At 44.4% G+C, this 288358-nt stretch overlaps 4 protein-coding genes and 3 long non-coding RNA genes across 10 annotated transcripts; 5 read left to right on the top strand and 2 right to left on the bottom strand.

Annotated features, from left to right (window-relative positions):
- Nucleotides 1-82887: 82887 nt before the first annotated feature.
- TMEFF2 (transmembrane protein with EGF like and two follistatin like domains 2) lies at nt 82888-187363 on the top strand. The gene is made up of 11 exons (XM_015867682.2): nt 82888-83470; nt 83832-83941; nt 88832-88961; nt 91339-91365; nt 144851-144947; nt 162711-162859; nt 163715-163774; nt 181244-181367; nt 182264-182422; nt 185615-185701; nt 186130-187363. Exons 1-11 carry the CDS (start codon nt 83293-83295, stop codon nt 186224-186226), a joined length of 1218 nt encoding a protein of 405 aa, XP_015723168.1. The 5' UTR covers nt 82888-83292; the 3' UTR covers nt 186227-187363.
- Nucleotides 187364-193665: 6302 nt separating this feature from the next.
- LOC107316317 (uncharacterized) lies at nt 193666-198352 on the top strand. 3 transcript variants are annotated; one of them, XR_014948423.1, is made up of 6 exons: nt 193666-194652; nt 195118-195261; nt 195424-195998; nt 196096-196189; nt 196548-196848; nt 197556-198352. It is a non-coding gene; the product is annotated as an uncharacterized LOC107316317 (long non-coding RNA). The 3 variants fall into 3 exon arrangements; XR_001556285.3 differs by having other exon boundaries at nt 196548-198352; XR_014948422.1 differs by lacking the exon at nt 196096-196189 and having other exon boundaries at nt 196548-198352.
- Nucleotides 198353-199759: 1407 nt separating this feature from the next.
- Nucleotides 199760-208860, top strand: CAVIN2 (caveolae associated protein 2). Its single transcript, XM_015867681.3, has 2 exons — nt 199760-200164; nt 206278-208860. Exons 1-2 carry the CDS (start codon nt 199772-199774, stop codon nt 207064-207066), a joined length of 1182 nt encoding a protein of 393 aa, XP_015723167.1. The 5' UTR covers nt 199760-199771; the 3' UTR covers nt 207067-208860.
- A 33163-nt stretch (nt 208861-242023) lies between these two features.
- Nucleotides 242024-250537, bottom strand: NABP1 (nucleic acid binding protein 1). The gene is made up of 6 exons (XM_015867680.3): nt 250217-250537; nt 249934-250072; nt 246950-247021; nt 245877-245949; nt 245584-245650; nt 242024-244276 (listed from the first exon to the last, which is right to left on the bottom strand). Exons 1-6 carry the CDS (start codon nt 250305-250307, stop codon nt 244089-244091), a joined length of 630 nt encoding a protein of 209 aa, XP_015723166.1. The 5' UTR covers nt 250308-250537; the 3' UTR covers nt 242024-244088.
- Nucleotides 250538-250724: 187 nt separating this feature from the next.
- Nucleotides 250725-253110, top strand: LOC107316347 (uncharacterized). Of its 2 annotated transcripts, none has more exons than XR_014948420.1 (2): nt 250725-250900; nt 252498-253110. It is a non-coding gene; the product is annotated as an uncharacterized LOC107316347 (long non-coding RNA). The 2 variants fall into 2 exon arrangements; XR_014948421.1 differs by having other exon boundaries at nt 251641-253110.
- A 118-nt stretch (nt 253111-253228) lies between these two features.
- LOC146760144 (uncharacterized) lies at nt 253229-278316 on the bottom strand. The gene is made up of 4 exons (XR_014948424.1): nt 278106-278316; nt 256502-256633; nt 253585-253705; nt 253229-253326 (listed from the first exon to the last, which is right to left on the bottom strand). It is a non-coding gene; the product is annotated as an uncharacterized LOC146760144 (long non-coding RNA).
- A 67-nt stretch (nt 278317-278383) lies between these two features.
- Nucleotides 278384-280339, top strand: LOC107316345 (testis-specific serine/threonine-protein kinase 6-like). The gene is made up of 2 exons (XM_015867677.3): nt 278384-278541; nt 278671-280339. The coding sequence occupies exon 2, from the start codon at nt 279434-279436 to the stop codon at nt 280265-280267; it is 834 nt and encodes a 277-aa protein (XP_015723163.2). The 5' UTR covers nt 278384-278541; nt 278671-279433; the 3' UTR covers nt 280268-280339.
- Nucleotides 280340-288358: the final 8019 nt, after the last annotated feature.

The following is a 288358-nucleotide window of genomic DNA, read 5'->3' as shown; positions in this document are numbered from 1 at the left end:
AGAATCTGAAGAGTATCTTTAGAATATCTAAAATTTGTCTAAGCATCAATGATATGATGATGCATTTTTTAGCTAATAGATTATCTGATAAAGCTTGAAAACACTTTGGCCCCTCAGCCTGAGATCCCACCTTAAAACATCATTCAGACTCAAATAGTGAGAACCCGATAAAACGTAGAAGCTGATGTCTGATTTCAGTAGGCAAATGAAGACTCATTCCAAGTTCAAGGAAGTCTTTTTTTGGTGTGTTTTGAAGCCATGCCTCTGATTTCAGTGGGAATTCATTTCACCTGCTGCTTCCAAATGCTTGTTCTTAAATGCACAATGCAGCAATGTGCCTGTGCTTATGTCTGATCTTTAAGATCAGTGTAACAGGGAACCACGCTCAGAATGCCTTGTGGAAATCCGCATCAGTGACAATGCTTCAGGGAGAAAGAGAGGACTGAGTTATTGAAACCTTAGACAAAACAGAAAGAATGCAAATCTACCATGTGCATCTCAACAGGCTGTTATTTTATAGTTCTTCCTATTTTATAGTGCTTCCATTTAATGACTGTATTAAGTCACTTTGCATCCATCTTTCCCGTACTGGACTACTAGATTAGTTGGAATTTACTTAGGTAGAAGCCACCTGAAGCAAAACTGCCACAGTGCTAGCTTTGCCTAGGTTGCAAGTGATTGAGGAGCAACAAAAGGAGGATTTCTTTTAGCACTGATGTTGTTTTTCATCCTGCTGGCTATGCCAGCTTCTACAGCTAATTAAGCACAGGAAAAGACAATATTCACCAGATGCTGGCAGAGCCAGTCAGCAGATGGGATGCTTTCTCTCTAGCCTGTGTGTGTGTAAGGGGAATTTTTCTTAGAAAAAATGGTCAAAATCTGTACTGCTGGAAATAGGTTTTAGCACAAGTATTCTCCTAGATGTGCATATGTCTTTCTCTTCAGAGTACAGTTCTTAAAATAAAGAGGAAGGATTGTGGTTAAGTTACCATAATGCACTCTCTCTGTACATTTATTCTGCTGCCTTGTTTTCTGCAGTTTGATCATCTTCTTTGTCCTTCATCAATTGAGCCACTCACTTGCTTTTGGCAACCTCATGGAAGGAATGTGTCTTTCTGTTAGAGCAATGTCCATAAAAGAAATGAAATTGCCTTTGTTTTTTCCAAGGTTTTTCTTTATAGATGTCAGTTCTTCCCCTTTTCTCTCATTCTCCCTTGCAGCACATAGAAGGTTTGATTTTGCACCTACCCAGCACAGGAGGTAGAACTGAACTCAGTCATGTTTTTCAAAACCTGGTCACATGGTTTGGAGGAACTTTTTCTCAGTACAAGTTCTCAGGTACTGGAACAGGCTGCTCAGTGAGACGGTGGAGTCATCTCCACATTTCAAGTAATACATATAGGTGGCACTGAAGGATATGGGTTAGCAAGCATGATGGCAATGGGGTGACAGTTGGACTAGGTGATCTTAGTGGTCTTTTCCAACCTTAATAATTCTATGGTCATAAAAGCATACATGTTTCTTGAGATTGACTAAATTCTGCCTGTTGGTAGTTACTGTTTACTGTAGGTTAACAGAAAGATTATTTAATGGGGTATTCATAACTTGAACTTCATTATGGATCTGTAACAGTGATATTTTATTTAAGAAAGAATTAGAAATTTTCTCCCCATTAGTGTTTGATAAAGAAATCTGATTAAGCTCTGGTTACCAGGTTAGATTATAGGTGACATTAGGTATTGATTGGTATGCAATTTAAGCTGTGATTATTATGGTGTGAAACTTCTCAGATTAAAGAAGTATTGTATTGTACAATCTAGAGACAGGTGGAGAACAGATCAGAACATCCGCTGCTATTCCTTAGAGCCGTGGAAGGGGACCTCAGGCTATTAATCAGGAAACCTTTGGCAACGAGTGTTGATAGAAGCTGGGAACTTGTGTATCAACTTGAAGCATTTGAAGTTCGAATACAGATGTTTATTTCATATTTTATTGCTGTGTTTAATCCTTTTACTAAACACTCCTTGAGCGTTGTCAGGTAAATTACTGAAGGTTTTTGAGATCCAAGACTTGTAGGTGCAGTTCCAGAAGCTTGCCTTTGGCTCTGATTTTTATATAGAAAGTTGAATTCAGCAGTGGCACAATCTGAGGAATATGAAAGCGCTGCTGCATGTTCAGATAGCACAAAAAAAGCCATCTTCTGTCTTGATGTGTTGTTAGGTGTAATGTGCATAGGCTAGCGAAGAATGGTTTAGTGATTTATTTGTTTTTCAAATCAAAGCTGAAAAACGGATTAAGCTATGTGAGAGCAAATTGTTGCTGGAGGAGAATAGAGATAGTTGTCTCACTAATTAGAGCAGGGGACTGAGATTCAGGAAGACTCTGCTGTACAGTCCTCTTTCTCTGACTTAAATGAGTCTTGTGGAGGTGGATGTGCGGCCCTTCAAAATCACCTGGGAAGGTTAAACTCTACTTTGGATTTTATTCTGTCTTCATTGATCCCATAATGTTTGATGTTACTCATAGTGTACTGCAGATCTTAACGCTTACCTGCATCAAAACTGAACGTAGATCTTTCCAGTTCTGTGTTAGTGAGCACACACAAAGGTCTTTGAGAATGACACTATTAGTTTAATAGTTGACAGAGATCCTAAAAAATACATAGGAGTGCAACATTCGGTCGTCTCTCTTTCGTTTCATTGCCATTCTTCAAATGAGGTACTTTGGTACAAAAATTTGGGAGGGTTTTTTTATTCCATCTGTATTTTTCAGGAATGCTTTCATTACTTTTTAGTACTGTAGGTACCATGGGTGTTTGAGACATCAAGTATACTACTGTATTTGTGTCTTGGATATGCTATGATCTTATGGAAGGTGTCTACTTAATGGATTTTGCTACTTCAGTTATCCTGGATGTGAAGGAGATAAGAAGCTTGAGATGCCACGAGCATGCAAGTTTGGTGTGTTGGGCACTCAAGTTTGATATGTTCAGACTAACCTGCTGCTAATTAAAGAAATTAGTGAGTAGTAGAGCATGAGTAATTTTCCACTTGAACTTAAAAAGCAATCTGCAGTGCATGGCTGTGACATCAAATGATTAGGATTCATCTGTGGTAGCAGACGGCTCACTTCATAAATACCTGCTATGCCTCTTGCTTTTTAAGCAGCCCTTCCATGGATCCACTTTGCAGCAGCCCTTATCAAACATCGTGCCATCTACTGCTACTGGCTTCTTGTTGAGGGCTGGATTGTTTTTGTTATGTTGTTGTGTTTATGATGCCACCTTCAGACAGGCAGATCATTAAGTTCAAACTCTGGATACAGGATAAAAGGCTGTACATACATAGGCTTTCACTGATTTGTCTCCTGGGTCTCCTGCTAGTGGCTGGGCAAAGCACTGCCATCCACAAGCTGCAGGGCTAGTATAGCTCATACTCTTCTGTAATGCTGCCACCGCAGTCAGACATCATCGGACAGTTATTCTTGAATATTTGCCTTGACATAAGATCAGTACAATAAACTATCACAAGGTTAAAGACATCCAAGGTGTAATGGACTTGTCAAATCTCATAGGGAATTTGTATAATACTGTACCTAACCTAGCTGGTGAAGTTGCAACAGACGTGCCAGCTGCACAGCAGAGAGGTTAGTGGGCCAGAGTCTGCTCTGTAATAAATATTAAATTCTTACTGTATTTTTACTTCTTCTAACTTGAGTGTTCCTGACCAGCCACTGAAGTCTAACTTTAAATGCTGTTAGGTGTATTAGTTTAGACACCCAATCCTGTCTCCATTAACATTGTGAGTTTCAGAAATGCTGCCCATTCTGAATTGGGAGGAAATGCCACAACCTCCCAGTTTTAATGGAATAGGATCCTCACAGTGTTTCATTACAGTAACAGCATGGAGCCATCATCTTGAGATCCTCAGGCTGCAGCAGGCCTGGGGAAGCTGAGGACTAATGTGCCTGAGCACCCTGCCGCTGCTGCCTGTGCTGCAATTGCAGCTGTGTCTCTAGATGAAGCCTTGTCAAACTAGAAATTCAGCAGCACCACTCTAATAGAGAATGCAGTTACTCTGAGGTAGCATGCAAGTCAAACCGGAGGTTTCTGGAAGTCCTTGAAACTGCCTCACTAAACAAAGGGATGTGCAGGTCATTTGCAGGAGTGGGAGGGTTTCAGAGGTACCTGCTTTTTAATTAGAATTAAAAAGAGATTAGATAGTGAGCTGCAAAAGCAAATGTCCAATGCAGATAGGTATTGCAGTGGAGCTGATACAGAGCAGCTGCAGGCATTTTTGGTGGCTAACTTTCAAAAACCTGGAACTAAACATCAAGCGCAATAGCAGGAAACATGTTGATAACCCAGAGCTGTTGGGAAAATGTCACCTTGTCTATCTATGTGACAAAAGGGCTGAAGGGTGTTTGAGGACAGATGTGTGGGATTCCACACCCCGTATTGTCACAGGTTCCTCTGTAGATCTTCATTTTAAAGCCTTTGAGCTTGTAACTTTTGTTTGAGGAAGAAGGGTGCTCTTTCTGTTAGTGTGCTTTTTGTATTTAATGAATCTATTAACATGTCCTGGTGTCGGACAGTTGACATTTGGAGATGCTTAAAAGACTTAAAGTCTCCAAAGCTGGAGAGGATCGTGCTGTGGAAATAAAATCTCAGTTTTTCTGTTTCGCTGTGTAAAGCAGCCCAAGTGAATGGGAACAGATCTTAACTAATGCATTAAAACTACCAGTGCTAGCAGCTGAAGTAAATAAGCTCTCCCAGGGATGAGTTGAGCTCTATATTCTTTGACTGGGCTGGGTGAGAGAAGCCTTGGTTCTCAGGGCTGTCGGTCAAGGACCTTTGTCCGTTGTCTTGTTTGGGGGGACTGGAGAAGGATGTAAAGAGAAAAACAGCTGAGCTTTTATAACTGCAACAGGAGCTGCCAAGGCAAACTGAGAAGCTGACTTTTCCAAAAGGTAGGGCATTGGTCCCTAGTTAGAAAGCTTTTGACAGTCTCTGCAAACAGCAATGCTTTTCTCTACCTGAAGTTTCTCGGGATGCCAGCCATGCTTAGAGCTGTTTTTCATAAAGCTTGTAGAGAAGAAAAACAAATAAACCGAATAAAGTACAGGTCTATATGTAACTATTTTTTGTTTGAGATGTAATGTGATTCAAATGCCAAAAAAAGTTTGGCCTAGTAAAAACTCCTGTTTTTGAGTGTCAGTGCTGCCCAGACTCATGACAGAATGGAAGGGGAAGGGGTAGCAATAACAAATGTGGCAGCTGTGCGGTGGAGGTGATGAAAAGCTGGAGATAGTTAGCTGAAACCAAGAAATGGCACCACGTGCGGTGCTTTCAAAACCAGCCTCCAGGTTTTCCTCTGAGTGATTAGGGCTCATTCCATTGTCCCATGCAGCCAAGAGGAATTAGACATTTGTAGTCTGGGTTGCCTTGGATGTGAACAGGAGTTGTTGCATGTGCATATTGTTAAGTCTTGTGATTATGTTGTAAATGCAACTGCATATCAGATAGATCCTGCACATCTTCAGAACACAAAAGTATGGCCCGGAGGGTTCTGCCCTCTTACTCATTTACAGATATAGAATTTTCTCTGATTATGTTGAAGTCTTTAAGCCCTCCGGCAGCCTTCAAGTCATCACTTTTTCTGCCCGTCTTACTGTGAATGTGTTTCTGTTAACTTCTTCCTGGCACACGCCTTCTCTCAGGCTGTGTTTTAATTCTTAATCATATGTCTTGTACCTTAATTATAGTTGGGAAATCATGCCTGCAGATTGACGGACAGAAGGAACTTTCCACACACTAGTGCTCATCTCTTCCTCCCGTAGACTTGACATTGTGTTGCTTCTTGTCCATAATAGTCTAAACTTTCTCTTCTAACTCAATCAAACCACAGGTAACAAAAATAGCCATTGTTAGAGAGAAGGAGCATCATTACACAGACAATATAACATACAGCCATTGAATACTGCGAGCTTTGTGTTGAAAGTTTGTTGAGAAAAGGTGTCACTGATATCTTGACGTTTTGGTTGAGCTCATTGGGTGCTGAATCTCTATCTCCCTTTCCTTCTGGCCCTTGTGCTTGGCTTCTTTTTTTGTAACTTCTTACATGCTTATGTTTCTAAAGCAATCTGCTTGTCAGTCCTTTTAAATCGATACCATTAAAGCTCTATTTGAAGGTAAACTCTTTCAAGAGGCTGGCCTGCCCTACCCTGCAATTATATCATGTGCTAAGTGAGTGCAACTTTCAGAGGTACTGAAGGCTTTGGGTTTGTTTTCTTTTCCATTTCACCAGATGACATCTAATGATAATGGCCTTAACATGATGGGAAATTAATTGAGAGAGCATTTCTACACTGCCGTAATGTTATCATCCATCCTGTTGCTGCTCTTAGCAGGAATCCATAACCCCATGGGTGTTACAAGAGAACCTCCGTTAGCAGGACGTGTGGTGGAGAGGTTGCGTGGTTAGCTTCTTCTATCAGCTGGGTGTCAGATCACTGTCAGAAGGAAATTACTGGCATATTCATTTTTGTAGCTACTGGCCTTGTGCTGCGGCATACAAGATGATTTGTAGTGGGCCACTGGGGAGAGCTGAGTGCTCATGGCCACCCAGAGCTACTCTTGCAAAGGTACTTAGCAGGATCATTGCGTGTTAACACAGATGCGTGCGGCAGCACTTTCGATCTAATGTCCATTATAAAGCTGTGCGAGGGAATTAAGCCGCCTGACTCACCGTGTTGTAGCAGGGTAGTGAAATAATTGTGTTCTGCTGGATTTATTAGGTTGTGTTTGCTGAATCTTTCTATGCTGACCACTACAAAGGAAGTTTTCTTAAATCCCTAGCAACAAACTAATATTTTCAAGCCTGTAACACCGACAGCTTAAAATAATATAGTTTTCTTCAAAGCCTGTTGTTTCTTTCACACTCTTGAATTAGTTTAATACACGCTAAGCTGATTTATAAAACATTCCGTAATGTCTAAAAATGGTTTTGTAAATGACTGTTGTGGGCTGCATAACTTTTCTACCTGCCTTGACTTTCACAGTCATTCTGCTAATTTTCTGAATTAAGTGCCCTTTTCCCTGCTCTCCTTCTCCACAGTAGCATAGTAAATTGGGATAAAATGAAACTTAGCTCTTTTTTTTTCTGTACATCACTCGTAGCAAAATGGAAACAGCTCTGAAACGTAGTTGTGGTTGTGGAACACTCTTCAGCACTTATATTTATGCTTAAATGTTACATTTAAAATAACCTGCTTAGAGGAAAGATGAAAATTTATGAAAATTGTTTCACTTGAAACTTTCTGCTTTTCAGTTGTTATCCCAGACTCTGAATTGTCTTTCCTTTTTCCTCAGTATTTCTACCGCTTTCTGCTTTGTTGTTAGTTGAGAAAAAGAAAAGAGGTAGGAGAACTGCAGACAATTAACAGGTGTTTTAACTACCTAAAATACATCATCTTATTCTTTTTAATTACTTGTTTTTCCCTGTAAAAACATTTGTGATCCTCCAATTTCTGTAAGTTACATAGGGTATACAAGGAAAGCAGTGTCATTCTTGACTAACGCCCCTAAAAAGCAAACCTGCCTTTTGAAGATATTGGAAATGAATGCTTGCAGGAGCTGGGGAGCATTTGTCTGTTGAGATGTGCCCACTTACCTGCAGTTTCATTTACAAGAAAGCAGTAAAACCTTTGTGTGGGGTTGGTTAGAGAGCTCCTTGTCTATCATTAACTACCACAGAAGTTCCAGTTTCTCAGCATTTTATAAACTGCTGCTTTCCAGCTGTGCAGAAGAACATTAGAGCTGTTGTTGTGCACAGGCCTGCACACAGTTTAACACCTTCGCAGGTTTAGGTGATAAAATGTTTGTGGAACTGGCAGGGGGGACTGACACCTTTCAGGACACAAACCTTGGAGAGGTATCAGCGCAGTGGTGAATTATTCATTACCTAGATAACACCATTCCTCTAAGATATCTTCAGAAGGAAAGCAAACTTACATATTGTTTGAAGCATAAAAATGCCTAAATTTCCAGCTTCTTAATTTGTGTTATAGGGTGTTTAATTTGTTTCTCCCAAAGTTCTGTATTGCTCTGTCAGCTGTTTGTTGCAAGATTTCCCTTAGGAGAAAACTGCACTTCATATCCACGCTCACTTCTCAGTGTGAATAAGACTTGCCACAGCCCAGTTGGCAGGTAGGGAATATTAGCAAATAACTTAGGAATTTAATTGGCTTTAGCTTCTGGTGTTGTGTCACCAAACACAGCTTCATTCTTAGAAAGCCTGGCCTAAAAACTAGAATGTATTTCAAATCCCAGCAGTCTTATGGCACTACATGGAGGGAGGCTTTGGTAGTATTCTGATATTGCTTTTAAAATAAAACTTGTTGGTTTTTGAATACTCAGCGGGTTGGGTGATTTTTGTTGCTTTTGTCTGATGGCAATAAAATGCTGGCAGTTTTGATGAGGACATCTGGCTTACAAGTGATATCTCTTCAGTTTTATGCCGAACTCTATCTGAACCGCAAGGGATAGTTACTATGGCTCTTAAAATAAAAAGGGAAATGCCCTTTCAGTCCCTCTCTCACAGTAGGAGCTATTATTGCCTTTATTGTAGCTGCATTAAACATGTGTTTGAATATGATCCTTTAAAGCTTGTAGCTGTTGGGGTAAGAACACAAAGAGCATGCCCTGTCATGATGAGCTGCTCTTGTACAGCAGTACAGAAAAGAAGCAGCAACGGTAATTTCTCACCTCATTAGGTGCATATTCATCTTAATGGGGCATCAGAGTTAAAAACTATAATGCCTTCCTCTCATTTAATACTCCGGAGAACATTCACAGTTACCACTTGAAAGCAAAAAGGATTTCAGCATCGGAGCTGCAAATGTAGGTGTATTCGTTCCCTCCAGACACATGGAGATGAGAGAGAACTGCCCTTTATGCTCAGCCCTTCCCGAACGGCTGTGCTAGGTGCTGGTCACTACAGATTGAGTCGATCAAAACGCTGACATATGTGAGAGTTTCTGGTGAAACCTGTGGTTTGATCAACCTAAACACTAGAAATACTGTCTTTGTGTAAAGTCACTGTGCCAACTAAAGCTCTGGGATCTGAAGTGGCATAATTTCCCATGTTTCAGTAATAAGGGTGCCCAATTCATGTTATTTACTGAAACAACAATATTGCCAGGAAATGCTTCTAAACGTATTTCAGAGCCACTGCCCAGCACATGATTCTAGGGCATATTTGTAAATGTAAAACAGAGCTGTGTATGCAGCTAAATTTACTCATGGCTGTAAAAGTGTTTTGCAACATGCTCGTTTGAGATGCTGGCGCTCTAGCTGCAGCAATGCTGCAGAAGAGACCATAATCTATGTTATATGGTCAGTTATGTAGGATGCAGCAGATTGAAATGTTGCAGCTTGAAGACACTGTCTCCCAAAGCAGCAGTTCTCAGTAGATTTTGTTAGACTCTGCTACCCATAAAACGATGGGTAGATAAAAGTAACTGCTGGTGGTATTTGTGTTTATTTAGGATCACAATTTTTTGGTTCTTTCCTTGTTACATCTTTACTTGATATGCATGGGGAATCTCTGTATGGGACTATTTCCTTGATGTGTTTTGTTTAAAAGGCAGCTTTTACATATATAATTCTTATAAGCCATTTGTGTAGTGATATAAATTTAGTGAAATAAAAATACAGAGTGTTATTACATAACTTGGAATATTTTTGTTGTAATGTTAGTTGAGAGATAGAGGATATCATAAAATGAAGAGACTTAAAGGAATTTTTTAAGTAGACTGTCCTTAAAACAAGGAAGCCTAGAGGCATGTGATAATCCTAAAGATGGAGCAAGGGCAATAAGAAGGCATGAAGTTCTTTGGAAAGTGTATGCATGATATGGGGGAAGAGGAGTATGTCTTTGTGAGAGGTTTCAAGGCAGCCTCCTGCTTCTGTAAGCAGAGCTTTGACATCAGTGGATGAGGCTCCATTTTGCAGTCTGATAACTTGTCTCCATAATGGTTGGTTACGGTGATTTTAAAATAGAAGTATTTGAAGAAAGAAAGTCCTTGGCTCTAAATTACTCATGGAGGGAGGATTGCTGAGCTCAGGTAGTGAGATTCCATTGCTGTGAACTGTAGCCAATTATACCATGCTTGTCCTGTTTTTTCATCTGGTAGCTCATTTTTATGGCCTAGTGTGAAATTTCTGTGTGTTACCTGTGCACTAAATATTTTATTAGGAAAAGTTCAAAATAACCTATTGATGTGTTGCATCAGTATGTTAAAGAAATCCAATGATCCAGCAGCTACATACTGCCTAAAGTCATCATGCATGCTTAGTTATCGTAGGAAATTCTGTGGCATTTCAGGGCTCCATGTTGGCGTCTTGAAGAAGACTGGTCTGTGTAGGAGCAGTTAGCATTTGGTCGGCGCTGATCAGCAGGCTCAGGATAGTTTCATTTTCGTGGAGATCTTTTTCAAATAAATTATGCTGTATTTCTTTCATTCCTTGGAGAGTTACCCCAATGGAAGGAGAGTTTCCCCAAAAAGGGGAAATTCAGATGCCTCTGTTGTGAAAGAGGTGAGACTAGACTTTACAAATAGGTTCCTTTGGCCTCGAAGTGTTAAGAAATGTAATAAGTGGCAATACAGGTGGTTCTGCTAAACGCTATTCTGATTTTAACACTAGCAGGGAATTAACCTGTGTACTAGAGGTTGAAGGCGAATGTTAAGCTCCAATTCAAGGACCTTGTCTGCTTCATGTAGATCTGCTGCCTAGGAGAGCTTGGTTGCTTGCTCTGGGTGTGTGCAGGTACGTGACAGGGACCGGACCAGCAGTATAGCAGAAAATAAGGACTTCTCATCTTTCTTATAGTAACTTTGGATGTTCCATAAATCTATAAGCAAGCAGTCATTTTCTCTGCATGACTTTGCAGAAGGCTCTGTGTGTCCTCTGAGTAGTCCTTTCTTTTCTCCTTTGTGATTTGCTGTTGTGAACATTTGGCTATAATGAAGCACAAACTGTATTGTTAGGTAAATCCTAGCCCAAATAAAAGTCCTAAAGATCAACGTGGTATTAAGAAGCAGGCATTCTTTAACACAGAACAGGATGCAGGAGGTAATGGGATCCTTCCACCTAATCTTGCACCCCAACAGCACAGAGGCACATTTGGGTACACTGTGCCATATGTGCTTGCAGAAAGGTCTGCAGTCATCATGAGACCTCAGCCCCACCTCTCTCATTCGCATGTTAGTTAACGACGGGGCTAATCTCCCCTCTAGCAGACTAGATGTCCTAATATTCAAGACAAGATTAGCCACCCAACAATAGCTGTGTTTAATTATCGCCACACACAGCTACTTTCATGATCTCGATTTAGCAATGTTTGACTCTGGTCTTGGGATACAGGAGCACGTGTTGCTCTTGGTATCATCTTGAGCATGTTTGGGAAAGGTTTACATTACAGTAACAGGCCACATGTAAACATTCAGCTAACAACAAACCCTGTTAGTCTTACCAGCTAGAAAGTGAGAAGTGAAGATCTTAATGGCAGATGGCACTGAACACCAGTGTCCCAGCCCTGTGTACCATACATGAGCTCGCAGTGATGCTTCTTGCTGATTGTCTGACCAGGAAAGGACTGTTAGAAATGTTACTCTGTGGAATCTGCAGGTCAGCCTGTTCCATTCCCATTGAACCCCAGGAGAGCAGATTTTGGTTGAGCTGGTAGGTAGGATGGGGATAGATAAACCAGAAGGTTTCAAGTGCTCACTTTCAGGGTAGAAACTTTTGTTCTAATACTGCTGGTTGTGTTCACATTGCTGCCAGAAGAAAAGTATTCCCTTCCATCTCAGAGACATGTTTATTATTTTCACTCATTAGTACGTTTGTGTGTTTTATTCATCTTTGTCAGGTATAGCGAGAACAGTGTGATGACATTGCAATGGAAAAAAGAAAGTACCATAATAGTGCAAATGAAAACAAACTGACTTGGAATGGAGAAAAGGAAAAGCAGAAAAACATTGGCTGCTGTTTCCAGTGCAGAAAGTCATCACCCACCCCTCAGTGTCCTCACAGCCACTGTTTGGTTTCCATAAATGTTCTGCAAGAGTCAGTGAATGTCACGGGGTGCCATTTTTTCTGCGTGGAGGAATTTGGTCACACACCTTTGCTTCAAACACGCTTCCAGGTTAGGCTGCCCCGCTTCTGCTATCTGTTACATGACATCAATGTGTAATGGAATATTGGTGGGAAGGTTCAATCTCCACAGCCATACCACTGACATCCACCTCTGATACTGGGCCAACAGAATAAAGCAGGAGGCAGTGCTTTCAACGCAGCTCCTGAGTAAGAGCAAATTTGTAGATATGGAGCCATGCAAGCAAGAAAGAAGGTACTTCTAAGACCATTTATTATTTCCCTCTATAGAAATCAAAATATATAGGGAAATGTAACTCACAGTGTACTTTTATTTGCTGGTTGTGGAGCTTGAATGTGACATTTGCTTCCATTTGATTTTCTGACTAAGCTGTTTTGAAGCCCTTGCTCCAAGGACTCTTCTCAAAAACAATCCAAATCCATTCTGTGATCTCTGATTTCTGAGCTAATACCTATTTCTGAAAATGAACATAGGCACTGCGAGATGTTCAAATCAGTCAAAACTTTCCTTAAGATACGTATGTGATTGCTATAAAAGCTTATGGCTTCCATAAGTATTTACAGCTTTTTTTTTCTACTTCAGCATTGCTGCATTACAGGTCATGATTACAGATTGTGAGGGTCTTCAGTTTGCTTCTGTGGCACAGGATGAAAGATACAAGTGCTTTGTGAGCCTGAATTTAGTCTGAGTCAACACTAATTATGTGTTGTCTGAATCGATACAGTCTGGAGCGAGTGTTATGAGAGAGGGAAGGACAGACTGTTTAATGAAACAGAAGCCAGTCCTCTGGCTTTGCAAATTGGTGTAAGATGCCATGATGGAGGGCAAATATTTAGGCTTAGCACTGAATGCCTGCCAGTTGGTGCCTGCTGAACGTGGTGTGCTTAGCATCTCTTTGGAGATGTGCTGGTGATTTTCTGGTTTCCTTATCTTTTTTTTAAGCGTACAGATGGGAGAGGAGCCTGGGGTTGTGAAAGGATGACTAAGTGTTCATGCCCCCACCTGGTCTGCCCAAGGAGATGGCCTCCATGCCTTCCTCCTCTCCTTGCACTTGTCTTGTTCAAGCATTTCTCAATGCAGACATTAGAGAACCTACTTTGTCACTGATTAAAGCTGTATCCTAGCTGAGGCAGTATGATGGTCAGCTGGAGAGTAACTGCAGCCCCTAGTGTCTGCAGTGGTAGGGGAAGAGTTGACAAAGAAGTGGAGGAAATAGATCTGAGAAAAAGGAGCTTTGCTTTCTATGTCCAGACAGAAATCTGCTTCCTGTTTTTACTTGTCTGTCTGGCTTTGCTGCCACCCTCCTTATCAGCTCATGCTTTTGGGCTGGTGTAGCCTCTGCTCCCAGTGGGTTTCCTTCCTTCCTTCCATCTCCGCTTGCTGGATTTCCTGTGCTTGCATGTGGGCGATGAGGGATGCTTTCCATGGAGTAAACTACAAATTGCAGAATATGTCCCAGTTGGCTCCTTATGCACTTCTGTAACTGAACTTTTCTTCTGTAATTATCACTCTTACATAATAACAGTGAGATCTGTAATTCAATTTGACATACCAATGGAAACTTCTTTTTTTATGAACACTCTTCAGCTAGGCTTTGTTAAGGCATTGTTCTTCCTTTAGCTTTGATTCCATCATACTTCTTTTGTCTAATTAAAATCCAGTTTATTTTCCCCCAGTTGTTAAAAACAAGATAACTTTTCCCATTCTCTTGACTAAATTGGATTTTAAAAACAGAACACTCTTCCTTTTTTTTGTCTAAAAGGATTTATTACAGTACTCGTTGTAATCATACTAATTAAGAATTGTGTGCCACTATTTTAACAAAGCTCCCCATAGAAACACTGAAAATCTTATGGTTCTTATCATTATGAATGGAACTAACTGTGAGCTGCAGTCCTTACTCAGACTTGGCAAATTGTCTGAGCTGCCTTCTTTTTTTCTCTTGCACCTCAATCCATTTATCGGGCAACCCTTCCTAAAAGTAGATCGTATCCATTTCTATTAAGATTTAGCCAAGATTTAAACCAAAGCCTGTTGCCTAATGCAATAAGCAAAAGTAGAACCTTCTGACTCCACGCTGGGGGTAGCAGTGAGCACCTCAGAGCTCCTTTGAAGAGCCCACCATGATGCTATTGGCAGCGTGACTGTGCATCCCGAAGGGTGTGATCTTGCCCTGTGCATCTCCCAGGATGGACAGACATGTATGTGGGAATCTTAGTGCATAATCTTAATGAGCTTTTCACCATCAGTGCTAATATTAAAAATGTAAACGTGCCATTCTTTTTGATTATTCCTGTTTTTTTGAGTGTATAACGACTGGTCCTATAAAATTCACATCATATGAATCCACAGACGGTCATGATTTATACATTTGCAGAACTCATGCAGCTTTTCAGCAAGGGATTCCCACAATCTCTCTCATCTCTCTGGTGTTGGCCTGACCTCCGCTCATGCCAAACAAACTTGCTGGCAAGCATACTCTGGTTCAAATTGGTTTGAATTGTAATAAGATACCAGGGGAGGAAAGAAAGAAAAGGAAATAAATTTAAGAAGAAAAAGACCAGAGTGGAAAACACCACTCTTCAACCAGTACTATTCTATAGCAGTTCCAGTAAGTTCAGCCTTCAGCGCCCACAGTGTAAGGCAGTTTGCTCCTCTAGGTAGGCAGCAGAATTTGCTCCCTATTTTGTTCCTATCTTATATTTAGAAAACAAGATTTATGATCTCCTCTTAAAAATGCCGGTGAAAGCCTGTCCAGATTTTCAGAGATGTCTGTTTCAATTAACGAATCTAGGAAATAGAGATAGGAGAGGGTATTTTTTAATCAACAGACTCATCAGAAATGAAACAAGTAGTTTAAAATGTGAAAAGGCAAGGATCTCTAAGCATCACAGATAAATCCCTTTGTCCTCCCTTCACCTGTGTATTGCAGTTTTCTCTGAATCCCATTGTTCAGAATTTACCAATGTGATATGACTGACTACATAACACTGTACGTGGTTAAACAAACGTATGTGTTTTACTGAGAATTCCGGTTGAATTGTTTAATGGTAGATACCACCTCTGCTGTTACGTCAGAGACTACACACGCTGTAAGGCTGTATGCTTTTTTGGGGGGCCAACATATGATTGCTATATATATGAGTGAAACGTAGGACTCAGGGTGTCAGGTTGATGTGTAGTTATCATGTGAGGCCGTCTGATATCCTCAGAGCAGGAGGTGAGATGGAGGCACAAGCTCTGTGCTTCAGAATGCAAGAACCTAAAGTTTGCAATTGTTTTGATCACTTAACCCATAATCACATTGAATTTCCATAATGATTTGTAACACCAGTAACATCCATAGTGAATGTTACCCTGTATTCGGGGTCTGAACTCCAAAGCTGACAAAAAACTACTTCCAGATACTTCAACTAAGCAGAAACATAATTGAAAATGGTGAGTTTCTTCCTCAAAAGACTACATATGATACATTTTGTCACATAGGAAATTAAATACCTTACAGGAAATATAAAAGATTATTAACTGGCATTTCGAAGGCAGTATTTCTGAACTGGTAGTTGGAGTTACTTTTGTAGGCTATATGAAATTAACTTTGATTCACTGTCAGATGGGTAACTTTGGGTTTGTTGTTTCAAATTTGCTGTTCGCTACCAGGAGCAGTGGTCATGAACTTGGCACAGAATCCTCCTCTCATTTACCAAGCAAGGACCGATGCTCTTTGGTCCAGCATCCTCCCAGTGACCATATGGTCAGTACATAATGAGATAGTGAAACTTTTATCAAATCTTATTTCTGAAGGATTGGAGGTTTGTCATAGGATTTTAGTGTGCGAAATTAGTAATTACTATCTTTATAAATAATCCTTAGGAATTTCCATATGGTTTTTAGAAACTGTGCACTGGAGGTTAGTGAAAAGTCCATTTTATTGAAGATAAGTGTGCGCTATAATTACAGCACCCTAACACTACGTTCAGGGAAACATATCAGGTAATCACATAAGTGGAGCTTGGTGCCAGGATGAAATGAGAGGTGCGGCATTAGTCTGTTATGCTCACCACTTGAGACTAAACAGGGAAGCTGCTAGGGTCTTCCTCCTCTTGAGGATCTGATGCTGTGTCTTTGCAAGTTACGCCTTTGTAATGCTCAAGGTTCCTATTCCTGGTAAGAAACATGCTTGGGTGTGAGCATCCCAGACACAGCAAGCTGCAGTTTCACAGCTCTAATTGCCCACAGAAGAGGCTTGTACAACTTCTCCTTGCTTTGGCTCTCTCTGTCTCAAGGTAACCCTAAGCTGAGAGGAGCTTCTTGTTCATGTGATTTGTGTAGTTTCAGAGGATGAAATGCGTCACTAAGTGATGTTTCAAAGTCATGCTTTTTCCTACATCGGCCTGATTTTGGCTAACAGCAAGAAGCTATTTAATTGGGTTTGAAGGTTCTGTTATCTCATTAAGCAATAATATAATGTTAAATCATTCTCTTTTAGAATTTTAATTTTTCAGGGTTCTGGCATTGCATATCAATTTATACGGTAACTCCAGAACTCTTAAATTATCGTAAGGTGGTGAGTCATAAGAGGAAAGGCTGCTTCACCTTCTCATGCTCCTCATTACGAGCCAACCCTGCAAGCACTGTGTGCCTTGAAACGAAGTAGTCAGGTATTGTTAGAAAATAGAATAATGGTTAATAGTTGTGGTAGTCTCATTCAGGTTAAGTGCTTCTTCAGCTCTTTTGAAGATACAGAAGTGTGCAAACAGAGCTGTTGTTATCCACAGTATTCTAATTCAGATGCAAAATGAACATTTGAGGCTGGAGAGCTTAATCCAGTGGTGGGTTGGGGACACAGAGCAAGAGGTGACAGAAAGCCCAAGTTTACAGTAAGACATGCAATAGAAATGAATGGATTTCACTTGGTTTTGTAAATTGAATTCAGTCTTGGTTAATGGGTATGATAGGAGCGAGAGCGGATGGACACCTCGTCACTCTTCTTTGAGCTTCTTAGAACCAAGAGGCCATCCTCTTCGTTGTTCCACTCAGTCTCTTTCCCCACTTGTGAGAGCACCTGAGGCATGTTTCTGGCAGCTCTGTGCTTCTCAGCTTTGCATCGTGGTTTGCCTGATGTGCTGGGAGAAGGAAATTGTTGTGGGCTGCCTTGGCATCAGCAGGTCCAGCTGCAAGCAGCAATGTTCCCTTAATAAAGGAGATAAAAGTGCAAAATTGAGCAAGTCCAACTTCTGTAATAAAGTGGTTGGATAGGAGAAAGGTGACCACAATTCATTTGATTCTGGGAACGCATTCAGCAGAAAACTGTTAATAAAAAAATGGAGATGTCTCAGGAGAATTAAAGAAAAAGAGATGGAAGACTAGAAAGAGGGGAAAAAAAAGAAAAAACAGTAAAGCTTAAAATAGCAAATCCATCTATCACCTAGAGAGTGGCAGGTTTGGGTCTGATTCAAGAAGGCACTTAAACATTTACTTAAGTGCTGCTCTGAATAAGAATGCTTTCCCGAGTAGAAGAGGAAAGGAGCTGGCAGCAGTCTGAGTATCTAGCATAGCATCCCTGATGTAGGAAAGAATTACTTGGGAAAATGTAAATATTAAAAAGCTACATTTCATCTATTCAAAATAGTATTTTTGCTGTTTCAAGTAAAGCGCTTCTTTGAACGCTTAAGTGTAACAGAATAGGATGGTAGTGAGCATTTGCTTGGGAGTGATTCCAGCGTGGCAGGGAAATGTGTTGGTTGACCCCAGAGATGGTTTTTTTTTCTGTTGCTCTGTGCATTAAAAAATAAAAACAAGAGATTGTGAAAGTAAACTGGAATTTACAGAGATGTGAGCCCACATCTATTTCAGCATTAACTTTCCAATAATGATCTTTGAAGTCTGCTGAGGAAAACCCTCCCTCTTCCTTTCCCTTTTCTTATTACCCTTAATATGTTATTATCCAATTTTAGCTCCCCTGCCAAGGGAATCTTTCCCACTCTGATCTCTTCTGTAAAAGGATTGAAGAAGCACAAGCAGGCTGACAAAGTCTGAAGGAGCAAACTACACCAGGCTCATGCATAATGTAGCCATCACATCTTCTGTTCTTTTAATATTACTGAGTTCATATGATATTCACTGCTTGCACTCAAAAGAGATAGAGACATATCCATTCTTTACTTATGGATATTATTTCTACACTAATGAGTTCTTTTTCTGTCAACAGATAAAAATTCAGGAGACAAGGGATCGCTCCCCTCAAGTTCTTTTGATTATAAAACATTTTACATAATTAGCAATAAATTATAAGTACTTAATTTTCTTAGAGGATAAATATTAACACAGATCTCGTTTGCTATATTCTAATGCCCTTCAATCCTTCTGAACAATTCCAAATGCAAATGGAAGCTAAGAAGCATTCTGGACTTATAAAAACAAATAAAACAACAAAGACAACCGAAGATAAATTTAATTACAAAGACAATTTGCTTCAATGGCATAAAAAATTAATCTTATGTAACTTAAAGATGTATGCCTGCTGCACTGAGTCCCAAGGCAATACTGTATTATGAAGTAGACTTACTGCAACCATGAGGGAACAGCGGATGCAGACTTCCTAGAGCACTTGCTGCTGTGAGTAACCTGGAACATTTGATGGGACATCACCGCAAGCATTTCCTTTGCATAGATGCATTGTAAACAATTAATAGCAGAGAGTCTGCATGGAGGTCTTTTCCAACCTTAGTGACTGTGTGGTTCTATTTAGGGACGTGGTTAGAAGGCATGGTGCTGAAGGGTTGATGGTTGGACAGATGATGGATGTGCTTGGATGGATGGTGCCTAGTGGGTGGCATCACACTGTAATTTCTTTTTAACCAGCATCATTTGCAAGGAAACCTGTTTGGGTAGCAACGTGCAGCCAGGTCATCAGCTTCTGATCTGGGAAGTGAGAGGACCGAACATGCTGAGAAGCAGTTTGTTTTCTGCAGGAAGGTCCTCTGGAAGTTCTTAAATGCCCATTCTCCAGTGGATGGGATGTGCAGGTATTAAAGCAGCAAGCGAAGGTTGTAAAATGCAGACTCCTTTGTGTAGTCATCCGTGGTTTGGTCAGGGGGAAGAGGAACCTGCAAAAGGAAGCTCACAGATTAAATTTATGAAAGGTGTTCCTTAATGTATAACTCCTGACCAAGAACTCCATTATGTGGAAAGTGGTGCTTTTGAAAATCACTTCTAGCTTTTCCAAAAATACCTAGTTTAATGCCTTCAAATAGACAGAGAACATCTGAGGAATGGGACAAAATCCTCCCACGTGGCACAATATGCTCTGGGCTCAGCAGAAGCTCTTGTGAGCCAGGAAAGTCTTCCAAGGACCTGTGCGTGGGGGGAGGATGTGCACTGAGGGGATCCTTGCTGCTGCTTTGTGCATCCCACTGCTCAGACATGGAGCAGCCAGGCTGTGTGCTGTCAGACAGCTCTGCTGGTGAGAGTGCTGGGTAGCTGCCAGGTCCCCTAAAAATGCTCCAAGAGATCAGTCAGAGACACTTCAGCTTTGAGAGCTTTTGCGAATACATTGGCCGGTGTGTTGCAGATGGCCTTTTAAGTTGGGGTGGCTTAGCTGAACTTTCATATTGCTTTTTACCCCATTTCCCTCAGCTTTATGATCTGTCTTCTTAGGAACAACCGATGCCAATTTGAGATCCTCCATAGCATATGAATGATCATGCTTGAGGAAAGGCTGCTGCTCAGCCTTGCTCCATGTCTTCAACCTTCCTTACACACCCACAGCACTATCAGCTGGTGAGGACAACCGTGTTGCAGTGGCAGCTTACTATGGGAAGTGGTACAAGCAAAGAGCACAATTACTCATTCTGCTCTTGCCTGCTGGGCCCCCTTTGAGCACACAAGAGGCTGGGAGTTGGAAGTGGCTCTTCTCTGCCCAGTGCTCTGTCAGCTACATGACTGCGACAGGCTGCTTGTTGTGAATCCAGATAGCTTTGCATCCAGCATCTGGTTTACGCTGCCCATGTATTTCTGAGCACGAAGAGGCTACTTTCTGCTTCCTGATCTGCCTGCAGAAACAGCTTCCCATTATGTTAGTAATGCTGCCTGAATAAATATTTCTAACCCAGGTGATATGGTATCCCTCTTAGCTATCCTGGAGCATCCAGCAGGGCGCTTTCCCTCTCTCATCTAACTGAATGTTGCTTTCTTTTCCTCTCATTCCCAAGCACATCCCAGGAGGTGGGATGTGCCATCTGTGGTCTCACTGTATGCACCTGAATTAGGTATTAAAAATTTCCCACTGCATTTAACGAGAAGGCGGTTTTAGTGCATGGCAGGTAAAATAGGGGCCTCGGAGGTAGGTGCACCTCAGTGATCATCTGCTGCTGCAAGCAATGATGAGTTGGCAGAGCATGTTGTTGAGGAGGACTGGATGAGGGAGCAGTGCTGCAAGAATGGAAGCTGGTGTGCAGCAGCAAAGAGCAGCTTTGGCTTGCCTGGAGAAGTACCCTGCAAACAGCTTAAGTTAGTGGGCAGGAATAAGAGCCTGTTAAACTGAGGCGTGCATGCCCTTGCTTGGGGTGAAGTACTCCTAGGTTAATGTGGTTTGGAGGCTGCCTTACTCTCAGGCGAGAAGTATATATGCAGTGCTGTAACTGGCTTTGATAGGCACTCATTAATTTATGCTCTTAGTTGGCTCTTCATGAATTTCTGATGTATCAAGTCTGTTGGGAGCTTTGTTGGCTTTTGGGGTAGGTTTGTTTTTTTTTTTTGGCTTTTATTGAAGTTATACCAGAAAACAACAATGACTGTGATTTCTCTGTGGAAAAAAAAAACCAAAACAAATGCCCTCTACCCATCCCAAAACAGATCAACAGCCCCAAAGGAGGAGATTTTCTCCATACATTCTCTGGATAAAAAGTTAGCAGCAGTAGCAGGGATGTTCATACTCAGTGATGCTGTCATAGGAAATGCTGATAGCACCAAACAGCAAGGCGGGGTCAGTTACTGGAATGTGATGTGATGAAAACACATTATGTAGTTTAAAGGTCCGGCTTTGACAATCTTTATTATTACTTTATGGGTTTCTATATAAAATGCTGAACTTACCGTATATCGTGCTGGTAATATTTATGAAATTGTGTTAGAAAATGCAATAAAAGTTTATAGGAATGTCATTAATGTATGTGTAAAGCAACAGCACATCTAGCATCCCACCGGTAGAACAGTAATCGAGTGCACCAGACGAGTCAAGAGCCCTCGGGGTGCCAATGCTAATCTGGGCACAGCTGTGCACTCCACCTGGGAAAATAGGGCGCTGTGAGTAAGAAAATGATGGGTTTTGTCAGAAGGCGTTGCAGAGCACCCCGTCCTTGCAGCGTGCCCCGCAGAGGAGGTGTCTGCAGAACAGCCCCGGGCACTGCGCAGAGCGATGCACAGAGCCCAGGCTGGGGAGGGAGGGGGGAAAGCGGGTGTCGGTAATTATTAACTGCTAATAGCGAGAGAAACCATTATGGTGCACAATGGGCTTTCCTTTCACACCGCTAATTGTGTGATGAACTTACTTTGGCAGTAAATTGTCACATCTGCTGCGGAGAGAGATTGCACTTAGGGAAATAAAATAAATACAGTTGCTGTTCCTTTATCCTTGGATGATTGAGTCTCTAAAAAAAATAAATAAAATAATAATAAAATAAAAAAGGGAGGGGAAAAAAACTTGGCAGATGGAACGTATTATTTGTTAGACAAGGCTTCAGGGGGAGGTAATCGCTTTTTTTTTACAGATAGCTAATATTGTAGGAAAAACAGGCAAGCTTTCCCAGACCCGCCTCAGTTTGTTCTTTCTGCTCTGATTGCACTTCACGGAGCAACTCCAGGGGTCCCAGGCAAGCGACGAGTTGCAGTGGCAGGGCTAATTTGAGCTTCTTTCCTCTTGCTCCTGCCCAGTGCTGCAATGAGCAGCTGTCTGCAGCTGGAGAGAACTTGGCTGATAGATCCAAGCGTGGTGTCAGTAAGAGGCTGAGCTGCTGGGCCTCTGTCTTCCTCCTGCCAGCACGTGGGGAGTACTCGTGGCCATCCAGATCGTGACATCTCTGAGCAGTCTTCTGTATAATGTGCCAAAGTCAGTTTCAGGTGTACTTCAGTGAACTAGGTGGGGGGAGGGAAGAAGGAAACGTTGCCGAGAGTGATTTAATCTTTATTTCCTCGGGCAACGGTAATCTGTACCCAGGATTTGGGTTTTTGTATCGCAAGGTGCATATGGAAAGAAGATAATGCTACAATAGCAGTTATCACATCTTTAGGGATTCAGTTATATGTTAGAGACATACCATATCTATCTTGCAGTAAAGAGACAAGATGTATGTTATTTTTTCCATCTTCGAGATAAAAAGAGGAAAGGAGGATTCTGATCTATAAAGCTGTGTTTGCTGATGACTTCCAGTCTGCAATCCATGAACATTTTTGTTTATAGAAACAGAAATTTTTGCTGAGATGTAGGCAGTGCCGTTACCAAAACCTTGTTCCTACCAGTACTGAATGGTCTTTTGAAAACTCCCCCTGTGTTTTCAGATGTTCTTAATGGTAAGTGGGTGGATGTCTCAGTTTTCAAACGATGAGGCATTAGAGGGCTTTGTCTTTTCTGATGCTGGATACAATGCTCTACACATTATGTGCAGGCTGACTGTCAAAGAATGGCAGGCCACCTCTGGAGTGCCTTCACAATGATCCCAGGTTGCTGGAGAGAAGTGACAAATCTTTTATTTAAATGTCCTCTTGCAAGAATCCTACTTCCTAATGCGTGCCTGTGTCATATCAGTCCCTCTGTTCAATACCAATTGCCTTTTCTCACATGTCAGGTCAGTATCACTGCGTCTGTGCTGCCCACAGCCACATTTACACAATCCTTTTGTCAGTTTGATTGAGACAAATGCAGGAAGTGACAGATGGGTTAATGGTCCTACCACGGTGTCATCACATCGCTGCAGGAAACGGCATCAACATGCAATCAGAGCGCGATGTGTGCTATTACAGTTCATTTGTCTTTAGAACAATTTTGGAGAATCAATGGGTGTCCTGTGGTTCAAGATCAGCCGTAAAAATACACATGCTGCTCCTCTGGGTTGTTCAAGTGTTATTCCATTTCTTGGCTCCCGCAATGGAGTTCCAAGCCTTAACTCTAACTCTGGAGCTGGCCAAAAGTCAGAGCTTCAGTTTTGCAGCATATTTTTGTGACTTTCTGTGTTCCTGCTGTCCTTGGATTCAGCGAGCATTCCGCAAGTCGAGGATGTTCCTACAAATGGTCCTTTTCTCATGGGACATTGTGTAAAGAAATCTTCACTGCTTGCATTGCAGACCAAAGTACAGAGCAGGATGCGCCCGTGTGTTTCTCTGGCTTCAAGATTTTGGGCAGCCTGCACAGCACCATGCTCTCTCTCTGTCCCATTCTTGGTCCCCTCATTGCAGTCTTCAGCACTACCCTCTCATTCAGAATCTCTGCTACTGCTCTCTGCTGCTTGTGGTAGTTCCCCTTATCACCTGCTCCTCTGCCTCACTTCACATCCCTGCAGCAATCTTTGAGAGCAGTTGTGCTGCCTGTCTGTATGGGAGCTGTTGAGTGATGGCCTGAACCGCTGATTGAGCATCTGGGGAAAGGACAGGGTCAGGCCTGGGAGCACAGGTGAAAGCAATTCAGCTGTGCAACTAGAAGGGGTGGAGCCAGGCTGCACCTCTCTTAGACCCCATTTAAGGGCTGACTGAGTGTGAGGAAGGTTCTTTTTCTGGTGTTCCCTCTTTGGGGGGGTGGGGGGATTAGGGGGTCTTCTGATATTGGTAAGTAATCTTTTTCCCTTCCTTTATAGTACTTTTCTGTTGTGCCCATCCTTCCAACATCACATTTCCATTGTAATGCCTTATTGATCTGTCCAGCTGCTACACTGTCATAGGAACTCTCTTCTTCCTCTGATGGTTGATGAACTCAGTGCACGCCAGCTTCATTAGCTCATTTCATTGTCCACCTCTTTTTATGCCAATTCCCCTTCCTTAAAGAGTTCTGCAATATAACATTTTGGTGTTACATCATTTCTGCAAATAGTGAGGTGTTTCTGTGAAAACACATTATAAAATTAATTGTATTGCATTGTATGGGAGTCATAACATCACATTCACTGGAGGAAGCAATTACTTGCTCGATAATGCCATAACATTCAGCTTTTCTGCTTATGGGGCTCAATAATGCCTGCTACGTTCATCTCTGCAGAATGTAAGGGCAGAAGGGTCTGTTCCTTTAATAAAATACTTGTATTCTAGTTTAGAATATCCTATTTCACTATACATGAAAACCATATAAACCTGCAGAAAAGCGGTCTCATCGTGACCATAAGAAAAGTGGGCTTTCTTCATTTAATTTATTTTGAGGAAATGTATTTCTTGCTTCTTTTCAGAACTGTTATTTCTAGATGTGGGTAATCAAATGAATTAGACTTCTTGTTTGGATTGCAGGCACATTGTAGTACTTGAACAACACATGTTGCAGAAGTTATTTCTGTTTAGGTATAGTTATAATGTGTCATTCTTTGAGAGTTGTTGGGTTTTTCTAACATTTTTTTTCAGGTCTAATATGAGGTGTATCAAAAATCTGAGCCCACTTGTATTTAATGTACCCAAATGTAACCATTTTTTCCTCAAAATGGCAACAAAATGACGTGATTTAAATGGTTCCCATTAGGAGTGCTGTGTCCAGATATGTTTGGCTTGATGGCTATGTTAACAAAAAAAGTAGCAAAACAAATGATTAGGTGTTCAATAAGGGACTACATTTGCCCCTTGTGCAATGACTTGAAACACTTCATTGTCACCCACCTTGTCTAAAATGAAGTCAAGTTCTAGTACAGTCTTTAAACAGTTTTGCTTTGGAGCTCTGTTATTGTTTTCTGGATATCTTGTTTAAGTGCCATAAAGCTCCTCTGTGCTTCTCTAACAGATTCTCAATTATTTGTCACTTCCTAGTATTTTGACATTGCATCCAGTTGATCCCAGTTTAGTTCTTCTCCCTTGCTCATTTGCTGCATCAAAAAAAGCTGGTTGAGGGTGATCCTGTCTCTTTATAATTCTGTGAGAGAACTGCTTAATTCTGGCCACTTTGCTAATAACCTTGATTTTTCCTTATTTATTTTGGTCACCGTGCAGTCCCACCGGAGAGAAGGATGTATGGGAGGCCATATCAAAGGCCTTAAGTCCAAGTAGACAACATTAATGGTCCTTTCAATTTCCTTTGTTGCAGTTACATAGAAGGCCTCTAGTTTACCCAGGCGGAATCTGCCCTTGGTAAAGCTGTGCTGATTATCCACTATTACCTCCTTCCTTTCTTCATGCCTTGGCGTAGCTTCCAGGAGCATCTTCTCCATGATCTTCCATGGCACTCAAATGAGGCTGAGAGGTCAACAGTTCCCTGGGTCATCCTTTCTACTCTTCTCAAAAATGAGAGCAATGTTGCCTTTTTCCCAGTCACGAGGGATTTCACCTGACTATGGTGACTTTTCAAATATCACTGAGTGGCTTGGTGTTTAAATCAGCCAGTTCTCTTAGAACTCTGGGATGCACCTCATTGGGATCCATAGACTTACAGATCTTTGGGTTCCTCAGGTGGTTGCAAGCCTGCACTTACAGCAGGAGGGACAACCAGCCCTTATCTTCTGACCCATCCACTTGAAGGATGTGTGAAGAGCAATTGCCAATGAAGACTGAGGCAAAAATGTCTGGTACCCCTGCTGCCTTCTTGTCTATTGTTACCAGCTTGCTTCATAGCAGGGGGCCCAGCATGCTCCGACCTTTGTGTAATGTAGCTGTAGTGATGGGCCAGGCCAGCCAATAAATGGGAGCAAATGGAAATGGGTTTGTGGTCTTCTGTCAGAATTGCCCTTTAGCAATGTGTTAAATAGGTCTGCAGAACAAACTATGTGCGTGTTCTCTCAGCCTAAGTACCAGAAGAGCACAAATATGAGGCAAGAAAGCATTTTAAGTCTGTGCATTGTTTTTTTGGTTTCTATTTAACAGTAAAATGTTGTTTAATCTCTGGTAAGAACCACAAGTTCCCAATCAAGGAAGTTCTTAGAGATTTTAATGTGACACACACATGTACGTAACATCTTCTGTATTGAACTGAGTAGTTCTTTGTATTTTTCCTTCCTCCCTTCACTTAAACCAGTTTGGTAATCCAAAACTTCTCACTAAAGTAATGACAATCCACACTGAGTTTTAGTCTGTCAGATGAGCTGCGATTGACTGAGTCTAAATATATAAATAAATATTTATGTTAAGTAAATGACAGTTCGTAAGTAGATGGGGATATGTCCCAAGATAAACATTACTGAACCCTATAGTACATGCAATTGGAAAAGCAAAATAGTGACAAGTTTTTCTAAGGTCTTAAGGTTTGAGCAAAGTGTACCTTGTTGAGCACCATGCTCAGGTGGCTGTCTTTGCCTTTGTCTTGTCTCATCTGGAGTAGAATCCTACTATAGACTTGAACCCTGTCAATCTGAGGGAAGAATGATGTAAGGTTAAAATGAGCAAACATTTTGCTGTGGGTGTTTCAGTAGGTGTGCGTAAAAGTAACCACTGGAGAAAGCAAATGCATCCCGTTGCTGGAAGACTCACAGCAAAGTGTTTTCAGATAGCTCTGCTCCAAACCAAAGATGGGAAATGGTTTGGTACTGAAACTTTGCTGACTGTGACCTCCTGCTAAGAGTACTGGAAACATATAGGGATCTAAAAATAACAGATAGATAGAAATTTGGCAGGATGAGCTCTGAGGTCTAAACAGTGTAATGGCATGTCATTTGTTACTGCATGGGTACTTGTCACCACAATCTGTGTGGAGGAGATGAGCAGTGCAAACCCTTTCTTACATGTTGTGTTGCTGGGTGCTGCGGGGATTGAGACCAGCTGGGCATCTTTGCTCCTTCCTGATGTTACAGTGCCTTCTGTGTAGTGTGCCCCTTGGTTACCATGTGCACCTGTGCTTGGCAGTTACATTGTCAAAGCCATTAAAGCTCTTTTCCCTTTGTCCCCCCCAGGATATGATCTGCTACTCGTGCTGTAGGAGGTCAGCTGGTGCTGAGGGGGATTGCTTCATTTGCCATCCATCCATGCCTCTCAGGTTTTTGAAGATTAATTATTTATCAAAGATGCTTCTGCAAGAAGTTTGGGCACTACATGTCATCTTAAATTATTCCTGACATTTTTTTTTCCAACACAGAACATGTTGAGTTTATCGAAAGGAGTAAAGATGCTTTATCTTCATGATATCCAAGAACATACTGGAGACAAATGCTTCTCTGCTTACTTGTGTCCAGCCATCATGAAAGGCAACGTTCTCTGAGATCCACACCCCATATTCCTGCTTGGATGTTTGGCTCCCCACGTGTAGAAGATTCCTACCTCCATCAGTGGGAACTGAAACATGCCAGACAAATGATTCTAGATGCTGAAGGCTTTTTTGTCATGTCATGTGCATTATAATAAACCCAGCAAGAAGATATCCAGTATAATTGCCATCTTGGTAATGAAAAGGAAGGTGTTTGAGAGGACATGAGAAGGAAATTACGCCTACTCTTGTGCTCAGGTGCTTGTGAGGGTGGAGGAACCTGCTGGAAGGCTCCACGTGCATCCAGCCTGGACATGGAGCCCACGTATTTCATACCATCCTAAGTTGTTTCTATTAATTAAGTGATCAAAAGGAGACTTCCAAAAGGAGATGCACCAGCTGTGTTCCACCTCTCTGCAGGGGAGTCAAACAGCCTGCATTTACAAAGCCAAAACAAGCAAAAAGACCAAAACACAAGAATTTTTAAATTCAGGTTTTCGTTAGTTATGATTTTGTGTGGACATTTGCACAGGAAATATATTGTTTGCAGATATGTTTCTTTTGGGATGTTAATGTGTGTAAAATCTCCAACAAATGCAAATCTGAAGAAGCCCTGTCATTTGCAAGCTTCAGCAAACATCGTTTAATATCCTTGTGAGAAACTGACACCACACAGCATGCTCTGCAGTCAGCACTGAGATATTATTTGGTCACCAAGCAACTCAAAGCTGGACCTGGAGCCATCAGCTACTACTTTGGTATTGCCTTGGAATTAGACAGTTTATAATGGGAAGGGATTTCAGCCACTAAAAAGGTGAATGTTATTCTTAAATGTCCGTGTCCACGTTTGTCCTCCAAAGCACCTAAGAACGATGCAAAGCTAGTGGTGGAGCCAGGATGGACATTTGTTACGTGAGCAAGAACTGCTGGGATTTATGCCCTGGGAGCATATGGGTGAGAAGTTTTGCTGGTCAGCTCGTGAGCACTTATTTGCACTAGCAAGTGGTTGGTGAAAGCTGTTACAACTCGACAGCTCTTGGATACAGGACTTCATCTATTGGAATAAACTTCTCCTAAAGCTTGAACCTACACGTGGGGAGATGGAGAGTGCTTGTTTTCAACTTGTGAGAGTATTTTCCCCCCTTCAGCAGCTCTCAGCTGGCAGCTTGAGCCTATCTGCTCTACAGGAGAAGGACACTGAACGAGTGCAGACGGGAGCTCATTCCCCTCCAGCAGCAAACAGGTAAGAAGTTTTGTGCTTTATAAATTGGGACTGGCAAAACAACTGATGTTAATGTTTCTAGTGCAATGAGTAGTGCGTCCTCTCTTGTGTTAGCTAAGATGCTACTGCATCTCCTGTTGCTCTTTGGAAATGCTACGTGGTGATGCTATGGGGAAAAGAGCAAGTGAGTGTCTTTATGCTGCCTGTTTGACATTATTTTTTGGTGAAAGATACAGTGCTTCTGATGTACAGAATGAGCTGTGAAGGAAATGGAATTGCATTGAGACATGTCAGAATGGTGTGCTTGAGTTTGTTCTCAAAGGTCCTCTGAGCCACAGGCTTCTGAACTTATAATGTGATATCAAGTAGCAGGCTGGTGTTTATTATGGTGTGCATCTCCAAATCTCTGCTGGTTTGAGTGTTGGCCAGCACGTTTTCTTGAGTGTCTTGTGAGGATGTTGTGTTCTCTGCAGAGAAACCTTGAGTGGAATAGGGAATAGTTTGCATAGGCTGCAGGTCTCGGTCAACTTGCTTTACAGTTTGGGAAGGAGGTTGTAATAAGTACTGAAGCTGCCACATTTCGAAGCATCCTGTTTCTTGTAGTTCAGAGCATGAGCACCAACTGCTTACAGGTGTGGGGTTATTCATCCAGGCCCCAGGAGACTGCCAGCCCCTACCAGTGACCAGGAACTGTGCTGATGGGCCATGGTGTAGCTCAGGAGAACCAAGGCTGGATGCTTGCAGAGTAGTTGCCTCTTGTGATCCCCACATTTAGCAAAGCAGTTTGTGCTGCTCGCAGGGCATGTATTGAGTTCTCCTCAAAACATAAGCATAATGCTTCTTTAGGTGTCAGATCTGAGGTACCCTGCTCATTTTATTTTTTCTTTGGCAGAACTTACCTTTTCTTTTTTTCCAACTATGAGTCACAGCAAAGGTTAGGATTTTTCTCATTTGTAGAGGTTTACTCTATGCTGCTCCTCACTTAATGATTCCAGGAGACCTTTTTCTTTGATTTCTCCCTCCTTTTATGTTTCTCTTCTTGTGACTAACAGAGTCTTTTAATCTGTGGCTTCCCTTCCATACAGGTTGTGCCTGTGTCACAACACGTGCATGTGTTTCTCTCTGAACCTACTTCAGTATGTTCCTTTGTCACCTCTCTGACTTCCTTCTGTACTGCCTCCTGCTTTAGGGCACTGTCACTAATTCTTGGATGAGTAGAAGAGAAAATTGGGAAGCTGTCAATACAGGAATATCTGAGTGTGGTTTCCAAACCTCTCCATCTGTGTGGCCAAAAAGCTTTTTGTTCTATACAGGTACTTGTTTGTTTGCTGGCAATTACCGATAGAATAAACAGCGAGGTACTTGGTTTTTACTACAGTTTGCTGCTATGTGAGGTGGGAGGAAGAGCACACTTTATTATCTGTTTCAATGGCAAATATCAGACTTGGTTTTTTTGCTGTTGATTTTGTGCTGTTTCTGCACATCTGTGTTCTGTCGTTTTATGATCTTGCAGTGTTTCATGTGCTGCTTCTTTCCATATTTTATTTCCTTGTGTGGAGTGTCTGAATTTAAGTTCCATTGGAACTGAAGCCTGTTATCCATACTAATGCAGGCCTGCAGCAGACCCAGCCTGCCAAGCCATCATTACTGTACAGAATGTATTTTTCAGCAGCAAAGTACTTGCTTTTAGTTTAAAAAAATAATAATAATAATAAAAACCTAATTTTCTTAATTAACTTTTTATTGAGGGTTTAATGCATGTTCATTACAGAAATTGCAGCTCTCGTTTGAAAATTGACCATAAAGAAAAGAAACAAACCATCTTTGTGGGGTTCTATATTTATTGTGCCTTAGTGATTTTTTGGATCAAATATACTGTGTTTCATAGTAAAATGCTGTCTTATTTTTCCTACCTGGCAGCCTTGTGTGTTCAGCCAGGCTCTGGGCTTTTGCCTTCTCACCCCCAAGGAGCAGCAGGGCAAACTGCAGCTCCTGCTCCCACCTGCCTGGGCAGTGGGCTGTGCAGGTGTGATGGAGCCCAGCCTACAGGCTGCTTCTCACAGTGCCACAGGGTTCAGGACAAGGCATTTCCCTGCTACTGGAAGGCTGTGGCACAGAGGGTTGCCTGATTCTTGAATAAGGGGAGGCTCAGCATTGCTTGCAGGGCCATTCTGCCTATGGCTTTGTGTGGTGCATGTGTAGCTGGGTGTGGTGGGCACCAGTGTTCCTGCAGGGGGAAGGAATCCGTTACTTAGAGGCTGCGATGGGCTCCAGTGCAAGATGTACATCCCTGCTTGAGGCAAGCAAGCCTGAGTACATGCACTTACAAGAGAGACAGAAGCACTGATTGTTTTGCTGAGGGCTTCTGTGGGTGCTCTGTTTGAGGTGGCTGTAAAATCCCAACGTGTGGCAATGACGATGTGGGTATTTTTCCTGCCATGCTTTTTTTGCTTTATTTCCTTAAGATGTTGTCATACTGTTGCTCCCCATGAGCTCGCGGGTTTATTAAATGCTATTATAGTCCATCTTGTCACAGTGTCAGCAAATTGCTCCTTTTGATAGAAAGGTTTAGAGTTGGATTTTCATTTTTAATTGCCTGTTTTGTTCTTAGGAGCTGTAAAACTCTGAGAAGAAAAAGCAACATAAAAAAAACGAGGAGTAGTCAATAACAAACAGGCGCAGAAGGAAACGGTGTCATTGTGGCATTTGTATTCCAAGGATGTGATTAAATGGAACAGGAAAAGAATTACAACATTATACAACATGACTATGTGGCTAATTTGGAAATTGCTGTATGTATTTAGCCTCATGTTGCACGTTCCTCTTTCATTATCCTGTTGAAACCTGTGAGAAGGGTCTTTACCCCTGTGTCCTCATCCTCCAAGTCCTGTCCCTGGAGGTTCATTTGTAAGGGGAAGTGCTCTGTTGTGGCTTAATGCTGGTAATGAGACGAGCTGTTCTTTGGCTCAGGCCAGTGGTGCTGCCCAGGGAATGCATGAGCTCCCAGACAGTGGTCTTGTGCTTGGCCTTTCTTGTTGTGAAGGTATTGTTTTTGTGGGTTAATTATCTGCAGGTAGCAAGAAACAAAGGTCAGGGATCTGTGCAGATATCCTGAATAAAAGTGCACGTTACAAGTAATTGCTGAGAGAAGTCTGCACTTAAGGAAAGCACGGGCTTGGAACTCATGCAGACAATAATCACACTTCTGCCTTGTGTTGCAGAAGAGAAGTTGCAAGGAATAAGTAAGCATTGAGAAGCACTGTCTCCCTGACGGCAGAGGAGCACACTTGAGTTTGAGACCTGCTGGTCACCATGGGGTGCATGGGAGTAGCAGGGTGAGATGTTTGATGAAAGCGGCAGATCTGACGTCTCCATGTTTACCATGGGGGCTTTGTTCCATGTTGGTGCCCTATTCCAGAAAGTACACCACGTATTGTTTTGTTTTGCCTTTTGTGTTGCTGTGCATCACCCTGCATGTCAGAACATGCGGGCTGGAGTGTTTGTAACAGAAATTACAGTGGGTTTGGGGGTTTGTTGTTTTCTTTTGCTCTGTTTTAAGATAGCATCACTCTGAGAAGCGACATTGCAAGACAGTCAGAAACAGCTCAGTCTTTTTGTGGAAGCTAAGGCTCAAAGCAGTATGTTAATTAATGGAGCAGCAAATCAATGCGTGTATCTCTGTTGTTTCATCTAAGGTCCAAATGAAGGAACTCAATATTTTATATTTACATTCTCAATTTTTACTGTACCCCAACCAAGGATAAAGGATTTAAGATCTTCGTTTCTCTTTCAGTTTTCTGAAGGAAAAATTAGGAGCTGCTGCTTTCAGTGCTTACAACAGATTGACGCATTAGGATGTATTTATTTTTCTTCAGAAAGCCTTTTATTGGTGCAGCCAGAAGGAGTAATTCATTTTAGAAGCATCTTTGCAAGTAGAGCCTGTTGAAAAGGCTGACTGCTAAGGCTGTTTGGCTCGCGGAACGAATCTTCCTTTTGAAAGGTGTTTAAAGATTTAAGTTGAGCCCTAGATATCAATTTCCAAAAGCTTTTGGACTTCACACAATGAGCTTAACTAGCCCCTGGAATAACATGACAGGTAGTACAATGTCCAGCGCATCTATTGAAAAAGCCTCTAATATCTCTAAGTGCTCCATTTATCTCTGGATTTAACTTTAAAATGGATAGAATTTTTAAATGAGGAGAAAGTTCTTCTAAAATATAATCATAAGCTGCTCTAAAACACCATTCAGAACCGTCTGGGACAGATTTAGTTTCTTACATACCTATTTGTGGTAAGATAGGCTACTTGAGGGGATGATTTATTGTTTCTGTCTGAAGGAGCTGCAGTTTCTCTCGCAGAATTGTTAGAAACTGAGTCTGAAGGGATTAGCAGACTTTGAGTTTCAGCTTTTTAGTGTGTCATTTGGTTAATTTACAGCACCTCTTTTAGGGGCTGTGGAAATGGGCTGCTTTCTAATATGGCGCCATGGATAGTTTTACAGAGAATTTTAATTGCTTTACCGTTAGCATTTTTAACTCTTCTGACTCCCTTCCTGTTCTTTCCTTTCCAGAAGGTAGGTCTGCAGCTGTGCAGCTCTCATCTATCCCCTTTTTCACTACATCTGTTCTCTGCTGCAAGACACGCACACTTTTCAGATGTGGGTGGAAATAGACCTGCTTGTCTGAGAGTAACAGCCAATGTATTCCTTCCTCAGACATCTCCAGTACCATCATGATTAGGTGAACATAGAAGACTCACCAAGGCATGGCCTTGTCCATACACTGAATTTTCCTAGACTTTTGCACTGTTTAAATTTGCATTAAGAAACCTCAATTATCTTCCTTATTTTTGTGATTTCCCAAAATACCCCTCAGAAAGCTCAGTTCTTTTTACGAGAAGGGCTGGGTTTAAAAGGAAGGCTGACCAGCACCCATAGGGGCCGCAGGGTCTGAGCCTTGGTGTCTGTTAACAGCTGGAGCTCAGGAGAGGTGTCTGAACCTTTGTATTTCAATAAAGCCATGGTGTTGCTCACCACCAAAACTACTCAACACCAATGTACAAAGCTGTCTTTTTTTGCTCAGCAGAGCTTAGCCAGGTAGGTGTAGCATGCAGAAAATGACCCAATTTCAACTTTGTTTAGCTGCTGCTTGTGCTCCTTCTGGCAGTATATCTGACCCCATTGCATAGCTTCTGGGCATGTGGTCTTAGTAATTCTTCAAGGGCAGCATGGTGATTTGGCTGCTTTGTGTGGCTTGTTCCCCCCTCCCCCCGGATTATTTGACCTGTGTTCCTTCTGGTTCCTGGTTCTTAGTGTAAAATGACGACCTGCCAGCACAGATTCCTTTTAGCTTTGATCACTGGCTTTCATTCAGCTTTTGGCATAGGTGTGCTGAGTGGGTTCCTTACTCTCAACTACAAGTTGTGAATGTTGCATTTACATATGATCCCTGAAAGAAAAGGGAAACTTTGAGGAATGAATTGTTTAGATAAGTTTTTCAAGCTGTTAGTTTAAAACACTTCATTTTCTTCTTCTTATTGTGTGATCTACTTCAGTAGGCAGAACCTGGATCTGTCACCATTCCTTCTTAAGCACACGTGTACAATTGCACCTATCCATGATGCCTCTGAATGCAAGTTTTCCAATAGTTATTTCACAACTTCCATTGTGACTTTAGTTTTCAACTGTGTACCGATCACCAAGGGGAGAATTCAGAGTGGCTGCTTCTTGCAGTCTCCTCCTGTTCCTCCCCGCCCTTCAGGCTGGTGATCATGGCTAATGAGGTTGCATTTGGAGATGTGAATTCATATTTTACATGCTTATAACATGTTTCTCAGGCCCTCCCCACCTGAGAGGAGGATTTTGAGGGGATTAAAAAGATGTCATTCTGAATCCCAGTTGGAAATGTTGCGGATCTGTTTACAGGATGATGCTGGCACTAAACACCTGCATCTTTCCTCACCACTGAAGGTTGCTGGTGATGTTTTCTTTCCATAGATTCCAGTTAGAATGTAATTTGTCATCATATGTTTTATTTTGAGTCCCATGAGAAGACTGGAAATGTGTTGTTTATCTGCAGTGTAAGTGTTGTTTGTAAGGCTCTATCTGTGGGTGCTACCATGTGGTGCTCCCTTTGTGCAAGGGAGGAGAAAGCAATTTCTTGGTCAGTTGATGGATTGGTTCTAAATTGTCTTTGTCCTTAATGCTGGAGTCGCTAATAATGATTTATAATGTTTGATCATTTTTCTCCTTTGTTAAGAACAGATTTTTTTTTCAAACTGCTGCCTTAGAATCTTTTTCCACAAAGCCTGATTTTCAGCATGTTTATTGCCTTGTTTTGTTCTATAGATAGATGCAGCGCTGTGATGTGAGGGATAACCTTGATTGCTCCAGTGTCACTAGTGGCAGTGAATGTGTTTGTATAATCTGGGGAAACCTCAATGTAATTATTAGCTATCAGGAAATATTACCCTGATGCTCAATGACTCCTTATATAACAAAGTTACAAAGGATAATAAGGGCTGTTTACTATTGGGATTTTTAATGTGCTATAGTAAGAAACAAGCATGCCCTTTATAAGCACTTAAATGTGTGACTAAATCCATTCTTTAAAATAAAAATGGCTAAATAACTCCCTATTTATAAAGATGCTGTGAGATGCTTTGTTATTAGATGTCTGTATTTTAATGCTAGGAAAAAACACCGAGGTTTTGAAGACTTCCATGCTAGTTTGACATACATACCTGTTAATCCCAAATCAATTTCAGTTGGATTAGAGTAATTTGACAGTTTTAGTTGTTGATGAGGGGGGTGGGATCGTTTTGCTTCAGTTACTCTGCCTGGCTATTCTAATTAATCTCCGCTTAATTTAAAGAAATTACTTACTGTATCTGATAATGAGTTAATTTGTAATTCAATTAGCAGCCCTATTTGCAAACATTTAATGCGAAGGAAAAAGAAACACCTGCTGAACAGGCTTACTCTGGGTTATACCTGGAAGTCGTAAGAGAAGGTTTCTTCCTCAGGAATGCCAGGATGAGCAACGCCAGGTCATACAATGGTCTGCCAAGGTGGAATGGTAAAACTTGACTCAAACACGATGCAATTTTTGTCCTTATAATATGCAATATATTGTGGAGGCTTGCCTTATTCATGTTGTAATCATGCAGCTTTCTGTTGCTTTGAGAGTGAGAGATGCATATACATCTGGCTGAGCTCACTGCATTCATGCAGCGTCCTTGTGGATGGGTGGTTGGACTCCTATTCAGACAAGATTATGTTGGAGAAAGGGAGCAAAACCAGATTTACCTTTTTTGTTGGTAGTTTGCAGGCATGTTAATGCTTTGGAATTGCATGCAATTCTGGGACTTCTCTAGTTGTCGTGGCACTGAGCTTGCCAGAATTCAAGAGGAGTCTGAACAATGCCCTCAGACAAATGGTCTCATTTTGGGGTGGTCTGCTGTGGAGCCAGGAGTTGGGTTCAGTGATCCTAATGAGTCCTTTTTAACATAGGATGTTCTGTATTTCTGATGTTCCCGAGTATGGAGCTTTGATAGTTAGCAATACCCTTAAGGTCCTTTCAAAGGAAGGTTTTATTTTGTAAAGCTTATGAGAACACTGCCAAGAAATAATTCCATATTAGAAGTAAATAAATAAATCCTCATATCGCTCACTTTTTCTATAACTTATTTTACACCTAGTTGCTCTAATTAATTGAAAATAAGAACTATGCTCCTTAGCTATGTTATTAAGTTACAATGGAGGGAGGAATGAATATCATTTACTCCAGATGCTTGCACAGAGAACAAGCGTTTTGGTTAACAGATCATGTTTTATTTTTTGGGTAGGCATGATGGTATGATCTGAACTGAGAATAGTGACATAACTAGGGTAGAAAAAGCAGGTCTGTATGAAAGCAGCACAACAGGAAGGGTGACATGGGGTGTCACAGCATTTAGTTCACTGGGAAGTGAAAGGACAGAGGAGGGAAGAGAGATGGAGTGTCTGTATTTCCTACTAGACTGTGACTCAGGATGGGAATTAAGCCAAGCAACCAGATTAAACGTTTCTAATCACTTTTTTCTTCTAAGGTTCTTTTTTTCCCTCATGACTAGCACCATTTAAAAAAGACCTAGCAGGCCAACTCTCATCTTAATTATTCTCTTTCAGGTTTGTATGCTCTCACAATGCCAAGTATTCAAGGCGATCCAAATTTCTCTGCCTTTGGCAGAGGGAATTAGATGCTCGCCACTAACTCTTTTAGCCTATGTGCTGTATGTTCACAACTCCTTTGAATGGGGGGTAATGATATAAAATGAGAATATAGTTTCTGAAATGTTTCAGATATTTAGGTTCAATTATATGCTACAATAGGGGCTAGCAGGAGGAAGGTAGAGCAGAGCTTGACAGTCAGTTGGAGACTAATGATATCTGTAGCACTAGATATGAAATTTGATGCTCATTCAGTAATGGGTACATCACTGTAGATGAGTAATAAACATGTGCACTGCTGGTACCTGTATCCAGAATTGCACCACTTACCTCTTGGAACATTATTTTTGAATGAACATCAATGTGAAATGACAGCCAGCTGGTTATACATTTTTTTCTTTGGTTTTGGAGCACTCTGGGGTGTTTTTCATGTAGCTTATTTTTCTGTTGTAATATGTGGTTCCCAGGAATTGAAGTTACATTTTAGCTCCTGTTATTTCCTTATCTTATAGGACTGGAAGTCCCCTACTCTGAGATACACTTAGGGAGCTTTCTTTGAGGCTTTTGGGAACAGAAAGCATCAAAAAGCAAGAATTTCATGTCCAAAATTGAAACTGCCCACCCTGTTCATACAGTGTGAGTAATTAACCGTTATTGTTTGGTCACAGAGGGATTTTTGTCTTTTTATTTTATTGACTTGCTGTTATTTCCATTTTCTATCTAAAATATGGGTTCTTGGACTTGGATAAAATACTCAGAACTGTATTTCCCTTGATATGTAACTCAGGGTGACACTGGCCCTGCTAACTTAATGTTAGCTAAGAGCTCCTCTTAAGTGGCTGAACTTCCATCCTTAAATGCTTTCTGGCTTCCCAAGGTTCTCATTTCATGGCCATAGCCATTCTTTTCTTTCCATATGGCCATATTAAACACATTGTCTTGTCTTGTTGCCAGTTCACCGTGTCACTGGACTGTAACCAATTTACATCTTACTGCCAAAAGTAGGACTTGGACAACTTTTTTCTAGTTATATTGTGTGATGTCATTGTGTTACATCGAATCTAATCCCTTTAGGACTCAGGTAATGTCTGGTTTGCTGTTGTCAGCTTTGTCTGGTAGTAACTCCAAGTCTTGAAATTTACAAACTAGCTATTTTAGGCTTCTGTACAGTTCATTAATATGTGCATCACAGCTTCTGACAAGAGACTTTTGATTAAGTTGTGAACTGTCGTGGTAACACTAAGGTAAAATGCTACTTTATACCAGCATTTTTGACTTATCAGTCAGATCTTTGTTCTTTTGTGCTTGGGAAGCAGAGGGGGAATTTTCCTGACTTAAATATGCTTGTTATCGAATACTTTGATAATCCAATACAAGTTTGAAGTTAGTGCCTTGTGTTTGTGTCAGACAAATGCTTTCACAGGGTCGTGGGATAGCTCAGGTTCAAAGGGATCTCTTTGCCAACCTTCTGTGAGAGGCGCTGGCTGTGGGGTGAAGTGATGCTGATCAGGGCTTAAGCCAGTCCAGCTCCAAGACTTTCTGCTGTGGTGACTGCATGACCGACCTAGTCCCTGTTCTTCTTTTCCTCTACCTTTTTCTTGGTGGAGAGGTTTCTCAGCTCCCCCCCTCCCCACTGCTCTTTCTCCTCTGCACAGTTCTTAAAGAATATCTGTAGTGTTTCAAGTCAGCGGGGTTTTCAGACAAATGAAGCATTATGTTGTAATGTTCCATATCTCCATGTCAGACATTCGAATGGCGGCAGGTTGTTACTGCTGTTGCTGAGCAGAGCCTAGGTGCTTCAGCACCAGCTACCTCAAAGCCGAGCGAGACATCAGTTTGTGCTTCAGCTGGCAGAAAAGCTGTGCTGTCCCCGGGGAGCTCGATCCACAGCAGACAGAGCTTTACCAGAGCTGAGCTCTTTCCAGCAGAGGAAATGACATTGCTTGTACTGCTTCGTACCTGTCAGAGACTCTCTGCTGAATAGCCTGCTGCGTTGGTGGCTGCGGCTGCCAGCCTGGCATGCCTCAAGCACTGTGATTCTGCTCTAATCCTTCCCGAGTGGATTGAGGCATGGTCTCCATGGATCACTGGCAAGGAAGATGGCAGTCGTACCGCTCCAGCTGAAACACTTTAGGAGCAGGGACTGAGTGCAGGGGTGGAACTGCACTGTGTGCAGCATGCTGCTCCATTGTAAAAAGCCATCCTTTTGCCACCTGTGGTAGACCTAGAGGAGTGATTTCTTAGGTTTATTCAATTTCACTCATCCTCCTGCTGTATCTTCCATTCTTCACAACCTTCCCTTCCTTCTAGTGCTGGGAGAAGCAGAAACTCATGCAGAAAAATACCTTGGGGGTCATTTACTCATTAGTGTCACTAACAGAAAGAGCCAAACTGAAAACAACATGTAGCTGTTTATAATTATGGCCTTGAAGCTGTTTTGCTGACAAACATTCAAGATGCTTTTTATTGCAACTTTAAGTTACCGGCGTCCACCTTTAAAATATAAGCCTCACTCTGAGGAAGAAATAAGGGTTTGTTTTTTTTATGTTAGTTCTACAGTGTGAGACTTTGTCAGAATATATGAAGTCACAGATGGTGGCTGGAATGGGTCTATAGATTTGATAGCTTGAACACTTTAAAAGCCTTAGCCTAATGCCAGAGGCTTATATTCCATAACGTGTGATTGGAACAGTGTTGTGGCACTAGGTTGAGCAAAAGGTCCGGCTAGCTTGTCTTATTTCTAACAGTAGCCACTTGAGGATTCTTAAGGAAAGAGCAGAAAAAATGGGGAGAAGTGATGATGATCCTTTCCGTCCTGTACCTCTAATGTAAGGACTTCCTAGGGTAGAATGTGTTTTCAGCACTCTGGGAGGTGCTGAGATGCAGCACTGATGGCCTATCTTTTATCAGTAGCCATAGATAAATCCTATGTTAAAATAGAACTGGTGTTTGTCATCTCTTCTGCTGTGATGATTTACTTCAAAGATTATCAGATAAATTCTATTTAACCCAGGAAATTTCGGCTGATCATTAAACTGTATAAATACCAAGAATGGGAATGTTCAGCTAAGGTACATGTGTAACTGAGCCAGGTCTTTGCCAGCGTGGTGCATTATTTATATGATATCTCTTTGTTTGAATGTGGCCTTGGTTTGGAGTAGCCATGTGGTTTTTTGGCTTGGTTGTGGAAGACTCATCCAGTTGTTTTTTATTGTTTCCATCCCTATAGGGCAGAGTTAAGGCTGTTTGCATGCCCTCAACTGTAATTATGCAGTTGTGAGCAATTTATCCAGTGTTTACATGCATATAATACATTGTATATTAACTTTGTTGACCCTAATGTGCTTTGGATCAAGTCCAACATAGATGTGTTGCTGAATTTGTAAAATGCTTTGGGATACTTCACATTAAAGGCTGTGTGATAAAGCTGGAGTTAGTAATTACCATAAGCACAAGGAAGTGGCTGTACTTGACTCGAGCCATTGACCCATAACTCTTGCTAAGAAATTGAAAGCTAAATGATAGATACTGCGGAGTTGCTTCCCATCAGAAAAGCTATGCAATTTCATAGTCTGTAATCTAACTACCCTGTTCTGAAGGCAGAAGGTGAGACATTTTGGGTCTGGCTGCAGTTAAACAAAGTGCCAAGTGTTCCTTCCTCCAATTTGCTTTTTGCATGCTGAGCCATAGGCTCATCTGAAGCGTGTCGCAGCCTCCAAGCGTTGGTGTGATCAGCCATGCGGTTTTAAAGACAATTTCATTCTGTATTGTCCTTCTTCCTCAGCTGTGGTGGCCATCCTTTCTTTGTATTGCTTTAGCACAGAGTTACACAGTGCGCATATGAATTATAGCCTTTGTAATCCTTCTAGTGATTTGGTATTGGCATTTAACCTCGTGAAATTACTCAGCTAAGTGTAAGCAAGAGAGCATATTGACATGGTCAGATACCCAGCAGAATGGGAATTTTCAATGCTTCAAATCCCGTGAAATCTGGGCATCATCCATTTGGCTGCCAGCAATGAAACCTGATTAGCAAGAGACAAGCGGGATGTATCTGAGAAGTTAGAGCACAATGTGTTGCACCGTGGCCAAATTAGGAGGAATGTAAGTGGCTTTGCTAAGTGTGTGTTTGCAAGTGAGTGTGAGGGAGGTAAGCTTCTGAGGCAATGGAAGAACAGAGAACTTGTCAGGCTGCTTTGTGTCTACAGCAACTACTCTATATCTTGTAATAGAAGGAGTGGGGAGGTGAAGGGGAAGAGTAATTAATTTTTCTTTAACAGAAGCTTGTTACTCTGTATCTTTGTACCAAAAAGCTCTGAGTCAGATGATCACAATGCTAAGCACCAGTCACCCCATGTCATAATAGCATAGCAAGAGCTTTCTGAGCAGTAGAAGAAATATGGAAACACTTGCAGGATTTTATATCAAAAGCTAAATAGCTTGAAAACAACTGACAGCCTTTCCATCAAAAATGGGTATTGTGAGAGGAACTTGAGGAAGGAGGCATTTCTTCCACAGACCTGCAGCCACCACTGAGCAGAGGTGGCACTCCCAAGGCAGTTCTGCATTCCAATCAGGCACCCCAGCTCTTCAGCAGCAACCTCTGCTGGCCGACCTCTTTCCTGACCCTACCATTCCTATGAACCCTCATTTTTGCCCTCAGATGAATGTGGTGAGCTTCCTCTTCGTTTCTTCGAGCTTAGGGACTTTGCTGTTGTATAGAAAGTAAGAATTTTTGTTTTCTAGATTGTATAGGAAATAGTTGTCATGGTGAGTAGCAAGCACTTAAGTCAAACCAAAGGTATACAAAAGTGTAAAGAGAAAACAGAAATAAATCGTGTTTTCTGGGACCTTAGCTTCTGTGTACAAAAGCCTCTCGACACTTACATAAGGACTTGGGTGGAAATCTGTATACTACAGATATCCTTAATGTGAAGGTGGTTGTCAGAACCATCCGTACCATTTACAGGGCAACTTTGTTTCTGTATGGAAAACATCCTTAACTTCCTAGGACTGAAAAAGATGTAACAAACAAACAACAAAACAGCGAGGAACATGGACTATTTCCCAAAGAGAAAGAAATGTGCTGTGCGGCAGTAATTATAATCTCTTTACGAAGAGGGCATATTTCTGCCAATAAGGCAATTTATTTAGAATAGCAGACATATCAATCTAAAGTAATTACAAATTGCAACAGGAAAATTAAAGTAAGTACCTTGGAGGCACTTGTTGTGGAAAGAGTTTTCAGATAGAAACATGCTGGGTGGAAAAATACAATACGTATTGTTTCTGTCCACCGTCTAGATTAGCTGCTGCATTAATGTGCACTAATGTACATTTATGCACTCCTACTAATCATATCCAGAGCCCTTCTGAAGTAAATAAAGATTCTGTCTGTTCCAGCTAGTCCTGCTGTACAAAGCATTGCACTAATCAAGCAAGTTATCAGCATAATTAGGGAATGGCAATCACTGGGAGCGTCGTGCAGTATGATTCATCTGTTCTATTTTTAAGATCTCAATGCAAATAGGTAATAAATTGTGTTAGTGATAAATTGTTTTTGCTTTATGTTGATATTAGTACGAGACAGGAACCCAAATGGCACACGTCGGCAGGAATGGCTGGCTTCTTTCAACGCTCTCCATGCATCATGTGTCACCAATGCACCTACCTTTATTTCCTTGCCAGAAAGACAAGAAAGGGGCTTCTGTTATTTCTTGAGCTGCCCTGCAGCACTGGGGGAGGGGAGCTGGGCAGGCAGGTGCAAGGGGTTGTGCAGAGCGCTCTGAAACACCCGCTCCACAACCCAGGGCAGGCTGCGCACCAGGAAGCAAGGATTTGCTCATTCTACTTGACAAATTACAGCAGGAAATCTCTGGCAGGAGCTCCAGTTTGAGCATTGGCTTGCCTTCTGGAGCCTCTGACCCTCCAAAAGCGGTGTCAGGTAAAGCAGAGGCTGTCAGTGCCAACCAGACAGCCATGTGTCGGCTTGGCTGGGCTTAAGGGAGTGACAGTGGCTAAACTCATCAATTTAAGAAGTAGCCAGGTCATTCTATGTGGGGAACGTGATCCAGCTATAGCATGGACTGAAACAATTTCTTGTGGCTTCTTTGTTTCAATTTATAACCTCAGAAAGCACTTACTTTCTAACAACTTTTAAGTTATGTCTCTTGGGAGGATGTAGAACCACATGTCCTGGAAGCCAGTAAACTGTATGCAATCTGTACATGCAGGAACAAAGGGGATGTGGGCTGAAACAAGAGGAAAGTTGAAATAGTTATTATTTGAAGCAACAGTTACTTATAAGGCATTTACTCAAACATTCTTAGACCACTGTGTCCATCAGAAAACTGTGCAAAGCTCTGATGGAAAGATGCTGGTGTAGATCTTGCATGCTAATAAGATTAACTTGGGTTAGAGTAAGCCACTGTTGCAGAAGAATATTGTGATAGCTGTGACACTTGGTTATATTCCTTCAATCTGGGTTGCTTAGAGAATGTGCCCCTTTTTAGATGGCTTAAGATTAATGCTTCGTCAGTTAGTTAGTGGCTGAAGGATCCTTTCTAGTGTTAACAAATTAAGCAACAGACTTGCTTAAGTAATAGCCAAAATTTCTGGCACTGCAGTAGAAAAAGCTGTGTTGCTTTGTAAGAGGGGCAGGACTCCTTCCTAAGGGAAAGCCATACGATTATTGCTTGGGTGTTGATTGTTTTAGTAAGTAAACCCAATGTTGTAAACAAGTGAAAAAGCAGTGGTGATTTTGTGGATAGAAACCTGCAGAACTCTGTTATCTGAGGTTATGGGAGAGTAAATCCTTAAACAAGGCTAGGTGAGGGCAGGAGGTCATTACTGATAAGCAGCCCAAAGTGAGGTGGAGGCAAGTAAGCTCTTCTGTGGTTCAAGTGTACCCAAAAGTGCTCAAGCATTGGGTAGAACATGAGGTGTAGGAGACTGGATGCCAGTTAAACTCATGGAGGGTAGGGATGTCTGAAAGGATCAGAACATCCTTCAGAAAGGAACAAAGCTTTCCAGATTGATGATGGGCAGGGCAAGTAGCAAAAAATAACTGTCAGCAGAACAAGACAGTACAGCATGGAGTTTCCAATTCTGATCAGCTTCTGGTAAGGTTGTTCCCATGTAAATGAACAAGTAAATATACAGAAGAATATATTTATGCAAACGCATAGGAAGGTTTTATGATGGATCACATAAATAATGTATGATTATTTTTATAAATGTCGCCAAATGGGCAGGCTTAGCAGCTCAGAATAAAGAGTAGGTGCTAAAGAGCACACCAGTGGATGCATGCAGCAGGAATTTATTCACTGTTAACTCAGGAAGAGAAGCATCTCTCCACATGTGTATTGACCAGCACATCCCTGAGGTCTCTGCTGTCAGCATGTCTATTGATTGCAACCAGGTTGTTTCAGAAAACAGGAGAAGTTATTGGTCAAAATCTGGTTCTTATAAGCAGATAACAGCCACTGGAGCTGATCAGAATTATTCACTGCTAATAAATTAGCCGGCATGTTTGATATCACCCCCCTGCCTTTCGTAGGGCAGACCCCCATTCCTGAAAGTGTGCTGTTCAGATCTATTTTTCAGAGTGTTGGAATAATGTAGGTTGGTTTTCTTTTCAATCTTTCAGCAGTAAATAAATCAATAATTTTGATCCAGAGGGTAACACAGCTAAGCATCCATGAGGTCTTGAGTTACAGCCGGTGGGAATCACCTGCTGAGAAAGGGAAGGGCATGCTGGGGCTGAAGCAAGAGCGAGATGTGAGGAAGCAGGCTAAACTGAGCAGATAAAGCACCAGGACACAGCAAGGAGCTATAGCTGCAGATGTTGAGTAAACCCAGTGATCCAGTGGGTGCTGGCTGCAGCTTCCATCTCTCTTTGTTCACTGGCTGCTGGTCTTTGAATCAGTGTATTGGAGGAAGTTGACAGTTGTTTGTAAGGCTCTTTTCAATATGGAAAGTGTGGGTGGAAATTTGCTAAAATAAAGAACTAATACATGTTAAATTTTTTTTATATATATCATAATGCTGTTGTTATTGGGGAGCTATAGCTGATTATCACTTGGGTTTTTTTGTGTCTACTTTTGATAACATTAATTGAATGAGACGTACAAACTGTTAATATTAATCTGAATTAGAGGTTATTTAAAAACAGAGAAGATTTCTGTTTATTTAGACCCTTTCCACATCAGCAACTTCCAGAAAAGAAATCTTGCTTGGAGTGAGGGAATATAAATGGAAACCATCCCCAAGTATTTACATTGGAATGCTTTCATGGTTGTGTTGTGACATGAATGCAGATCTATGAAATACAAAACTGCTAAAATAATGCCAGAAACAGGTATTTCTTGCAGTGACTGCATAGTTGCATGCGATATGTCAGTAAATTATCAATGCACTGGCACTACTAATGTATGGAGAGGAAGATATTTTTATTCTAAAACATGCTATGATTTGTTCAGAGTCAGGAAACTGTTGGATTAAACAAGGTCAGCATGGGAGCATTGGCTGTACCATCACACAGATGTGTTGCACACCTCCATCTTGTCTGTGTTCCACAAAGCAAGTGAGCCCCCAAAGAGAGTGCCTCGCTAAGTGTGTTGTTGAATGGGAATCCAGTCCAGTGGGTGTCCAAGCATCCCAGTTTGCAGAGTGCATAGGGTGAGTATCCTCACCTCTCTGCAAAGGGCAGTGATCCCATCTGTATGGGATCAGTTCCCACGTGGGTGTTTCTTTCAGCATCAATAACACATCACTTAGAGCGCGGAGGAAGGAGCTCACACGTCAGAGGAAAGATTAACTCCAGTTGATCGTATCTTGAACAGCTTCTGTGTCCTTTTTACCTCCCTCTGCTCTACTGAACAGTAAGCAAAAATAACACGTTTTGATGCCTCCAAGAGAAATCGATGTTTGCATCTCTGGAAATGTTACCCTCCTGCTTACGTAGGATCTGCTAGCAGCTGGGGTGGTCAGCAGTGGCTTCATGATTGCTGCTTCCAGTTGTCAGTGTCAGAAGGCCATAGTCGTGTTTGTTATAGCAAGAACAAACAAAATGAATTATTGTATGTCTTACAAAACAATGCAATCAAACCGAAACAACATAAACAAAGCTGTTAATAACGAAAAGTCTACTTTTTCAAACATCTACTGTTTGGTGTTTTATTATTCAATCCAGTATGCCCATATTAAACTCCAGTGCCAAATGAGATGACAGTGTCTTTTCAGTCCAGAAACACAGCTCAGCTGCAGCCCTCTATTGCTTTCCAGAGAACCTCAGCCCTCCATAAATGTGGTCCTATTGCAGTGAGTGATGCATAGTCCCAGCTGTATGCTTTGATGTGAAAAATGCAGGATATGCTCTACTACCCACCCATATGGGGGGAATAAAATCCTACTCCTTGACATTATTATGGATAACCTCTTCTGCACGCGATCAGCCTCCACATTTCTTGGAGCCTGATCCATCTGGAGAATATTTGGAGGTAGACCATTGCCCACTTATTTTAGCAGGTCAGTGAGGCTGTGAGTTTTACCATTATGCAATGGGTTTGAACTGAGAATTGTTAGTGGTTTACTTCCACTCATGAATTTTCCAACCTTCCTTCACAACTGTAGGTGATGTGAGAACCTCAGCTGACTTATTTTACTCTCTCCTTCAAGAGAAAGCTTATCAAAAGTTCAAGCATCTGTTATCAGTCTGTTACTGCTTGATTGTATTATTTGCATCGATCATCTGAACTGCCACAACCTGTATGTATTTTTAAATAGAGTGTTTGTGCCTGTGGCATTGCTTCTGTTGATGTGGCCATTGGGCAGTTAGAAAAATTTCTCTGTCGCAAAGAATTGCTGTCTTCAATTGTTTCCTGAAAAAGATGGATTTGACCAAAAACAGAACTTTCTATTGCCATCTCTCTGTTAGGAAGGAAGCCAGATGGGAAGGATTTTGCCATTTGGCAGTTTTCTGTAGGTATCATGCAGATGGTCTGAGGTTATTGGCCCATAGTTTGTTCCAGGCGGTGTTCAGAGATGGGATCAGTAACCAGGCAGCTTAGGATGTGTGAAAGCTGAGAATCACCTCCTTGCCAGCAGCTCTCCTTCCTTTTGTATGTCTGTATATGTTGGATTGATTGGGGATCACACCTTCCATGTGATGGTACAAGCTTAGTAATTTTCAATGAGGACGTGGTGTATACTGATGCTTGTTGGTAAAGTACCTGCTTTGTCATGGCTAGTATGTAAAATTTGACTGGTTTCTGGTGACATCCGTGTTTCATTAATGTGTCCTAAGAACATTAGGTTACATCTAGCTATTCTAGGTCTCATTTTAGTTAATGTAATAACTTCTATCGACCTCTCATTTTCACCTCCCTACATTCCCTTTCTCAGGTTATCAAATGAAATGAAAATACCAAGCTGCAGGACTTACGTAGCTTCCTTTTTGTGTCTGGATCTCTCATTTACTGTAGGCTGCTATTTAAATAGGGGCAGTGATAAGAGGCCAGAAGCAGAATTCAATGTTTGTGTTTGCCCTGGGCGGTAGTCCATTTTCCCTTATGGTATATTGCTAACTTAATTAAACAACCAAAACGAAAAAGAGAAGGTACTTTTTGTCCCTCCTGTCTCTGGAGTTGTCTGTGTTATTCTTTGGATCCTCCCAGGGCTCTGTTTCTGCACAGACAGGACTGGATTTGCAAGGCATGCAAAATGACATTGGAGATATCGGTCCCAAACAAAGACAGGTGAATGTATGATAGATACCAAAAGGTCAAATTCTACACTGACATTTACAGAGATGTCTCTGTAGGTCTTGATATTTTTTTCTATTATCCCCATGCTTATATTTTATATTCATGTTGTCTAGATCCTGCAGTTCACTGTACTCACCTCCAGGTCAGACTTCTTTAACCACCTCTTTGCAGTTGATCTTCTGTGTGCGTGCCTAACTATGAGAACTGTTGCAATATACCTGGTTATAGATTTATATAAAGCTATTTAGGGTTACTAAACAGGAGCACCACAGTTGTAACAACAAGTCTACAGAAGGTTAGCTAAAATGCTTGCTTTTCTCAGTAGAGGTGTAGTAGTTAACTGGGGAAACCTTCAATGAAGGTGAAGGCACGGCAACCCGCCAACAATTAGAAGACATAGCTGTAGGGTGGTAACCAGTGTTTATGGTGAGTTCCTTTCTGAGTTCAGGCTGTAGTGGGAAGAGAGCATGAGAAGACAGAGTGCACTGAAACCTGGGCTGGATGGGAGCAATGTGTGATAACTTAATTGCGGTGCATTTCACCTACAGTCAATAGTGACCGAAGTGTGTAGTCAAATGGCAAATAATGGTGTTCTATGGATACCACATAAAACCTTGTCTTACTTTTTCATGGTAAAAAAACGAGATTTGACTTGTTCCTAGATGCTAGTAATTTGTGCCCTCCGTAGTTCAGTGCCCTTCTTTGTGCCCTAAAATAGCATTTGAAAATATTTGGTTCCACTCATTAGTGAGCTGTTTCTCTTCCTTCCTGAATTTGAATCCTTGCCCTGGGTTCTTCAGAGGCTTTTGAAAAAGAGAATTGCAGACTGTAGAATGTGTGTGTTGTTTTAGGCTCTGCAGGGGTAATCACATTATTACAGTACCTAAGAGAGGGGCCTTCAACTTCTTAACTGTACAGCTCTTTGTGGTGGAAGTATTCCTGTCCCCTTATATTCCTTCAAGTTAAATAGAATCTAGCTATGTAGTGAAATCTAACGTTTGAAAGTTGCTGTGATTTGCTAGTGAAATGGCATGTGAAATAACTTCAGCTAGAGGTATTTTAGTGCTTTTTCCTTCTGTTTTAAGCTGGGTCTAACCACAGCCCCAATGCAGCACTAAATTGAATGCATTCATTGATGCTGCAGGAGAAGCCAATGTGACTGGAGTGGGAATAATTTTACAGTGGCTGACACCAAGAAGCACAGATTATTTTGCTCCTTTTTGCTCTTTTGTGGTTCAGTTTTTTCAATGGAAAAAGAAGAACAACACAAAACGGGTCCCCCTGTTCATTTCATTCAGATTTGTTTTTTTTCCCCCTAGCAATCAAAAAGTAACATGATTAAGTGCAAATTAAGTATTAAAACTGAACAACCTAATGAATAAAAAGGTCATTTAACAGAACAGAAGGTGATATTACGAGCATTAAACCACTGAGAAATCAGTTTTATTTCAGGGCAGCAGGTAGGTTCCCTAATCTGAGATCTGCATCTCCTAGTTTACACTCAAAAAGCAGTTATTCATGTGGAAGGGAAGTGGAATATTTAAATACTCAGCATGAAGTAGTAGGTTTCCCTTCTTGTCTGTCCGCTTGAGATGAACATGACTGGGAGAAAAATTAGAGATAAATAAAGGGATATTGAAGTGTCAGTGATGATAAAGTGTGATGTGATTCTGCTGTTGGGCTCTAAGTGGGGTGGTGAAACTGAGGTTGTATGAAGGCGACTCGTCCTTTTTTTCCTCTCCTTTCTTGATGCACAGTGTGGAGAATAACTTCTTCCACCGCTGTTGCCTCCTTGTAGAGATGATTAAATCTTATAGATCTAATATATGGACAATATAGATCCTTGCTGTTCCTGTGCCCTGTACCTTTGTTCCTTGTTTATGATATGGATTGCTGCATGGGACTCTTTAATGCATTGGAGTTTGTGTGTGTGCTTTCTGTTAGATGAGAGATTCAATATTTCTCTGATTTTTAGTTTTCCATGACAAGTTATTGACTGCAGGTTGTTCTTAAATAAGATTTCATGTGACACGATGCTGTTTATTGTAAAAGAAAGAGTAGGAGAGGTATCTTCTTTATATGAAATAACATACTATTATGTAGGGAAGAAGAAGGAAAAAAAAAGTGGGGCTTGTGCGGATATTTCACCAGAACCAACAGACCAACAGTAGGCATTTTACTGCTAGATGTTTGAATCAAATGAAACTTGATAACGTATCAAACGTACAAGTTGTGGGCCAGCGTTGTAGAGGAAAAACTATTTTCAACTTTGAAGAGATTAAAGAATATTACTGCTGGGGATTAGATCTGCAACTGAGAGAGGCTACAGTCGTGATGATGAAAAACAAAACACTGACAGTTTTATAAAGCTCAAGCAGCTGTGCATGACTGCAAAACAGATGTTAAGGCATTGATCTAGCCGCTCAGCCAATATCCACACTTGGAACAAACACCTCCTGAAAAGTGTTTTCAGGAGGAGAACAGGGGTCATCCATTCTGTTTGAGTAAATACAGTTGTCTCATGTCCCTCGTTGCTCATATTGTATGAACCGTATGTGTGAGGGCCAGATTTTTTCCTATACAGAAAAACAAAGCCTTTTACTGGCTTTACTTGCTAAGAAGCCTCTGTCTGTAAAAATTTGACCAACACTGGATATGTTTATTGAGTTAGATACCCACCGGTGGTTGGGCATTTCAATTACAGAGCATCACTCCTGGCCAAAGCTTGCCGTAACAGATGTCTCATTTCCTAATACAGTACTGAATCCTCCCTGACATCCAAATTTTCATCATGGAAATGTTCTTCCGCAGACATAAAGTTAAACTAAATTAATCTGCAGTGCTCTGAGTAAAATCTGAGTCTTTTATTTTTTTCTTTTTTTTCCTTTTTGAGATGTGTAGGGCATGGCAAATTGCAAAGCTCCTGATGGCTTCATTGTGGCTGTTTTTTGTTTTCTAAGTAGAAGGAAAGAATTCTGAGTGAATGTGGAAATGCAAAGCAGGTGAAGCCATGAGAACTGCTGGTGGGCTATGTGATGCAAAGCAGGTGTACTGTGTAGGAGGACAGTGCAGTAGCCTCCAGCTACTCCAGTCTATGTTAGAACATCCTTTATCTCCTTCTCTCTACTACTGACAAGTGTAAAACTGTCTGTTCAGGAGCGGATCAAACAGTGCTACCAACACATTCTTGTCTCCCACTTCTCCTTCTGCATCCATCATACAACCAGCTTGTTTTCAGCTCTAAGGGAGTGTTTAGAAATCAAATTTTCTGCCACCTTGATTTCAATGGCACTTTCTTTTGCTTCAGACTAATTGGTGTGCAAAGTGCAAAGTTTTTATATAAGCTGTTATCTAATGCAGTGAAACCAGCGGGGAGGCCAGCAATATCCCATAGAGAAGGTGCAGCTGCTACCATATATTAATATCACTTGTTATCAAATGTGACTTCTGGTCTTCTAGTTCTCTTCGGTGATGATCCACAGGTGACAATATGAAGAGCAATGAAATCAAATGTGAGCACAGAAGCTTGATGTGTCTTGGTGCTGAAGTACTCTCCCTATGGTCAACAGAAAAACCAGATTGCCAAGTGGTACTTATGTCCACAGGGACATTATCTCATTTAAAATAGCTTTGCATTGCCATGTGATACAGGGATGCATCTAGGAAGTGAGACCTGGGCTATCCTTTCCTGAAACCATTCCAACTTCTTCCTGTGTGTTCTTACTGACCTACCCCATTTTATAAAGGAGAGTATTATTGAGAAGCATCAGCATCTGTTTACTTGGTGATGAAGAGAAACAGCCATTAGTAGGACATTTTCCCTCAAAAAAAGCAGCAATCTGTTGTTTAAAATCCCAGTGAGGGAAGCTTTGCTTTTATGAGACCCTTTTGTCAAAGCTTCAGCTATCATGCCTCTAGGAAGAAAAAAAAAGGTAGGGGGTGGGGAAGTGGACAAGTAACAATGGGGGAACAGCTAGAAATTAGTCTTCACAAAGACGTGGCATTTTAGGTCCATCCAATTACGCATTTGGTTTCATCTCTGTTTTCACTGAAATCAGTGGCAGGGTTCCCACTTCCCGCAAAGGGATGAGAACAAATAATGAACCTGCAGAGTTTTCTGTTTCTGGGGATACATGTTATGGAAATGGAGAGAAATGAAAAGTCATCAAATATGCTGTCAGTGATTGTATAATTGGCTATTTGACCACTGCTGCATGATAGATGCAGACAGAAGTGCTGGACCTTTTGCTTGGTGTAAGTCAAACATTACTGTTCTGAGCCCAGCTTTGTAAAGTTGTGGAATAGGCTTTCCAAGACAAATATGCAAAAAAGAAAAGAAAAGGAGCAGAATAACTGGGATCAGCTGTAACCATGAATTCTATGAATGGTCTGTTGGAGAGAGCATTAAATGGTAACATCAGTCCAAATACGAGGTCTGCATTGTCCCCGTTCCAAGCCTGCAGATGGGTAATTCACTATGTAAGAGGTTTTCATGGCCAACATTTCAAGCAGTTTTATTTGCCTTTGACTGGTTTTCATTGAAAAGAGAAAATCTTAACCTTTGGTACCAGAAAGTTTTTATTTATCTGAGATAGATTGTGGAGAGAGGAACCAGAGCATAGATCTGCCTGAGGGTTATTTTTCCCTTCTTACATGATCAAGAATTCAAAGGAATCTCTTGTCTAACTGTAATGATAGCAGTTGAAGGCAGGAGGAGGATGCTTCTTCCATGCATTGTGTACTGAGGTCTGGAAGCGACTACCACAAGATGACTTGCTAGAAATTTAGTAGGAGTCACAAAAGGGGCCAAAGTTTTAATACATTTTAAAATACATATTTGAAAAAGACAGCTTGGGAAGTAAATTAAGGCTGCTGTAAGCTGGCTCACTGGTAGGCCATATTAAGAGAGCTTCTTGTGCTATCCTTGCTTCTTTTTGTCTTCTCTCCCTTCCATCTGTGCCCTCTGTTCAGCTCACGTACTCAAACTTCAAACATTTGCCATACAAGGAATTAAGAGTTGATTTTGCAGGGTGGCCACTTTCTCATTTTCTTTTACTTTCTGTTAGTTTTTAGCTGACAATGAAGACAGCAGGTCAGACAGGAGCCTCTCAGTGGTGTCCATTGCCTCCATTTATGGCATATGTCTGCTTAGAAGGATTCTCTTCACACACTGGATGGTATTTCCTCCATCTGATGCTTTTTTTTTTTTTTTTTGCTTTTTTTTTTTAAGTCAAGCAAACAAGTCTTTGTGAAGGAACGTGCTTCACCTGATGCTTAAACGGCCTTGATGCCGATGAGTTTTAATGTGCACGTTCAATATTTGCATACCTGTACACAGGCATTCTCATCTTTTTTTTCTTAGATCTTAAGCTGCAGTTGCACTCAGGAATGTTTTCCTTTCTCCCAGAGGAAAGCAAAATTGCTGTGTCTACGAAGTAAATACAAAAACCTCTGCAAACTATTTCACAATAATAAAGTGAAATTGTTCATTTTCTCACCCATGTCCACTTAACATAGTAGATAATGAGGACAAGCAATGTGAGCAGCAATAGAATTTCTGTTTAATCAACACCGAGAGGAGCGAGCTGAACCACACACCATGCACTAAGCATTTTTCTCCCAAAACTACAGATATGTTTCCAACAAAAAGGCTAATGTTTTTTGCCTTCTATTCTGTCCCACAGCATCACTGGTGAAGTTTAGAGGTTGCCTGCCCCTTTCAACTGTAGCCTCGAAATAGGAAAATGCAACATTGCCATGGTAACAGGCTGCTTCCTCCATCCATAAAAATAAAGGGCTAGCTATTTGTTTCCAATGATAACATCTTATGTTTAACTGCCTTGAGCAGTGCTGACAGGGTCAATCCTTGTTACAATATTCCGTTCTTCTTGGTCAAACAAAGAAAAACACTGCCTGCTATAACTGACTGTGATGGACACAATCATAAATCCTTAATGTTAGCTGATCCTTTTCCTTTTTTTTTTTTAACACCATGAACAATCTAATGTGCAAACGACCCTTCTCACTGGTTCCATTCAAGATGCACGGCACCCGTGTTGGCTTCCTGTTTGAAGAAATATGTGATGAATGAATTTCAAGTAAAAAATAGTTTCAGTCCAGAGAGCTTTCCTGTCTCAGATGGAAGCGTCGTGGTGAGACACTGTCTGGTGAGAAATACCAGACACTGCTACCCGAGACACTTCATAGAAGTGGAAGAAAAATACAGTCATTACAGAAATGTACACAGCCCTCTGGCCTTAAGGATCACAGCACAGCCTCCTCTGCTAGGATTGCTGGCAGCCTCCCGACTGACCTCTTTCCCACCGTGGTCCCCAGCTGGCTCTCACACATGCCCTGCTGAAGGACAGCACTACTCTCCTTAACACAGCTGAAAAATGGACCCCAGAGAGGTGAGGGGAGTGCTTTGCACATGTGCTGTCATGTTCTGAGAAGGTTGTGCTGGAAATAACAGACAAATACCTAGTGGGATTGCGGCTTTTCAAGGTGTGGAGCTGAAGGTCCGTGTCTCATGGTGTCTTTGAGTATCTCAGTGCCCTAAAAGGGGGAGTGGGGTGTTAAGGTCTGGGCTCCAGGGGCTTGTCTGATATTGCTCTGGAGACCTGTAGCATTAGGATGGGGTAGAAGTGCAGGCTGTTTGAGCAATGGGCAGAGGAAGAAGTGGAAGGAGCGCTGAGTGTGGAAACATCTTCCTTAGAGTTCTCTTATGGTAAAATCATGTCTAGCTGCCATGTGGTGATGTGCTCCTAGTCAGTAAATGCAGTGTTGTGACTAGTGCAATGAAATATGCACAGCTTTTTTCTTTTTCTCTTTTTTTTCTTGCTGTTTGACTATTCTTATTTTCTATTTGCTTCAGGCTAGGGATGTCAATTATCCAAGTTTCTGTTATTTTGAAATGCTCACTGGTTATTCTCTCTGTCATACAGATGAACTCAGGTGAATCTGGCTTAGAATTTGGTCCTCCCTAGAAGAGATACTGGGATGTAGGCACTCTGGAAAGGTTGTCTGGACTGACAGCGCTTTGGAACTAAAACTTATACCAGTACATATGGAAATCTGTATGGATTTCTTCTTAAATAAATCATGTACAGACATCTAGAACTTGAGATAGTCTCAATAAATTAAAATGATTGCACTTAGTGCTTAATATTCACAACAGGACCCAGCACTGCAGTAAAACGTAAATAATGTATAAGTTCCAAGTGTACCAGGTGTTTCAGTAATGTACTGAATTGCACGTGTTGTCCCTATGTACACATTTCCCTGTGAAAGCAGCGCTATTTCAGCTCCGAGGGGCATGAAACCATGCTGCTCGTTGGCTAATAGCAGGCTTCACCCTGTGACAAGTCAGCCTGCTGAGACATAGAATGTGGTGATAGCTGTTAGTGCAAAAGGACAAAAAAAATATAGGTTTAAGTAGCTTATATGGCGCTTCATGCTCCTGGTGCGTTAGCGTTATCTTGCACAAAGGTTACTTGGGGCCATTTCCTCCATTTCTATACTTTGCTTAATTGGACTCCAAAAGCATTTGATACATAAAAGGGTCATGATGTTTGTGAAAATGGATTTGTATGGAGGTCTGGGAGATTTCAGAGGATTTTCTTCTTCCTTCACCAGTTTATGAGAAAGAGCATCTTGGGAGTGCTTTGTATTTCTTTAGTGAACCTGTGAGTCTGGCCAGCAAAGGAAGGACAGTCAGACATGGCTCCTGGTGCTCAGGAGAGGTTTCTTGTAGGAGAGGTTCCTTGCAGTAGCAGTGCTGTGGGAGCCCTGATTCTTGTCTGTTGGGTGGAATCCAACCTTTTTTTTCTACTCTCGTCAGAAAGAAAGAAGACACACATGACTTGGCTGATGAACAGTGTAAGCTTTGGGTGCTTTGCCCTTGGTCTCCTCACTTTCATCTCTCCTTGACAGCAATAGGACAAGTGACCCTCTCTGATATGACACCAGCACTCAGGGCTGGCAGCTTTTTGTTTACAGACCTATCTTGAACTGCTCGGACAGAGAATGATAAGAAAAACATGGCCCTCCAACTTTCCCAAAGAACAATATAGACATTAAATCGGGCAAAGCTCAATAGATAAATCAGCTTCCAGAATGTAGTCAGCTACAGTTGTAAATTTGGATCAAATCACGCTTTCTTCAGGGCAACCCTGTAGTATTTTGTTCTTTACATCATTTTATTGCAAAGAGGGATGTTTACTGAGACTGCAGAATGGGGAAAGACCTTGGGGATCCCTGTGTGCTCCCAGGGCATGAAGCCTTTTTGTCTGTTCCTCTGCTGGAGGGCTTCAGAGCTGTGCAGATTCTCCTCCTTCCCAGCACTGCTGCATTGAAACAAATGGGAAAAAGAAAAAATGGTAATGAAAGAGCTCTGGGTGAAAATAAATAAATAATAATAAAATAGTAATAATAATAAAATGCTGAAGGCAGGAACAGGTTTCCTGTCCATACAAAGCAAGTAATAATTTATAGACTTTTAACTGGGTTGGGCCTTGGTACACATCAGTAAATGTTGATGCTAGTAGCTTAGAGCTGGCTTATGTTTTAAAGCTGTGCACATTTAATTGTAGGCTACCATTTAGAAGGAAAACTCTTTTCAACAACCACACATGCATTACTGGAAAGGATATTGTGGTGTGAGAGAGATCCCATGGTAGGCATCCAATGGTTTGCTTCTACCTGAACCTAATGGATGATAATGCATCTTTTATGTCATGTATAATGATGAATTTACTATGCTAATAGGTCCATATACCATAATGATAGACCACTGCTCCAGTAAGTTCCTCTTTTATATGAAAAATTGCTTGTGTATCGAGAAGAGGTTGACAGGTAAATTGCTGGATGCTACCATCTTTGATATGGAGATGAACTACATCTTCAACAAAAGCTATTAAATCAAAGCCTGTTAAAGAAAGCAGAGGGATAGACAAGAATTAGGTTAGGAAGACCAGTTATCTTAAAAGTAAGCATGCATGAAGTAGGAACTTCTATAAAGAGCAATCCCATTGCTGTGCTGTATTGCAGGCCCTCAATACAATCTCTAAACACTTTGGCAAAAGATGAGATACATTTTACATAATGTAGGTGCACAAGTAGGCATTCTGTTGGTGAAATGCAGGTGCTATTTCTTTTGTTTCTATCAGTGTATTAGCACCTGAAATACATGTTCAGCTATATACTCAGAATATGTTCAAACAGGCTCCTTCCAGTTTATTCCTCATTTGTGCAAAACAGTCTACCACGAATATAAGATTTCTATCAATTCCTCCCTTCCCAGCCTCTGATTCCTTCCCTCCCACCCTCATCCTTCCTTTTGTCTCAGCATGCAGCTTGGTGTGGCAGGGAAATCTCTTCCAGGAGAAGTTCATACTCTTTGCAACCCAGATACTGACCTTGCATGCTCGTCTCTCAAATAAGTTATTCCCATACTGCAGAAATGGTATGGTTCTGTTGTTTTACAGCATGTTAGGAATGCTTCTTCTACACGCAGATTTAGAGGGAAAATATTTTACTTTAAGGGTCATAAACACTCCCTGAGTTATATAAGCAAAGCAGAAAGCAATGCAACCTTCACAGCTGCTGGAAAAACAGAGAGGCTTTACATTTTGTATAGGTAATTTGTACGGCAAGTAGTGAAGATTGTTAGTGGAATGTAGTGGCTGTATTTTTCACTTGCATTTAATAAAAACCAAAGTGGTGGAAGAATGCGGTGGTGCAGAAGCTGAGTTTGTTTTGATGCCGAAAGGGGAGGAGATTTGTTTTCAATAGAAATAGAAATTGGTGTTTGGTTTCATGGTGTCAAAGGGAGAGCTGAGTGTGACTGTCAAGTTGCTGCTGTCTCTACCCAGCGCACTGCTTGTAAGAGGACATTTCATGGCAGTGGTGTCCAAGATGGATTTAAAGTCAGCCAGTGCGGTCTCTGTGTGTTACCTTTGTCTAACGCTTAATCATAATGCTGTGCATCTGAAGGGCAGAGGTGACAGCTAGCAGAGCATGTCACCCGCAGGTGCTAACACACCTTTGGGTCAAAAGAATATAGCGCGTACAATGCTCATCACTGCAGATGAGCCTATTTGGGCATATGTTCTGAGAGCAAATCTTGTGCTAGTGAAGGTGAAGTGACCCCCAGGTGGGGTACTGTGAAGGAGTGAGCACGGTGACGTGAAGGATTCTACAGCACACGTTGCTGGATATTTGTACATTGTCTTTCAAATCTATGCCTAGCTGTCACAATGCATATCTGATAGGTAAAAATACAGCTCTGCCTGAAAAATCCTTTCCTTTCTTTCCCCTCTAATAAAATTGTGTAAAATTTCTGGAAGAATTTGGGGTAGGTATCAGGTAACTCGAAACACTGATAAGGAAGTCATCTTCTTCAACTGATTTTCTCTATATCCTTAAGCACCAGGTGTGCAGATGCCAGTCATGAGCTGTGGCCACCTGCACTAAACTAAAACAAGCTTCTATCACTACTGGATACATCCCATTGTCTTCTGAGATAAATTGCTTACTGATTGCTCACCTGGCACATTTCTAAGTAACGTTTCTAGCCTACTGCGTTGTTTACGATGAAAGTTGTTGAAAACCATCATGAAAATGAGTAGTTCACTGAACTTATTTAAATCAATGCCTGGGCGCTGGGATTGAAAAAAGAAAAGTCTGAGTTCAGTGGCAGGAATGGCATGGGGAATTGCTTTAAAACGGGGCAGAAGGGCAGCTGGAAGAGGACAAGGAACTGGCAGAGGTGTGTTTACTTTCTGAAGGTGATTCTCCATTGCATAGGTGAAGGACTGCCGTAGCATAGACGTGCTGCTTGCCACAGTCCTTTGCAGGAGGATGATCCTAAATGGGTCATTAGCACTTATTATTTATCTTCAGCTTGGCAACATAAATTAAAGGTAATGACTCTTATAGGAGGTATATTAAGCAGTGAGAAAAGAACAGGGAAAAATATATGTTTACCGTATTTCAGCAGATCATGGTGAGTTCGGGCCAAGTTGAACCGTGCCGGCCGATCCTTGTGGAGGCCATGCTTCAAACCCATTGCCTGAATGGGATGCTACTTGTCCAGGAGCAAAAATAAACACAATCATCGTCTCATTGTTTGCTGCACTGCAGAATGAATGTGTCACAACTGGGTTTTTTTGGTTGTTTGGGGTTTTTTTGTACTGACTGTTATTAGAAGTTGACCCCAGAAAGATGTGCTAGAACCCTGCTCACAAGACAATTTTGTTTGAAAGAAATTGATTGTCTTTAAGCAAAATAACAGCTCAGATTTAAAAGTCAGCTACTATCCTGAACAGAGGCTGTAGAATTCCTTGCTTTGAATGATAAGAGAGAAAATGCACAATTTGTAGCCAGCTTCTGCTCTAGGGACTTAAAACCATCTCTGCAAGCACCATGGTAAGAAATCGGATTAACTTTGGGAAGTGCTGGTCAAGCCCACATTTCATGCAGTGTGCTCCTAGTAGAGCAGGGCAACCTGTAGCCCAGTTGGCTTCACAGACTGAAAGCCTCTGTAATCAGTGTGGCCATGCTATTTGTTGTTTTTTTCATTGCTGTTGATATTACAGTGGTACTGAGGCTGGATTCTGTGCAAAGAGATGCTGGGATCAGACCGAGCCTGCACCAAAGACTGGGAAAGGCTGCTTCCATTGTGGAGCATGATGTGACACTGAGAGTCCTGCATCAACTCCAGGCTACCAAAATCTAAGTCATGTAATGGGGTTATGGTTCCCAGATTTAACCATGGCTTTATGCTTATTATTATTTATGCTCATCCACCCACTCCTATGAAGTATTGTGACAATAGCCAACGCACATGTTATTAAATGCACAGCCAATTTCCAAACAATTTTTTTTTTGGCAAATCCCACAAAAATACTCTTGAGGATAAAAAGCTTAATTAATTACACTGAATGTTTGGGCACCGAATCCAAAATGCCACAATAGAGAGTTTAAGGGAGGAAAAATATTCAAAAAGAAATCTTGTCGTGTTCCTGTTTATGCCAAAAGCCACATAATTGTTCAGCTTTATTTGTGAATATAAAAATGGAAGTTTTATCCCCATGATCATTTTTTGCAAGGAAAATGCAGATAATATTTGTCACCCATGAACAACTAATTCTAATGAGAAGTAAAGACAATAAATTGATGGAGACGTGAGCGTGAGATAGGAGTTTATCAATGAATTGCAGGGAATTCTGCCTGGGACAACACAGAGAAACAATTAATTTCGCATTGCCAGCTAGAAGAAACCAATGATTTGAAGGGGAAAAAAAAAACACAAAAACCCTCTTAAGTCAGGATGTCTTAGCAGTATTTATCTGGCTGTCTTGCTTTCAGGAAAACGCTCTCTGTCCTTGGCATTGACTTGCATTCAGTCCTGATTTTTCTCAGCCTCTCTCAGTTTGCCTGAAGCTAATGGAGCCAAATTTCACCAAGATTCAGAGTCCTGAGCAGAGCTTGTGTGTGCAGTCAGCCTGCTTTTCCTGTAAGCAAAGAAATGCAGCTGGGGTCCAGGGGTGCCATTTTATGCCACCATCTCTTCCATCCAGAAGCTTTACAGGCTGTGTGCGATATAGGCTGGCGCGTGAGAGACTTAATGGCCATTCAGTAGCAGTTCAGGCTGTGTTTTAAAGATCTAAATGTTACAGCAGAATGGAAACCCATGTATCTGCCGCTTTGACTTAGGTGTGAGTAGAATCCAGTTTGTAGTGTTTTCTATTGATTTTCTTTGGAAAGAAGTCAGAGAGGATGCAGGCAGATGATGTGATGCTGCATCTAGAGCAGGCCTGGGTACTCAGCTACCTGTGCAATCCAGCATCCCAAACAGGGATATTTGGTGGATAAAAGAACAGTGAAATGTGCATGAAAAGTAGGATGATGTTCGTGTCCTGTCGCTAACTGGGGAACAGAGGTAGCATAGAACCAACCACCTGTGGAAGCAAACAGGTGAATTTGCAACCACTGGTGTTTATCTCACAGCCATGCTTTGTGCTGTTCATTCGGGCCAGCATCTGGCTTTTCAACTATGTGATTCTGCACTGTGTGCTTGGAGATGTGAGTCTGTTTGAATTGCATTTGAAGGCTGCTCTGCTACGGGATGAGGAATGTCTCCATGGGGGGTTGAATTGGGAATGATATTCAGCCTTTAGTCACTCCTGTTGCAGAACTGCAGTTTGCAATTCCCCCTATGACCACTAAAGAGCCTGAGAGATTTTCAGCTTTGGAGCATGTGCTGACAATTCCCTGAAATGACAAAACTCATGAATTTACAATCAATCTGTTATGTGAGTGTACAGCCACAAGCCACATTTTCTCTCATGAAACTTCAGCAACCACGTAGCACAAATCCCCTTCAAACCTCGGGTCTCCTGGTACTTCTTTAGCATCCTTAAAATAGGTATTTGTCAGCTACTTCCAGCAGGAGCTGCTCTTTCCTTCTGTACTGTAAGGGATGTATAACAAATCATTGTGGGAGCGGGTTCACTGGATCCATGCATAAAAGGATGCAGCTCAGAAGTGTTTAGGAAGAGCTTGGTGCATATATCCCAGAGGCTCCTGTAGCTGCAGCCTGCTCCTCTGTGGCTGGCAGAGCTCTTGATCCAAATGGACACGGACCTGGGCAGCCACCCAGAGAGAAATCAGCAAATGCTGGCAGCTCTTTCTCTCATACCCAGCAAATGCATGCACAGGTCTTGTTTCTTCTGTAATTCTCCTATCTAGGCTTACAGCAAGACTTTGCCTGTATTTACAGGATGCTTGAGTTCTGTTTTCCCCACCCTGCTATAATTCAGGCCCCACCTCAAACAGATGCAAAATGGTTCCTGATTAATTGCTCACAGCCAGTGTGCACCCATCCTGCTGTATAAGTGATTTGTGGGAGTTTACTGGAAGTGGCACACTCACATAAATCTTGGGATGGTCCCCACTCGTGCTGCTTTGTGGGGGCTCCTCCTTGCGAATTTATGTTTCACAGGAAACCAAATGTGCACCCTACAGGAAATTGCTGGAAGAAAATATTAGGAATGAGGAAAGCAGTTTTTCTAGCAACCCTGCAGTTCTCTTTCATAGCTCTTGCTATGTGTTCTCTCTCTATATATATGTATATGTAACAAAACTATTGATGATGCACTTTTTTCCCCTTCTGTATGTGGAGCACAGAGCCTGCAGCTTCTCTGAACTGAAAGTCTGTGATCTCAGACTCGTCTAGTACAAAGTACTGGTTGTCTTCAGCTAGAGCATCATTTAGTGAGCTTGCATTTGTGGGTTCCCATCTTTTCAGTTGGAGGATTCAAGCACCTTCCTCTGTCCTGCAGTGGGAAACGTCAGGAAATGCAACAGTTCTGGGCATTCCTATCCCTTCTCAAGGGCTTTCCTATTGTCCAGGAATAGCTCTTATAGGTGTCTTCTCCTGAGATGCCCACCAAGAACTGTATGTTGGGTTGTGGGATAGACAACATTATGACAAAGCCAAGAAAGCATGGGTCTTCTGCAGCCCCAGCCCTGCCATTGCCACCTCAACCAGCAAGAGGTTTTCAACCTGCTCTGTTGATCCAGAGCCAGTAAATAGGAAGGGATGAGGGCCAGGGAGGACCACAGTCAAGCCGTGTCTCCAAGGATGCAGAGATAGGAACCCATCCCATCTCACAGCATGCCAGAGAGACTGCTCCTGCTATTTCTGCACTGCTTGTTATGTGTTGCTGCAGCAGCCCTGAGGACATCACCTCTAGGTGTGTCTGAGAGGTATGGTGCCCATACACTTCCTTGCAGTGATTCTTTTATCTTAGTAGACTGGATACAAAGCAGAACCAAAGCACTTATTTCCCCAGTATTTCAAAATGGATCTATTACTGGGCATCCAGTAGAAGTTGAAGATAAAGGAGTCGTGTCTTGCTTTGCAGTCAAAGCTTTCTGTCTCTTCTACCACTGAGCAGCAACCTTGCTTCTTTCTGCTACTTCTGGAACGCATCAGAACAGATGGGCTCTGGCATTCTACTGAGTGACAACAGGAGTCGCTCCAGATAGGTTTCCCTGAGTTTCAGGATGGAAACCAAGTGGCATTAGTTAATCTGCATTCTCATTCTCCCTCTTTTCCCTAAAACATATGCAGTGCCAGCTTTATGCCTTGCAGTTGGGTTGTGACTGTGCAGGCAGTTGGGTCCAAACCTTTGTTACCATGAGTGAAAGCAGATTGTGGAATGCTGAAGATACTGTGAAAGCCTGACATGATGGGAAAAGCAATTGTGTCATGCTAATTTATTTGCCCAGTAATTAAGAGTGGGAATTTACACTCCTTGGCTTGTCCCATCTCCCAGCAGAGATGGGAGGAGTTGACAGCAGGTCATGTTTGGAAGTTAAAGATGGAATTTATTAGACTACTGTTAGCTCTGGTATTTCTGTTGACAGTCAGGCATGAGAAGGCTCTTGTCACTCCTCTATTGCAAGAGAGCATTAAGTATAATTAAATGTTGGTGAAGATCCTCGTTATGTACATTTCTGATGTGTCTCAGCAAATCCTGGTTGCTCATGAGCCATAGAACCTGGCTTTCAACACGCTTCCTTGTGCTGTGTTCTGAGCTGGTTACACCAGCTCAGCTCCACCAAAGCAACGCAAATCATAGAATCACAGAATAGCTTGGGTTGGAAGGGTTCTTAAAGTCCACCCAGTTCCAACCCTCTGCCATGAGCAGCAGGTTCACCAGCTCAACCTGGCCATGAGAGCCTCCAGGGATGGGTTGTCTACAGCTTCTCTGGGCAATTGTGCCTTACCATCTTAATAGTAAAGCATTTCTTCCTCACATCCACCAGTGTTCGGGCTTTCAGACAGTCTGCTCTCAAATCTGCCAGTTTCAGTAGCTTTTGACTTGGGTAGTATGTCTACAACAGCACAGTCTTGTAACACCCAGTGACTTCCTTAATGGCAGATTCTTGGTAAATAAGAAAGTTGTTCTGTTTTCCTTACATCCATTGTTGTGCTTTAGTTCTAATGGCAAACTAGAAAGGTATCTGAAATATTCCAGTCTGTCCCATCTCAAAGTATCTCTCCCTAATTAAGCAATATCCAATTCATTCTTTGTGTAGAAATAGAATGAGGCAATTAATCTGTGTCATGGTTTTGAGCACACTCTGGACATTGCTTTTTATTGTGCGGATTGAATAAAGGCATTCCATATATATTGTTTTTAATTCTTCGAGCTTAACCCTCGTGTGCCTCTCAAAGTACAAAAGGTACCTTTGAATGCAGCATGAAATAATGAGACGCTTGTTATATCTGCTATCACACTGGTTTATTTTGGTAGCTTTGATATAATCCCATACAACTTTGTCAGCAATTTTTAGTATTGTTTTATACGTGATTTCATGTGAGCCAGCAGATACATATTTAGCAGTGTATTGCTAAATTCCACCAGGACAGTCAGTATATTGTTAGCAAATAGGATTTGATCAGTGTATTGTTCTCAAACCTAAGGATGTTCTTTAGAATCAAAAGAAGCTGGCAACACGGAATATTTGGCTGCAGTTGCTTGTAACCCCACCAGAATGTGATCACGGTGTAATATTCTGTGCTGTAACATAGACTGTTTTACAATGGTTGAACGAGATATATCACTTCTATAAATCAGGAAATTATGATTAAAAGCAGTGGGAATTCCACGTAATTACCCCTTCCGTGCTTATCTTCAAGATCTTTTTCTCTCCTATTTGCTTCTGCAGGTAGCATCTCAAAATGAGCTTAGGTTGCTGTGGAGCTCTCAGCACTCCATGGCCTTTATAGAATCCAAATATAAAAATATCTTCAGATACTTGTGATGCTTGGATGCTTTCTTCTAGTCAGAGCTCCAAGAATCCTGTGGTGACAAAAGCAGCTGGATTTATTTAAAGATTGTTGTTTCTCTGCTCTTGGTGAATATGAGGAAAACTGCACTGGTGTAGCTCTGGCAAAACCTCAACTCAAGCACTGTGTGCAGCTTTCAGTGCCATTGTATGAAATGGACATCAAACCATTAGAAGGCAACCGAAGGAGAGCTACAAAGATGGGGTAGGGACTGGAGGGCAAGGTGTGTGAGGAACTGAGCTCTGTTTTCTGTTGACAACAACAGGGCCCATGGGAATGTCATGGAACTGTGTCAGATGGGGTTAGGGGAAGGTTCTGCCCCACAGCACGGTGGGCATGGAATGGGCTGCCCAGAGCAGTGAGCACAGCCCTGAGCTGCTGGAGCTCAGGGAGCATCTGGACAATGCTCTCAGACATAGGGTATGATTTTTTGATAGCCCCATGTGGAGCCAGTATTTGGACCCAGTGATCATTGTAGGACACTTCCATCTGGGACTATTCTATGGTTCTGTAATTCTGAAGGCTAAATTAAGTATTCTGTACAGGCTCAGAAGGCCACAGTGGGCCAGGGGACAGCACATGTTCTGTCCCTGCATTGGTACCAACAAAAGTGGCATTCCTTGCAGCAGCATTCTCTTTGCAGAGCGGTGTGCTAGCTCTGTAATAGCAAGGGCTGAGTGGAGGTGATTGCACTAATAGGATCTTTTTCTTTCCCTGGGAAGAAGCAAGCTCTGCTTGCCCAGCTCAGCAGTCTTTCTGCTATTTAAGGGAGAAGCTGAAGTGCAGGGGGTCATGACACCAGTGCTGGAGATGCTCAGAAAGGATTAAAGAAGGCAGTATTCTTATGTTTGTTGCTCCAAAAGTTCTCAGTCAGTGGCCAGTATGGACTCACGCTCAGCAGCATTACCAGTGCTTCCTGCTGTTTCTCTGCAGAAAGCTCTCTGATGATGCTGTAGGTACAGCTCTGAGCCTGTTTCTCATAGGCCTTGTAACTTCCACTTGTAACCTTGCTTGTGCCATTGCTGTGCCCCACAGACAATGGTGCTGAAAGTTAACCAATGGCTTTGCCTCAAAGCAGAGACTGTTTTTAATAACAGATTTGTATAGTCCCTAGGAAGTGGAGCCCCTGAACCTCGGTCACACTAATTCAGAGGTTGACATGATTAGTTTCTTTTAAATTATGAGTAGTCACACGGTAGCTTGATGCAGTAAGTCAGCCCTATGTTTATTAATAGCTCCCATTTTATATTTGCTCCCTTATCTTTTTAATAAAGTGAGAGTATCACCAAATAAATGTGGTACAGTTTCACTGAGATCACCAAAAACTTGGGCGTGATGACTGAATCATGGCCCCAATTAAAATGGCACAGATCAAGCCAGGGGACCCATCCTCGCCCATTGCGAGATGAATGTGGCACACAGCCCGTGGGCTGGCACAGTGGGGGACGTGCTGTGCTGTGACCTGGGGCACAAAAAAAGTTCCCTTCAATCCATGTGTTTACATTCATTACCAAAGCATTTTTCCATAGTAATATAAGGAATGTGATATAAGGAATTCAGTGATGCCCTGTGGCTCCTGGACCACAGTGCTACTCCCCAGCACATGGCCACAGAGTCCCTGCAGGACGGGTGCATGAGGCTGCAGAGCCATGCTGTCTTTGTGTTGGGTTTTCCTGTGCTTCACCACTGCAAGGCAGCCAGGTATTCCACCAGTGAGGCAGATGGGGGTGGACTGGTGCCAGGGAGAAGGGTGCTAACGCTGCCATTTAGGTTAATGGGCATTAGTTCTGCTGCCTGTGGGGTCTAATGGTCTGATCTGCACAGTCACTGCCTTTTCCTTACTGTTGTTGTTCCTGGATCCAAATTGGGATGCTAATAGTTGTACGATCACAGCTCACTCTGATGACTGTTAACCCAGAATGCAGAGCCGCTTCTGCCCGTCTCAGAGTTGCTCCTCCTTCAAGCAAGCAATTACAATTTACCCAGCTCAGCTGGAAGCTGAGCCCATGTCCCTCCTGTGCAGCCTAAACTGCATGTAATTAGCTCTTTAATTTCTATTAGAATGTGCAACAGCAACCTAAGGTTCCTCAAAGGCAGGACAAATCCTGCAGCCTCTCAGTGTCTGTGCAGTGTCAGATTGGGGTCACAGAGGCAATTTATTCAGGTTTGCTGCTCTTTGCAAGGGCTCTCAGCTTCTGGTTTTTCTTCTTTAAAATCCCTGCTGAGGAGAGCTGAGTATCAGTAAGAAGCAGAGGAAGAGCGCATAGAGAGCAGGGTGGCAGCAGGTCAGGGGAGTGTGTGCTGGTCTGCAGCACGAGTTTGTCTGGGGAACAGCTTCCCCTTAAGAAGAAGATCTCTCCTGCTGCCCCTGCTTCCCAATCACAACCAGGAGCAGTGCTTTAGGGTGCAATGCCATAGAGGGCAGAGGGACAGGTGGTCCTTTGCTGCAGGGCAGGGCCCACGGAAGGCAGCAGCAATGCCATCCTTGAGGCTGCACACAACTTCTTGGAAGGGCTTGTGCTCAACATCTTTCATGGGGAGCAGCTGGCTATGCATTATTTAATGTTTGTCCCCCTCCTTAGCAGGGAGGGATTGAGCATCAGTACATGTGTTGACTTGCCGCAATTAAGTGTTTAAAATGTCTTCTCATCCCCTGGTACTATAAATATTTAGATAGCTTGTTATATGATTATACTTTCACATGCCTCTTGTGGTACTAGCTGATGAGGATTTAAAAAAATCTATAATGCCAAGATATTGGGGAAAACGAAAGAGGTCTATGGGGTTTTGCACATTTTTCTGTATGTTTGTTTCTGCATTTCCCATATCACGCTCTGCCATTTAGCATACAGCTAGTGCACTTCTCTGTTCTGTTTCTGCAATAATTGCCCTACTAATAGCCATGTTTCATTATTTAGGCTGCACTAACCCCAGGTGTGCTACCTGTATTCCAAAGGGGAGCAGGAGGGGAGTCTTTGAGTCAGATAAAACTGAAGCAGGAGATAGTCACAGAAACACAAGTAGGGAGGAAACTGTATGGAACTGGGTGATGACAGTGAAGGATATGAATAACCTCATCGTGGAGGTGCTTCCTGCGTTGTCTACCTTAAATACTTTTATTTCCCATTCTTCCAAGAGAATTCTATTTCCAATAAATATGCTGCCCATCTGTATTATGCCAAATCATGTAGATTTGGTTGGACCGGATGATCTTCTAGGTCTTTTCCAACCTTGATAATTCTGTGATTCTATGATTTATTAAGCAGGCCTTCAGCTAATATGAGCAAAGGCACCTCTTCTCCTTTAGCAGGAAAAATTCCTTGTAGAAATGCAGTTTAGAAAAGACTGACTGATTTTCCTGCCACAGACTATTGCAGGGCCAAGACCCAAGTCACCCCATGTATCTCACAGTAGGTCACGAAAGGTAAATAGCATCCATATTTTTCTCTACAAATATCGTTCACTGGTAAGCACTGACACTGCTTGTTTCTCGTGTCTCTAAAGGATCTGTCCCAGCAGCACGTTGTGCTATTTCCTGATGCTGGCCTTTGTTCTGCCCCATTCTTCAGGGTAAACGCAGAGTAATTTTGCTGAGGTCAAGGGAGTCACACTGATCCCAAGTCAGTCCGAATAAGAGATGAATGAAACCACACAGCACAAAGTTTATGCATTGCTTGAGTTGGGTATAGATTTTTCTGATCTCTCTGCAGACTGGCAAGTTTAGTTTCCAGCCTTCCTCTGTTGGGAGAAAAATAGAAGAGGGATACCATGTTTAGCCCAGTCTAACTAGAAGTGCAATGAAGTGTGGGGAGACTTTCCTGTTGGTACCAGCGACTTTGGGGTCGGGCCCGTACAGTTTTGAACAAAATTCACATGATATTGATGAATCAAACTCGCAAAAGCAGGAAAGTGGTACCGCCTCCCATAACACACGGCGGCTGCATGCAGAGCTTTGGAGGGCAGCAATATCTACACAGCCACTTCCTGCAAATAAAGCCAGGAGCTGTGCCCAGTGAGCACCCTCAGACCAAGGGAAGGTATCTACCTAACAGCTGTTTTCCAGCTGACTCAGAGAAAACAGCTGCTACCAAAGCAACCCGCCTCGCACTCAGCAGAACTGCAGCCAAGTTTTGGGGTGTTTTTTTTTCTGTCAAGTGCCTTCTAGGTATAAAGCCAGAACTTAGCAGCACAGCATCTGTAATTTGCAATCATAAGTTTACATGTGATGAAATGAAGCTAGCCAAAAAAAGAAAGCAAAAAATAAGACAAGTGAAAAAGTCAAACTGTTTGCAGAGTAGATGCATAGAAACAAGCTTATGCTCCAAGATTGGGGAGAAACAGAATGCCACTTCTTGCTTTCGAGTGACCGTGTATACAACAGCTGCTGTGTCTGCATTACTTTGTGAAAGATGTGGCTACCTTTCAGAAAGCAACTTGCACCAGATGTCCTCAAGGAATGAGCAATTCAGATGTGTAATTGGAACCAAACTTTGTGAGCAGATGAATGATAGCTCAGTGGTCCATCTCGAGTTGGCAGATGCATCTTGTTTTGCTACCCTGAACTTTTTTTTTTGTTGATTTGGGCTTCATTAGTTTGGCAGGGTAACAGACTGTGCTACCCAGGTATAACACAGGGCACATTCTGCTCTTCTAAGATCCACTTAGCTATCTGCAAGCTGTGTAGTCTGTTGATCTGCTTAGATACAAATAATCGTGGGTAGCTATTTCATTAAGTATGCCTTTTAAGCAGAAGCCGAGTGCTCTGGCAACATGGGAGTGCCTTTGTTGCTTTTCATTATCCCCTACACAACAGTAAGATGATCTGTGCGTGGAGGTACAAGCATCTGTGGGGAGCCACTTAGTTCCTGTCTTTGCTCCGGACTGCCTACTGCATATGAAATGGCTAATTCTTTCATTTCACTGAGATGAAATAAATGGAAGTTACCTTACCTAAGCGTCTGACATTTCAGATTATTATTATTATTATTTTTTCAGAAAGAGAGATGGTTTGGGAATAGCAAAAGGTGAAGACAAAATGAAAGAGATTATCCTGAGTGGAGCCAAACTTCACCAATTAATAAAAGTTGAGCTTTAAAAATATTAATAAATTGGGAGGGGGAAAAAGAGCTATACACCGTACGTTTGAGGATATATGTAGATTGCTCTGAAGGTAATGCCTCCTATTTTTTTCTGTAGAAATTAGAGTAGATACAAAGAGCAAAGCAACCCTATTTGATAGTGCAAGCAGCGTTTTTCAACACAGTCACCACCACTAGCCATTTTGTGTGGATGAGCTGATGGAGATGCTCTTCACTTTGTGGTGTGACAGCTGTTTGTGGCCATCTGGAATGAGTCTTGTCTTTTATGTCACTGCTGCCACCGCCGAAACGTGCCACCCACCCCTCACTGTGCTCACATCCACTGTTTGGTCTCCCTAAATGTTCAGCGTCGATGAATGTCTGTGGGTGTCATTTTTTTCTGCATGGAGGAATTCAGTGACACACCTTTGCTTCATCCACATTTCCATGTCTGGTGCCATTCTGTCAGACTGCCCCTCTGCTGCCATCTGTCACAGGGCAACCAAATGGAATGGAATGCTGACAGGATGTTTCAGCCATACCACCAACATCCACCTCTGGCATCGTAGCCAGTAGAATAAAATAGGAGGCATTAGTATCAGAGCGGCCTTCCTATATGTGACCTATGTATGTTCCTGATCGGAGAATCTATTTCACTGTTGCTATTGTAGCCCATCTCTGTAGGCATGGTATATAAAAAGTGAGTACAGCTATAAAGGGATGCCTGGACTTAAGGAGATCTGTGCTTGTCCTCAAGTAATGACTTTTCTCCAGCTGTTGGGGATTAATGGATTAGATGCAATGCCCTACGTCTATGGCTGTTAGTAGGTGATAACCACATATATATTTTTTCCTACATGTGATGCTTTTGTCTGTGGACCAGTTCAAAGTTTTAAATTTGAGATGTTAAATGTATAATGAGCAAGTCTTAAATGAAACGTGGCAGTGCATGTCCCACAGTAATTAACAGGAGACCTCAATCAAACTGTGGGCAAACAGCCATGGTTCTCTGAAGCTGTCTCTAGAAGTGTGTCAGCTGGCCTGGAATGTTAGCAGCTACTTCATCTCTGTCTTTGAGGTGACCTCATTCTGCTCCCATGCTGCTCAGGTACTTTACAGTCTGTAATATGTTTCTTGATGTGGGTCAGTGCTGTCATCCTCATTTTATTGGTGATGATTTGTACAATGATGCTAAGGTCACCCAGAAGTGTGAGTTGGAGAAGTGCTCTCTTCCCAAGTTTTAGGACAGTTCCCTAACCTTTAGCCTACCCATTCAATAGGTGGGGTGTTTAAACACAATGTGAGATGTGTGAAGTTCACTCAAGGAAATCCCTTCCGTGGCTTCCTGGTGCCTTGGGGAATGTCTGAGGGAGTCTTGTAATGTTTCCTGGATTCAGGAGATACCAATCAGATTTTGAGGCCTTTCTGTGTACAAGAGGCTCCATGAAGATCAGTGGTAGATGTGTCTCTAATGGTGTCTGCAAGGATTGAGGTTTCATGTGGTTTTTGCCTATGGTTGGGATCATTTGAGGCCTTCTTCTTGGCACCTTTCGGTATCTATAAAAAAAAAAGAGCTTGGTTCAGAGCCTTTCTGGGGCTCTGTCCTTTCCTATTCTCTACTTCAATGAAATTGAATTAGATTTAACGATGTTTGAGAAACCTTCTGTAGTTTGGTTAAAAGCAGCCAATGAAATACACAACAGAGGGGGTTGGGGGAAGGAGTTTTGTGCTCGTCATCAGTGGGGTTCCATAAGCCCTGTTTCCACTGGAAACAAGGCTGAGGACTGACCTCCTCACTGCACCACGAAGCTACGTGTGGCACCTTTGGTGTTAGCAGTTACAAGTACTGAAAATGAGCGATAGCTGGAAACAGTTAATGTGTTGACAAACAAATCACACATAGGAACTTTGTAGCTGGTGTTTGCTTGAGGTTTATGCAGCTTTTTTCCCCAGAAATTGTCTAGCACAAAAGGGCGCACACATTAAAAAGGGCCTAAGGCTGCAGATGTACACGTGTGCTGCAACGGGGTTAAATAATTTCTTATTACAAGGTAGTTTTCTTGTGATTATTCCTTTGGTAACACATGAGCCAATGGTCCTTGCTCTCAACCAGTGGAAGCACCGGCTTGAGTGACTCTGCTTTTCCAGCAACAGCGAGACGATCTCATTATCATTCTATGAGCCAAGCATCTTCTGCTGGTTTGAACTGCTCAAATTGATGGGACAATGATTGTGATCGTTTTGAGTGCTGCTGTGATTACTTCCTGTGGGTATTACCTGGGAAGACTCTCTTAACATCGAACACCAGTTACTATTTTGTCCACCGTTGCATGATAAATAACACCAAAGAAAAGTCTGTAATCTTGCTAATCTACTCTTTGCCAAGCTGCACATTTTATAAATAGGGCAAGGGGAAGACAAACCACTCCTTCCCATTTCTCAGCAGAGATCAAGTGACAGAGGCTGAAGTGATTTCCTCTGCTTTCCTAAGGTTTCATTACTTTTTCTAAAATACTGCCCAGCCTGTTAAGAGGAATGATAAATTATTAAACCTAAATTACAATTCTCTAAATCAATACACAATATATATTTGGGACGCGGTATTTTTTTTCTCTCTCTCTTTCTTCACTTACTTAGTAATTAACAAAATTCTGTAATGCGCTATGGGTCTCCTAGGTATTAGAAGCAGAGCGCGTGTGTGGTAATTGCAATTGAAAACCCCAAGCTAGCTATTTACTTAATGCTGATGTATCTTCATGCTTTGTCACTACGTACAGCAGAGCTGTAATTTTGCTTTCATTTTGTACGTTTTCCAGAAATCTCACTTCCTTGCTGCTTGATGGCCTTACCAAACAGATAGCTTACAGGATGCAAAAGAGCGTCTGCCTCAGCAGGGGTTATTCTGATAGCTCCTCCTCTGATAGCTATTCCATCGCTCTTGTGCAGCCTCACGCATGTCCCAAAGTCCTGGGCCACTGCTGCTGGGGGCTGGGAGGCCAGCCTGATGCAGAAGGACCCCTTGTTAATGCAAAGCAAAGCACTGCTAGTGCAGAGCAAACTGTTTGCAAAGGTTAGCCCTAAAAAAATCAAGCAAGCAAACGAACGAGTTAATGTATTCAAACGATTTTTGTTTCACTTAAGTATTGCCCCCCCCCAAAAAAAGATCACTTTCTTCCTCTTTTCTGAAGCCATCGGTGTCTTTACCCTGAAGACACACGACACTAAAGCAGTTTGTATGTATGTTCACACCCAACCCAGCTTGTTTTAGCTTCCTGTTTGGACTGAGTTTAGGAGGTGCTAATCACCTTCCCTTCTCCCAAACAGGGTCTGTGCCAGCACGTCTCATTAACAGGCGCCTTACATGGGATTGTGCACAGTTGGAGAGCGTTATGCCTCAGCATCAAAGAACACATTTCAGGCAGTAAGCCATTAAGGCAACCACTATTTAAATTAAAAAAGATGCTTAGGGGTTAAGTGTGGTTAATAGACAACGCTCTCAAAACAAAGGCTAGAAGAGTGGTTAGGTCCTGGAACAGGCTGCCCGGTGAGGTTGTGGATGCCCCGTCCTTGGAGGTGTTCAAGACCAGGTTGGACGGGGCCCTGGGCAACCTGATCTAGTAAATGTGTATGTTTGGTGGCCCTGCCAGGCAGGGGGGTTGGAACTACATGATCCTTGAGGTCCCTTCCAACCCGGGTAATTCTGTGATTTTGTGAAAGGCTGAAACTTCTTGATGTACAGCTCTGTAACTGCAGTACTCTGACATGGAGATGGGTCAGAAGACTGAGTGGGGCAAACATTAGACAGTGCCCGGGGTTCAAAACCCTCTGACCCCTCCGTGTTGCTCTGACCATCTTCTGCAAGTGGGCTTGAGTGCAGAATCTCTGCCTTCTGGTCACTTGGAAAGCACTCTTTTAGTTGTTGACTTGTGGTCCAGTATCTGTTCAGAGCTTGATTCGGAAGTACCAAGATAAATGAAAGGGTTTTACTTGACTGTTAAGTAGGCTTTTCTAAATCTCCTACGCTGTGCAGTTTGCATTAGTTTTAGATTAAGTTTATTTTTTAGATTATCCACACTGGTTCAGCAATCCCTTCTAAAGCCCAACCGGTATAATAAATAATAGCTGAGGAAGTCAGGAACGAGACTCCATGTGAAAGAATCTTCTTTTCAAGATGCACCAGATGTTCGGAATGGCAGATTGAATCAGGGCATAGATCCATAAAATTAGAAGCATGATGAGTGAAGCTCTGCATTTCCATTCTATTGAATTTCTGTTCAAGAATTCCCATTACCCCCTCACCAAAACCTGAAGAAGTCTGGAGGGAGAGCTGCGAATTCAATAGATATCTCATATTTGCAGAAGAACCACTTTGTCTTCAATGCCTCAAGGTGAACTTTGCTTCCACAGTTTCTAGTGATCTCATAAAAAGAAATGGGTGCTGGATTCCCTGTAGTTCATAAGGAGGTAATAGTGTGTAGATTAAGGAGTGACTATATTAGTCACAAAAGCTGATGAAAGAAACCCCAGCTAACTAAAATAACAACTACCCCACGGTGATTTCATTGGAACCAGGGTGTCATACAACCTTCTATCAGTGCTGATACCATTCTCTACCTCCTCACATAGGGAGGAATGTTGGAAAAATTAGAAATTAGGATCTTTTAGAAGACTGAGAGCTTTTTGACACGATTCCCAAAGCTTACTGGTACGTCTATTCATATGCTAAAGGTGGTAGTTCAGGGATGTACTTGTAATTTACACTGATGTACTGTAAGTTCTGCAGTTCTCTCTTAAACCTGAGGGCAGAGTTCCCTGCAGGTTTGAGAAGCATCATGGGGTGAGTGACATTCATCTTCTGTAAAGAGCAGAAGTGCAGAAACCAAAATAAAGCTATTTGGTCCCAGCTCAGCCCAACTTCTCAGCTAAAGTTCATCCTCTTTTAATTTTTTTTTTCACAGTCTGGACAAATCAGGCTAAATACCAAACTTAACTAAGTGACCTAAACCTGCCACCTTCCTTAGGATTGCCTTTGCAGTCCATGGTGGGAGTGGAATAGCGAAGGCAAAAGGAAAGAGATGTGCATGTGAGCAGGACATGGAATTAGGAACTCTTGTCCCTCCTGAGGACACAGGCTCTCTCTGCAGCGCTCACAGAAGGAAGCCAGGTTATTAAAGGGATTCCTAATGCCTGGCATTGTCAGGGCATCTCTCATGCCTTCATCCTTATTAGGCAGTGCCATCATCCTTATTAGACTTGGGGCTGTGCGTGACAATGTCACTATATTATTTTACCACGTTGTTTTATTATATAATACTGTGTTGTTTGAGGGGGGGTGCAGGTGGCGGGGAATTCTGGAAACCTGCATTTCTCCTTTCTATTATAATGGAAAGCAACAGCTCTATACCTTCAGTTCTGTAGCTCCCTTTATCAGGCAAGACTGAGAGGAAAAGGTATCATTAGTCTAATAATGAGTGTGCGAGCTTTTAGCAATTACATTTGCTCCCTACTTTGCTCCCAGAAAGTGCCAGGTACCTATAGGGAAAGAGATTATGAAAGTAAGTTAACGTTTTCCCACTAGTCTAATGAGTGCAGATACATACAGAGAAAGAGTTCCCTTGGCTAATTATTTAGTCAGCAATCACTCCAGTTGTCCCTGCCATGAAACCAGGAAACAGAAGGAGTATAATAAATAGAGGCTGGGGTCGCTGACCAGGAAAATACATCTCAGTGGGACAGCATAGGCCTTAGGACATGCTACATGGAAAATGAGCATTTAAAGCATAGACAGGGACATTTCTAAATTTAATTTAGAAAATGGGACATATTTTTAAGCAGAATTTCTAGTTTGTACACTACGGTCTGAATGAAACTATGTTGTACACATTCTCCTCTCCTCTCATGAAAAATGCTAACTACATATTATCTACCTTACTTACGTAGTACTAAAAACCCATTTCAAAGCTCTGTAGAATTGCTAACTGTGAGCTTCCCTCATGGACCCCCTCCCCTTCGGGGTGTTAGTTCATATGCTTGAGAAAATCAGCTCTAACGAGACACCGCTCTGCTATTTAGTTAAGAAAATGTAACTTACTGCATTACTCTGCTGGGGCTGGCAACAATTCTTGCAGAGAAACGGGTAGTGTGCAAGTATTCTCTCAGCTGCTTCCAATCTGCTCGAACTGCCCCTAAATCTCACTTAAAGAATTAAAGGGGAATTTCAATCATGCTTTACTGAAAAAGGTTTGCTTTTATTTTTTTCTTTTTTCTTTTTTTCTTTTCTTTTTTTTTTTTTTTTTTTTGCCTTGAATCATTACAAATAGCTGAGCTTAGAGCTCTGATATTGTTGAGCAGGTCTGGATGGAAAATGCCTCCTTTTCATTCAGTCTCTGTCTTCACATCTTCTCTTGTGTTGTTTTTTTTTTTTCCACTTCCTGCCATACAGCAAAAGCAGCTATTACTCAATAGCCAAGAAGTTGTCTCAGCCCTATAAAAGGCATGGGCCTCATATCTTGAGAGCCATCTACTGGCACCTTATCTATTATCCGCGTATTACACATTCACAAACCCTCCTCAGTTACAGAGCTGGAATGCAGCAGATTTTACATCTTCCTGCCGTGACATAAATAAGAACTGTTTGAAGCAGCCTAGCCTCATAAATCATCTGCCCAGGGGCTCTGACACCTTTATACCACCCTGCCCTGTCCAACCTCACAGTGGGATCTCATAGCTGATGCTAGCCATGGGACCAGTCCCTCACCACCGTTGCTTTAGATCTCATTTTTGCCACTTAGATGAGCCAAAAGAAGAAAAAAACAAAAACCTCAGCCTACAAATCCAAGTTATTGGGTGTTTATTTGAATGGTTGGTCAGTGGTTCATCAGAGCCAGCCTCATATATGAGCATGTAGAGCTCTTAGAGGACCTTGGACATGAGCGGCATCCTGTAGCATCTCACCCTGCTGAGAAGGGGTTTGTTCTGGAGCCGTTAAAAGGGCTGTCCTGTATGAAGAGGGCTGACCCCTATTCAAGACCCAACTGAACACTTACTTGTGTGACCTACTGTAGGAAACCTGTTTTAGCAGGGGGGTTGAACTTGCTTTCCGGAGGTCCCTTCCGACCCCTCCAGTTCTGTGATTCTGTATTTCTCCTGCACAGTGATCAATAATAATGGCATCTACCTCGCTCCAGACTATTTTTTTCTTGAAGAAGTTACCATTTATATTGCTTGGCATCATTGTTTTAGGTAGCAAAGCGCCTTCATTTGCGTTTTTTACTGTTTTGAGTTGGTATGCTTTCAAATCATTTCTAAATAATAGTTACTTTTGCCTGACTGATCATTAAAAAAAAAAGTGTTTCTATCATACTCAAGCAATGACATATTGAATTAAAAATTAATTACATGATAAGAAGTGAAATGTTTTCTGGTTTCAGTAATGTTATTCTGTCACTGCTGTTTTGCTTCATTGTGAAGTTAAATATACATGTGATGGCTTTCAATGATCGCTTTGTCAGAATTGCATCTCTCTGGGCCTTTTTCTTCTCACCTATGAAATCAGGTTTTCTAAGGCCTACATTTTTATGCATGAGCATATATGTATAAAAATTTCCTAAGGATATTGATTTCTGATCCTGGTAAAAATGCTTCTTAGGCAAATCCTTTAAGAGCCTCAGCACTTTGCATGGGTAAATGTAAAGATTTGTCTCTTGTATTAATTCTCATTGATACCAGTTCCCAAGACCAATCAGGAAGACCTCTGTGACCATTCACCCTCTCATCTGCTATCAGCCATCTGAAGGCTGCCCATCAACTTTTAACTGTGTAGTACGAGGGATCGCCATGCTGCCATGCTGGCTTGGTCAGTTTGGCACTATACCATATGGTTGTGGCTGAACTGAAGTCCACATTCATTCATATCTTGACACTTGCCTGGGGCATACAAGTGCCCTTTGCTCCCAAAAGCCATGTGTGTGACAGATGACATTGTCTCTGGGTACCCACACCATGTGCTCGGTTATCGTGGCAGGGGATGCTCGCTGGCAGTGCACACAGCGGTCAGACATTGTCTGCTGGCACTTCTCCTAAGGAGGGACACTGATGCTAGATCTCCATCCATATGCAAAAGGCAAGCACGGTCAGACTGTTGTCTGTTAGAATGATTTAGCAATACATGGGGAGACATGGAACAGGGCTTACAGATACGGGCTGGCACAAGGTGCTGAATATGAAAAGGTTGTTTACTGCTTTATAATGCATGAAATAGGAGTATCAAATGAAGTTAGCAGGTGCCAGGTTTAAGAGAGTATCTTCTCACGCAGGACTCAAGGCTCATGGCCACAGGTCCTCCTGGCTGCCATATGGCTGCATGGTTCATGGGAAATTCATGGGAAGACGATCTATCAGGAGCTATTAAACATACAGGTACTATCCCTTGTCCCAGCCTTGTCTGCCCATCCTCCAGGATCTATTGAAAGCCAGCAGGAATGGCTCGTACATTTATCTGGCTCTCAGACCTCTACAAATGGACATGTAGTTCAGGTGCTTCTGTTGGCAACACTGCCAGGAGTGAACAAGACCTGGGATTTGTTTGGTTAAACTATTGAGTCCCCTTGGAGGTTGGAAGGAATCATACCTAGGTAGGAAGAGGATACAGTGCAGTCAGTTAAGGTGAGCTGAATTTAACTTCTGCAAGAGTAGCTTCTTCACAGCAGCTGAAGCTACAACTCAGTCGATGGAGAAATGTTGTTTAAATGTTCTGCTGTATGTCTTTGTCACTTAGACAGTTTGAGTCGCTGCTAGGAGGAAGAAAAGCCACAACAACCAAACAATAACAAGAAAAATCAAACCCAACCTCTAGTTCCAGTGAAGCAAGGGAGCTGGAAAAAGGGTGAGGTCTACTGCTGGTAGCAAAACATCTGGCGCTACAAAGGTGCATGTAGGAGCAAGGCTCTTTGTAAATCAACTTAAAAATAGGGGAGCTGGGTTGGTTGGCCCTGGTAGTCAACTGGAGTTATGAATTTCTTCTTCTCCCCTGATGGTGTTCTGTTGCTCTTCAGGAATAAACACTGCTGAATAACTATGGCTTTATATAAATAATACACTCTTTCCTACAAGCTGCATGAAATGTTAAAACTCCAGAATGGACTGTAAATGGATGCATAAATCTTTATCATCCGTGCATTTCAGTCCTTCTATTTAAAACTGAAGGCAAAAGGACCTCAGCATTTATTCATATTCTCCATGCCCTTTGTGCAATTTTTTCTGACATCAATTTCATGTGTGGAGCAGCATGAAATGCTGTTCCAGGATATATTGTGAGACTTTGTTCTTTTTCTCGGCATGTGCCAGAACACTGAGTTAAAAGTAAAGCATAACACAAGACAGCTTTTTTGGCATAACAGGTCACCAAAGCAGTGGAATGTTTCAGTCAAAAATCAAAGTGTGAGACGCATTGCTGAAAGGCAAGTCATCTTTCAAGGGAAGCTGAGACCTCTCTTCATCTTTATACATGAGGAGTCTTCCTCTGAAGCAGTTAATTACAATGAGAAATACAGCACACTTTTCTCAAAGCTGGCCATGAATTGTTCTTGGATTGCACACCAGATCAAGTGAAGTGTGAGAGCCATGTTTCTTTCACAAGTAGGGAGGAAAGCAGTCTTGACAGCATGTAGATGAGCGTAATCTGCTTCTTGTTTATAGACCCAAAGGATCCCTCAGAGCATTAAAAATCCATGTGATATCCAAGACTGGTATACTTCACTTTAAGAGATGTGATTTAGCTGAAAGCTGTGTAGAATCTGTAAAATGGCTCATAGGCATAGAGTACCTTACTGACTGTGAGTCTGAGTGCACCTATGTGCACTTCTCCTGCACGCGTGAAAAATAGATGATCATAAAATCTGCTTGAGATTCACAGACTTCTGACAGGAACACATGTGTGTGGGCTAATTCTGCCAATTTTTGGTCAAGCCAAACCTGAAAATACACGGATCTGAAGCAAATGTTCTTCTAGGAGGGGAAATCTCTAGTTTCACACACGTAGGTCCATACAGGTTGTGCATCCTTTTTTGGTCTTCTGCTGGAGCGGGTGACATCCATCACACACCTTTCCTTTCTGGCTTTGTCCTTCTAACTGGGAAACGGGCTCCCAAGCCATTTTGGGTGGGATTTTTGCATACTGGAATCAGACCTTGTCTTTTGATAAGAAAGAGTGCCAATGAAAATAGGTGACACCTGTGTCCCCTATGCTGGCTAGGACGTTGCTTGGTCAGTTCTCTTTCTGATAGACTTAATAGATTTTTCTCACTGCTTCTAGGTATCTTGCAGTAGTCTGTTCATGCAGAGTGCCTCCTATCCTCTCAAGAACCGTGCAGAGGGGATTTTTTTAAGTTGTGTATTTACATATTTCACAACCATGTGGTAACACGGTGTGAGTGGTGAAGAGGCCAACTTAAATGTCCCTTGGAGGGATTAATTCTTAGCTGATATGGATCCTGAGTCCTTAGCACCAACCCGAAGAAAATGTTGATGAGCATAAGCTGTATTGTAAAAAGAAGCCTTTTTTGTTAGTGTTTATTATAAAAGTATTGTTCTAGGGCCTCAGGGGACCTCAGATATGCAGTGTTTTAAAGACAAGGATTCATGAACTCAGCTTTACAGCCTTGGGTAGACAGAGCATAAGGAGAACAGGTCTCACACACCCAGAGCTTGGATTGCTGAGCAGGTTTTGCTACACTGTTCTAAACCAGTTGGCTGCTCCCAAGTTTTGGGAAACTTCTGGGAGACTGCAGGCTTCCAGGAGCAGCACAGCCAAGATGCAATGTGAGTGTGAATAACTGAGGTTGTGTAACTTGTCAGTAACACATCGTCTCCCCGCCAAGCACCGCAACAGAAGGCAGTGCTCACAGATGTGCAACGTGGGACTGGCTGTGGGTGCTGCCTGGTCCAGGCCCAGACCGTGAGGGGCTGGAGGAGCACACTGAATGCTAGGACAGGCTTGCCTGGCCTTCAGGGCACTTGAAATATCTCAACCAGCTGCTTTCCATCTGGGAGCAATGTCCTGCAAGTGCTGTACGTGTGACGTGATGACGTGTATTGAATGACGCTGGATCAGTACTGCCTCTCAGGCCTTTGATCTGCCTATTTTCTGTGGTAAAGGCGAGTAAAAGCTGCACAGGTCTCAAAACAGCTCCAAGGGTAATAGGTTTAACACTCAGGCTGTCATTTCCCTTCATTACGTACTCATCTTGCACTGGAGCCATGTGTTAGGAGCTAGAAGGAACGACACTGATGGCTGTTGCTCTGTGGCACTTGGTTCTGAGGTGGAGAATAGGGAGTCAGGGCACAGGTGCTGTGACCCCAACAAGTCTTGGAGGCCGTGGTAGCTGTAACTTGTCCATTGTGCTAGCAGTAAGCTGCCTGCTTGGCAGCAAACTGGCTGCATGGCTTATGAGAAGTAGTGCCTGTGTGGTGGGGAGGTGGGATGTGAGCACCAGGCATCTGCTAACCACAGCGCTGGGCACAGCTGGGAATAACATGTTACTGAGCGATTGTGTGGGCAGCACTGGATTAGAAGGGCAAAGGGATGCGTGATTTGGGGCCAGCAAGTATATGGAAAGGTAATTGCAGTCTCTTTAATTCAGGAGAAATTGCTGGAGAAGGTGATGGAGAAATGGGGCTCGTGGGTCTGGCAGATGTATTTTTATCATTGAAGTGTTTTACGAGCAAAGCCTTTATATCAACAAGGAAAGTCTTTTCAAGGAAAACAGCAGTTAGTCTCAGCAAAACCTCCTAGCACTGTGCCCTAACCAGGTTGCCCTTCAGGCAGGGCCAGGTCTGCAGTTCAAGCACGGCACTGTGACAATGACAGGACCTCTGGTGGAGCTCCCATTTTCCAAAGTCAGCAAACGAGCACAAAAATAGAGGGGCTCCTTTGTCTCAGCAGACAGAGCCTGTTGTCTGAGCGGCTGGAAATAAAGCAGGGCAAATGTAAGTCAGAGCCGTGCTATACGGCACTCTGGGGAGAAGGTGGGCTGCAGCTGGGCTGCTGCTGCTGTGCTTAACGATGCTCCTTGTGCAGGAGCTGTGGTGGCAGGAGAGGCAGGTCAGGAAGGACATGATGGTCTCATTGTCTTCGGGGTCTGGGTAAACCGGTCTGTAAGCAAGGGAGAGGCAGGGGGACGGCACCCACCCGGCTGGGATGGAGGGCTTTATGTTTAAAGCAGAGAGCGCTTCAGCGAGCAACAGATGATGGATGTGAGGAAGAATCGGCAAGTTAAATACAAAAGGGGAAGGTGAGAGGGAAATGGAATATGATAGGAGAAGGAATAATGACATGGCAAAAAGCAAGTGAAATAAAGTGCTGAAAGGAGAGACAAAAATAATAATAATAATAATAATCGATCTGTTCAGCTGGCAGCTTTGGAAGATGAAGGAGAAGATTCCGTTCAGCCACTAGCAGGCAGTAAAAAGGAGCGTTCCCTGCGTGCGAGGTGCTTCGTAGGGCTTGGTCAGTTGGTAGGAAACGGGAGGCACAGGGACGCGCCTGCATCTTCAGGAGCACTGCAGCACATGCAGGAGCGTGCAAACCGATGCGTGTTTAATTGTAGCAAAGGCTTTTGGAGTGCGGACACGTAAAAGGGGCCATGCAGGCAGCGGGGGGAGCAGGTGTGGTTGTGCAGGACGGGTCAGGGATGCAGGAAATCTGCGGCGCCTTTGGAATAGATGTAAACCTGGAACGCTCCCTGGCACAGCGCGCAGAGCTGCTGTTGGGATGCCGAGTGCTGTGCGCACCTACAGCAGCGCTGTACTGCTATAACTATAGCTATAGCAGCGCTGTACTGCTATAACTATAGCTAGAGCAGCGCTGTACTGCTATAACTATAGCTATAGCAGCGCTGTACGCACCTACAGCCGCAGCCCCGTCCCAGCCCCATCGCGGAGGGGCAGCTCGGTCGGGGCGGAGGGACCCGATGTGGATTCGTTCCCCGTAAGGTCTAACGCGTGTTTCCCCGCTCGGTGCGGGACGTTGCGTTGCCCCGAGGTGCACAGCGCCGTGATGGTGCAGTTTTGCAGCGGACCGGCCGTGCACCCCTCGCTCCTCATCGCTCCGCTCCCGTCCCCGTCGCCGTCGCGGGCCGTGCCGTGATCGCGCATGGTGCCGTGATCGCGCACGGTGCCGTGATCGCGCACGGTGCCGCGCTGCGCGCTCCCGCTCCCCTCCCACCCTCCGTCCCTGCCCCGGGCGCCGCCTCGGGGCTCGGCCGCCCCGCCCGCCGCTCCCCGCTCCCCGCTCGGCCAATGGGGGCGCGGCGGCGGCGGCACGTGACGCGGCGGGCCGGGACCCGCTGCTTCCCCCGCGCAGAGGGATGCGGGCGGCAGAGCGGGGCAGGCGGCGGCGGCGGCGGCTGCGCGGCGGCGGCCCCTCCGCGCCCAACCCCCGCTCCCCGCCGCCCGGCCCCTATGGCAGCCGCTCCCCGCCCCGCCGCCGCCCCCCGCAGCCCCGCGCCGCCCCGCCGGGCTCCGCCGCTCGCCGCTCGCTGAGCCGCGCTGCGCCGCCGGCCGGGGCCCCGGGATGCCCAGCGGTTCCCGGCGCCCCGGGGGCTCGGCGGAGAGTTGAGGGGAGGGAGTCATGGTGCTCTGCGAGCCCTCCGCGCCCCGGCAGTGCGGCGGCTGGACGCTGTGCGACTGCTGCTGCTGGCTGCTGCTGCCCGCAGCGCTGCTGCTGCTGCTCGCCCGCCCCGACAAGCTGGCGGCCTTCCCTACCTCCCTGAGCGACTGCCAGACGCCCACCGGCTGGAACTGCTCCGGTGAGAGCCACGGGGACCGGGAGCGAGCGGCCGCCACGTCGGGCAGAGCTGCGGGATGGGAGCTACGAGCTGCGCCCGACGGGTCCCGGCCGCGTCCGTGCGCTGAGCGATGGTCGGGGGCTGAGAGCAGCGGGAGCCGCCGGGACACGGCGATGGGGCTGCGGGAACCGGGACTTGTGTTCGCAGTGTTGCGAGGAGGTGGATAGGGGGAAAAGTACGCGGGGCTGCGGGCAATGAGGGCTGACCCGGGAGACCGAAAGGGAAGCGAGTGAAGGAGCGGGGTACGGAGAGCAGGGAGGGACGGCAGGAAAGCATCCGTCGCTCCCCCGATGCTGACATGTTTCCCGTCTTTGCATTCGAGGTTACGATGACAGAGAAAACGATCTGTTTCTCTGCGACACCAACACCTGTAAATTCGATGGGGAGTGTTTGAGGATCGGAGACAGCGTGACTTGCGTCTGTCAGTTCAAGGTAAGGAGACGGAGATTTCCTCCCTTAATTCGGTAAACGGGAGCATGAGGCGCCGCGCTCCCGCTGTCACTCGGCAGCGAGGGGGAAGTTGGAGGCACAGCCGGGAGCCAACTGGTGGCACGGGGACACGGGCTGTGCTGGGGGAGGCAGACGCTGCGGCTTCACATCCCCTCGGTCTGCAGCTCCCGCTGTGCGCTCCTGTCTGTTGTCTGCCCTTTGGAGGAGTACTTGGAAGTGTATTTAGGAAGGGCTCTGATAGGGATCTGATGTTATTGTATTGGGAGTTGTGATCTGGTTAAAGAAATGGATCTGTAATGTGCTTATGCAATGTTTAGAGGAAGGGCTGCGCGGTGACGGCGCTTCTGACCGTGCATCCACCCGGCTGATCAGATTAAGGAGAAATCCCTCTGTTCCAAAACCAGGAGCTCCCTTTGGGTTAATGGAGCTGTTGCCGGGAGCTGCCCCCGCTCCTTCTCTTCTATGCAGCATTCTCAGGGTCGGGCAGTTTCCTTAGGAAGGATTCATGTGGTGCTGGGCCAACCCGCACTGACCTGAATAGAGCCCGGGCAGACCAGGGGCTGTGTGTATCACTGCCTGCCTGTATTCCCCGTGGTCTGTGGTGTTTTAACGTGAACTTGTGCAACTCGTGGTGCTGCCGGGAGCTCTTGCAGCCAGGCAGCCCAGTGGCACAGCTCGGGATGGTGTGTGCCCGCAGTGACTGATGCACCGCTGGGCTCTGATAGGCTGCTTGCTTGGAAGCACCGTGGGTACCGTGCTGTTCCTAGAGCCAAATCTATCTCTGGAGAAGAACCTCAGACATCAACTCCTGCCTTTACAGCGAGGGAGTTCTCAGTAATAAGAGCAAGGCAGGTGTTAGCTAAGCTGCTGTGGTTCCCTATTCACCGTGTAGCTTTTAATTCCATCTCTGGTTTGCCTGCATCACAGACCCCGCGACAGAGCCCTGCTCAGAGCAGAGTGCCGAGGGGCGTTGTGCTGCGGCTCAGCGTGTGCGGGGATTTCAGGGCTCTTTCGAAGAACGAGCCGTAACACAGCATGGTGCTGCCCGGTCCCATTGTAGGGGCTGGAGTGCTTCCTGCTCCGGGTCCTGCAGGGGATATAGGAGCACATGGAAGGGAACCGGGTAATGGCTGTAGGGTGATGTCTGTGAGATGCGCTGCTGGGCTCTGCGGGAGGGACGAGCCTCCCTGCACAGCGGCAGGTGATGGGCAGGGAGGTGCCTGCAGCCGGGTGAGGTGGGCAGAGCCCCAAGGATGGGTGTCCAGGGTGAGGGGTCCTTTGTCAGAACTCAGTGCCCCATTTCAGTGACAGCTCGCTGGGTGATAGTGAGCAAATCAATAGCAGACGCCTCATCACTATAATTACTTGTTATGTTTTCTCCAGAATTTGCCAGGGGCTTTCACTGCAGCTTGAGAAAACAGACAGGGACTGAAAGCTAATTCTGCCTCCTCGCTGTCTGAAAGGCCTGGGCTGGCCAGTGTGGGGCTTGTGAGGCTGCAGAGGCAAAGTGGGTTTGCTGCAGAGGCAAACAGCTGCAGCTGTGGTTTGGTTTATTTCTTTGGTGCGGTGTTGGTTTTTTCTGGTGTTTTGATTGTTTTAGTTTCTCAAATCATAATTGCAGGTGGTAAATCCATTTGGGTGGACGTGGTTGATAAGATGTATGTTGTACTGTTTGAGAGGGCATACCTGGTCGGACTGATGTGGATGGTGTGAGTGGGGCTCTCTCCCCATAAAGCAGCAGGCACATGCTGAGGCAGAGGTTCCTGTTGCTTGGCTCCCTGTTGCTCCTTCACAAAGCCATGCCCTGTTTGCTGTCTTCCCATGGTAAGCTGCTCTGTGGGGCACAGAACTATGCCTAGGGGGTGTGCTGTCCCCTGCCATGGGGCTGAGTGTGATGGCAGCTGCATCCTTTCTGCCCCAGGCTGCAAGCCCAGCAGGGCTGTGGCTGGATACGCTGCTCATTCAGTACCTTGGTCCTCCTAAGCCATCAGCAGTCTGACATCTCTTCCATTCAGATCTTGTCAACGTGTCCAAAAGGTGTTTCCATCAAGGTTGCACTTTGTGACCAAGACGGCAAGTGTTAACTGCTTGGTGTGTGGGCAGCCCTCCTGTGTGTTGAGTCCCTCATGTCCTTCAGTATTGGTGGAGCTGCAGCTCACCTGCCAGCTTGCTGCCTGCTGTTTCACTTCTGGAGTATAGTGTGGTATAATGGGTATAATATAGCCATTATTTTGGGAGTGAAGCCTGAGAGCAGGAAAAGGTCAACCTTCCAACAGCGCTACAAGGAGGAAGAGGTGTGTGGGTTCACTGGTCTCTTTGGAAAACCAACCTTGTACTTCCAGCACTGACCCCAGCACCTGCAGGACTGCCTCATTTCCAGCTGTGCTTGTGGCTGCTCGTACTAAGGATGTAGGTGGCTTGGATGCACTTAAGTCCCTTCTTTACAGGTGTATTTTAAGAACCCAAGTGCGTATGAGAGAATCTCATGATGTGGCGCTGTGCTTCTGGATTTAATGAGATTTGACATGGATTTCACTGTGCATTCCAACTGGCCTTTAGGGATAGAGAATTGTGATCATGTCCAGAACTTGATTTGTTGAGTCTTAAACCAGTACCGTCGTTAGACTGAGGATGCCATGCTAAGGAAGCCAAGTCAAGGTCTGATATCCTCTAGTGTGAGGAAGAAGCTCACCAGCTGCCTGCTGATGCTGTGGCCTTCCCTACAGTGGTCCTGTTTTTTCTGCTGGGTGACTTTCACCATGGTTTCACCGTGGCCTTTGGAGGCAGCCCAGTTCAGAGTAAGGCAGCACTTAACCTGGAAGCTGTTGCCTGCTGTACTCCCAGCAGCAGCTCCCCAGTTCTGCGTTCTCCATCCAAGCAGCAGCTGTGTGAAGCGAGTGACGGGACAGATGGGCAGTAATAAAGAAATGCCTCAGGGACCATTCCAGCTTGAGAAGGGAAAGGACCAATCACCCATCCTCATTGTGACTGGCCATCCACCTCTGCTCTTCACAGCCAAATCTGGATGAGTCAGGAGCCACAGGAGAGATGGAAGGACCTCTGTGAAAACAATGACCCCTCCCAGCGCCCTGCCTGGTGTCTCTTGGATACGTTCTCAAGGTGCTGAGCTTTGGAAGAAGTTCTAGCCCAGCTGTCAGAAGCTTTGCCACCAGGTCCTGTGGTTCAGGATTTCACTCCTGACGTCTCACACTGCTAACATAGGGCTGCTTGGCCTTTTGCTTTGGAAGCTGAGTCAGTGTAAAAGATCATCTTTGGCTCTGGGCAAAACCAGCCGAGTTCCCACTGTGTTCCTTGGGAGCAGGGTCCAGCATTGTTCCTGTGTTCTATCAGAGCCTATTGAGATGCTTGGAGTTGGATTCTGCACCGATTGCTCTGCAGCAATGTCCCATGTGTGTCAAGGAGAGAGGATGTGTAAAACTGATTTGATGCTTCATGCTTCAGAAAATGTGCATGATTGTGTTAATTGTCCTGGTTAAGTGTTCCAGATCACACTCCAGCATTTGTTGTCCAGCTGTGGGACGAGGTTGGTGTTTATTGCTTGCAACATTCCTTAAGTTTGGAGCACATCTGTGACAACAGCAGAAAGGCATTTCAATGGGATGCTGGGCAACACCTCATCAGGAGAGGAAGGGACAGATCTTCACTGCTGCTGTGTTGTCCTGTTCCAAAGGAGGAGGATGCTGGAGGTGTGACACGGCTCTGGAAGATCTGAGAGAATAGAGCACGTGGGGAAAATGTCATTTGATTTGGCCCAATCAAAATGTCACTCTGACCAACTATGAATAATTTGTTGGCTGCGTGTGGAGGCCTGCAGTGAATGCAATCTAAGCAACTGTTAGCGATGCTGGTTTCTCTAGTCTCTCACCTCAAGGCCTGTTTGGTCTGTATGGTTCAGTTAGGCTGTGAGCACACCTCAGCTGCTTTATGGCACAAGGTAGCCACATACGGGGTATGGCTTCTTGAGTTTTCACTCAGATTTAAGCAGAGGTGAGCATTTGTAAATAATAATTGTCATCATTTCATTTGTTATAATTAAACAATGAGGCATACCAGGAGTACAGTAATCACGGGCTAATCATATCCCTGGCGTAATTACCACGCGCAGGGCACATCCAACAATCTTTAAGCCTCAGAGTGTGATTATCTGATGATAACTGCACCCTGTAGGTTGCCCAATTTTCTCTACAAAATGGAATTATTTTTATTAAAATGAGCAGAAGAGGGCAAAGCTGCCCTGCGGTGCTGGGGGCGGGGGCAGACAGCGTGGGCAGTGGGGCAGGGCATGTGTCTGGGGGGAGCACAGCTGTGATATGGGGAGCTGGGACCCAAAGCATCCTGGGTGCAGCATCCTGCCCACAGCAAAAGGGATGGATGCCTTTTGGTCCAAGATCTCTCAGAAATGATTGCCCTCTGTCCCATCAGTTTTCATTATGGCTAAGTGCTTAAATAGAGAGTTATGTGCGCGCAGACGGATGCTTCTCTGCATGCTAAGGACCGGCTCTGTAGTGGGGGGGGGGGAGGATGGGAAGAGTCTGCTCGCTGCAATTTGCCTGTTGCCAACCAATAGAAACACATGAGCTGCTGCTGGGAGCTGCTTTCCTTGCCGGGTGTTCCCTGTCTGGAAGTGCTCATCCTTGTGGGAATGCAGTTCTGGGGCACCTACCCGAGGCTGTCTCATGATTCTTTCCCTTCCTTCTTTCACCACATCCCCCTTCTCTAGCAAAGGGCAGAGGCAGTGCCTCCCTCCTGCTGTTCTCCTGGGGGTTTCATGCTGGGGAGGGGGGGACACACAACCTCAGGCTGCCCCATCCCTCTGCATGGCTAACGCTGCCTCTCTGTGTCCCCCCCCAGTGCAACAATGACTACGTGCCCGTCTGTGGCTCCAATGGTGACACCTACCAGAACGAGTGCTACCTGAAGCAGGCTGCCTGCAAGCAGCAGAGCGAGATACTGCTCGTCTCCGAAGGATCGTGTGCAACCGGTATGTAGCAATGAGCTGCCTCTGCTGAGGGATGGAGCCTTGCGAGCCCTTCTTTTGAGTTCACTGGGGGTTAATTCATTGCAGTCTTGATGATGAGAAGGTGCTGTTGCTGTCCTTTTCTTCTAAATAGGTTTAAGTTGACAGGGTGCGATGCAAAAGTTGGTCATTTTTTATCTATTTATTTTTTTTAGTCTGTATCTTGTGTTGCTGGTCAGTCAGCCCAGTGTATGCTTAGGGGACAATACGACAAGTTGTTGGGAGCAGATAACTATAGCAAGCAGATGTCAGATAAATAGATGGGCACATGGCTCATAGCAGCCCTCTCTGCAGTCTGCAGGGAGTAGGGCTGGAGCAGCGCTGTCCTTAAGGCAACCTCTTTGGTTGTTCCTTACAGGAGTGGGTTCCCAGCTGGTGTAGCTCAGTAGAGCTCTGCTGTCTGTAATGAGCCACACCAGCTCCCACCAGCTGAGGATTTAGCCTCACACTTAACAAACAGGTCCCTGCAATCTATTATTTTCCAGTGTTTGTTGGAAGAACTCACTGAAGAGCACATGTGAAAACTGGCTGGTGCTTGAGACTCCTTTGCTTAACTCTGAGCATCGAGGGCTATTTGTGTCTCTGCTTTCATGCAGCAGCAAGGAAAGCAAATGGGCAAAATCCATCAGAAAAATAGAGTTGCATAGGTGCAGGGCTTCTTGATGTTTTTCTTCCGTGCTCAGTGTCTGTTAGAGCTGGGCAGTGAAGTTCACTTGAAAAGAATAGGAGGAGGAAGGCTTTGTTCTTGAGAGAGCCTTTTAAACTGAAGGCAGATATTTTTTTCTTAGGTGAGGACAGAGGAGTCGATATAAAGTACATCAGAAAAACTTTGTGCAGTGCCATGATTTTTGGTGTTTGGTGCATCAGAGAGAAAAAGCTTTTTCCTGGGATTTTTGTTTTTCTCTGAAGCTGTTACCAGGCAATTTTCAGTCGGGGTGGAAAAAGAAAAAACACATGCTGTATTATTGGTTTTTTCCTCTGTAAAGTGGTATTAAGTGGAGCTCAGAGTGACAAAGCCTATTGTGGCGTAGGATTCCTTTCACCTACTGGGTTCTCTCAGCACAGCAACTCTTTTTTTTTTTCTTATTTGTTTGAAAACAAACAAAAGAAGAATGACCAAACTTGTTGATATAATGGATTTGGTCAAGTTTGAGTGCATGGCTTCATCTTTTCCTCCTCAAGCTTGCTATGGGCAGTGGGATGGTGCAGGGTGACACACAGGGCTGCCAGCCTCCATGGAGACCTGTACTGCTGGGGGCTTGGTGGAGGTGTGGGCTTCCCAATGTAGGGGCCTATACCTCCCTACGGGGAGATGGAGATTACAGGGAAACACTGTCATTATCTGTTTGCTTTTTCTTCTTTCCTTTTGCCCCCTTTTGCCTCTCTCCCACTTAGTCTTGCAGTGCAAAATGACCGAGCCACTTTTGTGACATTGTTTATTGAAACAGAGCTGGCATGTGCAATATAGTTCAGATCCAACAGACCCTACTGTCAGTAAACTTGACCTAAGAGTTTGTGGGGTGATTGGATCCCCAAGAATCCATGCCAAACCTTTTCTGTTCCTCTTGATATCGATGAATAGATTAAGGTTTGCAAAGGAGGATGTCCTTTCTCTTTGGAAGCAGTTTGTAGCCCTTTCCACTGTGTGTGTTTCTGTATTTGGCCTTGGTTAGAAAGTATCATAATGAAGTTCTGGGATTGGAGATTTTGAGATGTCTTTCTTGGGTTTGCCCTTGGATTTGTGAATCTGCTCGTTACATCCAAACAAACCCTGGGCAGGAGTGAAATGAAGTGCTTGGCTTGGAAACTAAGCAACGACCTCGAGAGAAATGGCATTTTCATAGTTTATATGAAGAGCTTTGGATGAGGGTTTCAGTGGTTGATTCTAACTGGTTGTGATCTGCAGAGGTGTTCTGTGTAGATGACGGTACTTGCTTCCAGTCGGTCTGGGCTCAGACAGACGTGTTTAAAAGCCTTGTTTGATGCTGGCTGTTTCCTAGTGGCCATGTGAAGCGACACCGCGCAACTGTTGGGAACAAAGCTCCTGGAGCTGCTTTATCAGTCTCAGTACAACAAAATGAGGCAGAGGCTTCTGAGAACATCACAGCACTCCAGGGCTTAAGTTATTTCAGTTTTATATAGAAACTATAAAGTAAGGGAGTTCAGACATGAGCAAGGCAGCTTGAGTGAACTGTGTTCAGATTAGATCTCTGTAATTTACCCAGGGATGACATCAAACATAAGATACAGTGTAATGTATTTAACTGAACAGTCTTGCCTTATATGCTTACAGGACGTACAGCAGCACATGAATATAAATTCCATTCTGTTCTCTTCTCAGATGCCGGCTCAGGATCTGGGGACGGAGGTAAGAGCCCTCTTCTAATATTGCTGTGCTTCTATGTACACACATTGTCTTTTGCAATTTCAGCTGCTAAGTGGATGTGCTTTGCAGTCTAGTTGTTACGCTGCATATTGTCTGTTGTTTGGCTTTTGTTTTTTTTTCCTGAAAAAGTGACGCTTTGCATTTTAGTCAAGCTGCAACCCAGTAATGACATGCTGTTTTCTAGGGAAATTCAGATATGTGTGTTCCTTCTAATAGGACTTGGAATTATTCATACGTTGTGCTAGGAGCTCTATCTCCATCTACTGTTACTGTTGCGCTTGTTTGTTCTGTTCTTACAGAGCTATTTCTTCCTGTTTTTAACACAGGAGCCAAACCCTTGGCTTCTCCTTGCTCAAAGCAAACATTTTGTGGCGGTGGAGAGCGTTTCTTTTGAAGTTATGAAGCAATGTCGTGGGAGGAGGATGGTGTGTTTTTGTAAGAACGACAGCAGCAAAAGCAAACACAGAAATAGTCCGAACCCTTTTGATGCATTTGGAGTGTGCTATAAAACAGCAGCAAACTTGCATTTAAACCAGGGGGTGAATTTAGGGCTTTTCTTGTTTGTATTTCTTAGATGGAGTGATTTATTGGTTTGCTTGTTTACCACAGATCCAGGCACGTGTGGCTGGTCCTTCTTGGAAGTATTAATGATGGCTTTGGGTAGAGCTCTACCTCCAGGTGTAGGCTGTGTGCCCTCTGGGAGCTGTTTTCATTGTGCAGCCTGTAGGTCAGGCTTCCTGGAAGCTGTGAAGCATGAGGGCGAGTTGGGGCAGCCAGTCCTGTAGTTTTGGTAACCAGTACACTAGAGTGCGCAGTGTGCAAGTGAGATATTCGTCTCACCTGTTAAGTGGTATTTGCAGGAGACATAATTGTCACATGCTGGACTTGAAGTTTATTCTGGAAAGCAGGACGCTTTAAGGTGCTCCATATTCCACTCCCAAAAATCACAGTTGAAAATACTACCTCTCATATTCAAAAACCTTGTCTGACTCTTCCTGTCTTACTCCCATGTCCTTCTACGTCGTCTTTCTAAGTGGACCAGTTCATAGAGATTCAAAGACTAACAGAAATCTACAGTTTAATTTATATTTAAGATGGGGCCTTCACACACCTGGTTACTAAATCAGTTTTCAAATGATGAATTCTGTATGGCTTTTCTCTTGTGTGTACCAAGGAGAATGAGTAAGACCTCCAGTTTGTTTTGTAACTGTTGGGTGGAGAGGACCTGGCCGCTATCTGTAAGTAATGAAATCCATACTTAGAAAGCATAGGATTTTAAAAGCAGGATTTCTAAACCATTTTATTTTAAGAGCTGAGGTTGGCAGATGACAAGCAGAAGGGGGCCATGGGGACTGACGAGGCAGATAGTTAAGGAAGCATATTTGTGAAGTAGACAGAGTCAAGTTGGTGTGTGTTTAAAGGTCTACAAAGCTGCCTTGTGTTATACAAGATTTAGTAGGCAGCCACTGCTGTTCTCAATGTACAAAAGTATATTTATGTGCCCTAAGAAGCTAAATCCAGCCAAGTAAATATTGTCACTACATCATTCTTTACTACGCACAGTCTTGTTGTAAAAGCTGTAATAAATTTTGGATGTCACTACATTAAGTCTTTTAAAATCCACTATAACAGTCATGAGTGGAAAGTTGTGTGAGAAGTCTGAAGTCTCAGGCCATCTTGTTTATTTGTTTTTGTTTGTGTTGGTTTTTTTTTACTGAAAATTTCCCTTTCTAATCTATCTCCAAGCAGTCTTGGTTAACAGCCATGGGAACTGTGGTGGGTGTGGGAGGGCTGCATGTTTTCCTGGGCACAGTGGATTGGGAGGCTCTCATTGAATGGCTTTTCCAGCAGAATCCAGCCAAGTGACAGCAGGGCTGGGATATCAAAGAGGTCTCTTCCTTTGTGCAGGATTTGGGACAAGAAGATCTGTACTTGGTGCACAAGGAGAGCATCTGGGTAGGGCTTGCTCTCCTTGTGCCAAGGGTAGATGGGCTTGTATCTGAAGGCGCCTCCAAGAGTGCTTTGTCTGTATCCAGTCTGAATTGTTGGGGACTTTTCTGCTTGTTTTTGTACATCATTCACAAGCTGTGAGATGACTGGCCAGGTTTCCAATGGATTTGTATCTTGTGATTGGAATCTGATAGTCTGATAAGGTACACACCTGACAGTGAATTAACTCAAATTTGTCAGCTAGTATAGGATGTAATGTTTTCCATTGCTTGAAACGTAGCAAGCTTCTTGCTTTGAGAGGTTTTCTTTGTAGCTGGTAGCAGTTTGGCTCTCAGTGCTACCTCATCCTCTGCTAATCTTTGTCATGTGAAGTTTTAGTCAGTTGCTTCAGAAATGACTGGAAAAGGGGTTGGTGCAATGGACAGATGTACAGCTATGAGGTCACAAAAACCTCATGTTCTCTGGAGCCAGGTGAGAGCAGGAATGGTACAACCAGCAGATGTGTTCTGCCAGCTACATTTGCCTTCTGCTTGTTCCTACCCGAGTTTGCAGTGAGTTTGTCCCAATTTAATATATGGGATTTGGAGTTTTTTGTCTTTAATTACAGGCTTGCTGAGATCAGGGGGTTCCAGCTCCCTGCGCTTTAACATCCTGTGGGCTTTCCAGAGGTGACTGAATACTGCGTTAGGCAGCAGTAGCATATTCAGTACAGCAACACAAAAGTCCCCTTATTTGTGGAGCAGTGGGAGGATTTTAAGGTCATTAGCTTACTGAGCTGTTAGCACGCAGTCACTTGTGGGGATATCCAGGAAACGTGTAAGAACAGTAGGTGTTCAGGTTTTGCACTGCAGAAGATGCTTTTTCCTGTAAATGAAGACTAAAAATGAAGAATCAAGAGTTGCTTCTTTGTTTTGATTGCAGGAGCTGGGAGTGTGGTGTGGAATAATTTAAAAAGCTGTATCATAGAAGGAGGCTAATCAGTGGCAGAAAGAATGAATGTGAAGGAGTTGATACAGAGAGTAATTTAAAGAGATTCCATTCATTTTCATCCGTGCTGTTCTCTAGACAGTATAGGATTTTTTTTAGAACCCAATGATTCATGGTTTAGTCTTGAGCAGCTTCATAATGAATTCTTGCTTGTTTCCTAGCTTCCTTCAAACAAGCAACCAACTTGAGATGCAGTATTGTATTATTGCTCTCAGCGGGCTGGGAGCATCTCTCCTTGGCTTCTTTTGTTTTTTGCAATGTATTCCTTTCCCCTCCCCACGTGATGCGTTGCTATCTCTGCCCATGGCCTTGCATTCAGTATGATGGATGTGCCGTGGGTGGTGATGGCACTTGCTGCTGCTGTGATCCCAGAGCTGCAGAGTGCAGGAGCTTCCATCGTGTTGGTTTCAGAGCCTGATTCAATTTCCACTCAAGTCTTACTTACTTTAATGGGAATCGTATGGGGCCCATGGGTACGTACATCTTACCCAAGTTGGATTTTTATGTTAATTCTTTACAATCAAGACTAAAGCAGGATGTGGGGGGAAAAAAAAATAAAAATCATTATTCATCAATATCATTGTCACTATTTAATTTACAGCAGCAGCTAGAGGCATTAATTGTAAGATTAGGACTCCGGGGTGGTACACGTTGGTATTGTAAGACACTTCCTCACTGTGAGGCAGAGGAAGAAATCTTTGAAGCTGAACCTGAATGTGTGTGAGTTAGGCAGAGGGGCTGGCCTGGGGATAACAACTGCTGCTCGCAGCCAAACCAGCACCGTGTCCTTCGAACCATGCAGCAGATCCACGCGCAATCCAAAAGGAATGGCAGATTGCACTGCTCTTACAGTTGTTCCTAATTTGCTGCTGTTAGACACACCTGAGAGTCAACAGCTTTCTGGGCTATCTTTTTTTTTTCCCTTCTGTGTGTTGTTCTGTATGTGTATTTTATGGGTGAGAGCGGCTTCCTTGTTTGTTTGTTCTCTTCAGCATATCCCTTCAGTCTTAGCCAGAGAATTAGAGTCCTGCGGCTCTTTGTAGGTGCCAACATGTACATCTGATGATAGATTTGGAATTCCGATCTGCCTTTCCTCTTAGCTTGGAGATACGTGAGTAAGCGCTTGCACGTTATGAATCTGTGTGAGGCAACAGTCATCTTGAAACACAGTCAAAAACAAGAAGAATAGCTTAACACTTAAAAGCCTGATTTTCTTCTTTTTTAAGGCAACGCATACATGTTGTTGTACAATCAACAGCCAAGCAGCTGCTTTGACCCGGTTGTCTTTGCCCTCGTCTCCATTCTCCATGCTGGTTTTGCATGACTCACTTGGATTCAGCAGCTCTTGCTGCCTTTCCCCAGATTTCCCTTTCTGCTTTATTACAAGGCTGACTGATAGGCAGGGCTATGCAGAACACAATGGATATTGCTGTAAACACTATCCTAGTAATAATATTTGAGCCAAAATACTCCATAAAACCTGAAATATAGATTGGTTTGAATGAGGCACTGTATTAAAGGCAGTACTGACATCACATGCACACACACACAGTGTATGAGAAGAGAGTGGTACTGTTCTGATGTAACCTCCAAAAGAAAGGGGATTTGTGTTTTGAGCTATGCAGCCTATTGGCTCGTTGTTGTTGGTAGCTTTTGTTTTTTTGACTGCACGTAACAGACAGTGCAGGAGTCTCTCACGTGGGTTCGGAATATTTGCTGACCCCACATGCTATTACCATCTGCAATAAGGCAGTAGGAAAGCTTCTACTCTAATTTCATTTGGGAGATATGATTTAAAGCATCATCAGAAGGTACAGAAGCAACTGTAAACAGCATGCACTGACTGGGTAAATACCTCTGGAGGGAATGTTTAAATCTTAAATGATTGACCTGGCTGTGGATGGTCAGATATATATCTCCTTTGTTAAACAGGTTTTTGCCTTGTTAACCTCGACATGGCACCAAGCCCAAACCAATAAGCTCTTTGAAAGGCTGGGTTTATTAGCTCAAGCTATTTGTTGTCCTAACGCGATTACATGACTTTTAGTTCAGGGCTGGCACACATCTGACCTGTGTGTTTAGCTTGGGAAAAAGCCGTTCATGTCTCTTCAGAGCCTTTAGAAATTTGGGAAAGGATGGAGTATCTTTGCTTTTCTTTACTACGTGAGAAGCATTTGGGCTTTCCCAAGAGGTGAACTTTCAGTTCCTTGCTGGCGTTTTGTGCTGAGAGTTATGCAGTAAATGTTTTAGAAGCCCTAGGAAGGTATGGAAAGGATAGGAATATCCAGCTGTTGGATTCCTGTCAAGCTCTCATTCGAGCTGAGCACTGAGCTAATCGACCCTGCCTGCCTGAAATGCTCAGCAAATCCCTGGAGCTCCTCTGGGCTTGGAGCTGTCCAGGCTCTTGTATAAGTACCAGTTTGGAAGATATGTGTCTTGGATTTAGTTGCCTCAGTTCTGCCCACGTTTTGCTTACTGCCTCTTCTACTTCTGAAATCACAGTGCGAAAATTCCATAAAGTGTGGGGTTTTTTTTAATCATTGTTATTTTATTTATTCCCCCCTTATTCTTAGTTTGGCCCATTAATAACCAAGTCTTTGCTGTGTTGTGGCACAAATACCACCCTGTAGACAGTCAACGCTGAGAAAGCTGGGAAACATTGTGGAAAAGAATTGACCGTAGTGAATGATTTGTGGCCCGTTCTCAGTCATTACTTCAAAACCAAGGAAATAAATAGAAGATGCAGTGAAGATGCGCAGATTTTTTTCAGGCAGGAGGCAGGAATAACTTCCATTCATAGCCTCTTTCTTAGATGACCCTATTCCTTATATGTATATTATTTTCTAGCACTCCTATTAAATGGTTCAGAGCTACAGGAGGAGGCTGTGAATGGAGGGTATTCACCTATAACAAGAAATGCTGAAAACACTCCAGTGTTGCTTTGAAAATCCCAACTCTCCATCCACACCAAAACTGAGCAATAAGAATTCACAATATCCTACCTAATCGTGTGCAGTCTGCAAATCCACCATGAACTAAGTCACCCAAACAGCAAACAAATCCTATGATACTTTAGCAAACAGATTAAAAAGAGGGCATTCTATCCCAAGCACTCCTATGTTGGTTGGTCCATTACTGCAAATGTAACGAGGGAGAAATGTAATGTTCTGTGTGCTACATCTCTGTAAACCTGGATTTATTTTTCCTGTGGCAAGCGTGGAGTCACCGGTGATTAAGCGTGATGACAGTGAGAGGTGAATGTAGCTTATCATTTTGTTTTCCTGTGCATGAAATTTTTCCACAAGAAGGATGCATCTCAAGCTTTCCATAGACTCTCATACACTTGCTAAGTATACTTTGGTTTCTTCAGGGGGGTCAGAGTGTGTGTTTTTAGCCTGTCCTTAAATGCTATTGCCCTTTTCCGTCTCCATGTGAATGATTTCAGCAAGTGGAGCCTGAGGCGGTCTTGGAGTGACCAAAGTTCTTCAGTTCTCATTTGTTTCCCAGTTAGGTGCTCTGTGCCCTGGCGGTTGGAGAAGCTCATTTGCTGGGCGCTTGCTTTGAACTGCTGTTGGCGTGACACAGGATTTGTTAGATGCTCTCATGAGATCTAGCTAAGTGCAAGTGGGGTGAGAGCTGCCAAGTTTCTCTCAAGGTTTGTGTACTTGCTTTCTGTTAACTCTAACGTGTCTGGCCTCAGCTGCAGCTGGCAAATTGAATACATTCTGAGTTGGATGCTTAAATTCCTTTTTGTCTAAGATTTCTTCGCTTTCGGGCACTGGAGCAGAAATGTTTCCAACTCTCTTTGAAGTCAGTGAGAGTTTCTCTCTCACTGAGATAGTTGCTTCCTAGATACTTGGTAAGCTATTGATTGCTGGCCACTTTGTGAAAATGCGCTTATAGGGCAAATACAGTGGGAGCATTGCAAGCCTGAAAGTCCACAACTGGTAGTAGTGTTCGGACAAGGTAAAACATTGTGGCACACTGTTACTGGTTCTTAGGATGTATGTACAACTCTTCCAGCCCATACTCTTGAATAGTTGCTTAGATTATTTTTGTTAAAATCAACTTGTAAAATGTTTCTTGTCATAGAATCATAGAATGGCCTGGGTTGGAAGGGACCACAAGGATCATCTGCCTCCAACCCTCCTGCCACATTCAGGGCTGCCATCCTCCTCATTTAATACTAGATCAGGCTGTCTATGGCCCCATTCAACCTGGCCTTGAACACGTCTAGGAATGGGGCATCCACAACCTCTCTGGGCAGCCCATTATATGGTCCTTTTTGTTCAGGAGACTGGAATGCAAGCCCAAAGTACTCAATAATAGGAAGAATTCCAAACTGTATTTTGTAAAATGTGATGATCTGGGGAAGATGTCAGAACTCTTCTATGCTGTTTCATGTTTTTTTAATGCTTCAGGCTTCTTGATCTCATTTGTTCTAGCTGAATGCGAACTGGGTAATGATGGTGCTTATTTAGACCCATTAAAAAGCGAGCTGCTGAAGCCGGACCCTTTTTCAGCTTAGCAGCTCCAAATACCTTAACAGACAAGAATTTAAAAGAAGGTGGTTGAGGACATTAATTTGTTTTTGGTACATTTGAGAGCATGGAGAAGTTATAAAGGCCTGTTAGAACATAGGTATATGGGTATTCAGTAGGGTAGGGAAAACATCTGGTTATTTATAGGCCTGTCAATCTGACATTGATCGAGGTAGAGCAGGATGTGGCAGATCCAGACCTGCTTAATAAAGAAATAAATGAGAACTAATGCCGAGCAATATGGGCTGATGTAATAGATTTTGTCAACTAATTGAAATGTTATTTATGAAGCTACAAATTTGCTTGATAAAGACAGGAATATTGATGTAGCGTACGTGGATGTCAGTGAAGTATTTGGCATGCCAGTACACGACACTATGATTAAAGAATAAGAATCATGCAAAATTAACAGGGTACACGATTAGTGGAGTAAAAACTGCCTTTCATGACTTGATTGTTAGTGGTTTAATTGCTTTTCTATGGACAACACAGGTCAGCTTTATACTGTTTGTTGTTTTGCTGGTTATTTGGGTGGGAACATGCATCACTTATTGGTCAATGAACATCTAATGTGGCTGGAGGAGTAAGAAATGAACAGGTTACTGAAACAACCCAATCTGAATCATCCAGGCATGTTGGCTTAAGAAGGAGCATGCTGTCTGATGTGGCCAAATGTAACACTACACCCATAGAACAGAGATGGAAAACCAGATGCTTGAGGCAGGGAAAGCCTCTGGAATAGTCATAGAATCATGAAGAGTTGGAAGGGGCCTTTCAAGGCCGTCTAGTCCAACGTCCATGCAGTGAACAGGGGCATACACTGCTAGATCAGGTTGCCCAGGGCCTGATTGAGTCTCACCTTGAAAGTCTCTGAAGATGGGCATCCACCACATCTCTGGGCAGCCTGTTCCAGTGTGTCACCACACTCACTGTAAAATACATTTTCCTTACATCCAACTTAAAGCTACCCTCTTTAAACTTGAGACCATCTCCCCATGTTCTATCACAACAGACCCTACTAAAGAGTCTCCTTTTCTGTAGCTCCCCTTCAGGTAATGAGAAGAATTGATGGTAGGGAAGCTGGAGCCTTAGCAGTTAATGGGCTGGTTGGGAGATTCTGAGTAAAGCTTTATTGGGAAAGCCTTGTTGCTTTTAGCTTTATCAGGGGAAAGGAAAAGCATATGCAGGGCACTGTCTGCATGTATCTCTGTGGGAAACAGAAGTGAGTAGAAGAAGTGTTCTTTGTCCTGACAGATGAAGGTCTAACAAGATGTCAAGCTGGAAATATAAGTTAGACATTTGTAAATTTGTCCAAGGAGCACACAGAAGTAAGCAATTAAAACTTATGTTGGGCTCTCTGTCACTTGAAGTTTTCACAATTGCTCATCTAGATCACTCTGTTCAAACATGGTGTGGTTTGGAAGTCACAGGACCTTTATCATTGAAGGGGGTGGGGAGGGTTGGTGGTCACAGCAGGTGCCCATTGGTCCCTTCAGTCTTGGTGCTGTAGATTAGTCTGCACACAAAGCAGGCTGAGATTACATCCAGTAAGATTCTTACATTAAGAAACATGTAAGGGGATAGGTTATATGTTTATATATTTAAATATCCACGGCAGTTTTTCATCTCTGCCCTGTCTCGTGTAATTTTGTACGTTTACTATGCAGGTAGTGGAAGAAATGTGGGCTAAGAGAAAACCTCACACATGCCTGGCTAATTGTTGTGTATTTAGGATTAGGTTTCAATGCAGTGCATTTCACCCCAGTGTTTCTTTATGTTGTCTGACAATGGATGTTATCAGTGGTTGTTGGTCTTTTCCCAGTCACAGATGGGCAACTTACTGGAGGCTGTGAGGATCAACCCAGGGTTCTTTTCCCTTTCTTCTGACATAATGAGATGGAGCAGAGAGGAGGATCACACCCACAGAGCTCTGAAGTTGGGAATGTGTATTGATCGTGATTAAATAACATTTGATTTTATCTGTTATTGCAAAGAGCTTCTCTAGCTTTGATGTATTAGGCTATGTGAGGGGTCTGGGAGGTGGGAGAGAAGGTACCGGAGTAGACTGTGATTAATTGCTTAGGCTCATCATGTCTTCCACTAGACTCAGAGGCATCTTCATCTTTGTTATAGCAGAGCCTTGATAAACAAGTAGCCTTTTCTTTTGTGTTGTGCCCGAGATTTTCATCAAAAGAGGAGGGAGCCTGTTATGTGAATCACAAGGCCAGCGCAGGACAAGCCTATGCTGTAATTCATTGAGACAAATGTTGAAGTGAATTGATGGACTCAGGTTTGTTTAGATTAGTGGCCTTTTGAAAAATGAGTTGTCCCGTGTGTACAATTTTTCAATCTGTTTACATCTAATTAGCTGTTCAGATTGGCTGAAATTAAACGATGTCACTTGTAATGCATTCAGAAGTGAAGATATGATAAAATAGGCTCTTTTATAATCTCTTTGGTGAGTGGCTCAGAGCACTGGCATAGCGTGAACTCAGGGCATGTGGAAGATCAATCTGCAGCGGGGATCAAATATAATCAAGCTGCAATCTCACAAACATAGAGGATGGTGCATAGCATCTCTCTTGTACTAACTCAAAGAAGGAGCAAGCTCTTTGCTTTCATCCTCTTGCATCTCGGCAGTAGGCTTACAAGGCTGACTGGGGCATTTTGCTGGGTGGCTGCCCCCTGGACGTGGGCATCTTTACCTGTTTTGCTATCGATTCCTGCACTCTGTATTCTTCCCTGGAGACAAGTCATTCGAACAGCTTGAAATCTAAAAATTGACTGCTGCAATGTCAGGTTTCTAATTCTGCAGCTCAGCTGACAGCTCTGGAAAGTCCCTATCAAAGGCAGAAATACACTGCTCTTCAGCAGACTTGATTCAGCCACCGTATGGCCCCAGTTCTGTCTTACTGCTCCAAAGCCCTGCAGGCTTTCACATGCTTCTGACCGCAAATTCTGCTATTAACATGTGAGCTTCTCAACAATTAAGCTGCGCTTATTGTTTCATTGGTGCTTTCAGACCGTGACTAGAAAGCAGCACCTTCTTTACAGCAGGAGCTGTTTAGCTGGAACGCTTAGTCATGGATACACATTGAAGGAGATTTTGGCACAGGTTTCCACCAATATTTTTTCCAGTGTTTTTGTTGGTTTTAACTTCCTCCCTTGGCTCTCAAGAGGCCTCTTCTCGGTGTCTCGTCTCTCCTGTGTTCTGATGTTCCAGCATCTGTGGCTGTGCACTGGACTGTTGGTTCTGGGAGTGAAACCTCAGCTTGGTGGGACCAGGCCTTGTTTGGTGGCTCAGGAGTTTGTGGGCAGGCTCTGGCTGCCCACTTAAAGCAGCAGAAGGGGATATCTGAAGGGTGACCCTTTGCAGGCAGCGTGGAGGTGCTCAGCAGGTGCTGCATTAAGCGTAGCCCTGCTGTGTGTGGGAGCTGGGCTGGGAGCTCCTCACTCCACACAGTGGGGTCAGAGTGCCAGCTGCTACCATGCACTTGTGCCCTGGCAACAAAACACAGAGCTGGTTTCCCAAAAGCAACGAGGCTCGACCAGCTATGAGGTCAGGCCACGGGGCATGCACCATCCTTGCTGTTGGAGCTCTGTCTCACTCCTCCAAGTCTCTACCCTCATGTCCTGGTGGTGACCATCACCCTGCTGCGGCCGTGGGGGCACAGCCTGCTGGCAGTGCCAGGCAGGGCTCCCTCATGTCAGCAGGGGGAGCTCATAACTTACCTGTGCTATGGGTCTGGAAAAACACATTGGGGTGTTTTCTTTAGGTTTTCATTGCTGTTGACATGCTGTGTTCCATGAGGCTGTAGCGTGTGAGGTGATTCAAATCTGAGGCTCTCCATCTCAGAGCTTCAGTGTTCTGCTGAGGGAGAGAAGGAGAGGGCACCAAAGGGCTAAGCATCATTTATAGGCAGCAGCAAAAATGTTACTGGCAAAAAAGAAGTTCTACGCAGACAAACATTTCCAAGCAGTGGAGGTAGCTCTGCAGCTGAGCCATTCATGTTCCATATGGATAAGGGCTGGAAATCGGCAGCTTGTCTGCTATGAGGTACTCTTTCCTGGATGTCTTTATCTGGATAAAGGCTGAGATTTCCCATATGTGGTTGATAAGGTTTTTCTCTCTCTCTTTTTTTCCCCCCCCCCTCTATTTGAAAACAATACTATGAGCAATTTTTGAGTTCACAGTAGTATGTAAGAAATGCAAGATTTTGTTGATAAGATGCTTGTTCTTGCTACTTGTAAACAGCAGTTTTAGCAGACAGTATCTAGCACTGGGCCATCTTCAGCAGGATCTTTCTGCATTTTCTTTGTGCCTACTTCCTACTTAAGGTTTAAATACCTCCTTTCCATCTCATCTGCTGCACTACAGCATGTGTTGGTTAGAAGAGATGCTTTAGATTCCTCTGGGCTGGTCAGGCAGTCCTGTTCAGCTGAGTGTCTTTTACAGAGGTCAACTAGATTGAGAATTACCTACATTTTAACTCAAGCTACTGCCAGGGCAGGCAAAAAAAAAACAAAACCAAATACCCTTAATGTAGAAGTAATGCTGAAAAAAATTATTACTAATTTAAGCATTAGTAGAGAACATATAAAGTCATTTTCCAGAACAGTCCAGTTATTTAAAAGCAATTGCAAACACAGAGCCACCAGAGGGTTCAGAGTTGAGAAACAAATGGGAGGAAACCCGGACATTTATTAGCGTGGAAACTCACAAAAAAAATCTTCTCATGGTGTTTAATGAGGCTTTTCAGTAATCTTTTCTTTCTTGAAGAAGAGATTGCTTGTGCAATTCATGTAATTAGGAGTATGCACCCTCGTTTGTCTTGTACATGGTGATGAGCCAAAGGAGCTGATTTCTTCCTTGCCTTTAAAGCGCTGTGACTTCAAATTAGGGCCACAGAAAGTCATCTCTGGCGTTTCTGTGTTTAATGGCATTGTAGCACCAACTGATCATACGCTGTTAATTTGTGAAGGGATGTGGAGGGGAACGCAGCATGGTGTGCTGTCAGATTGCACAACTTGGTAAGGTCAGGTTAAATTAGAGCCCAGCAACTTGTACAGTGGTAGAAGCTGCTAACACACAGGATACAAGTATCGCTGCATAAGTCCCTGAGATTTCTACCCTGAAATGAAGGGCACAGGGAAGTCGTTTGGTCTTGTCACTTCTCAAATGTCAGTGTCTCAGAGAGGAGCAGGTGATGAAAATTCTCCTTGTTTTTTAGGATTTAGTGTCATTTTTGGTGTCCTTTGCAAGGCGTTGGATAGGTTGCACTTGGTGTCTGAGCTGAACTTAGAAACGTACTAGAAGTCCCAGGAATCTCTTTTCAGTTATGTTTGTGACAAGAGAAACTTCTGAAGAAGTTACTGTTATCTCATGGAGGCAGAGGTGAGTGTGCTCATGAAGATGTATAGACATAAAGAAGGGAGAGGGTGACCAGCCCCCCTAGCCCAGTGAGCAGCCTTTGGGGACGGTGTTTGGAGATGTGCATTGGGTACCTCCTCGAGGTGCAGTGAAGTGATAAACAAAAGCACAGAAGAAAGATCCAGCAGTGAGGGTGAAAGCTCTTCTGTCAGCTCATCACCTTTTCTGCGGTTGCTTTGTCTGAAAAAATTCAGTGCCTGGGAGCCTTATAAGGGACAGCAATCCTGAAGCTGTGCTGGAGAAGGTTAAGAGCTTCTCCATTAAGGCTGCAGCAGCCTTGTGCAACAGCACATCTCTTGACGAGGTGCAGCCAGTTAGGCCATAAATTAAGTTGAGACAAATGCAATGTTCTACCAGAGGCTGCCAGCAGAGGCTTTTTGTAAACCTTTGTCTGCTGCTGACTGGAATAATTTCTGTCTATTTTACATTGCTTTGCCATTAAACAAATATATTTGTAACAATAATCCTCTGGTAACGTGAGTTTCCGCAAAGTGAGCAACAACGATGCAGCAAGAGCAAAATCTGTGCTTTTCAGAAAGTCCTGTTCTAATTGCCACTTCTCCATACAGTTTACAGGCATTGCAGCAGATTAACTACAGAGCACTGCAGAGGTGCTCTTGAGTTATCATCCTACAAGTGACAATGTCAATTGAGGAGGAGTGCATAGGTGAGAAATGCAAATAAGCTGAAGGGAGTGAAATATATGGCTTTCTCCTTTGGCTTCTCTTTCATAAGTGCAAAATATAATTTCTGATCTTCAAAACCTATTCGTGAATGAAGACATGTCAGGGTGTGCTCCAAAACATTTGGCTGCTGGTGTGTCTGCTATGCAGAGCCTGTTCTGTGTCTGAAGAGCCGTGCCTCAGCTTTCATGCTCAGAATAGCAATATTCTAAAAATCTCAAGCTTTCAAACCAGCCACAATATCCTTGTGATGTAAAGAAGAGAAAGGTCAGTGAGGCTTGTCTTCAATGAGAAACAATCCCAACTGATACTCAGGAAACTGACATGCTCAACCAGGCTGTGCTCACATGCAGCAAGCAGAGTCAAGTTTTTTTTTTCCCTTTTCAGCTGGTCTGGACAATTCTTTTTGACTGGCTGTGGTCTTTAGCTTAGCTTGATTGAGGAGCTGGCCTTGCTAATGAATTTGTATGAGTTCTCTGGTCCTGGCAGTTTTTACTTTAATGCGCCCAGAATATTGTATTAAAAATGTATATCACAAGTGAAGCAGTTTTGTAAAACAAGCTTTAATGCAGCATCTGCTTATGTGTGCCTTGGGGATGTGAGACAACAGCAAACTGCTTACTGCTTGAGAAATCGACACACCACCACACGCCTTGCTCCGGTGTGAGAAGTCAGGGCAATGCCTTAATCTGGATGCAGATCAAATTGTTGTGTTGATAATTAGAAGACAATAAGCCTGCATGCAATTGAAGCGAGATGTATTAAAATCAGGTAGTAATTCTCCTTAATGCTGACTGGAAGAAAGCCATGTCAGAAGGTAACCAGAATGCATTATTGTTTGTCATTATAAAAAGGTCCATTTAAATAGCATTCTGTCACCTAGGGCTATTTAACCTTTTGTAGGTGTGAGCATTACAAGGGAGCTTAATGCGTATTTTGTGTGCTCCGCTATGCATAAATGCCTACACGTGGTTTTTATGTTGCTCTGTGAATATTCATAATGAATCAGAGCTGGGTCAGTGTATTTCCAATGATGTCGCTGGTGATAGCCAGAAGCAGCTGTTCGCTAAGAAGGTGAAAGAAGCATCATCCTTGAGCTACTCTAGTGGGAGCTGGCTTGCTAAAACCTGCCAGCGAACACTTGGTTTGGGCATTGAGGTGGGAGCCTGTGTGTGGCCATGGATGGTCATGTATGAGGGAAGACAATGTGTTTGTGTGAGTCAGCCATGAATAGACACCAATTCTGGAGTCTGGCAGCGTGATCGTGAGTTTATTAGTGATCCCTTTGCCAAAATGAAATGTGTTTCCCTGGCCGTTGTCCTTCCCTGGGATCCTGAAGGTTGAACACCAGCTGTCAGCTTCTGTGTGCATGGTCTTCCTTCTGTTCGCCTCTGTCCGCCCCTTTCAGATTCAGTTCTCTTGTAGAAGAGACTGGCCTTTTGCGGAAGCACTTTCACGCTTAAGAACGTTTTCCTTCCCAGCATTTCAACTTGCCCATTTCCCCCATGTGCTTTTTGTAGACTATTTTGTATGCTAATGGGCCGTTATTAATGTTATTTGTAAGGGGTAGCGTTACTAGTTGTTAGGTGATTGACTGCAGTGCTTTCCCATAACTTGACATAACTGGCTGCAGTATGCTATATTTTTTAATAATGCTTCCTTCAGAACAGATGAACTCGTACTCTCTCATTGATCGTAACTAAAAGGAAGATACTCGGGCAGCATTTAAAAGCTTACAGATACCATAAGCCTGTGAGCTCGCTCATGGTCTGATCAGAAGCCTTATGGTTTTGCTACACTATGAAAAATCAGTGGAAACTGTTGCTAAAAGGGAAGTGTTACTATGGTTCAAACACAAGCAGAAGATTGTATCATGGTTTTTATTACCCTTCACTGTTTCCCAGCCATAGTGCTCTGGATGTGGGCTAACAGGCAGCAGCTGTAACATTGGCTGGAGGTTTAAAACTTGCACTGCTTGGCTCCTGAGAGAGAGCCTAGTCCTGTAGCTCTGCATGAGATCTGACATCCAGACAGCTTGTCCTCACTTAAATTAGTCCATCTGCCTCACCACTGGGGTATTTCAGCATTTAATGCTTATCCTAATTGTGTAATAGTGAAAAAGGGACTACGAGCAGATCTGAAACTGATATCCCTAAAGTCTGTTGCCTCGGGAAATGCCTTTGTTACTGAATTGTATGCCTCTGAGTATTTATTCGAGCACTTACAGAACATGTAGTTGAGTGTTTACACAACAACTGAACTGCTGAGAACACACAAAACGTTTTTCATGGTAATGCTTTGGAGAAAGTTGCCAGGTAGCTGTGTCAGATCCAATGGCTTGTACCATTCCCTAGCAGGTTACAGGTACAAGGAGCTGTGCTCAGTGTTGTCTGCAAAGCCACTTAAATGGCTGATGTTTTCCTGCTTGGCTCTTGCAGAAGCTCTACACCTTTCCTTTCTGCCATGATAAAGATTGGAGCTCTCCATGGCTGCTGTTTTGACCAGGAGAAAGGGGAGAAGAGCTGTGCTGGCGTGTCTGTGTTTGTATATGTGGCACATAAATATATCAACATGCGGTATAAAAAATATGTTTACCTAAAAAGCAACAGTCCAGTCACTTTTTAAACCCACAGAAAGCCAGATTGTTCTTTTTTTTTTACTTAAGGCTTGCAATAGGCACAGCCTGTGAAAACCTGAATGATTAAAATTGACAGTCGCAGTGATGCTTTAAAATCCAAAGGAGGAGGCTGTGATGATTGAAAAGCCAGGGAAATCATCAGTAGTCAAGGGCAGACAAGCATGGGTCCTAAAGGGATTCCAGCTTACAGAGAAGAAATGATACACCAGGAAGTAACAAATGGAATTAATTGGTTCCTCAAGTAGAACAGTTACGGAAGGAAGGGGGATTATACATATGCATTATTATTTAAATAATGTGATTGAATTGAAGACTCCAGGCCTGAGTGCAACCCATAGACATTACCAAGAGGGACCCTGAGCTGCTGAAATGAATCCCCATTACAAGTGGGCGAGGAAGGAGGAAAATAGAGTACAACAGCTCGCTTGAACTTCATTTCATGTGCTGATGACTCTAAGACGTTAGACCTTTCGGTTATGAAACCACATCTTCTCAGCACCAAAAAGTTCCATTTGTTTTTCATTTGTCTGTTTATTTGTGGGTTGCTGCTTGCTCTGAAGTAAGAGCAGATTCAGGGGTGGAATTCTGCAAGTCTGACATTTAAATGGCAGTTTGGGTTATATGCAATTTTCTTCTTCCATTCTTATGGGAGTATTTTAGGGTCTTGTTGTGCAGTGACTGTGTGATAGAGTGGAGTCTGTGTGGCGTGGGCCACATGCCTTCTTGTGCCTCATCCCTGCCTCCGCGCTGGAGTTCTGTGTGGGCACTTGGTATGATCTGGGAGATCCTTGCTATTAATTTGGCAGTGGGCTCTTTAAGCATTTAGGTATCAGATAAGCATCCTGTTCTTAACATGAGCTGTAAAGTCTTCAGCATATTTTAAGGCTGAAGCTCCTCACAGCATCTAACATTATTTCCATGAGAGGAAATCCCCAAAGCATCTTCCATACAGACTCCATCTTTCTCCTTGAAGTAGGACCCAGAGGTTCCCTTTTTGCTTGTCCCAGCTCTAGTAATTAGCAGAGATGAGAATTTGCAGAATTTCACCTAGCCTTTCTGCTGGAGTGCAGATGTGCTTCTCGGTGACTCAGACGTTCCCCAGAACTTCGTTAAACTCCGTGTAATTATTGCAAAGAATTAGCCTTCCAAAATTAGAAGAAAAAAGCCGTGTAATTACAACTGCAATATGAACACAGTTAATAAGTCTGAGCGTGAAGTCGGAGGCTCCTTCCACACAGCTTGCGCACTCTAAGTGAATTGGGGCACCCAGTTTCTTGAACAGAGATCCTAAATGGGACTTACATGGGTATTTGTGCTGCGTTTGGCAATGGAATTTGAAGAGAAACTAAGGAAAGCAGTGCTTTTTTTCCCCCCTCTAATTACTCTTTCTCTACCCTCTTTCTCCTTTACATATTGATCCGCCTGCTCTGGCAAGCACAGCAATCTCGGCACATCTCTCTGCAGGTGGCCGAGGTCTTGCCCTGCGTTCTGCTGGCCTTGCTGTTTTCCCAGCCTCGGTTCACCACACCAGCAGAAAAGTGCTGGCGTGTTGTCCACTGCTTCGTCCTCTGCTGGCTCCCGCAGCGACACGGCTCAGCACGGAGCTCGACCGGCCAGCACACCTCGGGAAGGGGCTGAGGGAGGGCAGCACCAGCTGTGTGGGCAAGGTGGCTGTAGGGGCACCTCTGTGCTGGTTGTTGCCTCTTTGGAGATGTTTTAAGGTCCAGTGATGTGATGTTTTGCTGGGGGATGGTTCAGTGGGTTGCTTTGCTTGGGGTTTCGAGACAAAGAGAGGTGTGAGGTTGTGGTTCCCTCTCCAGAAGCAGCCCCACTATGCCTTGCTAGCCTCCAGGGGCCACCTTCATTAGGCATACAGCATGGGGCTGGGTAGAGTGGGCAGATCTGTGCCTATCTGCTTTTAAGCGAGGCACCTCTTAAGTGCAGCACCCCAACCCTGTGCTTTGTGGGACACAGAGAGCAAGAGAGGGATCAGGTTTGGGTGTAGCTGTTAGCAACAGCCAAGGAAGGAGAGATGGTGTTGTAAGCCCTAGAGAAATGTTTTGTTTTAAGGGATTAGTTAAGAAGAAGCACTAGAGCAGTAGACAAAGTCAGATTGCATAAAATGTGCATAATTTATGAGTATTTTTTTAAAACCCAGCACCTGGTCTAACTCCCTCTTTTTTTTCCAGAGAACTTTTTGTGCTTTATACTCCGTAATAGCTAATCTGACTTGGCTTATTTCAAAATGGATGGGAGATTGCTCAGTCTGATTAACTCTTGCTGTACTTTGGCTCATGAGGAGCTGTGAGAGCTGGAAGGGAGGTCAGCGTGTTGGTACATAAGGTAGAAATGTCACTTACTGCACGGTGTTACATTTATGTGAGGTGACATGCTCATACGAATCAAACGTGTTATTTTTGTGGCGTGTATTAAATGTGAAACTGTGACTGGTGTTCGTCAGAGCTGCCAACGTGCTGTGCAATTTGATTTTAAGAATGAAAGGTCTTGAATGAGAACCCTGTGTTTCCAGCAGATTTATTCCATTTGTCTAGGGTCAGCCGTGCCCGTAGGTCATCGCCCTGTTTTGTTTGATTCCTTCCTTACACGGCATTTGATTTCATCTCTGAATATGAGCAGAGAAACCTGGATGGCTTCTGAGGCTGCGGAGCCCTGTGCAGCAGGAAGGAACGTGCCTCAGGCACACGTCATGCTCAGGCCCTGGCTGCTGCTGCCTGGTGCCTCACCTGGCATGGCACCCTTAGCTATGTTGCTGTGGTGCATCCCAAAGACATGTCATACTGAGGGGAACATAGGCCTGGTTCTGGTGCCCCACCATGAGGGGCAGGCCTGCTGTGAGTAGGGGTCATGGAGGCCCTCAAGCCGCTATTGCCAGCCCTTGGGGCTGCTGCGGTGTGACCAGCCTGAAGCCACCATTTGGGCCAGCTGGGGTCTGTGGGGGCACAGAGCAGGGTGAGCAGGGCTGGGTGCAGGCGATGCACAAGCATGCTCAGCAAAAAAGAGAGCAAGGAGGGTTTGATAGTCACCTCTGAAGTGTTTCTTGTCTGTTGTATGTTCGCCTTGCATTCCTACCTCTGTTAGAAGAAAAAAAAACCACAACAACTTACAAATACAACTTCTTCTGATTTCGGATAATTATTTTATTGTAATTATAGCTAATCCAATTAAAGGTGATTTGCAACAACAGCTGAATTAATTCCAGAAATGCTGGATTTAATGAGTGGATTACTGTTTGCTTTGATAAAAGACGAAGTGCGAATACCAAGGTAGAGTATTTAGTTCCCTTAGATCACACTGCGCTCAGTGCTGTGGATTTACAGAGCCATTTGTTTCCGAAATGCGGGAGGGCACGTCCCTGCTGAACACACTGAGACAAATAGCAAGTTTGCTGCCTTTCAGGGAGCACATCTGTGCAACAGGGTCAGGCTTTCTTCATTTTTCTAGCATGGAAATCAGCTGTGATGTCTTGCTGTCAGAGGTCATAGCTCAGTGCGGTGCACTAGGAGACAGAGAAGTATCTCTTTTGGTTCACTCCTCTGCTTCTTACCCAGCTTTCAGTATAAGCTTGCTGACTTAATCGTGCATAAGGTGCTGCTTGACAAGAAGTTTCCTTATGTGCCTCATGCGTTTTCTCCCCTTCAGTAATGAGCTGGTTTGACTGATGCGGGCAGTGATAGCCTGTTCAACAGCTGATGGGATATGTGCAGAAATGAAATACACGCATGTGATCAGGCCATGCAGCTCGCAGCGTAGCAAAAATGAAATTCAAGGCAGCTGTCACTGGGGTGCAGCAGATATGGTGGAAAATAGCCATAGGAAAAGTCTGCTGCTGCCACAGCAAGGTGGTCTAATACAGAGTATATGTATCAGCCCATGCCTGAAGCATGGGCAAGGTACAGGTCCCTCAGGTTTTGCTTGGGATTTTGTGTGTTTTGTGTAAGGGTGGTGGCTGGGACAAAGCCCAAGCGTGACTCATGTTCTGTGCCTTCATTCTCCAGAAGTAGCACAAGGTTATCCCACTTCGCATGGGAACAAAGTGTGGGAGAGCAGAAGGTGAACACTGAGGTCCAAGTGGGTGTGTGGTAAATGCAGAAGGAAGGTTCATTGATAAGGTTCATATCTGGGGAAGTCAGGAGTTTTAGTAAGCTAAGATGAGCACCCATTTTAGAAAATAAAAGTGTTTAGATCTAGAAGCTTGTTTTGGAGATAGGTACAGACATTGGCCAGGTGGCTTCCTCAGCAGGCATACCATCTTCATCGCTTTACATAACTCTTTTCCTTTCTTTATTTCCTCATCAAACCTGTCTCTTCATTTTGATTGTCCATCTGCTTCTTGTGGCAGTGCTGTCGCCCCCCCTGTCCTGTGCTCTCCTGCACATGGCTCAGCCTTGCTTGCTTCATCCTCCTCGCCTTCACAGCTCTAAATCTCAGAAAGCCACCTGCTTGGTGCTGCTGTAAGCAAACCACATGGGTGCACATGTAAGACTGCCTGTGTATTATTGTCACCACCATCATTAGCCTATCAGCTTGTTTTTTTTCTGACTGCCTATAGCCTGGCATCTACAGTTTTCCCTTCAAGCTGTACAAATGTGAGTTCAGTGTTAGACCAAATTAATACCTGGTGGCGTTTGCCGCAGTGAGGCACCATAGAAAGAACAGCAACCATATAGCAGATTTTCTTCAAACAGCACGTAGTCCCTTGCTTATGTTGTCAGAGGTGATTGACTGAGTAAATGGAGATGAGCCTCCTTCCCTGCAGATCTTGCAGCAAATTAGGTATGGAAAAAACTCTGGTTCCAAAGGAAGTCAAAAACTACTGAGCAACCTGTAATCAAGGTTCTCCTAATGTTGTGTTTTAAGTAGACCCATTATCATAGCAGTGTCTTCCTGAAAGCATTTAGACTTCATTACCCCATTAGAGAAATTAACATATTTTAGCTGATAAGCGGCTGGCACGTTCAAAAACTTGCAATAATGCTGGGTGTTGAAGCTGTTCCAAAACGTGCTTTCATTAAAGGGGTCTTGTGCCACATAGGAAATACAGAAATAGAAAAGCCATAATTAAAATGCCACATTATCTTACTCTAAAGTTAGTGTGTGTTGAAATTTAAATATACAGCGGTATCATTAGAACTTTGCCAGCAGAATTTTTCCAATTTTATGTGCATAGCAGAAAAGAAGCTTTTTTTTTTTCCCTTTCTTTCTTTTTAAAGTGCTTTTCAAATGTGAATGTTAATAACCGCCTTTTTAATTAAAGTTGGGATAAATCTTTTAGAACCAGTCGCCAACTGTGAGAGGTAGCAGAGCATCATTGCTGTGCTCAGAGCAGAGGTGTTGCACAGGAGCACGTCAGGAGGATATGACAGAGAGGATCAGCAGGGTGAGCTGCGTAGCCAGCGTAAGCATTGTGTGCAATTGCAGAATCAACAGAGAAGGGTCGGTTTGTGTCAGACCTTGATCTCAAAGCGAAATAACGATGTCTGTAAGTTGTGTTGGAAGGAGGTTTCCTCTTTTTAGCTCGTTAACAAAAGAGTTGCTAACATAAGTTTTTGTGCTGGTGCTTATCTGTAGCTTGTGTTGTGCAGGGCCTGCAGCTCTGTCCTGAATTAAATGCTGTAATGGAGCTGTGAAGGCTCAAGCCAACCCCTGCAGGAGAGCACACACCCTGGGGTGAAAGGGAAGGCATCCAAGGAGAGAGATCAATACAGCCACTTGATTAGCAACAGGGTGATGCAGAATATAAAGCTGCATCCTCATTGTAATTACTGTCACCTCTTCCAGCTCTTTTCATGCAAAGGGAGACGTTTTACAAGTCTTGCCTTTTGAAATATTCTCCCAGCATTTCAAGATCTTTCTTTTAAAATCATCTTTTCTGTTTCATGCACAGAAACCTTTGGCTCCTTATTCTGTGCTTGCTTCCCAAAGCTAAAGATCCTTCTGCTTTACAGGAGGAGCCGTAGCACCCACAGAGGTGTGCACATGTGCTCCTGTCCATATGCAGGAGTCCCTATGCAGGCAGAGATCTGAGTGCTCGCATCACTTAATGGACCCTGGATTATCGGCTGCCTTATTAGTCAATGAATGACTTTCTATATGCTTCCAGAAAATTATGCCTTGATTGATTGTGGGCATGTTATGTATCTGTGTTGGTTTGTTGTGGCTGATAGGGAACAACCTAGGAGTGCGGTCAGAGGCAATCTAGATGCCATTACCTGGGCATAGCTTTCTGATATATTGGCTGAGCTGAATGCAGAAGTAGCAAGTTCCCATTCATCAGCCTAAGCTTCGAGAGCATGGCAGGGAGAAAGAGTTGTCTCTGTACTAATGATCTAATACACAGTGTTTGTATCAAAACTGTCACAGCAAGGACACTGGTGGGAGTAAGAATGCAGTCAACTCAAAGCTGTGCTTCTGGCATTATACATCCTGCAAATTGTAGTTAAACCAAATTTACAGAGGTCTTATGAAAAATATATATCAAGTTGGATGTTTATTCTGATGGTAGGCCAGCTCCAACATTCCTCTTTATGTTGAAATGTGTTCGTGTGTGGGTGAGTAATGATAAGTATGCATACACACATGAGTATCTCTGCATATTATATATAGACAGAATGTGTATGTTAGCGTCTGGGTGTGTATTTATATATTTGCACTCACATTCATGCAGCCAAGTGGTGATTTGATGCCAGGGATTGTAGATTTTCGCAGTAACTTCATCAGGGCTATCTATAATGATCAGATACGGTGCGTTATATAAAAGCAAAGAGGATGTCTGTAGAGTTTGATAGAAGGATTATTGTCGCATGGGTAGAGTGGGAACCTTAAGCCAATGGATAGTTCCTTGTCCTGCACGTGCTGTACAGCAGGGTTGGCTCTGGTGACCAGGCAAGTAAATGCTCCTCCTTATTGCCCGTGGTGGCCAGGAAGGCGGCCCCCCTGCTCTGTTCCTGTCTCTGGACCTGAGGTGAAGAGCCAGGGTAGAGCTAGTACATCTGTGTGTACCTGAGGGAGTGCTTCCCATCACTGACTCAGGCCGCTTGTGGCGACCTCTCTGTGCTTAACATTTAGCACAGCGTTTGGCCCAGGTCCCTGCTAAATTTATATGTGTGGTTATACCGGCAAACTGCTCCAGATATGCTTGCAGTCTCCGTAGGAAAAAAAAGCAGGCGAGCAGGCAAGCAAAAAGTAGCAGCTCTCCTCCCATATTGCTGCTAAAGAACTGAGATGCATGAGATTAATGGGTGTGCCCAAGGTCGCATTGGAAATCTGTGGCAGAGCCAGGCACCCCAGGCATCCCAGCTCAGTGCTGGAGCCATATTTTTTCCTGCTAGCGTTTAAAAGAAATACTGTTTCTGGAGAGTGAAACAAATCAGGAAAGTAAGCCGGTAGTGTGCGAATGAGAAAAGGTCATTTGTCCTGTTTCATCACTTTGTTGTCCAAAGATCTAATTACTTCTGGAATTACCTCAATGGCTTTCAATCAGAGCCTGTCTGTCGTAGGTCATTCTGCACACCTCACCTTGTCAGTTTAAGATGCTTTCTAAAGATTTCTTTTTTCCCCTCTCTTAATTAAAAAATAATGCTGCTGGCCAAATCTTCTGCACGTGTTTTTCCAACCTATGCATGAGGCTGAATACCAGCAGAACCAAGCACTTGCACTTCTGGCATTTGATGATTGCTGTATAAGAAGTGAGGCACTTTTCCCTTTAATATACCCGAGCTTTCCACAGATTTGAGATGACTTATAAATTACACCGTGGAACTTCTTCACCTGCAGTTGAAATGTAATCATTGTGCTGCTGCTGGAAGGTGTGGGTTATTTAAGAGCGCAGACTTACTGCACCGCTCCTTCTGTCACAGCACGTTTCAATGTAGGAATGCCTCCCATATCAGTTTATTTTTAAAATAATGTGTTTTAGCTCCATTACTCCCTTTTGATTTCAGGATCTTTGAGGGTGCAGTTATATTTTCAGGTTTTCATTCTGCAGTCATAGACTCGGGCAGGATTCCTCCTGCACTCCTTCCCCAGCTCCACCAATGGCTCTTTGCATCCCTTTGGTTTCACAAAAGCAGTGGGTATCATACGTATCCCACCACAATCATGGCAGCAAGTGGTTCTCAGCATATGGCAGGTCGTGCAGGCAGCTGACCTGGAAGGAACAGAAAATCAACAAGAATGTGCTCATTCTCAGTGAATAGCATGTGAGCCTGGAAGATGGTCGGGATAGTTTCCCAAGCGGTCTTTTCCCCCACAGCTCCAGTTTTTTTTTTACACTGACCCAGATTCTGGGTTTTGAGTGGGTCTACGTGTGTACCCATTAGCTCTCAGGAGAGCCCCTTTGTGGCCTGGAGAGCTTGGTTACCTGCTCTAGCACCAGATGTGTTGGGATTTTATTATTGTGGGGAAGTGCTGGGAAGGACCGATAGTTAAACTAACAAGTTCAGACTTCAGAGCCCTCACACCAAGCTCTGCCTTCAGCTGTTAGGGCTGCTTGGGAGGCTCTCCTACAGCAGGCCCAGCTGCAGGCATGTGGCTAGTACAGCTTTGTGCTAAGCTGTGTTAATGCACCAGGAGCTTTGGTCAGGGGCATGGGCTGCATTCTACAGGACTTTTCAATACAGAAAAGAACAAGTCTTTGCCCCTAGAAGTTTGTAATGTAAGTAGGCCAAATCTCAGTTAATGGCTTGAAAATAATTTTTACAAAACCATAATTAGGTTAGATTGTACCTTACTCCTTTCTTTCCCCCTTCTATGAATGGAGTCAGTGACCTAAAAGCTCTGCTAGGCTCCATCCCTTTGTTTCTATTATTAACACTGTTTATTTAGTGTTTTCCTTACTGCTGGGAGGGACAAAAGACACTTGTGTTCCCCTTAGATGCGATCTGTATGATACTCTATTTGTTTGGAATTAAAAGGACAAGAAGAATGTCCAGGCAAAGCCCTATTGCAATTAATCAATCTCCCCCAGTTCCACAGGCAGTAATGAGCTCACTTGGGCAGTAAATAAAAGAGCCTCTTTTTCTCTTCACCACCTCGTCCTCTCTGTGCCTTCTCCATCTTGCAGCTTCCCTTGATCTTCGTTGTGCCTTCTGCTGCAGCTGGTTATTGCATTGCAACCTAATTGTTACCTAAGCGCAATTGTAGATTCAGCTAAAAGAAGCTGAAAGTGGCTTCTGAAACACAGAGAGCATTATACTTTTTCAGCTACACCTTGTGGCATCTGTACAGTCGGGGACATTGGATAAACTCTCCATAGGAAAATGTTTGGCTGTTTTCTCAGCCTTCTTGGTTAGTGTTAAAACATTACCTGCTATTGAAGATCTCGGAAGAGATGGACAAGCCAGTTAAGCAGAAATAAGCAGGAGGTTGAGTCAAGCTGCCACGTACTTCTGTGTTGGTGTGGAACTGCAGGTCTTTATTGCTCGTAGTGTACTGGGCAGCACTGTGGGATGTGGTCTGTAAGACAGCACTCCCCAAGCAGCTCGCCTTAGTGAAGGAAACACCAAAAAAAACCCACTTCAGCAAGGCATTAGGAATTAGCAGCAGCGATCTGCTGAGGTGCTCTTACTTTTGAGCAGACCTGTATCAGGTTCGCGTCAACCCTTGAACTAGCAAGTCCCAATTGAATGGAGCTGTGTTACTCTGCATCTCTTTTTTCATACCAGAAGCTAATTTGACTTACTGTTGACCAAAGATCCTTTTACTGTCACCTAGCAACTTGTACTCTCACATTAATAATCCTCAGAAAGATGCGCAGAGGAAGAAGAGCCTTTTTTTTGTGGCATTTGAAATACCACAGTGCTGTACTTCAGCCTTCACATCCTTGGGTGAGCTTAGAGTTGTCCTTGCTTTAAGCACCGTTAATGGATTTCTTTAGTGTGTCTGTAGTATTCTGCTCCAGGATGTACAAAGGATCACTTTTTTTTTTGCTTGATGGGACAAGAGCAGCAATATCAGTGTTTGAAACTCTGGGCTCTGTCCATCAGCTTAGTCCTTTACTCAGCATTTCCTTTATCATCCTGTATCTCATTAGAGCCAGAGGTGTGTGGTTTGTCTTTTGAAAGATCAAAGTCGTCATCTTCAGATGTGTTTCTATGTCTGTATTTTTATGTCATTCTTTTTCCCTGGCATTTCAGTGCGTGGCCTGAAGCGCTGAAGCTCCAACAATGCTGAGATGGAAAAAGCCAAAACACAAAGTATCAGTGTTGGTGTGGCTTAAAGAATTTTACAGCATTTTCCTCTGTGGGAAGGACACCATGATTTTAAATGGGCTGCCTAGGGAAGTGGTAGAGGCCCTGGAGGTGTGCAAGAACCCTGCAGATTTGGCACTGAGGGACATGGTCTAGTGGGGTTTGGTGGTGATGAGCCAACTATTGGACTTGACGATCTAAGAGGTCTTTTCCAACTTTAATGATTCTGTGATTTATGATTCATGTAGTCATGGTGGCAGAATTATATTCTGCCTTATGAAGGGGAGGTGTGTCATTCACCGAAACCCAAAAAGCACACAGCTCCTTGCCTACTCCTCCCTTGGCCATGTGTGATTTCTACTATAATTACTCATGCGAGGGAGTACATGCAGATGAAGAGGGGCGGCTGCATTGTCCACGTGTCCACGGCTGTAGGTGCCTGCATGGGTAGCTCAGCTCTGAGCATCCCCATGCGGGTAATACAAGTGGGACAGGTAGGGCTGTGGGATATTCACAGCTCTCAGATTAGTTAATTCTTTGCTTTATGAGTTACATGTCCTCCAAAATCTTTATCTCTGCCTGCTGGCACGTGTATGAACCCTAGAGATAAGAGACAACCGTGCCAGAAGGAGAAAAGCACTTGTGAGCACCTGCCCCTGCTCCATAGCTCTGCATCAGCCCGCCCTCACCCCTCAAGCTGGGACAGGCAGTTGGTCCTGTACTGGTCTCCCATCTGATGCCACGGCGAGCATTTTTACTTTCTTGGTCCTGTCATAAGGTGATCACATGGAATAAATTAGGTTGTTCTTTTTTCTGTTCGAGCTCTTTGTGATTCAGCTGGCATTATCCGTGGGATATGGTGGGCAGGGAAATATGCTCAAAACATGAGTTAAAGTCAATTTACCGTATCCTGTAAGAATTATTATCTGTCTGTTGTACCCTGAAAAAAAATTGAATATCGCTGCAATAGCTAGAATGTACCCATTTATGTGGGTTATGTGTCATGTGCCTGACACAGCCGAGCCACAGACTGTCCTCAGATAGCAGCAAGAACATCCCAGATGAGCAGTGCCTCTCCTGCTCCCAGGGAGGGCGCATGCCAGCCTTCTTCGCTGGTAAAGCACCAGCCTGTAAATCACGCTGACCTCTACTGCATAGTATGCTTAGCAATTCTCTTTTCTTGCAACTGAGTGTAACCAACATTGCCCAGAAAGTACTATACTTCATACATCGTCTGACATCTTACGAGCGTTCAATACAGTAATTCTCATCTTACAGAGCGAGGGCAAGAGTTAAAACTAAAGACTGATAGGAAACACCTTTTATTGTTTAGGAATTATGTGGGGATTTTTAAGCAAGAACCAAACTTTGTTATTTGTTGAGCAAAATGCATGCGAGTTTATTAAGCAAAATAAATGAAGGAAAATCAGAAGAACTACAGAAGAAAAAATATAGAACAGCATGGCAAATTGCATGTAAAGTGCATAGTGTGCTGTGTAAATAGTAAATCAGTGTTTTTATAGCAAGACTGTGTGAAGCCACACATTGATAGATGTAAAAATATTGCGAAGTATGGAGCTGTTTGATTATAAGAAGGTAAATACAGCAAACTAAAGTCCCAAACTAGGCAATCACCTAGTAATTATTTGTAAACATCCTGTTAATCTTAGCACTCCTCGTTTGATGTTTGAATACCGCGTTTGGTGATGATACATTACTTGTAAGGCTGCATTCAAACAGTCATTAGTCTGGAAGTTTCCGTTGTTAGCAGGATACCAAGAAGATAAATGATTAATTGTGGTTTCCTGATTCCATCTTCTTTTTGCTCCCCTTAGGCTCTGTTCTATCTCCTATTGATTTATGCCCAGATAGGGTCTGGCATTCTTTTTTTCGGCACGGCTGCAGGGTCGATCCTGGGCCCGTGTCTGGAGCCCAAGCCTCTGGGAGATGCTGATTGTCCTCCTCCCTCTGGGGTGCTGAGGAAACATCCATCTCAGCACCGCGTCATCTGTGTCTGAGGTTGGAAGTCTTTGGGGGCCTTATTAAAATCACTGGGAATGCTAACACGAGCTTAAAGGGTCTGGCTGTAGGTGTATATTGTCAAAGGAGCTGTAGATGCTTTCTGAGCTCTGGGAAGATGGCTTGTCCCAGTTGTATGTAGTAGCAAGGAGTGCCGCTTGTTGCCACATTTTGTGGTTGTATCATAGGCTCTGCTGCATTGAGAATTCGTGTGCAAGCTCAAGGTCATCCACATAAGGTTTAGTGGAGATCCTCAACTTTCTTTGCTCGTTCTTAAAGAGATTCTCTTGCCCCTTGGTGGGAGGAACGGAACTGACAATGCAGTCTGCAAACCCAGGGCGAAAAAACCTTTTTAACTTGGTTGTTTTTTTTCTTGATGAAGATATTTTTATGGCAGTCTCAAGGACCCCGGTCCTCCCTTGTCATTTGGACTCCTTGTCCATGCTTGCTGAACCTCTTCTGTGATACCACTCTTGCTAAAGCTTTGCCTTCTTTCTCCTCACAGCAGTGCTGTATATTAACTTTTGTCTTGTGCTTGCCTGGTTTATGGCCATTCACAGTAACTGCAATGAATCGAAACACCTGAATTTCCCTTAATGAAGCCTCTGTTTGAAAAGTGAGCTGTGGAAATGCAGATTGATGGATTCGGTCCAAGCATCCTACTCAACAGAAATCTGTTATTGTGTGTTGAGCCCTGCACACAGATGTCCCGTTCTCTTTAAGGCTGTACCTTGATGAAGCACTGTGACACAAATACATTTTGGGAGATAAAGAGCAGTACGAGACTGATTTTCCTGTACTGCAGGAGGAGTGAAGAAAAACTGCTTATCACCATCTCTGCCAGTGCCTGCCCTGAGCAGCACAAAGGAGAAGAGCCAGAGGAGGGTGAGGCTGAAGGGCAGCTTGCCCCAGTTAGCAGGAGGCATCTCATCAGGCTGAGCTGCACACTGGGCCTCAGCTCCGGTCTCGCCTTTCCCATCACACAGTTACGTAAGAAATACTTGGAAAAATAACTTTGCTTGGCAGAACATGGTGTATGGAAAATTAACTCATTTCTCAGGATGATAAAGATGCCACAGAGATTATGTTGTTAAGGCTCTTGTTTTAAGGGCTGCAGACTTTTAACAGAGATCAGAAGGAACATCTTGCTTCAGGATTTAACGTTTATTCATTCGGTTCATCAAGTACTGATACGCACACAGTACTTTGTTGCAGGCTTCGTAGTGCTGATAGTAGCCTGAGGTTATGAACAACGGGTCTCTAGACGGTACGGAGAAGGTTGGCCTTGCGTAATTCCAACCCAGTCATCAAGTAATATTTCCTTAGATCTGACTTGCACATTTTGTACTTTGAACAAATACACACAGCTCTTTTCCTCAGCCCCCTCTTCCCTCCCCTTCCCCCCCCCCCCCTTGCTTTCTGTTTATGAAAGGCTTTACCAGTTGATTCTAGAAAGCTGTTGTGAAATGGGTGATTTTTCTTTGCTGTGAGTCTCAGCTATACTGGGGCTGTGATTAAACCACTGGAGCCCATCTGTTCTGAGCACCAAAGCCATCAAAATGAACATACTGTGAGTTTTAGCAGCAGTCTTTGAGTTAGAATTATTAAACACCTTCGTTCCTTTGAAAACGTTAACCCAGCCTACATCTCATTACGGCAGAAACCATTCAGTAACCAGAGCACGCTTCAGCTGAGCTCTTAGTGTCCAAATTTTAGCACAGGGGAGAGAAGGGAGCGTGAGAAATACCGTGCAAATGTTATCAAAAACACTGTCTGCTGATTTCAGCAAGGAATAATATTTCCATATGCATTTTCTTCCATCTCTCTTTCCTTTTCTACTTTCTGAGACTCAATAGCAGATCTTATAACCCTACAGAAATGCTGTAAATTCTTTGAGAGAAGTGAAAAGTTTGATGTAGAAGTTCAAATGGACGAGTTGAATTTCATGGGAATTACCTGTGTGGATCGGGAAATTAGGAAAAGGCATTAGCAGAAAAAGGTGGCCAAGGTGACCCTGCAAACCTCCCATGATGGGAACCAGTTGAGAGCTGCATTCAGCTCCAGCACAGACCCAGGACTGTGTTGACCCCAGCTCTTGCACCACACAGCCTATTTCCACTGTCTCTACTCCTGCAATATCCCATAATAGCAATCGTGGCTCTTCTCTGCGTCTGCCTTAGGTCAAATGCTTCCTTAGCCATTCTTTTCAGCAACTCCTGTTGGATTCTGTTGGTTCCTCTAGCTTGGCTAACCAGAGCTGAGCAGAGCATTCAGGTACTGATACCAACACTTACCTAGTTCTTCTGATGGAGATGTGATATATGACATATCCCATTGCTTTGTCACCTTTCTCACAGTAACACTGCTGTTAGACTGGCTTGAGGGCTTTCCATGATGGCCTCGTTACCCCAGCAGTGTTGCAGACCCAGTGCGTTTCCCCTAAGTAGGGAAACTGTGGTCTTTGCTGCCAGCATCTGTGTTTGCGTCTGAAGTCAAGATGGTTAGAGACTGCTGTAAGCTCTGTGGTGCTGGAAAGGGTCCTATTGACTTTACAGGGAGGACTGAGCAAAATAGTGCTTCCAGTACTTGTCAAAATGGTAAGAGTCCATCTGCTTCAGCTGGTGGCAAAACGTTCTCCTGTGTCAGCCATCTCCAAGGAGGAAAGGAGTGCAGGTCAGGTAAAGCATTACGTGTGGAATGCATCAATGTTGTCACAAGTAGCTCCCGGTAGATAAACAGGACAGCGAGGTCTGCTTTGACGTGTGCTGTGGCTGCCGCTCACAGGAGCTTCTTCAGTGTTGTGTTCTGCTGGGGCAAAGGGATGAGATGTTACGATTTTCCTCATCAACAGACTGATGGGAGTTGATGAGCTGGATGGCGTCAGGCTTGCTCTCCATTAATGATGTTTGCATAACTATATTACACAGTGCTGGGATCTGCTGTACACAATGTGTTTCCATTTGTGCTAAGCATTTTCTATTTCTTTCTCACAACGGAGCTCTGTGTGCATTCGCAGTAACCATTATCCTAAAAACCTCCATGAGAGGTTATTGCAGTTGTAAGTTAATTTGATGAAACGGCACTCTTAATGCAATTATTCATGATAACAATGATCACTGAAATGAAGAAAATAAGTGTTGAAAAATTTATTACAAAACTGGTAAAAGCAGTATCGTTCATATCGCTGCTTAACAACATTCAATTGCTTTGCGTTGCTCATTACATTGAAATCAATGGCCTTGTTCACTGTTGTCTTTTTTCTATTTGTGTAAATATAACCTATGTTAATGAACGTGATGTTTGAGGACATCCAAACTGGTTTGTCTCGGAGAGCCATGAATAGCGGTTTATTTATAGCCTCATCAGAAGCAGATCAGCATTAAGGCCAAGCGTTCTCTCTTCTCCCTGTATTAAGAGAAGGGAATAACTTTCATTCTGTAGTATTTACATTGATGGAATAGAAATCATGTTGTGCTGGAAGCTCATAGTGCAGGATTATTTGCCATGTCACTAATGTTTTCAGCAGAGCTGCAAGCTAACCCCTTAGAAATCAGTCAGTGCTTTTACTAAATGGTAACATTTAATTTTTGAGTGCTTTTACAAAATCCACACGGTTGATGAAAGCAGATTAAAGGAGCATGAAATTAGCGGGGCTTACATCTCTTTATGGTTTGTGAGCTCAACTATTATTGGTCTCCAGACCTGATTCTGAATCCCAATAAATGAAGGCCAAAGTTTCTTATATTTACATTATCTAGATAAAAGAGCTTTTAAATTACCTCCTTCACACCAGCTGAACACCAAATCTCTTGCACATTTGTGTATGAAATTACCCTCTGTCCTTTTCTTTAAGCTGTAACACAATGGAGCAAGTTGTTGAACGAACTAACACTTTGGTGTGAAATTTAAGGGCCAGTAGTGATGATTAGGGCCTATGGGGAAACATCCCCTGAGGCCACCTGATTGCCTTGATGTTTAATGATGGTCTGACGCTAACTACATTTGGAAATCAAATAATGCATCAGGCTGTTAAACACCCATTAAAATCATGGTTCCTAATACATCCGTTGATCGGAGATGACGCTCCTGTGTAAATCCCAGTTCAGAGCTAAAGAAGAAACGCTCTACGGGAACACCTAAAGAGATTCATGCTTGTCTTCTGATGAAGATCGATGTAGGAGTATTTTATTGTTTATTATTTTAATATCCGTACTGTGTTGTTATCCTTCTGGCTGAAATAGAAGTCCTGGATCCTATAAGTAGAAATGCGAATGAGTGGAGACTGTAATTGCAGAAAGACTGCAGGATCCAAACATAGCTGTAAAAAGGGACTGTGGTCACAGCACATCAATCAAGGTAACTTCCCTCTGATTTTGTTTCTCTTTTGGAGCGCAGTTCACGTCAGAAGGTGATGTTGAGGAGAATTGTCATAAAGGGTTATCTGCTTGTAGGTCTTAAAGCAAAGGCTACAGTGTGGGCTAAGGATAGTGGTGAGAGCCAGAGAGGTGTGAAAGGAATGCTAGATGTTGGGGGAAGTCCCAGGGCTTCAAACATGCAGACAGCTGGGAAAATAAGCAAGCCTCCTGGAAAAGGGCAGAGTCGTGGCTTTGGAATGATGTGCTGGCCAAGAGCCTTGTTGGTGTTGGAAAATAACACTGCACGGAAAGGGCTGAAATCTCTGTTGGGTAGCTTTCTTCCAGAAGGAAGAAGGGAGGACGGTGGAAGACCACCTTATGTGAAGCAGAAAAGCAGGAACTGCAAAAATCCCTGGATGGTGGTGGGTTTGCACAGGTTTCTTTCGTCCTGAGGAAGTGGGACGTCCATTTTCTGAAATAGTGTGTATATGGCATAGAAGCTGCATTGTTGTTTGTTCTCACTTTATAGACAAGAATACATGGCACACATCATGCTTCACCTTCTATAAGTGTCTGTTTGGTGATGTGAGGGGAAGAAAGACATGAATTGTGGCAAAAAGCCTGAGAGGAGTCACTGGGACAAAAAATATTTTGTTTGCTAGGAGGTTTAAAGGTCAGAACCACTCCAGTGTTTACATCATCTCCTTTCATACCAAAATAAGAAACAGTAACTCTTGGGATGCAGTCAGAACTGGGACAATATGATTCCTAGAGAGCTCAGCTCAGCAAGGTTTCCAGAAACCCAATAGGCTGTGGCTTAATGAAAAACAATGGGGAAAAGGAACAAGGCTTTCCAGATGTGGTTACACCCATACTGTGATTTCTGTTCATGTTTTCATTTTTCAAATGGATAGGATCAACTAGGTGAGAAGTTTAAATTATTTCATCCAGAAAGAAAAAAGACAGAAACTTGGGCACTTAAAGCTCCATTTTATTTTAAAAAGATATTGTTTTCTTGAAGAAAAATGTTGAATGTTCAGTTTACTTCAGTTTTGTAATGACTTCCAACACATAAGCTGAGTTTGTGCTGCCTTTGGATGCTGCGCTCAGGTGCAAAGAGCTGAGTATCTGAAGACAGCTGTCTGTGCTGCTTTTAGTTGGGCCAACCCTGAGGGTCATCCACTCACTCTGCCAGCCCTAGAACTGCTGTTGTGAAGGGCTGAGAGGTAAAGTGACAGAGCAAACAAGCTATCTGCACAGCAGAGACTTTCACCTGGAGCCATTCGTGTGCTCCTTTTTGATGTGCTGGGTTATTGTTGAGTTATTGCGCTCATACTGAGGTACATAAATGTTGTTATTTTTTTTTTCCTTTCTCCAAACACAGGGCTGTAAAACCCTCCTTGCTGGGAGGAAAGGCAGTCCTAACAGCCACATTGGATTCAATCTCTTTTCATTTCTGTTTGGGCGCGTCTAGCTGGAAAGTGACTCAGTCATCAAAGGCTTGATCTGAACTAAGAGAATATGCACACCCCTCTGTTTTCAGCAGGAACTCACAATCCTGAGCTGTTGTTGATTAATATTAACATCAGGTTTTTGAGTCTCGGTCTGAATAGAACTCAGCTACCCTGCATGCATGCTTAAACATCTTCACATACTTCAGGGCTGAGAAGGAGATGGGGCACGTGGCCGCAGCAGCACTTTGGGCTAGGGGATGTTGAGGAAGGCAAGAAGTGACCTCCAGGGAGATCTGATGGAACAGCCAGGGCACTGTGGTGTTATGCAGTATCACAGGGAAATGAATCTGAATGAGTCTTTTTAATCAAATAAAGATCAGAGTATTAAGACCAGAAGATAGCTTTTTCATCTGCAGGAAATGAATTCGCAGATGAAAAATTCTTGACAGATATTCAGAAAGGGATGCTCACTTCCAGCTAATGTAAGAGCAAAGATCAGATTTACCATTTCACCTCCAAACAATTAAACGAGTGAGAACTCAAGCATCTATTAATAGCTTCCAAATTTATGAAGTCCTGAAATTTCTGGCTAACTTGATGTGAATGTCAATTCCTTTAAGTTCTCGTTATTACTCTGAGTTTGGTGTTGGCACCAAGAAAAAATAACTGTTGGCAAAAGAGAATTGAACACGAAGTGTTAAAAGTAGTGGGGCTGTTTTGTGGTTTGCTTGGTATTTAATGAATTGCCACAAAATGGATCCAGTGGGCGAGGTGCTGGGATCACTGATGGCAGCTGAGATCCTCATGGCTGGCTCTGATTTATTCCACCTGAGAAGTCGCCCTGGCTTCTCCATCCGTGATTTATTTTGCACTGGTTTGTTTTAGAGCACTAGATTTTCTGAGGCCAGGCTACCGCGGGCTGTTGCGATTATTTATCTAATATCCTGCATCAGAAAAGCATAATACATAGCTTTCTAAAAGGTCAGCCAAAATACTTCATTTACCTAATCAGATCAACGCTCAGCGGAGCTACGTGGATGGTGAGCCATGCTGCTGTCTGAGGGTGAGCTGTCCTAATGTGGTATGTGAGGGTCGGATGCAGAACCTCTGTTGGGTCGGTAGGTCGGTGGATGTGGCTGTCAAAGCTTACTGACACGTGCAGTTTTTCTAGCAGGTAGTGATGTGTAATGCATCAGCCAAGATAAACAAAGGCATGCGTGACGAATGAGATGAAAATGGTCCATTATAGGTTTGTCTTTTTTGTTTTTTCCAGCTGAAGGTTTCTACCCTGTGTCTAGGATAGGAAAATTGGTGCAAAGGGCACCAAGAACATTGTACTGAGGATTGTGTTCAACTCCATGAGCCACTCGTGTGTTTTTTACAAGTCATGTTTGGTTTACAGGTGATTTTTCACTGTGTCAACGGGGATATGTTCTTACTGCGTAGTTAATTGTATCTCTGATTGGATGGATTAATGAAGAACAGGTTGGTAGCGTCCCGCTATTACTTAAGTAATCCATGTATCCATTCCTATTACAGTCCATTGCAATCCAATGCAACATTTGTGTATTTAATCTTAGATCCTTCAGTTTCACAGCCCAAGTGTATGTATATAGCAAGCTACCATAAAGTACATAGTGCATATTACACTTTCAAGTACTGAGGGATGCTAGTAAGCTGACTTGATCACGTACCTGTGAAGCTCCTTTTGCAAAAGGCACTAAGTTTATGATGTTGGTAGTTTTGAATCCAGTCTTGAAGAAGGTGTACTGAACTTTCTAGGCTCTGGGGTCAGTGATGTGACTGTGGGTATGATCTTCATTGTGATTCAGGAGAGCTGGACCTAGTAGCTCCCTTCCTGCCTTCCAATCTCATTTTTCTAAGAGGAACTTCATTTCTCCTGCAGCGAGAGCAGTGATTTTGGATTCTCTCTTTGGGTCCAGTACCAGACTGCTGCTATTAAATGATTGTAAAGGCCACTGTAAGGGGAGAGGTGCTGACTTTCAGACACAACATCATTAACTTGTGGTCATTAGAAAAATCCCATGATACTTTTTGAAAAAGTAGAGTAGTTAACCTTGGTGGCTTGGCCAGCCTCCAACTTTTGTAATTGCATCCTGCCTGGCTAAAATTGCAGCGCACACGCTCAGTTGGATGGGGTATTCTTCACCTTTTACCCTGAGCTGCTGAGTAGCTCTGCTCGATATTTTCTATATTTCAACCCAGAAATGTCTTCATTCAGCGTTATTTTATTTTATTTTGAATGATAGTTTGTAAAGTGCTTTGAAATCCTCCTGGCTGAAAGTTGCTGTCTACTATAAATGTAAATTTTCTTTGTTGCCAGCTGTAAAATCACGCAGCATTTGACATCAAAAGATCTATGCCTTGCGCCGTTACAATTTGGCTTGAAGGGCTCCTGAAGATGTAGACTGAGTGTGCATTAAATACGGCCATTTTCTGCAAGGCTGCGTATCTCCCAGTGCCCGGCAGCTAACGCAGTCTGCTGTGGATCAATAGGACAGCCTGCAGGGACACCGATACTCCCCTGCAGCCGGAGAGTCAGCTGCATGGTGTGCAGACATCGTGCTGAGAGTGGTGGTGGCCATCCATAGAACGCTCTAAAGGGCTGAAATATCCCCATGTTGTGCTTTAATCCAGCAGGCAGCTCTGCACTGCAATTATTTGCCAAAGTATAGCATCCTAGCAGATGCTATAAACAACACCTCTGTCCCAGCTGAAACTGGGACACCGTGTTAGAGTGCTTGTTTGTTTGAGGTGTGCCTTTGGTGGGCGATCATGGGGAGCCATCGACTGCTTGCACTGAAGTCTGTCAGGCGTTTGGAGTGGTCTGTGGTCTAGATACAGCTGTGATTTATTTTCTAAGCAAATCTTACATTTTTTTGACAGAAGTCTTCCTTCCATGCATCAAGGGAAGTGTGCTTCAAGGGGCCTTATCTGTGTAGATAAGGCTATGTGATACAGGAATTAGGAAAGGAATAAAGCTGGAATTAGTGCTAAATCCACTGTAATATTCTGCTGTGAGATGCTTCAACCTGTAGCCCTTTCAAGTTGTGCTGTGTGCTGTGCAGGCTGGCTGGATGCACTTATAATGCCACATAAGGAAACCTTCAGGCCCCAGAGAGGATCACCTGTTTATTATCCCCTAGTTAATATCTGCTGCGGCAGCTGAGACCTGCCCACGTCCCTGAGAAATAAAGCAAGAATTCAAGGGTGAATGTGAAAATGGGTGAATATGAAAAGGGAAGATTTGCATTGGGAGGGGAGTAATAAAAGCAAAGCCCAAAGCTCTGCCCAAGCATGATGGCAGGATTATTTTCCCTTTGGATAGTTCTCTGTGTTTCTCCTTGATGTTATCCTCATGGACACAGGCAGGCTGTACCAGCATAGACAACGTACTTCGGGGCAGCTTTGCTGGCATCCAGAGCTGGACCCGTGCTGGCCTGAGCCCGCATGGTGTGCCATGTGCTTCAGGAGTCTGAACACAAGGCTTGAACCATGATACTGTCAATGAGTTTTCCTCTGGCCCTCAGCAGCTGTGGGAGCAGCTGACCTGCAGAGAGGAGCTGGCTTTGGACAGTCATCTTGGTAGAATGAGCGTACGAGGAACAATAGTTTAAGCACTTAAAATCCCAAACCCAGTGAAGAGTGTGGGGGCTGGAATATGTAAAGAGAAGGAAAATGCATTAGCAATAGTCTGAAAACATTATCGTCACCCTCTGCACAGGCAGTGTACCAAATTGCTATGAATTATAAGTGTACTTAAGAAGTCTGAAAAAATGGATCTGAGCGAGTACTTTGTTCTCAGGAACTGGTGGAGGCTGTGGTTCTCTCCTTCTCATCTAACTCCAAAGTAAGAGGCAGTAGCAATGCTTAGTACTTGTAGAAGCAATTAGGCAAGAAGCCCTGGTGTCCTGAGACCCATTCAGGATCCAGTGTTTTACATAGCACATAGGGCAGGGCTGGCCTCTCCCACACTGTGTACCAACCAGCTGTGCTCCCAAGCCTTACATAGGGGGTGGGAAAGGGGGAGGGTGGGGATAAAGGCTTTTGCATAAGCTGCAGGATATGGGAAGTCTCCTGGAAGGACCTGTGTAACTTACTGCATTTGTTAATGACACCTTTGATGTGATCTTGAGCTCAGTAGGTTCAACCATTTAGCTCCATCCATTAGGGTATTGGTGGCAAGAGTGAAGAACAGCTCACAAAGCCCTGATGTTTACAGCCTGGCAAGGATGTGTGCCGTTGATTATAACATTTTTAACTGCTTAATACCCTGGCTGTTATTGAAAGCATTCCAAAGAGAAGCAGTCAAAGAGCAGGTGCACTCTCTTACCTTGGCAGCGTTGAAAGAGCAGAAGCAATTTGGGCCGGCATTTACACATATGCTTAGGTTTGTCACTGTATTGGAAGGATCAGAAATAACATCAATTGAAGCTGAAGTCATAGTACTACTGGAATAACAGCAATATATTTCCACCTCAGGTGGAAGGGATCGGCTCAGAGCAAGAGCGATCTGTTCTGGTTGTGTCAGGAGAGATGGTGAGGTGCTGATGGTGCTGGGCAGGAGGGGAAGGATCACACCTCCTGCAGGCACACCTGCTGGAAGCAGAGGGGAAGCTTTCTGATATCCAGCAAGTTCTGGTTTTCCTTTGATCAGATACGAATCCAAGCAGAAAAGCAGGTACACTTAAGTAAGATATGCTTGCATGCCTTCTAGGTCATGTGCTGTGGGGGGCATTTTAGTAACCTGACCACAAGACAGTAGGCACTGCTTCTGATAGCAGGGAGTGTCTGATGCATGCTGTTCTGGAGGGTAATTACCAGGAAATGCAGAGGGATCAATCATGCCTGATGCACCAAGCAATTATGCTTTATCCCCTGAAAAGTCGTTTATTGTTCAGGGGATGCAGAGTGTGTGAATTTTGTTTTACCGCAGAAATACTGTTAGGAAAACAGCTGCATTAACAAAGCAGCTACGCGCAGCATAGGGCCGTGGAGCTGCTCAGATGTAAAGGAGCTACTCCCTGTGAAATAATGATATCTCATAGATAGGAGCAAAGAAATCGCGGGTAATTGTATGGACCTGAAGGTGGGGAGCAGGGCTGCAGGCAGGACTGTCCCCTGAGGCAGCCCAGAGAGGGGCTGAAGTGGTCCCCTGCTCTAAGAACAAAATCCAAACAAACCTTACCTGTTCCATGTTATCCCCCCATCATTTATTTACGAATGCTGCTTCTTGCTTTTCCCCCATCTGCCCCTCCACAACATACTTGCTCTTTAAAGTGTGCTTTTCTAAGGCTTATGATCATAGAAGTTCATCCTCCCCCCCTCGGGGCGTAGCCCTGCCTGATGCAGGATGATAACGGAGGATACCAAATTCCCATTAAAAGAATTTGTTGCACATATATCTGCAAAGCAGGCAGGTGCTATTAAGCTAACAGCCGTGCCTGTGGGGATTTGTGCAAACCAGAACAAAATCAGAGCCCCCTCGGTCCATTACTACGATTCCGCTGGCGTCCCAAATGGAAAAGCAGTATTAAAAATGTTTGGAAAATAAAGCAGGCAAGTAATCATGCTAGAGAGATGTGTCTATTTTTTAAAGCGCATCCACAAGTTAATTCAGGTAGGGAATTATTCTGACAGGTAGAGAGTAAAGTTTGCTCCTGTGGGATATTTGTGCTTTATTTAGGGCTTAAATGAAGCGCGAACGCTCATGAAAGACAGAAAATCCTTCAATGTGAGAGGCAGCCCTCTGGACTCAACTACAGCTAAGCTTGTGCCACCTTCCAGAGCAGCCACAATTGTCAGCCCAAAGCAGCAGCTCCCCGTTATGCCTCCTAGCCTGGGGACCGTCTTCCCTGCTCTGCCCCCATCAGCATCAGCACTGCTTTCCTCCAACTGTGTGTAAATGGCCTTTTCCATCCTTGCCTCCTGGGGTTGCTGGGCTCCCAGCAGGATGGGTGCCCTTTAGAAGCGCCAGCTGCTGGTTTTGTAACATGGCGTTGCTGGTGGCAGAGCTCTGAGCAAAGGCAGCACTCGGCCTCCATGGTGGCAATGCAGGAGCTCTGGTAGCTGTCAGAGCTTTGCAATGACTGTAGTTCCCCTCAGATGAGCATTCTTTGCTCTTCCTGTGATGAACACGTGGACACGAGATGTGCACCTTGTACGTACGTTTTAATGTGGAAATATTATTGCAGAGCCTGAGCTAATTACCCAGTTGTTCCTTTTACTGCGTGTAATTACAACAAAATACTACAGGGATAGTTTACAGCAACTCATTGTAAAATAAGGTGCATGAAAGCAGTGGTTAAAATGAGTGGTTTATGTTACTTCTGTTCTGGAAAGGCTTTCGTAAAGAAACATACCATATCTACCATATCAATCATAGAATCATTAAGGCTGCAAGGACCTCAAAGATCACGTAGTCCAACCTCAACCCATCACCACCCTGCCCATTAAGCCAGGTCACTCAGTGCCACAGACTTGCTCATTAACTTCTCCCAAGAAACTTTCCTAGTTAGTACTCAGGACTGGGTCCCCTGATGCTGGTAGCCAGCTCTGCTCTGCTGACATCAAGCGCAAGCCTCATGTGAGCCCTCCAGGAGCCAGGCAGCCTTCCCTGCTCCCCATAGGGCTCTGCATCCCACGCCATGGCACTGTGTGTGTTCGGGCTGCTATGTGCAGGAGGACAGTTACCCAAAGAAGTCACATATGCACAGCACTTGGAGCAGGAAGAGCATTTTATCATCTGTTGCAAATACTCAATATCTGATAATGTCATTTCAATATGTGTTAATGTTAAAATCGAGCCGCATTTTCCAGTGCGCATGTCTTTCATGGGTGGTGCTGTACTGCTTAGTTAGGTTTGAGGTCCCTTCCAACCCGGGTCATTCTGTGATTCTGTGATTCTGTGTGTGCTTAGTTATACTTCAAGGACTCGGCTATCTTCCCTGTCTGCATTTTTGTCTAGACCCCTGTTCTAGGGGAGGGGAAATAAGTATTTTGCCTTGCTGAAGTCGCATCCATACAGTTTGTTTGCACCTAGATGCATTCTGTCTGCATTCATACGTGTACATTTATAGTGAGTTCAGGTGACTCACCTGATGCCTGGCTGCCATTTGGATCGCTGGGCTTCCTTGCTTCTCGTCTGCTTGCTGTCTCTACTCAACCAAACACAAAGCGTTTAATGTGATTGTTAGCAGAGGTAATTGAGAGAGTCCCATTGATTAGAACAGAACTTGAATCAGACCCTTCATTTTTCCCAGCAGTCACATGGGACACGTTTGTTATTCTGGTCTGTATGTCTCTTTTTTCTCATTAGAATTCACTGCACACTATTCTTCTAAGAGTTTTTGGAAGGAAAAGTTGCATGTTAAAGGTATGGATGCCTTGCTGAGATTTATTCGCTTCCCTCTTTCCCCCCCCTCCTGCTGTGCCCTCTTGCATTTAATAGGGTTAAGGAGGTCAAGTTCCCCCAAAGCTAAGTGTAGAGACAGTTTTAAGGTATCTGGAAGTTTGCATGTCACATTCGTAATTGTTCTGTGCATCAAAATGCATTTCATGCATTTCTGCCTGAGAATCGCCCATTCAGCTTTACCAGCTAATTACTGGAGTGAGCAGGCATTCACATAGCGCACGCGTGCTTATTGGATGTGACAGATGGCTGTGTCTGGCCTTCTGATTCATCATTTTACATCTCCTTTCTGAAGGGCCGTGCTATCACCGTGCAAATACACCATAACTCTGCCCTGGGCCTGACAAAGGAGGAAGGAGAGGAGAAACCAAGTGATAAGGCTGGAAACACATCGCCAGCCGCTCTGGGAACTGCACTGCATTTACCTGTATTGCTCTGTTAGCCCAGATTTTGCAACCCATTTAACTATTAAAAAGTAATAATAATAATAAACATTTTTGAAATGGGACAAAGAAGTTGGTTAGCTGGAATGGGTATTTTCAAAGCACCATGTCTTAAAAAAGCAGATTTGCTTTTAGGGGAGGAAGAAGGAGCAGTCAGCTCCCTGCTTCTTCAGGGCAGAAGAGGTCCTAGGCCCATTCCTCTGGCTTTGCAGCAGTCTGCAACTTTTGGAGATGACGGAAAAATACCTCCCAGCCTCATCACTGGGTGGACATTATGTACCTGGGAAGGTGTTTTAGTTGCATTACCAAAAAACACCCCTTAGTTTAAATGGGAATTTGGATGAGATTGAGTTGTGCAGTCTAGAGCCCAGCCATTCCCTGACCTGCAGAAAATGGATCGTAGAGCTGTGGATATGTAGTTATATAGGTAGATAGTTCTGGAAGTGGCATCAGATGGCAATCCAGTCCATCCTCAGGTCTGCTGGACTCGGCTGCAGTGAGGCTGTCCCTTGCTCTGTTGCAGACCCAGCTCGGAAGCACAGCATCCACCTGCTTCATTGCTGCACATCCCTGCCCAGTACATCGTCATCCTTAGAAGTTGGAAAGACTTTCTCCCTAATATCTACCTTAAATCTCCTTTGCCATAAATTAAGTCAATTATTTCTTGTCTCCGAAACAGTGGATGTGAAGAACAATTGATTACCCTTCTTTTTATAGCAGCCTTTTTAACACTCCTTTTTATGTCTGACGACTAGTCTCTTTGCAGTCTTCATTTTCCCAAAGTAAAACTTTCCATTCCCCTGAGCTCACTGCATGTTCTGTGGGTTGTGGCACCCTTGTGGCTCTGCCTTAGGATCTGCTAATCTGGCTGCCCCTTTCTCAGTGCTCTGCTGGGGCATTTCCTTGCACGCAGCCACGCTGGCATCCAGCAGAGCAGGATGAGAACGGGCTATAAACATGCCAAAGAGGCAGGGAGTGGATAGGCATCAGAGTAGCCAAAACGCTGATTTGGTTTTGGGAGCCCAGAATAAAACAAGGAGTAGAGTTCCTTCTGCATGGCACATATGTTTCCAGCAGTTGTCCTGTTCTGACCTCTCCTATCCCCATGAGGTAGGTGCTGACAGCTTCCACAGCATGGAACCAGCTGGGTTCCAGTTCATCAGGGAGCGGGGTTCGGCTTTTGCCTGACTGAATTGCCTCCCGTGAGCATCCTCTGTTTTCTGCTGCGATGTCCAGCCATTCTGTTAAGAAAATAACTGAGATAATTGTTTACCCTCTCTGTCAAAGGGTAGCATCTCACACGCCCCAATATCTTGTAGGTCCGAGTTTCCGCTAAATAATTGTTCTCGCTCTGCCTTGGATTTCAATTTAAGAAAGCATTAACCTGATACTCTCTCAGCGCTGATGGCAATACACCGTTTGCAGGATCTTAAGTCCTCTGGGTGAATACCTCTTTCCTTCACTGCTCATTAAAGCAAATACAGCTTGCACCCTTTGTCTCTTCGCTCTTAGAAAAACCCACACTCTATTGCCTGCCAGTGAGGATTCCATTATTTATTAATTGCATAAAAGATGTAAAATTGGCTGTGAATACCAGGGGGCTGAGTATTAGAGGCAAGCAGGAGAAGCCCCAAGCCAACGCCTGAGGGGATGCCACTCCCCATGCAGTGTTGCCCCCAACGAGGGCTCGTGTTGGGAAAATAGAAGAGCATATTTTAATGACTGTTTTGCTTCTGATTGGTTTGCTTTGGCTTTTCTGTTGGTGTTTATCTGCGTTTCCGAAGTTCAGAGAAATCCCTCGGTAATTGGCTCTCCTGTAAGATCTTCTCACTGGAGAGGTTGTCACACACGCTTGAGACTTTTCCATTTTAATATTCTGGTCTATTAGCTGCTAAGAGCACAGATAAGATAACGAGAAACCCAAGTCCCCCTTTTAAGCAGGTTTTTTTTGTTGTTTTAGAATGACGACTTTAAATGTATTACTCTATTTAGAGGGAGAAATCCAAGTGGAAGGCATTATGGGTAATGATATGTAAATGACCATTCATGCATGAAAATCAGGGCCACAGTTGAATGTATTAAGCAATGACTGATATAATCATTATTTTGGATTTTGCGTCTGAAGAGGGGGGATTGCAGATATCAAGTCAATTGCATATTTAAAGAAAACATCCGTGTGTGCGTGGAATAAAGAGTGCTCTCGACATTTTTGTGCTAAATATCCTAGTGTTAAACTGTTTGGGCTAAAATAAGGTCAATGTGTTGGGTTTATGCTTTTGGCATTATCTCTGGCTTTCACTCCGGCAGATCCTCCCTCTCGCTGTTTGTGCGGCGTGACATCGGAGTGCCAGGTTTGTAATGTCAACTCTTTGCAGCTCCCTTTAATGCTGTTATCTACAGAGAGCTGCCTACTGCTTACATGCGCAGGGGAAGCTCAGGAAAGCCAGCTGCTGGAATGGTAAAGAAATGGAAGTATTCATCAGCACTGCCTTTGTTGATCCCGAGCTTACACGAGCTCGCTGTGCTAGCAGAGAGAGAAACATAGAGTGATTTGGGTTGGAAGGGACCAAGCCTCTGCCAGTCTACCCACACTAATGGGTTCCTTCTATTAAAGGTGGGAAATAGCTGTGTTACTAAACGTAATGAATGCATCTGGAGTTCGGAGAACATTACGCTAAATGTCCACGATACATTCTCTGTCCCCTTCGGCAGCAGCAGATGATCAATTTTGCTACTCTGGCCTTACCTAATTATTGCTGTCGCTAATGAAGGGAAGTAGAGAAAAACATGTCTGAGTAGGTTAATAAGCCATCCAGAAAATTATATTAGCATGATCAATCCTTAATGATTATGGTTTCTCATAATATTAGATCACCTGAAAGATATTTTTCGGAGGAGATGGGAGGGAAGGGAGGTATCATTTTGTGGCCATTCTTCCATAATGTGCTCTGTTGGCTTTTGGAGAGAAAAGCAGTCCGGCTGCTGCTCGGAAGCTTTGACAACTTGCTGATTTATTTTATCATGCCAGCATCTAGAATGGCAGCGAGTGCAGACGCTCTTCCCTTCCCTCCTCCACAGATACCTGTGGCATTTGCTCGCTCCGGGATTGATTGTGCAGTCTGTGTCACTTCTAAGTGCTGGCCAACAGGCTGGTGCTCTCCAAGCAGTCCAAATGGCTTCCAACTGGTGCCTCCCCATTCCCCTCGCATTGGTGATGTGCATCCATTTGCATTCTAGCATTTGGTGTTGCATGGAGGACTTCTTTTATTTGTTTAGTTTTTCATGAGAGCATTGCTCTTAAGGCTCGTCCAAGGCATTAAAATAAGTAGCAAAGGGGAATGATCCTCAAACATCAGACTCATTTTTTTTCAAAGTAAAACTTTCCCCCAAATTAAACTGAATCACAGTCCTCCCTTTTAATTTGTTAATTGCACTTCTGCAATGGTAATGCAATCAGCGAATATAGCTAAAGTGTTTGTGTGGGTGAATCAATATTAATGAGAAGGAGCATGTTTGCAAAGCGCGCTACCACCAGCCTCTTGCTTGGAGGCTGAGGGAGGAGATGGGGATGGGAGGCGTCCACATGCCGAGGTCCCCTCTGTGCTGGCCATGCCTTTGGTAAGGTGGGGAGTGGGGTGTGATTATGGGGTCGGTTTTGGGCTAACACTGCCCCACAGCCATTGGAGAGCTTAAGCTCAGCGGCTGCTGAGCCTGTCAGGGCGTCCTTCCCATCCTGGAAGACTTTCCAGGTGACTAAGGTCTGTGCAAGCTCACAAAGGACTAAGTGACAGTGAAATTGTGTGTTTTCCTGCTGGGCTTCTGATTTTCTGTATATGAAGTGTATTGAAATCAAGTGAGACTAAGTGTTTAAACCTTTCATACCATATGGCTCTCCTTCCATCATAAACACAGCTGTAAAATTGTACTCGGGGGGCAACATCACTCTGGTGTAAATGGATCTGCACTCTCTGCTTGTGTGAAGGCAGAGATTGACATGCTGCTCTCATCCTGTGTGCCCTGTTAGTTGGGTCTGGGTTGTTTTCCTGTACGTGGTCATGCGGAACAAGGAGTGCAATGGCCAGTAATGGTGCTGTACACACAGTGCCTCAGCTTGCCCACAGCTAACAGTTAGAAAGAAGAAAAACTGACTTATGCTGATTTTTTCCATCTTACTACCAGACATTTTCACATAGTTAAATGCTGCAATGTATGTGTTATATAAAAGACTGGAGCTACATTGCACGAAACTTGTACCCTCTGCAGGACTCAAAGGTTTGCAAGCTTTTACTTGCTTCACCTGCAGAGAAGCAGGCGAACACAGGGCTGAGCCCTGGCTGTGCCAGCTTAGAGGTTCAGCTCTGAGGTGAAAGTCAAGGCCTAGGGATACTGCTCAAACAAGAAATTATTCCCGGGCAGGGACTGCCAGGAGGTGCCCAGGAGTGCACTGGGGATTGCTCTCCACATGCAGGCTGCTGACAGAGCTGGTGGGGGAAGGAGCCAACTAAAGTCCACCTGTGGTTCCCTTTCAGAAGGGCATAGCCTTGCAGTAGGCACCTCCCTCTGAGACCTCATCCCAGGGTATGAGGTTGTCACAGGTATGAGTATCTTCTCCACTCCAAGCCCCGGACTGCTCAGTTCAGTGCGTGTATACCTTGCATTAGCGCCACAGAGATAAACAGAAATTAATGTAAAATGAAAGAAGAGTTGGGTGGGAGAAGAACGCTGCACTGCCCTCACGGAGTTCAGAGAAAGGTAGACTCGACTCATTTTTACCGTGAGCCACTTCACACTGCCCTGATTATGTAAATGGGACATAAAGTAAATTGGACTTCCCTCGCTGTGACACCGCCTTCCATTGCTAGAGTGATTTACAGAAGCCTCAGAGTAAATTAGAGCCAGGCCCGGCTCCTGTGCCCGTGTGTTCGGATTTAAAACCAGTCATTTCCCAAGGTAATTGTGGTGCAGTCAAGACTAGGAGCAGCTTCCTAAAATTGGTTAATAACCAGATTTGAGTTTCTTCAGTGGCTTAAATGGAGTGGCATATTATCTCCTCTATAGTCTGCCTAAAAGATAGATTTGATGTCTGCGAGCAAAGACATGAAATTGCTATAGGCTTCCGCTCTTATAGCCTGCCACCTATGTGATTTATGTGATAAGTGATCTCAGATGACCCTCCAAGGCACTGAACCATTAGAGAGTTATGTTGCACAGTGATAAGAAATCTTCAGAGATACCTAAATCTTCTTTTACCACTGGGAGTTTCATCTGTTCTAGAATAAAGAACGTTTTAATGTATGATGTTGCTATCTTGCTAGCCATACTAATATTCAAAAGGGTACACAGACTTAAATCAATAGCAAAATGACAAAGACCTTAAAACTGAAGTAGTCACTGAGTGGATGCTGTGCAGCTCTTTGAGGTTTTATCTTTGTTCCTTTCGTTTTGTCTTTTGAAAGATGAGAAGCTGTATGGGTTCAAATTCAAGCCTTCTGTTAATCTTTCCACCACGCAGGAAGCTGGCAATGCACCCTTTCAGTGCACTGTCACCCATTTTGAGTTTTTTTCTGTAGGCTTTGTAAAACTGTGGATGGAATCTTTCCTTATTGGATTCGTACCTGGACGGCAGCTTCCTATCTCCCTTGGTGCAATGTGGGGGTTTAATGATCTGTGTAGCCAGGCTATCCTACCTTGGGGAGGAATCAGATGTTATCTTCTTCTGTTTCTCTTCAATCCCAGTGGATCATCCAGTACTTGCAGTTAGGACTGAGGTAGTCTCCTCCCACGCCCTTTACTAGCAGCTGTGTGTGGTGACCTGTTGTATTCCACCCATGCAGCTGTGTGCATGGCCACTTGGTTGCTTTGTTTGTGCTGTCAGGCATGTTGAAATACATGAGAGCAGGGCCGGGTGCCACCAAAGCTTTGGCAGCGTTGCAGGCGTGTTTACAATAGGCTGTATCTGTTCCTTGAAAATTCTCCTGCAAGGAAGTGATTTTGATTTCTCTTTAAATTAAGGCAAGGCAAAGATGAATAGTCCCCACGTGCTGCTTGGCTTTTCGCTCAAAGCTGTTTATGAGAGGAAGCTCTTGGCAAAATTAAATGAACCTCCTCTTCCTTGAGCTGGCAAACAGCGTCTGTGCTGGTCATCTCACACCTTCATAAATCTGAGATGCTGGCATCCCACATGCACCAGGCAAACATCGAGTTTTGTAGGGGGAACGCACAAGGGTGCAGTAATCACAGCTGTTTCATGTCAGCATTCAGCAAGCCTACAATAGGATTTTATTCAGCGAGCCATTCCTTTTGAAATGCCATTAGAGGTATTTGCCAGGAGAAACTGGCCTCGACTCATCATATTTAATTTTTTATCAAACGCACCGTGGGAGCAGTGGGGACACACACAAGACAGAAACAAGCAAACACTGTTGATTTAGAATAAATAAACTTAGAGTAAGAACTGAATGTGTTCCCTCCTGGCTACAGCTGTACAAATACAGGCAAGTCCCTGCGCAGGTCCATAGAGAGAGGGTCACGTCCTGACTTCAGAGCCAGGTGCTCTTGGAAACCTCCAGTCGCACCTGCTGAAAGGAGTGAATTGCCATCAGATAGATGCAGAGGAACAGTCCTGCTCCTCTGAAACCACGTATGTGTGTTGTTAAGCCAATGTCTCGTTACTCGCTAAAGAGGAGGTGAAGAGGAATTTGTAAATCATATATTTCACATTATTTAACGAGTCTCCTCTCCCATCGCTAGGCACAGATGTGCACATGTAAGTGAAAGAAAAAGACAAGAATGAGTCCAATCAGGGCTTTTGGTCAGCACTGATCTCCCAGGTGGGTGCAACAAGGCTGCTAATAAACACGAGTCATGTCGCGGGAGATGGGAGCCAGCCAAAGGCTGCCAAAGGCCCTTCTTGTGCAAGAAAGGTGGTTCATCTTGAGCTCAGGGGAGGTGGTTGATGCTGAGGGGCTTTTTGTAAGCATTTATTGAAAATCTACCGCATCACATCTTAGTTTCCTTGTTGAAAATGAGTAACGGGCTGTGGGGGAATAGAAGGAAGCCGAAAGATTGTTGGAAGGAGGGCTTGAAAGAAAGGAAGATGGGAGGTAAAAAGAAAGATGATCACGTGAAGCATTTCTGGTAGTAGTTACTATCAGAACTCAAGGTGCATCTCAAGGTCTATTTTCTGGTCCTAATAGCACCGCAGCCATGGCAGAAGTGGAGCCTTTAACGCGAGGCACAGGTGAGCTCAGCACAGCATGAGCTCTGTTTGAGAAGTGCTTTTCTGCTGTTGGGCATAAACGCAGCAGTACATGTTACTGAAGAACCATGAATTGGCCCTATAAAAATAATGAGTTTTTAAAATGATAAACTTCATGGTATTTATTATACTCACACATTTTTTCTGCACAGCCCTAAAACTTAGCCCTATCTTTCAAAAGAAATGCAAACAGAAACTGAGGTCTTCATCAAGATAATCCACAGGCTGTGAGGTTAAGAAAGTTATAATCCGAGAGTCCCAGGAGATGTATGAGATTTGGAAAACACTGCAAATTGAATCTGATTGGCATCAAAGTGGTGCCTGGCTGTATCTGCATGCTCTTTAGAAAGGAGATAAGAGTGTGGTTTATCAGTGATCTTAGCTGGCTGGATCACTTTAGTTCCATCCTGCAAACCTTGCACGTGTATGTGCGTGAGCTCAGCTCAGCCCAGCCCTTCCCAGCACTTGGCTCAGAAAGGCAACATGGAGGCACCCAAGGTAAGCCCCGGAGCACTAAAACCTTGTGAAACATTGCTTGCTGTCCTGGGCAGCGTGCTCAGTCTTGAGCCTTGCTGTGACTTAAGGAGTTTGCTCATCCCTAATGGAGAGGTGATTTCTAGGGCTGAGCCTTGGTGGCTTGAAGAACCCAACCAGGTGCCCGCTGATGCAAAGGCAAACACGGCGGCTCTCCTTGAGAAGTTCTGTGTCAGGGCCTCTGCTGGTTGGAGGCACAACTTCATCGTGCTACGTGTGATTGCTCCAGCGTGTTTGTGTGTGCAAGGGAGAGTAAGTGTATATTTATTGAGGTGGAGACAGGCAGCGGGAGGAAAGTAGAATGCGATGTGTCAGAGTTGGGATTTATTACCGACACAGTAGAGCATTTACTTTTCATTTTGACCATAATGTTGTTCTGAGCCTCTGCCAGGCTTTGAGAGCAGAGTCCACCCCCTGCTTCGCACCCTTCATTTTTCTCACTTTGCAGGTTTTGACTGAGCTAATGCTTTCAGGAAAAAGGGCTTATTGATTAGAAGGAAGTCACTCGCAGCATCTGGGCTTTTATTGGTCTCATTTGTGAGGTGGTTTAGCTGTTTGGAAGAGAAGCAGGTAGTGTTTGTTCTGACACATTTAGTAAATTCTGCTGGTTCCCTGCCCTCGTTTCTCAGAGCCTTCTCGCTTTGCCTGCTCTCCTTGTCACTCGTCCAGAGCAATCCTGTTAATACTGAAGCGTGTGACAGGATCACCTCAGCTGCTCTGGAGATTATTGTTCTTCTCCTCCTCCACAGTTTAATTTACACGTTATCTTTCATTCCAAAATGGCCATCGACCCTAATCTTCATGTGATTTTAGTTATTGCTTAGATTTTATAGCTGAGAACCGAGTGGATTTCCTATTAGAATGATCTAGAGCCATTTTCTTTGATGTTCTTCTTTCAGCGATTGCTAAGACATCCCACTGCGACAAGTCAAGTATACAAGTATTAATTATGTCGTATTTTCTGCACGTGACCAGAATGCTGACATTTGTCACTTATAATTGTCACAGTTGAGAGTTAGCTGGGTCATCTGTAAAAGCCAGCCCTGGTAGGAGACATGTTTGCTATTAGGTAAAGAAGACCGGGTTGTCCCTGCAGCTACTTGCTGGTTGGGCTATGTAAGGAAATATACAGCACATCTGGGACCGCAGGGGGTGTAAAAACAAGACTCCGGGCCTCTTTATGCAGTGAGTTCCCCCAGAAGCTGTGTTGTGCAGTCGTGCAGGCTAAGAGGCCCCAGATGTCAGCTTGGGCTCAGCACTCTGCCACCTAATTGCCTCTCTCCCTCGTGGCTCTCTGCAACTCCCCTTTGCACAACCCTTGGCTCCTCAGAGCACAATCCATCGGCAAGGTGCCACATGTCCCTTGTTGCTAATTTGAGAACTTTATAACTTGCATGAAAAGAAACAAACTGAAAAGAATCCCGCTCCTTACATTTTTAGCAAGAGGAATACACAAGCTGCATTATTCCCACCAACATTCCTTGTTGGTTGGGTTATGAAAGCAAGCACAGATCAGCGATGTAGCAAGGAATGGAAAGGAGAAGAGTCACCTTAGAAAAAACGCATCTGCTAGTCCTCAGGCTGAAAAGCAGCAGGAAAATAACTCTAAGATGTCCGCATTTATCGAGGCGCTTACCTGCGCAGCATGCAGAAAGCAAAGCTCTGTGTCTGGCAGACTGTGGGCGCGGGTGCTCGTGCGGATGTGCATGTTTGTGTAGGAAGAGAAAACACACCTTGAGGAAAGGTAAATAATAATGTTATCTGTAGGTGCTAGGGAGAGGAGAGAGAGAGAAGCAGCTGTCTTCAGTAATCAAGACTGCAGCATGCTTGGGCATTTAATGACACTGTATACACTGGAATGCTGCACGCAGAGCTTCTTCAAAGAACATGGAGGAGTTACCTGTTACTGTTCAGCAGAAATTCGGAACTGCATTGCAGCCAATTCTGCATGTTCTCCTCCAAATCACTTACTGAATCTTTCCCATTATTTACTTGAATGACTTCAGTAGCTATTTTGTTTTGTTTGTGATGTGGGCCTATGTGAAATCCCCACTCAGCTCATATCTGCTGGATTCCTATTAGTAGAAACGTAAGAGGGTGGCAAGAATAGGTTGCATGTTTTTAACTCAAAGAAAATATAGAAGTGGTGTGCAGAACAGCAAACTAAAGAAACGATAGCTCATTGCCTTAAAGAATTTATTCACGCTCCTTGGCTGGAGCAGCTCGCATATTCCTGGTGGGTGAGGAGTGCGTGGCAGTCAGGCAAAGTCCTCTGACTGTAGGTCTCTGTGTGCTTTGCATGCAGCCATTTGTTACTGCTCCCAGCGTGTCTGCCAAAGATTCCATTCTGCTTGTGCAGAAAGAGGAACTGTGGCACAGTGCAGCAGTAGGACTTGATCAATCTGGATCATGTATCCTGCCAAATACCTTAACCACTGGAAATACTTGGCCAAGAGTGGCTGTCAAAGTTGTCTCTTCAGAAAAAGAGATTTCTATATATAGAAAAAGGAAAAAAAAAAAAAAAGAATAAAAAATCAATGAAAAAAGCAGGCCTGGGAGTGGCTGCAGAGAAATGGGGAGAGCTGTACAGCAGCATGAGCTCCTGGTGCCGTAGGTTCAGGATGACACACGTGGCCATGGAGATGCTAATGGTGGGAGGCACTTGGACACTCTGTCCACTCTTGTACATTAGCTTGTATGAGGTGGGAACATAATGAGTTCCTGAGTCATCTAAGGAAGCAGAAATTACATATCCCAGACCCTGGCAGTTCAGAACAAAAAGCCAGAGTATGACTTCTGAGGTTCCTCTTTTTTTTTGGTACATGAGAGTTACAGGTATAAAGATGAGAGATAAATAGGACAAAACATTTTTTTCCTCTCTTATTATCATCAGAGAGCATCATTTTCCCCATTTTACAAATAGGGATTGGAGCAGAGGTTAAATAACTTGTCCAGAGTGTGCAGTAACCCTGCACCAAATGGAAGAAAGGCATGAGTGCACAGGGCATTTCTGCACATAGCATTGTCCATTGGGGCTGACTGCTATCTGCCTTCCAGGCTGGTGTAATCATACTGCAGCCATCTGATGGGTATCATTGGGTGCTGAGGCTTGCTAGAAAACAGCGGTCTTTGAAAGACAGCAAAAGGTGCTTGCATGCTTGTGTATGAACGCAGGTCTTTTTTTGTTGGATCTTCTGCCCTTAGTTGCGGAACTAAAGGAACTAATGGGGACTTGTGGGATGCTCTGTTGGAGGGGGCAGGTGGGGATGTTGAGCTCCAAGGCTGGGGGGTTGGAAGGGTGAGGGAAGGGGAGTTTTGCCCCTTCTTTCTTTTCACTTTGTAACCCAGGGAATTTCCTGCAGAGCGACAAGGAAATCTCTGTGTTGGGCTCACACAAAAATGCTGCCTGTTGGCCAAGATGGGCATTGTGAGCATCACATTCAGATGACGTGGTGAACAGATTTATTCTAGACATAAGTGCTTTGCTGCATTTTGCCTTTACTAATGTATGTTCTTTTTCTTTCCATCCAACAGTCAATGAAGGCTCAGGTGAAACCAATCAAAAAGAGACATCGACCTGTGACATTTGCCAGTTCGGGGCAGAGTGTGACGAAGATGCAGAGGACGTTTGGTACAGTAATTTGGTCTACTCTTTTATTATAATCCATGTTGTATTATTTAAAGGTGCTGTGGTTTAGAAAGCATTAAAAGTATTAGACGTTTCATTTTTTGCACCCAGAGATTCATTAGACAGTGACCACAGTGGCTATTAAGCTGAGAAAATGTTCGTGATTTTGGAATATGCACAATTTAGATGAAGTCCAGTTGTCCATTTTGTTGCTATTCTAACTTATGTTACTCCATCTGGGATTTTATGGCTTTATTCCCCATTAAAAACAGAACTGGGAAAACTAATTGACCTACATCTTTTCCAGTTAAAAAGTATCATTAATATTATCATTGTGTTAAGTTGTGTGTGGCATTAGCAGTGTTGGGAAACCTGTCTCTCTTTTTCCTGGTTGCCGGAGTCCAACACCTAACCCTCAAATGTTAGAGATGGCAAATGGAGTTTGCAGTTTTCTTCTTAGCATAAATCTATATTTTATTTTTGGAAAGAGGTTGTAAAACTGCTCTTTCCTGGTTGTTGTTTTAAACCTCAGTCACGTAAAGCTGAAGGGAAATGATTCTGTCTGCTTAGAATATTTGGTTGGATTTGTCAGTTTGCCCAGGTACAATGCAAACAGCTCGTAGTATGTCAACCTTCAGCTAATCATTTCATTGTAATTTTGGAGCAGCCAGCTGATGAAAAAAGCAGCTATCCATACAGTTGTATTTCTAACACAACCTCAATGTCAAGCCTTATATTTTCGTAATTCTATCTAAGTAATTGATACAAACTTTGAAAGGCATCAGAATAATCTTGCTAACATTAGTTGTTGATCTAAGCTTTGCTCCTGAAGCTGAAGGCCGCTGCTGTTTGAAGGATGGATACAGAGATATTCATAAAGTGGTATTGCCTGAACTCTGACACATATAGTAGGAGCAGAGCAAAGGAGAATGGAGGAACGAAGGGATGAATGGGGAACGTGATAACTGGGGGCAGCGTTGGGCAGCAGGCCCCTCCAGGCAGGGCATCTGTGACCACAGTAAAGACACTTAGGGGTATGGTGATCGAATCGTGCTCATTTTGCTTTGGTCTTGCCAGGCCTCTTGAGACTTCTGAGCCCAATCTTTATAAATTACCAAGCAAACGAGCCACAGAAGTCTAGCTCTGGCTCCAGGCATCAAGAGAAATCCGGGTGTTCAAAAACCAGAGCATGATGCATCTTGGTTTGCAGTTGAAATCTGCAGTATGCGATACAGTTTGCATTGAAATTTGTATGGAAGATAATGCTTAATGTTGACTTGGTTTAAGGAAGTGACTTCTGCTGTTGGAATTTCAGTGTCTCCTTGACCAGTTATCCTTGAGGGATTTGGTGGTGCAGTGCTGAAAAAAAAGCCATGGTAAAATTAATACATCAAAATCCACAGTCTAGTGCTCATGTTTTCATAATTAAGTGCACTTGCAAGTTGGAAGGCGGCAGAAGAGAGGGGTAAGGAATAAAATTAGCTACCAGATAACATTATTAATCACAAGCACTGAGGAGCGGTGTTTATTTTTTTTTTCCAGAAATAGCTTGATAAAGGAGCCAGCTCCAACTTAGCCCAGCAACATTCTCACTGCAGCTTCTGCAACTAATTCCTCCCCTTCCAAACAGCTCAGCTTATGCAGAGCGGCGCAGTAACTGCGGGAGCTGAAGTTCTCAATCTATATTGACAGGCGGCCGTTCTGCAGGGGAAGGTGCAGCTCAGGGCGGGGAGCAGGGAAGGGCATTTGCTGGGAGGATGCTAAAAGGCAGCAAAGCAGATTTCTATCCAGAAGTAAAAAAGACCGTGCAAAGCCTGTTAAAGGGCTGCTTTGAAGTAAACAACTTCATGTGCCGTAACGGAGCCCTGCTTTCCTGTCTCTGCCCCATGATTAGTCGTGGATAAGCGTCTTTCTAAAAATGAGCCTTCTGGGCGTTAGTTCTTTGTTATTCTCATTTCTGCAATAAAAGCAGGCCGTGTGTGGGGAACCCAGATCCCTCTTTCAAAAGGTACATTAATTGAATTTCCGTGTTCGACACCAGATAGTCTCACCCTGATGCACTTCTCCCTGTCCCTGCAAAGATTCAGCACATGGAAAAATTCCACTGGATTAAGTGGGAAGCAGAATTGCAGTTTATTATTCCATCTGTGCTTTTCTGCTTGTCTAATTTCAGAAGTAAGCGGGGTTCCCATCCACTGGGGTTACCTGAAAGTCCAAATGAGGACAGGAGCTCCCTGGGAGCTGCTGTTAGGTGGTGATGAGCCCCGCAGCAGCAGTGTCCCCATCCCTCAGGGCTCGTAGGATCTGTGCCAGGTCTGCTGTAGGTGAGGGGGATGCGAGCTGGCAGCAGAGCCAAAGCTCAGAGCTGGAGATGCAGGGCTGGCTGGCTGACTGCCTGCTATAGCTGGGTGTCAGGGTAGATCAGAAGGGAGAGCACAGGTGTGATAGCAGATGTGGTTGGGCTGCTGATGATTTAAAGCGACAATTAACATTATTCTGCATTGCCACAGTCTGTTATTTCGCAGTCCCTTGTCTCTGGTTTAACTCTTTCTTCTTTTCTTTTTTTTTTCCCCCCCTGTTATTCATTGCCAATTGTCACTCGGCTGAATTGTGCTATTGTAGCGTGTCACCATTATTTTTAAATCGTTTCATTTCCTTAAAACCAATCTGTTAATGGCTAGACTCCTGGGATTTTGATAGGGTTTTTGCCACATAAAAGACAACTCGAAGGGCTAAGATATGCATGTGAACATTTTCTGGAAGGTACAAAGAAAAGGCAGAAAAGAACCAACTGTAATAACAGGTTTTCTGAGGCATGTTAAAGCACACATATATTATTATCCTATTCCGCAGCCTAATATCACAAGAGTGAATGCAATTTGGCATTCCATTAGTGAATCTCTTTCTCTGGGTTAAAAACAAAGACTGTTCAGTTGAAAGTCTTTAACATCTTGCTGCTTTAATATGTGAAAGCTTCTTGTCACTAAGAGGATCGTGCATTACTGGCATTATTCCCACCTTTAATGCATTTTGCACCAGTAAGCTTCATGAATATTTAAAGCAGGGCCAGGACTCTGCTCTTTAGCGCTGGATTGCAATCTATTGGTAAATCAGACATTTGGTGTTGCTTACTTTGGGTTTTATTTCTGAGCTGCCTAAGGAATAATTGATTTTGTAAGACAGGGCTCCTCAACATAACACCCCGAGAGATAGACTTAAAAGGAAAGGAAGAATGAAGCGTAATGTGCTGAACACTGGTGTGTTTCTGAGATCCTCCAAAAAGCATCCATGAGATACTCACTGTATATAAATAGCAGTCACCAAATGGAGTGCCTGCTCATCTGCTGAAGTGGCTTAGTGTCAGTACAGAACCACATCAAGAACCCAGATCCCAGTACCAGTTTTCTCTTTATGGGTGCATGGGAACTCTTGAGTTAAGGCCTGAACCTCTGATTGATCACCTGAGGTGAGCGCAGGTGAAGGCAATTCAGCTGTGAGCCCAGAAGGGGTGAAGCCTGGCTGCCAGACCCCATTTAAGGGCTGACTGCGAGCAGGGAAGGGTCTTTGAAGATCTTTCTCTTTGAGGCTTTTTCTGTGAGCCTAGGACATGGGTGAGCATTTCATTTGTCTTCTTTTATGTTTTTCTAACGTGATAGTCTTTTTTTAGCTGTATGATCTGTAGTTACCGTATACTGTATAAGAGCATAGTGTACATTGGGCAGGCTGTGTTTGGGATGGATGTTGGGCAGCTGTTCCAGAGGTCCATGAAATAACCAAGTAAGTGGGAGGGGAGAGGTAATGCAAAACCTCTTCTGTTGGATTTCCTATTGGAAGATAAAGAGTAAAGAGGACAGGAGTGTTTTCTTAAAGCAAGGTTAAAGCCTTTAGGTGTCTCACTTGTAGAGTTAATCAAAATCAAAATGATGAATGGGGGGTTAAATATGTGTGTTTTTTCTATGGATTTCAGTATGGGCAGGTCAGCAAGTAGCAGGCACTCAAAGCAGAGGATTGCTCAGTATGAGCTGTAGTTTGCTAGCTGTAGGAAGAATGTGAAGTTAACTGATGTTTGAGTGCTTTTCCTTCTCTGTAGCTCAGCAGCAAAGAGGCCATCTTCAGCTTGCTGCTAGCAAGCTTCCCTGCAGGCAATGGGGATGCTGCAGTGCCCCTGGCAGGAGTAGCCTGGTCTTCAGCGGGACTCTTAGAGCTTTGTGCTGCAGTGTGTTCAGTGCCCAGGTCAGGAGGACAGTGAATCACAGAGCACTTTGGCTTGGGAGGGTCCTTAATGATCATCTAGTTCCAGCCCCCTGCTATGGGCGGAATCATCACTCACTGGACAAGGCTGTTCACAGCCCTTTGCAGTCAGAATCACAGAATGACCCGGGTTGGAAGGGACCTCAAGGATCATGTAGTTCCAACCCCCTGCCTGGCAGGGCCACCAAACATACACCTTTACTAGATCAGGTTGCCCAGGGTCCCGTCCAACCTGGTCTTGAACACCTCCAAGGACGGGGCATCCACAACCTCCCTGGGCAGCCTGTTCCAGGGCCTAACCACTCTCCTAGTGAAGAACTTCCCCCTAACATCCAACCTAAACATCAGCCAGGCCCTGAATGCCTCCAGGGATGGGACATTAACGAGTAATCTGGGCAGCTTGTGAATGCACAGCACTACTGTCACTGCAAAGAATTCTTACCTCTAGCTGAATTTTCTCCTCTTTTACTTAAAGACATTCCCTCTTGTCATCTCTCTATCATACTGTAAGAAGTCAGACCTCCTCCCACATATAAGCTTTGAGAATTGGAAAGCTGCAGTGAAGTGTCTGCAGCTTCCTCTTTTCCAAGATGAGTAAGACCAACTCACTCTGCCTCTCCCCACAGGAGAGGTGCTCCAGCCCTCTGACCATCTTGTGGCCCTCTTCTGGACCTGTTCAGCAGCTCCACATCCCTCTTGTACTGGGGGCCCCAGACTTGGATACAGTAGTGAGATGGGGCCTTACAAGGGCAGAGCAGAGAAGGGCAATCCTCTTCTTCTCCCTGCTGATCCCTCAGATCCTATGTGGTCTCTGTTCAGATCAGGGCAAGCAGGAGTTGCCTAGAAGGGAAGAAATGATGTTTGCTTTTGTAAGGAGCCAAGTGTGAGGGAGGAAGGGATATGGATCTTATGCATGACATAGAGCTGGGTGGTGCTCCCAGAGGAGGTGGGGAAGTAGCAGTGAGTCCCTTGCATCCTGGACTTCTTTCTGCATGTCTGAAACAACCAACTCCACTTAGCCTGAGCAAACAGACACCCAAGATGGATTAAGAATATGAACTGTTCCAAGCTTTCATTTCATATTTTACCGCTAATCACTGATATATATATATTTGTATATTGAGTGAATGCTCCTATACAGCAAGCAAGCAATCCACAAAGCGTGAGGATTCTGAAATTGCATTCTCATGCAAATAAACTGCACTGTACATGGAAGATATCTGTGCAAATCATGCAGCTGCCATCAGCCACTACCCCTGCAATCAATATTGCTCCAGCAATCAATATCTATCTTTATTATAGTATAGAAGGAAAACATATAAAAGAAATGAACGATTTTGCCAGCTTCTCAATCCACCCAGCAATTAGGTCAGTCAGCTTTGGGTCCCTTCCCCCTTCCGTCAGTTGCTCTCAATGAAGGCATCCGCAAACAAGATGCTGTACTACTCTGAAGTACTAAAAGGTAGTTTGAAGGCTCACATACATTACACGGGTATTGGCTGCTTTGTGTTCAGCAGTGTGTATAATAACTGTGCGTGACCTACTTGTTCCAGATGCAGAAACAACAAGCTACTTTAACATCTGCATCGTCCCATACATTATACAGTAGCTGTATGGCAGTTTCTTGCTGCTTACCTTTCTCTTCTAGAGGGAAAGTAGATCTTGAGACTTACTTGCTGGTCTCATGGTTCAAATAAGCACTGAAATGGAATTAAATAATTAAAATCTGCAGTCCTGCAAAGGCTAACGTTTCTGCTTCACTACAGATCATACCTAGGGCGCAAAATGCGGCTGCTGCTGTGTAGATCTTCACGGGGAGCACAGTGCTCATATCTAATCATAGAGGGAAGCTAAGGGCCTGCAGCGTGCAGCCTCTGTGTTGCACAGCAGGAGATGACCAAGCAGCATACATGCTCCCCTGATCTTAGCTGTGGCCTAATAGAGCCACCTCTACTGCTGGCCACGGTTCCTATCATGTTTCTCACTGGCAGGATGCTGAAGTGTCAGAGGTATCTTTGAGCAGGTAGTTTAGACATAAAACCAATCCCAATTAGCATCCAATCATATCTTAAGTAAGATCCCTGCAGGCTTTGAAAGGGCCTTAAATCAAGACTTGGTTTCTCCTTTCTCAATGATGAGGCCACAGAAGGAGCAGGGCAAGATACGGGTACAAGAAGTTACATTTATCTGCAGAGAGCATCTCTGAGACCATATGGTCCAGTTGTTTCTGAGGAACAGGAAGAAGGATGGAGCACGTTCTATTTCTGACTCAAATTTGATACTGGCTTTGCCAGAAGGAAGTCATGTTTGGAAAGTGGTGGCTTGTTTGGTCACCTGCTAGAATTGTTTTACTCCACATGCATTTTATTTGATTCTACTCAAAAACTATTTTTCATCTTCTAGTCTAAAAGCTGTTTTTCCTTGTCTTTAAAGTTTCATAACATCAGCTTAATGTTCTTTCATTCTGTGCCAAAGTATCCTGTTTAATTTGGGAGTGAGACTATGGAGTTGCTAACTTAGGATGGACCTTTCCGTCCGCTGAGCAGCCACAGTCCTTCTGTATCTCACACTCATTTGGCAAACTCCTGCCTTTCCAGAGTCTCAGGATTTATCTTCTTAATAACCGTCTTAGAGGGAAGAAAAAAAAAAAAAAAACGAAAAAAAAAAAAAACAGAAAAGAACCCGGGTTTTAACATAAGCCAAAATTGTCTAGAGTTACTTATACTTCATAGTGTTTTATTACCAATACGCTTTGGAACACTCTGGTAAATAATTCAGCCTACCCAAAGAAATTGACTATATTTTCTCTATGCATCAAGGAAGTATGTCATATAGGCTATATATCACAGCTCTAAATGTTCTCAGATAAATGCAGAACCACGTTGTGTTCCATCTGTACTGTTCACCCAACCAGGTCTTGGAGGGACCCCATATGATACATATATTTATTTTTTATCTTTTGCAATTACAGCAAAACTGCCTAAGGGAGAATATCGTCCACTCCAAGTTGTAGAGCTTACAGGTTTTTATCTTCATGCTCTTGCTTTCAGAGGCTGGGCCAGACTTGGTTTTCAGCTTCAGATGGAGAAATTCTGGCTTACAAAAGCATTAAATGTTAGTCCATGAGCTCCAAGAGGAAAACACTCGGCCTACAGGTATTGTAACCATGAGGCTACTGCTCAGTAGCCAGTGGGGCCTTCTGTAGGCAGGAGGGAGGACAGACTCCATCAGGGTCTAAGTGCGCAGCTGCTCGTGGAGTGCAAACTTGGACATTGTGGTGATAAAAGCAGAATTTGGCTTACTGATGGTTGTTTCAGAGAAAATATTGATTTGTGAAATGCTAAAAATAGCTTCTGAGATGGTTTTTTTGTTTGTTTTTCTTTAGTTTTGTTTTCTTGACTTAACATCTTGCCACGTTCCTGTACTAGCAAGATAAATTCTCTTGAAATTTAAGGGGGGGAATGGCTTATCAGCCATGTAAGGCTGTTGCTTGTCTTTACGATGATTAGTATTTCCAGTAAAAAAACAGAGCTGTGATAATGTGAAGAGTCTTGCTCCAATTAGCCAAGTTTTCCTGTCAGGGTTGTGTGGCTATGGACAGGAGTTATGGGAGGCAGCTAAGATTTAGGTGGTCCTGGCAGAGAGGGATGAGGAGGGGCTGGGATGGGGCTGAGAATCAAAGGCTGGTTTCCAGTTGGTTTGATTTGCTGTTTGCTGGAGAGCACAGAGGAGTCACTTGGGCTTGGGAGACAGATTGGATATCCTTCATTCTTGGCTTAGATCTCCACTGAGCCCAGCATGGAGCAAGCGCAAGTAATGTTTGTATGGCAGGGCAACTGGAGGGTTTGGGTATGGCAGCTCTGCTGTGATGTGTGTGTTTTACAGGGGCATGTGTAAGCAGCAGCACCCCTCTGCATTTGCATTTCATGCAGATGACTGGGGAGCCCACGCAACAACATACAGAGAGAAGCCATGTATGAGCCTCATTTAACAGAGGCACTAATGAACTTGGGGGGGGGTTTTCTTCGCTCTTCTCCCACAAACCACGACAGCATCTTTCAGTGACAATGTCCTTCAGTCTTTGCTAGGAGAATGTAACAGACATCTGGGCACACACCTTTATTTGCATTTGAAGGAAGGGTTTTGGCAGCCAGTTTTGTGCTCTCGGAGTAGCACAGGGTGTTGTGCAAGCTGTGCCCAGCCCTGCGTTTTGCATGAGGTGCACCAAAGGGTGCACTTCAGCTTTGAAGAGCTGTGCTTTGGTGCTCCCAGCTAAAACCACCACCCTGTTGTATAACCCCATGTCTGGGAGACCCTCAGCTCACCAGATTGTGAGAGTGCTCGTGGGGGATAGCATGATAATGCACATCAAATATTAATGTGCTTTGACACATAATCGCCTGTGTATGTCAGAGCGTTACTGCATGAAAGAACAAGTGCAGATGCCCAGGACAGCCATGTGTTTTTGCACCTTTCTTTTCCTTCCTGCTTGCTTAGTATTTAAAAGCAAGAGTTCTTTACTCCTCAGCCCCACATTTTGCTAGAGCCATATCCTGGTAGTAAGCTGCGTGATGCCTTCGTGACAGCCTATTTAGTCGCAATAAAAGGCCGATTGGCCTAATGCGCAATCAAGAAGGGAATGACATTTATTGCTTCAGTTTTATGATGCTGTGCAGAGTGAGATTTGGAGCCCTACAGTGCCTTCAGGGGGCAGGAGATCACCAGCAATGAATCGTATTTATACCTTTTTCAATTTCCTACTAGCGTTTTAGCAATAAATAGGCCGCGTTGTTATTGGGTTTTATGTAAGTATGTGTATGGAAGCAAGGATACAGCTTTGTAGTTGAGAATTACACATGTCGCCTAAATAGATCAGCAGAGGGAATAACTATGTAAAGCACTGGAAGGGCACTTTGCAATTTGTTATCAAATGTCTTAATAGGATGCTTCATATCCTCCTTCCCACTACATGTTAACTATCACATTAAAGCTACCTTCATCGCAGAAGGTCAGCAGCTCCTTCACACACCCATGTTGGAACATCAAGGCCACGATGTGTTCACACATCCAAGACACTAAAAATACATCCCATGCATTAAATATGAGCCTGACGAAAGCTCAATCTGAGCTGAAGTGCAGGGCTGACCCCGGGGGCAGGTGTCCCTGTCCCAAGGCAGCCGTCCTGGGGGATGACTGTCTTTTCCTGCATGTGCTCACCAGATGCAGACGATTCTCTAGAAAGCAAATCACTGCTAAAAGCTTGTGTGGGATGTGCCCAGACATAAAGACTTAATTGCTGTCTGTCGGCCTGCCTGTTGTGTAACAAAGCCTGCCCACACCGAGGTGCTCCTGGGACGAGCATCCCTTGGGGAGCTGCAGGCGGGTGTCACTGGTCTGTGTTCCACACCTGATGAGGGTTCCTCTGCAGCAGCTTTTGGCTACAGAAAAAAGAGGCTTCCTAGGAAACAGAGGGTTGATGCTGTGCTCTCCTTGTCCATGTCAGTGCTTTGCTTGGGGTTGCACAGGTCCCAGTCTCACACCTGTGGGGCTACACCATGATCTCATGTCAGTGCTGTAGAGGATGACAGGAGAGGATCTTGTCTTATTTCCATCTGCACAGGCAGTGGATGGAAAAGCCTGGAGGAGAAGCCTGGAGTAACCTCCTGAAATTTCATTAGGTAGCTAGGCTAATTTTGTTTTGTCGTTTGAGTCAGCCCCTGGAGCAGAGCAGCCTGGAGAAGGCAGCTGGCTCGGATGGCTCTGCCTCAGGCAGGCACGCGTCTTTGAGGCCATGGAGCAGTGTATGGTGTTAGGCTGACTCTGCACGTTTGAAGCAAGTATTTACAAGCAATGACTGTTTTACCACAGTTTGCATTACGCTGGTGCCACTAAGATCACCCCTGGCTTTGGCTTCCCCAATGGCAGTGAACGTCTCATGTGCTGTGTGGCTTAGAACACACAGGCCTCCATCCATCCCTTTAGTCTGTCTAGTAACCAAGGTCCACTTGCAGAAGTAACCGGTTAACAAAGCTGTCACATGGCGGTAGGGATCTGAAATGTGCCATGGGTTGCCTTCCAGGTGGTACCACGCTTTGGTGAGCAGAGCTTCCTATGGCAGACCTCACAACCACCCCTGCCTTACAGCCTGGGCTGAAGCGTGGGGATGCTTTTGCAACATCTCTTGTTTTTCTGTGGGCTGCAAGGCTGAAGCAAACAAACAGTATCAGCAGTTGGAACACATGGAGATAAAACACTGGTGAAGGACAGGCTCAGATGTTTACAGAGGGGGAGAAATGCTCAGCAATGCTTTGTTTTAACATGGGCTGCAGGGACGTGAAGGACACCGAGTGCTGGCAAACTGCAGGAATGCATTTAATTTATTCTTTGTGCTTTAAATAAACTAAACGTGTTAGGTATCTGCAGACCCTTGAATTGGCATATGAACAGAATGAGACATTTCTTGTCTAGTCATACGGATAGGGTGTTTTTATGTTGGTCTTCAAACCCAGCCATCAAGCTTGGGATTTTCTGCCTGGGATTAAAGCTAACAGGCTAGCAGTGGCTGTTTTGCTCAGCTTGGTTCCTTGTAAGGAAGAATTATGTTTAGCAAAATGAAGGGAAACATTTATTTTGCCCTAAAGGTGTTAGCTCGCAATTCATAGCATAGTTGAGGGCACCGGAGACATCGGGGAGCCAGAGGAAGGTTGTATTATAATTGGTGCTTTGGATGGTAAGAGGGAAGCAAAGGTGAAGCTTGCGGTGTTTTTGCAGTGAACTTAAGAAAGTTACAGGGAAAGAAAGAAAGGAGAATGAGGTGCCTGCTGGCAGGGTCTCACACTGCAGGTCAAGGCAGCCATTGCTGGGCTGAGGCTTCGAGTAAGAAGGTGGAGCTGGGGCAGCTCGCTGGAGGAGCCTTTGCCTGGATGGCACTCACAAAACCATTTTGAAACAACCTCGGTGAGCTGTCATGGTGATGATCTCAGTGCAGGTGGGCTTGGAAAAATACCTACCTCTGTGTAATCAGTGCCGGTCACTCCCTGCTCTCCAGCAGCAGCATGGCAGCTGTACAGCAGTTACTCAGCCTTCGTGCTCCAGCTAGGCTCACAGTTTACTTTGTGTTTGGTATGCAAGGAAGGACAGCTGTAAATATATTCACCACTTTAGTGTATTTTGGCTTGACATATGTCCAGTAAACAACATTTTGGTCTCTCATAGTCCAGCAACAACTGAAAAAAATCACTTGATTATTCAGCGCTTCCTTCTGTTATGATGCTTCGGGGTCCTTCAAATCATTTTCATTATGCAGTACATAATAATAAAACTCTCCATGCAGTATGCTGATAATTCCTTGCATGGTCTCTGTGATTTCTAATTGTTTGAATAACAGCATGCTATTGAAATGCCATGCAGAAACATTGCATCAGCCTGAGGGGAATCAAGCTTTCTTCCTTTTACTCACATTGAAGATAAACTATGGAGCATTTGAAATAAGGAAAATATCCCAGGGAAGCCCCTGTGAGCAGTCGATGTGTTCAGAGCAGAAACCAAGCTGCCAGGGACCAGAAGGGAAAATGAAAAAATACATAGCAGTGAATGGGAGGCACTCAAAATAAGCCCTGCTTTTTCTTCTCTTGTGATCTTAAAGCAGAGCAAAAGCCTGAGCAGATCCAGGAAAGTAATATCGCATGCTATTTTCGTGCTGCTGTTATAAAATATGCATTGTTTATTGTTCTGCGCCGCAGCTGAAGTTTTGCATCTGCCTTAAATATAAAGCTAAGTTTGTTCTGAAGAAGGTGAGCATTATCTCTGTTCTTTAAGCCTTTCAGTGATGCTTTCAAGTGCATGGTGATAGTATCTCGATATCCCAGCAGGTCTTAAGGTACGATTCTTAGAATGTGTTAAAAATAGCGTGCATATGTGCATTCCGGATAGATTCTGTATGTACTGTTTCAAGTGGATACAATATGAGCTGTGTGTAAACAGTGCTATGCCTGCATCAGTTCTGCCTTCTGGCAGAAGCCTAGTTTCGGAGCCATCCTCTTGGGCTGTGCTCCATATGCTGCAGAGCCCACCTGAAATTGGCCATGATACTGGAAGTCTATACAGGCTCACTATTGGTGTTTCTGGGACTTTGCAGTACAGAAATGGCCTGAGGTGCAGAAGCAGAAGGTGTGAGTACAGATCCTTCCTGACCTGACTTACCTGGGCAGCCCCTGCTCAGACCTGGTGCGAGTATCTCCGTGTGGGGTTGTGTTGAGATGTATTAAACATACACAAAGATGTCTGGGTAAAGGGGCCTCATGCCTGCTGACCCCACTGCAAAGCACTTTTGAGTGTTAAGTTGTAACCTTAAGCCTGACTTTGTTTCTGTTTTCTTGCTCTATGTGTCAACAAAGGTGCCCCATCTACCAAAAACCTGGCAGGAGTCCTAGTGATGGAGGAGGTGTTTGGGAATGGTAGCCATGCTCTTGATGCTGGCACATGCTGCCAGGTTAGTTTTAATGGCTGTTTAATGTCCCAGATGGAGAACCAAGAGCTCAGAGAGGACCAGAAATGGGAGTTTCTGATGGCTGCTTTATAGTCATAGCAGAGGGAAGATAAGAAATCTCACTGGTGGAAATGCCATAAATGTTCAACAGCCGTGTTTTTATTTATACACAGTTTTATGGCAAAGGGAGGGCTTTGGGCTTTTTTTTTTTATGCTGCAAAATGTTGTTGGTTTTTCCTTCTTTTTTGCTTTTTGCCTGGAGAAAATATACAGCATATTTAAATGACTGCAGAATGGAACATAGCTTTCTCTGTAAAATAGTGTGCACTGAGACATGGCTGGATCTCACACTTGACCAAATTAGCATATGCACTCAAATATCAGAGCTCTGACTAGTAAAAATAACACTAGATTTGCATTTTCCCTTTTTTAACTCCAGCTTCCTTGTCTGGTTGGTTTTATGCCTTTTTTTTTCTTGAGTGACAATTCTCTTTGTGGCAGATTTATTCCTGTTCTGCTGTTTGGACCCCATAATCAACGAGACACTTGGCTGAAGACATTAGTCATTTCATTAAGTACTTCTCGCAGATATCTCAGACACAGTTTTCTGTTGCTCTGCTTCCAAAATGCAAACAACCCACAGCCAGTCCAGTCTAAATATGAGTCTTTAATAAACAGAGGTAGCACCAACAATGCTCTCAGGTTTTCAAAGTACAGAGGGTAATTAAAGTATGTCAAATAGAGAAGAGCTGCCATTCTGAAAACACTCCTGCATCTGTTCCCAGTGAAACTACTCTTTTAAAGGCAGCATCATTTTTATCCTGCTTCCTTGCCATTGGGCTGCTTAGGAAACCTTCCTTGGGTTATGTGCCAATATTGCTTGGTAATTTTTTAGAGTTAATTTTCAATAATACATTGCTGAGAGCAAAGATGGGATGGTTGTCTTAGGAGAAGAGATAAGGAGCGGAATAGGATTCTTTTTATCATAGCCATGTCGCTCATGATCATGCTGTATTCTTGAATTTGCCTCTGCTTTGTGGGTGAGGAACCATCCTCTATTCCTATTAAGACACCTTAAAATGCTGTTCCTCCCTCCAGGGGCAGCCCTTCAGAGCCGTGAATCTGCTGTTCAGTGGTATTCCCTCTGCAGGCAAAGGCACTGCTCAGAGAACAGTACCATCTGTCATGTGCCGAGGAGGGGGAGAGTTAGGAGTGCAGGCACTCAGCCGTGTGCTCACCCATGGCAGGTTTATTGACTCCAGTAGTTTTACATCAACCAAGTCAATGCCCAAAATCATAGACTCACAGAACACTTTGAGTTGGAAGGGACCTTTACAATTATCTGGTTCCAACCCTCTGCTGTAGGCGGGGACATCTCCCTCTTGACCAGGTTGCTGAAACCCCCCCCAAGGAGGTGCCTAGGTTTGCCAACTGGGGGTTTCCTTGGTTTGTTTTGGTTTTATGCTTCCATGATCTGCAAAATAACCAAGTGGGGTGCTCAGCTCACCCAAGATTTTAATGGCACAAAGCAGAATAGAATAGAATGAAGCATATAAAAGATGAGGAATTCATCAGAGATCATCACAACAGCTTGGAAGAATAGATGTAAGAAAGTGAGCCCTGTGTAGTGATAGTTACAGTGACAGTCCAGATTTTAATCGATTGACGTGTGCGAACCCCATTACCTGAAGGAAGCAGTGAGCCTGTGGGACAGCACTCAGTATTCCTTTGCTTCTCAGGGGAGCTGCAGAGTATCAGCTGACTTCTTAGAAGCACTCATTCCTCACAGATGCTTTTAAGCTGCTTTTCTTCGTGCAGAAAGCAAGGCTAAGCCTTACACGTGTATTCTGCGTATGCACTTGGGTACAGTTTCATCCTGTGACCCTTAGGAGACCTCATTAACCTTCTCGCAGCTTCTTGAGCCCAAGGAAACGAACAGTCAGCCTTTCTGCTGCCAAGCTTTCCTCAGCGCTACACTCAGGAATAGAGCAAGCAGATAGATTTATTGATATAACCATAATCTGAAGTCACGGCCGGGATGATAAAATGGTCAAATGACCAAATTACTTACAGTCAGGGATGTAGCAAAGAGCCTTGGAGGTGGTGGGATGCTGCTGCGCTGCCAGCTTGGAGGATCACAGAGCAGCTTCAGCCGCTGTGCTGCAGAACCCAGAGGACAGAGAGTGGTCTTACAGGGACTTTTGCCTCCATGGGACCCCATCAGGGACATCACAGAGGTCTGCTTGTTCAGCAGGAGACGGCCCCGCTCCTGCGTGTCATCGTGCTTCAGAAAGTGAAGGCGTCTTTACCAACTGCTCTAGGACTTTATTAAATGGCACGTGTGAATTGCCTCTCCTTCGATATTTATTCCTGCAGGATGGCTCCTGCTCAAGGTTGCTGTGTGCTAGTGTGTGTGCCTGGATGCAGACGTTTGCAGAAAACTCCCCACCTTCTTCTCTGTGATTTACACTTCTCAACCTCGGGGGCACGGTTAAAATGGCAGCCTGCTTGTTCCTCTGGTTTGAGAAATATGTGCTTGAATATACTTTCATCTTCCCTGATGAGATGAGCACTATAAATTAAACAGAGTCAGCACCCCAGTGCATTAATCTCACTGACGAAACCCTACCTTTAGCTTTTCCTGACACCGACTTAATGTTGACTTAATTGTGCAGCCTTTAAGTGGGGTTGGTGGATGGCACACGGCCCACTGCAGCAAGGAGGTCCTGGAGATGAGTATATTACAGTGCTTTTCTCCACCTATGTAGTCAGCCCTGAAAATGAGCCTTTGCTACAAGACCTGAGCATGTGGTGCCCTGCTGATGCTGCCCCTTTCTGCTGCCCCTCATGCATGAGCACCATGCAATGAGTGCAGGTAGCGCATGCTTTGTCCCACTCATAGCGTGCAGCTGGAGGGCTCCTTCTTGGGAGGGGAAGGCTCAGTTAACATCTGAGCATTGGAAAATCTTTGTTTACTTCTCACATTTGCTGAGAGAGGTCGAATAAGTCATTTTGGAAGGTTTTGGTTTGGGGAGGTATCAAAAGATGCAGGCGGATGCCTAATGGGCGCTGAAGTGCTCTTGGAAATCAGCAAGAGGTCTCTCAGAAATCCCATACAAAATGTTTGCACGCATCTTTAAGCATCTAAACACCTTTGAAAATGTGTCTCCTGAGTGCCTAACTCTAAGTATAGGTTTGTACGTCCCTCGGCATTTTTTAAATTGCATCCCAAGGCACCCAGATTTCCCCTCAAGGGCACCCTTTTGTTTTAGTTTTCTCATTGACTGAATTGGCTCTTGATTTGAGGTATAATACATATTAGCCCGCACTCATCTTCTGTAGCAAGGTGTTGAGAGTTGGAGCTGTTTTATTACAGAGAAGGAGCATATGGCTGAATGTGTCCCATCTGAAATGCAAACAGTAGAGCTACGTGGAAGGAATTCCGATCACTCGAGCAGTAAATGGTTCTTAATGAAGTGAGTGTGAGTAAGGTGGGAAGCTGGCAATGACTTCAGGAAGAAATGAGGGCAGTTAATATTTTGGTGGAGCAGAACATCCTTATTCTGCTGATAAGGAGGTTCTTAGGAAACTGGATTTTTTCTTATATGCTGCGTGTTCATCAGCGCGGAGAAAGCATTACACAGGGAGCCAGGCGCCTGTCTTCTACTAGTTATGAAATAATTTAATTTAATTTACAGCCACGCTTCTCACCTTCGGCCTCTTTCTGAGCCAAACTTTTCTGTACATAGTGATCTACCTAGTGTGAAGTAAGTCTGAGCACAGGCGTGGTGAGGCTGAGGTGGAGATGGAGGTGGAGCAGCAGTAGGGCTGCTCTGCTCTTAATGTCAGAAGCAGCTAGGACAAGTTGAGATAGTAGCACGTGTGCAATTACATGCTCAGAGGAGCTGAAGCAGCTGCCAGGTTAAACCTCTGGCTTTGTCCCCAGATGGGATTGCATTGGTGTTAATGTTACCTAGCTGAGGCTGGGCTGTCTGTTATGGGGCACCGGGGATGGAAAATGAGCATGCCTTGCCTTCAATGATGCCCATGGGTGTCTGACATCACTGATGAGGATGAAATAGGAGAAACATGAAGAAAAAAAGACTGCAGTCTGCTGATGGTGGATGTGGCCATGTTAACCTGTTATTTCAGATCCAATCCATGCTTCTGGAGCCAAGCATAGAACCTTAAAATCACAGAGTGGTTTGGGTTGGAAGGGACCTTTAAGTTCGTCTGGTTCCAACCCCCTGTTATAGGCAGGGACACCTCCCTCTAGACCAGGTTGTGCACAGCTCCATCCAGCCTGACCTTGAATGCTTCTAGGGAAGGGGCTTCCAGAACCTCACTGGGCAACCTCTGCCAGTATCTCACCACCCTTGCAGTAAAGAATTTTCTCTTCTTATCTACGTGCCTCAATTGACCTTACTGGCTTTTGGTTCAGGTCATGTGGCAGCCAGGAGCTCATAAGTGGGGCATTGAGCCTCACCGATGTCCCTCAGGGCCTTGACAGGTGGTTTTACTCAGTTGGATGGGGTGTGGTTGCTACATTTCTTCCTTTATTATGATCAGACTGCATATGGCTGCTGTCATTATCATCCAAATCATATATCAGTACAAAGCCCCACAGATGCTGAGTTACATGCAATGCGCAACGACTCTACGGGGGTAAATTTAGTGGCTTCTTTAATTGCAGGAGGGCGTAGCAGCATAAATTACTGACATATCTGTTTGGATGTTCTTTGGTTTACAAGAATTGCAGCTGGTAATGCTGTCATTTAGTTTTCCAAGTATAACTCTCTTTTTAATCTGTCCTTTTTCTTGCTTTTCTCGCTCCTCTTTTCCCGTATTCATTTCCATCCAGAAATACAAATGACCTTTTAACAGAATTTTCAGCTTTCGTTCTGTTGATTTACATTATTCAGTCAGGAAAATACAAGCGCTCTGTTTTTCTGAGATGCATTGATGATGTCAGGAAAAAGCATACTCATATTAGCCTCTTCTTCTTTGTGTCTATTCTGTCTTTTCAGGTGTGTGTGCAACATCGACTGTTCTCAAACCAACTTCAATCCTCTTTGTGCTTCCGATGGGAAATCTTATGATAATGCATGTCAAATCAAAGAGGCATCATGCCAGAAACAGGAGAAAATTGAAGTCATGTCTTTGGGTCGATGTCAAGGTAACGCTCATAACAAAACTCATTTCAAAGAATCTTTTCAATTTTTGCTCAGGGAAGGGGAAAAAAAAGAACAGAAAGAGAACTGGGGCTGCCTTCTCATTTGGCACTTCTTGCGTTTCCATTAGGCTGTTGTAATGTGTATGGTGCATGGTGCTGGTGCTTGTTTCTCATCTGCTGGTCTCATGGGATGCCAGCGGCACTTGGAAGGAAGTTTTGTTAATGCTAGCTGCAGGCTGGCCATGTTTGCTATGACTTCCTTGCTGCTCCATGCCCGGCTCTTGGAGTGCTCTGTCACACAACCCTGAGTTGGCTTTAAAGAGTCCAGTTTGTTCTAAAATAAAAATGAAGAAAATTTGCCTCTAAATAGCTCCTGTAAATAAAGCGCCTGCTGGGACCTGGACACTTAATAGCTTTTTTCCCCCTTAGCTTCTGACCTATAAATCCTCAGTACATCTACTTACAAGGCCACGCTCTACCTGTCTATTAAACATGTTCTCATTTATTCCTTTTTCTTTAGAGTTAACCACCCTTCGTGGCAGTTCATTTCAGGGTACATATTAAAACTCCCCAATTACTTCAAATAGAGCAGAAATGACAAGCCCTGCTTTGCACTGATATATTTATCCCAGCTGCAATCTGTTGTCGCATATTGTTAGAAAAATGTGTTTACTTAATGGAAGATGGTTGGTGTTTCATTCCAAAAAGCTCTCTCCTGCTGTTTTCACCTGGCAAGCCCAGGGGAGCCCTGCAGCGATGCTGTGCACAGAAGGGATGCTGGGTTTGTGTGGGCACTGGGGTGGATTCGGGAGCGAGCAGAGGCTCCCCAAGCAATCCAACGTGTTTCTTTTCCCACAGACAATACTACAACAACTACGAAATCTGAAGACGGGCATTACGCACGGACAGATTATGCAGGTACGGTTCCTCTTAGGTGAGAATCACAATTGGTGATAGCTATGCTGAGTTGCTTTTCTCCTCTCTTTACAGAGGTGGCCCATCTTCTGCTATGGTTTCGTTTGTTTGCTTTAAAAGAAACCACTGTGTTTTCATTTCTTTTGCTATAAACTATCTTTCTTCTTAACAAGCGGTCTTCTTCCATTTTTATCACTGTACAAACATAAAGCACCTATTCTGTCAGTGGAAATAACAAATGCAGTAACCTGTTGGCCAGAACAAGTGGACGCTGGTGACAAGTATTGAATTACCATGCCTAGAATATGCATATTTTTTTCATGATATTCAGGCTTAAGAAGGGGAAAATCAAGACCGTAGCACAGCTGCAGTACCGTGAAACATTGCCACAGTAGATATTATTACCTGTAAAGTTAACAAGGTTCTTTAAATGCTTTTTAAAGTGATAAATGGTTTTAATTTATTTAGAAACTACAGTAAAACATAATGGCTGAATAACCTTATGCGGCATTTGAAATTAAAAACATGCAAATGCCACTGTGGTTTGGGAGGTATTTGTTTTACACCCTTTGCCTAGGACGACTGATTTAGAAATTGAATGTGTGTGTCTATGTGGGTGTGGGTACGTGCGTGCACGCAGGCTGATGTTCACAGCTCGTGCTGAGAATTCAGGCATTTGAGAAGGCAAGGTGAACACGTGTCAAGCAGTGTATTTGTGGCTTAGGTTTTTGGGATTGTTGTGTTTTGAGAGTAGCCATTTAGAGAGAGTAGATGCTAGTTGCTGACTTCACCTGAGCAGCTTGCTGCATTGCTTAGGTGAAGTCCAGCTGATAGTTTCACAGCTCTTAACATCTTTTACTGGGAGAGTCATCCAGCATGACTCAGTTTGGTCATTGCTGTCAGGGTGCTGCGTGCCTGATATCCTGGGTTGAGGTGACACCCAGCTGATAACAAAGGGATGGTTCTGTTCCTACTTAGCAGTGATGCATCCTGATGAAAACAGAGCTATGAATAAATGATGGTTTGGTGAGACGGAGGGGCTTGAGGTTTTGGTGTGACTGCAGGACAGATCAGCAAGGGAAAAAATGTCTATGAGAAATGGATGCCTGAATTACTTTCCAAAAGATCCAAGAAGTGTCGTGGTCCAAATATTTCCTACTGCCAAGGAGCCCTTCCATGGTGAAGTCAAGCGAAGAAGGAAATCTGCAGTCAGTTTTCTTAATAAGCAGGAAAGTCTGAGGTTGAGTTGCATGGTAGGCAGGGCGCACAGCAAAGTAGGATAAAATGGTTTATTTTGAGATAGAAACAACAGCAAGAAGCACAGCCATGTTAGATTCGTTCTCTTCTTTTCTGGAGAGCTGGGGAGATGACTGGAGTCATCAAATGGAAGTGGAAGCCCGCAACTCCTTTCCAAATGCTGTGTAAACCATTCTGTTCTGCTCCAGCCTGGTAACTTAGCACATTTAGGCGTGAAGCAAGTGAGCTGCGACTAAATGGGAGGAAAGGCAGCTTGAGGTTTAGGGTGGAGGAGGAACTAGCAGCAGTGAGATGAGAAAGAAGAGTCGTGGGGTCATGGAGGAAGAGGAGCACAGAAGGCACCTTCAGCTCAGGAGTGGGCAGGAGGAGGAGAGCAGCTTCACTTTAGCAGAGATGATATTTCAGCCCACATTCAAAAGGGAGAGGTGTGGGTAGCAGTCCTGAGGGGAAAACTGATTGCAGCAAAATGATGTGAGGTTGGAAGCCGGGATGGGAACATTAGATGAAACTGGATTATTGGGCAGGGAGAGGAGCAGAGCAACAGCACCAAGGAATGAGTTTGCAGCAGTGATGTGCTGGGAGACGTCAGGAGTGTGCCCATGGGTCCATCCAGAAGTGACAGGACTGTGCAGGGGACATGGTACACCTCAGTCCCCTAGTTGGCTGAAGACATCAGTGATGTCAAGTAGGTATGTGTGTGGCACAGGAAGGTACCATTATTTAATCACATCTAGCAGATCTTCAGACCCTCTGCTATGGCTCTATTTCCAGTGGGTTTCATGAGGACAGTGACGGTGTACCATGGGCATGTGTCATTGGGTGTTATCCATTGATACAATGAACTACAGCTAGTTGCTCTAGTTGATTATACATCTTTCTGTGCACATAACTATTATTCCCACCTGATTTTTCACTCTTACTTACAATAACAGCATGTAGGTTGAAAGCTGCAAGTTCATGTAGGATAAGCTATGACTCCAGTTTTCCTTAATGTGTGTGGCATAATACTGTCAGAAAACACTGGGAGTTAGGGACCAGTGGAACAAGAAGTTGTTACTGCAGCCTTTATTAAGTAGGTAAATTGAAGGGAGAGAGTAGTATAAGACTGAGACTAGGTTCTAGGTTCCGGATTTAACGTTTATCTGACAGGAAGCTTCATGCCTTTCTTATATTCTTTAAAGAATATGTAAGTTCCGTTATGTTTAGTATAAGAATAATAAGTGGGGATATTTGGTGTAGAAATGGTTTGGCGATGGACTGGGTGAATTCATTTGACAGTTGGACTTGATGGCTTTGGAGGTCTTTTTCAACCTAAGTGATTATGTTGCATGTTGTCAGTTGTGCTAATGAAGCAGTAACGCTCTCTGTAAAGATGGTAGTAATCAAATGGTGTGTATTTTTTCACAAAAACCCTTGCTTGCATCCTCATCTGGGGCTCCTGAGGAGGCAGCTCCTTTGCAAACAGCCCAACAACCAGGAGGTTTTTTTTCTTTATTCGTTATTCGTTCTGTCTGTTTAATCAATGTCTTTGCTCCCTTCTGTTCTTCTTTGAAGCCTATTGATCCTTGCTAATGAACACACGAATCCTTCGCTCAGCACAGCTGAGAGCACTCATTCCTTTGGAAGAGAAATCTTTACCTTAAGTTTGCATAGCTTTCTTTATTCCGAGGACTCGTACTTGATAGAGGCAGGGTTTGTTTTGAAAGCTGGAGATGTATCGGCACAGTGTGTGTCTGTGCCTTCGCTTGTGTGTTCTGGCCCCTCTCATTTTCCTGGCTCCCCAGACTACTTATCAGACTTAAGGCGGTTTTCACTCTTTTCAACAAATACCAGCTTGTTCATGTTGATCATGCTTGTGAGATGGAGTTTCATTTTAGCTAATAAATGAGTTGGTGGGGTTTTTTACCCTCAAATCCAATAGAAACATGCTTGATCTCGCAGTTTCCATGCATTTTTAACTGTTCTCAGTGTAATACATGTTTTAGAAAGTAGCATCTGAAAGTCGTGTGAAGGATGTTTTCTTGAATTTTTCCATTAGATGCATGAGGAAGATGGCTGTTTCGGTGGCATTTTTGCTTTTGGAGTCTGGGCAACCGGGGAGTTTTCATCTTGTTTATTCATTTACCAGTTTATTTTTGTTCTTCAGTACTTACACTCCCTCCTTAGGATCTGGCTATTAGCAATTATACCCCTTACTGATTTTATCCTTTTTCATTATCAACTTAGCAAGATTTTTTTTTCCCAAGCACTTTAAAGAATAAGTGGATGTGGATGAGCCACATATCTATGTTATATATTCATGAAAATTGTCAGTGATGACACTGACAGATCTGATAGACCTACTCGATAAGACAGTCTTCCAGACCAGACAAAATTCCCTCTATGAGCATTGAATAGGTGAGTCTCTGCAGCCACACAGTGGAGTTGGCAAAAGGTGTTTTAGGCCATGATGATCTCCTTGGGTGAAAATGCACACGCATAGACAGTCATTTTGAGCTGTGTTCTTGGGTTGCTTGCTAACAGATGGCTATGTTGTCAAAGCAAACTGAACTCTCCACCAAAAAGGGCAACATCCATCTGTGTCAACACATCGCCTGTCCTTGGCTGGGCCAGGCCTGTGGGATGGAGGCCACAAAATGATGGCAGATTCTCTGCTCCAAAGATAAAGAAGGGTCTTGGACCGTGACTTTTCCAAAATAAATACCATGTAATATTTGTGTTTGAAGGAAGAAAAATATCCTAAAACATGGCTAAACTCCAACACTCTATACCATTATCTTCTAATTATTTTGAATGGGGGAAGAAATGACATCTATCCAAGAAACTGTGAGTGGCTCACTGATCCAGAACATGTAGGAAGCACTACTGGGTTGATGCGTGCCTTCCTTCACAGGCCCCCTTCCTTCAGTCACTGTCCTCATCATCTGTAACCGTGCCTGAGTAAGGGCCAAGAATTAGAGCAGCAGAAACTAATTTCTGTACAGAGCGTGACTTTTTTTTTCCAGTCTCGGGAATAAAGTAGGGAATGCTGAGTACATTATTTCTCCAGATTATAATATTTTGCAAGTAGGTTAAATTTTGAGTGTAAACCACTTGACATTGTCCCTTTAAATTATATTTTGAGTCTACTACCATGTCAGCCAGATGTAAAACTGGTGAAGAATAATAATAAAGCCCCAGAGCTTAGCTGTGGCATATAAACTATTGTGCAGTTCTGCTCTGCCTTTGTGAACCAGGCTTTCCTTTCTCCTTAATGGAATTAGCAAGTGAGACATAGAGCTGAACACCGTGCATCCATCACAGATAGAGATTCATAAAAGCACTAGGAGAATTGCATCCTTGCATATATGGATTTACTTGGCTTTCAGTGCAGTAGGCTCTATGTCAGAGGTTGTCACTGAACAGACAGATGAGTTAGGAAATGTCCTTGCTTTTACAGCAAATCACTTAAAAATTCAGAAAAAAAATTAAGAATATATTGTACTGTTTTTGACAGCTGTGTGGTAGCAGGAATGCTGGCTGGCTGCGGCTGCTGCCCACACTCCTACACATTCCTGGCATTTGTGAGTACAAGAATAAACCAGCTGATGCATTTGTTAAAAATGCAAGGCATTTAAATGTTGCTAGGATTGCTCGCTGCATTTACTAGCGCAGTTAAAATACACATCTGGTTTACTCATAGTGAGAATGCACAAAAGGTGACGTGTAAGCTCTTCAAAACTATGAACTCTAAGACTAGACTTAGAAGTTGAACTACACATTATCTAAGTAAGACTGTAAAATGTATAAGAAAAATATAATTTGGGATTCTTCTGAATGATTTTCAAAGGCCAAAAAGAGATTACTGTGCTCTGATAGCGCCCTGGTCTCTGGCTCCTCTGCCGCCTTTCAGCTTCTCCATCGTTGGCGATATCCAGAAGGAAATGAAAAAGTGAAGATAGAGGCCAGCTGGTAGGTTAATAAATCTCACTGTCAGCTACATTTGAGCTCAAGTCTGACTGGCCAGCAATGTCAGCTTGGTCCCCGAACCTTCACTTGTCCTGGGAGCTTTTTGAAATGAAAAATTGCAGCTGCTTCTTTTTGTCATCTAACTCCTGGTTTTCAAATGGCGTGGTGCAGAAAGTCCCACTCTGGCATTTTTCTCTGTCATCGTGAGTACCAGATTATTTCTTTCTAACATAGGAAAATCTGGAGCATTAATGTAATAGTCTTGGTACTGGCAGTAGTTCGGCATAGTGTTCTTACACAGAGCAGTCTGAAGTTCATCTTTAAATCCTGAGAGTTCTCCTTTACCTTTGAATTGTATTTGGTAAGCTGGATAAATATGCCTCATTTTTGGGGGAATTTTTGGTCTTGCGTTTTGTATTTGTTGTTGTTGTCTGCATGGTTTTCTAATGAGAGAAATTGCACCTTTTCATTACTTACAATTTCCTGGTGTCGTGCTCATGGAACCTGTAATTGTTAGCATTAAAACTGAAATTGGGTCTCAGGTGAACTGTTAGACATCTCTTTAGTGAGATTTACGCAGCTCAAGGAAAAAAACAAGAAGAGCATTTCCATTTGTGCCTTTAAAGCGTAGCCCTTAATTTAGTCAGTAATGAATGTGAATCAAAAGTTGCGGAATTGGTTTGTGCTTTTTTCCCCCTCTCGTAAACAAATCCAGTAATGTTGTGGATGAGCATTAGAATAAAAGCTATTTCATTTGCGCAGAAGGGCAGTAGCCTGAAAATATGTATGCCTAGGCAAAGAATTTTATCTGCAGGGAATGAATGGGAACAAGTGCTTGCAGCACCAGGGTGGACGCGGGCTGCCTAAGAGCCATGAGGTTGGATGAGGCTATTCCTGTTGCTGCTCCACTGAAATATTTAAAGCCTTGGTTGTGAATTGAGGTGTCAAGCTTTTCCAGGGGTCATGGGCAGGAGAAGAGTTTGTAATACAAGTTTGTTTTCCTATCAGTTTGCATCTGAACCTTGTAAGACTCATAATGCGTGTTCCAAACCCTGTCTTATGCTTTGCAAAGAACCTGGTGTGTTCTTTCTGCCTTTATGCTGTCATGTAAGCAGTTTCTATATGTTTTGTCTTGTTTGGATTGCAGAAATCTTCCTGAGCAGTCCAAACCTTTCAGTACCCACTGATCTTTTTGTCCTTTGCTCCATATCCATGGTTTTGCATCAGAGGAGTGAGCAAAGGAAATAAGAAGCTTTCCTATTTACACCTGAAAATGTGATCCCTAAAACTCAACACAACTGGAAGCAGACCTGATTTCTCAAGCTGTCCTTTACCTTCTTTCTAAATAAGGCCACTAAAGAGGTTGATCTGTCTGGACTTTGGGGGGAGTTTCTCTCACCCTCGGTCCCATCATTCCTCTGGGCTCCAGGCGCTTTCATCAGCTCTGGCTGTCCTTGAAGGGCTGCTCGAGGTGGTGCCCAGCAGCTGTTTGCCATCCGCAACGCTCATTTGAATTAGTTGATGGGTATGAAGAAGTACTGTGGTGTATTTTTATGCAGAGAAGCTCTATTTTAGACCTCTGAAAATGAGCCTTTAGGAGGGATTCTTCCCAAGGATTTGAGAGTTAAAGTTATAATGAGCTGCTGGAATATCCATTTTCAGGAGACATCAACATTTAAGTATTCGTGTTTGATCTAGTCTGAAATGTAAGAAAAATATTTTGAAATATTCATAGAACTGAATTTCCTCAGAATTTTATTGCATAGGATATTTTGGCATTCTTTATGAAATGTTAGATATCAAAAATCATGAGATGAAAGCATGTGACGGCTGTGAAAAATAAGTTGTATGTTAAGGCAAGTCGCTACTCAGAACTGACTGAAACATCTTTTCCAGAAGGAGTATCATCGTGTCAAATTACAGTACAAGCAGAAGATAATTTGCTCATTTCGACACGTGAAATGGTAACCTGAGCCTAGAGATAGATAAGACTTTAATATAGGCGTAGGAATTGCATATGTGTCTGGTCGGAGGAAAAGAGGTTTGTTTAGGGAAGGAAAGAAAGTAATGGTGTGTTTATTTTCAGTAGACCTTTGGGCTGTGGGGGGGGAAAGTAGCAGTTTTTGCTTGGTTTCATGTATTTTGGTTAAGAAAACAAAAGCAGACATGGTATCCAAACCTATAGCAAGGGGTTGAAACTAGGTGATCTTAAAGGTCCCTTCCAACCCAAACCATCCTATGGTTCTATGGTCCGCTTTGCTGACTTGAATTTTGAGTGGTTCCACTGGTTTTCCTTGAGCATGTCTGCTAAAACCCACTTCTGGTACTTGCTGTTCAAGCTGTGCAGCATGCATGCTTATGCTTTTCGTATTTCCACACATTCTGTGTATTAGATGCTGAAATGCTCAGTGAAAAGAGCTCGTGGCTTAAGCAGAATGGATACCCCTGACAGGGAGTAGGCAATGCTGTGGAGTATGTGGCATTTTGCATATCAGCTCTCCTTTTTGCACTGCCTCTTTCCAAAGAAGCATTGCTGCATGTTCAGGTGGTTGGAGGTGCACATCTGGACCAGCAAGCAGGAGCAAGTGCTGTTAAAAAGCAAGACTGGTAAAGCAGCATCCACTTGTATAGCAAGGTGACTTCTTCCCTGCCGAGGCTGTCATGTAGCCTGTGCCCATCAGCGTTAGGTTGGCTTGAAGCTCCCCTCCTGGAATGCAACAGCTGTAACCAAAATGTGCTGTTATGTAAGCAGTGGCAGCTCATCTCGTAATTTGATGGGCGCTGAATTGAAATGCAGTTCTTTGCCCACCGCTGTTGTGTGTTTTAGACAGCATTACATAATGGCAAAAATAGTTTGCGGGGGGTGGGGGTGGGGGGGATGGTTGGAAATAAAAACCCTTTCCTGTGGTTTTAATCTCCCTCTTTCATCTGTGGTTTAAAGCTGTGTCAGGTGTACATTGAAAACACCCTCTCCCCAGGGTATTTCATTTACAATTTCATTTCATAACGGAAGCATACTTGCATCTAGTTAGGATGGGAAAGGATTAAGTACAACATGTTGTTCTGAAGCCAAGTGGTGTACATCTTTCCTGTCTGTGTGCTCTGCAAATGAAGTAGCCAGGGAAGGGCGTGCTGTTGGTCGATAATACCCAAACTGATAAACTGTTAGTGTTTTGTCTGGCATCATGTATGCTAAACATCTTCTGCTGTGGCCCGCCTCAACTAGAGCTGTCACTGGGCTCACGCACATCTGGCGCTGCAGATTTTTTTTTCCTGTCCTGTGTTTCAGTGATTTAAAGGGCCTTGGCTGGGCGGGAGGATGTCAGCTGTTTTAAGTGTGGTTAGAAGAGGGAGTGAGATTTAAAGAGGCAGGAGGTAACATTCTGGCCTCGTTGAGGCTAATGGGAGAACGGCCGCTGAATTTAAATGGCTTTGTGATTTCTCTGGGCCTTTTTAATCCATCTTTGTTCTTATTAAATTTTCAATTTCTATAAATTGCGCTTTTTCTTTTTTATTTTAATCCGTTCAGCTTCTCCCCCTTAGAATATCAGTGCCAGGGGCATGTGCTGAGATAAAGTGTACCAATCCTGCTATTTAAACAAATGCCATCCCTGCAGCTCCCTTCTGCTGCAGTTATGTAGGGCACTAATAGAGGTGTGTAAAAATAGTGAGTGCAGGTATTTGTTTGTACAAGTGAATCTCTTGATAGATTTCCGTGGCTGTGCTTGTCCTTGTGACAGGCAGTGAACCTCAGGATGTGAAGAAGCTCTGCCTTTCTCTGTGCTAACAAATAGCCATATGAGGTCTCTACTCATGACCCATCTGGTTGTGTCTCAGAGTATTGGTGTGGAGAGGCTTTCCACAGAGATTTGAATGGGAGATAGACATCCCAGGGACACCATAACAAACTGGGGGTCAACTGCCACATCTTGTTTACAGATTCTTTTAGGGGCACTTTCAGCTCTTGCAGCTGGTGGTTGGTGTGCAGCAAGTCCTCTAGCAGTGGGCAGTCTTCTTGCCGTATCTCAATGATAGACCTTTATCATTTGAATAACAGAATAATAGTCTGCAGTTTATGTGCCGGGATTGGCTCCTTTTGCTGCAAAACCAGCAACAAGCAGAGGTTTGGGGCTTGGTCCTACTATTGTCTTCTCCTGTGTTTCTGTGATTGCATGGTTTAGTGACAGATGGGAAATGTAGCATATTTTTGATAAATTAGATAGAAGAACATGGAAGTTTCTGCTGCAGTGGCATTTTATATTGTTGTATTGTTTTCTTCTATACTTAAAACTGAGAATAGTTAGGGATGTCTTTCCAGCTTCAGACACGGGAAAGGAAACATACCAAACTCCTCATTTACCCAGTGGGAATTTCTAACGTATGGTCTATTAAAAGCTGAACAGGCACTAAGGATTGCAGCAGCAGAACGGTGCAGATACAGAAAGCCAAGTTGTTGGCTGTGTGGTCCTATTGCCATCGCCTTTTTATGAAGCAGGAGTCAGGGGAGATGGGTGAATGGAGGCCAGCAAACTGCGGAGGATTCATTTCTCCTAAGTAATGATTGCTGTTGTCTAACATGCAAATAAAATGTATTAATTTCTCCAGCTAACCTGAACAAAAGCAGTGACAAGCTAGGCTCTATCCATGCTTTTCAGTCTACATTGGGCTTCTCTCTTGAATAGTCTTTGGTCATTCAGGGTCATGTTCTGGTAACTGAAATAACTAAGGTTTGCACAAGGGATATGCAAGGTACTTGGTTCAAGAAGCATTCAAAATACCGTGAAGAGGAGCTGGGCTTTTTTTGCTTCAGTCTCCTGTTTTCTTACACATCGTTGCCCAAAATTCTGCAGTTCTTTGTTCAGTTTCCTGGATTAATTCTCTTGGGCAGAATGTTCTTGCAAGCACGGATGTTGTGTTGGGAAAGAAGAAAAAGGACGGAAGGGAGCTGGTGGGTGTTACGTGCCAGCACGGCAGCACCTTATAGATATAAGCCCTCCTGTGAAGGAGAAAAGCAGAATATTGTTTAGAGTAATCAAAATGGACTATAAAGTTATTGCAAAACTAGCGATGTGGAACCTTCGGGTTGTCAGAAGTGTTGAAGGAAAGACCGTGAGGCCAAAATGCTGTCCTTGTCTAGTCTGTCACACACCAGGGCTAACCTTTCCATCTGCATGCCACCCGTCAAACCTCTCTGGCAGGTTTGCCATTCACACTTGCTCTCAATCGTAATTTTCTGAAAGCTTTGCTCGAAGCATGCAACCAAACAGTAAATTCTAGCAGCATTGTGCTGGCAGGCCTAAAAATAAATCAGAGACCTTTTCAAATAGTGCTTCGTGCCATCCATTGATCCCAGTGGAAAACAATCTGCTCAGACCTGGAGTTCCTATTGGAAGTTAGGGGACAGCCTGGTAGCTGGATTAAGGTATGCTTTTGTTTGCAGCAGCGTCTCAAAATGAAGCTCCTGCTTTGTTGCATTGATTGTCTGCCTGGTCTTTTTGCCAGTAAAAGCCACTCACATCACTGCTGAGAAGGGATGAGGTTTCATAGAAAATATACCGCCATGCTGTTGCATAGTGTGTGTGTGTTCCTCTGAATGTAATCAGGGAAACACAGCGGATAAGTACACCTCAGCACTAATGCAAGAGTGCGCTTTGTTAATCCGCAGTTAAATTGCCTAAAAGCAGTTTTCAGCAACATGGTCCTGAAAAATTGGAAGAGTCACTAGTTGCGTCAGTGCTAAAACTCCTGCCAGCCCCCTTCACAGGTGCCAGAGCTGGAACTGTTAAGAGCTGCATGGTGGCCCACCAAGCCAAATCCCCTGGGTCCTGAGAGCATCACCTTTCCCTTCTTTCATCCTAAGAAGGAAAAGGTGCATCCTTGGTGGACAGACAGACCACTGCAACCCTTTATTTCTATGTGGGCTCCAAATGTATAGCATCCCAAGCCCTTCCCTTTACACCTTCCTGGTTATGGGAATTGTCGTTCATCATGTAGCTGTCCCCTGTAGCAAAGCTGGTTGATCAATCCAGCCTCCTTCTGCACATCAATATTCTTGACACCCATCTTAAAACCTTGCTCGTGCGTAACCATCTACTGTTGGAATAGCATCAGAAGGGGACAGATATTGCTATTTTTAGGGTAGTGTCAAAAGTATTTAATCAGCTTCCTGGTGCTTCATCCCATTTGTTGTATTGATGCTATCTACCAAGTAAGAGGGCATGAAGTTCCTTTAGGAGCACATTGACAGATGGGTGATTAGCCCTGGTGAAGAAGGCTGCAGCCCTCGGTAAAGGTGAGTTCTGTGGTTCTTGTGCCTGCCGTTATAGTCAGGAAGCTCCTGTTGTCACCACCTGACAGAAGGGTGCATACAGGAGGGTGTTCCACTTCATGTCAGCAAGGTGGGATGACCTTGGGGTGGTCTTGTCACTGCCTGGTATCTGGGGTGCACTGTGAGCCAGGGACAGCTGATTCCGCATCATCCCATTATGTGCTGCAAGTGGCAGCAGCACTTCCACACTTTCTGCTGACACCCCAGTACTGTACAGAAGAATCTCCAGCTGCACCCTTGGCTGTGCTTTGGGCTGAGGTGTCAAGGGTCTGTGTGCTCCATACGCACCATGGTGGGTGCTCCTCCTGCTCAGTGATAATGCAGCAGAGGAGCAGATCTTTAATTCACAGATAACATGTTAGTCTGTCTTAAGCACTAGAACTGGGATGTCTTCTTCACACTGCAGGCTTTTAGAAGGCAATGTATTCAAGTTGAAACTTTGCCCATATGCCATCTGTTCCAGCCTTATCTTTCTTTGACAGGCAGGCTGCATATGTAATGTCCGTTTGGCTTTCATGGTGTAATGTGAAGTTTCAGAGGTCCCAAGTAGTTCTTGCAGCAATCTCTGCTCTTGTTCCTAAGTGACGGACCCTCACCAAGAATCATTTCTAGCTTTGTAGCTATGGTGAGCTTGAGCCACTGCCTTTTTTTCAGGTTGACCACAAGTTCCATTGGATGTCTGAGGCCTATTTGGAGATATTCATGTATCCTGCAGATTCTGTAGCCATTGCATAGGAAATCTTAAGGTCTTGCTGGTTTGATTTCCACACACTCTGTTTGCTACCAAGGTTGGAGCTGCAATTCAAAAGACCGGTGTATAGATGCCATTGATAGCCAAGGCTGCCAAGTCAGGAAAATGAGTTGTTTCAGTTTTTTTTAGCTGCTTAGGGAGGATGATAGTTCTCAGAAAGCTCTGCTTTAGTGAAGACATTGCTTTGGAGTAGCAGCAGGCTCTGTTTACTCAAAGGGGAAAGAAAAGTGGAACCGTCCTATGCAAATGATGGCATTTGGAAATGTCATATAGCTGCATCTACATATAAATAAGCTGCTCTCTGAGCGCTGCATTAGCAAGGCTACTTTGATATAGAAATTGCATGATAGTACACAAAGCGGGAACAGCGGGACACCACTCGGTTACGTTTGAGTTTTGTTCCTAAATCACCACTTAGCTAACTGCTGTTGCTCTGTCAGCACACATAGGAGAAACGGCTGAGTTTGCTCTGAGGGAGATGTTTAGTGTTTCTAAGCGCTGCATGGGGCTGCACAGCAGGGATGGAGGTGCAGGTCTTGCATTGGGGAGCTTGCGAAGTGCAGAAAATCCTCTTTCTGGGACTCACTGGCTTGTACCTGGGAGATAGCACATCGGGTTTTGTGGTTCCTGCATAATTTTGCTCTTAGCCACCTTTTGTCTCACTCTGCAGATCCATGCCTGTTTGCTGCAGAGGCGACACAGTTCAGTCATACAAAGAAGCAACTTCTGCCACTAAAGCATTCATAAACAGGGATGGTGTTTTCATCTCTGTTTAACCTGATCTTAAAGAGCAAGTTGCAGATCTCCAGCAGAGTTTTTTAGAGGGGAGGATGTGCAAAGGGAAGCCATAGTCCATTTTTGACCACCTCCAGCATTGGCAGTACCGAGTACTGGAGGAGAGGTGGATGGCCAGGAAGGCGAGCCATCTGCTGGGCCATCGAGGACCTTCTCACTAAAGCAGTGCAATCTGTTCTGCCCGTGCTGTGCCACGTGTGATGGATGCAGCCTTTGCCTTCGGGCACACAGCCTAATTGGAGGGAGCCTTACAAATCTCCACACTGACACCAACTTTTTTCCCTAACAGAATGACAATAATGATAATGTTAACTCATCCTCTTAAGGGCTCTGTTATGAGCCGCCTAAGGAGATCATAGAGGAGGAGAAACACCATCACTTTATTCCTTTACAGGCCCAGCTGCTTGGCTGGTTGGTGAGCGGGGAGGGAGCAGCTTCTGTGTGGCCAGCATTGCCTCTCTGGTGCAGGGGGACCTGAGTGACAGGGACATCAATGGCAAGTCAGAGACGGGCTGAGTTAGCACAATGAGGGATTTTATCTATTTTAGGAATGGTGTTAGTCAGATTTATTCAATCCTGGAACAAAAGAAGAAAGCCCAAACTGTCAGGTCCCTTCTACCCAGAGTTTTGATACGTCTACAACAAGGCCTCGTGCCGTTACATTTCATCCATAGAAATGATTGCAGGCTCGGAGACCTGCCCTTGCAGTGATGGTCTTTTAGAAGTCTGGTTTATCCCCAGAAGTGTGGGGAGGTGCATTGAGGTCAGCTCACACAGAGGTGATCTGGGGAGCTGAAAGGCCTCCTCAGTTTCATGGTGATAACATAACAGGCCCCCGTGGTGGGTGGCATGCACCATGCAGCACCCAACCTGGAACTGTGCAGTGATGAACCTGAGTGTGGATGAATTTTGTAACCTCTGCTTCAACAAGAGGTTATGTACAGGTCACTTGGTGTCAAGCGGTCTTTTCCAGTAGGGAAGAAACAACCACAAGCATTACAAGAAGAGGTACTTTTGCATTTCAGAAGTTCAGGGTTAGCTCTAACGTATATGGCATAGTAGAAACGTATCTGCTGGCTGGCTTAAAATATTATGTTGTCCATTTGAATATCTGGGGGCTATTAGTGTCTTAATTCATTTACTTCTGTAATAAATTATGGCAGCATGTTGAATAATGATGATACACCGTGCAGAAAAGAGGGGACAGTATTTTTTTTTCCAAGTGTATTAGAACATCCTACCATCATCTGAAATGTAAAAAGCACTAGATTATTTTTAAAAAGGAAAGTGGATGTTAGCTTATTCTGGGAAAGTCATTTGCATGGGACATTTAAAATTAATAAATTGCTGTGTCGAGCAAGTCTATTTTGTGCCTGAGAAAAGAAGTGAATGTCATTTAATTCATAAGGTTCCATTTCTTTTTTCCTCTTGTTGAAGTAGCTAATGTAGAGATGGTATTTTTGTGCTCTTCGTGTAGGCAGATTAGCCTGAAATGTGTACTTGGGTGGCTGCAGGATGCATTTAGCCCAGGGCTACAGCATGCTGGTGCCAGCCATCGTCAGCTGACATTTGGTGTCTCTCCTCCACTGCTTCCAAGGGGAGTGGGCTGGTGAATCCCCTTTGGAGTGGCAGCGAGCACTTCCTCCTCAGTTTCCAGTCCCATCGCCTACTCAAGCAGCAGCTGTCAAGCAGATTGCTTCCATGTATTTTCTTCTTTGTGTAGAGACTGTTTGCAAGATCTCCAGCAACAAGGTGTTAACAACAAAGTACTGCGTCGAGATAATTAATAGGTCAGGGCATGGTAGCTGCCAAGGAGGAAGTAGGGCAGTGCTGGTGGACTGTAGAGTAAGTATTTGGGATGCTCCTTCATTGCTAGTGAGGAGGAAGCCTGCTGATGGACCTCTCCCTCACAGTTGCTGTGGGGCCTCAGTTCCTGTTAGGTGCTACCAGAGTGGGGGAAGGTGCCAAAAAACCTGCTAGAGCAGTTCTGAACTTTGGGATGTGACACCATTTCTACTTCGTTCCTCCTGACTTTGCGGTAGCATATTCTAGTTTCTGCATGTAGTGCAAGCATTGCTGGGTTGAGGAAGCTCCTTTTTTTCCAAGAAGAGCAGCAGATGAGCACCCTGGCCTGTCCCTTGGCTTATCTGCAGAATGAGGGTTCCCATCCCCAGGCAGTCACTGTCGCGAACTTCATGGCATCCTTCCTTGGACCTTCATTTAGATTTCAGGTAAAAACAGCCTCACCATGACTGTCATACAGATCAGAAGAGCTTTGTTAAGTAAGTTCCCAGTGCTGTGCTTTGCAGCATCCCTGTGGGAGAGCTTCTAAGGATGTAGATGGAGGAAAGAGATTTCCAAAAGCAGTTGGGAAAAAAAAAAACAAAAAACAAGCTTCGTGCCTCTGCTTTGCTGAAGAACTGGAGCTGCCTTGATTTTGTCGCTTGACAAGTAGGTTCCCATTGCTGGACAGACTGCTTCATGGTTGGAGTTTTAGCTTCCACTGAGACCCTCGCTGAGAATCATCTTGGTGCTCATTCAGTTTCCAGAGACCTTGGAGAAAAGTCATACAGTTAAACTGTAAGTTTAAAGAATATCTGAAATAATTCTTCCATCTTTTTTATTGAAGGGAGAACAGGAACAGGCAGATATATTAAGGAATTTAGACAAGATAGCTTTAAATAATTAGTTTAACTTTTCAGAGGATAATCCATCAGGAGAATGAAGATCAGTCACAGTGGGAAACTTCAGGCCCCAATTTCCTACCCTAGCAAAAGAGCTTAGCATCTCCCTGCCATCCACAGAAAGGCCGGAGAGCATCGTGCAACCAGAAGGAGACTTCTAGCGAGGAAGATGATAAGCAGCTTCAGTATACACAAAGCAGCAGCTGGCCTCAATGTGTTTAAAAATAATCTGTTTTGACTAGTGTATCTTACATGATAGGCTATCATGTCATGTTCTGGCAGTAACAAAAGATGTGCACAATATGAAATGTCACGTTAGGCTAAAGATGCGAGAAAAAAAAATGCGGCAGAAATGCAAAAGATGTTGGTTTCATCAAGCTGGCATTTTCTGTCAGAGAAACGCTCCGAGATAAAAGTTTCTGAGTGCTGTTCATCTGAAGGGTGTGAGAATGTATTTGTTTTTAAAACTTAAAGGAGAATTGTTGTGAGGACAGTGGTAGGAGTTACATTTGTCCACAGATAGGACAGCAATGGAGTCAGTCCACGATTTTCACTAGGATTTACATCTTTCTATCCCAAACGCTTGTCTGGCTGAACTGAACTATGCTTTTGTTGTGGTCTGCCTATTGAGTGAGTGAAATGACAGATCCCAAGAGTTTTTGTGGTTCTGTCCCCTCTCTGCCTTTGAGTCCAATTTCTGTCTGTTTCAGAAGGGTCAGAAGTCAAAATGAGGGACTGTGGTTGAATTTGGTGTGTTTTTACCATGTGCTTGAGGTATAATTACAAGTTCTTTGAGATCCTAGTTTGGTGTAAAAGTGTGCTGGGGAGCCTTCTGAAGGAAACACCGTTCCTACGCATTTGGTGACTGCTGGGGAAGCAAAAATCATTCCTCTCTTGTACAGCCTACATGTGTTGGAAGCATCTGCATCCCCATCAGCTCTTAGAAGACTGGTCTGCCCTGAAAGTGACAATTCCTGTCACCAACTTGAAGTGTGCTTAAAAAGAAGGAAAACAAATGGCACCTTACTGCTTTAGTAATGCTGCTGGCTGATCTGAGAGAGTGGGGATCCTCGCAGTGGATTCCAAGCGCATTGGGATCTCCTGTGTGTACCAGATGGGTCCATTGGTGGCCAGCACTTGGTGGTACCAACCTCATGGAAACCTGGTTGTATGGCATGTTCTGCTGTAGACCAGTGGAAGCATACAAATTGAATTTCCTCTGTTCGGTAAAGAAGGCAGAAATCAGGTACTGTTGATGCCGTTCGTGACTTTGTGGGCTGTGCTTTTGTGTTTGCTTCAGGTTTCTTCTTCAAGTTAAGAAAAAACAACCGGGGCTGTGAAATAAGGCCAGCATCGCTTCCTCCTTTCTCTTCATCTCTAATCTCTTCATCTCCCCCAAAGAGGAGGATTTAGTGCTTGATCCTGAAGTGTCCTAAAAGTCCTAGAGATGAAAGAGCCGGCAGTGCTCTAAAGGGATGTGGAGGTTGCCCTGCCATTCATGTTTTCTGGGAGCTTGTTCCTGTCTGGCTTAACACAAGGGCAGCACAGCCTCCTTTATTAGTGCACCTTGACAGAGATGTTTGAAACTCTCCTTGGACAGCAGCGAAAGGAAGACATTCTGTCAGAAGCTCTGAGTTCTCTCCTTCTGTGTTGAGTTCTTCCCCTTCCCCATGCAGCCAGGTTAATGCTACCTCCATTTGTGTTTACAGAGAATGCCAACAAATTGGAAGAGAGTGCCCGAGGGATCTACATCCCCTGTCCAGAGCACTACAATGGCTTCTGCATGCACGGCAAGTGCGAGCACTCCACCAACATGCTGGAGCCGTCCTGCAGGTAACCCTTTGCCTACCGAGTAGGGAAGGCTGCCCGCACAAAAATTGTGACTTAGAGAATACACCGACTCTAGATAAGCTATGGGAAGTGGTGCTAACCAGGCCACAAAACCCATTAGACTTCAATTGTTTAACAAAGTCCCCGTCGTCTGTGGCAAAAAGTTATTGAGTCACGCACAATTGCTGGTAAAAACACTTGGTAACCTTCAGTTGTATTGAAACATTTTTGTAAAAGCACTTGACAAAGTGCAGGGGCGGCCACCAGGTAACTCCCGCAGTCCGGAGGAGCAGATTGCTGGGGTTTTGAGTGGGAGCAAGGCGAGAGCTAATGGGAAGGGCACCGCCTGTTAGCCAGAGTCAGAGGGAGGCGTCGGGCAGCCCGGGGTGGATGGTTGCAGCACCAACAGAGGGCTTTTTATAGCATCCAGACAAAATGTAAATGATGTATCCGTTTGCAGGAACATCTAATCACATTTCGTATGGAGCTCGAATGATTGCTTATCACCTCCTTAGGGGTAATCTGCATAAGGAGCCGTGACTAGATGGCTTTCAGCCCTCCCCCACCTCCCCAAAGAAAGAGAGAAGGCTAAAATACAATGGGCGAGTACGATGGATTCTCATCCTGATGTGCAAGTGCTAGATGAGTCCCGGTCTTCTGGGCACCACCCGGCACTGCCTCTGTTGTTGTCTTTCATGGACCTCCGTGATGCTGAGGGCTGGAAACTTTCCCTTAGAGAGGTCCACAGAGGCATTGTTGCTCTTACTAGGACACCATCCTTCAAAAAATCCACATAAGCTCGTTCTCAAGTCATCAATAAGTATTTTTTTCAAATACACTTTGTTTCAGAGTTATTCAGAATTAACAACAGGTATAACTGGGAGTATTTATTGTTTCAGATGTGATGCCGGCTATACTGGACAACACTGTGAAAAAAAGGACTACAGCGTTTTATATGTGGTTCCAGGTCCGGTACGATTTCAGTATGTCTTAATAGCAGCTGTGATTGGAACTATCCAGATTGCTATCATCTGTGTTGTAGTCCTCTGTATTACAAGGTCAGTATCTCATTTATTTCGCAAAAGAACAAGAAAGAACTTTTTCTTTTCCTGCTTTATGCTCTGATTATACAGATCTCTGCTGACACTTGTGATAACAAATGCTATTTAGTTCACCAGCAAACAGGTGATATTGTCTGGTCCCACCAGCCAGTTACCATTATTGTTACAACTCAGTTTTTACTTCCATCTTAATCAAACTCAGGTAGCGATGGTGCCTGCAGCAAATGAAGTTTCCTATTTTGTATTCAGATGCTTGGACAAATATTGTTCATATAAATAAGGGGAATATAAATACAGCAGCTGGATCAGCACTTAATAAAACTAATCATATCCCCATCTGGTTTCCTCGAGGGCCCATTCCCTTAGTCCTAATCAGGAGATGCATACAAACTTATAAGCCTGTTTGCGATCCCACTGATTAAATGATTTCATTAGGCTTGTATAAGTGTTCTCAGGTATGGCACGTGCTTACAGTCTTCTCTAGACGATGGCACGCCGAGCCATGTATGAATCTGTTCATTTTTTAATGAGGAAGAAGAGCTTGTTTGAATGCGAATGACAGCCCCAAGGTGGTTCAGAGGGGAGGGGTGAATTCAGTCTCGCTACACGTGCTGCTCTTCCCCACTGAACCCCTTTATTGTATCAGGGTGTTCTGAACTTCAGACCTCTCTCCAGAATTAACAAGGTTGAATTCTTTCAGCCATAACCCTGATACAGCGCTATTTCAGAAATAAATTTCTCTTAAGATGACAAGAGAGTAGAAGCCGGGTGTCACACCTCTGTAGGAAATAACGTTTCTGATGTATTTCGCTCCCTGTGTTGCATTATCTGGCTGGAAGACAAGCATTGCGTTTCCTCCAGGAAGAGACCAAAAAAAGGGGTTCATAAATCCTTCTGTGGCCTAAAGGCATAAAACAAAACTGCCTGATAAAACCTAGCTGGTTTTTGGCCTTCACCTCAGTGCTACATGCCAGAAGGGGCGATAGATAATATTGTGGTGGCATCCGCAGAAGTCATTCGAACAACCAGGAAGGCAGTGTGTGGGAAGAAAAAGAAGGCAGTGTATTGACTGATAATGGAGAAAATGCTCTTTGGTTTGTTTGTTTTTTCTTGAGTGGCTCTAGTTTTGTCACCTTCATGCAATAAAGCAAATTACTTCATGCTGAAGGATGAAGACAGTGCATTCTTGAGTGACCCGGCACTGAGATGCAAATTGCCCATCACCCCGTTTTCCTGCATTGATGTTACCTTTTCCCACAGACTTTGTAACCAAGTTAATTTATGATCTTTTGGCTTTTCCCTGTAATGTGTGTAATTACCGCAGAGCATCCTCCATCCGGGCATAATGATTTGAGATACATTTGCACGAGTGTACCCGTAAGTGGCTTAAGAGAAATCTGTGTGACAGGAGAACATTGTGGCAGCATATACATAAGTAATGGAGTTTCTGAAGTCATCTGCTTCAGAGAACCTGGCTGTGCTGGTTTGAACTGCCTGCCCTGGAAAACACTGAAGTCACCCTCACAGGTTTCTGGGAGAAAGCAGGGAGGACCATCGTCCTCACACCGGTTTAGAAGTACAGCAAAAGACAAACAGAGGTAGAAGTGAAGGGTGATAGAAAATAACATAGATATGGCCGAGCGTCATAATGTTTCTCGGCAGTTTTCTTTATGGCTTTGCATTTTTTAGCGCTTTAGTAATGTGAAGTCACAACAGCTTATTTATGGGAAGAAGTAACTTAATTAAAAATGAATGCATAATGTGTCTTTTACCTGCTATGAATCACATTTTGAGTAAGTTATGCTGGTGAGCAGACTTCAGGAGAGGGAGGCAGGCAGGCTGTGCTCCCCTGCCTCTGTACCCCGATATGTTGGTAACCGAGTATATCCCCACCATGTTGCACAGCAGAGCAGTTCGGTTAGCGAGCTGAGGGCCGAGGAAAAGCTGTCATTCAGTTTTCAGCAAACGATTGCCTCTGAAAGGCTGCTTAAATGCCAGCACCCCCCTTTAGAAGCCAGACACAACCCACCTATGAGTCCAGTAGCACTACATTTCATTTTGTATATGGGTACCATAGTGTATAATGCAATTGAAACGGGTATTTTTGTTTACCTGGTGGTTTTTCATGACCTTAGTTGGAATCATCTCTGCATTTGAATGTATTTCTCTCAACCCTGTGCTACCATATGGGTGCTGTCAGATGTGGGACAAGAACCTCCTGGGTGTTCATCACTTCCAGCTGGTGCCCTCCATGTCCCCTGTTCTCCAGGGACACACAGCTGTGCACCCCAGGGCTGCTGACCTTCCCCAGCAACCATGTTTCTGACGACACCAGTCCCACCTAAGGTTTTTTGCTATCACTGTTGATGTGGAGGGTCCTACTGTGCCTCCAGGTCTGGATGCTGCAAGTTAGAACAGCCCCATGTTTGCTAGCTGTGACTCCATCACAAGTGCCTTGCACTGAAGAGTTCAGTCAGGTTTTTGGGAGCAAGCAGAAAGTAAGGAGTTAATTGGGAAATCAGAAACTAGCTCAAGTCTGCAGTAGTTCCTAATGAGAGCTCTGCCATAGCTTCTGAGAAGGGAAAAAGTCAAAATACAGCACGTGGCCATACAGCTTCTCATGAGGGGGTAGTCTTGTTGGCTTAAAAGTGAGACAGGTCAGGACAATCTGACCCATATTACGTTAGGCACTTCTATAACTGTTTCAGCAGTGCAAAATGCGTCATGAGCCCTCATGCTCATCTAACCCTTTGCTTTAGTCACAGAATTATAGCATCATTCCCATTCAGTGTGGGAAAGAAGCCTTAGCCCTTCTGATGGGAAGGGGGTAGCTAAAATTTGATTTCACTGTGTTTTGCTGCTGCTCCATCATACCCAAGCAACCCCTGCAGCTGCTGCTGCTTCCTGTGCGAGGTTGAAGCATGCCCTTGTTGAGGAGCACTGTAAAGCTTGGTCCTGTTATTAATAAAAACAGCCCAACTACAGCTGAGCAACATGGTGCTGTAGCAAGAAGCAGCACTCTTGAAGTTTTCATGCTGTATTTTTTTCTGAGGTCTGTTGTTTTTTTCCCTTGGTAATACGGAGTGAGACAGAGGTTCCACTTCAGTGCTCGCATGCCCTGCTGCCACAGCGTGTCCCTAGTAGAGAGACTTGTCCCAAACTACGTGCTCTCACCGCTCTCTTTTCCAGGAAATGTCCCAGGAGCAACAGAATCCACAGGCAGAAGCAGAACACGGGGCACTACAGTTCAGACAATACGACGAGAGCATCGACAAGGTTAATTTAAAGAGCGCATGTTTCCACAATGGCAAAACTAACCGCAGAGAGCTTGGACTACAAAATACAGTATTATAGACAAAAGATTAAGACAAGATCTACACATGTTGCCTTGCATTTGTGGTAATCTACACCAATGAGAACATGTACTACAGCTATATTTGATTATGTATGGATATATTTGAAATAGTATACATTGTCTTGATGTTTTTTCTGTAATGTAAATAAACTATTTATATCACACAATATAGTTTTTTCTTTTTCATGTATTTGTTATATATAATAAATACTCAGTGATGAGAAAAAAAAAGAGAAACAGAATTGGCTTTCTTAAATTTGCTGTTATCTCATAGCTGTGTATAGTCTGGGGATGTTGTACCTGGAAACTAACAAATCTCTCTTTTTTTTTTTTTTGTTTCTTTTTCCAGTTCTAGTGGCAATTTTGAGTCTACTGAACTCAGTAGTAGGGTTTTGAGTTGGTCCAAGATCAGCGACAATTATGGATGTGGGAAAGGTGAAGAATAATTTAACCTACATTGAGGAGGGATAAAATATTTCAAATCCGGACTCAACTACATTTCATCAGCTGCTTTCTCCCATACCATCTATCTTTACTCTCCCATAGCTTAGGATGTCCTCGCCTTCTAAATTAAGTCCCAGCTGAAGGGGAAATGGAAATTGTTGGTGACTGTTATGGGAGTGACAGGGGTAATTGTCTCCATCTGGGAGGGATTAGGCATCTGACAAGGTGAACCCCAAGAACGTGCATTGCAGCATCTCCAACTGGTCTCTGGAGCGAGTGAAAATTGCTTCCTACTGTTGATTGAAAATTATCAGGTTAAATAAGTTAATAACATAATAATAACAGCTGAAATGCCAGCACAGTTTGTACCTCATGAACATGCTGATATAATTTATTTTTTCAAAGAGAAGGTGAAAACCACTCAGAAAACACCTTATGAATAACTTAATGGGTGACCCTACTCCATTAAATGTAATGAACTCCAATGTTGTCTATACCTTGAGTAAACAAGGGCGTGTGTTTTGTCACATCCACATCGTGGACAAGGCGCAAAGGTATTTGTATGGTACTTCAAAATCTCCAAAACCCTTCTGAGAAGCAAATACTGCTCTAGCTTGTGCTCTGAATGTTGAAGGCAGAGTGATACTGAAGGGCAACGAGCGGTCACTCGACTCGTACTGGATAGCATCCACTCTGCTGACAGACTGCTGGATTAATAACATAATTGATCTAAGAAGCAACTTGCAGTTTGTTGTGCCTCTTCTCCCAAAGAGGCTTTGCGTGAACAAAAGCTGCTCTTGCCAAAAGTTAGGGGTCCCTGTTTTTTGCCCTCGTCATTTAGGTCTCTGTTGGGCCTGCGGTTACTCAGGATGCTGGTTCCTGAGTGTGTTTCCATCTCCTGCCTTCAGCATTAGCCGGTTCGCTCACAGCAGTTGCCACCAGCCCCACCAGTGACAGCCCACCCCTTCTGGCGCCCAGACATGGGAGAAGCGCTATTTCTACTCTTTAATGTGGCTTTTGGTTCCCCCACCCCAGTCTGCTTTAAAGTGAATCCATTGCATGATGTTCACACGCTCTCAGCTTTTGTCTTGTTCCGGGTTTCTTGAATTTTTAAAGGTAATAAAAGGCAATTGGCAAGAGCTGCTTCCCGGCACCTGGTCTGTGCTGATTGGTGGGAGTGGGAATGCGGTGCCAGGGCAGGCAGCAAAGTCACCGGCCCTGCCTTTTCGGTGTAGTGCCACAAGGAATTCCCAGGCAGCCCCAGCTGGAGAGGTGTTAGTGGCTGCATCCCCAGCAGCTGAGCTGGTTTTGAGTACTCGCTGCAGACCTGAGGGCAGGAAGAGCAGTGATGTTGGCAAAGCCCAAGGGAGGGCCCCCTGCAGCAACAGAGACCTCCTTGTTTGTGCTTCAGAAACCCAACCTCAGCATGCCAATGTGGGCATGCAGGCACACAGCAGTGTCTTGGGGGCTTATGGAAAGCAGTGGAGATTTCTGCATCGAACGCATCCAGAACTTGAATCAGAGCTGGGCATGAGTTTGGAGAACTGGGCTTTGGGTTTCTTTTCTCCTTTCCTGAAGGGACAACAGTATTTTGAGCCAGCACACTTTCCCATGCTGCTGCACTAGGAACCAAGGCAGCCACGGTAGCAGGGTTTGGGGCTGGGGGCAGGATTTGGTATGTCACCAGAGAAAAAGGACACCGTGTGGTTTGTGGAGGAAAAAATGACAGTTTGATTGCTTGAAGATCCATGGGTCAAAGCTGGAAGTAATACTGGCTGCTCGAGGCTGCTGCTGAAACTGAGAGATGCTGGGAGCAAAAGAAACATTAATTTCATAGGTACGGTGGTTAAGAATTAAGAGGCGAAGCCCAAATGCTCACCCCTTGGGCTGCTACTCCAAGTGCCGTGCTGTCTCCTGTGAACACCCCAGTCACATGTGTAGGTATCAAAGAATCTTAGAATGGCTTGGGCAGGAAGGGACCTAAAGCTAGTCCAGCTCCAGCTCCAACTCCCTCCCAAGCCACCTCTCTACCACAATGCTTTCCTTCCTAGTGCTCACTGTCACACCTCTTCATCCAATGCTAGTGAGACCCTGTGTGTAACATTGAAGTATTAAAGGGCAGCTCGGCATCCTGTTGCAGCCATCATCCCCTTTAGCTTGCTTTCTGTACCAGGGAGAACTGTGGTTACCTCAAACAGTAATATGAAAATTAAACATGAGCTGATGAATATTAGATAATACAGAATAATAATATTTGGGGCCGCAATTCCTTGCTGCAGCAAACATTAGGCAGAACAAGATAGGGTGAGCTTTGGATGAGATTCCTGATGTCAGGCCTGGCAGCAGCTTGCCAGGGCCTTGTACACATCTATGCATACGTGCCTATAGGTGCATGTCTCTGCCCCACACAGGTGAAGTGTGGGGCAGGCGGTGGTGCGCACTGTGTAGTGCTGCCTCTTGTTTTGCAGAAGCTGCTCTCGAGAAAACCTCCTCTTCAAAGAGCTCTCTCAAGCGTCTCTGAAAACAAAATGATTAAAGGCTCTGGCTCCTCTCATCTGACATCAGACGCATCTCTCTCCACAGCCTTGCTCTCACCCCGATCATGCACGCCTCGCCAAGCTCCAAGCTCCACGTGCTGGTGGAAGTTACACCGCAATTAGGGGCGGGCTCGTTACTGCACATCAAAGGCCACGCACCTCGCTTTTACTCACAGCTTTGTGGCTGCTTGTAGGGTAACGATAGGCCCTGTGTGCCAGCCCCATGGCAGCCTCCCACCTTCAGGCTTGCTCAGGGCCCTGTAAGGCCCCTGGGGATGACTTTGCATCAGGCACCTGTGGGCAAGGTGTAGGTCCTCGGGGAGCACCCAGCCCTGCTTGTGGTCAGGTTTTGTTGAGCTCCCAGAGGCATAGATTAATGTGAGCTGTGTTAGAGGCCGTTGATCGCACTCCCTGCATGGTTTACATGTTCAAATAAAAAGAAGCTTCTTGTTTAATGGTTAATGAAAATGATGACTGCTCCCAGGGCACTGATTCCGACAGATGCAGAGTGGGCTGGACAGACCAGCTGCAAGGCACAAGGGAAGATGAAACCCATCTCTCCTTCTTTTTCATTTTTTCTTTTGGATTGTCAAATACATCTCCACCACCGTTTGCAAATTAATTGGTAATGTAATTCTGTGATGCTGCTCCTGTCACAGAAGCCAAGCACACGTGATTGGCCAGGGCCCAGCAGCAATAGCACAGTGATGGATATTGCACAGCATTTCTCTTGCAGTAGGTGCTGCTTTAAAACCAAGGGGCTGCTCTGTTCCCTGGAGCCACGCCTGGCATCACTGCCTTCCCAACAAACAGCCCTGCAGTGCCATCCTGCTCTGAAAGTTCTCAGCAACCCAGCAGTTGCATCAGTAGGGGATTTGCTGGGCTTGCAAGAGAGAGCTACTTACTTTACGTAGCACTCTCCAAGATGCCCAAAGGCCTGTGCACATCCCACAGCAATCCTTGTTCTCACAGTTATGATCCTTGGCCATCCTTCTCCCAGCAATAATCCAGATGTCTTCCCACCAGCCTTTGGTGTTGCAGTGCCAATGCAGCGCCATCACAAGGGCCATGCCCTGCTCCACAAGCGGAACGACACATCCATGCAAAGGCAAATTTCTTTAAAGATCAAAAGGAGAAGGAAAGGAAGGGTCACGTGGCTGGACCAAAGTGACTAGAGCAGCGCATAAAAGTGACAGGAGATGAGGAAAGAGAACGTTTTAGTTTAAGTGTTCCATCATTATTAATTCATTTGGTGCTCTTTATGATAATACCGATCATTTGGAATTCATTTGGTGTTTATGTGGATGTCATCTCCACTTCTGCAGAAATTCTGAAGTAATTCAGCATTAATGTGCTATTAAACATTGTTACCAGCCGGTACCTTCATTACTTCACCAGCACCAAATAGCCTTTTTTTCCCTCCCATTCTCTAAATTCAAACTACAGCATTTATTTTGCTTTTATTAGGGTTTTAAAACATAACGCCCCTCATTAAAAATTCTCCTTATGCTACATCAGTGTCATCTGTTCTGACGGCATCTAAACCATCTAAACCATCTCAAATAAAGGGGGGATTAATGGCAACGGTTCGTTTTGCTACCTGCGTCTGGCTGGATAACAGCTACAGGGAGCTAAGGTGGAGGTGAGATGGGGATGACACCTCCCGGTCCTCCTCCACGCATTGTCGCGAAGAATATGAATATGTGGAGGTTAGAGGAACCTGGCAGCGCTCACTTGTCTGTCACATCTAGAAGGATTGCCATTAAGTCATAAATGTGACGAAGATTAAAGAGTTTATTAATGTTATTAGAGACTTGAGATAAAACGCCGTGCCTCACAGGGTCTCTCTCCCTCTCTCACTATTTAATGAAAACATTTTCATCACTTTCAGAATCTATTATACCAAGTATTCATTTCAGGAATACGGAGATGATTTTATTTTAATTAGAAAAGATGTGGCAACCACCTGACAGCAGCACAGTGGAGCACCCCCCCTGCCCCATGGCTCCCCGAGAAGCCCCTGGGAGCTGCGTGGAGCCCCAGCTCATCAGCTTGGGGACGTGCCTCCCTTTGAACTTCCCAACCAGCCCGACTTCTTTCACTCATTTATTCCGTAGCCTGATTCACTGTTAATTTATTTTCGTGAGGAAGGTATCGTGGCTTTAAATTCCAATTAATTAAAGGGGAGGACTTCAAGTTTTGACTGTGCAATGTCTTCATGACGTGCTGTGTCCCATTTTAATGCCACACCGGAGCACTTCAAACCTCTATTACTGTTACCTAATATAACGGTGCACATCCGCAAATTAATTTCACACGCACAAAAGATTGCTCTTTGCAAACGTACCTCTAAGAGCCAAATTTCGGCTAGAGCAAGCATCACCTGTCACTTAGCAACAGCCACGGCATTACTGAGTAGAGATGCAGAGCTCAGAGTGTCCTTCTGTACTCTAGGTCCTGTGGGTGCTGCCGGCCCCTGGTTCAGAGGTTGAGATTTGGTTAATTTCCTCTCTTTGTGGGTTTTTTTTTCCCCCTTTTTTAGAGGTGTGCCCTGTTTTAGGGATCTTTAAAGTATGTTAAGAACACTGAGCTGTTGATGTGACAGCAATGGGAACTGCTGCCTGCTGTGACCACGATGGCAGCCTCAGAGCAAGGTGCCACGAGCAGGGCTGTGCCCGATGCCGCTGCCTCAGCATTTTGCACTGAAGTCTTCTGAAAAATTTACACCCAGGCTGCTGCACTACACCCAAAGCTAGAAGGGGAAGAGATGATGACTTTCAGGCTGTCCTGAGGGTGTGCCAAGGCTGCTCCACACCTCCTGAAGCCATGGGAAGCCCCATGCAAGCCTCAGGCCATCACTCCCTTTGATGTCCTCACAACTACCCTACCCTGCAATGAGCTCCTGCTCATTGCTGCTCCATGCCTGGCTTCCCATGGTCAGGCACACAGCCAAAGGCATCCTTCGGCAGACCATCGTGAGGGGACCGTGGGCCAGATCCTGAGCATTAAGGCCATTACACGGCATCTCTGTAGGCACAGCTAATTGACAACAATGAATGCGGGGTCTGCAATCAAGGACGGATTAGCAGTGAGGGCAAGCACGTGAGGCAGGAGGTGCTGCCAACAGCCTGGGCTTGGCTCTGGCAAGGCCAGCGAGCTTGGCAAGCTCCGTGGTACAAACTGCAACAGTAGGCATGGGGCTGGACCTTGAAGCAATTATCCTCCAGGGCTACCAGAGGTGTGAGGAAAAGGTGCTCAGAGCCCTGGAGCAGGTTCAGAGGAGCTTCTGCCAGGCTGCCAAGGTTGGTTAAAAATGGGGGGGGAGTGGCACATCTGAGCCAAACACTTCATGCGTAACAGGAAAACAAATGTTCAGAACTCCATATAAGTTGTAACGGGTTCTTTCAGATGTGGAGTGACATTCTAATGGGATGTTTTAAACTGTTTTCCTCCTTTCTCTGCGGCTTTTGTGTGGACTATAGATCTGAGCTTCCGAGCCATTGCCCACCACAGCCAGGATCCCAGCAAAGCAGGGCAGGTTGCTGTGAGGGATGGCACAGAGTGGCATGCATGCGATTCCTACTGCTTAGTAGTGCCAGGGGATGTGTGGTTGCCAAGCAGGCTGCTGCTCTTTCCACAGAGAACCTTTCAGAAGTCTATGGACAATGTGTTGAGAGAAGTACAAGCAGTGGTAGGTTTGGTTTGTGCGTCAGTCAGTATGAGGCTGCATTAGGCTGTCTCCTCCTAGAAATCCTTCTCTTGGCAGTAGGGATGCTGCTCGGCCAGGAACAGCCGTGTCTGGTAGGGAAACATTACTTAATAAGGGCAAATAGTTTCAAAAGCAGCAGCACAGTGTATGCAAAAAGTATTGATTTTGATGCCTTCAGAGACTCTGCGCTGATTAAAAGGAAATTAAAAGGAAAAGAAAAATTAACAAAGGAAGCAATTTTATCATGCATACTGCAATATTGCTTTCATCCGCACAGGGCTTGCTTTCTCAAGAAGGGGTCTGGGAAACAAGCGCAGGAGAAAATGTACTCACAGCACTCACTCATTAGAGACAAGGCAACAGACTCATTAGTGGCAGCGACGGCCGCATCCTCTGCTTGGAGCCCTGCCACAGGCCTGGCATGCTGATGGGGGTTGGCCCGGGTAAGGTGACAGACCTGCCTGGGTGAGGAGCAGGGCCACGTGCTGCACTCCACCACCGGTGCCATGGGGCCCTGCAAGGCATGAGGGGTCGCTGCAGAGGATCATTGTGCAGGGGTGGGAGCTGGGGGAAGAGGACCCAGTCCCGACTGACATGGCCTGCTGGCCAAGTCATGTTCAGCTTGTTTAATACTTGTGATGAGAACAAATCCAGAAATAAGCAAATACGTTTTGAGAAGAGTTTCCATTAACTCTTTAAAAGCTGACAGAATTCACTTACTTAAAGCTTGCCTCTGTGAAGACAAGTGCCCAACTGCTCCTCACACCGCGTTCTGAAATCTCCACTTCTCCCAGTGCAATGGAGAAGAATGCAGAGATGTGGTATTTTCCCTTTGAAAGCAAGATCGTTTCAAACATAAATATATATATATATCTATTATACTAATGACATGACTTTTGCATCAAGTGGCACTAGTAGTGCTTTTAAAGAGTCGTACAAGGCAACAGGCAAAAATACAGAGATCTGAAGCCGGCTTATCTTAAAAGGCCATTTTTTACATGAGAGATGGAGGAAGGAGGGCAATAAGGAGAGGTAACCAGAGCCTGAATAATATCAGAGTGAAAACCAAGGTGCAAAACTAACCTGTTCCTAATTAGAAGTTGTATGGGAAAGGAAACCGAGAGGTAGGCAGGAGTTTGCTGGCATGCTCTGGGGCTCATGTTAAGCAGGACAAGTAGGCTGTCCTTTGGGGAACTGCACAGGATGGAACGGTGCTGAGCTAGGAAACAGGATGGAGATGGGCAGAAGGCAATAGCCAGGCCAGGGAGCAGTGAGCACTGAGGTTTCTCTGCAAGACATAAGCTGGCAGACCACCATCAAAGGCAGTCCAAACTGGGCTGTCCTGAAGGCGGTCAGATTTGTCGTGTGAGCGGAAAGCTCTTGAATGGAAATTATTAAAATAAATGATTTCAGTGATTAAATCAGAAGACTTTAAGCTCCTACAACCTGACATTTCATGTGCTCCAATTGTCTAAATATTACTGTCTTTAGTAAGTGGAAAAGACGAGGAAGAATTTGCTGAAATATTTCACAGAGAAAATTCAATTATTTTCTTTTTAGCCTGGATCTGCTCTTCTCAAAGCAGCCAGCAACTCACTGCAAGCCTCCTGCACCATCCCTCTGGCAAATATCTTGAGTGCAGCTCGGCCAGAGGCTTTATTTTTAATCACTTCATTTTTATTAACACCCACGCTCCTACATCTTAGGGTGGAGAGCTCTCATGGATGCAGAACGCTTATGAGTGCAGCTATGGGAAATGACATGGAGATGACTCCGGTCCTGCTAACCCGGTCCTCTTGAACCTAATTAAAGCTACGGAAGGTAGCTACCCGCAGCCTGACCCAACGACATCAAATGTGTATGGGGAAATGCATCTTTAAAATCAAGCTGACCCTTTAGGGTGTGCTACCTTGAAGTATGCGCTACTGCATTACAGCTGTATGGGGTTTAGGTTACCATATGAAAACTGTTGATCATGGCTCAAACCTCCAATTGATCACCTGAGGCAAGCAGAGAGTCAGCCCTGAGAGCACATGTGAATGTAATTCAGCTGTGCTACAGGAAGGGGTGGAGCCTGGCTGCACCTCTCCTAGACCCTATTTAAGGGCTGACTGCCACTGGGGAAGGATGTTTCTCTGGAGGTTGCTTCTTTGAGGAGTTTCATTGTGAGCTTTCAACCTTGGTGAGTATTTACATTCATTATTGACTTTCTTTATGTTATGATAATCCTACTTAACCAAACATCTGTTTAACTTCTTTTTCTTATTGATAGTACAGTAGCTTACAATGGCCACTTTTTATTAATTTATTTGTTTTGTTGTCTGTGTGTGAGAGTAAAAAGCTAAACAGCATCTAGCTTGCTAGCGCTGCACCTTGCTTGCCATAACCCACTGGGGTATCCTCCTTATCCTCTGCATGGAAATTGTGCAGAAAGAAGCAAACTAAACAACACTCCATAGCACAGTATCACACCAAAGACTGTCTCTGACGCTGAGGGATTAGCAGAGCGAGTAGCAAAGTTCTCTGGTCAGGCTGATGTGTTTAGCAATCAGGAAACAGACTTTTATCTATTTAGTTATCGGCTTGCTATTTGCTACTGTCTGTTGCACCACTTGACATAATAAGTCCCAAGTCTTTGTTTCTTTAGCCCACTTTTTAGCCCTGCCCAACTGACGAAGCAAGTTTCCCCTGCTCAAGGCTCGGCTTTGCACACGAGTTCACCAGCAAACCAGGGGATGGCAGCTCATAAAAGAAGGCCTGGAAAAGCCTCGATGCTTTTTGAGTAAACAAGGTAATTTGCAGCTTGACATTTTAGCCGTGTCCTATGCAGATGACTTTCTGCTTATTCAATATTTCTGAATAAACTCCCTTAATGGCTGTGCAGTAATAAATAGGGTATTAATATTAGGAGCAAGGAGCTGATTTAACCTTTTTTATCTCCTAACCTCAACAGGGGCTCTGAAAAATATGCACCTTTTTATATAACGGATTTAACAACTTGTTAATAGCTGAAAATTATGATGGTTAAGAACTGAAGCCAGCCAGTGTATAGTGGGTTCTGTTCAGCTCTCCCTTGCAGTGTTACCGTGAGCAGCCCTGGGATCCTTGTCTTGATCACATGAGACATCCCTGGGACGTGCACCCAGAGTCCGATGCTCTTCATCCTTTTCATGCCTTCTTGCCCCATCACTGCTGCTCAACAGAAAGAATAACTCAGGTTGACACGGTTTCTACCAGAGACGGGAGCTACTGAATTATCTAAGCACAAGCCTAAGTACTCCCTTTTAAAGGATAACTGATCTACTAAAAGCAAGTATTGTTTTGGACATGCCATGTTGGATTTATAACGCTTCGCTTTGCATTGCGCTGTTATCTCCTGCGATGTCATTTGGACGAGACGAAGCACCATGACACAACATGACAGCTACCGTGGCAATGAGAGAGAGACTCTGGCTGCATTCCAGCTCTGTGATGGCTCAACCTGAGCACAAGATTCAAGGGACAGGAATGGCAGTGTGTTTGTAGGTGGTAAGTTACACGAGTCTCCCCAGTTACCCACAGTAAACAGATAGCCTGAATTCATCAGCTTTTCACACAATTAATGTTCCATTTGCTTGCATAACAGGTTATTTCATTATCTTCCTCTTCCAAACAACTTGATTACAAGAGAGGAAAAGCTTTGCCATCAGCTTTTTTGACAGTTCTGAGGAACATGCCAGGTAAAGGCAGATTCTTCATCAGTGAAATCCTGACTGTAATTCCCAATTACCCCTTGTGAAATCTCCCCTCTGGTGGGGAGAGGCATCACCCTGAGCCAAGTTCCACACATCAGTGTAGGGACACACTGCCCCTCCAAGAAGGTTGCTTAGGCCAGTGTTCCATGAGAAATTCCTCAAGATGATAATCACTAGAAAGATGATTGTAATAAAGAGTGTCCTGGCATAAAGAGTAACCATGTGTATTCAGTGTCAAACTTGAAAAGCATTCTGATTTTCTCTCTCTTCTAGAGGTGAGAGAGCAGAGAGGAAAGCTGTGCCTTTAACTGAAAGCCATCTCCTTTTTTCCGCTATCATTCAGGAAAGAAAGGTGAAGACAGCTCTGTTTTCATGTACATTGTCAAACTGGGAAGAAAAAAGAAAGATCAAGAGAAAGATGAGCCTGTTCTTCAACAGAAGCTGACGCCTTTGGAAGAAATATAAGCCCATCTTCCAGTTGGAAAGGGCCTTTGCTCAAGAAAACACAAGATGGCACAAAAAGTCTACCTACTTCAAGTTCCTTTGTGCCAGCCTTCACACCCACCATGAAAGCCTGGATGCAGGATGATGCTTAGAGGGTCACACCGGTTCCTTGCTCCAAAAGCAGAGCCGTCTCCAAGCAGGTAGCCACGCTCTATTCATTCTGCAGATCCTACCATTTTCCATGTCCATTTAATATCAGCTAGCTCCTCTTAAGATGTTGTTGTTCTGCTATTGCTGGACTCATTTATTGTGCTCTGTGTCTCACATACTCTCTAGATGAAAACAAGTAATTGGCAAGTCCAGCCTGCCCATATGCCATTCAGTTTGTGTCTGGTGGTGTCCTGACCTCAGTTTTGTCCCTGCTGCTTTAAGTCCAACCGAGCAGCTGAGGAATGCTCCTGTACCTGAAACTAAGGAAGCTATTCTTTCCCCTGGTCATATAAACTTAACTTGCTTTTCAAAGATAAATGGTAGTTTATCATTCAGCTCCTCAAACATCTGAGGAAATGCACTGGAAATGCTTGGCACATACGGTACTTTTATGTGGCTTATTTTTTCACTTATCTACAAGTCTGCACAGTATTATTGTTATTTGGCACACAGCAAAAGGAAGTCCCCTGTGCATAACATGATTTAGTCTGGCCGATAAAGTGGAAGTGGGTTTCTTGGTGGCATATTAAGTTCCGCTGGATTCCATTTGCACAAGAAGCAGAATTGCGCTTTCATGTTCCTTTATGATGATACATTTCCTGTCAGGCATCCTCATCTTTTTCTGTTTCCCTAAATATTAAAATTTCTCCCAGCGGTGATTCTCTTCATTTCCCATTCCCATATGTTTGTTCTTCAGCATCAACCCCAATTTGTACAGGGCTGGAGACAGCCCTTTTCTACATGCAGTGATGTGCAGCCAGCAGATTGAGTGAGACCAACGAGGCTACACTGAGCCACGTAACACACCGCAGAGCTGGGTTCTCCCTACTGTGCCGTAGAATCACCACAGTTGAAAAATACTTCTGTGATCATCCAGTCCGGCCACCCACCTATCCCCAGTCATCCCCTCTAGTTTGTGTCCCACAGTATGGTGTCTACACGTTCCTTGAATACCTCCAGGGATGGTGACTCCACCACACCCCCGGGCAGCCAGTTTGAACACTTTAACCACTCTTAGTGCCTAGTGCATTGGAATAAATAATCTCTATGTGAGTTTTATTGCGCACCACAGAATGGATGCTACCAGTTTTCTCTTCTAGATGGCCTCACACAGTGCAGTTACAGTGGGAGCTTTGACCTGAAATCAGAGGACAGCATCTACAGTCTCTGTAGTCCTTCTTTCCCCTATTAACTCATCTCTCCTTCCCTCCTGCCCTACGGTTTTACCTATTATTCCGTGCCTAATAAAGTAGTAGCAAAGCTCCAGCATAAAACTTTTATTATCCTGAGCATCATGTGACTGATGAGTGAGTTAACCTCAAATTTCTGTCTGTACAATTCACACGTGCTGATTTTACATGAAAATCACTCTTGACTTGCAGGAGATGACCCTGATAAATTTAATCTCTTTAATGCTTCTTCATTCTCAGTAAATGTAAAATGTTTTATTCTATTTTTCTCACAAGTAAAACCTGCAACATAACTTGGCAAAAACCTCCTTTGCCACCCTTCCACATTAATCAGTAGAGCTTACAAAATATGAAATGAATGGGCTGGTGAGCCTCACATCTGTGCCTGGAAGATTATGAAGCAGATATTTATGCAAGATATGTTAAGGCACACATGAGATGAGGAGGTGATGTTGTCTACAGCTCTAAGTACATGTAGATGCTGGTCACAAATGGCATCCCCATGGGGTCTGTCTTGGGACCAGACAACAGTGTCCTGGGCTGCATCGGAAGAGGGGCAGCCAGCAGGGCAAGGGAGGTGGTTGTCCTCCTGTTCTCTGCTCTCATGAGGCCCCATCTGGAGTATTGCATCCATGCCTGGGGCCCCCAGTAAAGGAAGGATGTGGAGCTGTTGGAGTGGGTCCAGAGGAGGCCATGAGATGATCAGAGGGCTGGAGCAACTCTCGTGTGAAGAATGGTTGAGGGATCTGGGCTTGTTTACTTGGACAAGAGAAAGATCCAGGGGCACCTTCTAGTACTTGAAAGGGGCTTAAAAGCAGGAGGTAGACCAACTTTTTACATGGTCTGGTAGGGCAAGGGGTGGTGGTCTTAGAGAAAGCAGATCTAAGATAAATGTTAGGAAGAGATTGTTTACTCAGGAGATGGTCAGGTGCTGGCACAGGCTGCCCAGAGAAGCTGTGGATGCCTCATCCCTATGGGTGTTCAGGGCCAGGCTGAATGGGGTGCTGGGCAGCCTGAGCTGGTGGGTGGCAACACACCAACCCAAGCCATTCTATGATTCCATGATTCTGCGATCAAAATGCTGAATCCTCAAAGACCAAACGGCTCAGCCAACTTGACAGCTTTGTTAAAAAATGTGCCGTGTAATCAGATCTGACAGCTGCTGTCAAAACCACCAGTCGGAATGCCGTGGCTGGCTGGAAGAGGCACCATTTTGGGGCCATCTCATCGCTTCTGACACAGCACCGCATCTCTCACGGTGCATCCCCTGGGTGCGAGGCACCAAGCAGCACCTCTCGAGCCACGGGTCGCCCAAAGAGTTGCCCGCAGTGCGGGCTGAGGGGCCTTCCTGCTAAGATAGTGATCCTGTCCATGGATTTGCTTTGCTGAGGCGGGGGAAAAACTGTACAAATGTATTTCGTGCCGGCTACCTTGCTGCAGATTTTCTCGATGGCGCAGAGTAACAGCGCAGGACGAACTTCGGGCGCTTTCAGAAACTTTAGACAAGTCTCGGGAGAGCCGCGGGAGCCAGGAAAGCGGATTCGCAATTCCGCGGTGTCTCTCGCCATCTACCGACGACGAGCGATGGGACTCGAGCCCGGCCCCGGGACCGGACCGCCCCGGGAAGCTCTCCGCCGCCCAGGGCGGGCCGGCACCGGGGCCGGGCTCCTCCCGCAGCCCTTAAGAGCGGCGGCCGCGGGCGGCGGCTCCTGCCGGGGCAGCCATGGGGGAGGCGGCGGGGGGCAGCGCGGTGCCGCCGCCGGCGGAGGCTGCGGGCGGAGGGCAGCAGGTGAACGCCCTGACCGTGCTGGCCCTGCTGGAGAAGCTGGTGTCCATGCTGGAGTCGGTGGAAGGGCAGCAGAGGCAGATGGAGCAGAGGCAGCGGGGGCTGGAAGGGGCGGTGAAGGGCATCCAGGGGGACCTGGGCAAGCTGTGCCGCAGCCACGGGGCTACGGGGGCAGCGGTGGAGAAGCTGCTGGAGAAGTCGCAGAAGGTGTGTGCGCACACCCGCGCCGTGCGCGAGCGGCTCGAAAGGCAATGCGCGCAAGTGCGGCGTTTGGAACAGCACCACGCGCAGCTCCTGCGCAGGGAGCGCTTCAAAGTGCTCATCTTCCAGGTGAGGAGCGGCCGCGCAGTGGGACGGGGCACGTTTTGAGGGCGTGGGGAGGGAGGGAGCCCGACTGCTGCCGGCCTGCAGGAACGGCCCGTTGTACACCCGGCAAGCTCGGGGAAAGGTCCCTTTTTTGTGCTCTTCGCAGACTTAAGGAAAGAGCCCTGCCCTCTTAACTTTCAGCACAAGGCCCCTTTTGCCAACTCTTAGCGAACGCGGGGGACAGGAGCTGTTTCCCCAGCTCTCAGCTAAGTCTGAGAAAGGCCCCACGACCCCTCTTGCGAAACCTTCAGAAAGAGCCTGGTTCTGCCGTTAGCAAGCTCAGAGAAAGAGCCCATTTTGCAAACTTGGAGAACGATCCTGTATTACTAACTCACGTCTAACTTGGCACGCAGATCCCTTGTTTTCCTGAGTTTTAGCAAACTCGGGCACAGAGCCCCTTTGGCGAACTCTTAGCAAACTTTGGGAAAGTTCCCAATTTGTTGCCATTTGGCCACCTTGGGGAAAGAGCCCCTGACCAACGCCCTTCATCTGCCTGCAAGAGCAGGGCAGAGGTGCAGTCCCTGCCCCGCTCCCACCCCGTCAGAGAGGAGCTAAAAATGCAGCGAAACCTCCCGGGAGCCCATCCAGTGATAGCAGAGGTTTGCATATTTTCCCCTTTTTAAGCAATGGGCTGGACAGAACGAGGCGTGAGCTTTAGCTAAACACAGGACGCAAGTTTTACATCTGGAAAGAAAAAAAACAAGGAAGAGGGAGGGGGAGCTGAGAGGAAGGAGGGATGAAAAGAGACCTACACAGTGTACCAGAGATGGAGAGCAGATGTGGGGCTACAGCACGGGTGTGTCACAGCTCTGTACAGTGAGTCTGTTGGCTGCATAGTATGGCGTCAGTTGTTTGCTCTGTTCCTTAGACAGTTGATTCCTGTTTAAAAAAAAAAAACAAAAACAAAAACAAAAAAACCCCTTAATTTTGATGGAGTTGGCAGGTCTGGCCTGCGCCCAGCCACATCCTCATGGAGAGGAAGCCCCCTCCGCTCTGCTTATTGTTCACCCTAATGACAGTGTGTGTGGCGTGGCCTGGAAAGGAGGGTCTATTATAGTTTCCACCCCAGAAGGAATGTGGAAATGATTCCAGGAAGAGCTAAATGGAAAGATTACTGGGCTTTTCCGAGGGCTTTGGGAGCTGCCTCTGGGAGTCAGAGCATGGCCATCTCCTGTTAGCTGAGAATGGGTGCCTCCAAGTCCACATCTTCACTGCATCCCAAGGGGAGGGTGTGCTTAACTTGAGTGGGGGTAAGATGTCGTGGCACAAATTACAAGGTATACAGTGTTTTCCTTCAGAAAAGCCAACTTTTAGCATTTTTAGAAGGCATAGCGCATAGATGTGATGACAGCTACCACCACTGTGGGCTGTGGGTGAAGGAAACAACACCAGGAGGTGTTTGGAGGACAAAGCAGCATCCTGACGGCTTGCTTGCTGCCACTAAGAAGCTCTGAAAAGTTAGGGACTGCTTACTTCCATTGCAGTCAGAGTCCTTCCTTAACGCTGGGTCCTAAAATGCAGCCTTTGTCACAAGAATGTCACTGACCGTGTTCTGGTGGGGAGGGAACATCACTGACCTACAGTGGGCGCATAACACAGGCCATAAGCAAGGCAGGCTGCCGTTCAGATGATGAAGGCGATGACTGGGGTGCTCTCGGGTGTGCCTGGGGCCCCAAGATGGGATTTTCCACTGGGAGGATGCGGCCAAGCAGGAAAGCGAAAACTTGCCAGGAGCACTCCCTGAGGGAGGGACTGGGGCTAGAGGAGCAGGAGCCAATGTGGGGTAATTGGAGGGAGGGAAAAGTGAGCAGAAGGCTGGCTGGGGTTTCTGCTTTTCCAGAGAAAAACAATACCAGGAAGGAGAAGTCAGTGAGGCCACATTGATGCCAGATTTCTTTAAAAACAAAGGTAAAGCTGTTCAGGTGGGACTTCTCTTCAGTCTGGGGAGACTTCTTTTCAACTCAAATTGAAAACAGACTTGACACAGCACCTTTTTTATAGGGAGCCTCTTTTCCAGCTTAGGGAGGAGCTCGCGATGAATATCAAAACAAGTTTCCTCTCCCCAGACTGTCTGCATAGCTCTTAGTTTGAATATATTTGCTGTAATTGGTGGCATATTTTGACGGCACCATATCCAAGTGTTTGGGGATGCTGATGTTATTACAAATGACACAGCAATTTAGCAAAACACTGAAATGACAGTTTCAAAAATCCTTGTTAAGCTTTAGCATTGTTATTTTGTGCTTGCCACATGACTGGGTTTTTGGTGGCGGTTTGGTGGGCTGTTTTACTTTTAGCTGTAGAAGCAGAATTCAGGATGAAAAAGGCCCGTGTTTAACTTACCAGTAAAATGTCGTGTTTCCTGGTGAATAGGTTAGGTACCGTGTGACAAAGTCATATCCTGGGGTTGAGCACCCTGATACTCAAACCCATTTCAGATGCTGCTTTCGGTGAATGCTTCATCCCCAGATAAGTACTCTCATGTGGGAGGTTCAAGAAGGGTATTAGGCAGAGCTTCTGCTCTGAAAGAGTTGTCAGGCACTGGGACAGGCTGCCCAGGAACGTGGTGGAGTCACAGTCTCTGTCAGTCTTCAAGAAATGGGTGGATATGGTACTAAGGGACATGATTTAACAGACAATATTGGTGTAGTCAGACAGCTGAACTACATGAACTAGGTCTTTTTGAATTGACTGTAATAATTCCCTGATTCCATATTGGTTACTCTTAAGTTGATTAAGGACAGGAATGTCTCGTGTAGCCCCTGGGACTTGGTCCAGCTAGGGCAGCAGGATGGGGTGGCGGAGCCACAGACCCACAGCCTGTGCAGGACGTGCAGACGGGCAGCCAGGCACGTCCTCCTCTTGCAGCCCCAACCCCTTTGGGACATGCTGGTCCGAAGAGCGCGGGTGGGAAGGTGGCGGAGGTGGAGATGCGGCTGCTTTTAGGAGCATTAGTCATGTTCCGACAGACCTACCTATTTGCAGAGCAAAACAAGCTTGAGGCTAGCAGTCATGTAGGCATTATAGCAGCACATAGCAGCACGAGCTGCTGTAGGCACAGAAAAATGCTACCTCCACTTCTTGAGGGTCTCTTTCCACGTGCAATATGGGGAATGCAGGGACAATTCAAAGCAAGGCACTTCCCCGCTGCAGCATCAGGCACACATCCACCTGCTCCCTCGGGCTTCAGAGTCATGTGCTGCTCACCGTGACTGCCATAGTCTTTCTCAGCACATGCTGCATATGGGATGATGACCTATGGGAGGTTCTCAAGAAAAGCTGGTCACAGCCAGAGGAAGGCAGTGCTTTAGACTTTGCTGATACTCCTGGTGTTAGCAACAGCTCGCATGCGGAGAACTTGCACCCTTCTTTTCAGCTCTCAGAGGAGAAATATAATTCAGGGTCACAAAGCTACATACAAACTGACATCAGAAAATGCAAGTGCTGTTTTTGAACTCAGATCTAGATAATAAAAGAGGTATCGCTGCTTTCTTAGAAGTTTAGCTTAGATCAAGAGGATAACATTAAAAGTTCCACCTTTTTGTTTTCCTCTCCTCTCGTGGAAAATAGCTATGCAGTTCGTAACTGTCTGCATTTTTAAGAGTATTGTTCTCATCATCCTAAATGAAATACCATGCAGCTCAGATGTTTATCAGAAGAGAATACAGATGTCACGTGGAAATGTTAGGCCTCAAAGTTAACAGCAGCTCGCTTGCAGTGCAGTACCTGAAATGGGAAAGGCTGTTGCAGCACAGAGCACTCCTACAGCAGCACTTCTGCCTTTCCAAAGACTTCTAAATCGTTTGTTTTTATTTGCATTTCAGTGATTGCCATCATCCTAAGGTCTTCTACACTTGTGAGATAGGAGAGCAAGCTACTCACATTTTTTCAAGCAGAGTAAGAGGTGACCAGAGGCCGTGTTTGAGAGGGCATACGGGAAGCTTAGACAGAGACATGATTTCTCAACTGCCAGTACTCTCTGACTTCCAAAGACCACATGTTATTCGCTTTTAATTGAATAGTTGGCTCGTTGGTACAAGGAGAATGGCTTGGTTGGTTTTTACTAATTGGTTTTTAGAAAACAAGGATCATTTGACTGTTTCCCTTTTGCCGTGCCGGCCACATCTGGGTCTAAGTCCTCTGTGCTCAGCTTGTGTGCTGCTCCTTTCCTAGAGTCATGCGTCAAAAGTTACGGCCTACCCGTGCTCATTGAAATAGGTTTTCTGTACCATTGAGGAGCTCACAGCTGAATGCTGAGTTGTTTAAAACCGTAAGCGATTACCTAGGTTTGCAAAGAATGCACAAGACGAGTAAATTATGTTTTATCCTGAGTTCTTGTGCTCTAGGGAGTAATTTAAAACTGCACCCACTCACATAATCCACATTTCATTATCTGCAGCAGGAAAAAAATACAAATATTTGTACTGCAGTTAGAGTTACGCTCACTTAGGGCTGGTGCAGGTGCTTTTCATAGTCATGGTCACTGCGAGGAGAGCTGCAGCAGTAGATGCAAAAGGGCACTGGTTTTGTCAGGAATCACACCACAGAGAAAGCACTGTCAGTGCAACTGCACCCGAACCTTGGGAGCATCCAGGCCTTATCCAGCCACCCCTTCGGTGATGCTTTTCTTTATGCTGCAGCACACCCAAGTTCCACTGGTGTGCAGTTATTCACCGGCATACCTCTGAGGTGCAAAAGAGCCACGCGGTAGCTTCCGCTGTTTTATTTTGAAAGAAAGAAACAGAGCAGCATAAAGTATCAAGGCACCTTCTGCCATCCTTATACAGCCATGCCAGCAATTCTAACTCAAAGCTCCACTCTCAGTGCCCACAATTGTATGCCCAGCCCTGAAATAATGAACACATACTTGGCAGGGTACGTGGCCTTTTTTCCCCTTTTAAACTGTAAGCTTGGGCCTGCTGGGGAGAGAGTTGAGGCTATTACAGCCGTTTCACTTAGCACTTGCTTCTCTTGTATTTAATGATAATTTTTTTGGTTTTAAGAAACAACAACAACAAAAACAGACATTAATAAATCCTTCCAAGTCACAAAACTTTTCATTTCTTGGTTACTGTGGGAGATGGAGAGCATTAGTATTTCCCAGTGTAGTAAGAAAAGTTCTCTTTTTGTTTTTTTTCTGCACTCTAAATAGCTGTAGAACAGCGTGCACTCTAAATATCTTGGGCCACGTGGCTTACTGTACAGTGAGATACTTGGAAGAGGTCTGCAGATTTTCCACAGACTCTCTGGTTCTCTCTCGATGAAGAGAAAGAGGCATTCCCTGTGCCTGAGCAGTTGTCTGCGTAGCACAGAGACCTTAAAGGTGTGCTTAAGGCACATCAACACTTGCAGCAGCATTTCTGGCCAACGTCACCGGAATGACTCTTCCCCTCGGGTCTTCCCAAAGACCTGAGGCCATCCGAAGGAGGTAGGGTCAGGCAGAGAGTGGGGAGGATCTCTCCGAATCTTATTATGTATCCAGTGGGCAGAACTTCACTCCCATAATTCCTGAAAGTAATATTTAGATCACTGTGATCATAGAAAGGAGAAGAATAAATAGTGGGTCATGCTTTAAGCGCTGTAAAAAGTTCAACATCAGCCAAGAAGCTTTACTGCTTTTGTTTCTAGTTGAGGACGAGGCCCACATGGGCAATCCATCTGCAGCAAGGCCCCCGTAGCCACAATATCTCCCCTTCTTCTCAGGGATAGGTGTACAGCCTCAGAGCTGAGCTGCTTAAAAACAGAAACTAATTTAAATGACAAGTAATGAAATTACCATTCTGCGTACATTCCAAGTCATTCTGAAAGAGAAATCTCACAGTTGACAGCTCATTAGTCTTAAACTGCACCAGATAATGGTTCAGTGGGCTTTGAGTGGCTTGTTTCTGGTTAAATATGCTGAAACAATAAGAAATGAAGAGTGTCCTTTGTGTCACTGTTGGAATTTACAAAAAAAAAAAAAACAAAAACAAACAAACAAACAAAAAAAAATCAAAACAACAAAGTAATTGTTCAGGGTTGTGGTTTATTTATTAAATCTGTGAACTATGAAACTCAAATATTGTCAATTCTTTCAGGAGGAAAATGAGATCCCTGCCAGCGTTTTTGCAAAAGAGCCCATTCCCAGCATCACAGAAGGAAAGGAAGAGCCCATGGATGAGAACAAAACACTGGAAGAAACCTTGCATACGGTGGAATTGTCTTCGGAGGATGACATACATCTTGAAGATGATGCGGGTGACAGCGCAGACGAGAAAGCAGAAGAGTCCAGAGCTGAGAAAATTAAAAGGACCGGCCTGAAGAAGGTGGACAGCCTCAAGAAAGCGTTCTCCCGCCAAAACATCGAGAAAAAGATGAACAAGATCAGCACAAAGATCGTTTCACCTGAACGGAGAGAGAAGATTAAGAAATCCCTTACAGCGCACCATCAGAAATCCTCCTCTTCCAAGAGTTCGCCTTTCAAAGTTCCACTCACGTTCAACGTGAAGAAATCCCGTGAAGGAGAAAGCCCCGCTGAAGCTGAAGACAGACCAGCAGATACAGCGAGCACTGACCAGGCCGAGAATGAGGAGGAGATGTCTTTTGCCGACATGCACTCAGAGATGACCCCCACCACGTCTCTGGCTGAGGAGAGCAAAGCGGTCATTGATTCTTTGGAGAAAGAAGCCAGGGTGGAAGCTGCTGCTGCAACAAACAACAGCATTGAGCTGTCCATCGTTGAGGATGATGAAGAGTACGGGATGCCTCTCGAAGACTCCGAACAGAAACTGTATGATGAAAAGAGCAAACCAGTCAGTGGGGAAATGGAAGAATCTGATGAAGAAACAACCCGAGCAGCTGTTCTGCAGATAGACCAAACGGCCTAAGTCATCAGAGCCGTCCTTCAGCTTCCACGTGCCCGCGGTTTTGCCTAGGTGAAAGACTGGTTTCTGCTACACGTGTGGTAGTGGTGTTTAAGTTTCTTCCGGCCTTCTCTCTGCAATGATAATTTACCACACTGTATTGGAACGCAGAGGGAACGCAGCCAACAACTCGGGCTGGAGCGCACTCCAATTTTTAGGCCAGTCCTCTGGTATTCATTAACGTAGAGATATTGTCAGCTGGCATAAGAGACTAACAAGAAAAAAGTATATGTCTGGCAGGAGAAAGCTGCTCGGCTGGCTTTCTTCTAGGTAGGTCAGAGAAATGCAGGGAGAGTAATCAAAGCCCTGTTATACTTCTGTTTGCCTCTCTCAGAATATTTAGCACTCTGAGTAATTTGGTATGTAAGTTTGGAAATACCAATGAGAGCCCTTGAGCGTGGTTTCTTTGCTATGCTTCGTGAATGTTGGCGGGCTCTGCAGCTGCATGCTCGCACAGCTGGTGTGGAGCTTTGCTCCCTGACTTTGCAAGGCCAGAAGAGCAGAGTACATAGCAAAACCGAAATGTCTGCTCCATCAGCCTCTACGGGCTCAGGTATTTTGTCATGAGTTTCTCGCTTAGAAGAAACAACCATTTTTATGTGGAAATGAAAAGATGTATTTCAACCTACCCAAGTTACTGAAACACATTAGTGACAGGCGTGAATGTGTAATCGGCTGCTGTACCTTTAATGGTTGGTAATAGCTAAAAGAAGAAGAGAGAGTTTGATGGAAACAATAGAAACACAGAGATAGTCTGAAGTATGAAATGCTATGAAATGTTAAAACAAAAGGGGAGGGGGCGGGGAGAAAAAATAAAAGCCCGCTATATCACATCTATACTTCCAGCTTAAGGAATATATACACTGATTAATTAATTCTTAATCCTTGTAACAATATGCTATTAAACTTTGCACCTGCACAACTTTGTATCTCAGAGTATTTTGGAAATAGTATAATTTTTCTTCCTACAGATTATTTCATATATAGAGTTATATCTACACAAAACAGATATTTACAGGGATGTAAGGGCAACGCTTCAAAAAGGTGAAAACGCTTTTTTAGGCACGTCTCGAGGGAAAACCGTGTTAGGGACCGAATAGGAGGACAGGCATGAGTTTACATAAGAATGAGTCTGCAAAGGCATGAGGTTTTTATTCTCTGCTAATAACACAGCTCAGGATCACCTCCGTGCTCTCAAAATCGGATACCTAGTTGTTTCAAAATCTGTGGACAGCAAGTGTCTCCATAGCAGCCCATTCTCTGTAAACGTTCATTTCTGTCACTTTGCAAAGGTAAAGGTGTGGTGAAGACAGGGAAGCACGGCACCCACAACAGCCGCCTTACATCCTTGTTTGTTTATGCAGTGGGTTATCTTTTTATATATATACAAACGTGATTCTACCGACGCTTAATGTTGCACTAAAAAAGGTTGCTTCCTTCAACTTGTACTTAGAATCACTAGTTATGGGGGAAATAAAAACTACAGCAAAAATGCCATTTTGACATGTTTAGCAGATACTGTTCCATGGGGGTGGCATCTGCGACCGGTAAATCACACTGGAAATCAGTCGGTAAGAGCTTACTGCAGGCAAGTACCGTTAGAAATTAAGCTCTGAAGTATACAGCATCATAGAGGAGATACTGTTTGCAATAAGTATTGTGGCTTCATTTGTATTTTGTATTAACTACAGTGGATTTTCAATGTTTTTACTTGTAACTAACAATAAAATGACAAATAAAAGCATAAATTGAAACACAGCTCTTTCTGTGTGTGGGAGAAGCGACGCGAGAAGCCAACAGATTAAATGTAAAGGTCAGGTATTTCTGGGTGTATTGGCATCCCCTGCTTTTTTTCTTCAGCATCCGCTGCCATTTGGTGATGTGATACCAGTGCTCAGGCTGTGCTTCCAGACCCCATTCAATTTCAAACATTTCTGAATACAGGCAAGCAGTACCCCAAAACCTGCCAGCTCCACATACACTCTTTATCAGACCACTTTAAATAGTCCTGAAAGCGTATCTATATTAAACCGCCCAAGCCCCTTCCAGACACACTTGGCCTGTCTGCACTGTTAACCTGCATAGCACAAACTGTCAGTCACAGCCTAAAGCCATCGCAGAGCACCTGGTGGGAAGGCAGGGCTAACTCAGGGGAGCACAGGTGTAAGCAATACACCTGAGTGACTGGCAAGGGTGGAGACAGGATTCAACCCTTTCCCTGGCTTCATTTAAGGGCTGGCAGCGAAAAAGAAGGCATTCCAGTGGAGTTCTCTGCTGGGAACTCCAGCAGAAGTAGAAAATTTGGAAAGGTAAGAAGTTGTTGTTTTTCCCTCTGTTACTGTATTCGTGGTTGCTACATGTGGTCTTGTTTTCATTCATTGCTGTCTAAGATTAAGCTGTCTTGCTGTTACTGCTGTTTGTTTTTTTTTTCTGTCTCATTGTAGCAAAATACTTGGTAAAGTCACCAGATACTTTTTTTTTAAGATGGATTTCTTGGAAGAACTTTGTGTTGCTTGGTAACTGTGACTCCAGATGCACCTTAAGAGAAAATCCTGGGGGAAGCCTCAGGGTTCCTGGGTTCTCTATTGGTAAATAGTGTGCAGTTATTCAAAGAAGGGGGGCCTATAAGGGGCAATGGTCTCAGTATTGAATCCCCTTCAGAAATAGCTGATTTTATCAGTAAAATAGGACAACAATTTTTCCAAAGTAAAGGAAGAGTAGCAGCAGCATCTGCTGTGGCATGGCCTTTGCTAGTCACTATTAACTGATACTAATTCTATGAGGGAGAATTAAAAGAAAAAGAAGAACCTGTAAAAGCCCGAGTTTGGCAACAGGATCCTAAAATAACATGTTTTATAGGTTACCTTGCTCCACTTCTAAACCAAACTTGTTCTTGCAACTTGACACCTGTGTCATTAGAAGGGAAGAAGGCTAACTTAAGTTCCAGGGTTTCCACTGGTTAAATTCAATCTAATATCTAAAAGAAGGTGGACCATACTCACATCTCCCTTGAGGATCTGGGAATCTCAGGTTCTCTGGAAATAGGACTGGTAATAACACAAAAGACAAAGCAGGGTCATCACATGCAGAGCATCCATTGTTGGTAGGAATGAGGATTCTAGTGCTACAATAAGCCCCTTCTCACCTGTGTTGTGTTAGGTAAAGTTCAGGTATTCCATATTCTTACTGTGCCAAGCAGGCTACAAGTATCTGGGAGTTTGTTGGGGTACTGGCATTCCTTTATAACCAGCTTAGCACAGCATGCTGAAGTCCTTCTATTGACTAACACAGTTAATACAAATACAGAGGCATAAAATCAGACTGGGGTAGAATGGAACAAGAGGCATTCCAGCAAACGATACTAGCTATTAAACAGTCCCAGGCCTGCCTGACATTATCAGGCTTAAGATGTGCACATAAACAATACAAGTGCTTTATTTTGTTTTGTTTTTGAGGAGGAGTGGGCATGTGCTGCTTGTTGGATTTAGAGAGCACAGCAGTTAATCAAGGCTAGACAGAATTCTGTAGGTTAAGAAAAACAGAGAAACCTCATATGGAATACTTGAAGCTGTTTATTTTCTCTACCTTTTCTTAGGATTAAACTTAATCACTTTACTCTATGAAATGATGTTTCCCCCACACCTATTTCAGCATTCTGGCATCTAGGAACGGTGTTTCCCTTCCCCCCCATCTTAGCAAACTGGCTTCCAGTCTCCCTGTGACTATGGGAGAGAGGCTGGGGATAGCTGATAGAATGGGGGGTGCTGGCTCTCATTATCCCCTTAACAGCCCACCTAGACTGAGCTCTGCAATTAGTGCTGATGCTGAAAAGAGAAAGTTTCACCAGTTTGAGAAAGGAATGAGGTATTGCAGTTGGACTTTTTGAGATTCCTGAATTAAAATAGTCACGGGACAATTGTTATATGTGCCAGAAGCAGGGACCAATTTACCGGGGGGAGGTTTAATAGTTAGATGAGGATTGTAGTTGGAAACTTGTGAAACAGATTGAAAGGTGTCAAAGAATCAGTTCACAACTGATGATGGCAAAGAAATCAATCCGAAGGCAAGTGTATAGGAATGGAACAGGGGTGCACTCACAATCCTTTAGAAATAACTGTCTGAGGAGGGAGTGAAGCTGAGGTAGAGACAGCATTGCATGCCTTTAGAAAAGACAATGAGTCTAGAACTTGATATGGAAACACAGGTTGAGAATAGTGTACTAAAACTCTGTATGTCCACCTATAACACTCCAGTTTTGCTCGTACCAAAGGCAGACAGCACCTATTGGCTGTTACAAGACCTACAGAAAAAATAACAAAGGAGTTTTCAAGTGACACCCCCTGTTTTCTATTCTCTATGCTCTAGTGAGTCAGATCCCACATAGACATAAATGGTTCAGCATAACAGACTTAGAAGATGCTTTATGAACTGTGCTTTAGAGTCAGAGAGTTGAGATCTTTTTGCCTTTGAAAGGATGGACCCAGGAATGGGGCAGAAGTAGCAATCTAGGTGGACTGTTTTACGCCAGGGCTTTGCAGTATTGTCTGATTTATCTGGAGGACTGCTGGAGAAGTGTTGGAAAATTTTCAGCTTAAAGAGGGGATAAAGCTGTTAGAGTATACAGATGATATGCTGGTGTGTGGAGTAGAGGCATTTAAGGTAAAAGAGTTGAATGGTAAACTCATGAGTTTTGTGGGGAACGTGGGCTAAGGGTGCTTAAAAATTAACTGCAGGATGTGGGAATATAAGTCAGCTGTATTGAGCTCCTCATTTCTGAGGGGAAACGGAGATAAGTTTGGAAGAACTGGGCAGCTTTCTTTGCTTGGGATAAAGAGGGAATTGCAAAGTTGTTAGGTTTAACTGGATAATGTACACAATGAATCGAAGAGTATGCACAGAAAAACAGGTTGTAAATGAAACTATCAGAGGGGGAACCCAAAGCATTATAATGGGCAAAAGGGAGACTAGAAGTATAAGCATTGATAAGGGGTTGAATCACAATACTTGTGTTAAGTCTGCCTGTTTTAAAGGAACCATTACAGCATTTTCACAGTGTCGGTGAGGAAACTGTTTTAGGAGTTCTAACACAGCAATAGGGAGACAAGAGGAAACCTACTGCATACTTGCCTAAGCTGTTAGTCCCTGTATCTTGGGGTTAGCTTGAATGCGTCCAGGTGTTAGTAGCAACCATCTTATTGGTATGAAAGCATGCTTGGGGGTGTAAAGAGCAAGGTAATGATTTCATGTGTTACTCTTCCTCTCCCCCTCAAACATATTGTCCCACATTTTGAGGCATGGTTCTTAAGGGGAAAACAAAGAAAAGAAATGAGGGCAGGAATCTGCTCCTCTTATAACAGCATGGTGCCAGAGAAGGGTGCGAGAAGGGCCTCACAGTAAAGTGAGGCAAAGAAACTGTCACAGAAACTGGGGTGGGGGAAGTGAGCAGATAATTTTTGTGAAAGTTGTTAGAAGAATGGGGCGTGTAGGCACAGGGTCTGGAATAACAAGGGGGATGAAGTCCATGAAGATGAGGGTGTATCAGCTGGAGAATGGTGCTATGATGAGATGGAACAGTGAGGTGATTACATATCGACAGCCAAGCTGGAACCAGTCTGGGGTGCTGCCCCTCCTGCAGGGTTGATAGTTTACAGTGAGGAGGATGATGAGCCTTCATCCCATTACCACCTCCACAACACACTAGGCATGTGCAAGGGGGAAGGGACTGCATGCCAATGGGGTCTCAGGAATATAATGAATATGTATCCAAATTCATGCAAACTATTGATTATATATTAGTTCAGCCTTTATGTGCAACATGCTTTCTCCTAACAATGTGCAAATGAGGTGGAGCCATCCTACCTGCACCAGGGTGTGTGTGCATCTTGTAGCCTGTCAAATGGTAACGTTGGTTCTGCTGACCTTAAAAGTGGGAGTTGCAGGTTGTGTGGTATTTATTACCATCTGTTGTATGTATTCAGTACTATATTTTTAAATTATTGTGATCAAAACATTCAAAATATCATCTTGAATTGATATTTTCAATCAAGATGATGCTGTAATTTGTGAGTGTGTGTGTTGATGACTTAAGATGCAGAAGAGGTGCAGGGCAAGTGCAGATGACGATTGTCATTGTTTGACTGTCTGTCTCTATGTTCTGCATGAATGGGGATAAGGAACCTATAGAGGGATGCCTGTTCCATTCAGGGAATGAGTATCAACCCATTTATGTGTTATTGTCCTCTGCTTGCAAAGAGGTATACGGGAGGTGGTTCAGTTGGCACTGGTATTGTGGTGAGTTGCTTACAAAAGAAATGTATAGATTGCTTAGGGAAAGTTATCTAGTGTTAAGGGTGTTTATTGAGACTGAATGACTGTGTTGTTTGATTTGTGGGTTTTGAAGGGAAAAGGACTAACTGATTTGATGGTATAAGAAAGTGTAGTTGTTAACAATATATGTTAACAGTATAATTGAGGGTATGTGAAAGTGTAACTGTGGGTACAAAAACTGGAGTAGTGTTCAAAGGACAAAAAAGTTTAAAAGAAAGTGAGTTTATCTGTATTGGCATGAGTGCAACCACCTTTCACCATTCCCCTGCAAGCAGAACTGTCAGAGTGGGAGAGAGAGCCGGGGTCAGAAGCTGTGTCTGAGGGAGTCTGTAATGCAGGATATGCAGTAACTTCTACTGACCAAGTAATTGAAGCACAACCGTTGCCTGTGGGAACTTTGCCTCAGAAGGTTGAAATAACTGCCTTGATGAGAGTTTTAATTATATGGGTAGATGCTAAAATTGTATTTGGGGTGCGACCTGCTCGAAGTACCATCTGAAAAGAGCAAGCTTCGCTTACACACAAGGAAAACAGCATTATGTAAATCTACCAATGCCTATTATATGATGTAAAGAAGTTAGGAAATGTAGCACATACAGGAAATGGAAAATAAGCCTATCAGGCAGCAGAACAGGCAGTTGAAGAAAGCTTCAATTGCAGGTGGTAAACTATAATTCACTGTTCATTGGGACGATTACTCCCTGGGACAGCTAATGATCCTTTCGTTGCACACTGGCCCTCTCTCTTTAGCCCTCTAGAAGGTTATTAACAAATAAATCTGGAAGGATTGAGAAGCTCAGGAGGAAACGGACACAAGGAAGCATCAACCTACCTTCAAACCGTGGTTTGTGTAGCACCAGAAAGAGTTTTCTAGTTTCATTTTCCGGTTAAGCCCGATCTTACCTTTCTTCTTCTGGAATAGGTAAGTTTTTACTTTTTTTGGTTTTGAGATATTCATGAATGTCAATCTTTTTGTAACTCTCAAGTTTCTGTGTAACCCTGTTCCTTTCCCTGGGATCTCTGTGGTGTCGTTAGTGTTACTTTTTCAGATAGGTATGTTGTTCAGAGCAATATTTGTAGTTGGTCATGCTGATTCTGTCGCAGTGACCGGTCAGTCGCGGTCCTCTGCCCATAATGCTAGTTGTAACAGAGGCTTAAGCTTTTCAGCTATGGTTAAGGAGAGTATTGCAATATATTCTGGAAATGAACTGGGCCAGAATAGTACTGGCTAAGTTCCATAATTTTTAGGAGAGTCAGGATAAAGAATAAAAACAGGGTGTTAGACACAAGTTCCACATCAGCATTGGGAACCGGTCAGGGATTTTCAGAGAGCATGTGGTTTAAATAGGAAAGATTTAAATTAAGAGACAACCTGTTAGTAGGTAGATATAATTGACAAAATTCAAAATGATGTTTCCCTAGTTCTTTGTTATATAGGATGAAAAAACATACTATAATCACTGAAATTTGCAAGCTGATTTGGGGCCAGGCAAACAAATGCCAATGCAACAGAACGGTGGAGGTGGGCAGGAACTTCTGCGGCTGGCCTGGTCTGATGCCTCAGTTCATAGCAGGCTCCTTAGGGCTGAGCACACGAGGGTTACAAATGTCTCCCAGTATCGGGACCCGCTGCCTCTTTTGTCAGCTCATTTGTTGCATAGAGATGCAGGTGCTAGATGCTGAAAAGGTTCAAGAAACATGTGGTAAGAACGCAGAGAATTGCAGACTATGTACACATGCCTCGTTTACACCAAAATGAGGGAACAGACTGTCTACATAAACGCAACGCTCCGTGCAAGCAAATGTGTCTCACTTCTCAGCTCCCTGGCTCCTGATATCCTGCGCAATTCATTTCAAGTGAACTTCTTCAACATCTTTTCAGTGCAGTGCCAACTATGATTATATATATCCCTGCATTACTTGTTCCTTCTGACATGCCTGTAGGCAAATGAGCCCGATGAGAGCGAAAGGAGCTGCATGAACCAGCTGCCCAGACCCTGAGTCATTACAGCACAACAAAGCTCTGAGAGAGACGTGATAAAGTGAACGGTGAAAACATCTGGCTAAACACAGGTAAAGCTATATGCAATTTGCAACTTCTAAATAACCCTCATTTTCCTACCATGTTTATCATTCCTCTGTTGATGACTTGCAGAGACTTAAAGTCGGCGAGCAGGTTATAACAGAACACAGTAAGAGGTGACACGCTGTACAGGACATGTAAAAACAAGTCCTACATCAATTTGAAAAGAAGAGATTTTCTGTTTGCGTGTCCAGATGTAAGCTCTCTGGAAAAATAATTATGTTCTCTGCAAGCTGCTGTGCATCTCTATAATAAAAGCTAAGCCTTCAAGACACAACACACGCATTTTCACGTTAGGGTCAGCAGCAATCTCACACCAGATCATGCTAAACACTTTGTATGACGTATATGTAATACATCTATATGACATCTAGTTCCAAATAAAGCAAAATTTTTACAGAGTTTGGAATTAATTTGAATTATTTAATTGAAAACAAAACTGGTTTATGGAACCCTATGAAGCCAACAGATTTTCTTAAGCAGCTCCCAAAATATCTTAACAATATATCTGCCATTCGGTTAGAAACAGGGGGAGGCATTAAGAATGCTAGAAGCTCACATCAGGAGAAAATGAGTAGGAAAATAGGCTTGAGAAACAGAAGAGGGAATTATGCATCGGGAAGGAGCATACAAGGGAAGCCATCTACAGGAAGGGTGGAAGAGTGGGAGCTGGGAGGAAGGGCCCTTCAAGAGCCAGCGCTATTTCTCCCCATTGAAAATAGGTTTGGAACACAGACCCAGCTTTCCTCCCTCCCCATCCCCAGTCCTCATCCTCTCACACTGCCAAGACTTCAGCTATATTAAGATACGAGCAATCATGTTGGCTGAGTCTCTCTTTTAGCATTTGGCCTCCCTCAGGAGTTGCCCTCTTCTCACACGGCTGATGAAAAGGAGCTCACGCTGCCTGGCTTTCCCTTTCTTAGCCCTGCCTTTTCCTATTCCTTCTCATGGCATGGGCCTGTGATATCCCACCTTTTCATGCTGTTCCGAGACCAGAAGCAGCTTTCTCCTGCTCCTGTCTTTGTTCTAGGTGTTTTCCTGGCGTTTTCTCATAATTTCTGGAAAATCTGCTACTTAACTCTCATAAACTAATAGGGTAAAATTCCCGGTGATATCTCGCAGAATGTATGTTAATAAATAATATTTCCAATAACAATTAATTGTATCAATTCCTACACACAAAAGAAAAATGTATGGACAAAAAGATGAAGAGCTATGTAGTCAGTGGAAAGTAGTAGAGCTTGTAGTCAGTGGCTGGACTAAATGATCTTATTGGTCTTATCCAGCCTCAAAAACTGTGTTAAAACCTATGTATTTAGACTCTTAAAAGTGAAAAATCCTTACCTGTTTGACTACTGCTTTCTATTTTCTTTTCATGAGAAAGTGGTCCTCTACAGGGGGACACGAGTTGAGAGATGAAAACAACAGTGGAAACTCAGGAGTTGCACAGCTTCTTTATCATGCAATCCTGCAGGGAGAAATGTATCTTATATGTGCAAATGTTTACCCCTGAGAGATGGCTGTCTCTCTGCATGACCATTAACTCTGCCTCATTATCTAGTGCAAGGATTAGCACACCAATATAAAATCTAAAAAAAAAGCATGTTTCTATATCTACATCTACCTATCTATATATAAATACACACCACACATACTTGGTACCCTAGTCTTAATAAGTTTGAAGACAATAGCACCCTTATCACTAATTCTATTGTTCTATAAAGACAAAGTTGCTCAAAACTTTAACTTTTCTTATGGTGCCTACACCATCAGACTATTCAGCATCTGTCTTGAAAAACTTAACAGATTTAGGCGGTGTCCATTCATGAGATTGCAGTCAAAATCTGTGCCAACGAGTGAGAGGTCCAGAAGCGTTTAGGGCAACGTCGGAGTTGGGAGACTTTCAGTTGCTGTTTCTCAATAGAGTAGAAGAGTTAATCAAATAGAAGCTCTGATAGCAGTTGTTCTGCAATACAGAAAAAGTTTCACATTTTAAGGATTTCACAAAAACCCTTTGCAAGCCTTTCATACTCTGCTTTGCACAACATTTCTCAGAAAAAGGCCATGTTCGCACTGAGACAGACGCAAACTCACTGCGCCTGTCCTTCTAACCACCTGGAAGACATGGCAAATGCCAGATGCTACCCAGATAATGCTCCACGTCCATTAGCAGCTAGAACAGCGTGCCATGCTAACTGCGCCCACGTGACAACTGGGCAGCAAAGCATGGGCAGGGTGAGATCATCTGTTACGCAACTGAGCCAGTGTTTTCTCTGCACAAGCAAGGCAGTCTCAGGAGAGCTTTATTCACTGTTGGTCTGTTGATGCCAAAACTATACCAAATAATCCAAGAAAATCAGATCTGTAGGCTATCGTTAAAAAAATCTGGGAAATTGTTTCTAAGTGCATTAAGTACTAAAGCTATAGTGAAAAACCTAAAAAACTCTACTTGGAACTTACCTGATTTGCTTCTAATAACAGAGTGTGACTTAGTTACTCTGATGCATCCCTATGGGAGCAATGTGAAAAAACATTTTGCCCCTATAAATCTTATTCACCGCAGTGTACCACAACGCTTGGTGCCCACTCCCGTTGTCTTTGTACAACTTACTATTTTGACCTCGTTACAGTATTTAAGATTAACAATTACTAAATGAGCTCTACCACCTTTCTGTGAGCACTATTTACGCTCAACTATACAGCTGGTCGCACACAGTAAAAAAGCGTTAGCTGAAAAAATTATTTGACAGGAAAGGCAGTTTCCTCTTCTCCACCTAATGCATTCCACCAGGTCGCCGCGACTTCGCTTCCTTCCAGCTCTTACCAAAGCACACGGTGAACCTGGCAAGAACCTGCAGACATCAAACTTCCACGGTCATCAGCACTGAGGGCTGTTATTGTTCTCATTTCAATAGCTCAGTCGCGCCCTTCGTGAGAAGTGGTCCTTCCTTTCCTGACTGCTAGGAAATTCTTTTGCATGATAATCCCCTTTATGCCATATGATATTTACAGATTTTTGTGTGCTATGTGAATGCTACCTGATAAGGAGAAGGCTGCCACATTTTCTGTATACTATAGCTTCATAACAGATTTAACACAGCATTCATCTCCTGTTGCTGCTTCACTATACTGCTTTGCTGCTGTGCCTACTGCAGCCTTCCAAGCTTCTTGCTTTTCTGTCCACAATGGATTACAATGACAACATTGATTTTCATTCACAGGTTGTTTTTCACCAGGATTCCACTAGCCTATGAGAACCTTTGCAGACACCTAACCAGGCTTGCGGCTTTTTTTTGTTGGTTTTTTTTTTTTTTTTTGTTGGATGGGTTTCTGTCGTAGTTTTGTGGTGGAAGAAGGGAGGTGCTCCAGGCATCCATCAGCAGTAGCATCTTAGAATCATGTTTTTCATCAGTCATTTATTTACCTTTCTCTCAGCCAGCCACACAGCCCAAGTCCTTGTGCCTATGCTTGCAAGGAGATCTCACCTCATTTGTGCATAAAAAACCCACAAGTGCCATTTTGAAAAAGAAAACCATCAGTGTTTAAATTTAGCGAGAGGTAAGTATGGGGAGCTCTATTCCACGCTTGCATACAAGGATGAAGTTCTGGGATGAATGCGCTGAAGACAGTGGCGTCTCGGCAACAGAGAAGATGAGGGTGACCAGAGTCCCCTTGTACAGACAGGCTTCACAGAAACTGTCTTAATAGGAATACGCAAGCCCTGTTAGAGCTTCTCATAAAGGTCGACAGCCTCTTTGCTTCCTCAAAGTCTACAAGCCTGACTTGAGAGTACTACAGAGGCAACTGATGTATTCAAACTAACTACTGCACGCTTAGCCTTTCATTACAGCCAAGTTCACCTTCTTTGCTCTGGCTTCCTCACATCATTTCAGTATGCAGCGTAGCCTATAAAAAACTCTTCTTGGAATACAAATAGAACATCTGCAATACACTTCCTTAAATTCAAGGTAAAGCACCCAGCTACTGTTCTGAGGAGTAGCACATGCGATATATTAATTCTCACTCAAACAGTTCTTCCTGTTCATCTTCGTGGAGGACTATCTCAAATATTAGCTTCCAAAGCTAATGATAAGGGACATATGCAACAAACACAGAGACTGTATCATACAAAAGCTGGACAACAGCCAGGTAAGCGGAGCACTGCCTACAACTTAAGCATTACTATTCGAGTTTTCCTTGCAGCAGTGTTTTCTTCTTCAACCTGCATTTTTTTTCTTCCAGCAATACACAGAAGCTTCTCCAATAGAGTAGCGTACAAGGAGAATTCAGTCACCCCCTCGTACATGGCAAATGTACATTTCTGACACCAGCTCAGCTGCACGCTGTTCCTTCCCCCTGCAAAAGCTACGGTGAGGACTTCAGGTCTGAGACACCATTTTTTTGCTCCACGATCACACAGTGATGAAAGAAACAACATGCTACCTTAACTGTTTCCATTGGCAAGGTAGTGAAATGTCTTTGTTAAAACAAGAAAGCAGCAAAAGGAGGAACAACACAAGCACTCATTTTCCTCTTCCAGTCAGCAATTAAATTACTTCACTAAAATATGACAATTGGTAAAAGCAAGGTAAAATTTGGTAATAGCTTCACTATGCTAATTCTGCAAAAACTCTCACCTAACACTCTAGGCTAATCAGCTTTACCAAAGCTGAACTGTTCCTTGAAAATAATGGGGCGTCCTGTAGATTACACTGTTTCTCAGCATGCATTAGACTAGAAACCCAGAAAATTAAAAAAAAAATTCTACAGTAGATCTACAATAGCATGTAAGGAGCTGCTCCTCATTGAAGAGTAAAGAAAACAAGATGGAAAACAATGAGTTATCATGGGCATCCACTACCTTCCTCACAACATACCACACTAATGCTTAAACAACTGTTCTGTCTCCAGGTACATGATGAATTCCTGACTCCTTGCAGACGACTTACATCTTTACAACCCCGTTTCCTTGTGTTTCTTTTTTACCTCAGTATTCTCCCCGTATAGAGGATGAACGCTGGTGTTACCCACTCAGATGTACCACCTGGAGGAAGTAATGCTGTCAGAGCTCAGCTTGGCAGCTTCTCTTCCTGGCACTCAGCCTTCTTCTGCTTGGAGCCTGAAGTAAAGTAATGAAAGAAGTTATATTAACCATGCAAGCCGTAAATACCGAAAGCTCTGCCACTCATTTAGAAGCTAAAGTATTTTCCTACAAAACTTGTTAAAAATACCAAATTTGAGCCCTCTTTCACTCCAGGCTCTCATAATCTGTTCCCTGCACAATGTGAACCATAACTGTCGCTCTCAGATACTACCACAATAAAACTTAAATTGTAGGAATGAGCAGGTTTTGCCACAGAATATTGCTTCCAAGCACTTGTCTCACAGCGACAAGCGGGCATCCAGACAGTGATAAGGGCCATATTGCCCCCAGAATCATTTGCGCATTCCCAAATCTCACAAGAGGTTAAAAAGAAGACTACTCTCTAGAGATATCTTTCCCAAAAAGAAAATGCCAAAATCAGGTTAAGACATGGGCAGACTGCTGGCAAACTGTATGCCTTACATGCAGCAGCACAGGCTGTATGTGAGGTGCTGCCATCTACGTACAGCAGAGATGGGTCACTGCTGAAGTGGGTGCCTGGATCCACGTGGCACAACACAGCTTCCTGCTCCAAGGTTTTCTTTCCAGCCCCGAGGGAGCCTGGGCTCAGCCCTCTTGCTACAGGCACATATGCAAAAATATTGATTATCACAAAGAGGCTCAGTATAACCAGGTCATTACAGAGCTACAAGTTACCAAAGAACAGAAAGTCCCTTTATACTGGGGCACAAGTATTATCTTATTATTTAGCAATACTACTTGTCTAGTTGCATGTGTCAAACGGACCACAGTAAGCAGATAAGAAATGCTGGCAAAATCAAAGCAGAGATTAGTAAGGACGGAACCGTGAGACCCATCAACTGCATCACAGAGACAGAGAGAGGAGCTGAGATGAGCCAAGCGTCCTTTCCAACTTCAAATACCATTACATCCATCTTAGAAATAACTGGGGCACTGCACGGCTGTGAGAACAGGGATTCTCTCCCCTACGTGGACTCCATGGCATTATTCATGGCCAGGGCTGCTGCAAGGATCTAATGTAGAGACATAAAATAACTAGCTTCCCTCCTTCACTCAGAGAGTAATTTTTGTGTCTAGGTACTTGTAGTGATGTTTACATCTGCTGTCCAGCAAGGAGTCAGAGCAGTATTAAAAACTAAAACTATTAATATGGGAGCACTGTGTCATTCAGTGATGCTCCTGATGTGAACATCCTTCTCTGCGGTACAAGCGATGCCTTCCACTGCACAAGCACAACCACAGCAGTTTGCCTATCCAAGGATAAGTGTGTATCACGTGGTGCCAATGCGAGGAATGCCAGAAACGATGCGGAGGCAGGATCCGCAGCATTTCCCTGTGTTTCAGAGATAGAAAGCAGTCCTCATCAGGGGTGTTACTATAAAACAGTAACTAAGAAGCCACGTAGTATCGAAGCACTCGCTTTAAGGGAGACGTGAAGAGGGTCCCAAGGTCACGAACTTGCGCAGCCCATAACTAGCTGCCTCCAACAGGACTAATAGAGCACTTATAAACGAAGTGCATTTTATTTTTCTAACATCCTCTTCCCTGAAGACTGTATTTCCCTTTAATAAACTATTGCTTATTAAAGCAATTGATTCATGTTTACAAGAGAAGAAAATTAACTTTGTGCACACCAGGTAGCATAGTGGGAGCTCCAACCAGCATCTAATCAGCAATCCCTCTCAGCCAGAGCTCCTAGTCAGACTCCAGCAGAGGTTTATTGCATCTATAACATGAGAACACAGCCCACAGACACTGCCATCCTGTGACACCAGCTGAGATTGGAGAAGCTCCCGGCGGGCAGTGGCATTCTGTAGCTACTCCTTAGCAGGCTGCCCACTGAGCTATTTTATCTTTGGGAGCTTTGTTCAAGATTACATGCACAGCAAAGCGCTGAAAGCAGGATGCCAGGGGAGCGGAGGGACGGCGGATGATGAGACAGGGCACTCTGAGTGGGGGTGATGCTCCCCGAAGCAGGCTGCCCAAGCTCCCACAGGAATGTTACTCATTGATGACTCCACCAGCATGCAGTAGGTTTCCATTGATCACACAGTGCTAAGCAGCTGTCTGGAAGCGCTCGGCAAGTCTATCGTTTTCACAATAAAAGAAGCTGAGAAAATCAACTGTAATGTTAATTCTGCAAAACAGAGCTGCAGTGAATACACACCCTCTATCTCACCATCATGAACTCCCACTAGCTCTTAGGCCTTGATGCTGTACAGGGTTCTTTTCTTTAAGAGGACAAGGCTGGAGCACTTAAACCTCTTCCGTATGCCATATTGGTTTCCAAGTTGTGCAAACACGTGCATTAAGGACACAGATATTGACACAGTGCTAACCAGAACTGGAGGGATGTAGCCTCAGAGGCTTTGCTCTTCCTCCTGTCTTTTGTCATTACTGGTGGTGACCTCATGCAGAAACTTCTGTGAGTGCTGCTGCTCACATGGATGACTTGACACTGCATACCAGGAGTTGCTCTGGCATACACAGCACTACAACGTTATGCAACTTCCAACCTTAGTATCAAAACAGAAATTCCATTGACCAATAACTTCACACCAATTACAATTCTGCAACCTAAAACTCTCCGCTTCCAAAATGCATCTATCTTAATGCCATGCAAACAGCTACTCCAAGTGAAAAGACGAGCAGTAGCTAAGAGAATGCAAATAAAATTCGCGCATTATTTGTGCTTCCCTGCAACAACATTTTACAATGCACACAGGGTCCATCATATTCCATCCAGCACACCTCCTTACTCTTGCACTTTCAAGGCTGCCGTATCCCCCCCCACACACACATGATAAATTGAATAAAAAGGGCTAGAACAAAATTGCCACCCACACCAACAACTTGCAGGACCCTCGTCACAGCCCCAACCATCTGCCCCACATCCTGCTCCAGCTGTGTAGTGGTAGAGCACTTTACACTGTGGTGATGAAACAACTGCAATGCACACAGGGTGCAGGAGCCAAGAGAAACATCCAAAGAGTTCTTAAGAGTCACCAGAAATACTTACAGCACTTAAAGCATCACATCCATTGATTTTTACCCAGGATTCTGATAATTAACAAGATGCCAATATTAGATGCATAGAACTCACCCTGAAATGGAAGGAGAGGAGATTAGGATTGGGTCCACAGTACCACTGAAACAACACAAAACAATTATTATTGTTGCTGGTTGCTCTGCTGCATGCACCATCAACTGAAAACCTGCCCTCTGACTGCACAGACGTGGCTCAAATGCCACAGCAGACGAGCATTACTTTCCAGCTAGGAGCATATCACACCCTGTAAGATAAAACTGTCAAAAACCACAACTCCTTCTATTCCAGATGTACGCAGGTGCTTATAGTTCATAGCTCTGCCTCATCCCCACCAAGAACAAGTCAGAGGTTTCTGAATATCATCTGAGATGAGGATGCGGTGCTAAACACCGAGTGTGCCTTGCTGTGTGCTATCACAGGGCACACGTCTTCTCTGCAAAGCAGGGCAAAAGCAGGAAGCAGTGCCTGCTCCAGCTGCAGCAAACAGCTACCTTCCAACGGAAAGTATTTCACCAGAAGGAATGCTACTTATTCTTAATGTTTGTTGTTAGTGGAGACAAATGTTCCTGGCACATCTCTTGCTGCAGCAGTGGAATAATCCCACACCCTCAGCAGTTTGCAGGGCTGTTCTCGCCTGTGCCCCAGCTGGACCATATAGCTGTCTGAGCAGAAGGCACCGAGATGTTGGAGCCTGCTGACCTGCAGAGTAACACAAATGGTATGTGAGAGGAGAGGAGAGGAGCAGCCAGACTGCTAGAATGTGTCACCACACTGTGATTCACCACTCACTTATTCAACAAAGTGCAGAGTCCAAGGACGAACTGAAGCCATGCTTGGCATTTTCCTCTCTAGGTGGGGCTCGCTCTGCAGGATTTCCTCTTCCACAGCGGCTGCAGACAGTCAAGGTCAGCCACGTAGCAGGCCAGAGCACAGCAAAAACCAGCATCAGCTCTGCTATGACAGCTTAGGTTGCCAGATTTGGGACCTGAAGCATCAAAGCTGTGTGCAGTGTGGCACAGCCTCCCAGCACCTCAGCCCCCTGCCATAAAGTTTTGCAAGCAATGGGCAGTTTTCAGCTCATAAACCACTTCTTTGTCCCTACCTGTTACTGAGGTACTCCTTGGGAGCAGGCAGCCCCCACGGCATGGAAGATTTCTTGAACAGCAGATAACCTGGTCCTCCAAACTTCTGCAAGCATTTCCAAGCACCTTGCAGTGAAGCCCCATATTAAAAGCTGAGCAAGGGAAGACCATGTTTGTGTGTTGTTACCTCGATCTCCTGCATCCCATCTGACTCAGAAGAAAAAAAAAAGGGAAGATGGAAATTCCCTCTAACTGTTCCCTTCACCTCTTGCCTGCCCATCAGATACGAGGTGCTTGTCCCTACCTTAATTGGGTTGACTGTAGGATAAGACAAATATCTTTGATTATCCGTGGCTGCGCTGTATACATCTTCGCATCGAAAAGAAGTCAAAGAAGCAATTCCTTACAGCCTGGAAGACATAATCATAAAAAGGGAAACACAACCTAGAGTACAGAACTTGAGACTCTGTCCTCACAGAGCAGTATCAGTGGTTCGTTGTCAACCGAAAGGCTATTTGCCACTATCATCTGTCTTAGACAACTCAAACACCTGCAGAAATAATTTGGGAGATAGAAAAGAACACACTTAGTAATTCTGCAAATGACAAAAGAATTAAGGAAGTTTGAAGACAGAGCTACAATAAACACGATTTTGACAAACTGGCAGAATGGACGGTTTTAAAAATGGAACCCAGTTTGTACTCCAGTGAAGGAAAATACAATGCCCTAAGCTTAGACACTAAATGAAACAGGGAAGGCTTAAATCATACAACACAGTACGTGTAGGAAATCTCCATAAATTGACAGTAACAACCAATCCACAAGACCTTAAACCTCCTCTGAAACACAGCATTTACAAAGGTGTGGATCAACTGTAGAGAGATGAAAGCACCAAAGTAAATAAATTTGTATTAACTCCTTCAACCTTTCATCACCAAAAAAGAGAACATCAAATGAAAGTTTTGCTGCCTGTCACACATGAGAAGGACAAATCAAAACTAGCAAAGGATAATCTAGATATTATATCTCTGAAAGATTAGGAAAGAATATTGAGATTATATGTCAGCAAAGAGAATCAGAATAGGAGAGGATGCTTTTCAACAGCAGCCACCACGAGGCACTCTGACTTCATGGGCTTATGTGAATCCAGTCAAAACTTCCTGAAGTGAATGTCTCAGATCAGCCCATTAAGTCCTTATGCGACAGCCTAAATAAGCAGCCTCGTTTTCAAATGCACACTGAGCACTCTGCAACTCCTGTTGAGCTGAAGAGGAGCTGGTGATTGCTTGGCACATCTGAGAACTCGGGCCGCTTCACCTTTGAAACGTGAACCTGAAAGAAATTTTCTGTGCAGTTTTTCACACTCCTAATCCTGATGTCTTGTGCCTACTTTCCTGAGTTATTTCTTTGCTAAACCATTATTTTCTTTGTAATGTAAAAACAAAGATTTCTCATTAAAGCAATTCCAAAGCTCTACCTTTGGAAATCTTCAATGGGCGCAGAACTTCAGGCTGAGAACTACGTAACAGTAAAAAATTTACCATATCAAACACATTTTTCACTCACACATCCCCTCCTGCATTCGGAATTACATTCTGACTCTCATTATAATCACATTTGGGCCCCAGTCCTGCTTTTTCCTGCATTAGCCTTTAGTTTACGGCATTTATCTTAAGTGGTGGCTGTTATTTATTTTAATAAGAGTTGCAGCTCACGTCCATCAAGCTCTGTTTTCCTTCACTGTCATTTTTTTTTTCTATTTACAGGCATTCTAATCAGTTAAACCAGAGTTACAGGGAATGACAAGCCTACAGAGAACAACAGGCCTTACTTGACCCAAACTGCTGATATCTCAGCTATTTAAGTACTAGTGAATTACTGATTACACTTACAGTATATAAAGACCCATTTCTTCAGAAAGGTATGTAGATTCACACCATCCTCTCATTTTCTCACCTATATATCAACAAAATGTGTCAACAATATCCCTGAACCCAAGCGTGCAACGTGAAGCACTGACAACAGGTACCTGCTGAGACCACTTCTACTGAATACAAACATCAGCTGCTTCCATTGCTTAATTATTGTTTACTTTATCAGTATTAGAATGTGAGATTTCCCTATAATCACATTAAAAAATTCGACCAAAAAACTAAAGCTTCTGATACACAGCTCCTAAAGGCTTGAAAGCCATTACACACTGTCCCACAGACCAAGTCCAGTTCTCAGCAGAAAACCAACCCAGCAGCCCCAGCTGTCTAATCAGAGAGACCACAGGCACAATCCCCACGATGGCACAAGGTGGCATGTTTCCATGCTCAAGCCAGCCTGCGTGCTACTGACACAACCCACCTCTGCCACATCCGAGAAGGCAACGACATCCAGAGCCAGCAACCAACATCAGAGTCTTGTCTCCTCTTGATGTATTTCATCAGCTCCTCAAAACAAATCAGCAGCTGAAAACAGATTAACAGTTTAATCGCCATCAGTAGCAAGCACCTGAATGGACAGAGGTCTGAAGAGCTGAAGAAGGAACAGTTCTGTGGGAGGTTAACAATATTAGTGCTATTTTGGGGTAGAGACACGTATCATAAGAAGTGAATGAGTGCTTCAGCTCTCACCGTGGAAGCTCCCGCTACTGTGAATGATTTTGCCAGCAAGGCTTAAGGAAAGAAGAACTGGCAGTGGAGTGCTCTTCATAAAATTTTGGGCATACGTCATATCAAGGAAATGGATCATACACTCATTTTCTCTTGGCTGCTCCAGATGGCAAAGTTCAAAACCACAGCGGCAATCGGAAGCGATAGTTAAACGATGAGGAGAGACGCTTGCACTTACCCCTAGAAGCAATCCTAAATACCGAATGCAATCGTCACAGAACTGTTTCAAGCAGAAGGCAAAATCTGAGCCGACTCCAGCCCTGGAGGGCACTGATGCACGGGGATAGAGACGTCTTGAACATCCTCTGTCAGCCACAGGAGGGCAAAGTGAGCCTGGCCGTGCTACAGAAACCCAACGAAAGCCGCCGAGCCGAGGCAGGACCATGCTGGCAAAGGTGAGGAGATCGGTCATAAATGCTGGCACCTCCCCAGCAAGCAGGCGGTATCCTGGCAGCACCCGGGCAGCAGCAGCTCCTCCTCATGTCGCTAGTGCGTGCATAGATCTGAACCAGGTGAGCTCAGCATTTAGTGGAACCACAAAAGTACTGCATGCAGCAAAGGGCTAACAAGGGGACTGCGGAATCTCTGCAGCACTGGCTAAGAGCACAATACAAACACGCTGCTCCCAAGGTTTCCAGTTCCCAATGCATGTTTTCTTCCCCACTCGGACACTTTCTCTTTTCTTGCTATGAAAAATGCACACCTATGGGGGACATAATGATGGATGCTTAAGATGTCCAATTTCTTTTTGCATGCACATCATCCAAAGGAGAGCAGACGGACCTCAGTGTGGGTGTGGGCGATGCGACTAGAAGCAAATAACACCCCGGTGAGGGATTTGTCAGCAAGTCATGCTCACAGAGGGCTGGCTAAAATGTCCCCATCTTCCAGTCAAAGAAAAAACAGTATTTCAAATATAGAATTCATAAATAACAAAAAATATTCCCAAAATCAAATAGACTGGGTGTTTCACAATGAGATATGTCCTGAAAAAGTAAAACTGGGGGGAGGAAAACTTCCAGGTGCCACCTTAAAAACAAAAGCCAGCTGGGAATAGTTGTCAGTAGCACACCAAAATTATCACCACGGTTTCCCGGAAAGAAATTACAACCCCAAAAGCCAAAAGGCCTTAAAATGTAGGGGTACGTGTCTTTGTCTTGCAGTTTTCGAGACAGCAGCATCTGCCAGTTGATCGCTCTCATGCTTTCAGGCCAATTTTAGTTAATGAAAGCAGTTTCTCATAATCACAGGACTGGAAGATTGAGCCTTAAGGAAAATACTGACTATCTTGAGACTCCCCAGTAAGAAAGTAGGCCTGAATCTGGGAGCACAGCAAGCCTTAAACACAGAAGCTGCATGTTATACCAGTGCTGCTCACCTGTTTGTGCAAGAAGCCCATGCCTTCTCTCACGCCTTGGGTGGTGAGCGGTTGGATTTTGCATCTGAGACCCAAATTTGCAATTTTCAGGTATATTTCAAAAGGAATTTTTAAGATCCTCTGCTTGTCAGCAGGTATTTCAGTCCCATCACTCACCGCAGAACCGAACAACCAAGACATTAAAAGGAAAGCCCACGCGTCAAAAGCAAAAAAAAAGACGTTACAAGCAGACCTGAGCTAAAGGCAGCTTATGATTAAGTCATGAGATAATAATGAGGGTGTAGGAGAATAGGGATATCTGAGCAGATGCTTTCTTTGAGGCTTCTGCCCAGGGAAGGAAAAGGCTCTGCCATAAGCACACGCAGGGTCTGCGTCAGACCGGTGCTACCTTCCAATGGCTAAAGTAGGGATGGGAAACAAAATAGGAGTGCTAGTTGAGTTAATGCACTATTCGCATACGATTCGATTTTGTTGCTAGGTGGTCATGTTTGCCATTTTGAATCTAATTAATCACTAAGACCCCTGGAATCTTTGTATTACTGTTTCAGAAATGTGATACATAGGGGGGGTTTTGTATCCTTTTGTGTCTTTATGAGAAATGAGTGTGTGAGCAACTGACAGTGCCAGCAGCACCTGCACACGTGAAACCTTCATGCCTTGAAGCATGCTTAAGTACACACCTGCAAGTCAAATTCTATATTCATAGAATCATTGAGTAGAATCATAAAATCATTAATATTGGAAAAGACCTGCAAGGTCATCGAGCCCAACCATCAAACAATCCCCCACCATACCCACTAAGAGTCCTTCAGTGCTACATCCACACCTTTCTCATACACCTCCAGGGACGGTGACTCCGCTACCCCCCCAGGCAGCCTGTTCCAAACCTCATCATTCATTCTGAGAAGAATTTTCTCCCTAACATCCAGAAAAGAGACGTCCCAAAGCCAGCCCAGCAGCTCTACCAGGCTGGAGCACAGAGCTCGCAGCAACCTCCCCAAACACAGTCAAGTAATGACATGCCTTGAATAAACTGACAAAGATCATCTGGGCAGCCAACAGTAACTAAAACAGTAACGGTTCATAACTGAACAGTGTGTGGATATCAAGACTCACAATAAAAGCCTCAATTCTTCCTGCATAAATTAGACCAAGGAAGTGAGGCACGTTTTTCTCTAACACTGGTTTTCTTGCACTTGCCATTTTTGCCTTTACCATTAAAGTAATAGTTTTGATTGACAAGACCTCATTTTTTATTGGCCGTATCAACCAAGGCACAACATCAGCATTTCTGAGAACATCTGCAAAAGCATCCTGCTTCTGCAAAGAAAGCTTATTTTCCATGCAAAGATTAAAGGTTCCAGACAGCAGCAGTATGTTTCTATCTGCCCTTTCAAAAGGGAGACTTGAAAACATCAGGCCTTGCCACATGAGAGATTAAAAGATACAGGGAGATAATGCGTGACCAATCCCTGCTTCTCACAGGTTTTTCTTCCTTAATCCTGTCCAGCAACAGCCACTAACAACGGCAGCATCGCCGCATTAAGCAAGGATTAGCACGAGAGGCCTCAGTGCAACACCATCACCCTGCATCTCATGCTGAGTGCCATCGTGCCCTAATCCCAGGCTGATGAGAGCAGTGTGCTGCTGGGCACGGAGCCTACAGACGCTGGTGAGCCCTGCTCCTCTGCTGAGCTACCTGTTGAAGCTTGGGTCAATCAGCAACCACACCGCTGGAAAGCTGTCAGAACCCAGTTATCCCCAATTGTATGTTTCTGTTCTGATGGGGACAGCCCAGAAGATGCTTTTTGTCATTGTTTCTATAGGAAACAGACACAGTTCAAAACTTGAAAGCTGCAACGAAGAGAAACTGCCATCCCCTGAGCAGCTGTGAGCAAGACAACTGCCAGCTGCAGCACACAGGCACAAACCCTAATAGAAAACATGCCTGCACACAGGCTGCACTGCTTACATTTCTCTCTCCTTGGCTTCTCAGCCTACCTGCATTAGACACTGGAGGGCAGAGAGGTGTGTTCTGCGGGGCAGATCTGCACACAGCAATTCACAATGGTGTGTTTGGAATAAAGAATTGAACCAAGTATTAACACGGAATAAACTTCACGGGATCATTTGAGTTGAAAGGGGCCTTTAAATACCACCTATTCCAACTCCTCTGCAATGAACAGGGACACCTACATCTCAGTCAGGGTGCTCAAAGCTACCGCCCAGCCTGACATGGAATATCTCCAGGGATAAGGCATTCCCCACCAGTCTGGACAACCTGTTCCAGTGCCTCATCACCCTTAAATAGCTTAGTAATATTTCACATCTCTTCCAAAAAGAACACTTCTCAACAGGCTGCTCAGATTTCCCAGAGCCGCAGTGCAACCTGCCTGCAAGCCCTATAGGACACCCCACAGTCTGATCAACAGAATACACAATTGCAGAATTAGCCTGCAAAGACTTACTGGAGCTCCCTACATCATTTTAAATGCTGGGTTTGTTTGGTTGGTTTTTATTTGCTGAGCTCCAAATGACAAACTTTGGCTGTGTCAGTAGGGGCAGCCCTGCTGCATTTCTGATTCACCTGTTACTTATAGCTGGCACGGCACCAAGCTTTCATTCCTCTGAACCCACTATTAGCAAGACTGCAATCCTTAAAGGATAAATAAATAAATAGAAGCTCTGGATTCCATGAAACAGCAGCAATCTCACACCACCTATAGGCACAAGAAGCCATCGTGTCTCCCTGTAATGCAGAGGATGCCACATGCTTGCAGACAGAGCTGAAAGACACACAGTGCTTCTGGCAGGGTTTGTCCCACAGAAAAGCAGGAGCCAACCCCTGGCCATAATCAGACAAGGCCAGAGTGATGGGACAGGAAGGCCACACCTGGCACAACCTTGATGACCACCTGTGATGGACCCCAGGCGTGGGCCACTGTGGTTGTTCATGCTGCCAAGTCCCAGCACCTAAAAGCAAGGCCAACCTCATCCATCCCTGCGTCTTCCATAGAACTCCTTCTAGAAACCTCTGTACCAGCTCAGGGGGTTATGGTATGATTTTCCTCTAATAGATTTCAAAGAGAGGGAGAAGCCCACTTCTACAATGGAGCCAGTTCAAATTACAGATAAATAAATAAAAAGCTATTGCAGTAACCTCCCTGGCCCGATGTGCTGTGCTTGAAATCCATCAAATCAGTGCGAGAGCCCAAGCTGCTTACTTGCACGCTATATGCTCACACCCAGGGCACATTACTCAGCACCTGGAAGAGAAATTGGGGTCACCCAGAGACCAACCTCTTGCTTTTTGTGAAGGATTCAGCTCCGTGGCAGTTCTGATGCTATTTCATACGGCGCCGCACCTTCTAGACGACAGCAATTTCCAAACACAAGCGAGAATCCTGTGCCAAGGAAAGACAGCACATCTTTCTTCAATAGTTTTTAACAAACATGCCTTAGTTTTACAGCATCTCTCTTAATATTACCCAGTCCATTAAGCTCCACATGAGCTGTACTGCTGGAAACGTCTCTTGTATTTGAAGCATCTCAATCCATTTCCTTCGAACTCTCTGTCTGATATCTGAGAAAGAACACACTGACGTCTTTCTTCATATATTATCTATCACTAGGCCATTGCAGAACAGCCTATTGCAGGCTCAAAAACACTATTACTACTGCTGCAAGCTTCTCAAATGCCACTTGCCCAGGACACTCTTTGACTGCATTAAGAGAAGTACCAAGGAGCAGTGCCATCCCTGCACTGTTTCTGACTCAGGAGGGCCAGGCTTGCATCTCTATTATACTATTATTTCCTTCAAAAAATTATGCATGAGAATTCTTTTGATATTCAGTAACCTGTTTATGGGAAATGACTTTACATAAAACATCAAATGAGTTGACAGCAAATTGAATTTAAAATATGATTTTTTAAAATGCTCATGAAATTCACATTGCTTTAAATATAAATTAGCAACTGTGCCAGAAGGGATGAATGAATTACGCTGCTTGGATGCAGATGATTTAAAAGTACGCTTTTACCTCCATTCCCCATACTCATTCTACTTCTCTATTAAGTGAGGAAGGAGCCTTCGTAGGTCCTCTTGCATGGTTCACACACATCTAGAAGGAGCAATGTGCATCCTACTTGGACTCCAGACCCAATAATTATGTTCTTCCAACATGAATTCTTCCCGCAGCTTTAAACTGAGTCAATATACTTTATTTTCTGCCCATAAGCAAGCTGGGCTGCTAAAGATTTGCTGCCTGCCACCCTGAAGTTAAGCTGAAGGGATGCACACAAAGTAGTATGAAAAGTCTCTGTGCTCAGCTTCAGTTCCACAGGAGATAGTATCACGGATCTGATGGGTCATACTAATCCGACAGTCACCTGGACAATAGCCCTGCAAGTTCACAGGCTTGGATAAGATCACATCCAAAACTGCAGTTAAAATGTGAATACAGCCTTTTCCCCTTGCCTCACATGCACGTAATGGGATTCCCCACTCTACCCACCAGTGGGAGCAGCCCACAAGCAGCCAGTGGGACTAAACCAAAAGCCATATCCCCTAAACCAGCCAAAAAGCAAACAGTGGAAACAGCCTTTTCAAAACCCAAATACCTGCACAGCTGTGAGCTATGTACACATCAACTCGTGTTGCAGCCCACCAACAACATACTTAAAGACACAGCAAAATGCTGCATACATACCAAGTTTAAGAGTGCTTCAGCAGAGAGTGACAACTAAAATAAACCTCTCTGCATAAAATCAGCTTTGTGTATTTTTCACCCTCTATCAAATTACAGCATCCAAAAATTATGTTAAGAGAAGCCCTGTCTAATATACGAGTTTCTGTATTTCATCAGCTATCAGGGATGACTCAGGATTACAAGGACTGAAATAAAATGAACATCCTGTTCCAGTTTCTTAACCAAATTCTCTCCCTCAAATAGCATCAACAAGTGACTCAGTACAATGTCATAACGAACAGTACTTTTGTTATAGCAGCATGCTTGGCAAAAAGCAGCGTTCTCAAATAAATCAGTCACATTCTACTGTAGCTGTTAATCAGAAGATCTTCACTTTACCTTGGAGGAGAAAAAAAACAACACATGTAGTCTGAAATTCCCTGATGACAATTAAATGGTGCTATTTTCATAATCAAGTGTGAAAGCTATTTGTCTGCATTTGGATAAGCCAATAAATGATGTTTAGGCCTACATCTGGCTCCAGATAGTAACACCATGAGCTCTTTGATCTCACTGAGACCAGCCAGAGGGACATCTCTCTCCTTCAGATTTTGTTTGAAGGACCCCAAGTGCAAACATAACCCAGCGAGGGAGCAAAGAGCTTATGGCACAGCAGAACCAGTCTGTATCCCTACACTATCCAGTTCTTGGTAAGGAAATTCCATATGAAGGGACAAAGCATCTGGGAACCCATTCATTTCTATCAGACAAAAAAAGAAAACTCATTAAAAATAAGCTCTTCCTCACCTGTGCTGAGGGATGTGGTTGCAAAACCACTCTCCATCATTTTTCAGCAGTCCTGGCTGACCAGGAACATCCCAGAGGATTGAAGGCTGGAAAATGTGATGCCCATCTTCAAAAAGGGACAGAAAGATGATCCTGGTAGCTGAAGGCCTATCAGTCTCACCTTGATGTCTGGGAAAGTTATGGAATGAATAATCTCAAGAACCATCACGGACCAATAAAAGGTCGGCCAGGGGATCAGGCTTAGTCAGCATGGGTTTATGAATAGTAGATCCTGTCTGACAAACCTGATTTCATTCCATAACAAGGTGCCCCGGCCGGTGGATGAGGGTAAGGCTGTCAATGTGGTTTACCTGGACTTCAGTAAGGCCTTTGACACTGCCCCCCATAACATGGGCTGGGTGCACATGGTCTGGATGGGCGTATGCTCCCCTGGGTGAAGCAATGGCCAAATGGCTGGGCCCAAGGAGCAAGCAAAGCTTGTGAAGGGCTTGGAAAATCAGCCCTATGAAGAGAGGCTGAGGGAGCTGGGGCTGCTTTGTCCAGGGAAAAGGAGGCTGAGGGGAGACCCGATTGCTCTCTTCCAGTATCTGTAAGGTGCTTACAGTGAGAGCGGGGCAAGCCTCTTTTCACTGGTGACAGGATGAGGGGAAACAGCCTCAATTGTGCCAAGGAAAATTTAGGTTGGACATTAGGAAACACTTCTTTACAGAAAGGGTAGTTAAACACTGCAATAGGCTCCCCAGGGAGGTGGTTGAGTCACAGTCTCTGGATGTGTTAAAAAGCCATTTGGATGTGGTGCTCAGGGATATGATTTAGCAGAGGTTTGTTAGAGTTAGGGTACTATGGTTAGGCTGCAGTCAGACTTGATGATCTTCGAGGTCCTTTCCAACCCAGGTAATTCTATGATTCAGTGATTTTATATAGCTAACTCAATATTCGGATGTAGCTACCTTAATTAGGTATAATCCACAGATATTACCTGGGACAAGCAGCAACCTCTAAGGAGGTGAAACACTGTTGTTTTTCAGCATGTGCTTTAACTGCTATTTCCTTCAACTAGAGCACGCCTCAGGGAACCACACTCAAAACAGTGATTTCAATTCATTTCTGTGCAAAGTGAATTTGAAAAAAACTTCTCAAAATCCACCCTGTGTTTCCTCTGGCCACCCTGCTTGTGCTGATCTCCCCTGGGGGCCTGCAGAAAGCAGCAGTCTTCCCTATCTTCAGACATTTACAACAAACATTCCATCTACTGCCACCTCAAGGCAGTCCAGATATTCACAGGGATAAGCATTTTGATTTAAGCTCTCTTACCAACTTAAGAAACACAGCTGCGCTGTTGCAAACTGCTCTACAATGACTTCACATTTAACTTGCAACCCAGTAGATAAAAATGCATCTTGTCACCACACATACACTTAATGCTGCTGTGCAGCTTTGACCATACCCAAGCAGAAGCAGTATTTAAAGAATACCTCCTTAAAAATCACATAAAAGTTGGATGTTTTGTCTCAAAAGATTTATTTATACAAAATGAAATAGATCTCTTGCTGCAGAACTGTCTACAGAAATCTAAGGAGCACACAACCCAATGGTTTTAAATCATATAAATTCTATGACGATGCTACCAACATGAAGTAATTCCTGAAGACATCACAGAAAAACAGATGCATGGAAAGAAATGTATTTTTGTTTTGCAAAACTAAATATTTTTCTGTCTGAAGAGCAAAGTGCACCAGGACCACAAACCCAACAAGCCCTTATCCTACCCCAGTTCCTACTAAGTGCCTACAGAGCAGGCCAGAGCCATTCAAGCAGACATTGAAGGTCAGGCTGGATGAGACTCTGAGCACCCTGATTGAGCTGTGGGTATCCCTGTTCATTGCAGGGGACTTGAACCAGATGGCCTTTCCAACTCAAATGGTTCTGAGATTCTATGAAGTGCAGCCCCACCATAAGCCAACCTGCCAGATGTCAGAGGCAGCGTCACCCCCGCCAGTCTGCACAACTATTTACCCAGCAGTTTGCTAAATTATACAAAGGCAATAATTTGCAATGTAATGGTGTGTTTGCATTCTGAATATCTGATTTCCTGTTCAACAAATATCCTAAACACTCCCAAGCAAATGAAATGTAGACAAGACTTAAAACGTTTGAAGGAAAGCACTCATCCAGAAAATTAAGGTCAACATGGAACAGATGGCGTCTCTGAAAAATGCATCTTCAACATTTATCCTTATGTAAAATAAAAATCTTTTAAAAACCTCCGGCTGTTTGGTGACACTTCTATTTGAAATATCGAATCTAACACTCCTCGGATAATAGAGAAGCACTAAAAAACCACTACAAAATACTAAATCTAAATAAAATACTCTCAGCTACTGTGCAATAGGATTTCTGTGGGCATGTAAATACGTATCAATAAAAGATAGATTCAATCGCTCCTGTAACTACTACAAATATTGCAACTGCTCTCCATATTTCCATAAATATGACCCACGACTCCCAAGTGAAAAGCTTTTTCATTTGCAGTCAGCAACATGAAGAAAAAAACAACAGTCCTTTCTTCTTTATCAAAGTCCTCTCAGCAGCCAAATCGGAAGCCCCGTGCCTGGAGCTGTGAACAACTTGTTAGGATGACTCACAAAGTGCTTTTCCAAACCCCAGGGACTCCCATCAGCAGAACTACGGCCGGCAGTGCCACAGAACCCCAGGGAGAAACAGGGACCTCAGTGGAAAGGGCTGGGAATTACCTTGGTAACTCTCAAACTATCCAGTACTGGCAAAAATAACAACACAAACCTGCTCCAAATGAGTCATAACATAAGTTAAGTTAGAGACAAATCAGAATTGTACTTTAGAAAATGGCTATCAGCAGAAGCAGCAGGGCAAGTCATCAGACAGGTACAGGAAACACCTGCAGTACCTAAAAATACAGTCATAGGGATACACCCCCACACATGCCCTCACCAAACAGCTGGACAACAAGCCTCTGCACCCTACCACACTCATCACACCAGGCTCTTACACAAAGATCTGCCCATCAGCACTGCCAATGCCAATTCCGCCCAGTGAAAATGGACTGCTGAAGCACATCCCCAAAGCCACCAGGCTGTTACAGACACAACAGGTCATTACCTATTAACAGACAACCAACAGCCACCCATCAGCAACATACCTCTGCTTTCCAGCATCACTCCCAACCAGCTGTACCCACCAGAAATACCTGGGTTTTGTAACCTGTGTCCTCAGAGAAAGCACTGAGAAAGTGGCCCTGAATACTTCTGCAAATCCACTTAGCTAAAAAAATCAAGGGGAAACATATTGCAGTTTTCCAAAGTCACCCCTCTGCTCTGTGCTGGTGAAGCCTCACCTGGACTACTGTGCCCAAATGTAGAGTCCTCTGTACAGAAGAGACATAAACCTGTTGCAGTGCGTCCAGAGGAGGGCCAGAAAATGATCCATGGAATGAAACACCTCTCCTGTGAGAACAGGCTGACAGAGCAACAGACATTCAACCTGAGGAAGAGAACGCTCTGGGGAGACCTGAGAGTAGACTTTCAGTATCTAAAGAAAAGCTAAGAAAAGAAGGGACAGACTCTTCAGCAGAGTCTGTGGTGACAGGACAAGGGGAAGTGGTTTCAAGCTTAAAGACAGCAGATTTAGGGTGGATGTAAAAAAGTCTCTTACAGTGAGGGTGGTGAGGCACTGGCACAGATTGCCCAGAGATGTGGTTGATGCCCTGTCCCTGCAGATTTCCAAGGCCCAGCAGAGCCAGGCCCCGGACAACCTGATCTAGATGTGGCATCCCTGTTTATTGTGGGGCAGCTGGACTACATGGCCTTAAAAGGTCCATTCCAACTCTAAAGAATCAATTACCTGTCTCTTATTGGCTTTGTGATACTCATTAATCTCAGCTCCTGCTTCCTTTAGAAATTACCTCTGACTCCTGCACCACTGGAGGAAATGAGCTGAGTGAGAACGCTCAGGCTCACTGTTCCTAGCAGCGGGCCCTGCCAACACCAACCTGCAGCCAAAACAAAACTCAACTGCAATTGCAAGTAAAAGGCTTTCAGAAGCGGTTTCTGCACAGGGCTTTCTTACTTCAAGGTCATCCCAAACCACATCAAAGGCAATTCTGATAAGTAAGAGCACAGGAACAGCTCACTGGAGTCTCACAAATAAGAGGAGAAGGGAGCAGGTTCTCTTTTCCTCCTTAATTAAGGCTCTTAATTAAATTGCATCTATTCCTATTTTTTTTTCTTTTAAGAGATCGTGTACTTTCGTTGATTCTCTGGCTCAGCCAAGTGCTGCTGTACACGGAAAAGCCTGCATCAGGTCTCCATTAGCTATTTCTAAAAATAAGCCGTATTAATTTGTTCCTCCGGCACCTGGTGTTTAAAGTTATTTCTTGGCAACTTCTGTTCCTGGCATTTAAACCTTTTTCACACGCAGCTGAAGTCTGACAGCAGTCCCGGTTATCCTTCCCTGCCTCGCTAATAATTTGGTTGATGGCATGCAGGTGGGTCTCTCGTAATTAAAAAAACCATTTTCCAAGTTGGTATTAGGTGATCTGAAAAAAACAGAGAGCTCCATTCAAAGGCTAAATATAAGTAGGCTGCAGAGCTCCATGAAAATATTGCATAATTTACAGATAAAAATAGTTTTGCTTTATTCAAGCTAGACAGGATGGGTAGATTTTCACTGCAATCAGCCTAAACCTCATCTCTTCAAGTTGCATGCTCAAGTTGATTACTGAAAATTAGATTTAGTATTAATCAACCTAGGAAAAGAGGAAATTACAAAAATGAAGCTAATGCATAAATCATAGCAAATAACAGTGGAGAGGGCTTCAGGAGATTATTTAATGCATCCTCACTCTTGCCCTGCACCAAAATCAGCCCCCGTCTCCCCAAGCCACTCCTGACACCATTTGCCAAGCATTTTAAACATCTACCTGCCAAAGCCACCAGCTCTCTTGTTCCAGGCCTTTCTCCACTGCCTCCCAGCTCCAAGGCTTTCCCAGGTGAGCAGGAATTTATCTGAGAACATGCCAAAGGGCCTGGCCCAGGCAACAGCACAAGCACCAGGTGGAACACATCACATGCAAACAGCTGCATAGCCTGCATGGCAGGATGTGGGGTTTCTCCTTCCTCTTCAAACAAAAAAAAAAAAAATCAGGAAAAAAGAAAAAAACAGAAAAATCCCCCCTGTGTGGTCCTACAACATGCAACTGCACTATTTTAGAGATCAGGTTATCAATTTTTAAGCTGATTTTGTCTTTTACTTGCCACTTTCCCTACCACATGGCAGCTGGTCAGCACTGGAAGGCAGCAGTGCCTTGGACTTCCAGAGGGCAGCACAGTCCCCACCCAAACTTAATTAACACAGGAGGGAGCCACCTCTGAACATGAGAAGTTTCCTTCCTGAGCTCTGACAAATGATGACGTTTTAGACCTTTCATAATCTTGCTCCCCAGGAAATGTACAAACCTGCTCCCTGTTTATCAGCTGGGAGTGTGGCTATAGATGCAGCTCTTTTATCTACATTGCTTCCTTCCTGAGAAAAAACTCAAACGTCAAAAATTGGAAGAAATTATAAAACTAAACCAAGTCCTTCACTGTTCCCCTTAGTCACTTCCAAACTTAGTTTATAATCCCTTTAAACTCCACCACCTGTAGCTTAGCAACCAGCTTACTTAGGATTTTTTCCCTTCTCACTGCAAAATGTTGTGTGTTCACGTGTAGAAAAATACACATGCACGCAGATGACCAGCACAGAATGGATCAAAAAAGATAAACCCCCACAAAGGGCTGCAACAAAATCAAACTCCTTGGGACTGAGAAAGGAATGAGAAAAGTAACCACAGCTCAAATCAGAAAGTGCATCTCTGAATGAGTTCTTAAAGTGAAGCAAGGGCAATTGGCAAAACCAACCCTGCTTGGTTTTGCAGAGATGAAATGGGACATAGGTACCCTCTCACAAGAGCCTGGGTGCCCACACTTTCCTCTGACATGCCTGTGCTTAGCTAAGGGGAGAACCTCCTGAAGTTGATTAATGTGAAATGATCAAGTGTGAGCCCCCGGCTAACTCTACATGCAGAGCCACACTGGGCTCTCCTGGAGAACACTGCCAGATTGCACTTGGCTGTGCTAGGAATTGCTTGCCTCGTTGGCAAGAGCAAAATGGGGCAAAACTTTATAGATGCAAGAAAAGCAGAGAAAACACCGGGCCACTGCGAACACAGCAGGGAAGCTCCAGCTGAAATGCTTGTACCCACCCTCCTCCTTACTACTAATTTTTAGTTCTAGCAATGCACTTGGGGAACTGCCGATAGAACCCACCTCTACAAGAACAACTCCTTGTTTTGGGAGGGTATGAATGGGAGCTGTAGAGAAGGACCACCGAACAAGCAACCCACAAGCAAAACACAGGCACTAAGGCCTATAAGAACTCTCTTGGGCTCACAGATCTGAGCTGTCAGGCCATGACTAGCATCCTCACAATACTTCTGTCACTTACACAGACTCCACTGAGGTCAAGATCTCACACAGCACCTCTGCAGAAACAGCACTCAACACCCATGCTCTTAATAGCACTTGTGAAATACTGTAGATCTGCAGAGGACTGCAGCTTGGGCAGTTTTAACTAAAGGCCAAAGCTATTCAGATGACTTGTAAACACAAGACCACGGCATGTGATGCATAATCACTGGTTTCATGTTACTTAGCACTCCCTCCTCCCCCCCCTTGTCCCTGTGGACCACATGCTGAAGGCTAGGTGGTGTCTCACAGTACAGGATTGCTTTTCCACTTTAGGGAGGCGTGGGTATAACTCACACCAAGAAAGGACTTGAGCACACAGCAAAACTAGGCATTGCCACATTGCTGATCTGGAGCAGTCCCTTCGGTAGGGGGGAAGAGTGCAGCACTAGTGAGACTTCACTGCTGCCAGGTGATTCAAGTGTGCCTTGAAAGCTCAGCTGCACTGCAGGCTGTAGTTGGACTGGACAAGGGAAGACCCCGCAAGCTCCTCCCTTCAGTGATCCACACTACATAGAAAGAGAATAACTTAAAGGTCCTGGACAGTGTCCTTCCTATCTCAAGACTTGTGTTAAGGACTTACTACAGCCCTAACCAGTGGGCCCCACAAACAGGCTTCTAGTGTCTGGGTAATTTATGATCACTGCTTGTTTACATAGAGAAATGTTTCTGTGCAAGCCTCCATACGGCAAGGTGACAGGATCCAGATGCAAAGCGGGTTCCCAGATGTCTCTGCAAGTTGAGAGCTCTCTATGTTGACACTGCTACCTCTGAGGGAAAGAACTTGGTTTTTTGTATTAGCTTCACAGGAAGCTCAGAGGAACCTTGAGAAGTTGCTATATCTACATTAAAGTCCATCCGACTTTTCAGGGTATGCATCTTCCCTGCAAAGAAGTAAAAACTCATTAATAAACCGAAACAGTTTCACACAAGAAACATGAAAGCAAGAACGTTACTAACCTTGACAACATGGAGACCAGCCTCTTGGGTTTTTTTCCTCTCAACTGCAAATCAATGGTCCACTGGACAGCAAACATTGCAACTTCACATCATTTATCAGCAGTAATCTCAATTTCAAATGTGAACAACTTCATTTATTAGCTTAATAAAAAGCCTAAACGCATAGAGCTGCAAACATCAGGTAGGTACCTCAGAATACACCGAAAAGGGGTTCAGAACTATAATCAACCTTCTTTATTATCGTAGAGAAACCAAGATCACCACGAACACAGAGATCCACAACTGAGAAATCCCAACAAAAATGAAGTCACCACCGTGCTATCAATCGTATCGCTCACTTACTACAGTTACAGCTATGACTGGAAAGCACAGCTCTCACACTATATTTGCATCTCATTCACCTTTGGAACACGTCACTTGTACTTCACAGGTATACAAGTCCTCCTGGCTTCCTTCTCACAAGCGTATCAAACATCTTAATGCAACACCACATAAAAGCTTCTCTATTTTCTATGCACGGTTGTTGTTTTTTTACTAAATACATAAGCAATGTTAAGTCCCTGAGTTGCACATTTCCTTACGCCACCTCCCCAGAATTCACTGCATGCTTTAGGTTTACAAGTTACCACCGTTCTCCTGTATCAGCACCAGCGAGCGTCCTCAGGAGGCACGTCACCCTCCCCTGTACGCAAGACAAATTTGGCAACAGGAATTAGGAAAGCACTTCAACTGGAGACAAACAGCACACAGGTCTCCCTAGAGCTTCCTTCAGATATCTGTTGCTGCTGCCACCTGCTTTTAAAAGACAGATTGGTAGTTCAGAATTAAGCAAGGAACCTTTGCCCCTTAGAGGCCACTGTCAACAAATCATCTCATGAGTACCAAACATATCTTGTAAACATCACTAACTTAGGATATATTCAATGAACATCGATGCCAAAGGAGACAACTTGCAATTCAGAAACAGCCTTTTGTAACAAAATCTTTTTGGCTTGACAAAGAAAGTTAAAATTGTTTTTGAAACGGTTAGTGCAATTTTTATTCGAGAGGTCAGCTATAAGAAGAGTTGAACAGACAAATCCAGTATAACACCTCAGTTTCGAAGTTGTATTTTAAACCTGATACGAAATATGGCACAAAGCTCTTTATCTCTAGAGTCAAACATTGTAATCTCAGATATAAATCCACAGCAACTTCCTTCCCAGGAAGATCGGGGTGGGGGTTAAGTTCTCTAAGAGATAACTCACATTCCATATAAAACAGAGGGACAAAAGCTTACAGCATCAGAACTGCAGCTGTGTGCTCGGCCAGTACCTCTGCAATCAACACATCCAGCTTGATGTAATGTATAATGCATTAGGAAAAGCAAATGAAGGAAAAGTAGGCGGTCTCATTGAAGAGATATGCAATGCAGCATTTGAGAACAGTTTCTGAAACTCATTCTTTCCTGGAGACTCTGAGACCTGGAACGGTAGCTCTGGGCTTTTGCACCAGGAACAGCTACTAACAACATCCTCCAGCGCTACTCGGATTTAGATCTGTTACATTCCAAGCAAAACAAGAACGAGTAACCAAGCTTCTCCCCAAAGCAAAAAGAATCAGTGTCGCTCTCTTTGACACTAATAATGGCATATTATTGAGAATTTTTTTTTTATAAGAGCATACAGGTTTTTGGAATCAGAGGTCAGGCCTCAAGACACTCCCGCGGCCTTCAACTTCTGTCTGAGTTGATAGTTCTGATTTAGGAGGCACCACAAAGTGCTGACCACATCACTTCCTTATTGCTTTTGCAAGCTATATTCACTCTAAGGACACCTAGTTCAGTACAGCATCTTCGCCCTTCTCCGTCATTTCTCTTCCAATACGAAGAACTCCCACTAACCCTAATGGAAGTCAACGTGTGAGCACACAGGACGTTACAAACCATTTAAGGCTATATGGCTGACCAAGAGAAACAAAAATACATACACATTACCAAATTTTTCTTCCATTTGACAAAGGGTACCAAGTTTTAATTCGCACTCTTCAAACCATTACCCCTCAACCCTCTTTATTATACCCACCTTTTCTCCCTGCCCATTTAATTTATGGGAAGACTCCCTGTGCTTCCCTAAGCAAAACAAAAAGATCACATCAAGTTTGCTCCATAGGCCAAAAGGTTTTTTTTAAAAAAAAAAAAAAAAAAAAAGACAAACCGGTTCACAGTTAACCATAAATAAAAGTGCAATAAGTGTTCAAGTAGAGTGTAGAGTTCAAGCAAGCTGTACAACCACATTTGGCATAGTCATCTTTTAAAGGCTCTGCGTGGGTCCCTCCCATTACTGACAGCAGGGGGAAGAGGCTGAACGCTATTAGCTGTTGCTGGATTTACAGGTCCTCGTCCATTGCCTCTCCCACTACCTGCGTAAGAGTGGCCGTGATTATATGTAAATGGAAATCCACTTGATTCAGGTCCAGTTTGTAAACCATTTCCTAGAAAAGACAAAAAAGTCATCACAAGTTCCATTAATTCAATTCACCGCTTCCCTGCACAAGTTAACAACACAGAGAACAGACTTCACAGCAATCAACAAACACTGAGCACTAGAAAGAGCCCCTCTGGCTTTCTCAAGACCCCGGCCTGCAACTTACCTTTTCTCCCCCATCCCTTCCAACAAAAGCAAGACAGGGAATTATATAGGAGTCTAAAAGAAACTACACTAATGCTTTCAGAAGCACTGTCTTGTGGGCAGCACACCAAAATATTAGAGGGCAGAAATCAAGAAGCAAGCAAAAGGTACGTAAGCTGTGCCTAACATACGGCATGATTTCCCATGACCAGATTTTGGAATAGAAAGCTGTCTAGTGAAATCCAGTCACGGAAGCAAGTCAGCTAGCACTAAGTATTCACAAATTGGAGCCTTAAGCATCATTGTTCATGTTTTGTTTTCACCTCCTCTGAGGATGTGCCTACATACAAACGGGTCTAAATGCCCACTTAGCTCATTCTGGAAAAGGAGAGACTGGCCTCAGAAAGCACTGCCCTTCTTTGCTCAGAACCACTCGTTTTCAAAGAAGGCTCATAAGGGAAGTAAAATATAAAATGATCACACTACGAAAGAAGCAGACAGTCACTGTTTAGAAGTTACACTGTGCTTAGGAGCAGCGTGTTACGGATCAGTTTGCAGTCATCCATCAGCGGAGCTCAGCTGTACGACACCAGGCACCGAGTCTGGGCTTTGTGTAGGCAGCTACAAATAAGGTTCCCTCTGAGCTTACATCCACTCAAGACTTTGAGGCAACTTAGTTAAGCTTTAATGTTTAAATACAGTATATTACAAAACCACACAGTTAGCTCAGATATTAGAATTCAGATTACCACCAACTTTCACCTATTTTGAGGAGCTAACCTGGCAGAAAAATGTGGTAATAGGCAAGATTTTTAAGGCTAATGTCTCAGGTGGTTTAAATAAAATGCCTCCTCCTACTCCACTTCATAAGCAGAACTTCAAGAGCAGCCAAAGTCTTTGAAAGCACCAGAACTACCCAGAACTAGTAAAATCCCTTTTACATGGTAAAGGTTCCAAGACTATTCTGATATCTCTTCCTTTTCTTGGAGACAAACCCCAAAACCATTATTCAGCAAACGTTTGTGTTGATGTGCTTGCAGGCTCACTCTCCACTCCAAAGTGTTTTTAAGTCTAGTACACTGTTGTAACACAGTAGAACAGAACCTTAAAATAAGTTTCTTTTTATTATCGTTGACATACCTTCACTTCACAAAATGAACAATGACTTACCCATCGGCCCGAACGTACAAGAACCCATATTACTTGAAGCAGAACTATTATTCTGTTCGCCTTGTGCCTTCAGAGAGATATAAACACAAAAAAAAACCACGGATCAGAGAAGTTCACATAATTTCACACAGAGGGATTGATTTTGTCCCCGTTACTGCAGCTCTATATAAAAGTTACCTGCAACTCCACTTATTGACTTCGATCTACTTATTAGTTCAAGACCGTTATTCCACAAGAGTCACAGTATTCATAACAAAGAGCACTTCAAGAAGTCTCAGACAAGTTTAACATACCGGTTTGTTCTGTCCAGTATGTTCTGAGTTGGGTTCACTGAAGTTTGGCACTTCTGAGTATACCATGCAGAACCTGAGGAGAAATAACCATTATGGGCAAGTTCTAAAACTGTTCTTGAAGTTCTCAACTCCGCTACTCAAAGAATGTATGTTACACAAATAACCCACCACCAAGAACTAATCCTGAGCCCTTTCCTTCAGAAAGGAGTCAGAAGATTTTAAAGGACCTTGGTCAGAGCATCCTTTACCACTTAAGGGGACTCCTAACAAATAGGCCCACTAAGCAACCACATGGAAATTATAGCAGAAATAAAGACTTGGATCGTTAAGCAACTGAGAGTAGTTAAACGGAAGTACAGCTCCTGCTGCGAGACAGGACCTAGACTAAGACTCACCTCAGTCCAACCTGCCAGACTTCAAACTCACTGCATGACAACACTGAGGCAATCACTTGGCAATAAGAAAATCTGCCAATCATTCCTCACCTAAAAGGGAGGCTATCCCATAGCACTATTTCTCCAACGTCTACAAAGGCTCTTGCAGCACTTATAACAACAGAAGTGCTCCTCTGGTTTGAATCCTTGCTATTTCATTTGTTTCCTGCCTGAAATGTTTCTCGTTCTGAGCCACAAAAAGACACCGTCTCACCCTGTAAGCTGTTTAAAGACAGTTTGAGGCTTGTTTCTGTTTAGACAGGACTCACTCAAATTACATCTGTCTTCCTTCTTTGTGCTGCTTCTCTCAAGCATGATAGAGACACAGGGCTTCCATCAGAATGGTAACTCAAGCTAAGTGACTAAGTGCTTTGTCATTAATATGCCACCCCATTACCACCTCACTGTAAAATCCACACCAGTACCATGACAGAGGCTGATCTGCCTCAATACGCTTCACTTGTCATTGCAACAAAGTGAAAACCCACATCACAGGTACCTGTATTGTACGTATTCAAGACCACACAGCAGAGCTTTGCTGACTTAGCTCTTATTTGTTGAGAGTCGCCACATCTCATACTTACCACGATGCTGTGCTGAGAACTCAACATAAAATCACAACGTATGTGCAATACTTACTCCCCAATTTTATGCAGCTCGCCTCCTCGCCCCGTGTAAAGTGTCAGGCATCCTTTCCACAGAGACGCATACCTGGCCAAAGAGAGGACAAAGAAAGTAGTCAGTCTTAGATGAAGAGGAACACCACTGCTGAAAAAGCAAGTAGAAATATGACATCTGCAAGGGTTAAAAGGTACTTCATATCACAACCACTGCACTCAAAACAAGCCCCAGGGACATCGAGTGTTCTCAACTAGATTTTGATCTTTATGTTTTACCTGCAGTAAAACTTACTGAAAGCTCAGCCGAACCCCTTGGGAATTCCAGGGGACCAGCCAACTATTTTGAGACTTGCTCTTTCCCTCGCTAGAGAAAACCTTGTGATCCATTCCTGCAGAAAAGGCATTTTGCCAAAAGCAGGACCCACATTACCACCCAACAACAAGTCTCACTTCTGAGACCTAATACACTTGTGGTAGGGGCCGGGCAGAATTACCTCTGTTCACTGAAGAACACAGATTTTGATAGTGATATGCAGAACAGAAAATGCTTTTTCAGTACTGATCTTTAACATTTTTAAGGGAGAAGTTTGAACACAGTGTTCCAAGTGACATGTAGAAACATACTATGAGCATTTTTGGATTGCATAAGCATCCACAAGACACAGCACAAGTGACAAATGCTCCAGGCACTTGAATCTGGGCTTATAGAAAACCTTCTGTAGAGTCGTTCCTTTCAGTGGGGGGCATCACGTAAGGAAAACACAGCAAAATTCACACTGGAAGACTGGATGTAGTGCAAGGAACCTAAAACGAGCACAAACACGTTCATCTTCCTGCAAAGGAAGCACAAGCCCCACACACTCCACCCTCAGGAGTTGCTGATAATCTGGAGTCACCACTTACTCATACTCCAGGTCTATCTCCAGAAGATAGATAAGGAGCCCTCCTCCTGTCCTTTGCTTTATCTAGTCACAAGGCCTCCAGCAGAAGCACTAGGGGGGGCCCCACTGGCAGAACAGGATCCTAATGCCAGTGCGAAGGTGACCTTCTTGGCTAGGCACAAACAGTGCAATGCTTTGGAACTTCTCCTGGGGTTGTCCGTTTAGAAGCAGGACTAATCCTTTTCAGCTTGTAGTGCCACCCTTCACTTTAAAGACGATTCCCTCTGTGTTTCACCTTTAATAACTAGCTAGCTGGACAGTCTTCATGGAGAGCACAAAGGAAAATAGAAACAAGTGAAAAACAAAGCACACATTTACTGGGACAAGACTCAGCAAATCTTGATGCCCTCCAGCACAAAATTACTCCAAGTACGTGGTTTTCCCTCAGAAAGAGTTGGCTATGAAATACTAAACTCGAGAACTTCTAATTCAGAAATGCTAACTGCAGCAGCTTCCTGTAAAATGAGTTCATCAGCCAATGATGGTAAACAACAACAGTGCCTGCTTTTGCAGAGGAATGCATCTATAACAGCTGGAAAATCAACAGAAGAAAGGCACATTTACATGTAAAGCCTAGCTAAGCTTTACTACTTGTAAGAATAAGCAGCTTGCACTGGAAAGAATCAGATTACCCAACTGAATGGAGCTGAAATCTACCTGCCTTTTAATGGCAACTTCCCACACTGAATCCTATCTGAATTAAATATGTGTTCAGAGAAACCCATATGCCTGCTTGAAGGCTTTTTTTAATAGAAGAGCCAAACCAGAATGTACTAGGCTTTTGCAATTACACAGTCTAAAGTAGGCTTGCAATTCATGTAGATGAAGGCATGACTTAACCACCTACAAAGATGGTGGATGTCAGCTCATGGATTTAATTCCTACCAGCCAAACTCAGCTTTTGAAACGAAGAGATGCAATGACCCTCCCACTGGCAACGCTGAACTAGCAGAGCAGCTGCAGTGAGCAGGCCTCAGAGAATGCTGCTAAAGTTTATCACAACTTGTTTCAATGTCAGCTATGCGTAAGGCCCTGTCCTGGCCCAGAGCCCTGGTTTCACTCTGCACATTTCAGTGCTCCAGCACTGCCACGTGCTTCTGCTTCCCCAGAACCTCCTGTGCTGAGGAGTCAGCTCATTTCACAGAAAACATCTGCATAGGAGGAAGCAGCTACAGGCTCAGCAATAAGGGTCATCCAGTTTCTGTCTAGAAATCAGGAACTACACTGAAATGAGCAAGCGGAGGAGCTCAGGAAACACCTCCACCGAGTCACCTCCTCCTTATTTTTGTCATAAGCACCAATTAAAAGGATCTTTCACATGCTGTAGCACCGCAATCTCCTGCAGCCCTGTGGAAGAAAGTATCAGTGCAATATACTTGAAGCGTAAAGTAACTAATGTGAACTCAAATGAAAGCAACTGTTACAGTGCAAATGGCAAAGTAAAGTGAAAAAGGATTTTTTAATTATTTTGTTTCCCACAGCCACAAAACCTGGTATGGGTGGTTTTTCTGTGAGTAATTAAGCAGCACCTACCCAAATGTAGGCCCTGCAATGCCTCTCTAATGTGCAGGCTTATGGTGAATTTGAGAAGGCTCTCCCATGCCTGTCGTTTCTCCTAAGCCCACTGCAATGAAAAGCAACTTTCTTACGTTAGAGACATTAATGATTCCAGCTTTTCATTAAGGAGCGGACTGCTGGGGTGCAGTTCAGGCTGTAAAGGTAAGAGCACGGTTCTCCCTGCCCTCCTTCACTTACAGACTGGGACTGACTGCTGCATGTGCTCCCTAGGAAGAGAACTCCAGCTATTCGGGCCCAACTCAGTCACTCAGCACAGCCGCCCGTGACAAGCACAGGCCCCTCCCAGCAGCTCGCAGGGCACACGTTGGCGCTGGGCAGTGTCGGGCTGGAGCAGCCTGCCTTCATTTGGCAAGCGGCCTCCGGGCCGCTCCACCACCACGAGTCAGCCCCAACTGGGCGGGCCGCGGCTCCCAACCCCAAACCTTCGTACGGTGACAAAGGACTCCCCGAGCCGGGCGGCGACGGCCGAGTCCCCCCTACGCACCCTTTGGTGAGGCGAATGATGTCCCCCGGTTGGATGAGGCTGCCAATCTCGTCCCACACGGAAATGATGATGCTGCCCGTCTTGTCGGCCACCTTGCAGGACCTCACCTCGTGCCCGTCCTTGGTCTTGGTGACTCGCCCTGCGGGAAGGAAGGAAGGAAGGAAGGAAGGAAGGAGAGGAGGAAGGGAAGCACAAGGGGAGCGTAGTGCGGGGCACGGCGCGGCCAGGCCGCGGCTCCGCGGGACGTGGGCGGCCCGGGCGGGGCGTGAGGGCCGCCACTTACCGATCTCCAGCACAATAAAGACGACATTTAAGTTTTTCAATCCCGGTTTTATGTCTTTTATAAAGACGTACGCATCGCTCGCCGCGCTCATGCTGCGGCCGGCGGGGGGGACGGGGCCAGCGGGGGACAGGGCCGAACCCGCATCCCGCGGGGCGGCTGCGGCAAGGCAGGGCCGGGTGGGGGACACCGGCAGCCCTCACACGGGACGGGGACACGGACACCCGAGGGCTGCGAAGTCACTGGGAGGTTCGCTCGACCCCCACCGCTCCCTCTGCACACCGACACAACGCACACCGCCCTCCTCCCGCTCCCGCCGGCACTAAGGCGAGCATGTGCTCCGAGCCCCTTTATATACCGAGCGGGCGCGACCACCCGAAGGGCCGGGCGGGGGGGGGAGGCGCTGCCGAATGGAACCGTCCGGAGCACGCGGAGCGCGGGGACTGGGCAACGGGCGGGCGCGCGCCGGAGCCGCGCTCTGATTGGTCGGCGCAGCCGCCATTTTGCCTTCGGCCGGGCCCGCCCCCAGCAGGAGGGTCGGGTTGTGTGGGGCGGCTGCCGAGCGTTGATCGCTTCAGTGCTGGGAGCGGCCCCACAGTGTACAGACTGAGGGCGGTGCGGCAAGGGGGGCGTTAGAAAGCGATTCGGCTCCTCTTTAGGCTCTTCTAGTGTCTGGCTGTGACGCAGGTGGGTCGTAGCACGGAGGGTTCCTGGAAGGCGGCTCTCCAGTGGCAATGGGACTCATGGGAAGGTTGTGCTGCCATTAGGATGGCTCGTCTTGCTGTCCACAAAGCACCAATGGCTGAATCTGATGGGCCCAAGTGCTCCATACGTGCCTAGAGGTCACATGGAAGACATACAGCACTGCAGGACCATGCTTTGGGCCTTCCTGTGGGGAAAACATGAGCCTAAATTCTGCTCAGCAGAATAAGAGAAAATGAAATTTCATGTGGGGAAAACATGAGCATAAATCCTGCTCAACAGAATAAGAGAAAATGAAAAGCCCAGGCACGGACCCTGAACTGTAGCAGGAGCCCCTTGATTTGATTTCACTAAGCTCTTGTGGGTCTTAAGCAAATCACCCTCTGGTTCACACCGCCTTCCTCTGCGGTTGTTGCATGCACCACATGTTTTACGCTGAGCACTGAGTTGCACCCAGCAGGACCGCTCTGGATAAGCATTGCACAACACTTGTTGCAGCAGGGCTCTGCTGTGGCAGAATGCGTGGCCAAGTATTTCCTAACTGCTGCCATCTACGGATTTGAGCTTGAACAGAAAGGGAAACACCAGATAGCTCAGTGTGGCTTTGGAAAGGCGTAGCAAAGTAGCCCTGTTAGCTTTCCTGAGTGGGAAAGATGAATTACAGAACCACCAGGAGCGTTAGGATGGAGAGTGCTGCTGTACTAACCTGGGCTGTTCTTTGGCAGGGAGCCATTTGACAGTAGCTCGGTGTCAGTATTTCCAGCTGGAGCAACCATAGCAGAAGATGGAAGGGCTGGAAGTTCTAATGTGTAAATGAGACTGAGGTACACCTTTTTGGTCCAGCTCCTCTTGAGACAGGCCGTGTCCAGCCCCCAACATCTGTGCTGAAGAAGGAAGGGATAGCAGGAATTTCGTAAGGTCGATAATTAGCAGCTCCCTTCTCTTATTCCTTCTGCTCGTTTTCCCTGGACCTGCTGGAAATCTGTGTGCAGTTATGGGGCTGTGCCCTCACTGAAGTCTTCAAACAACTAGAAGAAGCTTCCCATTTCCAGGCCCTAGTTGTTGTGGGGTACCCTTACATCTGAATCTTGGACACAGCAGGTCTCAAGCAATCTTAGTGAGTTCACGAGTGCATCAGTGACAGCTTCGTGGCACAGGTCAAGGAGCTAATGGCATAAGCTGCTGTCCTGGACGTGATTCATAAAAACAAGGAAGAAGAACTGGTCGGGAATGTGGAGGTGGGGTCAGCCTTGGTGACAGTGACCGTGAGATGACTGAGTTCAGGATTCTAAAAGAACAGAGCAGGGTGAAAGGTAGGACCGCAACCTTGGTTTCAGAAGAAAAAGCTCTTGCCTCTTTGAAGATCTGCTTGTAATACAGTCGTGGAGAGAACAGGTTCAGAATTGCTGGTTGGTATTCAAGGATCACTGCCATGCTTAAGAAAGATCCATCCCAACAAGTATGAAATCAGGTGAAGGCAGCAGGAGGAAGGCAGGCAGGCTTTTCTCAGTAATGCCCACAGATAGGACGAGAAGCTCAAATGGAAGCATCTGATAATCCTTTCTTTATATTTACTGTGTAGGTGGACAAAACCCAGGACAGGTTGTTCTGAGAGGTTCTGAAGTTTCCATTGATGGAAAGACATATTCCAAACCAAATGGATGTGGTCCTTGGCAACCCGCTGTAGTTCACCTTGCCTGGGAGCAGTTGGACTGGGATCATCTCAAAAGTTTCCACCAACTTCAACATTTCTTCGATTTCTAGGAAAATTTTTCCTATCTGCCAACTGCAAAAAGACACAAAGCTCTACTTTGATGCAAGAAGACAAGGTCACAAACCCCCACTGTATCTGTAAGTGGCTGGGGCTGAGTTGGGAAGACAGAACTGGCCATCTTCTCTTTAATTGTCAAGGAGAGACGTGGTCTTTCCAGGTCCATTTCAAGGAAGTGTTAACAGTGTCTTTTCCTCCACTGATGAACAGTTTTTCTCTCTCTCACAAAGATCCATTTAAAATATTTCTCCTATTTTTTTTTTTTTTTTAATCAGCATTCCAGTAGCCAGTCCACGAGAGTGACTTGGGTATTATCCAGCAGTGTTTGAATGATTCCTATTTGCTGTGAAGGTGACCTGCAAAGCAAACCACCTTTTATCTTCTGCTTCTTTATGATGTATAAAGAAACCAGAGTTGTTATTAATTTATTTTGTTTTGCTGTCATCTTCTTTCCTGCTTTATTTCTAAGGCTTGCTAGTTGTATCTGCAGGCTGTGGAAGCCCCAGCTTTCTGACCTCCTTGCAGGAGGTGTAGTCAGTTTTCCTCAAAGACAAGAAGCACAGAGGTTATGAATGCAGGTGTATCTTCAGGCATGAGTGCTTCCAGAAGGCTTCCAAATACCCAGGAACAACAAGTTGACCTAAATCAAAACACAGAAGCCATGACAGCGATACACAATGGAAAGAGATAAATGTACTGTCAGCATCTACCAGTCCTGCAATAATCTGATCTTTAAAAATGATAATGAGCACCGACTGCGTGAGTGGGCCACACCAAGAGACGGCACAGCACCAAAGCTGTGCTTCTGTATTTCACAGGATGTCTGGTAAAGTGTGTGGCTGCGGTCAAAGCCTCTCAGAGGGATCTGAGTGTCTCTGTGCTGTTCAGCCAGTCTTACCACGATTAACAAATTCAGCCTTCAACGAGTTTCTCCTCGTTTCTCCTTTCACTGATGCATCTAAATTCATTGTCAAGCTCCTTTGCTTCCTGAAAGTCCATGTGCAAGGTATATCTGTAAGCTAAGGTTACAGGGAGGTTTTAATTCAAAGCAAAATCAGCATTGAGTTATTAAAAGATTTCTCAGCAGTTGCATATCTAGCAAAAATGCATCTCAGCGGGGCTGTGATTTTACCCTACGGAGTTATGCCAGCAGAGAAATTTGTTCAACCTCCCTCCCCACACACACAGCCTTTTCTTTCAGTTGATCAGTATTCACTGCTAATGGAGTCCCAAAGTAGGTCTTTCTGTGTCATGAGTTATTCTTGAACAAGGATATTTAACTGCAGCAATTTTTCTTGGGATAATAGGGGCCACTGGTCCACCCCCAGGATCTAAGGGATCAACTAGCCATACTGAAAGGCTGGTTGGCTAATACAAAAGAAGTACTTAAAGTCAGGGAGGAATGGCAGTTTGAGTGGGGCACAGAGCTTTGCATGGGCCTCTGCATTTTCCCTAGAGTGAGATGAGTCACTTGCTTCACATGCATGTGGCTCAACATAGGGCAGCCAGCACTGGGAAGGTGCCCGCTGTGGCTTAGGAACCCCTAAATTATCAGCAAGGCAAGCCCTTTTCCATCTGCTTTGGCCAAAGGAGGCAACATTTCACAAGGCTTCATGAATGCCTTCTGCAAGACCATTCTCTGCCAGGAGTGATTTCTACATGAGCAGTCCCATGACACGGTCTGTGGCTGCACCACACGCCCTGAGGACCAGGAGGATCTCAGCTCCTTCTGCCCTGGAAATGGTTTCCAGCGCTCTGCTCTGCAGACCCACCACACCGTGATGGCTGCCAGCCAGCTCCACTGCGGCTCATGGGCTGGAAGTTCAGCATCTGCTTGCGTCATCTAATGATGACCTTCAGAAGGGATTTATGATTAGGAAGGAGCCTTTGAAGGTGTAATTTGGTTTGGATTTTTTTTTAATGCAAATTTGGGTGTTTTTTTCCTAAATTTATAAGTTTTTTTTTTTTTCCTGAAGCAGTGCCTGCTCTTTCCTGAAAGATTTTGATACTTATAATATGAACCTGTACCTTTCTCAAACCTTAATGTAAGCAACCGTGTGTTAAGGAATATCAGTTCCCTTGGCAGAGTAACCAAAACCACATCTTGATCTCCCTGCCATGGAGCTGGATGAGGACATTAGGGCACTTATCCTGTCTCAGACAGCCAGCACTCCTCTGTGACCTCCCAGCACAGTCCATGTCTGATCGCTGCCTTCCTGGTAAGGTCTGGGTTTGCTACTGAGTCAGACTTGGCTGTAACACCTGGCTGAAAAGAGGGAGGCACGACTCTGGTTTGCTGTGCTGAGTCAGTGTGGGAATGCTGGCCCTGCCCTCTGTGCAAGCAGAACACTATAGTACTGATGCTGCTGGGGACGTGAGTGTGTAGGCACAGCCTCAGTTGTTCAGCTCTGTGCTAACAGCAAGAAGCAAGTCCTACGCGAAATAAACAGATCTCATCATGGCAAAGTGTTTCATAAATGACTAACTGCCTTCTGCAGACTAATACAGAATCAAGCTGCTCCAGAGTACAGCAAGTTTTAATTTATCTCCCTTCTCCCTGTGGCACCCATAGTTGTACTCAGAGATGCCCAGCTTTGTGTCAGTGACTAACAAGTACGTAAGTCACTGCAGGTTTCTGTGCCTTACATGACAGCACTACCGTTTAGGTGCTCAGAGGAGGATATGGGAACCAAACACCTGCCCCCAAAAAATCAGCTGATAAACAGTGTTTTTTCAGTGCATGATACCTGCCAACACAGCATCTCAAGTGCCGCTGGCAACACAAAGTTGTTTTGTACCACAGCTTTTACATTTCCACCTCCATGTTACTACCATATGTAAAATCAATGTTCCAGCCCAGCTGGGATAACCAAGGAAACACTTTCTCTTAAAGCCTACATGTGAACATGAAATACATCAGTAATACAAATAGTTCTTCGTGATTTACTGCTTCTGGGAAGGTACCGTTCAAAACAAACCAAGCCAGCTCATGATGCTTTGACTCATGGAGGGGAAAAAAAAAATAAGTAGGAAGAAGAAAGCCTTACTCATAGCAAGAAAAGAACTGCAGGAATCTACTTAATGCAGCTTAGTAGGGTAACACAGCCAAGGTGCTCTGACATGGTACTTATGGGGAAAAGAGCACTCCTGCTCCTCCTGATGACACAGAAACTCTTTCTATGGAGGCTGTGAAACAGGGCGTCACATTGCAACCTCAGCAGCCACAAACCAGCCAGTTCCTTCCCTTCTGACTCCTCACGCCTACCAACAGGTTAACTTTTAGAGGCCTGATTTTATTCTTGCTCAAGTCCTCGGGAGCTCCTTTGAGCAAGGCAGTGCTGGTGGAGATGTTATCACCTCATGGTCTAAGTGGTTTTGTCTAGGCTTTGTTCATGAGCCACATGAGGTGTCTCGGTGACTGCACTTTCACGCTAGGGAAGAGGTGCCTGATGCCCTTCTGGTGGGCAAATGGATAACCGAAGGCATCAAACAGATACCTTCTGTAGGTTTTCTGTACCTACATGCTAATGAAGTTGTTATATACAAGGTAATTCCTCTTATTAAAATATTTCAAGCTTCTTTTGTCATTACAGACAAACAGAAGAGCATTAGTCTATATGCTGATGCTAAGTCACCTTCACTATATGCTGATGTTGACCTCCACCTGATGTCTGATATCTCGAATTCTGAATGGCAACACATTAAGGCAACTTGGAGAAGACTCAGGAGATGCTTAACTGGCCAAGCTTCTGCTGGACAGGTGACCTCTCCGTTGTGCTCTCCCACACGGAGAAGAGAATTGAGAAAGTACTTACTGACACATATATGTATCCATGGGAAGTGTCCGACTTGTCTGTTTACTTCCTGTAGGATCATTAGGAAGGCTCATCATCCTCTCATCCACGCATTCTTTTAGTCATTAGTCTCTTCTGACCGAGCTTTAGTTCCTGTGATTCAGAATTAAGAGAGCCACAGTAACACACTCTGATATTCCCCTATATCAGTCAGATCCTGAGCATCACAAAAAGCCACATGAAAAAAAGAGACGTGATGACAATCATTGTGAATACCCCCACATCCAGTGAGATCTCTGTCAATTCATACAATCATTACCTTCAATATTCCACTACCAGCTTTGTGAGAAAATCAAGGTCTGAGGTGAGGCAGAGTGCCCCACTGCCTCCTGAACCCTCCTTGCTGCACCCAGCTGTTATGGGTCCCATCTAGTCGCTGAGCTCCAGGCTGGAGGAGGCATCTTCTTGGAGCTTGCACAGCAAGTCTGGATGCTTCTTCCCAACCCCATCCAATATTATTTCCCTTTCGGCAAAAGACTGCAAGGAAATCACCTTTCTCTGCTTCTTATCTTTAAGTAAGCCACTTCAAACCCCCAGAAACAAACCAGATTTGATGGTTGCTACCCCATTTCAGCTTTGCAGCTCTCCTTAATTAGCAACTGGCAGAGCAACATATAATTAGTAGTAGATATTGTCTGCTCACAGCCAAGCAATGCATCAGGAAAGGATGTGGAGAGCTCACGTGGAGCCCGTGTCACACCAACTGCTCCGGCCTGTCATTACAGTCAGACTCACAAGCAGGTTTGAGCTCATAAGGTACCAGTTTCCCAACACTTCAGCAGAGACATGTGAGGCACCCAGAGCATTGCTTTGATCACCTCTGATTTTCTGGGGCTGAAAATGGCAGAGCAGGTAGAGGGCTTTCTGCAGACCACCGTTCCCATTACTCCATCAGCAGTAAGCCTAACCCCATAGCTAATGGTGCCCCAAGCATCTGAACCATTGGCAGTGGTGGCTGATGTAAAGCTCTTGCTTACTGCAACATAAAAATCCACCCAGAACTGGTTCTACTGTTACGCACAGCTGTGCTGCATGGCACAATGCATAGCTGAAGCCAGTACCCAGAGGGTTAATTCTGCCTGGGGAAGTATCCTGTCACAAAGAACTGGTCACTAATCATCAGCCAGGAACTTCAGCTGGTAATTACACAATAAGAGCATGCAGTGTGCAGTTCCCTCACCCAGGCACAGGCTGCTGATGCAGGCCTCTCACATCCCTCTGGTTCCATGGCAGCAGAGATGTGCACCTCCACACCAAACAAGCACCAGGAAGCACTTCCCATGTGAACCAGGCACAGAGCTGCTAAACCACCTTAGCATCAAAACCAGCAATGGCCACAGGCACAAGAAGCTGAAAAAGCTGCAGGAGCGGTTCTTTATGTGCTAGCTTTCTCTGTTGGAGGCTTTCTCTCTCAACTCTTAAAGCACTCCAGTAACCAGCATCTGCTACCTGGAGGCACCTGATAGTGTTACCTCAGGACGTCCTCTGACTCCACGGTTTATAAAACAACCCTCCTCCCTTTTGCCTACTGTTTCAGTAAATCCTTTGCTATTTACTCCCCACGCTGTGTTTATTCTGCAGCCAGAAGGGAAGCTCATTTTCCAGGCCTCTGCTGGCAACCCCTGAAACTGCCAGCAGTGAATGTAAACTCCAGCTTGACCTCCTGGGTCCATAAATCCCGAACCATGCTTGGCTTCTTTTAGTTTTTGTAGGATTCCACAGATGCCAAAAGTAATCCTTGTTTACATTAAATACAGGCAGGTCAAAGATCCTCTGCTGATGCTAAGAGTACCACTTGCATGAGTAGGGCCTGCTCACATAAAAAGGATTACTGGTACAAAAAAGGATTAAAAGACCAAAGCTGTCAGACTCTAAGTCTCTCTTTTTGCACTGTCAAGCCTCAAATACATAAGCAGGTCACTAGAGCCAGAGGACTGCCAGGATGACACTGCCTGGAGCCCGCAGCTGCACCTCAATCCTCCCAAGGTCAGCTGTGGGTCTTTTGAAGTTCCTCCTGTTTTGGAGGACTCCCAAGTCCAATTACATCAGGTCCTGGGGCCCAACATGTAGCAAGCTCACTAGCAGCGTGTTAAGCAGAGCCACGTTGCAGCCACTGCTTTGAGCAGCTGGGACCCAGCCCTGCCTCCCTCCAGATCTGTGCTGGGTACCACTGCACTGCCAGGCATCCCTGCAGGTTGGGTGCACCCCTGTGCTCCATGCCTCTGTGTCTGTTTCCCACTGCCTGTACCCACACAGCCTCAGGACCAGCAGGCTGGCAAGAGTTACTGTGCTGGCAAAAGCTGTGAGTTCTATGGGCTGGTTGGGAACAACAAGGAGAACGTCAGCAACAAGCACAAAGCACAGAGCCTTTTCCCAGTGGCCTCCTGCAGCAGCATTTCCAACCCACATGCACTTGCACACTGCCGTATGAATGCCTGCAGGTTGCTATGGACAACCAAAGGCTGCCAGACAGCCTCACTGAGCAGAGCCATACCATAGTGTGCATTAAGGTATGGCCTGGTATGTTTGGTGGCCTTGTGAGGGTCCTCATCTCACAAGCTCTTCCTGCTGACTGTCACAAAACTGGGTGTTCTGGAAAACTGTGTCTCCAGTTTAATACCATCTGACCTCCATGTGTACTTTGGTTGCAGATGGTGCTGCTACCTGCCTTTCAGATGAGAAAAACATAAGAACATTAACCAACCTGCCCAACATCACGCTAGAGGCCCATGGAGAGCTGTGCGAGACTTAGAGGCTCCCAGTTCTGCTGGCTGCCAGGCAGTTTCTATCAGCACCAAGACTCAACTACAAAACTGAGGGGGTTTACTCCAAAATTAAGATGGTCAAAATGCCACTGCAGAGTGGAAGCTCACCCTGCCACAGCTCACCTGTTGCCTTGGGCACAGAAATACACTTTCTTTTGGCCAAAAAAAATGAGAACTACATTACCAAGTAATACACAACAGTCAATAAATTATCGTCTCTGAAACACTCTTTGGGTTGGCGATGAGCAAACATGAAAGAAAAAGGCCTCGGAATAGATTTGGTTTATCCTCCTCCATTTAAACACAACGCGTGTCCTCCTCTCCTTCAGCGGATCTGCAGAGAGCCAAGTGATTCATCTTCCTAACAAAACAGACACACAGAGCACACCTCCCTGATTAATGAAGTTTTCTACCGAGGACTTGGGTACATTGCAGCAGACAATGAGAAATGCGATGACTGCTAATACGGCATTGACACAAATGTCAACGACGTAAAGCGAGTCATATCTTTTTGAATCAAGGGTCCCTTCCATCATTATTATTTTGGTTACCTTCTTCCATTTTAATAAGCTGTTGCTCTGTGCATTACCAAAACACTCCCAAGGAAAACCAACTAGGGACGAATTATTTTTTGTGTAATGCTTCATTAAATAGCAGGCACCTTTAACCAAAAAGGGTGTTGTGCTTTGACGTAGTACCATTATCATTTAAACACACAACACTCGAGCCAAAAACTCCAGTCAGCTGATGTTTTTACCCCAGTGATAACAAATCAGTGCTTTTTATCAAAGTCTAACAGAGCAGGAAAGAAAATAATGTCTCTTTGTCTCCCAGCCTCCCTGGGTTCTTCTCAGCCACTGATCTGAGAGGGCTTCCAGCCTGGCCAATGGAATTGGGTCGATGAAGAAACCACCTGTGAGCCCCCAATGACTCTCATTGAGATACTGGTAGATTTCCATATCTTCAGGGAGGGATTAGCTCAGCTACACACACAAAGCTGTGCTTCTCACTCCAGTAAGTAGTAAAGGAATATGCAAGGATGTGAGAAGGAGCTGAGCTTCTAGACTCTAGGACAATTATTGGTGCCACGAAAGCATTAAATTCCTTAATCTCAGTATAGAAGCTGCAACAGCAACAGCATTTTTTAAAGCCAATCTCACTTCTATACAAAACATGAGAAACAAGTGGCCAGACAGGAGCAGAAAGCAGGAAAGAGATGAGCATTGTGATCAAATGGCCAAGTTCTCACATGGGTTTGAACTAAAACTGCTGCTTCAGGAAGTGGGGGCACAACGCGGGCAAAACAAACACAGCAGACTTAGCTGGGGAAGAGATACGAGTTTCAACTGGCAAAACCGAACACAAACTTCAACATCTAAATTATAATGAAACATCACAAAGTTATGAAAAGGATAAAGTCTGCAGAAGCACTTGTTGCCAACCTAGGCAAAGGAGGGAGGATGGCAGAGCAAAGTACGAGGTGTAACAGCACCGTCAGGCAGCTGAGTCACGTCAGTGCATCTGCCCTGCTGCAGGAGGATCAGAACAGAGCACAAACCAATAAATACAGAGAAAAAAGTCACAGCACTGGATGGCTTTCAATGACCATTTCTTGTGCTTTTGCTAGTTCGCTTTTGGGAATGCATTTGTTGAAAACGAAGCATGCCAGTGGTGGTAAGCTGAACTGTTTGAACAAATGGGTGAAATACTGATGCTGAGGACATCAGTTCAATTAAAACAACCATCCTCTTCACCTCTCCAGACATTATGGCTCCTTTCATTTCATAAACACTTAACAGCTCCTGGTCAGCAATGACTTAGGTGGCTAGTTCTCGTTCAATATCAAGGTGTTCTGACAAGCTGATGTTATCCCAGATTTATAATTCAGGGACAATAGTGACTTTAGGAACCAAAAATGAAGAAGCTGGGTCACTTGTTAGCAGAAGCAAAAGAGTGAAAACGATGTGCCTATCTCAAAAAATGCACATGGTCAGATTTGGAGACCCAACAGTTTGGCATTCAGAGCAAGACTTTTGATAGCAAAATCTACAAAGTTGGTTGAAAGCCTCAAGAAGAATGAGGAACTTCAGTGTCGTGTAACAACACAAAAGGAAAAGGCATCTTGTCACAAAACTTAGGAGCCACGTTTACAGTTGTATGAATGGACTCAGCCATATTATAAAGAACATTCTTAACTCACATACATTGCTAAACACTCAAAGAAAAGATGTGCAAAACATGAAAACAGACACACAATAGAAACCTGGCATAACTTCTTTGTGGGCTGAAGAGAAAAATAAAAGAGATCACATCTATGGTGAAAACTTAATAACCCCTCCAATTAACCTAACACTATTAGTAAAACAGGGAAGATCTTTCCTAATCTGAAAGGATCTCTAGCACCAAGCTCGTGTGTGGTCCCTGGTGCAGGAAGCCTGCAGAGCACTGGTGTGTGTTTTGTTGGCAGACCATGTATTGATTGCATCTAGCAAACAGCACAGATGAGAATGGGGTAGCAGGAACATGTTTCTTGATTATTGCTGCTTGTCAGAACACCTTCAGCTTGCAGCAGCCTGGGCTGCTCTGTGCTTCTGCTGTGGTTGCTCTTTGCTTAGCGAGGAAATGCCATCTCCTTCATCACAAGGTCTCTATCATACAAGAGCTCATGGAAGTTATCTGAAACGAGCTCGCAAGCACAGGCCTGTGCTGTCTCATGGCCACAAAACGGTTCCTGGTTGGTGGTACTGACATAGATCACCTGCAGCACATCCTGAGCTTCCTACTCCTGTTGTAATGCTGAAGCCTGAAGCTGCTGAGCAGGGTATGTGTTCAAAAGCAGCACCAGACACTCAGGCTTCTCACCGGAAAGCTCTGGTTTTCCTTGGAGTGGGTGGTACAGCTGAATATTGTCTTTGAGTTCTACAGTGTCACTATGGGCTTGACACTTGATACCTGTCTGCAGTGTCAGCTCTGACCCCTGTAAGAGCCACTGGTGCTTGCACACAGCGATGTGGCAGCTTCAACTGGGTGCTCTCGGGGTAAGCACAGATTTCTTTCCCTAGAAACAGCTGAAGAAGCACTGAAAAGGGGTATTGTTTCTGATAGCCACAATAATCCACTCTACTTATTCACAGCAGTGTCAACAGCTACTCAGAGAAGTTTCAAGCTTGGGAGTTTATCAGCCTTGTAATTATGGAAAGTAAACAGACTAGTTAGAGAAGGGCTTGCTTTGAGCATGCCCGGGTGCTCTCCAGCCACAGCAAGTCAGAGGACATCCCTGCTTTCAACCTCCTGAGCATTGTATTACCACATTCCCACAGCACAAAAGAAAAGAAGGCCAAGATCAGCGTCCAAATGGTCAGTCATTAGCATGCTCCTTAAAAGAATCAGAGACATGGTGACACCAGTGAATATAAAAACGGAACAGAAATGCCATCCAGAAAAGCTTTGGGCTATAAAAACAGACAACGCAAGTAAAAAACATCCCCTTCCGCATACCTGGTTAGACAGACGTTGCCTGGTCAAGCTAAAGGCAATCACACTCTGGGGCAAGGGGGCATCTGAGATGACTTTCAGGATGCCCTCCAAGCCCCGTTCTCTGCATACATACATATGCAACACCTCAAAACAGCCGCACAGGCCAGGAACAAACTGTGGCAGAGGCTGGAAACTGCAGCGTGCCCGGCGAGCAAGGAGCTCACACTGCCCTCTGCAGCACACAGCCGTGCAGTGCCTGGGTCGCCAGGAGCACCTTAAAATGCATCCACCGTACCTTTCAAACCATGCTGTGAAAGCTTGCTTAGCCACGTCTGTATATCTTTACTGTAGACATTTCTCCATTACACAAAGAAATGAATGCTCTTATTCCTTTGCAAAACTACTTTAATAGACCTCAATGGTACTCGTGTTTCTAGTAGGGATGTTCTCTGTACTCCCAACCCTCTAGTCCTTATTCCACGAGTTACTACTTGGAAAAACCTCTTTAGGGTCACCGGAAAATGAAGTGATGGAGCCCTCATTCACCAAGACTCTCAGGAGCACAATGAGCATTACACACTCACCTGTAAAGCTTTTCCAGCTCACTCTCAGGTATGCAGGTGGGACTTGGCACCTCTCTTCCCAGCACCGATCACCTGTAGAGCCTATTTCCAGTGTCGTGTGACTCTGATGCTTGGTACGAATTGAATGAGGCATGGCTTCGTGCCTTGTACCCCATTGTCATTGCCATGTGTAGGACTTGCTTTTTTTCCTCCACAAAAGTCTTCCGCCGGGACCTGCTTTCTGCACTGGGCACTTCTAACAACATCCCAAATTCCTTTTCCCCAGCGCATAGTTTCCCATCCTATTATATTTATGGCTCTATTTGACTTTCCCTGCCAGCACATTTGTTGAGAAAATAACAGCCCTCGAGGGCAGATATTTCTTATAGTTTGTTCATGCCTGAAATAATTGTACCAACTTATTTAAAACCCCACTGACAGTACGATACAATAACCTCTGTGATTTATTTATCTTTCAGCGAGCTTTACAAAAATGCCACTGCCTCGTTCCAGCTTTACGCTGTATAGTCCATCATCAAATGCAGCCCTGTGCTCTGATGTTCATAACGCACTACAACAAGACACTGGGCTTTGAATTACCTTTATTCTACCCTTATCTCGTTGATTTACTAGTTCCTCAAATATTTGCTTCCTTATACTATCTTAATTGAAGATTCCTCCTGCCTCTGTTTTCTTTCACTGCTATTCTATGGAGAACAACGCTCTTTCGAGCAGTGCTCTCACGTTCCCTTTCCCATTTTCTGCATACAGCTCCATGCCTTTTTTTTTCCCCCTATTGCTTTAGCCTTTACAAAACCCATCTCAAAGATTTCAAAGGCATTGAAAACAACTGGAATCCACAGCACCTTTTTTTCTTTCTTTTTTTCTCCTTTCCCCTCTCCCTGTTCTCATTTTCCCAAGGCAGCTCTGCCATCTGAAGGCGCAAGCAAAACATTTACTGGAGGTACCAGCATTCTGAAGCATAACTCCTGTATGGTCCTGACAGCTTAGAATGGAAGGCAAAAAAGGGTTGTTAATGGTGGGTTTGTTTGCTTATTCTGGAAGATACATCTGGAAACATGGCCAAAGCCTCAGCAGCTCCTGCCTGTTCCTGCAGCTGTAGCACAGGCCACCACTCATGTTCTACATGTGTAAGGAGAATCAGTCTGGCCCCACTGTCTGCCCAAAGCAATGCTCCACACACCAGAAATTAAGAAGCTTAGGCTTCCTGTGGCATCAAAGAACTCATGGTTCCCACTGTCCAAAGGGCCTGTTGTTTCTTAAAAAGTCCATCCCATCAGAAGGGAGTTCACCCCTTGAGAGCAACAGAAAATCTCAAGTTTCTCCTTGCCTGTTGTGCACTGTAACCAAACTATACCTTGCCATGTATTTTTTTCTTCAATTAGATCTAAAGAATGCAAATAATCATGACCACAAATAGGAAAACTTTCCTTAAAGTTGCAGTTAATATTCTATCACTTTATCTTTAAATTGTTTTCCATGGATTATAGAAGTTTATAATTACTGTCCCCCTCCATCCCTCCCGCTCCATTTTATCTGGTACTGTAACATAATCAAAATCCTCCTGCTCTAAACCCTCGATAGCAAATCCTCTTTATAAAGCACTTGTTCAACATCCTCCCTCGTTTTCATTTTCTCCACTGCTGCTCATCACACCAAAGCCTGATGTCTGCAAATTGAACAGTAGCGTTGACCATTTTTCCAACAGAGATCATATCTTTTGGATGTTAATGCTGTAAATACATTTTAAAACGCAATCCTGTCTGCAGCAAAATGCCTTGCGTTGCCATTGTGTTACTGTAAATGCCATTATTATGAGGGAGTGATTGACTTGGTTTAACGTATTGTTCCAATAGTCTGCAGAGATGTACATCTGTGATGCAAGTGTCATTTCTATGCTTTAATTATAATTTTAATCATCCATGATCTTCCATTTGTTTGCAGTAAGCTAATTATTTTTTTTCCTATTGCAAAGCATTGGAATAATGGAGTAGTAGAAATCTGCTTATTATTATTAAGCAGATTTGCACTCCCACTGTCTTGCTCCATGAGATCCTCTGGTTCTAAATCTGCCACTAAAAACACACAACACAGTTATTTTCTACCTTCCATCCCCTGCATCTAGGCAGGACATGGGACCATCTATTGAGATCAGGGATAATGTTAGCAGTGCTGCATCACAGAACTGCTGCAGATCTGTAATGACAGGGCAGCAAAGCAATTCAGCACAGGCCACACCAGGCACCAGCTGTGGGCACCTCTCAAAGCCTTTTCCATGCACTGCAATCAATTATCAGATGCCCTTCACAGCTTGCTGTGGATGATACCCTTTCCTCCTAGGCCTTGAGATTCCCTTGGGAGAGGAGATGGAAGGCATCAATCTCCTTAAGCCACAGGCGGCCTATTTGATTCTATGATTGCCTGTTAAAACATACATGGACACTGTTAAAAAGAGAGAGAGATCTTGCAGCACTTGGGCAAAGGGTTGCTCAGATCCAACATCACTTCAGCCCCACAGCAAACAGCAGGGCAGTGCTCCTCGGAGCTGCAGTGCCTTGCAGCAGGCAGAGGGGGCTGTCTCCCTGATCAAGCCTAGCATCTCTGCTCTGACTTTCTCATTTGATTCCTGGAATGCAAAGGGAAATATAGAAGCCCTGTAAAGGAACTACACTTTGTCTGGAAAACCTCACAGCAACATGTTGCATATACCTGTGAGCTACTAAAATGTGCAAAGTCAAAAAAACAGAAAAGTTCTTTTTTCAGGGTGGGATTTCATTTACTGGTTTCTCAGAGGTAGATTTGCTGATATGTTCTGACAAAAACCATCTTGCCTGGTATTCAAGTATCAGGGCACAGACATCAGCTCCCACTTAGAAACAATGAAAGATCATTTAAGGACAATCACATATCTTCTCACTGACTATTTTTGATCATTAGTTCCTGTAGTTTACCTCTAGCAGAAAGCACAGCATCAATTTACACACAGCTTAATCTCTGATGTAAACATACCTCAGGAAATAGACCGGGACAGGTAACTACAGCACAAGGAAAGCATTATGCTTTCATGCAAAGGAGTTAATCAGCCTTAATTTCTCCAGCATCCAGACATGGAGAGAGGATATTAGGATGACCTGAGAAAAACCTTGGTTCAATCACAGTGTGTGGTAGGACCTTGGTAGCCTTTGGAGGACCAGGGATATGGCCAGGGTCCTCAACCTTCCCTTCAGATCAGACAGCCATGGAAACACAACCCTCCATCGAAGTACAACCCTCCCAAGGCAAAACAACATTCCCTTGGAAACACCACCCTCCAATGGCAACACAACACTCCTAACAGAAGCAGGCTTGCTGACACCCCCCTTGCATGGTTAAGGATGAGTCCTGAGCTGAATGTTTGTCCAGAAACCTGATCAGATTCTCAGGCGCATCTCATCATGGGCCTGTTTCCCTTCCTGTGTCTACAGGCCTACCAGCAGGTATGATTTTCATGTGGTTGGAAAGACAGAAGAGCACTCATACATGCTGTTCCTGGGAAGATGCTGCTGAATGTCCATTTGTAGAGGCCAGAAACTTCCAATACAGTACGAAGGAAAGAAGATGCTTCTTTCCATCACTGAAAGCATGGGGCCCTTAAGTCAGGCTTGCCAGCACCTTTAGGGTTCATACACTGCTTTCAAGCAATGACTAGGAACAGATAAATGCTCTTGCCCAAACTGCTGACCCAGAAAGATGAAGTCATTCCTCCTTCACAGTCACCTTCCTGCAACCTTTTTGGTGAGCTTCAGGCTACTTGGCTGTTCACAGATAAATTACATCAGAGCAGATTCAAACTCAAGTCCCTAAGCTTCATCTTTCATATAAGACCATTCAGAATGAAGAACCCAATGAAAATATTGTGCTTCATGACACAGCTGGAGTCCAGCAGACTGAACACAAGCTTCAGAGCTGCTCCGAAGCCTCTGGAGCAGATGGCAGTGCAAATATTCCCCCTGACTTGAGAGGAACAGAGTCCCAAGGGAAGGGCAGGTTGAGAGCTGACCTGCTTACCTTATGGCTGAGACCAAGAAAGAGAGCTGCAGCACAATTCTCAGCGGTACATTAGGGTACGAGTACATCTCCTGGTGCTGCAGACGTGACAGGAGACAGCTTGCTGCTGTTTCATTTTTGCTGAAAGCTGCTGTTGTAGGCAGACTCTTTTGTTCAGCCGATTCTGCCCAAATATTCATGATTGATATGCTAGCAAAATACAAACTCATGTAAAATCTTAGCAATTTAGAGCATCCCCTTGCACATCTCCTTGCTAACATTTGACCATTCCCTTTCCTCAGTCCCCAGCCATTCCACTGCTATCAAAGCTGTGTTGTCAGACTCTTCCTTTACACTCTAGGCTTGCAAACAAACAGCACCTTTTGTTCTTCCCCAAGAGAGGACCAGGACATGTGGTACAAACCACAGTGTTCACACAAATACCAAGCTAGCAGCAACACAGTGTTTCTGAGGCCCAGGTGATATATGTTAACCCATCAAGTCATGGTAATATGGTGTCTAAAGATTTCTTGTCTATGCTCAAACCCACTGTGCTGCACATGAGCTGGGCAGAACCTCCAAAATACACATAATATAGATAGGACAAGGGGCACAAACTAATTTTCTTTTAAAAATAATCTTTCTTTTCAGGGGAAAAACAACAACTCGTTCAGATAATTGTTTATGATATCCTAATATACATTACTATGACTAGGAGATCGAAAGAGGTTGCCAGTCTGTGGGTATCTATCATTAAAATCCAGTGGGTCAATATGGGAATAATTACTCCTTACTGCATAGATGAACTGTCCATACTAATGGAAATTCACCATACATGAAAAGTTTGGGACTTGTTTTTTCTTCCCATCTCCTCAGTTCTCACAGAACCTTTTTAGCCTGTATAACACACAGTATGTGTGGTTCCTATTTCTTAGGGGAAAAATGGTTTGTTGACAACGACAGGCTGTAATTAGACTGTAATATAAAGCAAGGAAAGTACAGTGCTCTGTGTTCATACACTGCACATCACAATGCAATGTCATTCTGAGCTGCTTGTTCCTCGCGCCTGCTGTAATAACCATCATTAACAATACAAATGGGTAAAAGCTTTTTTTCTTTCCATATTTTCTTTCCAAAGTCAGATGGAGGCTCTATAAAAAGAAAGTAATATTTGGCTGGCCCTATCAAGTATTTGGGATCCTCAAAGAGAGTGCTTGTTTTCATCCCGAGCTAAAGCTAATAATAAGTTCTGTACCAGGACAGCACCAGGACAAACAGGTGAAACTGCCATGCTTTGCAGAGCCATATGGATTCCTGAGTGCCCGCACTGCTGCTGATGGAAAACTCCAAGAGAAACATGTAGGCAAGATGCAGCAGGATCAGGCCCAAACTGAATGCAGCTTTAACTACAAAAAAAAGTAAGCTCCAAAAGCATTACACCTGGGTGACATGATTCAGCCTGGATAAATGTCAGATCTGCATAAGAATCAAATCAGTTTTGAAGATGCCCCACAATTTGGCATCTTGCACTTCCAGCTCCAGGCAAAGAAAGTTGCTCCCAAGCTTCTGGAGTTCAGTGCAGTTGCAGGAGTCCATAACTCAAAATAACTTGCAAAAATGCAAGCCCAGTTTTTACTTTGCTCATGCTGTTTTCTTTAATGCTGAACCAGCTCCAAATCCCCAAAAGCATCAAAGCTACCATCAGATTCCCTATCTGAGAAAGGTCACAGACATTTTTGGGTAGCTGAGACTGTAAGAAACAGCGAAGGACAGAGCGGTACAGTGGGGGAAAAGTGAAAGAAAGTACTGTGGAGAAATAGATGAGACAGATCATAGGAGGGTACATAGGAGCAAAACCCAAAGATGAGCTGACTAATGAGAGATCTATAAAGTAAAGCATGACCTTGGTTGGTCAGGAATTCAAAAGGGGGAAAGAGACAAAGTCTCCTTAAGATGGGAAGAGGAAAAAAACTGGAGCACGATAGGCAGCATCTGAGCAGTGTCTTCTGAGCTCTTCTCAAGATGTAGAAAGAGAACTAATGAGAAAATGCCTTTGCCAGGCTTGTTGCAGCAGCTGCAGTGGCAAGATGCAGAGCCACGTGCAAAAGGTGAAAGCTCTGCAATGCCATTTCCCACCTTTCTTTGCTTTCCTCTGCGAGTGACTCCGATTTAGATGCCATGATAAAGCAGGACTCTCATTTGCATTTTCCAAAACAGGCTGACAGGAGTTGTTTTTTTTTGTTATTAAACATTCTTTCCTGCTATCTTGGCTGGAAAAAGTTGACCAGTTACTACTGATATTTGACTTGATCACTCACAGGGAACAGAGAGGAACCTTTCAGCTGTTCTCAGCCCATGCACAGCAGCTGCCTGGTTTCTCCCGAGTTTCAGCTCCAAGAACTAAGCCTTCCCAGGAAGCCTGTTCAATTTGAAAAACCACTATATAAATGGGAAATAGAACACCGCATGTGTCTAATTATTCCTCCTCTGCTGCCCTAGCAATTAAGACCAATAGTGAATGATGTGTGGACTGTCACCCCTATGCCCTGACTGCGTACTTTCTCAAAGGTTGATTTCACGCTCAGCATGGCGCATAGTGCACACGAAAACAAAGACCTCTGCTTTTCCACAGCAGTGAAAGCTTGTGAAACACCTCACATCATCCTATTATAGCCCACGTCAGGGAAATGCTGCTAAAGCCTCCCCAATGAACCAAGGGCTACTACAGCCTCCCTCAGCGATGACCACTAAGTCCCCCAGGGAAAGAGAAAGCATTTGGTGGTCTACAGACCACCTCCCATTGTTTCCAGAAGGCAGACATGGGGATGTGCAGTAACTATAAAAAAAAACAAAGAAACAAACAAACTACAACCAACCAAGAAAAGACCTGAAAGATCTGCAGAAAATAAAAGCAGGCACTGGGGCTGGAGTTTCCCCAAGGGAAATGAAGTGGGACAGCCTTACTGAACAGGAAAGGTGGGACCTGAAGTACTGCGAATATTGCCGTCTCGCTGTGACCAAATTAACTTCCCTGTGACTTAAAAGAGAGCTGACAACTCCATATGTGATCCAAAATAACTTCACACAATGCCAGTTCTTTCATTTGCTTCCACTAAGGTCATCTGCCATATACAGACTCACTGCAAAAAAGGAACCACGCAGATAGAAGAGGATCTTTGTGAAGGTCTAGGGCTCCCAAGCACAAGACAGGGGAAGAAGTAAAGCTTGGTTTAGTGGGTGCAGTGCAATGAGGAAGGGTGTGCTAGGTGTACTTTCTATTGAAAAACCTACCGCCTTTGTTCGAGGAAATGTAAATGGTTTCATTTCTCTGCTGCTAACAATTCACTTCCTCCTTCTTCTATCAAAAGTGGTGGGGATTTAGGCAGGGGGAGAGCATGAACTCCAGCGAGAGGCCGCCTCTGAAATACACCTGTGGGTATAAGTCACTGTGGCTGCCTCAGAAATGCCTGTTTGCTGCTTGACCTATTTCTAGCTTCAACAAGGAGAACAAAAAAAAACACATGCAAAAAACAGCAAATAGATTTCGCAACCAGTTGTTCTGCAGAATAAATCAACCCCAACCCAATGTTTGTTTGGCATCCTGGAAATCTGAGAGAGAGGTCATTGGAGATGGTACTGAGATTTAGGACGAGAGATAAAGAGGGAGAGATGAGCCTGTTTTCAGTTCAGGAGGTTGATACATATTAAAGCTGCCTACCTGTCCCAGATTTCCCTTCCTTCTCTCCCTACCTCCCTGCAAGAGCTTGGTAGAAAAATGAATTGTATAAACATTTAGGATGCGCTTAGCTTGAAGCCAGTCTCTGCTAGCTGTAGAGAAGAGCTGAGTGTTCACTGGTCCCTGGAGAGGCAACCCATAGTAGCAGCCTGTGCCAGGCAGCGTGGAGGCAGAAGTGTTCAGCATGATTCCGTTTGTCCTCCTGACCTCCATGCAGACATCCGTGCTTGTTGCAAGAGGGCAAAGCTCTGACCTAGCAGACTCATTTCTGTAAGGGGCAGAGCCAGGCAAGCAAGCAGCAATGGCTGTCTCAAAGATGCAGCTTTCCAGGCAGGTGTGTTGCTGCTGCTGAGGTATGGGCTTGCATCACTTGTCAGTAGGTTAAGCACATAGAATCGGGGTCCCTTGAATTAACCCAGGGTCACAGCACTGTCTGCGAGCATGTCAGAAAGACAAGAAACAGCTGCCCATGCAGAGCAGTGTGCAATGGGAAGCAGGAGGTAATGCTGAGACAACACCCAGAGGTATTATTTTTTTTGCTCCAGAAGATGATAAACACAAGAGCAGCCTGGCTGGGCAGGAGAGGACTTCCCTGTCACATCGTGACCTCACAGACACCAGGATAGCATGTAGTACAACCTCGACAATACATTTTCCCCAAGAACATGAAGAACTGAAGCCTTCCTCCAAGATACAGGGAGAAAGCTGGAAATACCAGCGTATCTGCACAGTAGCAAGACACCACTTGAGGCCTTTCTGAGGCTAACTGCTTCAATGAAGCTCTGAAGATACCATGGAGGCAAGGAGCATCACCCAAAGGGCTGCAGAGACGGGCCCAAACTGTGCCACAAAAATCAGCTGCCAGTAATAAAGTCCCAAGCGAAAGGGATGAGGAAGCAAAGCAGTGCTAACTGGCTCCTGCTAGGATACCAACAGATGCAAACATAAGAATTAAGCACACTTAGGCAGAGCTGCCTGTCCTGTGAGTTACAAAAATAAAGCCAGAGTGCTAAGGAAGAATTTCAGAGGAGATGGAGAAATAGCAGCTCCTCCCTAGCCAGAGGTTGTGTCTGCCAGTGAGGATATGACAAAAGAACACTGAAACTGAAAACAAAGAGAGCTAGCTGGGAAATTCTCCTTTACTGTAAGAGTAAAGAACATTTTCCCCAACAGGTGAATGAAGGGAAAGAAAACATAAGAATTCACTACCAACTTCCCAAACCCATTTCTTTTTCTGAGCATATCTGACCCTAATTTTCTCCCTCAAATAATCCATCTCAGAAACCAGAGCTAAAAAGTCTGCAAAGCAATTCTGCATCCCACCTAGGAATGCATGGAACCTGTAGAGAGAAATGCTGGGGAGGAGCAGACCGCACAGACCATACTGGTCTGTCCAGGTAGCAACAGCACAAGTAAGCAAATGGTGACTTGTGAATTATATCTACATCTCATGAAAAACTGACCTATGAGTGCACACTGAGAGTAGCACATGTTTCCTGCTGTGGTTGGCTCCATCACCCAGCAGTGGGTCAGAGGTGTGCAGCGTTGCTCCAGAGTGATTCTGACCACTTCTTTCAGGAAGGGTTTAGTCACTGAGGATGTCTCATTACTCACCGGCCCTCAGGGGTTTTCTCAACTGATGCCTAACTAATGTCATACATTTCACGTGGGAAAGTAATCTGACTGTATCAGAGGTCCAGTTTTCTCATTGCTGCTGTGCAATGTACAAGTGACATGAGATCAGGTCTGTCCAACCTGCAGCCCACAAGTGTCAAAATGGCTTTTAGTCATCAGCCCACATTTGTGACTCCATTTCCAGATGATATAAAGTCATGACCTGCACATTTTCAAATGGAATGTAAGGAGTCGTGACCAGTTATTCAACTAAAAAAATCTGACCATGCCTTTCTACCAGATTTCTCTCAGACCTCTCCTCCCAGAGCAGGCTCATGCTCATCGCTGGTGAAACACTGGCTCGTGGTGGTGTCTATGTTGAACAAGTGTTTTGTAGCTGAAAATTTGCTCTATCAAACAGAGTTACTGTGTTTTATATAACTGTTGTAGTTACCACGGAAAGACATAAGAGGTATTACTTTCAGAGCAGCCTACAAGTGGCCCAAGACAATTCCTCTTCACTCAGTGCAGACAAGGGTGGGGGGAAACATCACAAGAGATGTCAAGACCGCTGTGTCCAGATAGTTATATTCTATCCTTTCCAATTCCCAGTGTCTCCTTAACACCCTTCTCCTGTGCCCTTGTGCCTCACTACAACCTCACTGGTTCACAGAGTCTTATATAGCAACCAATGCCAATTTCTGATAGTACAACAAGACTGGTGCTGGTGCTTCCACCCAGGACAGACACCACAGAGATGCTTCTAGTTCTGTGTCCTATGGCAAAATCTGTCTGGGAAGCTAACTGTCTCTATGACTGCACCTCCCAAGTGCCCAGCATTTTTGGTGCTTTTCCTTGACAAGTCACGAAGACTCTTCAAGAGTCTTCATCCCCTCCCAAGGAATGAAAATATATCACTCAAACCAGCTGCCTTTTTTGAGGTGCTACAAAACAAGCTACAGTGGAAATGTTATCATTTGTAACCCATTTAGCTTGCAGGTGCTAATTTAAGTTTTAACATTTAAAAATAGTTTCCCATGGCAGCACGTAAATACAAGGTATGGCCAGCACAAGCAGACCCAATCTGAGTGTGGTGATATTGTTTGGAGTTATTTCTTTCTGCCTGTCACAGATCGTGGCAAAACTTGGCCTCATTACTCCCTTATGCCTCTGCTTGCATTCAAGACATTGAAATGACTTGGAGACTGAAGCAGAGTACATGCATGACTGAAGTGCAGTACTGTCATAACATTGTTGCTATAAGAGTAGATCTTGCTGCCCCTACTGCTACCACAATTGCTGCTTCAGTTGAGCCAAACCTGTCCAAAACAGAGCAGGCTTTCTGCAGGCCACATCCCTGCCAGAAGCTCTCATCCCTCCAGATGAGGAGACCTTGTCACACAGAGATACCGCAAATAATAGGCTTTGCTCCCCTTCCCTCACCCATAGAAATGATACTTTCCTTAAATACTGATGCTTTCCTAAGAATAGTTGGCTTTAGTCCTGCCAGGCACAAAACAGTTCAGGCCGTGCAGTTAAATCTTGCCAAAGTTGCAACAAACTGAGACCGTGTTCCAATAAGCAGCAAACACATAAGCTGCCCTTGGAAACAGAGCCAAAGAAGACCAGCCAGTGCCTTTATACAGGCTGAAGACAAGCAAGAACCAATAGAAACAGCACAGCACCAAGAAGATGCTGCCTACTTGCATTTGCTTGGAAAAAGAAGCAGGAGGGACCCGGAGCTGCCCTCTGCAAGGTAAACGTCATCAGCCACCCAGAGATGGCAAAGCAAGGCAGCCTCAAACAAACGGCAATTTCTTTCCTCCTCCCAGTATAATGAAAGGGTGCAGAGTCAAGGGAAGGAAAAGGAAGTCTGCTTCTGTAATCTAGGTTGCACAGTGTTCCTCACACTGTGATTTATTTGTCCATGCTCTGCATTGCAGAATGATCGTGTTGGCTACTTGCTGCCCAGCACAGCCAGCTGACATCCCAGGGCTGCTGCCCTGCAACAGGGCAGCCTTTGGGGCAACATAATCTTTAGGGAGGTGACCACAAAGGGAGAGAGAAGGAGAAACATTTAAGAGTGACCACCAAAGCCCAGGATACGTTTCCAGGCCTGGTGTTTAAGAAAACTATTTCTGACTCGAGATAAACCAGAGCCAGGGTGGAGAGAGAGGAGGGAAAGCAACACCCCAGAATAAAAAGACCTCACCACCTCCACATATGTATACGCTCAGGAAAAGCTGTCCCAGCTGTCCCTGACAGCAGCAGGACACCATGAGCTGTGATCTAGCTAAAGATATAGATATACTGGCTGTAAGTTGCCTTTCAGTTGTGTTGATTTTCTTTGTGCCATTTCACAAAAGACAGCGCTGCCTTCCTCTCCACGCAGCTCCCAGCAGCCTGCAGGGAATGGCCACGCTTACTGATGTCCTTATTTAACACTTCAGTCATTCCTCACACTCCTTCACAGAAGACGCCAGGGCTTTGAGACAGGCCTGCCAGCAGGTGCGCTGGGACTCACCATGCTGTGCAGGAGTACAAACACCAGCTAATTAAATCTATTGTTAAAACAATTTGTTTCTTGCTGGGGCTGACTCGCCTGGAAGCATCTGAACAAGGCAGGTTTCATTTCTGAGGACAGACTGCCACCTTCACTCTGGAGCTCCTCACCCCCCGCACGTCGTTTTAGATTCAAAACACAAAGCAGGAGAAGGGAAAGGAGTTGTATTAGAAAAAGAGGAAAACTAAAAATCCCAAGCTAAACTCCAAGCCCTCCCTTAGCACCAGCAATGCTCAGAACATACCACTCAGTCAACCAGCATTAGCTCCTAGAACAAATGAAGGTGGCAAATGATAAGACCTGCAAAGCATCAGTAATAAAGGCCTGTTTCTAACAAGCACCTGCCCTCAAGAGGGCTCTGTGTAGACATACTTTATGGCTCATAAGCACACATCATCTGATCAGCACAGCAAGCGCTGGCCATCGTCCTTCCACCCCCTGCCCTCCACCCTGTGAAAAAAGAGCTCCACGTTTCTCCTTCCCAAGGACTTGTCTTTCCAGGGAAAGGCGCAGTCCAGCCAGCAGTTTTCTGGGAAACAAAACAACAAATGCAATGCAAAGTCTTCTGCAGAAAGAAACACCCTGCCGCTTGAGCAACCAGATCCCTATTCTCTACTCTATCCCAAGCAACCAGCCCTTCTCACTGAGCTGATGATTCAGGCGCTTCTGAGAAAGTCTTTGAGCATTGGTCCTGAGAGTGAACCACAAAATCAGCCTCTCACAGCTTCCATATCTTCTACACACCTGATCTGTAGCCATACTCCTTCACTAGCAACTTTCCAACTACAAATACCATAGACTGCCCTGCCCCAGTTACAGACAAAGCTCTGCAGCCCTCAGTTAGGCAAAAACTAATTACAGTATGTGCCAGACAAGTAAACCTGTCTCTGAATACATAATGCTCTGCAATGGGGTTCTCCAAAGACAGATAAGTAAATCAGTGCAAGGAAGAGATTTCAATGGCATTCATTTGGGATAACTAAACCACAAAACACTTTCCTGCTTTTCTAACTTAATTGTATTTGGATTTTTAAATGCCATAATTCCGTGGTAATAAAAGCTTCTAATTTCCCCAGTTTTATCTTGACCCCCATCACCGTGCAACTCTATTTCCACCAACCCAAGAGGCCCCTGCTGTATTCAGCTGTGCCCAGCAGCTCCTGGGCTCTCCACTTAAAGTCACACATCCCGCTCTGCTCTGATTACATTCAGACTTAGTAATGCTCTTTACCAGTTTATTCAGTGCTTACGGTTCTCACCACTCACCTGCCCACTGTAAAGCATCATTGTGCTGTGAAATACACTCTGAGATGTACGCTTGAAGCAGCACACAAAAGAAATCAAGGAACAAAATAAACCCCTAGGAGACTTAGAGAATGACACCTCCAACCAGTCTCTCCAGCAATGAAAAGGAAAAGCTGGTGAAAAGCCCTAGGCAGCAGATATTTCCTAACTCTCTGTTTAGCCAAGCTTACCTCAAGTATGAAAGCACAGAAACTCAATCTTCACTCTTTCCAAAAGAGATTTCAGTGTAGATCCAACAGGAAAACTCCCTACTGACAGAACCATCTGATTGGTCCCTTTTGTCTCTCACTGCAGTCTCACTGATTGCCTTCAGGCTTGAAATTTGGCAGGTGAAGCCTACAAAAGGCAGCTGCAACAGCATGTTTCAGACCAGCACATTATCCCTTCCCATCCTTCACCTCCACTGGCACCTACTGAGGTGCTTGTAAGCTACCCAGGGGATGGTGACATGGCCCATTGCCATGAGCCAGATCCCAACTCTTTGCATCATGTTTTATATCCCCCACATGGCTTAGACTCTCATTTGCATGAAGAGATGTTTCTGGCATACTGGGAATGCCAGGTTCAGGTTTCTCTTTCCTGTCTGAACAAGCTTAGATAATCAAATGTATGTCCAAAGTGTTTTTTGTTTGGTGTTCAGTGAATTTCTGATGAATAAACTGATGAATTTCTAGGATATCTCTTGTTGGACTTGCAATCAACTGCACATTCATTGTGTTTGAACAAGAGGATGTGGCACTGGCACAGCTGCCCACAGGAGCTGTAGGTGCCCCCTCCTTGGAGGTGCTCAGGGTTGGGTTGGATGGAGCCCTGTGCACGCTGATCTGCTGGGTGGGAATCAGCCTGTAGCTGGGGGTTGGAACTGGGTGATCCTGAAAGGACCTTCTAACCCAAGCTGTTCTGTGATTCTCTGACATGGGTAAGATCTGAGAGCAGACAGCTGCAAGGATCACATTTGCTATGAGCATCAGATCCCCTCATCTACCAAAGGTGGATAAAAAATCAGAGCCAGAGTATTTGAAGTAAAAACCAATGCCTGCAACATGCGAGGAAGGAAACAAAACCAAACTGCAACCTATTACCAAAAGCAGCTTTTTACCTGCAGCTTGGTTTTTCTCTGTTGCCAGTGCTGCTGTTGTTGCCAGGAAGGAGCTGTGAGGCCACAGCAAACCCCAGGCTGCAGTTGTTTGTGCACGTACACGGCTCCCATAAAGCACTTAGAGGTGAAGCTTTGCACTTAGCTCCTTTTGCTTCTGTTCCTTCGATGCTCCGTGTCTGTTTAATACCAGTACCCAAAATAACTTCACAGTTTGATTCTGCAGTAAAGGATTAAGGGCAGCCATAGTGCCTGGTGTGCTTTGTGCGGGATCCGGCCCATTTTTCTTAATGCTCAGACATCGCACAGGCCAGAGATCGACGACCTGTGAATAGCTCGCTGAACAGAGCTTGGCAAACGAGGAGCAATATACACTGCTAACAAAATGAGAGCGCTTACCAATCGTGAACTGCCCTTTACTGGCTACATGCTCTTCGACGAGTGCCTATACCCGCTGCAAGGCAGCCTCTGCCGTCATCCGTCGGCATTGCAGCGAACAAAGCCGCGTACAGCCGGCTTAGCCGGCAGTGTACAGGAGGGGGAGCATTTGCTGCAGGATCCGCTGCTTCCCCATTGCCAGCTGGCCTTGCTTTCGTGGCCCCGTGGAGCACGGCACAGGGCTTATTCTAGGTTACGTTATGACGTAGTTAACTACGTAATAACGGGTTTCAAAGAGCTTTCCCGCAAACAAGGATCTTAATGCAAGCTTTGGGATGTGTCTATGACATGAACTTCCAGCTACGCTGTAGCTACACAAACATCCTCACACCCGTCAGATCTCAGGACAGCATTTTCCTGTGATATACTGCTAGCAAGAAGGGAAAGGAAGCCCAGCGTAAGCCTTTTCCTTTAGGAAAAGACATTGCTTTGTTCACACAGTTATGTTTAGTCACCCCAAACTCCCAACTCCTCTGAGAAGTACAGCTCCACCCCCCACTGAAGTCACTGTGGTTATGATTCACAGCCTAGATGGAATTGCCAGGAACCCACCATTCAGAAGACAGAAATCCCAGTGCAGTTATTTGCTGGCCTAAGCAGAAAAAGATCCTTGGCCAGATGAATTCCAGCACCATAACAGTTGTCAGGAAGGTACCACCTCTACTGCCACACCACCAACATCTGCCTTTGATGCCATGGGATGACAGAAAAAAAACAGGAGGTCTAGAAAACGGTTCCCTGCAACACTGTAATTGAAACCTGAATGTTCTCGTGTGGCAGGGTGGCTTGTAGCTATGGATGGAAAAAATGCCTCTCTTGTGCCACTCTATGTCGTTCTGATTTTGATACAACCAGTACCTTTGAGAAGATAAGCACTGGTCCCCAAAGCGATTGCTCTTTTAAACTCTCATCATCAGACAACCCCTATATCAAAAACTCGAGTGGAGAGCAGGAAAAGGCAAAAAACTATGAAATGCTTGGCTGAACTAGAAGCTCTTAGTGGTCTTTTCCAACCATAAGAATTCTGTGACTGAGCAGTGGCTGCTCTCCCTCTGTATGTGTGCAGACATGCAGGGACACTGAAGCACCTCGGGGACCTACCTCACTCCCTTGACATCACACTTCCCCACAGCTCTCTACTCCATCACAATGACCGGGTGAGTCCTGAGCTTCACGGGGCACCTGTAAGAAGGAAGGTGATGATCAGCCACTGCCAGGCGCCATGTATTAAGTCTTGAAGCCCGGGAGCAAAACACGAGCTTTGCTAAAGCACACTGTAATTGTTCAGCATGCCAAAACTCAGTGCGGGTGAGAAGGCGCTCAGTGAGCTGGGGTACAAGCTGGGTCAGACCTTGGGGGAGGGCAGTTTCTCAAAGGTGAAAGCAGCCACCTCCACCAAACACAAAGAACCCCTGGCCATCAAGGTGGTGGATCGGCGACGAGCCCCCCCAGCCTTCGTGTACAAATTCCTGCCCCGGGAGCTTTCCATCCTACGCAGGATCCGTCACCCCAACATCATCCACATCTTTGAGCTCATCGAGGTGTGCGATGGGAAGCTCTTCATCGTGATGGAGGCGGCAGCCACCGACCTTCTGCAGCTGGTACAGAAGATGGGCAAGATGCCCTGTGTCCCTGATGCCCGGGACATCTTTGCACAGGTGGTGGGTGCTGTGCGCTACCTGCACGATCGCAATCTGGTGCACAGGGACCTGAAGTGTGAGAATGTGCTGCTGACTGCTGACGGCCGCCGGGCCAAGCTCACCGACTTTGGCTTCAGCAAGGAGGTCAACGTCTACCCAGATATGTGCACCACATTCTGCGGCTCAGCAGCCTACGCTTCCCCAGAGGTGCTGATGGGAATCCCCTACGACGGCAAGAAATCTGACATGTGGAGCCTGGGGGTGATGTTCTTCGTCATGGTGACCGGCTGCATGCCCTTCAATGACACCCACGTCCACAGCCTACCCCAGCAACAGAAGAAGGGGGTCACTTACCCAGAGAGCGTGCTCCCATTGCCAGAGCACTGCCAGGCTCTCATTGCCCAGCTGCTGAACTTCTGTGCTGAGCGCCGGCCCGGTGCAGGGCAGGTAGCCAAGAACTGCTGGCTGAAAGGAGACATCTGAAGAACAGCCCTTGCCAGGGACCCCACTGTGGCAGTCACATTATAGTACAATAAATGCCATAGCAGAAAAGCACATTAGCAGTTTCTCAATGGTTTTAAGTGGCAGAATGTAAGTGGGGTTGGACCTCAAGTGCTGGCAAGACCATGTGGTGGTCAGTAAGGTGGTGTCAAAAAAATGGTGTCAAGAAGGTGGTCAAACACCTCCATAAAGGAGATAAATGAGCCTGCTGCGCATTCAGCTTCAAGCCCTGGTGACTGCATTGAGTGAGGAGTTAGAGAGCACCATAGGGCTGCTTATGCCAGACTTGTCTCCTTGGTCACACAGGGGCCAGGTCCATGCTCTACCAACAGCACTGGTTACCACCAAACTGTGACTGAGCTTTAGGTCACACAGAAATGTTCAAAAACCCAAGTTTAGAGCAGAATCCTCTAAGATGACAAATATCATTGCCAAGCCAAAAGCTTTGGTTGAACCAAAGCCTTGCAGATACTGATTCTTGCCAGCATTTGAAATCTCTGCCAAGAAAAAGCTGATGAGAAGGAAACGCCATTGGCAATGGGTAACACTGAAATGGGAAATGGGGAAAGATGTAACAGAGAAGTGCTTTTCCAACTCCAGATTTCTAGCTCCCACACGAAATTACCAAAGTTACCAAATAATCTGCAATCCCCACCCCCCTCATTCCAAATCTGCTCTATATCCCAGCTGTTGAGCTTTCAGATGGTATGAGCCGGCATCTGAAATGCATTTTCATGAGATGTTTCAAGTCACCCCTCAACAAGTTCCAGCCAAGCTTCCACTGAAGCTGAAGTCAAAAGTAATCTTTCCAGTTGGGTGGTCCACTAATCCCAGTGTCATTAGTGCCCTGCGAGTGAACGCAATGCAGCCCTGGCAGGGGACAACTGAAATGAACAGAGCCCACGTGGTTCTGCTAGAGGAGAAGGAAACATCTTTTGTAACACAAACATTTTGTGTCTATTAAAAGCAGCAGTTTAAGCAGAACAAGATGTGGCGGCAGAGCCAGCCCAGGGCTTTTCAGCACGTGGGCTGCAGTGAATTTTGCCACTGCCGGAATGAAGATTTATTTTGTTCTCAGCTGCAAAATAAAACTTCATCGCAGCAGCAAAGCCCATTGCAGAGTAAGGGATTGGATGGGTGTCCTGAAGCCTGTGGCTGGGGAAACAGGCTTGGGAAGAGGAGTGGGTGTTGGGGATGAGAAAGAAGAGAGATATTAAAGAAACGCAGGAAGCGTGGAGGTGGATTTTGCAGTGCTGAGACTTTCAGCGAGGATCAAGCCTCTTTTTCCTGCTAGCCCTCATCTCCGACACCTACCTTGCTTCTGTTCTTATAATGATGAAATCAGGGATATTGCCTCCCTCCTACTGATGGGCACCACCCAGGTGCTGCTGTGTAGCTGTTTGAAGATGACAACTCCATGCTCTTGTTACCTTATATCAAAGCCGTGCCAAAGCACCCGCTCCAGAAACCAGCGCATGTGAAAGCTTCTATAGCAACACAGAACAGTGAATGAGATCTTTAGGCCATAAAACCTACATGTATAAACAGCAAACAATATCTCTAGGTCTGAGGCACTGCCATCTCATGGGCTTCCCAACGTTTCCACAAGGTGGGCCCAGAGTTCCGCTCAGGTTGTGACACCTGTGTCTTGGAATTGCTGTGAGTGGCTCTCAGGTGACTTGAAGCAATTTCACCCCATTGAATCAGTGAACTAAAGATTCCAAAGACATCATCCCCATGTTCAGCACAGTTCAGCTCTGTGGTGTCAATGCAGCAGCACTTGGCCTGAAACACGGACATTAATCTGGGCACCAGGTGGTACGTCTTATCCTCTTGTGTGACAGCGAGCAGACTGAGTGCCTTACCTCAACCAAGAGCATTGCATTTCACATTACAGCTTAAAACTTCCCTGGTCCCCAGACTTCTGATCAGATGGTGGATCCGGCTTGAGATGATACAAATTGAACAATATTTGATGGCCTGGAAAGACATTTGAATTCTTTCTTTGACTGCTTCCAAATCCATCTCATTTTATCTTCCTGGGGAGCTAAGCAGTTTGTAAGCAACAGCACTGAGAGCGTACAGTGGGACTCTGCGATTTGCCTCCTCTATTTCCTAACACTGAGAAGTATTTCTGGGTGGCACAGCTCACAGTGTGCTCTACAACAAGAGCAAGCCCTGCTAACACATAGCAAAGTAATTAAACGCTTCTTAGCAAAGCAGTTTAACAACAGTAATGAGACAAGGTCAACAACAACGTCATCAGAGCCAGCAGGGGAGCTGACAGTCCACAGAGCTCCATGCTTCCTCACAAGAGTGTCTTTCCAAGGGTCAGATCCCACCAGATGCTCTCGATCTTGCTAAATGACTTTAAAGCAGAAAGCAGCTCCTCCGTGTGGTCACTTTGCCTGTTCTCCAAGTCTCACATTGACCCTCTCAAAGCACAGCTGGCAGTGTTGCTTTGCTGGTCGTGTGCTGTGTAGCACTCTCAGATCTGTGTGTTCTCTAGAAGGGGACAAACAGGCCATTCCCACTACAACCTTAATGAAAAATACAGCTTGAGGGCTCACTGTACCTGACTTGGCTTTAACTTTAACCCATTGGCATGGGAGGAGAGAGGTGAGGGAGAGCAGAGGCTCGTGCAGCTTGCTAGCATTGGAGATGGTGAACAAACAAGCTTGCTCAGGGGACACCAGACACTAATTACAAGCAAAAGACACAGATTGCTGTCTGAAATACAATGATAGTCCTTGGCTCCTCATTTAAATGTTTGTTAGCTTGCTAATAGGATACCTGTCTCCGAACACTTCAAACGCAGCATCATGCACGTCTGCAGCAGGTCATTTATGAGAACAAGTAGCCTCTCCTTGTATCTCACATGTTTCTCCCCTGTCCAGAGAATGGTTCAAACTGCACCATCCAGGGCAAACTGTAATTGATGAATAAATCTTAGAAAAGCAATTTTGCTCTCTGCACATTATGCAGCCAATTAACTTACCTGACATTGAGAGCCACATTTATTTACTAGCAACGGGCCCAGAGAATTGCCAGAGGAAGGACCCGTGGGAGGGTTGGACCTACTGGAAACCCACAGATAAATACATATTTACTTACATTATTTGTATGGTGAGTGAAAGACATTTCTCTGCTTCTTCCTGCTCCAGGACCTGGAAGGAAGCAATGCCATGAGTGCAAACAGAGCTGGGCTTGGTGCTGCTGTGCTCTTTTTCCTAGCAGAAACTCATAGAGATGACTGCAGCTGTTTCCCTCACATCACACATTGCATTTTTATCTTCACTGAAGGAAAAGAAACATCAATTGCTATCTTTTATTACATGCTATTCCAGGCAGCGCCTGGCAGGAAGGCTCACGTGAAGACAACTGCAGTGGTGGTTTATGATGGAGAGCCAGCCTGTCAGCAGACTGAATCCATTACAAATGCTATCCTCGAGACGTCATGCGGGATCCAAACTTCAGACCTGCAACTCAGCACATATTTCATCTGCAACACTCATAAAACACCCGCACTCTCCATTGTACTCTGCTCTGTCTCTTTGGTTTTTCTCTACCCCCAAATTTGCTGCATGCCCTGGACTGTACAGAGGAAAGCACAGAAGTGCATTGGATGCTTGGCAAGTCAGCCCCACAGCCCTACAGAATACATTGCTGCCAAACCGCAGTTTCGTGCCAGAATAAGGCAGGAACTGTCATCCTTGTCAAAGAAATATAAACTAAAAGCTCACAAAGGGCAGTTCTGGTCACGGGGATATTTTACCAGTAGTAGATGGATGGAGACTACTTTGGTTCTATCACTATGTGCCTTGAGAGCGTGCTCTCCTCACAGATACATGGAAATCTCTTCCACAAAGACAAACCCACAACAGCTAAAAACAGTGGGGAACAAAGCATAAGGTCAGTGCACAGGGAGACTCCATCAATGGGCCTTCCATTCAGCTGCCACATGGGAGCTGGGCCGGAAACATTCCTTGGAGCTGGAAGGAGAAGGACGGACTGTCATAAAAAAGCCCAGGGACCCATGGAAGGTTGAAGAAGAAAAACCCAGCACATTGTGTCCAAAGAAAGTTCAACAATTTTCCCAGCTCGTTGAATTGTGGGAACTTTGCTTTTCCAGGGAATAACTATGCTATTTTTAGCTTTTTTTATTATACAATTTGTCACAGGCTGTCTCAGGAGGCTATCAACAATCGGTTTCAAACGGCATCTGACCACAAACACTTCTCCACATGTGATTTAGAACATCTGGACCAGCAGAGGCAGCTTTCAACACATGCCAGCAGCGTGTTTCTTCTTGCTTCCCTCTTCACATCCGTTTGTCCAAGTGCACGTAGGAAGCAGATTCAAAGACTCAAAAGCTACAACCGTACCTCCACGCTCTGTGCTTACTTGGAGGGGCTGGGAGAGGAGCTGCCGTGCTGCTGGAAGCGGAGAGCATTGCTGGTAATGCATTCCAGGCATTGCTGAGCTGCCGCGATTGATACGTCACATCCCTAAGGACAGGGGATGGGATCTGGGCCTGGAGGAATGCCAACAGCGTGCTCACATCAACATTGCATCTGTAGGTCAGGAAAGGAGGTGTGTGCTCCTCTGCTACATTCCAGCCCTGTGCACCAGCTCTATATTCAGTGCCACCACGGGAAACCTTGCCAGACAGCCTGGGTACATAGAGTGTAAATTCACTGAGCAGTTCTTCAATAAATCTGAGAAGGGGATGGGAAGATATGAAAAAGGAATCTGAGCAAATAGCAGAGGAAATGACATTATGATCCCAGCTGGAAGCACTGTCATGATCAGCTTGGTGTCTGCGTAGAAACCTGCATGAGAACGGAGAGATTCAGGCTCCCGTGGAGCCAATGAGGATTTAAAATCAGCGGGAGGGAGTGAAGGTTTTGCACAGTCATTAATTTTGTGTTCCTCTTTAATTTCTCTTCATAATCCTCACACAGGCAGTTCTATCACATGGCAGTCCACATTCCCACTGCCTCTGCCTTGTGAATCTGGGTTCCCTGCAGCCAGCCAAAGCTGTGATGGTTGGGACAGACACCGTGATGCTAAGTCCAAACCAACCCCCATGCAAATACCTCGATGTGATAGTTAAGCCAGCACAAGGGGCAGGAGGAAATCTCTGCCAATCACAGGCACAAGCTGCTGGGCATCACCTCTGTGGGCAGCAGCTCCTCCACCACTGAGGACAGCGCAGCCCACCCACTACAAAAACCAGAACTGCACTGGATACGTGGACTTCGGCCCAATGTTCAAGCAAGGCAGAGCACTTTAAGGTCCTGAATTTGAATCTGGTTTTGCTCCAATCCCTTTCCAAAACCTTTTTTTTTTTTTTTTTTTCCCCTTTTTATTCTTATTTACACACTACTTTAAAAGAAATTCCCTGCCCCCTCACAGAGGGATGGGTCTCACATGAAAGGGTCTATAGGACTCACTGGGCTATGTGGGAGAAAGGAACATCTGGCAACACAAAGCCAAACATGAGGAGAAAGCCACACCAAGGGAGACAGGCCTCCAGTACTGCCACAGGCCAGGATTAGCACTGTGCAAGTCTTCTGTAGCACAGAAGCAAAAAACAAAAAGCAAATCTACAAAGGGCTTTGCTCTTCCTGGAAGACACTACAGGTCCCCACCCACAGCATCCCAGGATCTGGCAGCTGAAGGAAATACGCTGTCATCTCTGGAAAGCGTTTCCTCACCCCATTTCTACAGAGAAGCCTGAAGATGCAGCTGAAGCTTAAAATGGCGATGAACGCTTCAGAGCAACTCTGGCTCATTGAGGATGGTTTGCTTTGTTACATGAGGCTGGGAAGTGGATCCCTCAGCCACGCATCCTGAGTAGGACACCCGTCCCCACAGGGCATCCCCAGCACAGTGTGCTGGCCTCATCCCACCTGGATGGATGTATGGATGTAGCCCTCTTCATTTACACACTGACATTTTCCTGGCTTACGATTCTCCTTCCTTTCCCCTGTTTCATTTTACTCTGAGAAATCCTACCTCCACTTCAACGGAGGAAGAAAACCACATGAGAAGGATGAAGAACCACATCCCAGAACAATAACACAGTGCCTGGGAGCCCAGCACACGACAAACACCGCATGATGTCAGCATAGCAGCACTTCCTAAACACTGCATTCAGACAGGAGAGAACACATCTGTGCCAATAAAGGGCTGGCTGTTAGCTGCAAACAATTACATAGTTATACTGCACTAAGTTTCTGCTGTTGGTTTCAAGACAGTTGTTTCTTCCTATACCAGAAACAGTTATTTCTGTTTTTTGTTGGTTTTTTTTTTCTTTGCATGACTACTATAAGGCTAAGGAAAACTCAGAATTGCCATCACAAGCCCTCATTCATATAAGACATCTCCATGAAGAAATACAGGATGCAGTCACTCACAAGGACCTTACACTGCAATTAAAAGCTCATCCACAACTTTTGGGCTCTGTTACTGACAATAAGATGCTAATCCACAGGTGATGGTGGTTTCCATCAGACAGCATCATGCCCAGAGCTTTCACAGTTAAACTTGCATCGAGGCCCCACTCCACACCTATGGCAGCATGCAGACAAGTAGCATCCAAGGTGAGAGTATCCACAGCTATCCTGAGCTTCCTTGTATCTCTGTATTAATGAGTTCCCTCCCTTTGGCACTAGGGTTTAAAACCACATGGTTTGTGCTGCAATGTATTCCTTTCTTTCAGGCTACAAGAAATTCAGGCAGACAGCAGCTTGAGAGCCACACAGTGCATCAGGCCAGCAGGGCCCTCATCACAGCAGCGCTTCAAGTGCTTTTCTAACAGAAAGAGACAGAACAGGGAGATATACACAGCAACAGAAGCTTTTCATGTTTCAAGCTTCGCTTTGTGTCAGAGTTTTGGGAAACACTGACAATAGTGACAGGGCCAGCAAAGCAGCTTGAAAGGGAACAAGGCACCTTTCATTAGAAAAAGCTCATCGTTTGAAGGGAAATAGAACATTTGCTGTATGTTCAGCTGAAACCAATGTGCCAGCATGCAGAGGTAGGTGATGGAAGAAAATAACCCAAAGAAAATAAATTGGTGATTTATGCATAAGACATACACCTCTCTCCATTACCATAGAAAAACAAAACAGGGGCTCATCCCTGTGCTCCCTGTACTAGTAAGCCAGTAAGGAAGATACAGAGCAAGCGCAGGCTTTTTACAGTTTGGTTTGATAGGTGATAAAACAATACAGAGGAAAAGAAAGAAAAGCTGACCTTGCATTTCAGTCTTCACCATCTGAGATACTTAAATCTAATAACATCAAAGCGCCATGGCTCAACTGGCATAGCCAAATCATTCAGCACCACTCGGCCTGTACAGCATGAGACATTCCAGTGACAAACAGCAGCTATCACAAAATACAGACTAATAGGCAAGGGCAAAACGTTAAAGCCCTGGAGAAAGAGAAATGAAACAACAGAAAACAAAGCAAGGACACTAGTATAGCTGTCACGACCTGCTGCAGAGAATAAAAGTGATGTGTGTGCATCTGGCTGGGATGGGGTTCATTTTGTGGGTCAAATACCCTAATACTACCCTACAATTACCCTCATTTCATGGGATAAACATCCAAATGCACACAATCTAAACTCTCTCATTTCCAATCTGCAGACAACTACAGGAGCCCAATAGGCTTTGACTGATTGTTTTCCTCTATTTGTACCCAATTTAAAATTCGTGGTTCTTACTGGAACGTCATCAAAGAGGTTCATACAAGACCTCAGCCCTTAGCAGGCAGGAATCTTAACACGGGATTTAGGGGATTGAAATCTCAGTTACGTGCCGTCTTCTTAAGGCAGTGGAATAATTACTTTGAGTTACCCTCATTTTGCTTTGCAACTTGATGCTAAGACTTCCTTTGTAAGCATCTTTAATTGTAAAACATCTGGAATGCTTTAAACTTTACTACACGATTTATCAAACTCAGCCACTCTAAGTTACTATATAAGGGTTCAAATTTAGATCACAGTGAAGAATTGGATGCCCCATCCCTGGAGACACTCTAAGTCAGGCTGGAGGGGCTC

The sequence above is a fragment of the Coturnix japonica genome, chromosome 7, assembly GCF_054131305.1.
Source record: "Coturnix japonica strain WE chromosome 7, WE-NBRP24, whole genome shotgun sequence".
In the NCBI taxonomy this organism is placed as follows: domain Eukaryota; kingdom Metazoa; phylum Chordata; class Aves; order Galliformes; family Phasianidae; genus Coturnix; species Coturnix japonica.
Note: the sequence above shows the minus strand (reverse complement) of the source record. Positions and strands in the feature narration are given on the sequence as shown.

Bases quoted from the DNA above. Each gene is read 5' to 3' on its own strand.
- TMEFF2 (XM_015867682.2), top strand. From the start codon at position 83,293: ATGGTGCTCTGCGAGCCCTCCGCGCCCCGGCAGTGCGGCGGCTGGACG. The intron at 83,942-88,831 runs GTAAGGAGACGG...GTCCCCCCCCAG, and splicing joins CTTGCGTCTGTCAGTTCAAG to TGCAACAATGACTACGTGCC. The intron at 163,775-181,243 runs GTACGGTTCCTC...TTGTGTTTACAG, and splicing joins CGCACGGACAGATTATGCAG to AGAATGCCAACAAATTGGAA.
- CAVIN2 (XM_015867681.3), top strand. From the start codon at position 199,772: ATGGGGGAGGCGGCGGGGGGCAGCGCGGTGCCGCCGCCGGCGGAGGCT. The intron at 200,165-206,277 runs GTGAGGAGCGGC...CAATTCTTTCAG, and splicing joins TCAAAGTGCTCATCTTCCAG to GAGGAAAATGAGATCCCTGC.
- NABP1 (XM_015867680.3), bottom strand. From the start codon at position 250,307: ATGAGCGCGGCGAGCGATGCGTACGTCTTTATAAAAGACATAAAACCG. The intron at 245,950-246,949 runs GTAAGTATTGCA...ATTTCTCCTCAG, and splicing joins GAGCTGCATAAAATTGGGGA to GTTCTGCATGGTATACTCAG. The intron at 244,277-245,583 runs GTAAGTCATTGT...TGTCTTTTCTAG, and splicing joins TTGTACGTTCGGGCCGATGG to GAAATGGTTTACAAACTGGA.
- LOC107316345 (XM_015867677.3), top strand. From the start codon at position 279,434: ATGCCAAAACTCAGTGCGGGTGAGAAGGCGCTCAGTGAGCTGGGGTAC.